We start from the raw sequence: 288,358 nt of genomic DNA on the forward strand, positions 1-288,358 counted from the left end.
ATTAAAAATTAAAAAAAAGCAAAAACAAAGCAAGCAAGCAAAAGCCTACACAAATCAAAACAATAGTGAAATGTCACTTCACACCCTCTTGGGGGGAGGCTATAATTTAAAAAGACACATGATAACAAGTATTGGTGAAGACTTGGAGACACTGGAAACCTTATACATCATTGGTGGAAATTGTAAAATCGTGTAGTGGCTTTGAAAAAACAGTCTGACAGTTCTGATTAAACAGTTACTAGAAGATCCAGCAATTCCACCCCCAAGAGAAATGAAAAACTTGTACATGACTGTTCACAGCAGCATTATTCATAATAGCCAAAAAGTGGAAACAACTTAAATGTCCATCATTTAGGATAAATGAAATGTGTTATGTCCACACATGGAATGTAATTTAGTCATAAAAAACATGAAGTACTGATACATTGTACCGCATGAATGAACCTTCAAAATATTATGCTAAGTGAAAACAGCCAGACACAAAAGTCTACACATGCTATATTTGCACTTATAAGAAATATTCAGAAGAGGCAAATCTATAGAGAGAGAAGTATTAGTGATTACCTAGGGCTCGGTGTGGGTTAGAAGGAAATGCGGGAAACTGTTAAAGGGTACAGAATTTGTGGGGAGGGGGTAACTTAATGTTCTAAAATTGATGGTGGGGACAGTTGCACAACTCTGACGATACCAAAACCCATTTACTATGCACTTCAAAAAGGTGAATTGTATGGTATGCAAATTAGATCTCAATAAAGCTTTTTTTTTTTTTTTTTAACCTTGTCTTGGTAAAGAAGATGAACTCTGAGCACAACGAAACTGAATCCTCTAAGCGATTTTTAATGCTTTCTTGGTCCTCTGCTGTGACCATTTTCTAAATGCGCCAAGAAAATATGAAATGGAGCCGGAGGTTTCAGAGCTTGATCCCGGGCCGCCCTTGAGGCAACGAGATTTGGGGATCCCACGGCCGGTGTTTAGGAAACTCTGAGACACTCCCTCCGGCCCGGGGAGGGCGGCTCCCAGAGCGGCGGCGGAAGCCCAGGAGCCAAGCGGCCCGAACTCGTCGCCGGGTTTGGGAAGGTCTGGCGCTGGCTCTCCACGGTCCTAAGGAGCAACCTCGCTACCATACGAGAGCGTCACCAATAGGCGCCCCAGGTGCGCCACCCAGGGCCTGTCCAGAGCGCGCTGGGGGTAGGCCCATCTACCCCGGGGAGGGTGCGGGTGCCTGTACAGACACCGAGGAGGCTCGGGGCCCCCACACCCTCGGCGCGATAGGACAGCAGCCACAGCCTCTTTGCGAGTGGAAGCACCGCCCCGCGCGGTGGCGCCCTCCGCTAGCTCCGCCTCTTCCCCTCCGGCCGCCGCCCCGCCCCACGCCGCGGACCCAAACACCGGCTCCGGCTGCGCGCCGCCGCGCGTGATCGCCGGCGCGGCCGAGCCCCGCGCTCTTGCTAGTGCCGCCCGCCCCCGGCCCCGGCCCTGGCCCCGGCCCCGGCCCCGGTCCGGGCCCCGGCAGAGCGATGCTGCTGCTGGCTGCCGCCTTCCTCGTGGCGTTCGTGCTGCTGCTCTACATGGTGTCTCCGCTCATCAGCCCCAAGCCCCTCGCCCTGCCCGGAGCTCATGTGGTGGTGAGTGGCCTCCTGTTGCTGCGCCGCCGCCTCCCGGCCCGCTCGGCCACCCGGAACGCGCCGGACCGTGATTCAGGCCGGGGGCGGGGGGTGGGGGTGGGGAGAAGGCGACGTCCCTTTCTCCAAATGGAGGGACACCTGCCTCCGTCTGCCCCAGCACTGCCCCCTCGGAGGGCCTTGGGGACCCGCCCTCCGTCGCATCTGGCTCCTCCCGGGGCGGGAGAGCAGGTTAGCAGGGATAGAGCCGGCGAGCCGGGTCCCGGCGCTTCAGGGGCTCGGGAGACGCTCGTTAATCCCCGGAGCATCCCTGGGATCTGGATATTTTTGTCCTCGGGTTTCCCGATGAGTCAACTGAAGAACAGAGAGGTTGAGAAACTTTGCCAAGGACACCGCAGTCGGTGGCGGCTTCGGGCGAGGCGCGCTGTCTGGGCCGGGTTGCGAGGAGGCGGGCGGCAGGGAAGGGGGCCCCATCATCCAGGACTCACCGAGGCAGCTCGCACCTGGAAGATGGCCTGCGCGAGTGACAGTTGCCAAAGGAATCCAGGAAATGACTCACTTAGGGGGGAAATTGTTCCAAACCCGGTGGGCTGGCAGTGTTGGCTACCTGTGTTGGACGCTTTCTGTCCCTTCTACACTGCTTGTCTCTTTTGAGCTCAGCCCGGCCGTCGTTTCAGAGTCAGTGGGATGAACTGAAGTACTTGACTGATGCTTTAGAAATGAAGGGGATGTGGGTAGGTTTGGTTTGTTGCTTAACGGACGCTCGTGTCTTCAAAGATTCCTTTTCTGCCGCTGGGGTCCCTTCAACAGGAAGAATCCTTCTTACCTGAGCCCAGCATGTCACCATTAGTAGTGGGTTTATTGTCCGTTTTCTCATTTGTTTTTCACAAGCCCGAGGCACAGTGAAGCGGGAGGTTATGAATAAGGAAAGTTAGCTACTAAGCTGGTAGCGCAAATCCTTCTGGTGTCTCACTGAGATCTGAGCCTCCCCACTCAGTGAGATGTGACGGGGTGGGTTGGTCACTGCTTTTAGTGTGGTCTGAATCAGGCCAAGATTTTGTGAATGGCAGCATGTATTTTCTTTAACTTCTCTCTTGTAAAACTATTAGTGTATTTCCAACTCCTGCCATTGCTGATGTGGAAGATGAGGCAGTGGGTGTAAATTCATTAGAGATGCAGAGAGGAACACATTTTTACAATCATGCTACCTTCTGAAAGTGTTACATCTGCAAGAGAACTTCTGCCTCAAAAGCATGGCTTTCAAAGTTGGATTCTTTCCAAAGTTATGTTTGTAGAGCATCACTTGGAAATGGTCAAGTCGAAGCAGTAATGAAAATTTTCATTCAGTGTTTGTAAGGGACTTTCACTTCATGTTGACTATGGTCCTCCCCACCTGATCATGCAGAAGCATGATAGGTAAGATAATAAACATGTCTCTTGGGATATATCCAGGAGAATTTCTTATTTTCACCATCCCGTTTTAATATGCCAATATAAATGAGGATGACATGAATAGTTCACATGATGGCACCATCTTTTTTAATGTCATAAAAGGAGCGAAAGTGTAATTATTTTTCTTGAGATTTGTTATGACTAGACACCGTAGTGTTAGGAGAGGGAACTCATGTTTAAACTGTCTTGCTGATGTGGAAGCATGAATGTGCTTAGGTCATAACTAGTTATTGTTTTGTTTTTAGAACAATTCTGATATTCTAGCGTTATCTCTCTAATTACAGTGGTAAAACTCTTTGACAAGTCTTACACACTCTATACTTAAATCATCTGGTTTTTTAAAAAGCTGTTTACTTGACTTGGTGAGAACTAGAAAATCAAGTCCTCCCTTTTGGGGAGTTGGGTGGAAGTAGCTGTCCAGCAAACCACCTCAGTAAGAGGTGCATGGTGGGATTAGAGGTAGGAACATTTAAAACAGTGTTTGCAATGAGTAGTAACAGGCAGTGATAAGGAAAGGGATTGAAATGTTATCTTTAATGTTCTGCATCTCTTCTCATTTTACCAGTGGTCAGTTTAATGCATACTTAACCCCTTTTCTCAGCCATTAGGAAAATCTCTTCTATTTTCTTATAACATTCAAGAATAACAAGATTGACTTAGGTATATGCTTCTATGAATTAGCTGGCTTGGACTAGAAGGTTTGTTTCCTATGAACTATGACCCAGAAGTTGAAAAGTCTTATTCTTGTTTTTAATGGACAAATCTCATAAGGTTAAACCCTTTTCTTTGCCGTGCAGTCAATTTACACCGCTAACTAGCTTACCCATTACAGTCTAGAAAAGAAGATAGCAATAATTACAATAGCTAATATATAGCAATTTAGAGCATATACATTTTCTCAATAACCTCATCACTTCAGCTTCCATTAATTCATTGGATAACAAATAGGGAAATTTTACTCACAAGTTTCTTTGGCATTGTATTTTTTTTCAGGGAGATGGCACTGTAGACCATTTTGCAAATTAATGTAGGCAGGTATTTATTTAGCAATGGCTTATGCAAAGGGCTGTGCTACGAATAAGGGAGATAACTTGGTACTTGGTCTCAGGGGACTTTGAGTCTAGCCAGGGGGCTAAGACTGGTACAGAAGTAACTGCACAAGGTAGAAAGTGACAAGTAAAGGACAGGACAGAGGGATGGAGTCCAGAAAAGCTTCTTGGAGGAGGAGACAGTGGAACTGGCCTCTGCAGATTAGATGGGATTTGGAAATGCACGTGTGGAGGAGAGCTTGGGTAGAGGGACGTCTGGGCAGCAGGAACATCATAAAACAGCCAGGGTTATTTTTAAGAATCTTGCTAATTGCTGTGGAATTGGAATGCCTGGTGAAAGTAATAAACCAAAACCAGCCGTGAAGTATTTCAGTAGCATAGAGCTCCTCAGAGGCGACTTTTAGCCTGGGCAACAGGTATATTTTTTACAGTAACCAGTAGATAATTAGTTAATTATCTGCCAAAGAAATCCCTTTAGTGGTGAGAAGTTGAGGCTCAAGAGAAATGGGGCAGTCCCGTGGAGATAGGTACATTGTATAGGAAGGATGACGATTTTATTTTATTTTATTTTTTACTTTTTAGGGCTGTACCTGTGGCATAGGGAAGTTTCAGGCTAGGGGTCCAGTCAGAGCTACAGCTGCTGGCCTATACCACAGCCACAGCAACATGGGATCCAAGCCATCAGATCCTACACCTCAGCTCACAGCAACACTGGATCATTAACCCTCTGAGCAAGGCCAGGGATTGAACCTGTATCCTCATGGATACCAGTCAGGTTTGTTATCACTGAGCCACAGCAGGAACTCCGGAAGATGGTTTTAAACTCATAAGATATGATCAGAGGTGTTCTTTATAATATGGTTTATATCTAACAGTAAAATATTCCAAATTATCTCAGTGTCTGACTACCGGGAAATGATTAACTAAGTTTTGATACAGCTATTTAATTCAATATTGTAAAAAGAGCCTTTTAGTTTTTTGACCTTAGACATTATGAAATAATGTTTCTAAAAATAGAAGCAGGAATTCCCTCTGTGGTTCAGCAGGATCAGTGGCATCTTGGGAGCATTGGGACTCGAGTTCCATCCCCTGCCTGGCCCAGTGGGTTGGGGATCTGGCGTTGCCGCAGTTGTGGCTTAAGTCAAGACTGTGGCTCGAATCTGATCCCTGGCCCAGGAGTTCCATGTGCCTCAGGGTAGCCAAAATGAAAAAAAAAAAAGGTAGATACAAAAGCATGTAAGGACAGACAGACAGATCTCTGACACCTGCCTTCCCCCATCATCTGACAACTCCATGCCCCCCACTCCCAGGGCCTATGTTATGTAATGTGCATAGGGAAAATGACTAGGAAGATAATGTTATATTTGTCTTATTAGGTTAAATATATATTGAGTCCTTGCTATATGCCGGGTGCTATACTAGGCGCTAGGAATACAAGGGGAAGCCAAAATAGAGTTGATATTTATATGGAGTTTATGGGGCAGTGATGGGAGAGATGGTTGTGAGTCAATCACAGGAGTAAATGCGTGGCTGTCTGATTATGTGAGTGACAAGAAGCAAGAAAAAAAGGATGCAATGAAAAGTAGGTCTAGGTGGGGGTGGGGGAAGTCTGAACGCTTTTCTCAGGAAGTGATATTTGAGAAGTGGTATTTGAGCCTAGATTTAATGGGTGATTAGGTGCCAGCCGTATGTAAAGAGGGGTGGAGCGCATTCTTGGCAGGGAAAATAGAATGTACAAAGGTCCTGTGGTAGGAGAGAGCCTGGAACTGAAAGATAGCCAGTATAGCTGAGCTTCTACAGTTCCCATTTGATCTCTAGCCTGGGAACCTCCATATGCCACGGGTGCAGACCTCAAATAAATAAATAAATAAATAATAAATGTTTTATTTGTATTTGGACTCAAAGGCAGATTAAGGTATTTAAGGTATTATTTATTAGTTAAATGTGTAGGGATCCTTGAACTTGGAAAAAAAAATTATAGGTGCGCAGTTGAGAGTTCAGTACTAGAAACAATCAAAGCCATAGGCCCTGCTGACATGTTTGCACTTACTCCACTCACCAGGTCTGGGATGAAGATGCTCCAAGAGCCAAAAATTGAGTTCCTGTAGGCTGGGTTTTATAGCCCATCATAGTTATTTATTTTATTTTATTTTTTTACAGCTGCACCCAGGCATATGGCAGTTCCTGGGCCAGGGATTGAATTCGAATCACAGCTGTGGCCTATAACGCAGCTGCAGCAATGCCTGATTCTCGATGTACTGCACAGGGCTGGGGGTTGAACCCATGCCTCTGCAGCCACCTGAGTCCTTGCAATCAGATTATTAACCCACTGTGCCACAGCTAGAACTCTATCATGGTTCTTTTTTTTTTTTTTTTTTTTTTTTTTTTTGTCTTCTTAGGGCCGAATGCACAGCATATGGAGGTTCCCAGACTAGGGGTCTGGTTGGAGCTGTAGCTGCTAGCCTACACCACAGCCACTATAATGCCAGATTCCAGATCCAAGCCACGTCTGTGACCTACACCATAGCTCATGGCAAGGCTGGATCCTTAACCCACTGAGCGAGGCAAGGGATTGAACCTGCATCCTCATGGATGCTAGTCAGATTCGTTTCTGCTGAGCCAGGATGGGAACTCCTAGCATAGTTCTTTTGAATCACCTTCCCACAGAAGGGAAATTTCAAGTGCTAAGATTTCTTAATTTTTGCTTTTAGGTTACTGGAGGCTCCAGCGGCATCGGAAAGTGCATTGCCATTGAGTGCTATAAACAAGGAGCGTTTATAACTCTGGTTGCACGAAATGAGGTGAGTCTTCTAGTTACGCCATTCCTCATGTATCTGTTCAAAATTACATTAGTCATAGAGGCTGTGTGAACATCATAGTGTTCACAGCTCTGCGGAAATTTGGTTGGAGGAGATTCCTAAACCACTGGTTATTTCTTGAATTCAGGGCGAAGACTTTTTGGTTGAAGTCAGGTGAGCTCCACAAATATTTATTTAGTGGTAGCAACTCTGAGGCAACATCAGGAACACTGCAGATCTTGAGATAGGAGAGGCTGAGACCGTGTTAAGTGACACACCTGGCCATAGGAAGCTGGCAGGTGCCCACAGCAGTGGCTGTGGGGCTAGCATCTGAGTCCTAAAGGATGTGTAGATGTTTCTCTATAATTTGCTTATGGCGTCATCTCCATCTCTAGTGAAATCCAGGCCCCATACTCCTCCCTAGCAGTTTAGCAAAACATCTTTTTCTGTGACAACACAAGGTCTATTTTTCTTTTTTTTTCTTCAGTGCCTGTTATTCTTACCAGAATTGTTTCCGTAGCCCTTAGCAGTGACCGTATAGTCACACCAACAGCCATGGCATCCTCTTGCTCTGTGGGGCGGGAGAAGGACCGTGGCTGTCCTGGCCACTGCTGTCGTTCTGTGCTTGGCACAGTGCTTGGGTCATAGTGGTGCTAAAACACATTTGCTGAATGAAGAGATGAGGGGAGAGAGGATGGAGAGAGTGGGAGCTCCAGTGCAGCATCATTGATGGGGGATTTTGGATTCTCCTGTGAACAAGGAGGGCAGTAAGGTGAGGGTACCCAGGCAGGGGGTGCACGGGGGTGCATGGAGGGCTCTGGGGGAATTGTTTAAATAATGACAAAGAATTGGGCTTGGGCACCCAACATTTTTTTTTTTTATGAAGGAAGACAGAATTTGCTACCTTTTACTTACCCCCAACTCCTCTTAACAATGAATCTGCTTCTGGCATTGAAACCACTTTCTGTGGCTGAAAATACAACTGTGAGAAAATGGCATTTTGTGCGACTTGAACACTGATATTTGACACAAGACAAATAGGTCAAAAAGGTGAAAAAGGAGGCAGAGGACACCGGGGTTTCAGGTGCTCAGAAGCTCACTCTGGGGTCCTTGCAACATGGAGATGAATGAGCCTTCTGGTGTTGAGAAATTCTTTATTTTCTAATGTAATGTTTTATTCCAATTTGGCAAAGTCAGGAGGTGTATATCCTTATTAATATAATAATCTAATGTTATCATAGATACATTCTTTTTTTTTTTTTTTTTTAAGGGCCACCGCACTAGCAGCATGTGGAGGTTCCCAGGCTAGGGGTCCAATCAGAGCTCCTGGCCTACACCACAACCACAGCAACACCAGATCCGAGCCATGCCTGTGACCTACACCATAGCTCACGGCAATGCTGAATCCTAACCCATTGAGTGAGGCCAGGGATTGAACCCGCAACCTCATGGTTCCTAGTTGGATTCGTTTTTGCTGCGCCATGATGGGAACTCCCATAGATATGTTTTTATTTAGAAAACCTATATGTCTTTTGGAAGGATTACCCACCTCTTTTGCTCTTTGCTGTCCTGATGTATTTAAATTACAGTTTTTATAACATATTAAGTCACTGTAAACCAATCTCTGTCCTCTTGAAAATGACTAAAACAAGCAGACTTGAGACCTTGGAAGAATTACCCTAGGTTTACCTAATCCATCTAAAAAGTGATTTTTACTATGTTTGCTTTAATAGAGGAGGAGAGCATTGGATGATCTCTTAGGAAAGCATTCTTGATGTGGAATCACATGTACTCTTAAGTTTGGGAAGTGTCCGTATCAATATAGTTGTTATTGTTTCTTGTCTAAGTAATGTCAAATGAAAACATTTATTAGAATTGATGAGGGAGGAGTTCCTGTTGTGGTGCAGCAGAAACGAATCCGCCTAGGAACCATGAGGTTGCGGGTTTGATCCCTGGCCTTGCTCAGTGGGTTAAAGGATCCAGCATTGCCGTGAGCTATGGTGTAGGTCACAGGCATGGCTCGGATCTGGTGTTGCTGTGGCTGTGGTGTGGGCCAGCAGCTGTAGCTCCAATTGGACCCCTAGCCTGGGTACTTCCATATGTTGCAAGTGCAGCCCTAAAAGCAAAAAAAAAAAAAAAAAAAAAAAAAAAAAAAAAAAAAAGAATTGATGAGGGACCCTTAGCAATTAATATTGATAATTGGGATCTTGCACCTCATTAACTTTTTCTATTATCTTTCTCTGTAATGCATTTAAAAACTTGCTATTACTTAGTTTAGCTTAACATACTTTACTGCTGCTTTTTAAAAATAGAATGTAGCCCTCGGCTCTGCAATATGGATGCAGTCCTGTATGTTTTCTGTCATTTAATAAATACTTGTACAGATAATTGTTTTTTCTCCCTTCTATCCAATAAACAAATGGACAAATGGATAATCACCAGAACTAATTGTTCTCTGTTGCTTTCAGGACAAGCTGTTGCAGGCAAAGAAAGAAATTGAAAAACACTCTATTAATGATAAACAGGTAAAATCACTGTCCTCGATGTATTTTCTGTACTAATCAACACAGAGTATGAAGGAAAAGAGTGACTTCAACTATGAATGGTTCATTGAAAGCATGTAAGATTTTCCTAATTAAAGTACATATTAGACTTTTTTAAAAAATGTGAAATTGTGTGAATTGTCTAGTAGGACTTCAAATTATTACCAAGACAATATATAGATTCTAATACATGTACACACACAAATGATCAAATAATAGAATGCTTTATTAGAAAATGATTTTTTTGTTTTTTGTTTTTTGTCTTTTTGCCATTTCTTGGGCTGCTTCCTCGGCGTATGGAGGTTCCCAGGCTAGGGGTCTAATCGGAGCTGTAGCTGCCAGTCTATGCCAGAGCCACAGCAACGCAGGATCCAAGCCACGTCTGCGACCTACACCACAGCTCACGGCAACGCCGGATCGTTAACCCACTGAGCAAGGCCAGGGATCGAACCCGCAACCTCATGGTTCCTAGTCAGATTCATTAACCACTGCGCCAAGATGGGAACTCCTAGAAAATGATTTCATTTCAATTATTCATTTGAATTAACTTAAGGGGAAGGGGATATTAAACATTTTTTTTTGGTTATGGAATTTTTTGATGAATAAAATGGTATGTGTATATATGTAATATATATTTCAGTGTAAAACCTGATTACAAATTGGAGTTCACATTGTAGCTTAATGGGATTGGGGGCGTTCTGGAGTGCTGGGATGCAGGTTTGATCCCTGGCCTGGCATAATTGGTTGAATGATCCAGTGTGGCCAAAACTGTGGCATAAGTCATAGCTGCATCTCAGATATGACCCCTGGCTGGGTAACTCTGTATGTCGTGGGGCAGCCAAAAAATAAAATTAAAAATAAAAATTAAATCTAATGAAAAATTAATAGCCACACACTCATCACCTACCTTAGGAAGTGGCATTTACCAGGGCCCCTGAAGCCTCCTCTGAGCCCACATCAACCTCATCCTCCTGCTTCATTCCTAGAGGGCCCCCAACTTGATTTGTGTGTTTCTTCTTACATTGCTTTTTTTTTTTTTTTTGGTCTTTTAGGGCCACACCGGTGGCATATGGAGGTTCCCAGGCTAGGGGTTGAATCGGAGCTGTAGTTGCCAGCCTACGCCAGAGCCACAGCACCTCAGGATCTGTAGTTTGTGACCTACAGCACAGCTCACAGCAACGCCAGATCCTTTATCCACTGAGCAAGGCTAGGGATTAAACCTGAGTCCTCATGGATGCTAGTTAGGTTGGTTAACCACTGAGCCAGGACCGGAACTCCTTCTATTGCTTTTTAAAAACAATTTGACCATAAAGACATGAGTAAAGTATGGTTTACTACTGCTTCTTTTTGAAATTTATGGCATCATTCTTATTTTAATAGCTTTACTGAGATAATTTCCACATACCGTATAATTCACTGATTTAAGCTATACAGTCCAGTGATTTTTTAGCATATCCACAAAGTTGCACAGCCATCACCAGAGTCAATTTTAGACTACTTTTATCATCCCAGAAAGAAGATCTGTATCCATTAACCATCACTCTGCATTCTCTCCCAACCCCCTCCTAACCTCAGGCGATTGCTGACCTACTTTCTCTTGCTGGATTTATGTGCTGTCATTCTTTGGGTATCCTTGTGCAACTTGGATACACCTTGTGCAACTTTCTTCACCTGATACTGATGTTAAAATTTCCCCCTGTTATTGCGTAAAGTAATAGTTCATATATTTTTTTCTTTTTTTATAGCTGTCTAGTATCTTCTTGTACGTATAGACCACCTTCCATTCGTCAGTCCTACTGTTGGTGGATATTTTGGTTGATTCCAGTAGTTTTGTTAGTTTGCTTTGTGTCTGGCTATTGCTAAAGCTTCTCTCTTTGTGCATCTGTGCAAGAGTGGAATATACCTAGAAATGGAATTGCTGAGTTGAGTGTCTGCATCTCCAAAGTAGTTATACTCCCACTAGTAGTGGCCGGTGACTCCTATGGCCCCACATCCTTGCCAACACTTGGTATTGGCAGACTTTCTAATTTTTGCCTTTCTGGGGGTCGTTTTACTCCAGTTTTAATTGCCTCTTTTTTTCTCCAGAATATATCAGAGAATTTTGCATGGCAATAAAAAAATCTGCCTCATCTTTTAAAACTGCTGTGGCAGAATACTGAATACTCCAGTTTATTTAATCAGTTCCTTCTTATTGGCTTTTTTTTTCTTTTGCATTTTATGCTGCAGGTAGAAATCCCCATCCACCTTCTTTGGGCACATATGTGAGTTTTTCTCTAGTACCCTGTTGCCTGCACCCTTTTCTCTGAAGCCATGAACATTGGAGAGCTGCCAGCTCAGGAGATCTCCCCAAGCTGTTGTTGTATTTTTAATATTCCTGTAATTTCTGATAGAGAAAGAAGCATTATCGAGAACCACAGATCTGGAACGCCCCTGGCTGAAGGCCAGTCTTGCCCGCTGCTGGTACATCTCTGCTCCTTCCTCACTATTCCCACTCTTCTTCATCTATCAGAAGGCTTCAGGTCATGTGGAAAGTTCTTGACCTGCACATCCAGGAAGGGAAAGATCATCAGGGCTGGGGTGGACAAGAGGGAGCCTCATCCTACCCTTGGGCCCAGAGATGGCTTCTTATTGCACTTTGTGTCAGCAGTGGCTTGTGAGCTTTTCTTTTTCTTTTTTTTTTTTTTCCTGGTAACTTGTTAACATTTTTTTGGAAGAATTTCACTTACCAGAGTTATAGGTTTTATAGGTTTTATTCACAGTAAGTGATCTAACACTGTATAAAAAGCATGTATAAAATTAATCATAAGATTCTTACTCTTTTTAAATACTCTCTTAAAAAATGTTTTCTATGTAATGATGGGATAAAATTCAAGTACAGCCCTTCTAGTCTGGAATAGTCTAGGTTATGTTTGTGAAGAGGGCTGTTTCCTTTCCTTAGGAATTTAGACCATTAGGATGGGGTTCCTTCTTGCATTGAACATAACTTCCTGCCTGATGTAGCAAATTCTAAAGTAACTGGTCTCTTTTTAATCCAACCTTTTGGCCTTATTTCTCACATTACATGGCTTTTTAGAGCTGGAAGGGATTCTGGTTGTCACCAGTTTGTGACACTGTTATTGTACAGGTGAGGCCACTGCAGACTTGTTGTGTTCTGCTCAGCTAGTTAATGAAGGGACAGAATTGGAGCCCGGACTTCCCAAGTGCTGTGCCTGTTCTTTCTACTGCATCACATGGCTTTGGACTTGCAGCTACACCTGGGTGCACATAGCTGACATGTGTGTGCCCTTCTGTGTGCTCTGCCTGTACCTTAGCTTGGTGGCCATCTCAACAGGGAGGAATTCATGAAAAGGCTGAGAAAACCTTTCTGCTTCTCTCCGTGACCTCCCTTGGAACATAGAACATTCTCATCATCATAGGCCTAAGCTCTGCTTTGAAAATATTACCAGAAAAGGAAAGTTAAAACAGTCACTTGTTGTTTGTCCCTGTCAGTTGAAATTTCAATTTTATAAATGTCTATCAAAGTAAGCACCAAAATATGTGCTTCCCCCTCTCTCCTTCTGCCTTCCCTCCCTCCCTTTTTAAAAACTAAATGGCTGAGCTCTTCCCACCAACCCCCTGTGCCGTGTACACCAAAATGTGGCCAGGTTTGCATTGGGTGGGCTCAGCTTGGCCTGGCGACCTCTCATCTAGAAAATCTGTGAGTAGCCAGTCAATCCAGGGTCAGCGACCTGAAGCATACCTCAGTGCGTACCAGGTGTGGCTTGGCTCCCCTCCAGCTCCCACAGGCCACAGATCTGCCCTTGGCCCAGTGAGGTGATGCATCAGGTTTAGCCTCCCAGCCCTGCTGAACTAAGGTGGCTTTTGAGCAGGTCCTGTTGGCTTATCTCTTTATTCCACCTACTGATACTGAATCACAGGAATGTAGTCATAGCTCTGAGATTGCTCCAAGGGGAATTTTTTTTTTTAATGTATTTATTAAGTTTATTATTGTTTTTGACAATTTTATTGAGCTAGAATCCACACCTTTTTTTTTTTTTTTTTTTTTTTTAGGGCTGCACCCATGGCATATGGAAATTCCCAGGCTAGGGGTGTAATAGGAGCTGCTGCTGCCAGCCTACTCCACAGCCACAGTAATGCCAGATCCAAGTCCCAGTTTGTGGCAACACTGAATCCTTAACCCACTGAATGAGGTCAGGAATCGAAGTTGCATCCTCATGGATACCAATTGGGTTTGTTACCCCTAAGCCGCAATGGGAATTCCCCCCGAAGCCACACCAATTTAAAGAGTTCAATTTGATGACTTTTGACTGGTGTTTATTCTTGTGAAACCACCACTGAAATCCAGATACCAAACGTTTCCGTCACCCCCGGAGTTCGCCCTGGCCCTGTGCACCCTGTTCCCTTTCACCCCTGGACACAGGGGTCCTCTGATCTGCTTTCTGTCCCTGCAGGCTGACGGCATTGTAAGAGGAGCGTTCTTACATTTCTTTTCTGTTTCTAGCTTTATTGAGGCGTAAATAGACAAATAGAAATTGGCTATATTTAAGGTCTACCACATGATGATTTAATATATGTTTACATTGTGAAGTAATGACTACGATCAAATGGATTAACCATCTATCACGTCATATAGTTGTTGTTGTTGTTGTTGTGTTTGTGTGTGTGAATGTGGTGAAGACACTTCAGATCTGCTCTCTCAGCAAATTCCCAGTATACAGCTCGGTATTGGTAACGATAATCACCCTGCTGGACATTCGATCCCCAGAACACTTTCATCTTCTACCTGAAAGTCTGTACTCTTTGACCAACATTTCTTAAAACATTCTTTTGAGTTTGCTCAAAAGTTTTCTGATAAAGAAACCTTCCCCTCCACCCCAAATTTGCCTGTATTAATTGCATTGTCAGCAGATTTATTTATTTATTTTATTATTATTATTGTTATTGTTGTTTTTGTCTTTTTGCCTTTTCTAGGGCTGCTCCTGTGGCACATGGAGGTTCCTAGGCTAGGGGTCTAATTGGAACTGTAGCCCCGGCCTATGCCACAGCCACAGCAACATGGGATCCGAGCCGTGTCTGCAACCCACACCACAGCTCACGGCAACGCCAGATCCTTAACCCACTGAGCAAGGCCAGGGATCGAACCTGCAACCTCATGGTTCCTAGTTGGATTCGTTAAGCACTGAGCCATGACGGGAACTCCTGTCAGCAGATTTAAAACCCTGCAATCTGTACATCCAAAATTGAACTCCTATCTACTGGAGAGAATTGCCTTCAACTAAAAATAATTCTTTAAAGATGGTTTCAGACACCTGCATAGCTTTGATCATTTTTTTTTTCCTCTCACAGGTGGTGCTTTGTATATCAGTTGATGTGTCTCAAGACTATAGCCAAGTAGAGAATGTCATAAAACAAGTAAGACATTGGGTTAATGGGAATTCATTCACTGGCCTCTCAATTGGTCTTTGTCATTTTTGTGTATGGCTGGGAGTTGGCAAATCTTCCCTATAGGCTTAATAGTTTCATAGATTTTATTTATTGGCATTGATTTGCTATCAAGTGACCCTTTCTCTTTTTTGATGCCTGCTCTGATATATTTTTCCAGGCACAGGAGAAACTGGGCCCAGTGGACATGCTTGTAAACTGTGCAGGAATGTCACTTTCAGGAAAATTTGAAGATCTTGAAGTTAGTACTTTTGAGGTAAGTAAAACCTGTTTTTTTCTTCATTGAGGTAGCCATACACTAAAAAGGAGAACCAGTTCCTGAGTAAAGGCTTTAGGATGAAATGGGTGAAATGCATTCAGTTGTAATAGAACTAGAGACTGGAGGAAGGCTGGTCAAGTCTTAGTCCCAGTGACCATCCAGCTTTAATAATTTTGACAAGTTTCTGGACCTTGGTTTCCTCAGCTGTGAAATGGGAATGAAACCTCTACTCCCACACAGCTTACTGTGTTGATTCACCAAGGTCATATCATCAAGAGAGCTTTGTAGTCTGAGATATGCTAGATTTCCTTGTCATTATCAGTGTTTTTAATAATGAAAACCCCCCCAAAGTTGAAGAGCAGACTCTAGAGTCCTCAAACCAAGAGAAAAAGGTCATGTGTCCTGTTTGTTTGTATTTCTTAAAAGGTCGGCCAAAGAAAGGCCAGTTCTTAAATGTGGCGCATTTTTTCCTTCAGCTGGCACTGCGTCTGCTATCTCTTTCTTACTGGTCTGTAGAGTCTTCATGGGAGTGCTGGGTGTTAAGTGTCTTGCTCTGTGGGGTGAAGTTGTATTCCCCTTTTATAGAAGAGATGGCTGGACAGAAGTTTAAGTGTCTTGCTTCTGGTGGACTGTGATAAAGCCCTGTCCACTGTGATGTAAAATTAAGTTATGCGAGTCCAGATGTAAATGGAAGCAGAGTCATGCCTTAGCTGGAACTCTAGTGTCTTATGGCTCCTTTATCATAAGAGATAGTTGTCTTGACCTATTTGCCTTTAGCTCTAGGTAATGACTGGAAGATTTTGACAGTATCTCAGCAGCTCTGTAAAGAATCAGTTGCAAGGAAAGAGTTGTAGTCTGGGCATGAAAGGATGAGCAGAAAGACTTCACAGGTGGCTAGCAAGAGGGCTGTGTATGTATGAGAAAGATATGGAGGGAGAATCAGCAGACCCACCTTGATTCCTTGACTGACCGTGGAGGGCAAAGAAGATGGAGGTGTAAGTAGTGCATGGTTGTAATAAATAAATGCACAGTTATAAAGCTAGGACCTCAGCAAGTGAGGTGTGTTCAGGGGCGAGGAGCAGGGTCGTTTACATCTGTGTGTCTGATGGATGTGCGAAGGTAACTGAGTGAATGTTTGTGGAATGTATAACTGAGCAAGAATAGAAGGAATGGGGAGTTCCCTGGTGGTCTAGTTAAGGATCCATTGTTATCGCTGATGTGTCTTGGGTTCCATTCCTGTCCTGGGAACTTCTGCATGCTGCAGGTGTGGCAAAAAAAAAAAAAAAAAAAAAAAAAAAAAAAAAAAATTACGAAAATAAGGAAAGGTTGGTGATGTTGGAAAGTGGGTGGAGGTGTAGTCCTGTCACTGTGGAGTGAGGTTGGTGAGATCAGCTCAGGGCAGGGCCATAAGCAGCTCGTAGGGGATGTTGGAAAGGTCCCACCCCCAGAGGACTGGCCTTTTAAAAGAAAGGATGGTTAACCCAAAACCTGTGCTCTATTCCAGTGACAGGGCCTTGTTCCAAAAATTATTTGTTGTGGGCCCTGCCCTATGGAAGGTCCCCTCTGCCCCTGGCTGCCCTGAGTGCAGGCAGGAGGCCACTGAGGAGTGTCACCCTCCTAGGCCACCACGTGCCCCCCTGCTCTGTCCCCTCTCGGTCTCGTCACTGCCTTATTCTAGGCACGACCAGGTATGGGCTTATCACTGACGTGCCCTGTTAGAACACACACTACCACAATTGATACAGTTTCAGAAGGTAAGAGTTCCTTTTTATTTAAAATGAATTCCATCTCAGTTACTTTCTTTGGTTTGTTTGGAGCTTTTTTAATTTTAGTTTTGCTGAGGTTCACATGCACAGAAATTGTGGGTAAACAATAGTTTGTGTTGTCCCAACTCTCTGCTGGGGGATTTAAACATATCCCAAGTGGCTCTGCCAGGAGGGGACTCGTGGAAACTTGCACTGACTTCCTCTGGACTTTGGCCAGGCTGCCTTTTGCCCCGGCTGCTTACACTCTGTGTCCCTTCAGTGTGATAACTCTCAGTCATGGGCACGGCTGTGTGCAGAGTCCATCCAGCCAGTTGCCAAAACAGAGGTGGCCTTGAGAAATGCCAACACACTTCTTTTAATTTCCATTTCATTGGTTTTCTTTACAATTTTGTGGAGCTGTGTCTAGTTTTATCTACCTGTGGATATCAGTGAGAGGTTTTTTTTTTTTTCTTTTTTTCTTGTTCTTTTTACTGCCACACCTGCATCACATGGAAGTTCCTGGGCTAGGGGTTGAATTAGAGCAGCGGCTGCAACCTACGCCAGAGCTTGTGGCAGGGTTGATTCCTTAACCTGCTGAGCAGGGCCAGGTATCAACCCTGCATTCTCACAGAGATCATGACAGATCCTTAACCTGCTGAGCCACAGTGGGAATTCCAATGAGTTATTTTAAATTTTTGATTGGGAGTTCCCACTATGTCTAAATAGGAATGGTGGTGTCTTGAGAGCACTGGGTTGCAGGTTTGATCCCTCACCGTGCACAGTGGGTTAAGGATCTGGCATTGCTGCAGCTTCAGCTTAGTTCGTGACTGCAGCTCAGATCTGATCTCTCGTCTGGGAATTCCATATGCCTCAGGGCGGCCAAAAATGAAAAAAAATTTTTTTGGCTTAGGATTACATTGACACTACAGATTCACTTGGAAGGAACTGATATCTTAACGATGTTGAGTCTTCAAACCCATGTAACATAATATATATCTCCATTTATTTATGTTTTCTTTATTTTCTCTCAGCAGTGTTTTATTTTAACTTTCAGTGTATGGGTCTTGCATGTTGTTTTTCCATATTTCATATTTTTCGATGCTAGTATAAGTGGTTTTTTTTTTAATTTCAGTTTCTGAGTGTTCAACGGCTAATATAGAAAAATACAATAGATTTACGTGTATTAATCATGCAGTGTTGCTAAACTCATCTATTAATTCTAGTGCTCACTGGACTTTCTGCATTTAAGATCATGTCATCTGCAAGTATTTCTTCTTCTATTCCAGCATAGTGTTGAGTGGAGGTGGCAAAAGCAGATGTTCTTGTTCTGCTTCTGACTTCAGGGAGCAAACACTCAGTGTTTTATTATTAAGTTTGATGTTAGCTGTAGTTTTTGTTTGTTTCTTTTTTCTTTTTAGGGCTGCAGCTATGGCATATGGAGGTTCCTAAGCTAGGGGCCCAATCAGAGCTGTAGCTGCCCACCTATACCACAGCCACAGCAACGTGGAATCCAAGCCATGTCTTCAACCTACACCACAGATCATGGCAACACCAGATCCTTAACCCACTAAGCAAGGCCAGGGATTGAACCTGTGTCTTCAAGGAAGCTAGTCAAATTAGTTTCCGCAGAGCCATGACGGAAACTCCATGTTAGCTTAGTTTTTGTTTGTTTGTTTGTTTTGTTTTTTTGTAATTTTATCAAGTTGAGAAAGTTCCCTTCTATTCCTCATTTGCTAAGAATTTATGTAAGGAATCGATTTTGCATTTTGTCGGGTGTTCTTTTTGCATCTGTTGGGATAATCAGAGAGTTCTTCTTTTCTAGTTTGTTAATTCAGTGAATTACAGTAACTGATTTCCAAACTTTCTAACCCTGCATTCCTGGGATAAATCCTGCTTAAAGACGATGAATTATCCTTCCTATGTTCTGGAGGGATATTAGCTGTGGTATTTTGTAGTATTATGAAAATAACACTGGTTTTGTACAAGGGTAATGGGAACCTCATAGCATAGGTAGGGGAATAGTCCCTCCTTTTCAGTTTTCTGGAAGAATTTGTGTAGAACTGATTAACTTTTCCTTAAACATTTGGTAGAATTCACCAGTGAAGCCGGAGATTTTCTTTGTGGGAAGGTTTCTGACTTTAATTTCCTTAATAGATGTAGGGTTACATCTGTATCTTCAAATCTGTTTCTTTTGGGGTGACTTTTGGTATCTTTTGTCTTTTAAGGAATTTGTCCATTTCATCTACATTGTTGAATTTATTGACAAAAGTCATTCACCATATTCCCTTATTGTTATTTTAATATCCATAGAGATTGTAGTGATGTCACCTCTCAGATTCTTGCTATTGTGTCCTTTCTCATTTCTAACCAGTTAAGATTATCAATTTTATTGGTCTTCTTAACAACCAGCTTTTAGTTCTATTGATTTTTCTATTTTTTTCCTGTTTTCTATTTCATTTATTTCCTTTTATTTTTATTATTTCCTTTTTTTTCCTGCTTACTTTTGTTTTAATTTGCTCTTTTGCTTATAGTTTCTTTAGGTGGAAGCTGAGCTCATTGATTTGAGGCCTTTTCCCTTTTCTAATACAGATATGTAGTGCTGCAGATTTCCACCAAGTCCTGTGTTAGCAGCAGTCCCTCAGATTTTGATAAGTTGTGTTTTCACTTTTATTCAGTTAAAAACTTTTTATAGTTTTGCTTTTCTTTTTTGCCTTGACCCTTGGGTTATTTAGTTTTTGTTTTTTTGGGTTTTTTTTTTTTTTAATATTTGGGGGATTTTCCAGAAATCTTTCTCTTTTTGACTTCCAGTCGAATTCTGTTGTGGTCAGCAAACATGTTTTGTATGAGCTGAATCCTTTTAAAGTTATCGAGACTTGTTTTCTAGCCCAGAATCTAGTTTATCTGATAGCCATTCCATATGCACTTGACAAGAATATAGGGGGTGGGGCGTTCCCATCGTGGCACAGTGGAAACGAATCCAACTAGGAACCATGAGACTATAGGTTCGATCCCTGGCGTCACTCAGTGGGTTAAGGATCTGACATTGCCATGAGCTGTGGTGTAGGTCGCAGACACGGCTCGGATCCCATGTTGCTGTTGCTGTGGCGTAGGCCGGTGGCAACAGCTCCGTTCAGATCCCTAGCCTGGGAACCTGCATATGCCGTGGGTGCAGTCCTCAAAAGACAAAAAAAAAAAATAAAAGAAAAGAATATAGGGGGTGACCCCCCCCGCTCCTGCGTGCGCATATTCACAGATGCAGACAACTGACTGCACTGCACTATTTTATAGAAGCAACTTGAACATTTGCAGATTTTGGTATCCGAGGGGGTCCTGGAACCAAATGTCCACAGATACCGAGGGATGACAGTATTCCGCTATTTTGGGTGGAGTGCTCTTTCACTGTCGATGAGGTCCAGATGGCCAGTAGCATTGTTGAAGTCTTCCGTGTCCTTACTGATTCTGTTTCCAAAACCAGGGCATTGAAATCTCTGATTATGATGGTGGGTTTGTCTATCTGACGTTTTAAAAGATTCTTAGTTGACATTTGTGTCATCCAGTCCCAGGCCTGCCCTCCTGCCCCCAGAAGTACTTGGTACTGCTTGAGCCTTTTGGGGGTTCTGTGGTTTAATCCTGCTTTTTAGTTTCTCTGCTCCTCACCTCGCATTCAGCTCTCCACCAAATTAGTTCTTATTCATTATTCTGTTCTTCAACTTCCAAAATGTCATTACTGTTATTTTCTTTGCTGACACGACTTCTTGCCTTGAAAAAAAAAAACAAAACCTTTTTTACTGAGATTTTAGTGAAATCTCCAAAAGGAGCGTGGTTAACACATGGATTCAGTGTGTCATCTTTTTTTTCCAATCACTCTTTTAGAGCATTTTTATTATCAAACCAGTATAATGATATTAAAAAACATTTTGGAGAAAAGATGGGAATCCCAGAATTCTAGCATAGTCACTTACAGTTTTCTATATTTCCTTGGTTTTGATCTGTGCTTCTGGACTGTTATTTAATATTTGAAATCATTGCAGTTACAGTGTAAATATCTTCTGCCGTCTGGTTTTTTAAACTTGAAAACATTTCCCCATGGTGTTTCTGATCATTGTTTCTAAATATTACTTAACATTTTATTGAGTTAAGATTTCATTTTTTCAGAAATTCTGGACTCAGAACTTATTAAGGAAGCATTTGGTTTCACATGGTGATAGATCTAGTAGTTTTACAAGACTTTTCATATGAAAACATTGGACTGCAGTATTCTGAGATTTTCAGGATGGAAATGTAAGGTTTTTAAGAGTTATCAGAATGAGGGGAAAATAGACTCTTGGTGCCTGTGTGAGTTCTTATTTACCAGAACATAAGAGCCGACATGTATTGAGTACTTACGGTGGGTCAGGAACTGCGCAAGAGCTTACTTTGTGTTTCCTCTTTTTTAAAATTTAGTTTAATTTTTACTTTTTGGACTATGCCCATGGCATGTGGAAGTTACTGGGCCACAGATAAAACCTGTGCCACAGCAAGTGACCCAAGTTGCTGCAGTGACAATGCCAGATCCTTAACCCACTGTGCCACAAGCAAACTCTGTTTCCTCTTTTTTTCTTTTCTTTTCTTTTTTTTTTTTTTTTAAGCTGTACCTGCAGCATGCAGAAATTCCCCAGCTAGATATTGAAGCTATGCTGCCCCAGTGACCCAAGCCTTGTGGCAGTGACATTTCCAGATCCCTAACCCATTGAGCCACCAGGGAACTCCCTTGTGTTTCTTCTTTCGATCCTTTCCACAGGCCTGTGAGATTGCCCCAGTATTAACCCTCTTTTCACTGAGGAAATGAGTAGAGTGTCCAGCTTTCCTGTTCATCATCAAATAGGGAGTAAATGGTAGAGCCCAAGCTTCACACCACAGTTCTTGCTGTTAACCACTGTCCTAGTCTTCTTGTGGTCTCTTTCTGTCACTTAGAACTAGTAGAACTGGAATGCTTTAGAAGTTCTCTCCTCAAACTGAACTTGCAGTGTACTTTTTTTTTTTTTTTTTTTTTGTCTTTTTAGAGCTGCATGTGCATGTGCAGCATATGGCAGGGCCAGGGATCGAACCTGCATCCTCATGGATACTCGTCAGGTTCGTTACCCCTGAGTCACAACAGGAACTCCCTGTAGTATACTTTCTATAAGGAAAAAACTTCTGACCAGTCTTGAGCAAAGGTGTAAGTGCTGTTGTTGCAAGAATGTAAGACTAGATTGAAATAGGCTCCCAGTGGTGGGTCCTGTGAGTCAGTAACAGGCTCATTTAATCCTTCACTCATCAGCACATCCATGGAGTGCCCAGTCACTCGGGCTCCAGTGAAGAACTTGCACTTGGCCAGCAGACAGCATGCCCTTGGGGTGCACCTCAGGGTGTTGACCTTGCTCACTCTTGGATACCTTTGTTCCCTGCAGAGGCTCATGAGTGTCAACTACCTGGGCAGCGTGTACCCGAGCCGAGCGGTGATCACCACCATGAAGGAGCGCCGCGTGGGCAGGATCGTCTTCGTGTCCTCTCAGGCCGGGCAGCTGGGCCTGTTCGGCTTCACAGCCTACTCTTCCTCAAAGTTTGCCATCAGGGGATTGGCAGAAGCTCTGCAGATGGAGGTAAACGCTGTCTTCACTTTTATACTGACTGCTTTCAGCACAGGAATGTATGTTCCCCATTGGTTTGTAGCCTCCTTACCTGTCACTGTTAAATTAGATGGGTGGATTGTAAAGAGAATTGGCTCAAGCCCTAATTTTGCAGTTAACTCATTTTCACTGCATCAAGATTATGGGTCTGACAGAAACCAAATGATTGTGAGATTTTTGCTTGTTTAATTTAATACACAGTTAGTACTACTAATATCTTCATAGTAATACAGGCAGACCTCAGAGATAGTTCGGGTTCAGTTGCAAGTCCCTGAGATAAAGTGAATGTTGCAATAAAGCAAGTCATGTGAATTTTTTGGTTTCCCAGTACATATAAAAGTTATGTTTATACTATACTGTGGTTTGTTAAGTAGACAACATGTTTAAAGAAACAATGTGCATACCTTAATTAAAACATACATTATTGCTGGAGTTACCATTGTAGCTCAGCAGGTTAGGAAGCCAACTAATATCCATGAGGATGCAGGTTTGATCCCTGACCTCATCAGTGGGTTAAGGATCTGGTGTTCTGCAAGCTGCAGTGTAGATTGCAGATGTGACTCACATTTGGCATTGCCGTGGCTATGGTGTAGGCCGGCGGCTACAGCTCCCATTAGACCCATAGCCTGGGAACCTCCATATGCCTCGGGTGCAGCCCTAGGAAAAAAGACAAAAAAGAAAGATTAAAAAAAAAAAAAATAGACTTTCCCAATCCAGGGTTGCCACGGACTTTCAATTTGTGAAAAATGAAGTATCTGTAAAGCCCAGTAAAGCAAAGTGCAATGAAAGAGGTGTGCTTATATTGGCCTGATACTGTGTGAGTGTGCATACAGGTAACCAGGTATTTTATTCTTTAACATGCTTTAAAGATGGTCCTTTAACAAAGAGATCTGTCCTTTATGTCTAATAAAACTAGCATGTATTTGGGGGAAGAGCCACTGTGTACCTCTCAGTGTTTAGACAAAGGGTTTAACTTGATCTTGATTTCCTTATCTATAAAACGAGAGGGTAAAACTAAAACTATCATTTGGCTCTCCTGATCCTTATGTTTTAATATCTTAAAAGAAAATACTAGGAAATACGAGTGCTTTTTATTTTCACAGTTACCAGACATTTTGTGGAAGGAGGGTGTGGTTAGAATTAGCATAAAATAAGCACTTGTCAGATATATATGAGCTTCCTCCTCAGCTGTGTGAAGACTTCTGAGTTGTTGTCACATGGGGTTTCCTAGAAAGCATCACATGTGTCTTCCCAAAGTTACCGTATTTGAAGGTAAAATTCTATTTCTATATACAGTTGATCTTGAACAACACAGGTTTGAAGTAAGGAGTCCACTTATACATGGACTTCTTTCAACAAATTCTCTAATACTACATCAGCTGAGGTTGATTGAATCTGAAGATGCTGAACTGCAGGTCTGGAGAGCCATCTGTAAAGTTATACGCAGACTTGATTGCCCAGGGAGTTGGTGCCTGTGACCCCAACGTTGTTCAGAGGTCAACTGTATACTGAAATACAGTACTAGATCATGAAGTTAAAAGCCCAGAAGAAAGTTCACTCTGGCCCATCCTCTTAAAGTAAGAGTGTGATTTGAGAATCCCATTTAATGATTTAGATCAAGGATGGATAAAATTTTTGTGTGTGTGAAGGGCCAGAGAATAAATGTCTTAGCCTTGGAGGGCAAGATGGTGCCTATTGCAGTGACTCAAACCTTTTATGGTAGCAGGAAAGCAGTATGTATAAGATTTAAATGAATGGGTGTGGCTAAGTGCCAGTAAAACTGTACTTATAAAAACGGGTAAAGGGGAGATCCCATTGTGGCTCAACCCAAGCCTGACTAGGATCCGTGAGGACTCAGGTTTGATCCATGGTCTAGCCCTGTGGGTTAAGGATCCAGCATTGCCCCAAGCTGCGGTGTAGGTCACAGACACGGCTCGGGTCTGGCATTGCTATGGCTGTGGCATACCTATGCCATGTGAGTGGCCCTAAAACAAAACAAAACAAAACAGGTAAAGGGCCACATGTGATTCTTAGACCACAGCTTGCTGATTAGTGATTTAGGACGTCCCTGGAAGAGTCCTTGAAGGGGTGTGGCAGAGTGCAATGCTTCCTGGGTATTAGATGAGCAGTACAGACATATTCTTGGGTCAGTGACAGAATCCTGAGGTGCCACTTTGGAACGAGTAGACTGTGCTGCCGTCATCCCAGAAGAACCAGTCACAAATTTCATTGTCATCAACTTCCTTGATACTCTTATTCAACAACAGGCCGTTGTCATCTATGCTTAGCCAGTGGGGCACATGGGTGAAATTTCCAACCAGATAACCAGTGTTTCTTTTGTAGCTTTTACTTTGAAAAGTCCCTTTATGATTAACCATCTTATTTTTATGACAGTTTTGTGAAACATGTAAGGCAGATGTTGTCATGCCGCCTTCTAGATCATGAAACTGAGTTTTCAGTAAATCCATTAGGTTGTTCAAAGGCACAGCATTACTTTGTGACAGAAATAGTGACAAAGCCTGTGCCTTTCGACTCCCTGTTTGCCCCTATAATGTGTCTAGAATTCGGGTCAGAAGTTGCCTCAGACCTTCATTTTGGTTTTAGGCACCCAGTAGGTGAAGGGATGTTTTGGAATTGAAAGATCTGTGCAGAAGGGCTTTTTGTCCCCATATCTTGTCTTGCGGAACATCTTCAGGATTCGCTCATTTAGAGCAAAGTGTGTAATATTGGGGTGGCCTGGTTTCACTTCAGGTAGGACAGAGATGTTAATAAAGAAGAGGGAAAAGACAGGGAGCTGCTAGTACAGACAGAGTCCCTCAAGCCTCCTAGTGACATGTGTGATTCACATGCTGCAAGTAGCCGATCTGGGCTTGTCTGACTGCTTGACTTGGCTCCATGCTTGGACTCCATTAAAAATGTCCTCACCTAAACAAAAAGTAAACAAGTACGATGGAAAATAGGTGGGGGAGATATCAGTTCAGTGATCAGAATCTAGTTTGTTTACAGCAGAAACAATTGTTTCCTTACAAACTTATACTGTTGTGCTTTTGAAACCTGGATAATTCCATCTGTTCGACCAAAGGTGGTTGTGTTATTGTGAATTAAACCTTCTAGTCTTACTTAGACTCTAAATCCTTTAGATCATTCTTTTTGGTTTAATGAACTCTTAAATCTTCCTCTCCACCTCAGCCCTTACCCCTTAAACAAAAGTAGGACCCACTCATGTTTTATGTAAAATGACTACATTTGAAAGAATGTTTTGTTGGCTCTTTTTGTCTTCCTTTTTCCTTTTTTTTTTTTTTCCCGACTTTTAAAGGCCACATCCGTGGCATATGGAGGTTCCCAGGCTAGGAACTGGAGCTGCAGCTGCTGGCCTACACCACAACCACAGCAGTGAAGGATCTGAGCCACATCTTCAACCCACACCACAGCTTACGGCAACACCGGATCCTTAACCCACTGAGCGAGGTCAGGGATCAAACCTGCGTCTTTATGGATGCTAGTCAGATTCATTTCCACTGAGCTGTGACAGGAACTCCTGTCTTCCTTTTTCGTACTCAGTCTTTTGGGTACAAATACATCATCTAAAGATTTTAAAAGTTGATCTTTGTGGAAAGCAGCACCCTGCAAAGCAGGGTATAGCCAAAAATGTGGTAGCAGAGACCAAGTCACAGAAAGCTAGGTGTCTGCCCTTTCTGCTTCTCTTGTCCTGGTCATGCCGTCCTCCATCTTTTTCCCACCATGGACCAGAGTAAGTTGAAGTTTAAATTCTGGAGCCTCATCAACAGCTCTAATCCTTTCTCCAGCCCTCACGCATTTGCTTTAGTGGAAGGAGGAGCAACACGCCTTAGGTGAGATTATTTCGGTAATAAATCAGTTCTTGAGCAAGTAGGTGTCTTTCTAATTGAGAATGAGGCCAGGTTGAAGGGAGAAAATGATAACAGGGTTGGGACTAGGGTGGAGGAGGGGGAGAGAGAATGGTCAGTCAACAGGGACAAGGAGACGCAGACGGTGGCTGAGTAAACGGGGGGGAATCAGTGAAGTCCTGGCTTATAAATTCTCAGCAGAAGTGGTCTCTGGGAGTCAGCACTGTCTTATCAGGAACAAGGGACGCTAGACTAGCCTTATTTCTGTTTCTACTGGGATTATGAGATTAGTTGATTAAAGGGAAAGTATAGATGTAGTTTAGTGTATTTTGATTTTAGCAAATTATTTGACCAGGGGTTTCTGGAAGCTATAAGCTCATGAGGGCATCGCAATAATTCAGTAAGTGTTTGTTTCATAAATAAATAGTGCTTAGGTTACCAGCCACTGGAGATGTCCAACCATAGGTGGAGAGAGTCATTTGGCTCCGTGATTGTAGAGAGGATACCAGCGCCCAGAAAGGGGGTGAACTGGTTTCTTCCAAGCCGGACAGTCTGTACCCACACTGGGAAAAAGCTGTTCTGAAAAGCCGTTTTAACCATTGGGAAGCTCAGCCACAGCCTTGCATTTGAGAAACACTGCTTTGACATCCTGTCTTACCTTAGCTCATGTAACATGATCCTGGCTTATTTCAAGGCAGGGGGCAGCACAGCAGTGACCCCGCCTGAGCAGTCAGCGTCAGGCTTTGGGTGTGCTGTCTAACGACTTCTTATTGGCTTCATTTTGGTGGTGTTTTTCTCTGGCTTGTGCACAGTAAAGGGCAAGGCCGTGGGAGACAGTTTCTGAAGTCATTATCTCAAAAACAAGTGGAAGAGAAATTGCTTGCTCATCAGCCTCACTGCCTGGCCCCAATCCAGAGCTATTTATGAGCACGGCTGGACCTTGATGCTGCCTGCCCTGGCGATGCTGAGTGAATGAGCTCTCACGCCCTGGGTGCACTGGAACTGAACCAGCAAGGCCATCATCCTCCGCTATTGCACTTTCCAGACTGACTGGCCTGGAGCTTCTGCCTGCAGCTCCTCCCACAGCCTTCAGACTGCTTCACAGAAGGAAATAGGAAGAAAAAAAAAATGCTAAATTTAAGACAGTACTCTGGGGTACTCTCAGAGGTTGTTGCAAGAGGAAGCATGACAACATTGTCACTTGTGAGCCACCTTAAGTCATGCAGTAGCCTCCCTTACTACCAGCTGCCTGTCCACTGCCAACTCCCTAAGTTGCTTTCATGGCTAAACAATGAGCCGGTAGCAAAAAAAACATCATGGCAGAGATTTTGGTAGTTTCAATCACCACCTTTAGCGTCTCTAAGCATTAGGGCAAGATGGTAGCATGGAGCAGGGTGGGGGGCAGTAGGAGAGGTGTGTCCTGGCTAACCAGCAGGAGGATCTTCTGGAATTGTTGGTGTCTGTGTATCGGTGGCAAAGTGAGGAGGCCTAGCAGTGAAGTAAACAAGACTCAGCACCTGTTCCAGGTAGAGCTGGGGGGCTGTGAAAGGGAACCAGGAAGAGGTTTCCACATATAAACATGGACTGAGGTTGTCTGCAGGGGAGGTTGTCCTGGTCTGACTTGGGAGGGCAGGGGTGTCCACCCAGGGGAGCGTCCCGTTTGCGGGTGCTGGGGTGGAGGAGGTGACCCCTGACCCACTCCTGGGCAGGGGCTGGTGGCATTGGGAGTTCCTGGCCAAGCGGGCTTCTCGCGGGATAGATATGATTCCAGACTTGGGTCTCAGATGGCACAGGAAGGACACAGGGAGGGGACCTGGGTGATCTCAACAGATTTTTTAGAGGAACTTACCATACCAAGAGCTTGAGAAGCAGCTGTGAAGGAAAACAGGCTTGCAGTCAGCTGGTGGAGGAGCAGACCTGTCCCATGGCTGTGACCGCAGCTCCCGAATGGCGTGCAGTGGGGGGGGGACAGGTGCATTTCCTTTTAGCACCATCTGCTCTCCGCATGGCAGCTCCCGAGCCCCTGGTTGTCAGGAGGGGTAGAAACTTAAAAGGAGGTGAGTCCATAGCTCAGGGCCAGCTGTTTCCTGGAGTAGAGGGTAGGGGAGCGGTTCGCCTTTATTTCTAAACCGTCTTCAGGGACAGGAGTTTCCTGACTCCGTTGGTGGTAGTTCTTCTCTTACAGACTCACCCTGTTGGTCTCGCCACCCTCTGAGAAAATCAGGTCTGTATTTCAAATGTCTGCCTAGAGCCCGTGCAGGCTGGCAAGGGAGGACGTGAAATTGTATCTCGTTGACTGAGGGGGCAACTGTTGTCTCTCCAATGCAGGTGAAGCCATATAATGTTTATGTCACAGTGGCCTACCCTCCAGACACAGACACCCCTGGGTTTGCCGAAGAAAACAAAACCAAGGCGAGTATACCTCTCTGTGCCCTGTTTCCAGTCTGTATCAATAGGAAATCCCCTTTCCTCTTTTCTGTCATCCCACCCTTCAGTCAGAAAATTGAGTTCCTTTCAGTTTACATGCTTGCAGAGGCCTTCGAACTTTCTGGAGCTTTCGTTTGGAATCTTGGAGGATGTGGCCCTATTTTCAAAGACTACAATTCTTGCTGATAATCTTCAAGCTTTATTTAATTAATAAGGTGTTTTCTTTTTCATGGAGAGTATAGCTTTTCTTTCTTTTCTTTTTCAGCCACCACTGCGGCATATGGAAGTTCCCCATCCTGGGATCAAATCCCAGATGGAGCTGAGACCTTTGCCACAGCTGCAGCAACTCAAATCCTTAACCCACTTCACCACAGCAGGAAATCCTATAGCCTGTTTTTTTGTTTTGTTTTGTTTTGTTTCTATGATTATACCCATGGCATATAAAAGAAGTTCCCAGGCCAGGGACTGAATCCCAGCCACAGCTGTGGCAACACCAGATCCTTTAACCCACCAACAGGGCCAAGGATTGACCCTGCACCTCCAAAGCGACTGGTGCTGTTGCAGTTGGATTCTTAACCCACTGTGCCACAGGGGGATCGCCTATTATTTTATCTAATGAGATAATCTTCTTTAAAAAATAATGTTCTCTCCCCTGAACTTAAAAATACATTTAAAAACTTAAAATGGCTGCAGTCTGTTGTCTCCATGTGTCTAAAGGGCAGCTCAGAATTAACATTTCCGAAGTGGCCTTTTTGATCCCTTTTCATCCCCCCTTATTATTTCCCATCTCGTTACCTGGTGCCCACTGTTCCCCCAGCTGCTCAGGCTGGAAACTGCAGAGCCAGCCCTGATTCTTCCCCTGACACCACTCATCCAGCTGACCTACAGATCCTCTTTGTTTTCAGAACTTATCTCAAACCAGACCTTTTTTTTTTTTTTTTTTTTTTTTTTTTTTTAAACTACAAATATCACTATCAGCCTAGCAGGGAGAGCTACTGATACTTTTGCCTGAACTGCTGTAATGGTCTTCAGGCTTGTCTGCTTGCTTCTGGTCTAACCCCACTGGGGTCTGTTCTTCATACAGTTGCTGGTGATCCTTTTAAAGCACAAGTCAGACCTTGTCACTCCTCTTGTGTAAAAACAGCCGAAAAGTAAAACTGAAAGGAAAAAAAAAAAAAACCCAAAGAGCAAAAACCTCTTGTGCAGTGCAGTCCAATGGAATGTGCTAGAATGGTGGGAATGTTCTCTGTCTGCATACTCCTACATGGTGGTCACATTGTGGCTGTTGAACACTTACAATACCACTCACTAGTGGGACCGAGACACTGAATTTACTATTTCATTTCATTTAAAATCAAGTTAGAATTAAATAGCCCATGTTGGTATTGGCTGTATGTTAGAGAGTGAGGCTCTCCTGGACCCCAGCATGCCTGGAATAGAACCGAGCCTTGAGCACTGTTCTGAACCTCTGCCACCTGCCTATAGCATTTTCTCCTCTTCTTGGCCTCAGCCCCACTGGAGCCCCGCCTGTTCCTTGAGCTCGCCTGGCCTGTTCGTACCTGCGGCCTGGGCGCACCTGCAGGCTTTGCTCTTGCCGTCCTCTCTCTGGATGTTCAAATGGATCTTCCTCCTGTGTTTCTTTTCATCTTTGTACAGACATCAGCTCAGAGAGGACTTCCCTGACCCTCTGTATCTCAAGTATCCTTCCCATGGGACATTCACCATCCTCTTCCCTGGCTTTATTTGTCTCTGTAGTGTTTATCACCTCTGGATGTTAACAGTGACTGTCAGTCATCCTGAGCTGAATGCAAGCTCTGTACTTCATTCAAATGAACCTTCTCTTTGCCTTGACCCATAGTGGGCACTCTGAGCAAACAAATAAAGTGGGGAAGAAGGGAATCAATCAGAACTCATCCCCTTGAACTTCTTTTATAGTGATGCTAAGTGTGAATATCCACAGCATAAATATAGACACTTATGCTCCATGGGCTTGTATATGTGCAAAAAGATGTCTATGAGTTATAAACCTTTTACCGTCTTTATTTCTCTTTGGCTCTGCCTCTTAAAATTAGTGCTATTTCAAAGGTGTAAATTTAAGTCCAGTGCCCTGTTTTAGAAGAAGTGGGATCTGCTAAGCAGGTTTGCAGTGTTTGGTGAGCAGTCTGTTAGAAGCCAAAGTTGACAAAGGGTGGTAATTTCCCTGTGAAGATTTGATGTTAAATTGGGGTTTTTTGCTTTGTTTTTCCTCCACTAAAACGTTGGGCTGACCTCTTTGAGTAAATAAAGTTCTATCTGGATCTGTGAGCCCTGTAGAGGGCACCATGGTGCTTCTAAATCTCCGTGTATCTGGCCACGCATGGTGGTGCCAGCCTGAGGGTCTGGGAGAATGATTGGTGGCACCTTCCAAAGGCCGTTTCTTTTAATTCAAGTTCATCAGGAAACCCTTGACTTTTGTGAGCAACTGTGTTTTTTTCTATTTTCAGAAAATATATTCTAGTTTTTATTTTATTTTTTTCAAGTCTACATGGCAAATAAAATTTACCATTTCATGCCATTTAAGGCTTAAATTTTGAAACTTCTGACTGAAACATCTAAAGAATTTTCGAGCGTGTGTGTTGCATGTCGCTCCAAAGAAGGTTTTTAAAAAATGAGAAAAAAAAAGACCCCGTCCTCTGAGAACTTGGAAGATAAATGCAAAAGCACAGGTAACTAATATATATTAATGCAGAAACGTTCAAAGGCAAGAGAGGGAAATTACTGGCAGTTAAGAACTCAGGAAAGGCTTTTTGAGCTGGGTGACAATTGAGATGGGCCTTTAACCATCTTTGGGAGGATCAAGGCTAAGTAAGATCTGGGGCTCTGACGCAACAGCTCGGGAGGGAGCCCCCAGCCACGCCTGGAACTACCCTGTCTTCTCTTCATCTCCTCTGGCCTCCTCTGCAAGTCCTTTAAGAAACAGCTGCAGCTTTTGAATGAGCTGGGGCTGTCCCTGGTCAGACCTCAGCTCTGTCCAGGTGTCAGGCCTCTGCTGGCCTGAGAGTCAGCACCAACAGAGATGCTGGTCCTGAGAACCGGTGTGCTCAGGGTACTCAGTCTAGGTTCTGCTTGAACACCTGTGTCAGGTGTGTGGCCAGGATTCACATGGGGCTTTCCCTAGCCTTCTGCTGGTACCATGTTCTCATTCTAGCTCTGATGATTCTCGTTGGCTCCAAGGCACACGTCCCACAGAGTAGCTGGAGCCTCCTTGTTTTGCTTCAGCTGCTGAGCTGAATTTTCCACAGTAACCAGATAGAAACTGATTTGGAACCTAGATGGACCTAGTTCTAAAAATAGGAATCAGTTCAAAAGTAGAAAACTGGGGAGTTCCCATTGTGGCGCAGTGGAAATGAATCTGACTAGGAACCATTCAATCCCTGGCCTCACTCAGTGGGTTAAGGATTTGTTGTTGTCATGAGCTATGGTGTAGGTTGCAGACGTGGCTCAGATCTGGCATTGCTGGGGCTGTGGCGGAGGCTGGCAGCTGTAGCCCTGATTAGACCCCTAGCCTGGGAACCTCCACATGCCTCGGGAGCTGCCCTAAAAAAAAACACCAAAAACCAAACCAAACAAACAAACAAAAAACAAAAGTAGAAAATTGGAGTTAGGTGTTAAATGGGGTTGGGGGGAGGGCTGTATAAACTTATTTCTAAATTACTGGGCAGTCATGGTATTGATATGTCTGTTTTTTCCACCTTTAGCCTTTGGAGACTCGTCTTATTTCAGAGACCACATCTGTTTGCAAACCAGAGCAAGTGGCCAAACAAATTGTTAAAGATGCCATAGTAAGTGAAATCCTTCTTTCCTTTAGTAGTTACAGTGCTGTATTTCCAAAAAGATATTTGTCCCAGGGGTTTTTTCAAAAAATAAATTAATTGGTTTTTTTGGTGAGTTAGATTCATCATATCTAATATTAGCCTGTACTTTTTTTCCCTTATTGATTCCATGTTAATTAGTAGGTCCCAGAAACTAGATGTATATTTTGTCTTAGGAACAGATTGATCAGTCTGAGAACTTTGGTTCTTTGAAAGGAAAATGAGATTTACCTATGATATGCAAACAATATGTACCATATAGTGTATGCAGCATGTTGTTCCCTTTCTTCTTTGCTGTAGGAGTTTCAGTTTTAGGTTATTTTAGGTGTCTTACTGCCAGACTTGTTGATTAAGAATTTTTCTGGAGTTCCTGTTGTGGCTCAGAAGAAACAAATCTGACTAGTATCCATGACAATGCGGGTTCTACCCCTGGCCTCACTCAGTGGGTTAAGGATCCGGCGTTGCCTTGAGCTGTGGTGTAAGTTGCAGACACGGCTCAGATCTGGGGTTGCTGTGGCTGTGGCGTAGGCCAGTGGCTACAGTTCCGATTGGATCCCTAGCCTGGGAACTTCCATATGCTATGGGTGTGGCCCTAAAAAAAGACCAAAAAAAAAAAAAAAAAAAAAAAGATGTTTTTCTTTCACCTTCCTGCTTCCCAGTATCATTTTCCCAAATGTCCACTAATAAGAAAGTGCCACCAGCCCTCTGGGCCATCATCCTGTCAACTCAGCTAATGTGCTTCCAGCCTGCTAAGTTGATTCAGAGTCAAAAATGGTCTTTTTATTAATTTATTTTTCTTTTTTTCTTTGTTTTGTTTTTCTTTTTTTCAAACCCTTGTGTTGAGGGCTGACTTTCAATAGGTTGCAGTGAGGGAGCTGCTGTCCTACCTATATAAACCCCAACCCAGAAGCAGGTCATTTATGAATAAAACAAATGGTATTTTTAGAAACCAGGTGCTGTTCTCTAGGACAACGTATATGCCGCAAGCTTTCTGTTAACTCACCTGCAGAAAAATAGACATGTATAGGGGATGTCTGTAAACCTTAGGCCCACATTGAATTAGGACATCTGGGGACACTTGGCATGAGAAACATCAGCAGGCATGCAGGAACAGCCTGAAGGAACAGCCCTGCCATTGCACGTTCAGGCTGAACTGAGCAAAATGCAGGAAGCATTGAAAGCTATTAGAATATCTTCAGACATTGGAAGAACTTTGCCCTGATTGTGTTCAAAGGCATAGAAAGATGGCACCAGTGGATTGGGCGGACTTCGTTTTTCCTGCTTATCTCAAGTCAGAGCAAACACACACTGTGTTTTTAAAGATCTGAAACAGCTCTTTGTGTTTTGGCAGGATTCATTTAATCCAGTGGTTCTCACGCTTTTTCATTGCTTGACCACTTTCCACTCTGAAGTTGTTGACAACTCCTGAGAGTCTTTGCTTTCATGTGTTATACTTATCAATATTTTCCATATCAGAAATTGAAACTCTGTCATTTAAAAATATTTCTTCATCCATTTAAAATAACAGTGATAAATCCATTGCATTTTAATGTAACGTTTCTATGATGAAAATTATTTTTCAAAACCAAACTTAGTGAGAAGGGTGGCATTGTTTTACGTTTCACCAGCCTCTTGAATGTCTGTTACTGGAAGACAGCCTCTGCGTTCAGTCAGTTGTAATATGTTATTTTAAATGACGGATATAAAGTATGCCTTACAGAGACATAGAGTTGGAAAAAAGGGAGGAATATTTTATTAGGCTTTTTAGATAATTGTGGACATTTCTCTTTTTCTTGATATAAAGTGTAAACTTGGATGAATGCTAGTTTCTTAAAGGTTAGTTGCAATGTGAAATTGGAAACTCCATCAATGAACTTTTTGTTCTCTGTTGCTTAAAAACCCATTGGTCTGTCTTGCCCTTTGAATGTTTTGTAACCATTCCTGATTTTTTAACATTAGTCATTAGTCGTTTGGAAAATATGGGTTTCCTGAGTTATCCAGAAAATCCCATTCATGGGAATTCTCTTGTGGTGCAGCAAGTTAATAAGGATCCAGCGGTGTCACTGTAGTAGCTCTGGTCGCTGCTATGATGTAGGTTCAGTCCCCGGCCTGGGAACTTCTGCATGCTGTGGGTGGGGCCAAAACAAAGACCAACCAAACAAAAAAAATGCCATTCATTACTATCACTGCTGATTTTATCATAAAAGTCTTTCTGTTTTGGAAGGCTGACAATCTCAAAATGGCAGGTATACATTTTCCCAATTCCTAATTTTTTCTTGAAAGCTCAGCTTTGAACATCGACACAAAAACTGTCAGTTTCCATTGAAGCGCATTCATTTTCTGGGGAGAATCCTCCAAACACCCACGTCTGAATAACCACACACTGTCAGTCCATGTTTTTGTAAAAATGGTGTTCCATGAGTAAAGCAGGACCTTCGCTAACTTAAACAGTTGGAGGAGGGCTCTTCCTTGAGGCATCCTTCCCTTCCATGCAGCACATGGCAGGAGGGAGCACCTGGTATGTGCTTTTGTTTTTATCGCACAGAATATTAAGACACGTCCTCAAGGGTTGAGATAGAACAAAGTGATTAATTTTGCTGCTTTATCAGGAACTTTTTAAAGCAAAACTGATGTTTAAAAGATATTTGAAGATTTAAAATTTTTATGTTTTCTTTATGACTTTATCTCTGCAAGCATGCATGGCAGTGGAGAGGCACCAGGTCTGTGGTCTGTGCTAACGAGACAGCAGTTTCCCCCATCACTGCAAGTGTCACTGGGTGAAGAAGGCAGTTAATGTCATTGTGTTATCATGACAATCATTCTGTCTTTGTAAAGTCCCTAAAAGGGTCTCAGGGTCCATGGACTCACGTTTTGAGCAGTGCCTGTCCAGCCATCCTAACCCATTTGCTGAGGCCAGTTCATCTCTGAGCTCCTACATGTGGTCCATGACCCTCTTCTCCCACCTGAAGTGAAAGGACACACGCTTTGTTTCCGATGGGTTGAGTTTATTTTTTTCCATGTTACCTCTTTCTTTTCTCTTCATTCAATTTTAGCAAGGAAATTTCAATAGTTCCATCGGCTCAGATGGGTACATGCTGTCCTCCCTGACCTGTGGAATGGCTCCAGTAACTTCCATCACTGAAGGGCTCCAGCAGGTGAGTTACCTCTGGGCTGTCCATCAGACAGATGGACACATGGTCACACAGACCGCAAGTGCCTCTCATTCAGCCTTGATGAGAAAAGGCTAAAGGAAGACGTAGTAACTCTCCCTGAAGATGTGGAGAATTTTTATTGAAGTATTAACTTTTCCTTGCCAGGGTGAAGTAAATAGGAAATAGGTTAAAGGTATACCTCATGGCATTTAGGCTGGAAGGGAATCTTTTGGCCAGCCGCCACAGAGGTAGAGATAAAACCCCATCTTTGCTATTGGGGTGTTAACCTGGTTCTCCTCTCAGAACCATTCATCTTCTGTGTTTGAAAAATGGAAATCTCTGTTTCTAGGGGGTTAGGCGTGGTCTAGCCTAAAAGTCTTGAGATATTAGATGAGACCACCTTTCAATGAGTCAGGCCACAGATAACAAAGCTTAGGGAGATAGAAATCCAGAAGTTAATACAATCCCTGCCCCCAGGGAAATTAGAGCTCACCCAGAACACACACACACACACACACACACACACACACACAGACACGTACGTTCACTGCTCCTTGATGTGCTAGGTGCTGTCTTTGCTACTGGAGAGTCAGAGCTTAGGCAACCCCTCCAACCTCAGGGGCTGGCCGTCTAGCAGGAGAGGCTGACCAGGACAGTGAGACTAGTACAGTGCAGTGTCATGAGGGTTATCATAGAGGGGTGGCTCTGGAAAGACCGAGTCGTGAGTGATGGAGGGTTGATGGAGAGCACAGAGCAGTGGGGAGGCTGCTGGGCAGTATACGGCAAAGTGCTGAATGAGGTGCCAGAGACCACGTCTAGGCGGAAGGTCCCCAAGACCCAGGTGTTGGTTTTCCTCATGGCACAGCCCTCACCCTCTGGCCCCGTCACCCCCTCTTCCTTCTTCCCTTGCCCTGCCTCTTCTTTCTACAGCTTTGTCTTTGTCCCTCTGTCTCCACCTTTCCTCTGTCTGACCAACTTCCGGCCTTCCTTCTGGTCTCAACCTTAAATGTTGCTTTTTCTAGAAATCTCCAACCCTGGGGTAAATGCCTCAGACTTTATTTTATAGAACAGTTTTAGATTTGTAGAAAATGTGGGCAGAAATTAGTGAGTTCCCACAGACTGTCTCTCCTACCTCCCCCCAATATCCCCCATCTTGTGTTAATATGGCACATTGTTCAATTGCTGAGCTAGTATTGATACATTAATACCAGCTGGAGCCCATGGTTTGCATTAGGGTTTATTCCTAGAGGAATACCTTGGAGGAAACTCCAGAATAACTTGGAGGGAACTCCTAGTTATTTGTGTTTTTGATTAGATCTGTATTTGAGATAACCATCATATGTTATCTCAAATACATCTTAAATACTGTTCATAGCTGAGCTATGTCATGTACATAACTAATTTTCCTTTCTTCCTTGAAACTATCATAGGCCTATTTCTATTATTTCTGTGACAGTCTTCATCTCCTCTCAGAAATATCAGACATGCTATCAGTTTCTCCTTCTGGAAAGACTCCCCCCCGCCCCCCGGGGTCTTCTGATCTACCCTGATCAGGACTGGCTGCCCCGAGTCTGGTGTTTGGCTAACCCTAGTCTCCAACTCACGGTCACCCTGGGGGACCCCTCTGCTTCACTTGGGTATCGAGTCCACCTGCCTCCTGTATCACAGGACACTGTCTTCTTTGCTGATACCTCTCTCTCTTTGGCTGTCTACCTCTTCCAGGAGCTTCCTGAAAAAAGGGTGCCTGGGAAGCAAATTTTTTGAGGTCTTATATATTTGAAAAGACCTCTCTTTGTAATTTTATGCCTTTTCAAAGTGCCATTTGTCAGGCATTGTAGTGAGAGTCCTTTAGTGGGGAGAGTGAAAATGAATGGATATGGTTAAATGCTGTCCTAACCCTGAAACAGTAATTGCCTTTATTCAGTTGGTTGTCATCCCATTTATGGAATGAGCTGGTGGAGGCAGCCACTTTGTCTTTCTTACCGCATTATTTTCAGCACCTTGCACAGGGTCTGCCTTTTAGGATCAGAACATAAACCTTAAAGCAAGATGTAGTAGTTCAGATATTTGATATGCTGCACTGGATCTTTCCTAGTTCTCAGGACCCCAAGAATCCCTATTTTGTTCTCTGTATAATTTATATATATTAACTGGACAAATATTTTGTCACTACGTGTCTGGCAGCTCTGTGCTGTCCAGGGGTGCAGAGGAGACAGCTTCTGTTTTCCATGTTCTGCTGGCACTTAGAAAGTTTGCATTATATTTCCTTCTCTTTGGAGAAGATTGGAGCATGTGTCTTAGAAACTGAGACATATCCCCAAATCCCTTGAGATGAATGACTGTACTGTTGGATGAGCTCAAAGGTATCTTTATCTTGCAGGTGGTCACCATGGGCCTTTTCCGCACTATCGCTTTGTTTTACCTGGGAAGTTTCGACAGCATAGTTCGTCGCTGCATGATGCAGAGAGCTAGATCGGAAATTGCAGACAAAACTGCCTAATTCTTACCCCTTGGAAAAAGACTTCCGAAGTCACTTGACCAGCTTGCTGCTAAAGGGGGTGCAGTTTTTGCCTTGCAGACCCATGTCTTGCTTTTGAATCTGCAGGATTGGACCAATGCTCTTCAGAAACTTGGCTGCAAGCAAGGGGATAGACGTTCAACTCCAGACAATATTCTTAATACTATGCAAATACGGAGCAGGAGACAGCTTGATTCTTGGAGGTGGAGAGGTGATGGCAAGGGAACTAATAGCGTGTGAGCAGGGCAAAGAACAGGATTCAGGAGTGATCGTGAAAATTTTTTCTATTTATTCTATTTTTCCCAGAAGAGATCGAGTCCAGAAATGTCCTTTCTGAGGACTTTTTGACCCTGCCGTGAAAGACAGTTTAGGGATTTCTGGGGCCATTTTTTTTCTCTTTTCCTTTTTTAACTCCATGTATTTTATTCCAGATGCGATTCACACATTGCCACTGTGTCTGAGTGCATGATAACGTCCCTAACTCACTCTGTTGCTGGTGGATCCTCGTGGCTTCTCTCTCTTTGATCCCATAAAACTACAAGGGGGATGGGAGAGGGCAGTGCAGTGGAGCAAGGGAGATAAATATTTTCCAGTAGGAAAACATAATGCTTTCTTGTCTTTTTTAGACTCAAATGCTTAGGGCACTTTTCATTTTTCATTAACGAAGAAAGGCAGCCTCCTAAAATGTTTTCTGAAGAGAAATAAAATTCTTAGAAGCTTAAGGATTACAGTTCCTTCAGCAGCCATGATGACCTGATGCTAGCCATTCCATTGTAGTGTCTTACTCTTCCCGAGTCTTCCTTTCCAATTTTGCTTATACTGCTATAATATTTTTGTAAAAAAACAAAAAAAAGTAAAGAGAAGACCATTTTTTTGACTTGACTTTGTAAATTAATTAATGAATTTATTAAAGCAAACGAAAAAAATTGGAAAGTGTGACATTTTTCTCCTCGTAGCATATATGTAGCTTTTACAAAAGGCTGATGATGGAATTCCCATTGTGGCTCAGCAGTTCATAAACCTGACTAGTGTCCATGAGGATGCAGATTCGATCCTTGGCCTTGCTCAGTGGATTAAGGAGCCAGCGTTGTAGTGAGCCATGGTGTAGGTCACAGGTGCAGCTTGGATCTGGCATTATGGCTGTTGCGAAAGCTGGCAGCTGCAGCTCTGATTCGACCCCTAGCCCAGGAATTTACATACGCTGTGGATGCGACCCTCAAAAGAAAAAGAAAAAAAAGAAAGACTGATGATAGCACATTTCAGTTGCATTTCTTAAGAAAAAAAATGTAGGATGACAAGGCCAAGGTTGAAGATACTCGTTTTTGAAATAAAATGATCACCCCGTTCTTTCTGACTCTCCCACCGACCTTGAGAACGTTGTCTTTGTGCCACGTGTTAAGAGAGCCCAGCAGTCATCAGTCTTACAGTACAGCCCTGGAAATGCTGTTGGCCCCCTGACTGTTGTTTCCAGAGACCAGGCTCATTGTTCATTGGTGGATTTTCACAGCAAGTGCCTCTGATGAGTTTTAGCCACCGTTACCTGCTACACTCTGTGTCACTGTGTGTGTTCTTCAGACTTGAGGACAGACACCTTCATTGTAACGCTGTATCTCCTCCCTTTTTTGTACACAGTAAGTTTTCGTACACATTCCAGTTCCTTTTGATGAGAAAAGATCACTGCTTTTGAAGAAGCTTTTTTTATTGTTTTAAAAAAAAAACTGCAGGAGATTAAAGACCTAACAATTATTGCAGACTTTTTTTTTTTTTTGCACTTGAGTTTTTGAACCTATTGACCTTAAAATGAATTACTTTTTATAAAGTCAGATGCTTAATGGCTTTAATCCATGGTGTCTTTTTAAAAGACATGAGTATGGCACATTTTCAAATACTGACAAAGACATTATTATTTAGTATATAAGTTGCTTGGGATGACTTCATTGACGTTTATGGGGGTGGGTTGAACCCATAATTGTTTAATGAATCTTTCAGTCTCAGCCTCCGTCCACAAAGTCTGTTGAGTCATACTGGGCAGCCTCTAAAAGAGAGTAATGGCTGTATTTTCCTAATGTACAGAAAACAGATACAAATTCATAGCTGGATCTTTCTCAATTTTATTCTTTTCCCATAAATCCTTTTTTTTTTTTGTATTTTGGTCTTTCTAGGGCCACACCCACGGCATATGGAGATTCCCAGGCTAGGGGTTCAATCGGAGCTGTAACCATCAGCCTATGCCACAGCCACAACAACACCAGATCCGAGCCTCGTCTGCTACCTACACCACAGTTCACGGCAGCACCGGATCCTTAACCCACTGAGCAAGGCCAGGGATTGAACCTGTAACCTCATGGTTCCTAGTCAGATTTGTTTCCGCCACGCCACGATGGGAACTCCTCATAAATGCTTTTGAATGTCAGCACCTTCTACTGATGGTATATATATATAGAGAGAGAGTCCAAGATGGTGCCTCATTTAAGAAAATTATCTCCCAGTAGGTATTTCAATATGCCTTTCTCAAGGTGTCCTTAGAGTACTGTCACTCCAGGTCACCTACTGCCTGGACAAATTTCAGAGCCCCTGTTCTGAAGAGGGGGAGATATTATCCCCAACTCACCTGAAGCTCAGGCATGAGAGCAGATTTGTAGAGGTTATCATGTCAGGGAATGGGCTTCCTTGTCAGAGATGGCAAAGGTCTCTAGTCCTGGAACCAAAAGGCTTTGAACATTGAGCTATTTCTTTTTTTTTCTTTCTCAGTTTAATGCTATAATTCTTGTGATAGCAAAACCTGACTTGAACCTACATGAGACTATTATAACTATTTATGCCACTCCGTAGGCTGTTCATTGATTTTGTCTGAAGAAATACCGATGGGCTTGATTACAGGGATTTTCCCAGACTCTGTGGAGATGTCTCGTAATATCTAGTATATGCCCCATATTACCTTTTCAAAATGCAAAAAAAAACAAACAAAACAAAAAGATGAATTCTGAAACACATCTGGCCTGCAGAATTTTGGATGTGGGAATCGTAGATGCTTAGGCAGCATCACACAACCATCTGACTTCAAAAGAGGAAAATATTACAAGGCAAATTCTATTTTTTTATCTTTTTTGGTTCAATTCTGGTACAGCTTTTTTATGCTGACTTGCTTTTTTGCTCAGGGGGAGAAGAGAAAGCCCCAAGTCAGACTGTTAGGAAAACTGTTAGTTTTATTTGTTTTTTTTTAAGAATCGCATTGATTCAACACTTTCTATTGTACTCAGAAGTGAGTAGATCTTACCAGTGGCAGAAGAAGTTTAATCATAATTCTGTTGAAATGTGGGTTCTCTGTAGGTAACTAACAATAGCTTATGTGAGTTTCAGTTCTGAAGTGCCTGACTCTGCCAGGTTGGGTTGAACTGTTTTATTATAATATTTGTGAGTATATTTATTTTAAAATGTTTAATGTTTTAAAATAAATAGCAACTTCAAAATATGTTCAAGGACCCTTCATTGTTGAAAAAGATACAAAAACAATTCTTATTACTTTTTATAAAAACAAAGTCAAGAGAGTTGTTTCTTTCTATATGTTTTAAAGTATTTTCACAGCTGAAAAGAGAAGAAATTAAAAATGCTGTTAATGATGACCCCTTTACATGAATACTTATGTATGTTTAGTTTTGTCTCTATTTAGATCTGTTAAATATATGTTGTTGTTTCTTGAAAGTGAAACTTTGAGAGACTATTTCTAATATTTAGATGACAAAAGCATTTTGATAGTTGCTTCTATTCAAAGACATAGAAGAAGGCAATACCATAATAATTTTTTTAACTGAGTTGTATCATCAACAATTTAATTTTATTACATCATGTTCTAATTTAAACATGTATTACTCACTTGAGGACACTTAAATTCATAATTTTTGACATAAAATGTTTTATAGCTTTCTCATTTCCTTAAGTTCTTAGTAACTCAGCTTTGAAAAATACCTACTAACCATAACCTTCCATATTCTGGACTAGATCTTGTTTAGTTCAAAGCAGTGAAGGCAGATTTGGTATTTTGAAGAGGAGATAATAGCTATTATATTTTACACTTGCTTGACGTGACAACTCTAAAGACATTTTTAAACTGATAAGAGTGCATATGGCTATTTTGATATCTATTAGAACCTGTGTTTGCTACTTTAGAAGCTTTTGTGGCAGAATTGTAACCTAATTTTCATATCTTGTATTTCTGAATCACCACAAGAAATAAATGGGGAACATGCTTTACAGATTTGAAAACTTATTTTTTAGAAATGTGCTTTTTTTTTCTTTTTTAAAGAGATGTTTAAGTAAGACACAAACCTCTTTCATAATGTTGTCCTAACCTTCGGTTTTAAACACTTGAAAGCCTTGATTTTTATTATTTTTTAGAAAGTGATATTTTCAGAGTAAATATTTGGTATTTGGGGGCGTTGTTTCAGATATATTCCAGGGGTGACTCTGATGTGGGATATATGAGCAAGAGTAAGAGATGAGGACTTTAAGAACATTTCTTAAGTAATTATGTTTCATACACAAATAAATGGATTTCCCATACTTTAAACCTTCATATTCCAACAATGAAATAGCTCCTAGACTCTGAAGACCATTGAAGATGGATATGGGAAAGAACACGCCTTAATATTTCTCAGTCCTTAAGTAGAAAAATCTTGGTGACGTTGAGGAGAGATTCCTTGGATATTTTGCCGAGCAAACTTAACCTTTCTTTAAATTTGAGCAATTTATATGCATAAATGGCAGAGGATATCACCTCCAAAATATTTGTGTTTGCATGTTTAAAAAGAAAAATATTTCTTGACTTCTCATCCACTCCTGACTTTATACCCCCTATTTTTGATCACTCGGCATACATTTATTAAGTGCCTCTGATGAGCTGGGTATCCAGGCTCCAAGGATACAACTTTGCATAAACAATTTGTCCCTCCCTCATGGTGATTACATTTCTGGCTTATTTCCCTCCCTCCTTCTCTATCCCCCTGAAGGCTCTTCCATGTCCTTCTGAAGAAGGAGGAACCACTCCTCATTCCTTTCTTCAGGCCCCTGAATTTTATGCCACAATTATTTGAATGCCAGACACTATTCTAGGCTGGGAATGCACGAGGGAAAAATATGGTCCCTGCCCTCAAATAGTTTATAATCTAGAGAGAAACACATGTCAGAAATCACACTGTTATCCAACAATAGCTATCTATGATTAAGATATCCTAACTAACATTGAAAACATAACCCATGCCAGTCACTGTTCTGAGTGCTTTGCATTTAACTCGTTTAAATCATACACTAACCTCACCAGCCATACCCTTCTATCCCCATGTTATAAATGAGGGCACAGGTACAGAGAGGTTAAGTAACTAGGCCAAGGTTGCAGCTGCAAAGCAATGAAGCCATAATCCAAACCAGATTTCTGACTTTGAAGCTCCTAGCCTCTGTATGAAACCTCTTCTAGCAGCGCAAGTGGAATCCTAGGACTGCTGAGGACAGTCGGGCTTGGTCTCAGAGAGGACTAAGTTGTTGAGATAAAACTTGAGGAATGAGTATGACTTCAAAGGTCCTTTCAGGGAGATGAGAAGATGTCCAAAAGCGAAAGACACAAGAGAGATTGGCATATTCCAGAAAGCACACAGCAGTAATGTCACTAAAGGAAGGGAGAGTGGGAGAACTGAAGTTCATACTTCTGCTCGAAGTTCTTCTGCTCTGAAGCATTTCGAGCAGAAATATGAAAAGGCTAAGTTTGAGAAAGATTATGGTTCTCCTTGAAAGTCAGGAGTTGCTGAGCCCTTGGGCCTTGAAATAAGCTCTCCCTATTAGTTTGGGAAAAAAATATTAAATACGTATGTTATGCGTTGAGTTGTGTGTCTTCAAAAGATGCCGATGTCCTAATCCCCAGTACCTGCAAATGTGACCTTATTTGGAAATGGGGTCTTCATTGATGTAACCAAGTTTTGAGCTTATTAGAGTCCTAATACAGTATGACTGGTGACCTCATAAGATCCGGAGAAAACAGAGACACACAGAGAAATGGCCATGGACAACAGTGGCACAGATCCGAGTGATGCAGTTGCAAGCCAAGGATTGCCAGCCACCACCAAAAGCTAGGAGGTGGTAAGGAAAGATTTTCCCCCTAGAGCCTTCAGAGGGAGCATGGGCCTGTTGACACCTTGATTTTGGATTTTGAGCCTCCAGAACTGTGAGAGGATAAATTTCTGCTTTAAGCCACCTAGTTTGTGGTACTTTGTTACTACAGCCCTAGATAACAAATGTATTAACCTTAATTTTTCCATACATGTTTATCAGCAATTAAGGTCTGGGAGATACTGTGCTATGTGCTAAAGAGCATAAGAGATGAAAATGTAGTTACTGTAGATAAAAATGTAAATTATTTGCCTATTTTACCTCAATACGATGGTGTTTCATGTCAATCCAACAAGAGCAGTAGGCATTTGAAAAATAGAAGACAAGTCCCTAATCTCAGTTTATTCACTTTTTTTAGCTGTTCAGAATTTTTTTAATTAATGAATTTTATTACATTAATAGTTGTACAGCGATCATCACAACCAAATTTTATAGCATTTCCATCCCAAACCCCCAGCGCATCCCCCTACCCCCAACCTGTCTCATTTGGAAACCCTACATTTTTTAGTCTATGAGTCAGTATCTGTGCTGCAAAGAAGTCCATTGTGTCCTTTTTTAAGATTTCACCTATAAGTGATATAATTTGATGGTGGTGTGTCACTGTCTGACTGACTTCACTTAGCATGATAATTTCTAGGTCCATCCATGGTTGCTACAAATGCCATTATTTATTTCCTTTTCATGGCTGAGCAATATTCCATTGTGTATATGTACCACATCTTTATCCACTCCTCTGTTGATGGACATTTAGGTTGTTTCCATGTCTTGGCTATTGTATAGAGTGCTTCAGTGAACATTGGAGTATACATATCTTTTCGGGTCATGGTATTCTCTGGATAGATGCCCAGGAGTGGGATTGCTGGATCAAATGGCAGTTCTATTTTTAGTTTGAGGAATCTCCATCCTGTTACCCACAGTGGTTGCACCAACAGTGTACTAGGGTTCCCTTTTCTCCACACCCTCTCCAGCATTTATTGTTTGTAGACTTTTTGATGATGGCCATTCTGGCCAGTATAAGGTGCTACCTTATAGTGGTTTTGATTTGCATTTCTCTAATAATTAGTGATGCTGAACATCTTTTTAATGTGTTTTTTTAGCCATCTGTATGTCTTCTTTGGTGAATTGCCTGTTTAGATCTTCTGCCCACTATTTGATGCGGTTGTTTTTTTAGTATTGAACTGCAGAAGGTGTTTATAAATCTTGGCGATTAATCTCTTGTCAGTCACTTCATTTGCAAATATTTTCTCCCATTCTATGGGTTGTCTTTTTGTTTTGTTCAGGGTTTCCTTTGCTGTGCAGAAACTTTTTAAGTTTAATTAAGTCCCATTTGTTTATTTTCGTTTTTATTGTCATTACTCCAGGAGGTGGATCTGAGAAGATATTGCTGTCGTTTATGTCGGAGAGTGTTTGGCCTATGTTTTCCTCTAAGAGTTTTATAGTATCTGGTCTTATATCTAGGTCTTTAATCCATTTTTAGTTTATTTTTGTGTGTGGTGTTAGGAAGTGTTCTAATTTCATTCTTTTACATGTGGCTGTCCAGTTTTCCCAGCATCGCTTATTGAAGGGGCTATCTCTTCTCCATTGTATATTCTTGCCTCCTTTGTCATTGATGAGGTGGCTGTAGTTGCGTGGGTTGAATTCTGGGCTTTCTATCCTGTTCCACTGATCTATATTTCTGTCTTTGTGCCAGTAACATATGGTTTCGATGACTCTAGCTTTGTAGTATAGTCTAAAGTCAGGGAGCCTGATTCCTCCAGCTCCACTTTTCTTTCTCGGGATGGCTTTGGCTACTCTGGGTCTTTTGTCAGTTTATTCACTTTAAATGCCAAGTCATTAATTTAAAAGGAAAAAAAATTGCCATGAGTAGATTTTTTCTGCTTTCCTCTATAAACCAAAAGCAAACATTTGCTGGCCTTTAAACTTGCACAACACAATGATTTATCTGTACTTTATTGCCTGGTTTCAAAAGTTGTTGCTTAATTATACCAAACATTTTTTGAGGTTTAGGACCCACCAAAAATTAGCCAGGTGTGTTTCTCAGTTAAACTAAGGTTTGTTGGTTTAGATTGGGCAAAAGAGGAGTTCCCGTCATGGCTCAGTGGTTAACGAATCCCACTGGGAACCATGAGGTTGTGGGTTCAATCTCTGGCCTTGCTCAGTGGGTTAAGGATCCGGCATTGCCATGAGATGGGGTGTAGGTCACAGACACGGCTCGAATCTGGCGTTGCCGTGGCTCTGACGTAGGCCAGTGGCTACAGCTCTGATTGGACCCCTAGCCTGGGAACCTCCATGTGCCACGGGAAGTGGCCCTAGAAAAAGGCAAAAAGACAAAAAATAAATAAATAAATAAATAAATAAATAAATAAATTGGCAAAAGTTTTCTGATGAGGACAAGGATGGTTTGAGAGCACACAGTGGATGATTTAGATGTGATCACTCTTACAGAAGATGGGCTCTGGAAATAAATTAATCAGGAATAGTACTAGTGTTAGTAACTATTACTAATAGGGAATTAGTATATAATAACATTATTATATAATGTTTTGTCAACAAAGTATGCAAATCATCTTAAATCTATCCTGTTCCACTGAATCATTTAGTATTAAGAGCTTATAGCATATAAGATATTTATGTCAATTTTATTTCAAAAAAGTTGGAAATAATAATGTAGGAGATACTTAAAATTGGAAATTAGTGTTTTGGATTGCTTATTCCATCCTGTGAGATGTTATATTTTTAAGCAGTTCATTTTTTCTTTTATGCAGCCTCTCTGCTTGTTTTTACTCTTACTAGTCAGTTCCCTTTGTTTACAGATTTATTTGCACTTCAGTATGCCTAAATGGTTTGGGTTCATGTTTTATATTTTTAACTCTTTCATCTTATTAGCTGTCAATTCCCTTTTCAACAGTGTCTTTCTATCCTCGTTTTAAATAAAAATTTTAATAGTTGGGAAGATTTGATATATACCTGTATGAAATATTAGTATGTTTAGATTAGAATAATGTCCTTTTTGAATTTCATAAACTTTAGGAACATTTACATTGGTGATGGATGAAGAGAACTTTCTGAAGGATGCTGTTAAATATCAACCAGTAGGTGGCGAAAACTGGCAATAAAAAGCTTTTGTTTGGCAGATTTGAGAATAAAGAAGGGAAAACACAGGCCTTTTAGACTCTTGACACAATCTCCATTCCCTCCGTTTTGTTCTTTTCTCCTCCTGGTGCTACCCTACTGCTAGAACCCAGCCAGGTGAAGCTAGGAAAAGGACCATCCATTGGCTTTTAAAGGTGGGACATATCTTGAGAAGTGAAAAGCCCACAGTGCCTACATTTGGAACATCATTGGAAGGTCTCTAAATTCACACTTAGGACTCCTGACTCAGACCAGTGCTCCCTCCACTAGCTGAACAATACCCAGAAACAACCAGTTAATTCCACTCTTCCAGGGAGTACTTGTCTTACCCTTTAGGTGGAATCTAATAAACATGAATGGAGGAAGGGTTTCATTCTTTTGATTGAAAGTATCCAGAACATTCCTCGGGAACGTACAGTACTGCTTTGGTCAAGAACTAATGCAGACCTGTCCTAAGAGTGTTTGATTATGGTCAAGATGCTACATAAATGTGGAAGAATCTGTAAAGTGAGGTTCTAAAGTAAAAGAAAAAAAAGGAAGCTTTTCTTTCTCTGGGAATAGGGTATCTGTTTCCTTCCGGTTGCCCGCTCTGTAGAAGTACAATCTCTTTTCCAGCTCTGGCCTTTCATTTCCTTACTCACATGCTGGGTCTCAGAAGCACTAAGGCTTTCAGTTCCCCTTAAGTAATCTTGAGGGTTTGACAAGGTTCTCAAACAAGGTTCTCTCATGATTCCTAAACCGTGATGTGTGGCATTAGCACAGGTTTCTGCTCTTTATGTGAACAGAGAGCCCAGATCAATCGATACCCAGTGTCTCTCTCCAGGACAGCATACCTCCACGCCGCTGCCATGGATAAAAGGCGACACTGTCACAGTTGGGAGGCAGGAAGTACCATCTTCATTCATTCTCTCTTGCCAGGATAAGACATTTGTACCAGACATCCATTCCTATATGCAAGAGGCTTGGCATTGTTAGCTGATTGGCTTTGATGGGTGAAGAAAGGAAAATAATTTGCTGTGCTTATTTTGCCAAAGAATGAATGCTTTGATTTTAGATTAGGAATGAGACAAAATAAAGGTAGTGTGAGAACATATTTGTACTTGTGGCAGTACTCACGTGTCATGTTTCTATGATCACAACAATCCAGTATCCCTATATGTTTGTTCTTGAGTTCTATTAGGTAAGCTACCCTGCTATTTGTAAATTTTTCTTGGTGCTTTATTTGTCAAAGACTCTTAGAGATAAAAATAAACACATGCCACTTGTTTGCTCTTTGTGCCTTTCTCCTGGGGGCTGTTCATGCTTGTGAATAAAAAAAAATGTGTATATAGTGCGTGTGCGAGTCTGTGTTTGTGTATAAATAACTCGAGAAGGTGCAGCTATCTAGATTGGCTGCTAGGTGGCCGTGGACCCACTTACCCTGGTTTGGGGGCTTGGGGCCTTAAGGTAGCCCTGTAGCCTCCCACGGTAGCGTGGCGGGCAGCCCCTAACCCAGTGCCCAGACTGTTAGTAGAGGAAAAACATTGACTTAACCACTTGAAAGCCCTTGGTATATACCCCACTAATCCCTCTGCCGGGCCACTGAGAGCTATGTCTGGCTTTGGTCATGGATGGTGTCACCGAAGTGTATTCTCTGCGTGGACACCTAGGAAGCAACTTGAAAGTAAACACACGCTTGGGGCTTCCCTCGCTGATGAATGTGCAGCAGCGTCGCCTCCGTTCGGAGGGCAGCGCTGAGGTCTCTTTGCTTCGGTCAGCATCTGCCAAGCGCTGGTGTGTACACACACAGGGGCTGCTGTGTGTACACACACACAAGGGCTTGTGTGTACACACACACACACACACACACACACACACACACACGGGAGCGCGCGCGCGGTTAGGGCCGAAGTGATTACTGGCGCTTGTTTTCTTGGCGCCCACCCCCGTCCCCTAGCAGCCACCCATCCGGCCGCGTGCGGTTCCCCCGGCGGCCCTGGCCGCTCGCCGGGCCCTCCGAAGGCCCGAAGAGGCCCCGCGCACACCCACCGCGCCGCGGCCGCGCGGGAGGCCTGCGCCGCCCGCGCCACCCACCGGCTGGGCCCAGCGGGCAGGCTGAGCGAGCGGGCGGGCGGGGGCTGTCCCGGGCTCGCCCTCCCCGGCCGCGGCCCTGCGCGCCATGTGTCCCCGCGGGGCGCGCCGCTCCAGAGCCGGCCGCGGCTCCTTTAACCCAGGGAAGGGGAGCGGGGCGGAGGGGGCGGAGGGGGCGGTGGGGCGGCTCCGAGGAGGGCTCTTTCTTTCTTCTTTTTTTGAATGAACAGTGTGACGTACATACAGGAAACCAGTCGGTTAGAGGAGAATGAAGTAAGAGGCCAGCCCCCCCGGCCCCGCGCCCGCCCCCTTCCTCCCTGCGCTGGCCCCCGCCCGCCGGGCTCCCGCCCGCCAAGCTCGGTTTCCCCGCCGAGCCGCCGCCGCTGCCGCCGCCGCCGCCGCCGCCGCCGCTGCCAGCGAAGGTGCCGGGAGCCGAGCCCTCCCCGCCGGCGCGGCCGTCATCGCCCTGAGCGGGAGCGCGGGGGAGGCGGGCGCAGCCAGCTCTGCCGCGCAGGAGCAGGAGGAGGAGAAAGGGTGCGCAGCCCGGAGGCGGGGTGCGCCGGTGGGGTGCAGCGGAAGAGGGGGTCCAGGGGGGAGAACTTCGTAGCAGTCATCCTTTTTAGGAAAAGAGGGAAAAAATAAAACCCTCCCCCACCACCTCCTTCTCCCCACCCCTCGCCGCACCACACACAGCGCGGGCTTCTCGCGCTCGGCACCGGCGGGCCGGGTGCGTCCAGCCTTCATTTATCAAGCAGCTTTTCGGAAAATGCATTTGCCGTTCGGAGTTTAATCAGAAGAGGATTCCTGTCCCCGTCCCCGGCTCGTCCACCGGCCCCCGGTCCCTGTCTCTCTCCCGTGGAGGCGTGAAGCGGCCCCGCGGATAGAAATCCATGTCCGTGCCCGCGCGTGTGTGTGCGTGTGTAAATTGCCGAGAGGGGAAAAATCACAGGACTTCTGCAAATCCCGGACTGAAAATTGTAATTCATCTGCCGCCGCCGCTGCCTTTCTTTTCTCGTGCTCTTGAGATCTCTGGTTGGGATTCCTACGGATTGACATTTCTGTAAAGGAGAAGTCTGGGAATCAAACTGGAAATTCTCCTAATTTTTACACCTCCTCCCCCAGCTCCTGATTCATTTGGAAGTTTCAAAGCAGCTATAACTGGAGAGTTCTGAAGATTGATGGAATCTTTGCCTTATGCATTTGTTTTGTTTTCACAAAAAGGAAACTTGACAGAGGATCATGCTGTCCTTAAAAAATACAAGTAAGTTCTTTGCACAGAAAATTGGCTTAATGTAACTTTCAATGGAAACATTTGAGATTTTAACTTTTAAGTGCATTCGAGTAAGTTTAATTTCCAGGCAGTTTAATACATTCTTTTCAGCTGTGTAACTTGTAGTGTGTTAAGCCCTGCTTTCACCCAGTGTATAAAGGGAAATGCACCTGATTTTGACTGATTAGTTTTTTTAACCTTTCAGCATCACGGGGGAAGTAGACTGATATTAACAATAATTAATAATGTGCCTCATGAACTAAAGATCCGAAAGGAATTTAAATAAAAATTTCCTGCATCTCATGCCAAGAGGGAAACACCAGAATCAAGTGTTCCGCGTGACTGAAGACACCCCCTCAACCAAGAATGCAAAGCACATCCAATAAAATAGCTGGATTATAACTATTCTCTCTTTCGGGGCCGTGGGGTGGGAAGCGGGGGCGAGAGGTGCTGTTGGTACCCGGCTGCTTTTCCTCTGGGAAAGGATGGCGCACGCTGGGAGAACAGGGTATGATAACCGGGAAATAGTGATGAAGTACATCCACTATAAGCTGTCGCAGAGGGGCTACGAGTGGGATGCCGGAGACGCGGGCGCCGCGTCCCCGGGGGCCGCTCCCGCACCGGGCATCTTCTCCTCCCAGCCCGGGCGAACCCCCGCTCCCGCCAGGACCTCGCCGCCGCCGACCCCGACCGCCCCCGCCGCCACCGCCGCCGCCGCCGCCGCCGCGGGGCCTGTACTCAGCCCGGTGCCACCTGTGGTCCACCTGACCCTGCGCCAGGCCGGCGATGACTTCTCTCGTCGCTACCGCCGCGACTTTGCCGAGATGTCCAGCCAGCTGCACCTGACTCCCTTCACCGCGAGGGGACGCTTTGCCACGGTGGTGGAGGAGCTCTTCAGGGATGGGGTGAACTGGGGGAGGATTGTGGCCTTCTTTGAGTTCGGTGGGGTCATGTGTGTGGAGAGCGTCAACCGGGAGATGTCGCCCCTGGTGGACAACATCGCCCTGTGGATGACTGAGTACCTGAACCGGCACCTGCACACCTGGATCCAGGATAACGGAGGCTGGGTAGGTGCATGTGTGGTTGAATGTGAGTCTGGGCTGCGCGTTAAGGGTCTGAGATGCAGTGGTTGGAGTGTGGGTGGGCTGCTCGACCAAGGGCGGGCGGATGAGCCAGTGCTATAAAATCAGGTTTGTGGCTTCCCTCCCCATTTCCCCTGTTCAGAGCTCTCTCCCTGCCAACCGTACTGTGATCATTCCTTCCCGCCAAAACTGTTTGCCTTGCTTGCCAACCGTTGAGTTTCAAAGATCCAGGCTTTGCTATTCAGTAGGCTCTTGGGATAATGGTATCCCTTCAGTGTTTTTCAAACTGGGAGTCCAAGGATCCCCAGCATTACTGTACCTGGCCTGAGTAGCTCCTTGAAATCAGAGACAGGGCCAACTCATAAACTGACCTCAGGCTGGGCCCTGGGAATCTGCATCAGAAATAAGCCCCTCTGGGGGTTTCTTCTTTGTACTAAGATGTGAGAACCACCCAATTAGAAGAACAGACTCCCCCAGAAGACCAAGGTCATGCCTTCTCCTCACTTGGTAACATCTACCCAAAGAGGAAAACCAATGGAGCCTATTTCCCTGAAAATCTTGGATGTTTGTGAAAAGGTAAATTGTAAGTTGACTTTCCAAAAGTCCGGCCATTCCAAGCTGCAATGTGAGCCACATTCCCAGTGGGCATGACCCATTGTCTTGAAGAACACTCATCTATGGGTGTTTATTTCATCAGTGGCAGAATTTGCATTCGCTGCACGCTTTGTGTTCTATTTCTATAACTTGTGTATGATTTTGAGGTTTACTGGAATTTTACTGTCTTACTTTTCACCAACTAGAATTCACATCATTTTGGGTCTTCTCTGCTGGATAAACGTGAATCTACAGTATCTATATAAAGCATAGAAGAATTGATTCTTAGCTATGGATTCCTGTGCTCTGACTTTAGTTGAAGTGATTAATGCCTGTATCTTTGAAGAACATGTGTGAGCATATTTTTTTTTTTCTGGTATTGTGCTAGGTAGAGCCTTCATTATGTCACCATAAATTTCTTTTTGGGTGTATGATTCTTTGGGGGTGGGGTACAGGTCCTAAGACTGAAGAAGTGTAATTGAAGTCTATACTTTATATATCTAAAATTATTAATTTATGAAAAACCAAGAAAAGGAATAATTTTTGTCTGAAGTTTTTGCAGACTTTTTGTTTTAATCTAAACAATTGTCTTTGAAAAAGGATGCAGTTCAGTGAGAATTGCATCCTTTATTAGGAGGATTATAGGGAGAATTACTAATGCTATTATTTTATGGAAACTAACAGGAGCAAAAAGCCTAGCAGTTACTATAAGTGGATTGGATTTCAAGATGCACATTACATATTTTACTACAGTTTACAAAGTGTGCTAATATTAAGGGGCCAAAAAGAGAAAAGGCCAAGAAAAGTAGATGACTGACATGAACATCTGATCCTACTTGACCAAAGTTGACAAAATATTGATGCCACTGTTCAGTGTTTAAAAGTAAACATCCCCATTTCATCTCTAAAATTTAAATGCTTTTTGTGAGTTGTTTGTTTTTTGAGATCCCATACTACCAGATCTTTAGTAATTCTGGAAGAATGCAGTAAACGGTGAAAAGAATATTTTTGTAAAATGTTTGGTTAAGTAGGTGGTTTTATTTTTAACCACCATAACCAAAGAGGTAGGGACTTCCAGACGCCAAAGGGATCATTTTAAGACCAAAGTAAAGCTAATTTAACAGTTTTATTCTTTCATATTTTTTGTGAAAAAATGTTAAACCATTTTTCTTCCTAGCTGAAAGAAGTCCAAGGTGGTAACTGTCACATGTTAAGTAATTTAATCAAAAGATGGGAAGCAGAGACCTATGTTTATGATAGAAATTAAGATATAATCTTGATCTTCATTGTTGAGCTGTGGTATATTAACATCTCGTACAGTTGAATTTTCTTTTTGAGTGAAGACTCACTTTTTCCTCCTTTCAAAATAGAGTTTTCTTAGTAGAGCCTGTCTTTGTGGTCAACAGGTATCTGAGGTTGATAAATGTAGAGGCTACATTTTATGATGCCAAACCACATGACATACCATAGAACATGATAAACTTTTTTTTTTTGACAAAACCTCTTATAGTAAGAATAAATCATATAGAAGTACAAATAGCTGATGTTGAAATATGTAGTTTTCAGAACAACACATAGATGGATGACTAGGTAGGAAAACAAAGGACTTTGGCCAAAAAGTATATATACATGTATATATATCAGGAAGTACAATCATAAATGGATACTTTGGAATAAAAGTAACAGCATTTGGGAGTCTGATTTACTTATCCTTTCAGAGGTGCATTATTAATCTAAATTTTTATTTTAAGCATTTGGCATATAGACAAAATTTCCTCCAGATTTATACCAATCAGCTATGTTTCATCTTACAGTACAGAGGACTCAATAAGGATGGTGAAGCTTCAGAAGAGAGCTAGCACATTCTTTTGTCATGGGACGATGACTCTGACTCAGTGGATCAGCTCATCTACTGAATCTGTACTAATGGGGGCTTTAGACTTGAAGTCATATTTTTTCTTTGCTGCTGAAGAATAGTTTGCATTCCACGTTCCATAACTTGGAGAAAGCAGGGCCTTGGACTGATAGGGGTCTGAAAGATGGTCCCAGAAGCCTACAAATTAAGTAAAGACTAAAGACAAAATTGGATGTAGAGTGGAGTGGGGCTTTATTCCTCAGTCTGAAGAAGGCATCCAGAGGGAGACAGGACAGCAGAGCATCGAGATGGCAGCAGCATTAGGAGATGTCTAAGATCCTACTCTTCCAAGTGTGGTTCACAGACCAGCAGCCTAGACATCACTTGGGAACTTCTTAGAGATGCAGGGTCTCAGGTCCTACCCCAGAGCTTCTGAGTCAGAATCTGTGGTTTCCACATCTACAGGTGTGTGTATACACATAAAAGTGAGAAATGCTGGCCACCATCACCAACCATTGAATCCTGTGCATGTCTTTTAGGAAAAATGACAATCTGGGATAGATCCTGTAAGTGTCCCTTTCCAGTGGCCTCACGGGTCCATAGCATTACATAGAATACTGCGTATTTCCTAGGTGTCCACAAGAGTGTTCTGACCCTTGAAAGAAATAGACTGGAATGAAAGAGAGATAGGAAAGAAATGATTATATGCCCTGTCCCCTCAAGAATGTTTTTCATGGTAGCTTTGCAATCTGTATTGGCCTTACTGACCCCATTAAAGGAAGACAGCTTTTCTGTTCCAGTTAAAAGACAGGAACTTTTACTCTTTCTATAGCTCCATTAGGTATTTGATTCTCTTGTAACACAGTTCAAATTCTATAGAAGAGTTTAGAACTTCTTCATGACCAAGGGGCTCTTGCAAGTGGTGGGTTGAGATTTGGGTGAGATGATGGTGCCTGAATATTGATAGCATCCTCCAAACTGAGAAATGTGACCAACATTTTTGCTTCATGTCTTAGAAGAGAGATGTCTGATGATTGCAAGAATGAGATGCCTTAAATAGGCAGTTGGCTTCATTCTGTTGATGAGATGGTGCTGTGACTTTTTGTGTGTGTTTATCTTTTGGTCTTTGTGGTTTAGGAAGACAGGAACTTACTTCTCCACATCCAGTAGAGGTTAGCTTCCTTTTTATTAGTTGGTCAGCAAGCAGTTTCTCGTTTCTGTGTGTTGTCTACATCCACCCAAAAGTGTGATTAACTGGAAGGTAATACCATTCTTGGGCCAGTGTGCATCATTTTTCTAGTGGCTGAGTATCAGCTGCTTATGGCCAATTATGGCCGCAAAATGACAGGATTAAAAATAGCTTGAAGATGATCCAGTCTTCGATAATATATTTAATGATGAACTTTCCTTGGGAAAGTGCATCTTTCTGCCTGCTAAGAATCACATGGCCCCTTTCAATAATTTATTTTGTGGAAAATACACGTTATTGCTTTTGCAGTCATGTGCTGTTGAGTGATTACATTTGGGGACTTTTGTAAAATGTTATAGTTCACTCAGTTCTCTTTTCTGTTTTAGGGCATTTGTTCTATTTAGTATCGGTCGAAAACATGTCTTTCTTCTGCGCATCCTGTTACTTGTAGCTGTGCTTTCTAGTGAGAACTGATTGATCTTTTTAGTAATCCTTGATTGACCTGGAACATTTCAGATTGTTCAAATGTCATTAGGCCACACAGTGCACCAGGTAACAGAAAGCCACAGATTTTTTTTTTTTTTTTAAGCCAAATCTCTTTGAGTTTCTCTTTATCTCTACTCCCAGTCCTAGTCAGCTTTTTGGAGGAATGATAAACCCACTCGTGAAGCAGGCATGTGGGTGCTATGTGTATTAATAGCAGTGTCTCCCACTCAGAGCACCCCCACACCCACTTCCGAGGGCACCCATTGTGTCTTCACAAGAGTTTAGCAAAGCGATATTTCAGCAGAAGTGTATTTGTGCTAGAAAAACAACACTGTCTTTGTAGTATGCAAGTAAAAAGGCTTTTTTTTCCCCCCTCAGAGATATATTGTATTTGAGGTTCAAAGGTTCTGTTAAACCTTTTTAAAGTAATCTAATATCACCTTATTCAGGTATAGCGGTAACCTTGCGAGCTGGTCACCCTTTCCCCCAGCTATACACAGGAGACCACTCAGAGAACTGACTCCGCTACGAAGCTTCTTTTTCATTCCTCTTGGTTTGATTCAAACCAAATCAGTGCTTGACCTCACAACAGGATTAACGATGAAAGTCAGCCAAGGACTGAGACAGTAATTCAACCAATGTGATTGCAAGTCTTCTGTGTGCCCAGCCCTGGGTTAGATTGGGGGTCAGGGAGAAACGCTCCCCCCCTCTCCAGCCCTGGATACTCTCATAGGCTGATGCTAGAGATGTCCACGTGAACTCAGAGTTGCCACGCAACCTGGTAAGCATGATTTTAAACTCTCAGATTTAGAGGGAGAAAGAAAAAGAAAAAATAAAATAAAATAAAAAACTTAAGTATGTGCTATTTTGCATAAACTTCCATCTTTGTCTGAAAAAGTTATTTCTAACCATATGGCTCTTCATGTGTGTATTAGGCCTGATTTAACTAGGAGGAGAAATAGTTTTTTAAAAAGACTGTGTTACACGGACATACACTTAAGAGAACCGAAAGGCAGGGGGAGTTCCCTTGTTAAATATTTACCCTTTGGGCACTCCTTATACATATTACGAAGACTTAATAAACACTAATCTGCAGTTTTTCAAGTATTTCATTAATTGTTTCAATAGAAGACAATCAAGGCTCTGATTAGGATGAGTAGAATAGATTGCTTTGAAGAAATATCTTTCTTAAATCCTTCTGGTATGCAGAAAAATACGAGTTGATCTGAACCAGAACAGAGGAGAGAGGAAAAAACAAAGCTTTTGTTTTGGTTTGGTTTTAGGTTCTAGTAGTGTTCTGTTTATTAAGAGGCTTCTCTTCCAAAATGCAACTCATAGAAATTCCCGGCTCACTGGGACATGTGTGTTCCCGAAGTGCAGGTGTTTACTGTCTAACTTCTTTTATTCGTCGGCCCCTTCTTTAACTGGAGGTTGTAAAACTTTTGAAATCACAACATAGCTGTTTTCATTTTTTAAAGTATTTTTTTGTAGATCGCCACTTGTTCTGATCTGTGCTCACCTCTCTAGTGCCAGCATGATTTCTCTGCTCTTTATTTGCCAGACAAAAGAGAAACCCAGCTGTCTTTCAGTGAGCATGATGCTGGAATGATTGTTTCTATCTCTCCAAAGCCATGTAGAATTTCTCATCAGGACCACTCCCACCCCCGACCAGGGTCCCCCACCTGCCCATCACCCCAGCACAGGGAGACCTCCAAGGGGGAGCTCCTTGATACTCACCAACATGGGTAAGGTAGGACTGTGTCTACGCAAGAGCGTTGTGTCTAGGTAACCAGCAAGAGGGAGCAGAGAAGGGGTGGGTCATAGCTAGAATATTATGACCCCTGCTCCAGTCTTACTACAGGCAGCCGGGCAAGGAAAAATTCTGTCGTTAGATCTGATGCTTTCCTTCCAGAGCTCATAAATTCCAGCCCTATGCAGGGGATAAGATAGAATCTGCTAGAAGAATTTGTACTAGCTCTGGTCTCTGCAGTGTTAGAGGCGAGTGAGGGTTATGCTCTAGCCTAAGATAAAGTTTGACTAACTAAACTTAACTAAAATCACTTATACTAAAAACTGCTTTCCCAGATGCCCTCTTAAACACGGTAGAAAGGGAATGTCCCTGACCTGCTGGGGTGGCCCTTTGTAGCAGTGCACCAAGAGCTCCTTGGGTGATTTTCTTACGTGATTGGCTAGATTCTACGAGAAAGTTCGCTGGTATTTCCATTCTGCTCCTTGTTTTGCCTTCAGACTTTCAGGGATGGAGCCATATTCCATTTTTAGTTAATAATGAACTCTCTGGGGCTTCAACATAATGAGTCAGAGGCTTATGCCGGACTCCACTCTCCTCTTTACTTCGTCTCCTGAAAGCAACCCAAGGACCCACAGTGTCAAGTGAAGCTTACATTTTCCGAAGGAGATTTCACCATTGAGACCAATACTTCTTTCTTGTGATGGTTCGAATTACTACATTTTTTTCTGTTTTTAACTGTCTTGTCTTAAGCTGCAAAAGAATATGGGGAGTTTATGACTTGGGGAATGCTTGGAAGACCAAACAAAGCATCAGTGTTGCAGGGTCTCTCTTCTTGATTTTATCCGACTCTTCCTCACCAGCACTAAAGGTTTCTTCTGCTTTTACAGAACGATGAATGTCATATTCATGTATTGCCTTTGAAACTGAATTGCAGCCAGATATTCCACCCAGCTGCATTAGAATTTTCAAAGCGAAAATACTTAGTCCTCTTAATTCAATGCCTTCTGACAATTAGGGTAGGAAAAAATTAATTACAAATTATATCACCATCTTTAGATATTGATTTTTTTATCTCTTGGGGAAAAAAAGCAAGTCCATAAAGGATGCCAGGTGGCACCTCTAAGTCTAAATTTTTAGGACTACGTCCTAGCCATTCTCTTTATGAATTCCTGCTGGCATTTCTCTCTCTCTCTCTCTCCCTTTCTCTTTCTCTCTCTCTTTCTCTCTAACACTTAAAACTTTCAAAGGCAGTTTTGAGCTATTTTTAACAAAATTTTAAGTATAGTGAGGCAGAGCCTCTTACTAAATATTAAAGTGACTGTATAAAAAGAAAACAATGGGAAGAGGTCTTAAGGAAGACGAGCAATTGTTCGCTAATCTTAACTCCGAGTTCCTAGCAACCAGGGCAGTGGTGGGAGAATAAAGATCTTGTTATTTTGTAGCACATGCACACTACCCTTTTCCATTGAAAAAACATTTATTGGGGGTCTACCATGTGCAGAGTTCTATGCCAGGTGTTTCATCTGTGGAAGAAAACCTCTGCCTCTAAGGAATTAGCCAACCAGTAGTGAGACTGAGATGTGTAAATTGCTGTGATCCTTGACACACTTTAGTGGGCGGAACCATCTGGTCCAGCTGGAAGAAGGGGATCTGGATGAGTTTTGGTGGGAGATATGGAGAGAGGGCATTTCAGGTAGCTGGATGGGCCTGGAGGAGTCAGAGCAGGCAGGAATATGTGAGGCGTCCCTGGGGACTTGGAAAGAGTCTGACGAGATTGGGGCATGGAGATTTCTTGTGAGAAAAGACTGGATCGTAAGTTGAGAGGTCTGTGTTGAATTTGGTCGATGTTAATAGGTTCTTGAAAGGGTTCTGAGACAAGGTGGGGTATGTAGGCTGGTGGAAGATTGACAGTGGCTGAGGTTGGATAGTGGGAGACCAAGGAAGAGGTTTGGACCAGGGCAGGGGGAGTGGGGATGTGGACCCCAAGGACTGACAACAGATTGAACATGGGAAATGAGGGAGGGAAAGAAGCAAAGAATGCAAATTCCAAACCCAGGATAAGAAAAATGACCGTTTTGTGGGGTAAATGTGATGAAATTCATTTTGGACATTTTCATCTTGAGCTTCCCATAGGGTATCCATCGGAAATGCCCAGGAGCAGTTGGTCTTCAGGATCTAGACCTGGAGAGAGACATTGGGGCTGGAATACACCCTGCTTTTCCCCCAAACCCTGTCAACTCCCCCCTTTTCTTCTTTTGTTTCCAAAAATGGTCCTAGCTGCTGCTGCTGATTCTGCCTTCTTTTATTAACCACTCTTTCTACACCACCTTTCCCCCAAAGTCCTCTGTAGAGGTCTATGGATTGAATTAAGGTGATTAACTTGAAGTTTTACTGTTCAAAGCTTGGCTCCCCACTACCAGTTTGCCTACTTAAAGATAACTCAACTGGAGTTAGATTACTGTTGTTTCAACATCCTAGTAGTGTTCTCCGTTTGCAGATTCTTAGACAGTCCAGGAGTTCTCCTGCACTGGTACTTGCTGACTTAATAGCAGTTCTCCTAGTATATTGAACCCGCACCTAGCATAGTAGATAGTAGGTGCACACAATGATTGTTGATTGAATAAATGAATTAATAAAAGTGATAGGATAGAGGCCCTTTGGACATCAAACTCATCCTCTCCACTCATTATATAGAGTATATATGTTCCACTCTCTAATGTTCCACTGTAGGGACATATGTGTTCCCACTGACCCATCCTATGGATTCTGTTAATATTCAGTAGAAGTGGACAAAGAAAACTACCTCAATGTTTTGATTTCATCCTTTATCATTGAATTGAAAAAGTAAGTCATTCATACCTGAAAAGAAATCTTCTAGATTTTGCTTGATCTTAAACATTCAACTTTAATGAAAGTCCTCACTGCTAATATGAGAGATTAGCACATCTCTGATCACATTGTATCTGTTTGTACAAAGGATACACGCACACAGTCAGACATATATGTGCATACTTGCTCTCATTTCTCGGGTTTTGTGTCTCCAGCCCTGTTCAGACAGTCAGAGCCTTGTCATCTAAACTTCTTCATTACCTCATCCTGAAAGAAAGCAGGGCTTGTCCATGGTTCTCACAGTGGGGGACAGAGTGGCTTTTCCTCTGTTATTAGTATTGTAACTCAAATATAAAAGAACTATAGCATACAAGTCACAAGGATAAATGGTCCCCTAGTTCTCCTCCCCTAAAAACAAGTAGCCAATTGGAGATGGGGGTCAGTATAACTCGGTATGTCCAGAGCAGAGGGATGCTGGGATTTTATTTCTCCAGACACTGGCCAATGGGAAGATTACTAGGAGTGGTATGGAGCAAACCACTGGGCTGACAGGTTTGGGCTCCATCCTCTGTTCTGGTTGAAGCAAGCATCACAGCCTTTCTGTGGTTTTTAAGAACTGGTGGAATTTGCATTTTGAGAATCCTTATTCCTTGGCATGAAGCAAACTCAAAAGCATCGTTGCTCATCATTTGTCATCTGTTTGAAAAAGATTATGTGATTTGTGCACTTGTCATGAAGCTTGACCATACTTCTGGGGCTTACAGATGTGAGTCCCTGTGAAAGAAACCACAAGCAAATTCTCTTTTCTCCCCTATCTTTACTTCTTCCCTCTCGTTTCTTCAATGGCCATCTGTGCATTATGTTACCACTGCCAGACCCTCTTCAAGTGGCTTATCTATGAGTGAATTCAGAAACTTCAAATTATAAAGGACACCCAGATAATTGGCCCGTTCTCCAGAGTATCTGTCCCCTGTGCTGCTGCCAGATTCCTTCTTAATGAATACATCCAGTGACAGTGGGATTCTTGATCCTCCGGATCCGTGAGAAAATGAGCTTCCCTGCTTTGTAACAGCTTGCAGCTCTGGGGGAAAAAAAATGACAGCCATTGCACAAGTTTCCTTTGAATGTAGTTTTCTTTCCCATAAATGATACTTTGAGACTATACTTAAGGGGTTATTAGTTTTCTATTTCATGCTTGGCCTGTGTGTGATAATAACACAAGCTGTCACTGCAAATCAGCAGCTAAACACGCTCTGTCTGGTTAATGCGAGCATTTCATATTTGGCTCAATTAAAAATTAACTGATGAAAGTACATGTCAAATGGAATTTGAAAATACCTTTTGTAGGGAAGATTGAAAGGGCATGGCCAATGAGTAAATTAGTGGTTTTCAAATGTGAGGATTTTGGGGACATTTAATACGAGTTGGGACACTTGACTCTTCTCTCAAATCTCTCTACCTGTTTGAAAAGGATGTTCCCATCCATATCATGAAGGGCTCGATTGCATCTGTGTGTTTACTGGAAAATAATTGTTGTGTGTGTGTGTGTGTTTGCATGCGTGCTTGCTGGATCATACAGTTAAAGCAGATAGAACAGGGGATGGGGGACTCCTCTATCTCACACTTTGTTTTTTTCCATTGGCAGCATGCTATGGGCCAATGTGGGGAGGTAGGAGCTAGCTTAGAGTCTGCAGGCTGGAGATCATGAAACAGCAGCTGCAGGAGAGCCTGGGGGAAGCTGGGAGCAAAGAAACGCAACCACAGTAGGGGCATTTACTGGAGTTGGGGAAGTCTTCCCAGGAAAGGGAGCTGAAGCCTGGAAGCTGAGCCAAAAGTAACCTAGGGCTGTGGTAAGAAGGAGCAGAGTGTGGCCAGCAGACAGGACATGGAGAAGAGGGACCGGGGGCTCCAGAGCATGTGGGGAGTTGAAGGAACAGAGGAGTCCAGCCTGGCTGGAGTGAGGGGTACAGGTAGGGTGGATTAGAAAGGTGGCCAATAGAGTTGTACCACTGTGTGTATGGGGGGGGTGGTGGTTATTTTAGAGAGGTCCCTCTCTATTTGCTCAGCTAGACAGGTGATATTAGTGACAGGTAGGATGCTAGCTCAGTAAAGGTGATGTGTGATCTCAGTACCCAGACCAGGGATTGAATCCAGGCTGTTTCAATGAAAGCACTGTAATCCTAACCACTAGACCACCAGGGAACTCCCAAGAAATTGATAGTTTTGTGCAATAATCAGGACTGGAAAGGAGAGATTTCTGGGAAGATGTAGTGATTGACTGAATGCTTTCAAATCTTGCTCATTTCTTTTTCAGTTACAGTGGTCTTTTTTTCTGTAGCCACTTTGAAAAGAATATGTTTGGTCATTGTTCTGGTTATACACAAATTTTTTTTTTAAGTTTCCCATTCTCTTAAATTAATACAGCCTGACTGAAAACTTGATTTTGTTGGAATTCACATTGCAATAAATCTTCATTAAAAACCAGTTAATGAAGATTTATTTGAAGAAAGAACTCAACTATGAAAGACAGTTTTCACAGAATTTTTTCCTAGGTTAAAAAAAATTGCAACAGTAGTGTCTTGTTTTGATGGAGGATTTTAAAGTTTCCGAAGGAATTCTGGATCTTTTGACCCATTTGATTTTCAGAAAACTCTAGGCAAGGCAGGTATTATATTCCCACTTCTCTCTGGCTTCCTCTTCCCACACCCTTTTTGTTATTTGTTTATCCCCATGTGAAGAGAAAACCTAGACTAACAAAGCCACATGAGAGCCAGTAAGTCAAGAGGAGCGGGTGTTCAGTGCCAGACCCGGAGTCCGGGAGATATTTCTTAATGCTGTGCTCCTTCTTGGGGCATGTTTTCATAAGGACACTAGATTCCTCAATAGAAACCTAATCAAGTTTATGCCTAATTTTAAAAAATAGTATCCCTAACTGCTTTTTATCGCAAAGATTTTTCAGGAAAATTAAAATGTAATCTTGCATTTCAGGTTACTTTCTCTCCTTTGGTTTAGCTTTTGAAATGTGTTTCATCTTAATGGTGGAGGGACATCTAACTTCGCCTTATGATGCACGTGGATGTGACTGTGAATTGATCAAACTGGGCACACTTGACCTTGAAACTCCTTCTAAGGGGATGGTAGTGTCCTGGGTAAGAGAGTTTGCTAAAACTCATGCGAGGGTTCTGGAAAACAGCTCCTTTCAGCAGGGGTCAAGTGGAATTATATAAACATAAATGGCTGTTTCTGCCTAGGGATCTGTGTTTTTATTTACTTTAAAAATTGGAACTCTGGGAGTTCCCTGGTGGCACAGCAGGTTAAGGATCCCATGTTGTCACTGCTGTGGTTGGCGTTCCATCCCTGGCCCAGAAACTTCCACATGCCTCAAGCATGATCCAAAAGAAAAATTGAGCTCCTGTCTTTAGGTATCCAATATAAATTTGGTGAGTGAAGTGTTTTTTGAACTGAAAAAATGGTGGCACTTTCATCTGTAGGATTTCCCCAGTGTCTAAAGGACATATGGGTATACATTTGTTCAACTTTGTTCATTCAACAGATAATTGTAAGAGTGCTGGAGCTATGGCAGAAACATGACAGCCGTGAACTGTCTCTTGTACCTCTCGTGAATCCAACATTGTGGAGAAATCAGAACAGTAAACAGGCAAATAATTGACAATATAATATAGGGGCTACAACATAATAAAAACAAGGGAATTCAATACAGGAGTGCTGATGGGGCAGTATTAACGTCTTACATTTGTTTTTTAAAACTATAGTTGATTTATTATGTCATGCCAATTTCTGCTGTACAGCAAAGTGACCCAGTCATACATATGCATACATTCCCTTTCTTATATTATCTTCCACATGGTCTAGACCAAAAGACTGGATATAGTTCCCTGAGCTATACAGTAGGACCTCATTGCTTATCTTTATTTTATTTTATTTATTTATTTTTTGTCCCTTTAGGGCCACACCATATGGAAGTTTCCAGGCTAGGGGTGGAATCGGACATGTAGCCACCAGCCTACACCACAGCCACAGCGGTGCGAGATCCAAGCAGTGTCTGCAACCTATACCACAGCTTATAGCAATGCCGGATCCTTAGCCCACTGAGCGAGGCCAGGGATTGGACCTGCATCTCATGAATGCTACTCAGATTCGTTTCTGCTGAGCCACTACAGGAACTCCTCATTGCTCATCTTTATAGTCTTTTTTCTTTTTTGGCCACCCTGTGACATATGGAGCTCCTGGACCAGGGATCAGATCAAGCTGCAGCCATGGCCTAAGCTGCTGCTGTGACAATGCCAGATCCCTAACCCGCTATGTCAGGCCAGGGATCCAACCTGCGTCCCAGTGCTCCCAAGATGCCACTGAAGCGGAACTTCTGTATTTGTTTTTGGGTTCTTCCAATACTATTGCTGTTTGCTCAGAGGAGTTTGAATGGATTTTTATTTTTATTTACTTACTTTTCTGGCCACACTCATGGCACTTGAAAGTTCCTGGGCCAGGGATTGAACCTGCTGCAGTGATGACACTGGATCCTTAACTCACTGAGCCACCAGGGAACTCCTGAATGGCTTTTTAAAAATTAACAACTTAAAACATAGTGTCCTACCTTAAAATTTAAATATAGATTAGTATAATAAGGCCCGTACATCAGTTTAAAAATGGGCTACTGGGGTTCCCATTGTGGCTAAGTGGAAACGAATCTGACTAGTATCCATGAGGATGCAGGTTCGATCCCTGGCCTTGCTCAGTGGGTTAATAAGGATCTGGCGTTGCCATGAGCTGTAGTGTAGGTTGCAGACTGGGCTTGGATCCTGTATTACTGTGGCTATGGTGTAGGCTGGCAGCTACAGCTCTGATTCGACTCCTAGCCTGGGAACTTCCATATGCCATGGGTGCAGCCCTAAAAAGACACATACACACAAAAAAAGGTCATTTCTCTTGAACCACAAAAAGGCTAGCATGCTCACCATAGGATTAAAGATGACCTATTTTAGGCTAAAATGTTTGGAGCGCTTTCCCTATTATCCCGGACCAATCCAACCATATTCCCCATGTCCATTTGCCACAACATTGGTCATTGGCCTCTGCTGCTGAAGTTAGCAGAAAGGAAGGAAACTAGCAATAATTGAACCCCACTAGGTGCCAGATTTGGGGCTTAACACTTTATGGATAGAAGATTAGTTAACTCCAGTAACCTCCCCCTGAGGGTAGGAAGTGGAATTATAGACGAGGAAACAGAGGTTCTGCAAAATCAAGTAACTTGGCCTGGCAAGAGGCAAAAGCAGATCCTTTTTCAGGCAATCCAAGTGGTAACTGATGTCCTCTGAAACATCAAGAAATTTTTAAAAATTTAAAACACAAACCTATTAAAAGTAACAATTTGGTGCATGTGATGTTTTGGTTTCTTTTGTGTCTCTTTAGGAAGTCCATTAGCCTTCTTTATCTCAGTAACTAGGAGGTAAAATCTCTTACAATGTGGACTTTAAAAGTTCTTTCCTAGTTTAAAAAAAAAGAGACACACACAGAGAAACAAAATGCTTCTGTCTCTCCTCTTTGGCTCCAATAGTCTGTATAAATAGCCTTTGAAAAATAAGTCATAATCACTTCTTCACACCAAGACCAGACACCTGATTCAGAAACTCTCCCTGGGGTAAGTGTGTGTGTGTGTGTGTGTGTGTTGGAATAACACACCCACAGTGCTTTCCCGATTCAAGAGAAATGATCTCACTGTCCAATTGTTACCTGCCTAATGCCTTAATCAAAAGGTGGGAAAAGTCTGCGGTTTTACCCCTGGTGTGATCCTCAGCCCTCACTGTTCTTATTTTAGGCATGACCTTAGTGTTTTTTCCAGAGTCCAGAGGTGGAATGACATGTTACTCAAGTTTACAAGATGATGATGTATCTGCTTTTATATTTAGCTGTAAATTTTATTCTACTCATAAACAAACCCACCTTCGGTAACCACGGTGCATCAAGGGACAGTTATTTCCATTCCCCTTGGTTTAATTTGGATACATTTGGCCTAGAACAGCACAGTGTTTCCATAATAACATCTGAACAGGATGCTGTGTTGATCTGCAGGGCTCAGGGAGTTTCAGCATGGGCCAGGAAACTACTTTCTTAAAAGGAACTTAAACATCAAATTCTGACAAGGTAGGAAACTCTTACTAGTCTCCTTACTAAACTCTCTTTTTTCCTTCCTGCAGTCTTGTTAATTGTTATATCTCTTGGTGATTATTAAACACATATGGATGGAATATTTAATCTTAGGTTCATGTGCAGAGTTAAGTAACTCAAATTCAGGTGGAAAAAATATTTTAAGGGATTTGTTTAATCAAGCATATACAAATTAAAAAATTTCTTCCCAGCACAACATGTTATAACTTTTAGAGTGGAACTTCATGGTATTTCACAAGGAAGCAAAAAAGGAAGGGGAATTTATTCAGGCAGACGGACAATAGTAACCTTTCATTAAATGAGACAGAGTTCAATACCAAACCCTGGCTTCTGTGTTTATTGAACTAAACACACCACCAGCTATGTCCCTTCTCTTTTACAGACCAGACCGCTTTAAAAATATTGGTCCAAAAAACCCTAAACTGTTTAATTTATAAGATATAACCCAACAGTATAATATCTGCAAGATTGCTTTATGTATTTTTTATAAATCCTTAAAATCCTAATGGCTTCAGGTAATTAGGATCTTTGCTCTTTTGATGGTTAAATATGTGACGACTGAGTTGTCTGGCTTGGTCTCAGGACAAGAGAAGGGTGGGTTTGGGTTCTGTGCCCAGGATGGGCTCCCTGGTTTCCAGCGTAAAAAGAAGGCCCCGCCCTTCCTCTGCCCCCTCCCACTCACACACCCCCTCCCTGGGATGATTCATAGTGTCCACATGGAAATGAAGAGGACCCATCTGTCACCAGTGTTGTCATTTGTGAATAAAAAGCCTTTATGGCTGCAAAGCCCATTAACGCCCTCAGAAATCTCTGTTTAAGCAATTATGGTGATCCTCAACACATCTAGGAAGGAGGAAGTAATTTCCACCCCTGCTATGCAGAAGGATATTCATAAAGCTCACGTGCCGAAGGTCATACCCATTCCTCATTAGAGTTGGGCCATCATTCTTAACAGCTTTGCTTTAAAATACATAAACATATATAATATGAATGTGGGTGCATGTTTATCTGATAAACAAAACTGATATAACTAAAACTTGCAGTTTTGACCATTTTTTTTTTTTTTTGTCTTTTTGCCTTTTCTAGGGCGGGCTCCCACGGCATAGGGAGGTTCCCAGGCTAGGGGTCTAAACGGAGCTGTAGCTGCCGGCCTACACCACAGCCACAGCAACGTGGGATCCGAGCCGCCTCTGCGACCTCCACCACAGCTCACGGCAACGCCAGATCCTTAACCCACTGAGCAAGGCCAGGGACTGAACCCGCAACCTCATGGTTCCTAGTCGGATTCGTTAACCACTGAGCCACCACAGGAACTCCTGACCATTTTTAAGTGCATCTTAAGTTCAGTGACATTAAGCACATTCACAATGTTGTATAGCCATGCTCACCATCCATGCCCAGAACTTTTCTGTCATTCCGAACTGAGACGCTGTACTCATTAAACAGCAACTGCCCTGTTGCCTCCCACCTACCTGCCACCCTCCAGGCCCCGGTAACCACTATTTTGTCTTCTGTTTCTATGAATTTGACTTCTCTTTGTATATCGTGTAAGTGGAATCGTACAATAATTGTCCTTTTATGTCTGGCTTATTTCACTTAGTGTAACATTTTCAAGGTTCATCCATATTGTAGCAGGTGTGGGAATTTTATTTCTTAAGGCTGAAGAGCTTTCTATCCAATTCAAAAAATCCACTTTCTCACAAGATTGGTTATCATGTCCCCCAGCCAACAGAAACAGCAAATATAGTTCATTAGGACTGAGTTGGCAGAGGAGACCTGCAGATTGTTTTAAAATTGATTTTCAAAGTCTGACTGCTGGGAGTTCCCGTTGTAGCTCAGCGTTCACGAACCCGACTGGTATCTGTGAGGACAAAGATTCTGTCCTTGGCCTTGCCAGTGGGTTAAGGATCTGGCATTGCTATGAGCTGTGGTGTAGGTCACAGATGCAACTTGGATCCTGCATTGCTCTGGCTGTGACATAGGTCAGCAGCTGCAGCTCTGATTGGACCCTTAGCCAGGGAACTTCCATATGCCACGGGTATGGCCCTAAAAACAAAACAAAACAAAACAAAACAAATCTGATTGTCAGGAAGAAGTTAAAAATGCTATTAAGACTGGCTCAGGAACTGAAAAGCACAGCCCTCTGAGGCACCTCTGTGTGGGGCAGACAGTAATGAAGATCTCAGCTGCCCTTGAGGTTATCAGCGGGTTGTAAGCCTCGGACAGTCTTACTTTTTCCTAAGGATGTTGCTGAGTCATCAAGACAGGCCTGTTTTCCATAGGAAGAGTTGAAGAGTTCAGAGAAAGCGGGTAATAAGTTTCAGAAATATCTTCATTCCAAATGGTCAAAAAAAAGGTGTTTTTTTTTTTTTTTTAAAGTTTAGGCTTCAGTCATCTGAAAAATCCACTTCAGTGAAATGATTCATTCCAGAGGGTGAACGAGAAGAAGCAAAGCAAGAGTAGTGTAAAATAAATAAATAAATAAAATAAAAATAGAACAAAAGACTGTCCGTGACCTTTACTTACCTGTTACATTCCATTTCTTCCCCTACCTCACTTTTTTAAGTGGAGAATTTTTAGGAACTTGACCCAAGTGGATATGGATATTGTGATTTCAGGGGGATTTTTTCTGTATTGCTCTCACCTAGATCTTCCTCTCAGTGCCTATGTTACATTGTTTGAATATTTAGAATAGTCATGTGACAGTGTGAGGAGCTACGTTACAGTGCATTAGCTCAGAGCATCTGACTCTGAATGTCAATTTGAAAACATCGTAACGTAAAGTGTGGTCCTTAGCTCATTCCATGTTCTCCATGCCTGCTAGGCATCTGGACACCATCTTTGGCCTCGCGGAGGGCAGTCTCCTGGGGAGACAGAAACACAAATGAATATGACAATCCAGTGAGTTTTTTCCTGAGAAATTTAAGGATGATTTCATAGAGGAAGAGCCATTTGGCCTGGGTCTTGAAGGATAGTTGCCCTATGGAGAAGGGGCAAGGCTACCATGTGCAAATCAGCAGTCGTGAGAATGATCCAGAGGGCAGCATAACCAGAGAGAAGGAGTCCTGGGGTGAAATGAAGGAGCTGAAGCTGAGGGGACAGTCGAGGCTGACTCACTGGCCCCAAGTGTCTCCCTAAGGATTTCAGATTTGATCTTCCACACAGTGGAGAGCCAGTGAGGGTTTCTAGCAGGGTGGTGAGTGTGTGTGTGTGTGTGTGTGTGTGTGTGTGTGTGTGTTGGGGGGAGGGGAAGATGGGGCAGGTGTCTTTCTTGGCACCTGCCCTGTACACCTGCCGCATCTTCCCACTGAGGTGGAACAATTGTGAAAGTCACTTCAAAAGTAGAATCAGTGAAGTCTGTAGGAGCTGAGGAATGTGGATATGATCTGCCCATCCCTGAATACTCAGGGCTTAGCATGGGACAAGCACAGGATAGGTGCCCAGTGAATATCGGCCAAGTGACTGAATGTATGAGAGTGGCCTGTTCCGACCTATGAAGCAGTACCAGTGGCATTAAAGGGTGCCCAGCTGTACTTGGGATAAACCAGGTGTTCGCAGGGCACCTGCTCTGTGCCAGACACTTTCTAAACGTTCTGTCTCCCTTAACACATTTATCTCTATGACAGGGCAGGTGGGTGTGGTTTTATCCTTGTCTCGCAGATGGAGCTTGGAGAGGTGACTAATTACAGTTGCTTTGGTGGCAGAGCTGGGATTTGAACCCAGGCATCCCTGGAGCACTTGGTGTTCTTCGTCACAGCGCTTTGTCACCTCCCTTCCCCTGGAGTTTCCAGAAAGCTGCTTTTATCAAGGCCTCAGAAATGATGACTCGGGGCAAACATAACCAGGGGCAGGATGCAGAGAAGCCTGTTTAGGAAACCATTTATCTCCCGTAGACGTACCGTCTGAGATGACCTTAGTGAAATAACAATGCAATAATAACAGTGCTACAGTCTTTTCCCTGGCATAAGAAACCACTTTTGTCATGAAAATGGAATTTCTCTGGGAAATCGTCCTAGAAAGAGATAGGCGGCTGAAATAAAATAACAAAAAATGTGAAATAGTATCAAATTGTTTTCTGCGTGTTTTCCCTCCTCCCCCTGCCTGCCCAGTAGTGTCATTTACTTTGTTCACTTAAAATGTACAGCCTGGGTCCCTCAGTCCCAAAGCAAGAGAGGAGTGTGTACATCCAGAGAGGCCTGCGACACACCTGGCTAAAGGGAGAGGGGATCCATTAGGGTCCATTAGGGTCAGCATTGCTTTCAGGGTGGAAGCCTGTGGTTTTCTGGAATGAAGGGTGGTGTGTGTGGTTTCCCCGGTGGCCCACGGGCTGGAATCTGAGCTCGGCGGCGTTCAGGTGTGTATGTCCTGGATCAGTACACCCCCAACTGAAGCTGTGTTCTCAGGCCATAGGTCAGAATTGTCTAAAATAAACTCTTGTCATAACAAGGGAGGTGGCAGCCAGATTACATCTCAGAGTTCCTCCATGCGTTCACTCCAGAGGACACCAATTTTCCTGTCCTTGTGGGGAAGGATTCCATTTTTATACGGATTCTAACTAGGGGTCTGTCTTGCTCTCCCACCCTCACAAATGGTGATACATGGTGGTGGCCATAGCAGCGTGGAGAGAGTGCAGCCTGGAAACCCAGCCAAGTTCTCATGGCTCTGATTTTATACAAATTTGCTCAATAGAATGCAAATGATTTCATAGTAATGGGGACCCAGGGACAAGTGTTCATCTGTGTTCAGCCCTCTCCTTGGGCTTTTGGCAGCAGCCACTTCAGAGATAAGGACAGATCTGCATAGGGCCATTTAAAGACGGTTTGGGAAGGAATGGCTCACAGCACCACAGAGACCTCACCTGGCTTTTCAGCAGCCCTCTGGCAGCCCGAGAACCAAGACTTCTGTGTTTTGAGAACAGAAAAGGTCAACATGGATGAACGCCTTTTAAAGCCCTTTCTTCCTCTTCTTGTCCCGAAGATGTCCCATGATCACAGCATACATCCTAACACTTAAGCATCCCACACAATGACTGGGCATTTGCTCACTACAAGGCAGGGTCCTAGTCACTGATTAAAGGCTCATGTGGGCCATCAAAGTGTGGAACCCAAACGCCGTATCCAAAACCTAGTCCTGCACTGTCCAGTATGGTCAGGGCATGTGGAATGTGCCTCGTCTGAATTGAGATGTGATTTGAGTGTAAATACACACCAAGTTTCAAAAACTTAGTATGAAAAGATGAATGCAAACTCTTCATTGATCATTTTCCTGTTAATTGCATGTTGAAATGATATTTTGGATATATTGTTTGGAATGAAGTATATTCAATGTGGCTACTGGAAAATTGAGGATGACACATTATATTTTTATTGGACGCACCTGGTCTAGACTGCTGACCCTTTATTACACAGCGTGGTCACCTTTTAATTCTCCTATTTGGATATTATTGTAGAGGAGGGTAGAAACATCTTTTCTTTTCCCACAGATGGGGTACGGTGTAGACAGTTTCATGGCACATTGTGTAACCTCACAAAGTGTGTTCACACCAAGTTTATAGTTGATCCCACTGTCAGTCCACTGAGGTAGAGAGGAAAGGCCTGGCCAACACTTTTATAGGTATTTTTCAAGTATAATTTCTATCACAGGCCAATGCCTATAAGAAATAAACTCAAAATTACCCATGGAAATATTGACTTGTGTTTCTATACCAAAGATAATAGACTGGGATCCTATTTAGAAGCAAATATGTTCATGTCTTGTGTGTAAATAGACACAGCCATGTCCTGTAGCCAAATATGAAGCATTCATGAAAGGTTGTGGCTGATGTGCACTGGAAAAATATGACTCCCATTGAATTTTTGGATCTGTCAGGTCACGGGGTAGGGGAGGGTTAGGGCATGTTGTCATGACAAGGGGATCTTTCCTTTGTTTGAAAGTTAGCTATTGTCATGTCCAATTCCTGACAGCTCAAAACGAGGTTGATTGATCTCAACCTGTCAGAAAGGCTCGAGGTTGAGTTTGGCCATCCAGGGGATGGAAGGATGGACATCCAAAGGAAGGAAGGACAAAGCAGAACCCTGGACTGAAGAGGCATGGGATCAGATCCAGGAATTTTACTCTCAGTGCTTCTGACAGCAAACGTGTGAGGTTTTCTCACACCAACAAGCAATTCTGCCAATCCCTGGGCATCAGCTGGGTGTCCTATACTTGAATCAATGTGGATAGTAACTCCAGGTGGAGTCAGCATCAGATCCCATACATTAAGGGCTCAGTCCCACAAGACTGCCCCCACTTTAGACACTACTCAAAAATCTCAGCCACCTACAGGTTCCTGTAACCCCTTCCTCACGCTCGATAATTTGTTAGCACAGCTCACAGGACTCAAGAAGATTGCCTGGGAGTTCCCTTCATGGCTCAGTGGTTAATTTGCACAACTAGGATCCAAGAGGATGCAGGTTTGATCCCTGGCCTCAACTCAGTGGGTTAAGGATCCATTGTTGCCGGGAGCTGTCGTGTAGGTCGCAGACACAGCTCGGATCTGATGTCGCTGTGGCTGTGCTGTAGGCCGGCAGCTGTAGCACTGATTCAACCCCAGCCTGGGAACTTCCATATGCTGTGGATGAAACTCTAAAAAGCAAAAAAAAAAAAAAAAAAAAAAAAAAAAGAAAGAAAGAAAGAAAGAAAGAAAGAGAAGAAAGAAAGAAAGAAAGAAAGAAAGAAAGAAAGAAAGAAAGAAAGAAAGAAAGAAAGAAAGAAAGAAAGAAAGAAAAAGATACTTTACTAACTCAGGAACAGCCAAATGGAAGAGACGCACAGGGGAAGAGGCCTGGTCCTTCCTTGCCCTCTCTAACAGTGCCCCTGCCAGCACTTCAATACTTTCACCAACCTGATTGCCCCATAGTCTAGGGGTTTTAATGGTAGTTTCATTATGTAGACGAAGTTGATGAAATCATTGGCCATTGTAGGAACTCAGTTTCTAGCTCCCCCACTCTGATCAGTTCCAACCCCTGATCATGCCTTGCCTTCTGGTGACCAGCCTCCATCCTGAAGTGACCTAGGGGCCCCAGGCCCCAGTCATCTCACTAGCACACAAAAAATACTCATCACTGGATGTCCCAAAGGTCTTGGAAGCCCTTGTTTCAGGAACCAGGAACTGTTACCACAGATGCGCCCTCACCCCATCACTCAGGAAGTGACAAGGATTTCAGGAGCTCAATTCCTTATTTATGCCACAAAGTCCCACACTCAAAACTGGCAAAGAATGGAGAGTGCACTTCTAGAGCAATGAGAGAAGCTGTCAAGGCCAAGACCGGAGGTGGGTGCGGCCGGTGAGATGAGCACAGCTCTGAGGGCACTAGAGCCAAAGGCCTTGGGTTGTATCCTCTTGGTTCTCCCAGGAACCTACCATTTGGGCAAGCTGCACAGTTTTCTGAGCTTCAGTTTTTTCACCTGCAAACCAGGGAGTTGTGTTAAAGTGTCTGTCACTAAAATTTTGTGATTCTGTGAGTTTTGAAGACCAGAGAATTGGCAGGTATAATATTAATGTTATCTATGATAGCATAGGGGTGTGCTTCTTACTGCTCTTCTCCTTTTGTCTAATATACTGGGGGGCACTGAGATCCATGGTAAATATGATCATTGTTCTGGACCATTCATTTGGCCCTGAGTGAGACAGGTGTTGAAGCCAGAATTCCCTTGCAGCTGTGGCCAGTACACACGTATTATAGCGTAATATCTGAAAACATGTATATGAATTTCTTTCTTGGCTTTCCCTTTTTTCCTCATCTGTATACTTTCTGTGATTTATAATTATTTCATATCTTGAGAGTTTAATATTACACAGGTAGCAGTTTCTCCACATGGATCATAGGCTTTAGTAAATACATGCTGTTCTTGTCTACAACTGTTTTCTCTACCCTCTCCTGCCTATGGACTAAAAAATTTCTGGGCCATAGATGAACACCATAAGAATTTAATTACACTTGTAAAATTTTTAAATAAGGACTTGCAAGATTTGTTATAAAACCAGGAATTCTCATTGTGGCGCAGCAGAAACGAATCCAACAAGGAACCGTGAGGTTGTGGGTTCTATCCCTGGCCCTGCTCAGTGGGTAAGGATCCAGCATTGCATTGCTGTGACCTGTGGTGTAGGTCAAAGATGTGGCTTGGATCTAGCATTGCTGCAACTGTGGCATAGGCTGGCAGCTACAGGTCTGTTTCAACCCCTAGCCTGGGAACCTCCAATATGCCTCAGGTACAGCCCTAAAAAATACAAAAAAAAAAAAATTTGTTATAAAACCAAAGTAGTCAAGACAATGTGTTATTGGTATAAGGACAGACACATAGATCAGTGAAAAAGAACAGAATCCAGAAATAGGTCCATGCATCTACAGTGACTTAATTTTTTAGACCTGTGCCAATGAAATTTAGTGGAGAGAGGAAAGTCTTCTCAGTAAGTTTTTCTAGAGTATCCAGACATCTATACAAGAGGACAAAAGTGAAGCTTGAACTCTACTTCATTCTATCTACACAATTAATTTAAAGTGGATCCTAGACCTATAAGTGAAAATTTAAACTATAAAGTTTAAGAAAATACAGGAGAATATTTCCGTGATCTTGTGTTAGGCAGAGATTTCTTAGACAAGACACAAAATGCACTAATAGTAAAAGGGAAAATAATGAATGAGAACTTCATCACATTTGAAGTACAAGTTATTTTAAGGTGGCCCTGACAACTGATTTCAGTTTTTGACTATGTTTTTCTTTTTCTTTCTTTCTTTCTTGACTGTGCCTGAGACATGTGGAAGTTCCTGGGCCAGGGATCGAACCCCCACCATAGCAGTGACCTTCTGTAGTGACAACTCTGGATTCTTACCCTGCTGCACCACAGGAGAATTCCTACTTCTTTTTTAAGATGATATTTTAATGGCTTTTAGTAGGCATGGGGAGACAAAGGCCTTGGTTCTTAGATAGCTTTGTATCTTGTGGAGAATCACTCCAGGAGCACATGCCTCCATGGAGGGGCCCAGCCACCTCGCCTGCCTTGTTCTCCTCTGCTCAGCACCAAGAAGCCTGGCATCGTTTTTGCGGGAATGAAAAGATTGGCAGAGCTGCCCTAGATGACAGCCCTGCAAAACACCATGGCAGAAGGTTTGGTCTACATACCAAGGCAGCCAGCGTATTAATTGCATTCTCCGTGATCACAAAAAAGGCGCTGAATTATTCTCTTCATGTTTTAAGAATGACAGGCTTTTGCTCTGCCAGCTCTAAGCATAGTGCTATCACATGGAAAGGAGATGCTAGATGTGACTTAAAAAAAAAAAAAGTGTGGACGTGACGATCACTGGTAGGCAGGCAGCTTGTTCTTAAAAAAGATCTAAAGTTGAACTGTTTCATAATCGGTACCTGCAAAAAGATTAGGAGCCTGGTGAGGAAGTGTTTCATAAATTGACTTGAGCTATGAAAGCGTTTTCCATCTGAAATCTTACTTTAAAATTTGAAATGGGACTTTTCAAGTTGCCTTGCTTCTGTGAAGTCCCATTTTCCTTTATGTTTGTGCGTGGACTGGAGGAGAAGTGGTCCAGGTGATTTCTGTCCTTATCTTCCCCAAGGCTCTGTTCAAACACATTCATGAATGTTCTGAATATCCAGGTCCTGCAGACACACTGTGCCCTCACCTGCTGTCACTGTTTGAACCGGTTGTTCCCTCTGCCAAGGGCATCCTGCCTTCAGAGCCCGTGCTCACACTCACTCCGCCCTGCACAGGCACGTTTTCTTTCTGGTCACTCTCATCTCTGAACCTGGCAAGGCTATTTCGTTGAGAGCTGTTTGTGATGATTGAACTTGGTTGGGGGGAGAGTAGAGAAAGCAGGTGTCAGCCTGTGTCGTGGGGATTTTCCTATGCTGAAAATTGTTATTCTGTGCAGCACCCCACCCTCCCCTCTCAAGCCCCAAAAAAAGAGAAGTACGAAGGCTGCTGATGTTCAAAGCTTGAGTATGTTTTGCTTTAAAATGTTCAGTAGATCAGAGGACATTTCATTCTGGGCAGTGAAGTCTGGAGAAGTATTTTGATTTCCTATGATTAAACCTCGTCTTCCCTTCCTTCTCATCCTGGTGGCTCGAGTAAGGTCTGACAGGAGGTGGGGGGAGACGGGCAGCCACGGATGGCCTGGCTTGGCTCTGATGGGGGCGGGGGGCTGGGTCCGGCCAGGGGCTGGGGCCAGTGGGTGCATATGTCACATGTTCACAGAAGGCTTGGAGCAGAGCATGACTCCTCCAAACTTCCCCATCAGAGCGTACCCCCACCCAAAGGGAGATTCGAGCAGCCACCGGGTCTTGGTGTGAGAGCCATTGTTGACATTCCTTGTCACCTGCAATAAGAGGGAGATGCCCAGGGCAAGAGGGTCTTCTGTCTGTGGGCTGTTTGCCTGCTACAGGCGGTGCAGCTTGCTTTTCTTTTCTAGAGTGAGCTGTTAAGTGAGTGCTTCACTCAGTAGAACCTTCTGCAGGAGAAACATTTCCTGACCGTCCCTCCTACCACCAACACACACCTATTTCACTCAGTCGCAGAGAACTTTTAAGCCAGTCCTCCGTGGTGTATCTCGTGGCTGAGGAACCATTCATTCACTGAGGAAAATGGTCCTGTCTTTACCTTCTTTCAAAGACCATTCCATCTGCTGCCCATTTACAGAGCACCTACTATGAACACCTGCCACACACACCTCAACCCTTCTCCTTCTGCGTGTGAGCCCTTTATTATCTCTTTGTTATCAGACTGCAACTCCCAGCCTAGAATTGTACATGTAAGTGAAATATAGAACGTGCAGTTAAAACATGCAGGTTACTTATAAAATACATTGCACAGTCTAGAAGGAACACCCTTCTCAAACTGTGTATTTTGTTTCAGTGTTCATCTTAATCTTTATTGCCATCCTTTCATATCTAAGATGACTATAAAATTTATTGTCCAAGCTGGGATGCTTGTGAGAGTGAAAAGAGGTGCTACGAATTATAACTCTGGGATGTCAGGATAAACTGGGGTAGTCCCAGGCTAATTGGCACCTATAGTAACACCTCTGGGCATATCCACCTTTTTGAAGGTTTGGACATGATTTTGGGTGTGGTGTGTGGGGGGGGGCGCTTGTGCTGAGTCCTTCCAGCATTTTTCTGAAAACCAAATAAACCCCTTTGTAGGTTTCTGTGTCATGTTAAATCACCCCTGGAATTTATTCACAAGAACTACTTTGGTTGATCTGTTAAGTCTTTTACTAGGTTTTGTCTGGACACTCCATTTCCACGCTCAGGATGTAGCCACCTTGCATTTGCCCACTGCATCACTCTCCTGTGAGTTCAGCACTGCTTTAAAGGGGCTTCTAGCCTTCTTGGACTGTGACTGGACTTCTTTCCCATGGGATTTTTCTCCTATATGAATTTGCTTCTTTGTTTAGGAGTCTCAGAATAGGAGGCAGAGACATAAGCTGGACTCTATGTCTAACTGTTTCAGTAAGGTTGTCTTCCATCTTTCTGGTATGAGAAAGAAATGCACCTAAGGAGTCCTTTCAGCCGTTCTTTTCTATTTTATTTTATTTATTTGTAATTATTATTATTGTTGTTATTTTGCTTTTTAGAGCTACACACATGGCATATGGAAGTTCTCAGACTAGGGGTCGAATTAGAGCTATAGCTGATGGCCTATAGCAGCCATGGCAGCCAGATCCAAGCTGCCTCTATGACCTACACCACAGCTCACAGCAATGCTGGATCCCTAACCCACTGAGTGAGCCCAGGGATAGAACCTGCATCCTCAGGAATCCTAGTCAGGTTCTTAACCCGCTGAGCCACAACGGAAACTCCAGTTCTTTTCTATTTTATTGAGGGAAAACAAAAGAGTACTCATGAGTACCCCAGCCTTGTTAGTGTGACAAAAAGCGTTCCAAATATACTAAGTAGTTCTGAGGTTATTTGCTCACCTTTGTGCTATTGAATGTGCCTCAGCTTGCACTTCTATATGTTGGGATAGGAATTCCTTGCTTTAAATTGCAACCTCCAAGAGGATGGGAGCGCGTGTTTGTTTCACTTTCTGCGAATGATGCCCGCCATGAGACTGTGAATCCATTGACACTTGATGAGTGTTGCTTTCTGGTGCTAAGTTTGATCTGTTGACAAGCATCAGGCCATATGTGACAGTGACTGCCCTAAACTAGGTAATGTTCCCATCAACTCGGTTTTGTGAGTCTTTGATAAGAAGTTATGACTTTTTGAAAAAAGGTAGAATTTTTTTGTAACCATGAACTTCCATCTGCCCAGTCAAAATAATAATACATTTGGAGGACAATTTAGAGATTCTTTCAACAAATAAAGAAGAATAGAAACCAAGCAAATGTGCCCAAAGAATTTGGTACTGGAAGAAAATCGGCTTCATCTTACTAAGCAACTCTTGTGAAAAGCTTATCCATTTTTTGCTTTTTTTGCACTTTTCAATCTGCAGCTCAGTTAGGCCACAGGAAAAGGATGGTGTACCTTCAAAGAGCCGGTTGAGTTGGCCAGGTTCTTTGTATTCGTGGAAAACAGCTGTGGGTGCTGAGGGTAAAAGTCAGGCTTTTGTTCCATGCAAAGGTGGGAAGATTCAGTCTTGAGACGTCTCGTTCTTCTGTGGAGGAGGAGTTGGCAGATGTTGAGCTGCTTTATCGACATCTTCAAGGCGTTTGAAATGTGTTGATAATGACCTGGGAAAGAGACACGGGCGGGATGACAGTGGGAGTAGGAAAGAAACATTCGTCCTACACAGTACTCGCCTCTTCTCTTGTTTTTTTTGTCGGTGGTGTGGCTGCAGATTAAATGAATTAGGTTATTTGTTTCCATTGCCTTCTACCAAATAGAAGTACTGGTATAAGCCCTCCATTATTTTTTTCCTGACTATTGAAGCATAAATTAATTCTGTGAAAGGAGAGCTGTCCAGAGCAATGAGTTCTGCTCCCCTCCTCTCATGCTGTCTCTCCTGTGAGATGCCAGCAACGGAGCTTCTCCAGAGCTTCGTTATAAAGGATTGCAACTACGTCCCTTATGAGTGAGGGGTTGAGGTGTATGCCTCGCTTCAAGTTAAGATCAAGCTTTAGGTATTCTCTTTTGCTTTGAAAAACGTGTTCGGGGTGGGGGGGCGCATGTTGAGTAAATTGCTTGGAAGGTCCTTTGATGCTGCTAACCTGACACAGCTCTCTGTCTCTCTGTCCCTCTTTTCTTGCCTCTCTTGTGAGTGACCTCCATCCCCACAGCTTGAATCTCACTTGTATTGAGCCACATCTCAGATGGGTATTGCCACCCACTCCAATTCTGCTTGTCTACTATTTCCTGATGAACCTTTCCACCTGGATTTCCTGTTGGTTGCTCACATTTTACGTATAATTAAAATATTTAATTCAGGACTAAATTCATCATTGTTCCTCCAGTGCTTTCTTGGGCTCAATGATTTTTCTTCATGTGACCACTATTCTCCTGGTCACCCAGGTTCAAAAAGGAGGCCGTGTCTTCCCAGCTTCTGCTCACTCAAGTCAGAGTTCCTTCTTTCCCTCTTCATTTTGCACCCCTGACTCTTGTCTAGGCAATTTTCTTAACCCACTCCACTTTCTCCTCACTCCAGTTTATCTTATGCTTTGTAACAGATTTGATTAAAATTCTTACCTGATTAAAAAAAGGCTCCTCCTCTCCTGCAGGATAAAGGATGCTGCTCCTTAAGACCCTTCTAAGTGAATTTTCAATCCTTGCTACTCTTGGACATGATTTGCTACTCTTTCAACCCACCCTGTCTTCTCTGCTCTGGGCATCATTTTTTTTCCTGCTATTTTTACATTCCAGAGGCTCTGCTTCCATCCAAGTTTTCCAAAGTTCCCCATCCCTCAAGACTTAGACCTCCTGGAGGAAGATGTTCCTTCCTGTTTGACGTGACCCCTCTGACTTCTGTATCTCTGCCCCATCCAGCCCTTGTTGTGACTCTCTTCAAAGCTTCATGACATGCTCTCTGATATGGCTTTCATATAAAATATTTGCTATCCTTTTCTTTCTCCCTTGCCAAGGTTCTAAACTTGTTTCTGTCTTCTGCTTTTCTGTATCTACAACTTTGCCTATAAAATGGTCTTGCACCTGTTAGTGCTCAATGATACTTGCTGAATGAATTAATGAAGTATAGTGGCTTTGCCATCTCTTATTTAAACCTGTTTACTTCTCTCCTTTCTTCATTCATTCCTGTGTGTGTGTATGTGTGTGTGTGTGTTTTTTAGGACCATACCTGAGGCATATGGAAATTTCCAGGCTAGGGGTAGAATCAGAGCTGCAGCTGCCACCCTATGCCACAGCTACAGCAACGCCAGATCCAACCCATGCCTGTGACCTACAGTGAAGCTCACTGCAGTGCTGGATCCTTAACCCACTGAGTGGGGCCAGGGATTGAACCTGTGTCATCATGGATTCTAGTTGGGTTGCTTATTGCTTAGCCACAACAGGAACTCCACTTCATTCATTCTTCCAATGATCATAAATTAAGAACCTGCTCCAGTGCAAAGCGTGTGGATTCATCAGTGAGCAAAACAAAATCCCTGCCCAGAAGGTGCAGCTTCTTTGGAAAGCAAACCATACTTGCTTCACCCTCTTGGAAAAAAAAAAACAACACACACACACAGGAAGCAGTCATTTTAAATGTGATTAACTTTATATTGTGTTGTTCTGTGATTAAACTTGGCTTCCACGAAGACTGTGCCTTTTTGGTAGTTAGCAACTTTTGAGGATCTGTTTCTTAAAATTGGCTCCATAGCCCAGTGGCTATCAGATGTTGAAAACTCTACTTCTTTGACCTGCCTGATGGTGAAATCGAGTCATTTTGAAAATTGCTGTGAAATAGTGACAAAGGTCTCTTAGATTTCAGTCCCCTCTGCAGCACTGAAACACTTGCTAGCTACTGCCGCTTTACCAGCAATAGCCCGTGCTCATCTTCCTTTGTTTTTTTTGATTGTTTGTTTTCTTGCTGTGTGTTATAAAACAAAAGCAAAAGTAAAAGAGCAGTGCATTATATCCTGGCATCAATACAATGAAAAGCAACCATTTTTCAAAGTTTAATTTCTATGTTACAGATAAGGAAGAAAAAATTGTTGTTGTGGATACATGAAGTACGGTCGTGTTAATGGCGAACGTATTAATGAAGAGTGTGCCTAAAATCATATTTGGATGAGGAAAATTCTCTACTTGTGATTTTGAATAACTGTCGATCACTCACTCACCAACTCTGAATAATCTAACGTGCTGTTTTCATGTAGGACTATAGTCATGAGTTCTTTTTTCTTGTAGCTGCAGTGAAACGGTATTTGTGGAAAGAGATTGCTTTCAATGCCAAACCCAACAGTTTTGTTTTCAAATTCCTGAAAACTGAAAAAAGAAATCTTGGTGACATCAATGTTCCAAATTCAAAATATCCAAAAGTAGACTCATGGACTTCCTCCTTGAACCCACTGTTCCGTGTCTGTTCTGTCTGGTTAATGATAATCACCGTCCACTCAGACAAGGCCCAGTCCTTTAAATCACGTTCAGCTCAGTTTTCTTATCTGTGAGACAGAGCCTTTCCTGGAGGTAGATCTTAAGATTCTTTACAACTCTGAAAACCCGTACATCTATAGTATGTGATTCCTTCTTCACAATGCATCCTACACGTGTGAACCCCACCACTCAAATCTCTCTCACCAAGTTTCCCCCCTTCTCTCTTTTTTTAATCTTGCTGCTACTGTAACGCAACTCATTACTTCTTTTTTTTTTCATTTTTAAAAGTTTTCTTGAAGTTTAGTTGGTTTACAATATTTTGGTCATTTCTGCTGTACAGCAAAGTGATTCAATTATATCCATTCTCTTTCAGATTCTTTTCCTGCATAGATTATCACAGAATATTGGGTAGGGTTCCCTGTGCTATACAGCAGTTCCCTCTTGGCCAGTCATTCCATATGCCAACCACAGTGTACATATGCCAACCCCAACCTCCAGTCCATCCCTCCCCGAACCACCTGCCCCCTTTGGTAACCTTAAGTTTGTTTTCAAAGTCTCAACTTCTCATGACTTTTGACTATCCTGAAATCACTCAGCTGGTCTCCCTGTCTTTTTTTTTAAATTATTTTTAAATTGACGTATGGTAAAATTCACATTCATGTACACTTTGGTGAACGTTGACACATGGAGACACAGCCATCACCATAATCAGGATGCAGAACAGTTCCCTCACCCTCCCCCCAAAATATTCTCTCCTGTTGCCACTTGTAGTCGAACCCTCCCCCAGACTTAGCCCCAGGCAACCTCTGCCTCTTCTCCGTCCCTTTTCCAAAATGTCGTATAAATTGGTCTTCCTCTCTTTGAGCACCTGTTCCCAGCCCATGCCTTCTCTTTGTCAGTGCCATTTCTTCTGGAAACATACCTCTTCTCTAGACCTTGAGAAATCCTTTCTTCTGAGTTTCCATTTCCTTGTTAGTATGTGAATGGGTGAGAGTATAAAAATGATTACCCTGAAGAATTCTAATACTTTCTGCCAAAGCTGACTCTTGAAGAAGACCCCTTGTTTTGCTGACTTGAGTGACTGAGGTGGAGATCAGAAAAGCAGTGAGTTGCTTGAGTAAGAAGTGATGCCCTGGAGCTCTCGAGGTAGAAAAAAGAGAGGGGCCAATGGGGGTGGTATCGGCAGGGAAGTTGAGGGTGAGCGTCGTCATGGAGGGAGCCGGATGTTTCCCAGTGCCCTCAGGACCCCTGTATTAGAGATCTCCATTCCTTCAGGTCCCACAGCACCATGGGGTGCTCTTTGAATGGGGCTTTGTATTGAGAAGGGCATCGGGAGACTCAGATCTGCAATGGGAACAATACCGTCTACACTGCCAGGCAATTGAAGGTGTCATAAAGGAGTGCACCGGAGCTGAGCATGGCAGAGTCTGGATGCTAAGGAGGACGTGGACCCTCTTCTTATCATCCTGTGGTGTCTCTAGCCTCTCCTTTTTCGTCCTGCCAAATTGCCCCCAAGCTTAACTCTTTAGCTTCGTCTTCAGGGGCCTCCTGGGCTGGCCTTGTGGACACCAGGTCTCCTGACAGCTCACCTCTCCCTTCTCTGCTTCCTGCCCGCTCCCACCCACCTCGCCCCATCTCATGCTCCAACTGCGTTCAAGTCCACTTTGATGAATCCTCTCTCCCCTTCGATCCAAATTAATCTCTCCTTTGTCTGCGGTCTCTCTCTGTTTATATAAAGTACACAGGTTTCATATCATAATTATTCATCTTTGACTCTCTCCTCCCCCTTGAGCTGTATAAAAGGTTTTCAATTCGTAGTTGATAAAATGAAATTAATTCCTAAATTATCACAGTAACTTTGAGACTAGGGAAAGGAAGGCAAGGCATTCACCCATGTCATGCTCCCATTTTTTATGTACAAGTAGCAGGCCTGCGACCGGGCAGGCTGTTCTTTTACAGATTTCCTTCAGTTGTGAATACATCAGGCGGTCCATTTTCAAACAGCTGTTTCATACGGTCAGAGCGCCTTAGGTGACTCATTTATGTGCATAAGATTAGGAGACAGTCCAGGTAGACCCAGAGAGTAAGGGCCAGGCAGGCTGCTGCTGCAGAAAGTTTGGGGACATGGCCCTCTTATGGCTGTGGGAACCTGATACCACGCCCCCCCATCTCCATTCCCATCAGTTCATTGCTGTGCTGTCAAGTTTAAGTTCCAAAGGTAGGCAGGGACATTCTTGCTGAGTAAGGTGAGTAGATGACCTTCCAGTATCTTCCAAGTGCATCCTGAGATGCAGGCACAGACTCCTGCTCTCCATGTGAACTGCTACCAGTGCGGCTGACTGTGAAACCCAAGCTCAGGATCCTGTTCCTGGGTTAGAGCCGAAGCACATGGCTGACATATGTTCAATCTGCAGCCCACACAAGCCTCTAGAATGCTTCTCCCATCTAGGACCTCACCAGCAATTACCATCCTGTGTTTGGATACGTTCTCTTTCCAGAGATTGGGGGCAGGATGCAGTCTGCCTCTTTCTCCCTACCCAGGTCAGCCCTGACGAGAGAACCCTGCATCCTTGGGGAGACATCAGGGGAATCACAAGGGCCTCTTCCCCTACCCCCAGGGCTCGGTTCCAGAGGTCAGTTGGAGAGCAGGCAGCAAGGACAGAGCGCCCCCCTCCCCAGCCCATCTCCAGGGTGATGGTCTCCAGCAGCAAACAACCCTCCTTCCTTGCCAGGGGAGCCGAGTACACACGGGTCTTGGATGAGTGAGAAGTTCCCCCAATGATCTTTATTTTTCCATTAAGAAAATCAAATCCCTGTTCCAGCTTCCTGACCTTCAGCAGCTCCACATACGCCCCTGGGGTCTCTGGGGTGGTAAAGCTACAGGTTAGCCAGTCGTGGTGGGTCCTGCAAGGCAAGAGAGGTGCGGCAAGACCCTGCTCCTTGGGGATGCGCTGCAGCCTGCTGCCGGAAACACCTTTCTCTTTTTTTCCCTTCACTCGCTGGAGTGAAGCCTGATAGGAGCCAGTCCTGTCTCCTTCCAGGATTCTCATAGTCTGGAGCCAGAGCTGTTAAGCCTGAACTGAGCTGGGAGTGGGCGAGGTGGGGGGATAGTTTTGAGGAAAAACCCACATCTCCCCTCCTCAAGCCAGAATACACTGCAACCAAAAATTTAATCAAGTTGCCCCTGTGCCGTTTTACAATAAGATGCTCAAACAACTGAGAAAGCAGAGTTCCCTGCTCTGCAATGTTATGACCTTGAATCACGGATTTGAAGCTGCCTCTTTTGGATTAGAAATTTCAAAATAGTGGACTCATTTAACTTTCCCTGTTCAGCGCTGGGAGCCCTGCCGTGTATGCATTGCAGAGGCTGTGTCTGGTCTAGGCATGTGGTGGGGGGGCAGGGCCACCTGAGCGAAGACCACTCTTATTGTGTATGATCCTTGCAAAGGGTCTGAACACTTTGGGTACAACTCAAACCCTAGGAATGTCCACCTCTGGGGCCCCAAATCGGGAAGACTGATAGGCACAACATTTGGGTTCTGGCTGGAGAGCCCTGCAGGACTATTTGTGACCCCGACCTTCCCACCCCCGACCCCCACCCCCCCACCCACCCTGGTTTGGAGGATTCTTGGCCTTCTCCTTGGGGAGGAAACTGGCTGATTACGGAGACCCTGCTCTTCCTAGCAGCACCAGCCCCTCAGCTCAGCCCCGACCTCACTCATCTCCTAGGATTTTAGGGAGGTCTGCACCCAGAGGGCACTCCCATTGGTCCACACAGCAGCTTATTTTTAAATGGCCTGGGGTGTCTTGAGCACATTTTTGGTTGCTATAGACTAAATGTTTGTTTCTCCCCCTCAAATTCATATGTTGATCCCTACCCCCTAGTGTGAGATGTTAGGAGGTGGGGCCTTGGGGAAGTGATGCGTTCTTGAAGGAGGAGCCCTCATGCGTAGGGTTAGTGCTCTTACAAAAGAGACCCCACAACCCCACAGAGCTCCCTTGCTCCTTTCCACACGTGCAGACACAGAAGACAACTGTCTCTGCGCCAAGAAATTGGCTCTCCCCAGATGCTGAATTTGCTGGCTCCTTGATCTTGGACTTCCCAGCCTGCAGAACTGTGAGAAATAAAGTCCTCTTGTTTATAAACTGCCCAATCCATGGTATTCTGTAATAGCAGCCTGGCAGTCCGAGACACAAGGGTTCTCAACCTTGGCTGCACATTAAAATCACCCAGGGAACATTTAAAATGCCAACATCCGGTGCCACTTCTCAGACCAGTTTCATCACAATGTGGGATGGGGGTGAGGGTGAGAGAGGGGACTGGAAGATGGGACCCAGGAATCTGTGCATTTTAATGCCCCTCAGATGCTCCCGCAGGCAAGGCTGAACCATCACATTCAACAGAGCACTCAGTGGACATCCATACCCTTTCGGCTGACCTGCTCTAGTTAGGGCGACAAGAGCTGGGTTCTGGTTGCCCAGGAAAGTAAGGCTTTTCTGTCATTGCAGTCTGAAGTCAGATTTTCCACTGGAATAGGAAACAAACGCCAAGTTTATTTTAAACATTCTCTTGATCTACCTAAAACTAGGAAGTATAAAGGATCCTGTGGGAGCAGTTCATTCTCACATTTAAATGCGTTCTTGTTTCCTCTGAATCAAGCCTTATGGTTTTATCCATTACCAAAGGGGCCCTGTGACTTCCTAGGACTATAGTTGAACTGAAAATTCTGGGGCCGTGCATAGGGTGACTGGGAAAGTGATTGAAACAGTTTTTTTTTCACCAGACAGTGAACGGTAATTTGGTCCCTGTAACTGGCACTCTTTTCTGTCCTGTTTCTAGATGGGTCATGTGTGTCTCATAGGCAAAGGATTGTTCCTGGCTGATTATGTCCAGTGATTGTTTGTTTAAAACTTTAAAAGAAGAAGAGCAGATACACTACATTGGCACTCAATTAACCACGAAAACATTTTTAGGTTAAGAAAATAAACAACTGAATTGGTGGTTTGTTTTATTACCAAACTAGTATAGTTGCAAAGGCAGGAAGGAGTCTAGGTCTCTGACTGGAAAAGGTTAATAAGTATTCTAGTCAAGGAAGACTGAAAACTCAAAAAGCTTTACTATTGGTTGAATTTCACTGAAATTAGAAAGTGACTCTTTTGATAGCCAGCAACTACAGACTTTTGCTGGTGATGTGGAATGTCTTTAATTCTGAGAGATGGGCTTTTCAGAACTCTGCACATGGCATTTGCTTTGGCATTTGGCATTTTGGGGTGCCATATTTATTGCTTTCAGGTCCTATGGCTGTAGTTTTCTGCTCTAATTACCCAAAAGGCAAGAAAAAAAGTAACTTGAATAGAAAAAAAGGGAGGGGAAATATGTTTTGAAAGTTTCATTAATTGCAAAATGAAGTTAAATGGAGCGTTCGATCAAAGTACTTCTCAGAACCGATGGAGGGTTTCTCAGAAAGAGCCCATTAGAGCCGGATCCTCTAAAGCAGTGGAAATCCCAGGAACAAAAGCCAAATGCCTAGGAATTGAGTTACAGAAGAATTTCTGAATTGGTGCAGCTTGGTAATTTACAAAATAGAATGGAATCACTGACTGTTCTAAAATCTGTTCAGTTAAAATGGGATAATACATTTAGCTTACATGAACCATGCACGTTCAACTCTTGCTATTATATTTTTTAACTGCCATTTATTAAGCATTTTTCTGTGAGCTAGGCCTGTGTTTTGACATTCTTGATCTTACTTTTGACGATTACAAAGATTCAGTGCCTTTCACAGAAGTCATTATTACATTGTGGAAGGGTCCCAATGCTGACTCCTTGGTGTTTGGAGTAAATAAAATCTGCAATGTTATTCTGTAAAATGACATCTGAAATTTTATTTATTTATATATTTATTTACTTATTTATTTATTGTCTTATTAGGGCCGCACCTGCAGCATATGGGAGTTCCCAGGCCAGGAGTTAACTTGGAGCTACAGGTTCTGGCCTATGCCATAGCCACAGCAACGCAGGATCATAGCTTACAGCAATGCTGGATCCTTAACCTACTGAGCGAGGCCAGGGATTGAACCTCCGTCCTCATGGATACTAGTCAGGTTCATTACTGCCGAGCCATAATGGGAACTCCTGAAATATCATTTAGATGTATGTGAAAGCTAACCTTGAAAATAAGATTTCCATTCTATTGAAGTGCCTTAAAAATTGGACCTCCATTCAGGAGGAAAAAAGAAAAAAAGAAATCAGGCCCACTTTCTCGCATAAACCGTGGGTTAAACTGGGTGTTTGGGCAGATTATTTTGGGCCACTCTAGGCTATTGCATGCAAATCTAGACTCCTGGAAGATTGGAAGCCGTTCTGATAATCTTCCAGGGTTAATTCTGATCCTTGGCGCATGAGAGAAATAGCTGCTGGCTGCATCTCATAGGTTGGAATTGCAGTTTAAAGATGATCAGAATTGCAGTTAAACATCATCGAAGGGTGACCTGGAGCTTAACTTTCTTAATTAGGCATTTCGATAACTTGGGATACCAACCCTAACTGATATGAGTGATTAAGTCAGGTAATATCAATGCCCTTCCACTCAACTATAATCTTTAATTTACCTGATCAGCATTGAGCTCCCTTAGGCTAATGAAGTCTGCAGTCAAAGTACATACAGACTCTTTAGTAAATCTGATTGCATTAATTACTGCTATGGACTGATTTTAGTTCTTCTTTACTGTAAGAAATTCCTGTTGCTATTTATGTTGAGTACTAGATGGAATTAAAAAAAAAATGAAACTACCAGCAGCCAAACATATTACTGTGAACCCATGTGGATATGTTGTCTTCTCTCCCTTGTGAATATATTAAAATTAACTTCTCTGGCTTGGGTATGTATCTTGCAATAACGACTGCTGCCATTTTTTTTTTCATTTGCCCAAACAGAACCTCCTAACCCATTAAACACTAACTTCCATCCTCCTCTCTCTTCCAATCCCCAGTGACCACATTCTGTTTTTTTGTTTGTTTGTTTGTTTGTTTGTCTCTTATGAATTGACTCTTCTAGGTCCTGTTTATAAATGGAATTATATTTGCGACTGGCTTATTTTACTTAGCATGTCTTCAAGGTTCATCCAGGTTATACATGTGTCAGAATTTCCTTCCCTTTTAAGGCTGAATAATATCCCATTGTCTATGTAGCCCACATTTCTGTTGGGTACCAATCAAGTGCTCGAATTGAAAATGTAGTGCCAACAGTTTTCCTAAATGTATCAGTTTATGTTCCCACCAGCTGTGTATGGGAGTTCATCATATTTTGCATACTCTCCAAATTCAGAATTGTCTCTTCATTTTAGCCAATCCAGTGTGTTCGTAAAGGTATCACAGTTTCGGCTTTTTTGGTTTTGTTTTTGCTTTTTGCATTTCTCTACCAGATACTGATTACTAATTGCTTTTCATATGTTTCTGTTTTTTTATTCATTTTAAAAATTTTATTGAAATGTAGTTGATTTACAATGTGGTGATAATTTCTGCTGTACAGCAAAATGATTCAGTTTTCACATGTTCCTTGATTCTCCTTTGTTGAGTTGCCTGTTCCCGTCTCTTGCCTTGTTGCCTGTCTTTTTCTTGTGGATTTGTAGGCATTCTTTATATCTCATGTACTAAATCTCTCACTACTCATGTGGGTTACAAATATTTTTCCCCCTCTCTGTGACTTACCCTTTAACCCTCTAACAGCATCTTTTGATGTAAAGAAGTCCTTAGGTTTTTTTTTTTTTTCTTTTTCTTTTTTTTGAAAGTTCCCAGACCAGGGATCACCACGGCCACAGCAACACCATATCTGAGCCACACCTTTGACCTATACCACAGCTTATGGCAACTATAAATCCTTAACCCCTGAGCAAGGCTAGGAATCGATCCTGCATCCTCAGGGATACTAGTTGGGTTCTTAACCTGCTGAGCTATCACAGGAACTCCAAGAAGTTCTTAGTTTTAATGTAGCCTTACTGATCACTCTTTTCCTTTATCATGAGTGCTTATTGTGTCCTGCTCAGGAAGATTTTTATCTAACATTAACTCCTAAAAGTTGTATTGTTTTGCCACTCACATTTACCTTTATATCGTGCACTTGGGATTGAGTTATGTGAGTGTTTTGAATTGGGAGGGCAAAGTTTTCTTTTTTCCCACATGGTGAGCTAATCAACTCAGCCCCATTTACTGGGGAAAATATTTTTTTCTAATGCTCTCCTGTGTCAGTGAACAATGAAGTATAAAATTGAGTGTTGGGAGCTCCCATTGTGGCGCAGCAGAAATGAATCTGATTAGTATCCATGAGGATGTGAGTTGAATCCCAGGCCTCTCTCAGTGGGTTAAAGATCTTGGGTTGCCGTGAGCTTCTGTGTAAATCAAAGACAAGGCTTGGATCTGGTGTTGCTGTGGCTGTGGTGGAGGCTGGCAGCTGTAGCTCCGATTCGACCCCTAGCCTGGGAACCTCCATATGCTGCAGGTGTGGCCCTAAAAAAAAGCAAAAACAAAAAAATTGAATATTGAACAGTGGTCAAGTCTATAAAGGAAAAAGGAGAGTAAAGAGATGGTGGGAGGGCATGGAGGAAGGTTGCCCTTCAGGTGTCTGAGAGACACGCCTTCTGGGGAGGCCGAGGTGAAGTTCTCGGGCAGGAGCAGAGCACCTTTGCAGCCTGGCAGAAGGGCTGAGTGAGGGGAGAGGTGTTGAGAAGTAGCCCTGGCCAGAGCCAAACGCTGTTTTTCATAATAGATATTTCACAACACTCCCTTTACTCTCCTGCAGTGAAATTTGTGGAAAACACAACCTGTGTGCCCACAGAAACTACAAACCATCAATAGAATGCCTTAACCATACTGTAAAGTAACAAAAGCAGAGTCAATTATAATAAGTATCTCAACACATCAGCATCAGCGTAGGCGTGACCACACAGAAGCTCCAGATGGTGTGGTCACGTGTTTTGCACGCCCTTGTAGGATCCTGGGAATGTGGCAGCAATAAAGACAGGTGGCTGCAGATGTGCTACATCCTGATATAATGACAGTCAGTGTCACCATTAGCGATGTGATGTTTCTGATATGGTGACTACTTCTTAGTCAAGTTCTAAACAAAACAAAGTACATCGTTCCCTGTTGCATTCCTAGAAGCTGGGTTTTCACAGAAATTATGGAGAAAACACTTTGTGTTGACTTGCAAAACGGCAGCATTGGGAACCTCCAATGGGTGATGGAGAGTCTCAGGGGATGTGGGGCATTTCTGGGCTGTGTGGGACCATCCCAGGAATTTGAAGTTGTCCCCCCTCCGAGCTAGGACCGCAATTGTCGTGTGGATCCTGGAATGGTCCCCACAGATTCCCCTACCACTCCCAAGGGTGCTTCTGCTCCCACTGGGAACCACGATAGGGCCCGGCAGATCCTGGCGAGGATGATTTAGGGGTTTGTTCTGTGTGGATGGGAAGCCCGTGGACAGCTTTGAGCATGGAAGTGAGGTGATCTGGGTTTCAAAGGAATCTCCTGGCCACACACACAGAGAAGTGGAGACTGAGATTTCAGAGTCTCTCAGCAAGAGCCCACCCCCACCCCCCTCAGAGCTGCAGGGGTGTGGGCTGACCTCAGTCTTTCCCCTCCTAGAGTCTCCTGCCTGTCACCCATCACAGGGCCTAGTGAGCACCCCAGCAGAGCTCTGCTGTCCATTGCAGAGGGGCTTCCCCGTGGGGGTCCTTTTAGCCCCAAACCCTCCATAAGTACAGGTGTTGGCTGTCACCTCAAGCAGCTTTCAGCAGCAGCATCCTCCCACACACATCCATAATCTGTTTTTACTCCGCTTCCTACAGTAAAGATCAGATGCATGCGAAGGGGTTGGAAGTAGCTTTGTAGATGAACTTCACACTTGGGTTATTTTGCCAGGCAACCTCTCCCTCCCAGCCTGACCCCCTCCGGTGCACATGTACCCCCTTGGCTGGGCTGCCATTTGCTCCAGGGTTTGCTTTAGGCCTGGGAGCGCAGAAGCATTTCCTGAAACTGGAATCCCCTGTGCCCAGCCCACCAGATAATAGATAGATAATTGGGTAAGTCCTAAACTGGAAACTGCAAACAACAACAGAGAAAATGACATGTAATGCAGGGTGTGCACTTTTCTCCAAGCGGGGCCGTTTGTGTGTGAAACTACTTAAAACCAGTCCTTTATTTCTCAACAATGGAACTCGTTCGGTCATGAAACCCAGGGCACTCTCAAAGATTGTGGTAGAGAAGTCAGGGCTGTATAGTATAACGCCGGAATGAAAGGGCATGTTCCAAGGTCTCTTCCACCTTGTGGCCCTGATGGGTTTTGTGTTGTCGGGAAGAAGGGCAGTAAGGGTAATGCCCCTTGGAACTTGACATGTTTGGGTGCAGGTGGGGCAGGGTGCCCGCATGTGTGATAATGAAATCTAACATTACTGAATATGGCCTCAGTAACTTCATGGTCTTCAGGACACCCAAACTTTGGCCATTGCAATTATTCCCTCATTCTCTGATATAAAAGGATATTGGAGTAAAAGAAAGAACGTGTAGACCATAATAGCTGAATAAATACTTCCTTGGGAGTTCTCATCATGGCGCAACGGTTAACAAATCTGACTAGGAACCATGAGGTTGCAGGTTCCTCCTCGGTCAAGGATCCGGTGTTGCCATGAGCTGTGGTGTAGGTCACAGACGCAGCTTGGATCCCACGTTGCTGCGGCTCTGGCATAGGCTGGTGGCTACAGCTCATTTTGGACCCCTAGCCTGGGAACCTCCATATGCCGTGGGAGCAGCCCTAGAAATGACAAAAAGACAAAACAAACAAAAAAATGCTTCCTTGATTTGGATTGGCATATGCACACTGTGGTATGTGAAATGACTGTCTGATGGGGACTGCTCTCTAGCACAGGGAACTGTACCCAATATTCTGTGATAATCTGTATGGGGAAAGATACTGAAAAAGAATGGATGTGTATGTTTGTATAACTTAATTACTTTGTTGTACAGTGGAAATTATCACAACACGGTAAATCAACTATACGTCAATAAAAATTTAAAAAATGAAAAAAGAAAAAAAACTTCCTTGAGACCCCCACACAGACTCATGGAGGCAGAACCTGTTTCTGTTTTTGAGTATGGGGGTGAACAAATGTTTGGGTTCTAGAATAGCAGGATATGCTCTTTACAGCCTGGGCATAGCTGGGCTTAGAATTTCCTGTTTAGAAAAAATCAGGCTTGTATTTAGTTTTACCAGTTAGGTTGACAAATACCTTGTTTCAGCCAAGTGCCTGGAAGTTTCTTCTTTGGGGGAAGGTGGGGCTTGTGGCAGAAATGGCTGTGGGTCCACACCCAGTGCCGTCACTCATATGTGGCAGATTGAAGAAAGCTTTATTGTTTCAAAAATAAAAGGTGGGAAGAATTCAGGTATGGGCCTTTGTGGATACCCACTGTGAGAAAAGTATTACTTAAAATACCTTTACAAAAGGTCAAGTCCTAGGGTAGATGGGCCTGATCAATGTTTATCAGGAAGTGTCAGAAATCAGTGTATGAAATCATAGTCAGGTAGAAGTGATCTGAATTTGGCTAAATCAGAGAACAGAACAGCTCAGCTTTCCAGCTTTCCCAATCTTGTGAGAGGTGGGAAATATGAATCAGAACCTCAAAAATGGGGACTGAGAGAGTAGACATGCACATATCTTCCTAGGGAGTTCCTGTTGTGGCTCAGCTGTAAGGAACCCGACTAGTATCCATGAGGACTCGGGTTGGATCCCCAGCCCGACTCAGTGGGTTAAGGATCCGGTGTTGCCATGAGCCATGATATGGGTCACAGAGTGGCTCAGATCTGGTGTTGCTGTAGCTGTGGTGCAGCTATTTAAATAAACAAACAAATAAAAACAACAAAAACCTTCCTAGATCTCTTCTTGAAAAAGAAAAAAAAGTCCAGTTTCCATAAGTGGGTTTGTCCTCCTCACAACTATATATGTTTTCCTTCTTTTTGGAGCCATATCATTGTCATCATCCCCGCTCATCCGTTTATCTTCTTCTGACTATTCATTTGATCTGAGATGTTTGTAAAACCAAGGAACAGAAAGCATCTTGATCAGGAAGGTCTGAAGAAGATCTCTTCTTCCTCTGCTGCCATTGCTGTGTGGTCCAAAAAACGTGTAGATAGAGCCTTAGAAGAGATGAATGAGGTGAAAGGCTTGGGGTGGAGAGTGGGTCAGAGTGAGGGGGTGGCCACAGCCTTTGATCGAAAACCATGGACAGTTAGAGCTGGAAGGAACCTTAGAGTCCCCTTGCTCAATCTCTCATTTCATAGATAAGAAAAATAAGGTCTCAAGAGTTAAAGAGTCTGCCAGGGGTTGAGCCAGCTAATGGGCGGTGGAACCAGCAATCTAAGGGCCGATTTTTGATGAAGAACTTTCGCAAGTTCTTCACATAGGCTCACATAACTGATGCTGAGAGAGGAGAAAGGATGTGAAGAATTTTTTTTTCTTTTTCTTTTTGCATAGGCTGTTTTAATTCTTTATCAATGTCAGTTTATTTTGGTTTGCCTTTGACCTTCACTGCCCCAGCTGGGCAGCATAAATTGTGGCTGTTAATTTGCTCTCCTTGACAAGTTTGTGAAGGACTTTCTTTTCAAGGAGGTAGCAGGGTCGAGAAGGGAAAGTTTTTTCTGTACATTGCCTACCTCCACTCTGTGATCCGGTCCAGAATGGCCTTGGCCATTCTTAGGCTGACAGGATGCAAAACGTGGGCCCTGGTGTGCAGATGTTCGCCTGATGTGTCTCCGTGTGCATTACTGGATTGGTTTTGCAGGAAAATCTAAGACAAAGCATTCTGACACTGGTATTAGCCTTGCTCTTCCTGCATCTAATTGATATGCTTTACATTTTGTCTCGCAGAATTGCCACTTAGAAAGAATTCTCCTTTCATAGAAAGTGGACTTGATTTTTTTTTTAAACATATAGCATTATGGAAATGTTGCTGCATTACCAAACCCTCCTAAAAGGCTGGGAAGCTTATTTTTATTTGATCCCTGTCTTTCCTGTGATTTGAGACTAGGTTGTAAACAAGCCATAATGCAAAGGGACTACCAAGAGACATACAACAGAAGCAGGCTCAGAAATAGAAATTGAATTTATAGGCAGTGAGATAGGATAATTAGTTTTTATATTTAAAAATATCCTCAAACCAGAGGAGTCTGTTGTCTCAGATGGAGAAAGGAATTGAGTTTGAATCCCAGTGCTTCACATAATAGCTTAGTTTTCTTTGTATAAAATATACACATAAAGCTGTGTATGTGTGTTTATATATGTACATCCTTTGTATAGTCCTCTCAAACACATGTATTAAAGTGTTGGTTTAAATCCCCAAATTCAGATTGCACAGTCGTTTATGCTTATAATTCCTAGCCTTAAATGTTGTTCATATAGCTGATTAGCCCACCGTCTATGGTTTTTTTGCTTTGAGTAGCTGTTTGGAGTTCCAAGATCAAACAAAACCCTTTCCTGCTTTTTTGCATGGAGAGCAGGAACTGTATCTGGTGTTTACTCAACATTTTATGTTTTTCATCCAGCTGTTTTTCACTACAGAGTGTTCATTTAATACCCTGTATGTAGGTAAAACAGTACAAGACAGGAGAGTGTGAAGTATCTGCTGATGTTAAATATGTATAAATTCAACCTACCATCTCAAATGATGGTGTCTTAGCCACTGGCCTCGTCGTCCTGAAGTGGCAGAAACCAGATCCTGGCTTTGAACCTTAAACAGACTTTGTTTTTCAGGGTTGCATCACGACTTTGGGAGGGCATCTTGTCTGAAATGTGCTGTCTCCCCAGCCTGGGTCAATGGGGACAGAGAGAAATAGCATCTGTCAGTGGGGCGGAAGTCTCCCAAGTGTGGAGTCAGGCACTGGTTCTTTGCTGAGGGTTCAGCTGATGCAACTGCCACTACTGTGGCATCCTTGTTTCCACAGAAAAAAGTCTAAGAATGGGATGAACTTGTAAACAAGAAGAAACCATGCCTTCCTCCTTACTTGATCTGCCTTGAGCAAAGAAGAAGGCAGAAGCGCAAACCCCTTGGTACCTGCTCTGTGCATCATAAGAGGGTTTCATCCACCCTGAGATCTTTGTCTCTTTCTCTGCCTGCTGTCATAAATCTCAGTTTCAAAGGAAAGAAAAGAGATGGTTGTTAAAGCATAAACCTCTAGGTCAGCTCTCGTTACATCAAACTCCAAGATGATGTTCCAAACCTTTTGTTGAACTGAAATGCTAGAATGGTTTGAAATAAAACTGAGCCATCCGTTGCCTGGGGATAGGAAATCTTTCTGTTGTAAAAAGGTGGCTGCCTGCTTGGTGTGTGGGTGTGTTTGCCTATGTAGAAAGTGGGATGGACTTTGCAGTAGCATTTATTTGCCTTGTGGAGACTGAACACAGAAAGCAAAGAAATCCAGTGCACCTAAAAATTAGAGAAATTGGGTAGGGAAGCTCAGCCATCGTTTTAGAGCAGTTTTCATTCAGGTACAATTTCTTTTGCTTGCTTGAAGTTTTCAGTGTCAGATCAAATTTTCTGTCTTGCACCCCAATACCTCATATGCTTGGTTGCCATCTGTTCATTTCCATTGCAAACTGCTCTGTACACAATGTTACTCAGTGTTAATTAGAACATGTGTCTCTTTGTCATTCATCTGGGGAAGGGGTTAATGATGATTTATGTCCTTTTGATTCATTTTCCTCAAAACTATTATATTTCAGTTATGATTTTATAAGGACTCCAAGAGAATAGAAAGAGGAAGAACACCTCATTTCTATTCTTCATGGCCTTATTTTTAAAAACTCAACCTTGGCCTAAATGTTTTAGTATTGAAAATATAGTCCTTCAAGATCTTATTAAGTAGTAACACATAGGAGTGTGCATTTACTGCTTACCAGTGAACAATGTATTATTGTTTACATTTGTTAAATTATTTTAAATAGGTCACATATTCACATGGTTCAAAATTCAAAAAGCCCCCAAAGGGACTAGCAGATGCAAACTATTATAACAGAATGGATAACAACAAGGTCCTATTGTATAGCACAGGGAACAATATTCAATACCTTATAATAAACTGCAATGGAAAAGAATATGAAAAAGAATATATATGTGTATATGTGTGTATATATTAGTGTGTGTGTGTATAAAACTGAATCACTTTACTATACAACAGAAACTCACACAACATTGTACATCAAGTATACTTCAATAAAAATAAAGAGCCAAAACCCAAAAGGTCCCAGAAGGTTTGCAGGGGAGGGACTTATTCTTCCCTTAACTCCTCTGCCCAGGCACCTGGTTGACTTTCCCAGAATCCGTGTGTTATCAGGGTCTTGTATGTACATATAGTTATACTTATGTATACACATATGCATCCATATATATAGGTATACATATGTATATACTTATTTCCCCCTTTTTTAAACAGAGGACAGCAAACATACATGCATATGGGCTTTTCTCTTAAATGCATTTTGGAATTCAGTGTACATTAATAAGTTAAGAGCCAGCGTCCTCTTTCTTTGTTACAGCTACATTGTATTAATGTACTCTGGCTTATTCACCAGTCCCTTACTCATAGCCATTTAATGCTGTTTCCAGTTTTTTTTTCTGGGACAGATAATGATGCAATGAATAGCTTTGTATTAAATTATTTTGTGTGTCTTTAGAAAGAAATCCTAGAAATGGAATTGCTGCAACCCAAAGTGAGTGTGTTTGGCATTTCGATTGATTCTGTCAAATTGCCTTCCATAGGAGTTAGCGGTTTACAGCTCCGCAAGCTGTCTGCATAATTGTCAGCCTTTTTTACATTTGTGAAAATAATAGGTGAAATAGCTATCTCAACTTACAGTTTAATTTGTCCTGTCCTTTCTTTTATTTTGAGTGATGTTTGGTATAGTGAACAATTTAAAGTAAAAGATAAACACGTGTGTGTGCTTGGTGTGTGTGGGTGTGTGTGGGTGTGTGTGTGTAAATTTCAAAGATGGAAGCCTATCTGTGCATCCCCTAAAAACACCAATAAACTATATCTGGTTTTTAGTATATTAGACAGCTAATTTCTGTATTGCTGCATGATTAACAGCAATAAACGCTGGAAGATACCTAATATTCTCCCTTACATGATTACCAAAGCATACTGCTGAAATCAGGTTTCAGCTGAAATTATCTTTAAGAATGATGCATTTTGGACTAATCTAATCAGGCTTTGATTTGTGAGGGTACATTACCTGATATCTTTCAAGATAGAAATGTTAAGTCCATTAAACTGTGGCATGTTGCTTTTTACTAAAAGTGTATGGATTTTAGGGAAACCACACTTTGACAGACATGATGGGGAAACAAAAGTTCTTTTAGATAAGAACGGCCACCTTCTCCTTGATATTTTTCTCTGGGTTGAGCTCTACGTGAAAAGCTGGTGTGGCTCTTTGTCCTGACTGTTGCTTTGCTGTAAAGACTGAATCCATCAGGAGGACCCCATCCTATCAGAGAGAAAAGCCGGGGATTCTGTTATTAGGTGAGGTCTTTATGTCAGGTTAGGTGTTCTCACAAGTCACATAGATCTTTACAAGTGGGAAAACACATCGTCCATTTCTTGGTAGACTGAACTTTCCATCTTACACTTTAAAAAGGCAAAGGCTGTAATTTGCATAGCTAAAAAGATTGAGTAACCAACCCCGCCTTGGGAATGCCATTTTCTTTCCCCTAGGAGTCCCTAGCTGTGGTTTCTTCAGGAAAAGAGGTGGCTTCTTTGGCAAGTAGGACATTTGAGAAGTGAGCAGCACTTGCTCCTTTCTGATAGTTGGGGTTTCCCTTTGGGACAAACATACTTGCCCTTGCAGTCGACTTGATGAATGATGAAGTTGGAATAGCTCTCTTTTTCCTCCTTTCAGTCAGGAAATAAACTAATCTCCCCAAACAAAGCTGCCTTGAATGTTTAACAGCAGTTTTAAATCGTTGAAATAGTCACGAGTCACGAGACCAATTTCAATCCTCCCCCGAATCTAGATTCACAAAATTTTAGAGCCAGAAGGTGATTTGCAGATGGTCTAGCAACTGATCCCAATTTTGTACATGAAGAAATCGAAGCTGAGAGAGGTTTTGGATCATTGGAGTGAGTGAGTGAATAACAAAGTTAGAAACTCTTGTATCCTGGCCCCAGAATCCTGACTAAATTGTTCCAGAAATTTTGCTTAAATGTGATTTTATTTTTCGTAGAAAAACATATGCTCTTTCAGAAATCAATTCAAATTCTCTTGGTGAAACTCTTTGGTGGTTGGTTTTGCTACAGTCCCTCAGCAGGAGAAGATCATGGAATGCCCTTTAAAAGAGACACCTAGACTGTGCAGCTGTCGAGACAGATAAGTGGAAAAATAAGGTCTTTAGGGATGCTCCCCCATCACGTGGTGATGAGTCTACAGGACAGGGGCAACTTTCTAGTATCTTCTGCTGTGTGCAAAGAGAGAAACCATAGCAGGGCAGGGATGTTGGAAAAAATAGAGGCATCACGGCTGATTAGCTGGGACTGGTCAGAAATGGGTTGCTTCATGGGAAGCAGTTAAGACAAACTTTGTGAGGACTTTTATTCTTTTGGGGGGAGGGATGAGGGTGGAAAGAGGAAGCGAGAAAAAGACAGAGGGTTTTAAGAACAGAGAGAGGGAAGGAGAGAAGAAGAGAGGGGCAGAAGGAGGAGCATGGGTCTTACCTGAATCACAGGTAGTGTATTGTCTCAGAAATCTCCTGCTTGGACCAGAGGAACTGTTGCCATTTGGCGGCAGCTGCCTTAAATATAGTCCAGAGTTTTTAAATATTACAGACTTGTCTAGCACCTCCAGAGGCCGTATTTCCAGCCCAAGTGCATCATCTGAGGTTTAGATGCCTATAGCTAACTATGGGTTACCTAGGAGATATCTGAGCCTCAGCAGACCGGGACCTGACCTACCCTCTTAATCCGCACCTCAACCAGGTCTTCTTTCTGAACTCCTTATCTCAGTGAGTTACATCTCAGTCCTCCAAGGGAGCCAAGTCAAAGCTTTGAGAATCACCTTGATTTATTTGGTTCCATCTTTTGCACCCTCTCCTTGGCTGGCTCCACAAGCCCGGTTGATCCCGCCTCCTTTGTGTCTCCCGAATCCTTCCTCTCCTACTTCCCCACTACCGCCGTTCTAGCTCACAACCTCATCACTTCTTCTTGGGTTGTTGCCACAGTCTTTAAGTGGCCTCCCTGCCACCCAGTTTGTGCCTCTCTCCAACTTGTCTTCCAGACCGCTGCCAGAGAACTCTTTCTAGGAAAGCCTGTCCAATCATGGAATTCCCCTGCCTGAAAAATGCTGCTGTTGCTGCCTCTCCCCTGCAGAGAAACTGTCCAGACCAGTCCATGCTCACTTCCTTAGCCTGTCTTCTCTCGATTCCCCTCCTCACAGGAGCCTCCTTACAGCAGTGTGCTTTCCTACCCCGCTGACCTTTGCACGTGCTGTTTCTGCTGAACAGCACCTTCTGCTTCCCCCTGCTTCCCTCTTCCTGGTCTAATTCCTTCGGATCTTTCTGATCTCAGCTTAGGTGGCACTTATTTAAGAAACACACGTGTGTACATTTGCTGGGTGCCGAGCACTGGTCTAAGGGCTTTATGCGTATTCATTTACTCCTTAGAACCACAAGAGGAAAGAAGGGTTATTATCCCCATTTTATGGATGAGGAAACTGAGACTTTGTGAAAGAGCTTTTCTTACTGGCCCACTGGCTGCAAGGATTGGGCCAGAAGCCAGCTTTTGCTGCTCGTTGGCACTTGATTTTGATATATATGGGGTATATACTTATACATATATGCATGTGCATGTGTATATAACTTGCTTTTGAATAGGCATAGGTACATATTATTAAGTTCCAAGGATACAAAGTACGCAGTGACAAGGAAGTCTCCCTCCTACCCTTGTCTTCTAACCACTTACTTCCCTTCTCCCTGCAAGCCTAATGTTACCAACCTCTTGTGTGTCTTTCCAGGGAGTGCACACACATACACATGTACATACTATATAATTGTGTTTTGACATTTGCGATAGCATATCCTCCTTGCCATTTTTACTTTGCTTTGTTTGCTTAGCACTATTCCTTGGGGCTTGTCCCATATCAACACATTAAGAGCTTCCTCTCTTCTCTGATGGCTAAATAATAGGCCATTATAAGGAGATGCCATAATTGATTAATCGGTCTCCTTTTGTTGGATAGTTAGGTAGTTCTCGGACTTTGGCTGGTACAGACATTGCTACAAAGACTGGCTTGCTATAGGCATCATTTTGCATGCATATGAGTTTGTGCAGGATAAAATCCTGGAATTGGAATTTTGGGTCAGAGGGTAAAGACATTTATAATTTTGATAGATAGTGCCAGATTGCTTTCCTAACGGATGTATCCATTTAGTCTCTCATTAGTAATTTATGAGAGTGCTTCTCTCCTCATAGCCTCACCCGTGCCTGTAGAATAAAATGTTTTGATGTCCACCAATCCTAATACATTGTTTAGTCTGCATTTCTCTTTTTTCCTTTTTAAAATTTTTAATTTTTTCAATTCAGTTTTTATTTTGTATTGGAGTAGAGTTGTTTTGCAATGTTGTGCTAGTTTCAGGTGTGCAGCTGAGTGATTCAGTTATACACATACCCATTCTTTTTCAGATTCTTTTACCATATTGGTTATTACAGAATATACATATTTTTAATTATACTGCTGCACCCACTGCATGTGGAAGTTCCCGGGCCAGGGACTGAATCCGAGCCACAGCTGTGACCTCCACAATAGATCCTCTAACCCACTGCGCCATGCTGGGGCTCTAACCCACATTTCTGCAGTGACCTGAGCTGCTGCAGTCAGGTTCTTAACCCACTGCACCACAGCAGGAACTCCCTAGGTTATTATAGAATATTGAGTAGGGTTCTCTGTGCTATAAAGTAGGTCCTTGTTGATTATCTATTTTATATACAGCAGTGTGTATATGTTAATCCCAAACTCCTAATTTATCCTTCCCACCTTTCCCCCTGTGTAACTGTAAATTTGTTTTTTAAATCTATGAGTCTGTTTCTGTTTTATAAATAAGTTCATTGCTATTTTTTTAATATTCCACTGCATTTCTCTTATAGGAATAAAGTTGAGTGACTTTTAATGTGTTTGCGAACTATTTTGGTTTTCTTCTATATCAACTGACTGTCCATTGGTTTTGTTGGATGTTTTCTTATTGATTTATAGGCATTCCTTTTATATTAAGGAAATTAGCCTTTGTCTATGATTTACGTTCCCAATGGTTCTCTGCTTTGTTGTTTGTCTTTTGTCTTTGTTTATGGTGTATTTTTCCCAGGCAGAAAATTTTTATTTTCATGTAATCAGATTTACCAAGTTTTTTTTTTTTTTTCTTTTATAGCCTCTGGGGTTTGAGTCATAGTGAGGCTGGCCTGCCCCACGCCTAGATTCTAAAATTCTCTTCCATGTGCACATATGTGTGCATAAAGTTGTTTCAGAGAGAGAATCAGTAGAGTATAAAAGTTTGGAAACAGATTCTGGAGTCACACTGACCTGACTTTTAGCCCTGGTTTCATCTTTAACTAGTTCTGTAATCTTGGGTGACATCTTTAGATGGGTTATTAATATCTACATCCTAGGGTTACTGTGATGATAAAATGCAACAACACAGGAAAGTGTCTTGCGTCTGATTACTGATGGCTGCCTTTATTGTGCCATTATTTCTCTCCAGATTCCAGAATAGCTGCACAAGGACAGAAGCCCTTTCTTCTCTTTCCCTTGCATTCCTCATGTCATTCTGCCCGGCCCCTCCCCAGTCCCGCTTCTAACCTGAGTCCAGGAATCTGCTGGAAGCGCCTGAGTGCTCATTTTGATTGCTTCACTGTTTATTTTGATTGAGAGGGGAAGGCCTGGAATTCTGGCTAGAGCCACCTGGAGTACCACAGGTGCTTCTCCACAGCGTCCCTGCTCACCACACATCTGTTCTCCTGGCCCTGGTGTCTTGCCAGATCTTGAAGCTTTGGTTCTTTCCCCCTGTTGTCAGTGAGAGTCTGCGTTCTTCCTTTGTTTTCTTTTCTTTTTAGGCCATAACCACAGCATACGGAAATTCCCAGGCTATGGGTTGAATTGGAGCCACAGCTGCTGGCCTACACCACAGCTCACAGCAATGCCAGATCCTTAACCCACTGAGTGAGGCCAGGGATCGAACCCTAAACCTCATGGTTCCTAGTCCTGTTCGTAATCTGCTGAGTGACAACAGAAACTCCCCACCTTCTTCCTTTGAAGTGCCTTGCAGCCCTGCCCTGTAGGTCCCTTGCTGCTGTGCTTTCCCTCCATGGATCGTCTTCCCTGGTCTTGTACCCAGGCACCTCCCCTCCCTTTGCTGGGTCTCTGCGGGTGGGTGCCTTTCCTGTTCAGGTTCATGTGCAGAGAGGACAAGATGCAGTGCCGCCACAAGCTGGGTGCCCAGAAAAGCCTGGGACCCAGTGGCTGGGGAAGAGTAAGAAGCTTGGGATGGAGGTATTGATTGCAAGACCCGAAAATCACTTGGCTCTGTCTCCATTCCTTACAGGCCTTGCCCTGAAGGATAGATCCCAAGGCCAATCCCAACTAGTGAGTTTTTTAGTGGATGATCACCCTAAAAATTTCCATCACGTCAGTATCTGTTAATATTTTCTAAAACTTCAGCTAGTTGTCATCGATGCTAACTCCTAGATGCTAACGCCTTAAAAAAGGTGTAAGATGATGCAAGCTGTTCAAAGACATCAGTGCTTTGGAGGCAGCGCTGAGAATTAGACCTTAATTTCCTGACTTTCATCTCTTTTGTTCTCTTTAAAGCCTCCTTTGCCTCTTTAAGGATTTCTTTTGTATGCTTGGTTTTGACAGCCCAGAGGTAGGAGATGCAGTGAAGTAGTTAAGTTCATCTCATAGGTGATTTTGCCACTATCCTCACCATTAATAAAATAATGCTTGGAGCACAGGCATTGAGTTTTATAGTGGGCTGTATCAAATGTTAATTGTCACGCATCTGAAGCATGCTGGTACACTGCCAGGCAGAGGGTTCAAGGGAAAAGTGCAATGGGGGATAGATACCAAGCTAAGTCACAGCCACCAGACTCAAAGGCAGCACCTACTGTGTGTGGAGCCCTTCACTTCTCATTTTACATTTGAGACTTGCAACAATACCCAAAGACGGCCGTCTTTATTCCAATTTTATAGGTAAAGAAATCGAGTTGAAGAGAAGTTGATGTTGACTGTATCATGGTTGCAGATTTAGGATTAAGATGGTGGACCTGATTTCAAAACCCGGGGTCTTTTGGCCTCACTGCATTTCCTTCCAAGAGCAGACAGTCCAGTAAAGAGGAAAGAGGAATAAACAGTCATGCGACTATTTTCAGTGAAAAGTAAAAATAATGACCTAAAAAGAAGAGAAACTGATTGATCCCCCTGAGTTCTCTTTCTGGCTGGCCACGTTGGCTGTAAATTCCATAGTGCAGCTCGTATGGTGAACATTCAAGAGAGAAAGGTCACTCATCCGCAGTCCTGCTCCCCAGCCCCCACCTTGATAAAAGAAGTCTCCTTACCACCTGACTCTCCTGCAGGTAACAAAACAGGTTTTCAAAATATGTAATAAAGAAGCCCTGCTTGTTCCTTCCTGGCAGTCATCCCAGTGGAAGTACAATCACACAGGCACTGCCTGGGACCCTGGGCTGGAGGAGTTAATTTTTTAAAAAATGCTTGAGGTTCCTGAGTTCCCATGGTATGTTACTAGAAGGTTCTGTAGCTTGAAAACTCTCAGCGCTCATTTCCCCCAACCCCTCGCCATGCCACACATTTAAGGACAGGTTGGCTCATCATCAATGGATGCTCCTCAATGCTTACATTCACTGTGCTTTTTCTTGGAAGGATTTCAGCTCTTCTGTGACATAGTTCAGTTATCTCCTCTCTTGCTTCCAGAAGCAGCTTCTTTACCTCAACTGGAAAACTTGCTGTAGTCCTGAGTGTTTTGGAAACAAAATGTGCAGTGGGAGAATTCCTGCTTTGTGAATATCCGATCACTTTGTTCCCTGGCACAACAGTCTCTCCTTTGTATTAAACGCCTGAGAACAGAAGTTCTAAATAACATTTTTATACTCCCTGTTGATAGAAGTTCTGTATTCAGGGACAACAGTTTGATGCTTGTTCCTCTGTCAAGTTCTGATGTCCTTTCCCTGCTTAAGTAACAAGGGTGCTCCCTCCCAAGCCTGGAATTGCACTTGTGGGGAGGAGAGGGTGCCTCCCCGAGGACTTTCTCATTGGGGCTCTTCTGTGTCCAGTGAGTGGCCTGGGCCCTAGTGGGATGGCTGGCTGCTCAGAGCAAAGGCACCGAATCTGCTGGTCTGACCATGAGCCTAGTGGCTGAGCCAGCCAGATACAAAAGGACCAGATGGGCTGACAGACCAAAATAGCCACTCCATCTCCTTCCTGGAAATGCAGAAGGGCTACCCCGGAAGTCCAAGAAGGCCTAATTTGGTCAAAAACCCGGCACTTACTCAGACCAGGAGGTTGGGTTGTGACCCTGGCATGAGTTCCTGACCCCCAGTGTTTCGTTGTTACCAGCCCCATTTGCACATCCTCAGGTTGACAGCCCTGATCAGACAGACACCCAGACAACTGATTGGTAACAAATACTCTTAACACTAAAGCACCTCTGATCACTTCCCTTTATTTTGTACTTGTACAGAGTACTTGTACTTTTACTTTAAACAAAAGATGTATATGCACGCTCATCTTTAGACAAACCCAGTAGTATAAAAATTCATTTTGGAGTTCCCTGGTGGCTCAGTGGGGTAAGGATCCAGCCTTGTCACTACAGTGGCTTGGGTTACTGCTGTGGCTCAGATTCCATCCCTCGCCTGGAAACTTCCGCATGCTGTGGGTGAGCCAAAAAATAAAATAAATAAAAATTCAGCTTTGTAAGATGAAGTAGGACACTTTTATTTGTTTTCTCAGAAAATTTATCACTGCGTTCCAAATGGCATAGATAGAATAATAAAATATGGTCTACTCCCAAAGAATGTTTGTATTTCCGTGTAAGTTTCAAAGCTCTCCCTTTTTCTTATTTATTTGACAAATACACATTTAATTATCCTACTGGAGGCAAGACTGCCCTACATGGCCATCCTGTAGCTCATACAGGGAGCTCATTGGCTCTCGTATTTTATTACTTTGGGTCAAAGATAAGTTTCTTGCCCCTCATTCCTTCAGTGAATATTTTTCTCCTGTTTCCTGTGGGCCAAGCACTGTGCTGAATTTTTCGGTGTTTCCCGTGTTCCCTTTGGGAGTGGTTGGAACGGTAGTGCTGTTTTCGCCCTTGGAGGAAGGGGGCCATGCCTAGGCTCACCCACTCCCCGGCAGCTGGGCCTTGGTACAGCGAGGAGGGCTCCTGGAAGCTGATACACACACAGAGGCCCCCTGAGCCTTAAGCACAGGGATAGATTGTATTATTTTCTAAGAGAAAGGACATTCTACTCCTCCTCGTTAACCTTCCCTTGCAGGCTAAAACAGGCAAATCACTCCCTGGACAGACCAGCTCAAGTGATAATAAAAAATATCCTTTACCAGGCAGCCTGGCAGTACCTGCATTAGTGTTTGGATAAGAACAAGCCCCTCGAGGGGGAATGGAGCCCTTCTCCAGACCTTAATTGATTTTTGTGTTCATTCTGCTTCTTTTAATTCTTAGTGGAAAAGTGATTTGTAGTGCAAAGTGGCTTTCCATGTTATAGGCACTGGATTATGTAATCCCGCTCTTATCAAAAGATCATTTCTGCTTGCTTTGCCTTTTTTTTTGCCCCCGATCCAGCTCATGTTTATTTTTCTTTTTTGCTTTATTTCTTCTTGTTTACACAGTTATTGTTCCTCTTACTGCTCCCACTTATCAATCCCCATCATTGGGGGAGGCAATAGGATTCCCTTGATCTATTTTTTTTTTAATTTTAAAAGTCAGTTTGTTGGACATCTTTAAGGAATAGTCACTTATTCCCTAGCAAGTTTGTTTCATAATGTGGAGCGTCATTAATTATAAGTCTGACTCCCAAGAAGCTGGGTTATGTTCATTCCCAGGGATTAAGGAACATCCTGGAGTGTTTGTCCCTTTGGGATCTGGGCCATCATCTGCCCCTCCTGACCAAGGTGAGCCTGGCTCATGAATGGGATGGCTCCTTACAGAGGTACCCTGTCATGTAAGAAAGTCCCATAGAAGAGTAACTACTAAAATCTCTTTCCTAAAGTGAGGTTGTGAAGCCCTCAATCATGTGCCTCTTAAACAGTTGATCTAAGAAATCCACAACTTAACCGTCAAGTCTGTTGGCATCTTTGAGTTACATTGGGAGGGAACTCTGCCTGTGTCCTCATGTGATACATCACCTTGTGCATGCTTGCACATATGTACACCTGTGCGTGTGTATGTGTGGATTGAGAAAAAGGAGATAGCCCACTGCTAGGGGTTGAAGGGAAAGACTTTGTTAGGTTTACATCATGACTAAAAAGACAATTTGTTTATTGCAGTCTTCATGTGATCAAGAACAAAGCAGATGAGAAGAAGCCCAACATGATCAAAGCACATCTAATATCTCAGGTTTCTAGAACATCTGAGTCTCAGGGTTTGGTCTTCATTATGGTATATGCTGAGAGGTGATGTTTTAAAAACAAGAAGGGGAAAAATGCCAGCTGTGAAGAACTGAGACAGTGAAAAAGCAGACGTGTGCACCTGAACGGAGCCCCTTCTAAATGGAGCCATGCTCTCTTCAGTCTGCAGGGCCAGAGGGAGGATTCTATGAAAGGTCATAAAAATCTAGCCATATAGTTCCTTCTGTTCAGTGTAGATTCTCACATGCAGTGGCCTTAAGCATTGTGACTTGATTTCTCGTGGGCACAATTCACACCTGTCTTGGGAAGTCCGTTTGGGGTGATCTTGCCACCTGCAACTTGGAAGAGACAGCACTTGCTGAGTCTGGACGTCTGATAGCTGGAAGGGCAGGACAGGTGACCCCCTGGGTGGCTGGGAGGTGTTACCTTGAAACTGAATGCTGGGATAAAAATAAAACAGTTTCTCCCGGGGACAGGGCACTGATGGGAGTCAGGATCCCTGTCCTGATAAAACGCTGCCCCTTTGTTCTGCTCCTTGTGTGTTCTTCCACATGAGGCCTGGCAGACGGTCCATTTAGTGTTCATTATGGTGTCAGAGCCAGCACATGGCAGGGTGCTCCCCAGCTGCCACGGGAGCCGTGCACACATGGACGTGAGCAGAGGCCTTTGGTGCACACGCATGGAGCTTGTCTTCTGCCTTGTTTCCCTCCCAGGGTGAGCTGGGAACCCAGCCCCCATCCTGCACCTTCTGGCACAGGGGCTAGTGGCCCTGCATGAGGTTCTACAGTCATCAATAGGCCTGTTCACGTGAGAGGTGACTTCACATTTTTGCCACAACATCACAGGCTGCTGGGCTGAATGTGACCATTCTTCTTAGAGCAAGCTGAGGGCAAGGGACCTCTTCCGTCCATCCATCTGTCCATCCGGGAAAGTCATCACTCCCATCACAGATCCAAGGGACTTGATCCAGGCCCCCCCGAGGGAGCACTCAGCATTTCTTTTCGTGGGTTAAATAAAACTGGATGAGCAAATGATTGTGATTAAGCTCTATTGTGAGGTTTTCTGATACCCATGTAGCCTAATCACTGAAATCTTTGTCAGGCCTTGTTTTGCATGTTAATCCATGAAGGAAGCCAGTGACAGCCTCTCTGAGGTTCTCTGTTTTCATTGTAGTTTATTCTTAATCATCCAAGTCAATAGGGAAAATTACCGTCATCGATGATACAAACCCACAGAAAGTCCAGAAATACTCGAGATGGGGACAGCAGGCGTGTGAGCCAGCACACATGCTCTCTCGGACATTCAGCAGCTGTGCGTCCCTGAGGACAGACAGGGACAGTGTCCAGGCAGGGTCCACTGCAGGGGTGGGGGCGAGGCCAGGGGGTCAGGCGGAGGAGGTGGTGGTCAGTCTCAGAGTATGGCATCAGATGTGGAGAACTGACCACATTTCCCTCTGATGCCATCCTGTGGATTTTTTTTTTTTTTTTTTTTTTTTTTCTATTTTGGCTGCAGCCGGGGCCGGGGCCAGGGATCAGATGTGAGCCATAGTTGTGACCTAAGCCACTGCTGCGGCAATGCCAGATCCTCAACCCACTGTGCTAGGCTGGGGATCAAACCTGCGTCCCAGCACTCCCAAGTTGCCACTGATCCCGTTTCACCAGACCAGGAACTCCTTTTGTGGATATTTTATTTGTACTTTTTAAAGATCAAAGTAACCCACCTGTGTGGTCAAAAAGCCAAATAGAACAAAAGGCATTTAATGTAAAATAATGCTCCTCTCCTCCCTCAGACCCACTTTCTAGAGGCAATACCTTTTAACCCTCCCTCAATTTATAAAAGTTATTTTCCTGGTGACCTTCATCTCTTTAAATAATATAGGTTTACCTGTTGGGCTAAGGTCTTAAGGCTGCTGTAGCCAAGTATCTCAAACAGGGTGGCTACAAGCAACAGGAATTTATTCTCCTGCAGTTCTGGAGACTAGAAGTCCAAAATCAAGGTGTTGGCAGGGCTATACTCCCTCCAGGGAGAACTTTCCTTGTCCCTTCCAGCTTTGGGCTGTGGCTGCCTATCCTTGGTTGGCAGCTGTATGGCTCTAGTCTCTGCGGCTCTGGTCAACTGCATTCTCCCTGAATGTTTGTCTTTAAGTGGTGTTTCCCACTTTTTTATAAAGACACCTGTCATTGGCTTAGACGCCACTCCAGTGACCTCTTCTTTGATCTGCAAAGACCCCATTTGCAAAAAAGTCACATTGGCAGATACCACCGTTAGGAATGGAACGTATCTTTCGGGGACCCAATTCAACTCCTAACAACACTCTTTCTCAGTTTGTAAACATTTGGTTTTATTGACTTCGTTCCCCGGTAGATGGCATTTCTCTTCCCAATTCAGCCCGTTTCTCCCGAGCCTCTTCCCTCTGTGGGCACATCAACCTTCCCAGTTCCTTACCTTAAAGGATGTGGCTTACATTTCGAACACATTCTGAAACTTCATTTCATTTTTCCATTAACCATAGAGAGCATGACTTAATTACCCACTAAAAAAAGTGACAACATTAGCTCTTCTGACTGCCCTCCCTTCTCCCACCTTCCAGCCTCTGTCTACTAGTGCCAAGTTTGGGAACACCTGGGTTCTTTCCGGGTAACTAGTGGTTAAATCCTTTGCCATCTGTCCGCAGATGCAGAATTGATGTCTGTCTGTAGCTTCTACAGAGAGGATCTACAGGTGGAAAATCAGTAAACAGTGTTTTCATCTTTATTATTATGCCCATACCTGCTGTATTATGTTGTCTTTGTGTGCCCTCTGGGTTTTAATTAAAATGCTTTCTGCTTTTTGAAGAATGACAATATAAATGTATGTTTTATAGTACTTTCGAATCCACATTTCATTTGATTAGGTTTTAGTTGTCAGTATACTTTCCTAGCTTAGTTGGGAAACTCCATTTATTAGTACAGCTTGAAATCCTTTTGCATTAAGTGTTGAAATGAAACTTTGTGTCTTGTGAGGAAATGCTTGATGAAATAAAACAATACCCACTCTTCATGGGTCTCTACTCTTCAAGAGTTTCTAACAGCAGGTAAGTCATTCTTAGGCAGAGCTAGCCACACTTTTGTATTTCAAAACTTTTATTTTTATTTTATTTTTAAAATTTAAGGACCAAAATAGAGGTGCTAACTTCTCATTTTGCCAAGAGATCTGGTATTTACTCTCGCTGGTAAAATATAGAACATTTAACACCCAAAAGAGGAAAGACATGGTCTTAGAATAAATTGCACTATTTTAAAATGGAATGATATCACTTATATGTGGAGTCTAAATTATGGCACAAATGATCTATCGACAAAACAGAAAAGATCATGGACATATAGGACAAACTTGTGTTTGCCAGGGGGGAGGGGGAAGGAGAGGGATGGATTGGGAATCTGAGGTTAGTAGATGAAAACTCTTGCATTTGGAGTGGATGGGCAATGAGAGCCTGGTGTACAGCACAGGGAACTATATATCTAATCACTAGTGATGGAACATGATGGAGGATAATGTGAGAAAAAGAATGTGTATATATATATATATACACACACATATATATATATGACAGGATCACTTCGTTGTACAAGAGAAATTGACAGAACATTGTAAATCAATCATAATGAAGATTTTTAAAAAGAAAATGGAATGAATTTAACTTAAAAAAAAATCACTACGTTCCCCATTTTTTCCCCATTTCGTGTAGACTAGTAGAACTGGACTGGATGGAGGGTTTCCTAGATCAACCTTGATTCATGGTCGTGTATTTGGTTTTAATGGATGTTTGAATATAACTGTTAATTTCTCCACTTATTCTTGGCTGGTTAGTTTGGTTTACTAGAACCCAATATAGCAGATACTCAAGAACAGGGGCAGGAGTTCCCATTGTGGTTAAAGACCCGACGTTGTCTCTGTGAGGATGTGGGTTTAATTCTTGGCCTCGATCTGTGGGTTAAGGATCTGGCGTTGTGGCAAAGGTCATAGATGCGACTCAGATCTGGTGTTGCTGTGCTGTAGGCTGGCACCTGCAGCTCCAAGTCGACCCCTAGCCTGGGAACTTCCATATGCTGCAGGTATAGCCATAAAAAGAGAGAAAGAGGGGGAAAAAAAAGAACAGACTCCATATGGGGTGAGAAGCTTGCTCATCCTATTTTGGGAACCCAAGCTATAGCTTGACCCCCAACATCCATGTGTACTCCAGTCCAGGCCACCTGGGCTAGTTCATAAATGTGGGTTGGACATGAGAGCAACAGGTGAAAGGGATCTCCATCCGCACATGCAGATCTGGCACTTGTAGCCCTCGAGTAAGTCACCCTTTAATTCTGTCTTAATTTCTTTTTCCATAAAGTGGTCACAAAACAGTATCTGCCCATATATGTTCTCCCATTTTGTAACTGAGGTTTGTAACTGGCAAACTCAAGTATTCAATGGTTGCACGATGACAGCATTTCTATAGTATTCTTAAACGAAGCTAAATCTAAAGCAGAATGAAATCACTGACTATATTTGTCCCATTAAATAAATCTGATTAATTAACCATCTGGTTCAGTTTTTTCTCTCCTTGAAGCACTTGTAGTTTGCAATATCCCTGTTGTGAGGTTTTAGTATGTTCCCCTGCCACGGGCAATTGAATTTAGTTTTTCAGAAATTTAATGTTTTTAATATGACATTTTGTGAAATCCTCCCAAACACGAACAAAATTAATTCCTTGGTGGTGGTGTTGCTGTTGTTTGTAAGAAACGTTGGTGTGTGTGCCTGTGACTGACCTCAGACGGTTGTGATGCTGGTACTATTTAGCACGTGGTGCTGTGCTAGGACCGTGTGGTTGAGAGCATTGATTAGGTGATCTTCACAACATCCCTGAGAAGTAGCTTGACGTTGTCTTCCCACGATTTTCACACAGGGGAAGTCCATGGTAGACCAAGGTTAAGAAGCGAGTGGCCCAAGTTTACTCAGCAAGTTGGTTGCAAAGTGAGAAAAGGAAGTCCAGTGTCTTGAAACCACATCACCTATCCTGACTGGCAAGTGGCATCTCTCTGGGTTCATATTCCTGATTTTCAGGATTCACACCAGGCCATTTTGGTCGTTGAAGAACTGAACAATGGACAGTGGGATGAATCAAGCATGGCTTTCCTGTTGGAAGCACAGAGTTGTGTCCCTGGAGGTTTCGGTGCTCTGAGAAGTGGAGGGAGAGATGGCTGTCATGCTCCTGAGTGCAGTACAGCCCCCATCCAGGGGGAAGGGGCCCTCAACCTGTAGCACCCCCAAGCTTGGTCTGTTTACTAGAGTAATGGTCTAGATCAAGTGGTCCACACTGCCATTCCGTTTCATTGGTGACCAGCTGACATTACAGAAAAGATCTGGTTCTAATTCATGGAGGTGGACAAAGTGACAGGTGCTGACCTTATACTGCTCTAACTCTGTAGCACTTGGCTCTGTTGCACCTCAGCTGTGCCATCAATAAAATGGGAAATGATATTTAGTGCCTGAAAGCAGAGGATCAGGGCAGACCTTCCCATTGTATGTACTTTGATTGTTCCAAATGCCCCCAAGAGGAATCAGACTTGCAACCAAATGCTCTTCTGGTCGAAGCACTCCTCAGCCAGGGTTCCCAGCCTGAGGACTAGATCCAGGTATAGGCAGGGCAAGCCTCAGTAGCTTCACATCCTGCTCCTCTCTGTTTCATTTCTGCCTGAATTCCACATGAACCTCAGAAGACCTCATTCCTCACTGTCTGTTTGTCCCCATCCCATGGTTTTTGCTGAAATGCAAGGCATGTGCTACTGTCATGCTGTCAGGACGGTGTCTTATGGTGATCCACCTGGAGATAGGGCCTTCATTGGAGTTGGTGTCAAATTCTAGGTGTGGGAGTTCCTATCATGGCTCAGTGGGTTAATAACACAACACAATGTCCATGAGGATGTGGGTTCAATCCCTAGCCTTGTTCAGTGGGTTAAGGATTCAGCATTGCCACAAGCTGCCTTATAGGTAACAGATGCAGCTCGGATCTGGCATTGCTATGGCTGTGGTGTAGGCCAGTAGCTGCAGTTCCAATTTGACCCCTGGCCCAGGAACTTCCATACGCCTCAGGGGCAGCCCTAAAAAAAATTTCTAAGTGTAAAGAGCAAGGACAACTCGAAGGTTTGAACCACCTCATAGTGCATCTTTCAAGAACCTGTATTTGGAATATGTGTATTAACTTGTAATACAAACATTTGGAAGTTTCAAATAACACTGGCCCACTAAAAAAAATACTGGTATTGATTACCCTGATCTCAGTGATGAGGCGTACTCATCAAAGAAAAATGGGATTCAGTGCAAGCCCATTTTAGTTTTTGTCTAGTCATGTTGTACGTGGGAATTGTTATAAAGCAGAAAAGCCACCAGGCATTACTTTATCTCCCAAGCAAACATTCTAAATAGTGGGGAGCTTGCTGTACATAAAAGGAAGCTTTCTCTCATGCCAAAGCTGGCCGAACAAACTTTGAATCCTGAAAGTAAAACCCAAAGACAGAATAACTTAGACAAGCTTTTAATGGGTGGAAAATAAACATTAACTTTATATGTATTTCAAGAATGTAAAAGACACAGGTAGGAAATGAATCCTCCTCGATAAGAAAGAAATGCTTAGTAGGGTGGAAAAAAAAAAAAAAGAAAACATTCAGTAGTTTTTGATTTTTGGAACTGTGCAAGTCCAGACTGTTTCTTTCTTTCCTTTTTTTTTTTTCTGGTTAGCTGCTCATAGCCACAAATATGTATATTATTTCCTTCTTGCCCACAATTATACTAAGAATCATTTTTCTAATATACCGGGGAATCCCAAATAAAAATCTCATTTTCCTAAAAAACAGACAAGTCTTTGACGGTAGTAATTAAATTATTCAATCGTCCACAGCTAGAATGTCAAAGATATAATCACATTGTTATAATAGTAGAAGCCTCTGATGCCCACCTCAAATAGTTTTCTCCCCAAATTTCTACTGTAATCGGCTGATGTTCTTAGGGAAGGTTTGCCTCGGTCACTGATGTTTGAAAACAGCACTTAGAAACCTTCTTCTCTCCAGTGATTAGGCTGACCCAGTTATGCAATGTAAGCAATAGAATCACAGGATATTTTAACCCTTTTTTTGAATATATATTTTTATGTGGGATGCAATTATTAACTACTTCGAATACACTTCTTGTGGAGGTGATCAGAATAGGAAACCCAGCTGACTCCATAGTGGGTCAGTAAAGTGTCATGTCTTAGCAGCATGGATGGGAGAGAGCCTGCGTGGATTCAAGACTCAGCTCTGCCCTTTTCGACCCAGTTCTTGATGCTTCTTTTTCCTCATCTGCAAAGCGCCAGTTATAATAACAACACCTCCCTCATAAGTGTGGTTGTGAGTTAATATGAGTCAAGAGCTTAGAACAGTGCCTGGCATGCCCTACACCCTGTGTCAGTGACAGCTATTGTTATTTTCACAATGAGGGAAACAAGGAACTGTGTTTCTCCCCGGGGGTAATTCTATTTGCCATTAAAATATGTTTTTGTTTACAGAGTTGGTGAGTGTTGTCTGAGCATTCTCATTTAAAAAAAAAAAAAAGGTCTGAAACTACTTATTTTGCCTTTTCTGCTTCCTTCTTAATTTCTGCCTCTTGCCTGTTTTCTTCTAGGTCTAGATCTGATAGATTTCTCTAGGCAGAACTTCTCTATGCAGAACCTATGCAGAACTGACCTGATTGAACTTACCTGGATATGGAAGGAAGTAAACTACATTTTATTGGTGCTTTTCCACGAAAGCATGAGGACATAGGCAGAAAGTGAATAAATAAAGGGCATTTGCAATGGTAATGAAGCAAGTGATAAAGTAGGTGTTTTCAATTCGCTTGAAAGTAAAGTTTCTGTCCATTAAACTGACTCGAATGAATGATCAAGATTTAACAAGTTCTGGAGTTCCCGTTGCGGCTCAGTGGTTAACGAATCCGACTAGGAACCATGAGGTGTCAGGTTCGACCCCTGGCCTTGCTAAGTGGGTTAAGGATCCGGCGTTGCCGTGAGCTGTGGTGGCTAGGATTCCATGTTGCTGTGGCTCTGGTGTGGGCCAGCAGCTACAGCTCTGATTAGACCCCTAGCCTGGGAACCTCCATATGCCTCAGGTGTGGCCCTGGAAAAGACAAAAAGATTAAAAAAAAAGAGAGAGAGAGATTTAACAAGTTCTGTTTCCTTGTAAATTTTTGCTTTTTATATCTAATAATCTTACCGAATGAAGATCCTGTGGATGTCTTTGTTTGAGATGTAGAGAAAATTAGCATTATTTATATTTAAACAATGAAATCTTGGTAGAGACACACATTCACCCTTGTCATTCATTTTTGTCTTTGTTTTTAATTTTCAAGTGGTAAACCTAAAGAGTTCACTACCTAACACTGACTAAAAAAATTTACCTTGACATTCAAGTATAAAATACCCTCCTTAGTCATTCTTTTTCTTAAGGTTACACAGTCATGGTTGACTTTTATGTACTAAAATTTTAAAATTTCCCCTTGCATCAATAATGTAAATCCATGATATCCATAAGCTGAGTTGCACATTAATTATTATAAAAAGCAATATAAATCCCCCAGGCCAGCATTTTATTTAATTTGATTATTCATGGATTTGTGACTATTATTTGTTGTTGGTTTATTGTTGTTGCCAATTTTAATACTCGGACTTATAGACCATATGTTGTTTCAGAAACTTCCCCAAAGGCAGTAAATTCCACTAATAAGTGGGGAAATCACTTATCTGTGTTCAGAATACCTCAAAAATGCAAATACAGAAGTTTGTGAATTTTACATTTGTATTACTGAGAGGTGAATATGAAAAAAATACACTCATCATTTATCGATTGAATAGGTCTAAAAATCTTCTTTCCTCATTCGAACTATAGGAGTTTTGAAGAGTATATGTTTTGATATAAAATGAAAATATGCTACCACCACCATCCTCATTATAGTATTCATTGGACTTGTATCCATCAGAGATTTCATGGAACATAACCAGTGATCGGCACTGAGTGACAGAAGCCTGTAACTTCTGATGTTAAGCGGTCATGCAAAACTTTGCAAATATATTATTTGGGATATTCAATAATAGGAGAATTCAGTTCTCATTACTTAACTTGCCTTAATTTTCATTAAAAATTTTCATTTCATTAATAGCAAAGTAAAAAAATCACATTCACAAGTGATAAGAGTATTTTGATGGAAAACAGAGCTCCCTGTGTGTTCTTCCCTGCAGCAGGGACTAATTTCAGATATGCAAATTCCTGGTTGAATATGTAATTCCACATGCTTTTCTTGAGGGCCTCTTCGAGGAGGGAGTATAATACGCTAGCAGGAGTATGTGTTTTGGAGTCAAACTGTTCTTGGCTCAAATCCTGACACAGTTTCTTGCTTACTGTGTGGCCTTGAGCTGCCTTGTCTTTCAAATACCTGACCCAGGAGTTGTTGAAACTCAGACAGAAGATGTTTAAGAGTTAAGTGGGAGGCTGGGGATGCAAGTGTATGATGTTCAGCGAGTGCTTTAGTGCTTTCCTGCCTCCCTTTCCTTCTCTCCCGTGGGAACCCCCTGCTGTAAGCCCCATCTGCCGTGTGGGTGGGGGACAGAGCATAGGTGCCTGAAACTACCCTTGCCTTTAGGGAACCTGATCGTATTGTATTGTAACATCTTTAGCTGGTCCCTTCGCTGTGGAGGACGTGGTTAACAGCTCTGTTACATTCGGGGGTTGACCTTTATGATCATTTCGAAGAGCACTTCCAGATCTGACCTTCTTTGAGTTGATGATATCATGAAGCAATAGGTTAAAGAATAGGAGACAAACAATAGGGTGTTCAATAGTGTGCAGTGTCGACCACAATAATGTATTGTGAAGGAAGAGACAATTGAAGCGAATGGCAGATTAGATGTGATTAGACACGGATCAGAAAGTGCTCTAAAGACAAGTTCCCTAGTATGTCCTCTACAAAACACTCCCTCCTCAAGATGGTAACAGGTAGGAATTGAGAAACAATTTCTGAAAGTCACATGGGAAATGCTGACTGACACAGGTTTCTTTCCAGTAGGACTTTTCAGAGTCTTTCAGATGCACAAGTGTCTTTTGATTCCGAAATGAGGGTGTGTGGTCATTGTCTGAAGCATTTCCAAAATGTATTTCATCATAGAATCAGAATTATTTTGCACCCGGGTAATATCTTGCTGGACGAATGCTTCATGGAAGGTATTTTGCAAATCATTTCTCTATGGTTTTAAACCAGGAATGTAGGACATGGGTACCATTGATTCAAGCCACCAAATCTACTGAGTGTTGACCACTTGCAAGGCCCTGTGGAGGCCAGAGATGAGTAAGACCCAGTCTCAGTGGCCAGTCTGGTGACCAGGCTTCGAGTGAGGTGTTGGTGGCAAGGCTAAGGGCGGGAATGGCCTGGGGAGACGTCTCCCAGGGGGTTACTGATGCAGAATCAGGTGAAGCAGCGTCCTAAGGATGAGGAGTCCTGCTTTCTGCCTTGTCTTCCTCTCTCAAGTTCTTATACTGGTATTTTTTTAACCTGTTCACCTCAGAGAAATTCTGAAGAGAAAATGAACGTTTGGTGTTCCACGTCAGGTGGTTGGAGTTAAACCAGTTGGAAGGTTCATTTAGAAGATTTTTAAAAATTGACTCTGAGCTTTAGTTTTGGGGAGAGTCATCTCTCAGTATGTGAGGGGGATTGGTTCCAGGACCTTCCATGGAACCAAAATGTGAGGATAAAACGGCATAGCATTTGTCTATAACTTACCACATCCTCTTGAATACTTAAAATCCTCTCTAAATTATTTATAATACCTAATACAGTGTTAACACTGTGTAAACAGTTGTAAGTACACTGTAAATAATGGGTAAATAGTTACCAGCCTATGTCAAATTCGTGTTTTGCTTTTTGGAACTTTTTGGAATTTTCTTTTTCTGAATATTTTCCATCTGCTGTTGGTGGAATCACAGATGTGGAACCCGTGGACACAGAGGCCACAGGTGCCTGGTTGTTTCACCATCCCATTGACGTACAGCTCTAATGTCAAAATCTAACCCAAGGAGAGGAAGCCTGGAAAAACAAACAACACACAAGGCAACCAGCTCCTTTACAAGAGACGTGGTATTTCATTCAATGTTGGTTGAACCCAATGGCGTAATCTACAGTTTCCTTTCTTAGGATTAAATATGAACTAGGGCCTCATGGCGGATTTTCCTGGGACGAACCTTTCCTCTCACCCGACAGATCTGTGGGCTATTTCACCACTGGCTTGTGCTGCCTCTTAGGCCTTAGGAAACGTTTTGGCAGGTTGTGCCGTTATTTTGCTCATGTTGTGAGTAGCATTTCTCTTGACCTTTTGTTATTTACTGAAACAGTCCAGCCTGTTTTCTTTTAAGAGAAGCGTGAAATGAAGGGGAGTCGGCTGACTTTGGTATCAGAAGACGGACTTCAGGCTGCTTGGCTTCAAGGAGACTTTTCAAGTGAGGGGGTCACTAGCCTCCTTGTTTCTTATTCACAGAATTATAAGGGGTCTTTTCAGGGGAGTTTTTTTTTTTTTTCCTCACTAAAACAGATACATGTAAGGTTACTCATTTCTTTAAAACATTTCCCACATCTAAAAACATAACTCTGTAAGAGTTTTTTTCTGACATCTTGGGCATGGTGGGTTGTCCAGGGTCTCTCTGGTTTTGAACGTGCTGGGACGAGTTTCAGGGGAAGACAGCTCTGACTGGTGACGGGCAGCCCAGGTCCAGGGGATCCTGACTGACCTCTCATGACTCGTGTCTCATGTGTTTCTCAGCGTCTCACAGGGGTTCTTTCTCCCTTCTTTCTGCCTACCTGGGTGTGCCACACCTGTCTCACTGGTGCTTTTGTGCCTCTGCCCCTGATAGGGGACTCCCCATTCACTGCAGGTAAAGGAAGTACCAAGATCCCATCACATCTTTGAAGATGAGAAAAAAATGTGCGTGTGTATTTCAAAGCATATGCCCTACCACCGAGCTACATCCCTAGCCCTGCTTGTGTATTTATTTATTTATTTTTCCATTCTTGGCCGACCCTGCGGCATATGGAGTTCCCAGGACAGGGATCAGATCCGAGCCACAGCTGTGACCTAAGCCACAGCTGTGGCAACACCAGATCCTTAACCCACTGTTTTAGGCCAGGGATTGAACCTGTGTCCCAGCACCCCCAAGACATGGCCGATCCCATTGCACCACAGCAGAAACTCCTGCATATGTATTTACATACACTCTTGTTCCTGGATCCCCATATATTTACCTACTACTGGTCTCTGCCTCAGACAGAAAATTCTACAGGAAATTACGTCTTTTCGTTGGGCTTCCCATAGCTCTTGAACTCAGCTGCTCGCGTTAAAGACATCACTCACATTTTTGTCATTTTTGTTCTCTTAGCCAAACAAGATGACCTTGACATACATAAATCAGCCCCAGTGATTTCTGTCTCATTCTGTATGACCTGTGGGTTTGAGAATTGCCACAGTCTCATCATGGGCCGTTGCTTTGGAGATGTTTCATTCATCTCTTCAGTCATTCAGTCAACAGATTGTCCTCAGTGTTGGGTTGCACTGATGGACAGAGCCACGGGCTTCTCATGGAACTCATAAGTGAATACAGAGGCCTAGATGATATGCAAGTAAACCAGAAAGTAAGGAGTTGGTAGACAGCAGAAGAAGAATGCCAGATAAATGGGGAGGGGTGAATTTGTATAGATCAGAGTGTCCCTGGAGATGTTGTTGGGCCCCAGACCTGTCAGATAAGGAGGAGTCCTGGAAGTCCTGGGGGGACCTTTGGAGATAGAAGGCAGAGCAAAATCTTGGCCTAAGTTCCACTCCCCTCTCCTCCCTCCCTGTGCCTTATCTCATGTCTATGTTTGGCACTTGAGGCTATGACCTGATTGCTCTTTAAACCTCTGTGTCATTGGGAACACTCACAAAACAATAGAAAGATGCTGTCTTATTAGATTCCTGCTGAGTCCAGCATGAACCTTTCAGAAACTTGGTTATCTCCCCCCAGCCCCCACCCCCGCCCCGACTCTTCTATTCAAAGAGGCTACACTGTACAGATCAGAAGATACGGTGACTTCATTTCTTAGAGAAAAGTCGTAGGAAATCCTTTAAAATCCTCTGATCAGAAAAAGAAGCAGCCTAGAAGTTCAAATACGAGGCTGAGTTGGATGAGCTACTCACTGACTAATACTAACTTTCTCATGGCACTTTTTAAACTTATTATTTTGCAGTAACTATAGATGCAAGATGTTACAATAATAGTACAGAGAAGTACCTTGTACCCTTCACCTTGCTTCCCCCAATGGGAACACCTTGCATATGATAGCATATAGTATAATATAAGTATAGTATAAACATTAGCAACACCAGGGAATTGCCATTGGTATAATCTCTAGACCCGAGCTCTGAATAGATTTCGCCAGTTTCTACCTGTACTTGTTTGTGTGTGTGCATGTACTTTATCCCATGTTTGTGTTCCTGTAACCACCATTGCCATCAGGATACAGAACTATTCCACCACCTCCAAGAAACTCCCTTGTCTCCTGGCACTCATGTATCAGAAATCGCAGCAGATGATATTCTGCTTCTTGTCTGGGTCATATTCTGGGTGGATCTGTAGTGAGAGAGGTTAGCTAAATCTCTGAATTCAATCACTTGATTTGGCTGCCATGGAATCTGCATAACTGACTTACAAATGGAGGCCCTTGGTCTGACTTGTAGGAAGAACATCTATAAGCCCAGAACAAAACCCCACAGGTTTGAATAAATAACCTCAACCTCATCAAGGGAGCCTGTCAGTTGAGACCACTTGGTTTAAGAGGCTGTGACTAGTCATGTGACCTCAGTAGTTTACTTCAAAGAATAAAACCCTTTCTGATGCCACATCACTTTTGGGACTTTATCAGTATGGGAATCCTATTCCGGTATTTCTTGAAGATGGCCGGGGAAGCAAATTCATGAGTAATGGGTACACAGGTTACCTCATCCTTGGATGCATTCCTTATAAAAAGAGAAGAAATTATAGGAAGATGCCCCTTTGTGGCATGGAGGGGAGAAACCTTTAGGACGTGCAGTGAGCGAGAGCTTTAGGTGCAGGCTGAAAGAGAAACAGCTATAAACAGATTGAGGGAGAGACAACGGATTTAAGGGAAAACATCTGCCTGCATCTGACATCCAAAAGCTGCATCTGTGGCCGAGGATCAATCTTGTAGTGCTTAAAAAAGGAATGCGAGGGGGCCCAAAGCGGGCTCGGCAAGTTTCTTCTTTTTCCTCGAGATTTTCTGTTTGCTTTGCCCAGAATGCTGCCAGGCTCTGATGAAATAAACTCATGTGGTCCTGTTTCTTGATGCAGGAGAACCATTCGTTGTAAGCTAACTTTAGAATGACTGAAGGAAAAGACATTTCACCTGTATTGTTCTAGATATACTCATCAGAGGAGCCCATTTACTTTGCTAAATGAAACTTCTAGAAATCTCCAGATGTATTTCAAGTAGACATTTTCAGTATTAAAAAGCTGGAAACCAGAAGAAAGGAGCAGATATGTTCTTTTTTTAAAAAAATATTAGAGTATATTTGGTTTACAATGTTGTGCCAGTTTCTGCTGTACAGCAAAGTGACCCACTCTCATATATATACACACACACATTCCCTTTCTTGTAGTTCCCTTGCTGTACAGTAGGACCTCATGAGCAGACAGGTTCTCATGGAGCCTCAGAAGAGATTCAGAGCATCTCTGTCAATGCTAGATTGAACTTAAAATTTGTCAAATAAGTCCTTGGCTTAGGTATTCTTTTTTCTCTTGAGTCACTTGTTTGTATCCTGTAGGCACAGAACAAGAGGCTGGTTGAAAGGAAATAGAGATCAAGTGTTCCCCACAGATAGGCTAGTTCTCCATTTCTCTGAGTGGAAGCAAAAGAGGATCATGGGTAAGGGCTTCAACTCTGCCTCCTCACCTAGTCTGCCCAGTGGGATGCTTTACATTCCAAGATCATCCCCTCAGAGAACGTCACGGATGCAATCCATGCTACCCAAAGACCGCCATCCCTGAGATGGAGGGAGTTGTCCTCCATTATTGTCCACAACCTTTGGGGATGTTTCACAGTTAAAGTACTTCCTAACTTTACCCTTCCCTCTCATTGTCCACGTGTGTTCTGTCTTTTTAACTCTTATCTTTATTTTTATACATCTTGCTCCCAACCAAGATTGCAATGAGATTCCTGTGTGCCATTGCCACATACATTTTGAGCAATTTGGAATTGCATCAAATAGGAATTAAGTGTGTGTGATGCTGTTCACTAGAGCTCTGTTCTGAATAATGATGACAATGGCCTCTGCATTTGGCAGCGTTGGGGAGGGGGGAACGTTGAGTGAGCGTGGCTGATAATGAGGGAGGGTGGCATCAGAGTGTCGCAAAATAGCAGTAAGAGATGGTCACCTGCTCTTTGTGCTCAGAATCCCTTTCTGATGCATAGACTCTCAGCATTTGTTGAAATAAATTGAGCCAGATATAGTATGTCCCCTGTTTCCAGATTTCTCCTCTATCATGTGGATGTCCTAAGCCCTGTGTTCTCCTCTATCATGTGGATGTCCTAAGCCCTGTGTTGAAAATTAGGACAAGTTACAATAACATCAGCTAATTCACCTCAAATCACATAGGTTGAACGTGGTTTGAACTCAGCTTTGAACCTGGTCCAAGTGTTGAGGAGACTTTTGGTGTAAGGGACAGACTCAAATTTCATTTTTTCTTTCTTATGAGAAATCTCTAGAACTGTTTCATGACAACCGGGCGAGGACTGGTGCAATCTGAAGATCTCCATCGTAGAGTAGCCTAACTCAAAACTTGTTAGCTGGGGTACTCATTTCATGCTGTTTGCTGGGCATTTCTTCCGACATTGAAAAGCACTGGTTGAATTTTTCCAGACAAAGCAGTTGACCTTAGGATTTGGCATCCTTTGAGTTTACACCATAATTCAAATCCAAATCCTTTTTAAAAAAAGAAAACTGTATTACACACAAAAGGTGGCCTGATAGTGAGGCAAAGAGTAATAACAGGCGGGGCAGTCTCAAATCAGGCCAGGGTGACAGGCTGGGACATCTTGTTTTCATCAAGCTCTCATAGCTACCTCTTACTTCTCTGTGTTTGCTGGGCTTTTGAGATTCTGTTGTGTTCTCTGTAGCTGGATGTTTTCCAGAGGGTCATCAAGAGAAAGGAGTATCCTCTGCATTAATAACCTTTGGAAGGATTTTAGCAGTAAAATCAGAGGCTGAATGATCTGGTAGAGAATAGAAATAGGGCGGCGTTTATTTCCCCTTCCAGGAAAGTGTCAAGTTCACCATACCCCAGCACCAGACCCTCTTCACCCAATACCTCTGAGAACTCGTATAAAGTTTACTCAATAATAGTGAAGTAAATGGCAAATCCACTACCCTCGTTTTGGGAATAAGAATTGTTCCTTTTAAAGGCATACGAGATACAAAGTAAGTGACTGCAACCTCTTACTTGGGGTAACAGCTAATTTCTTCATGTTATGTGCTTTTCTGTTTCTTTGTTTTTTTGGGGGGGTTTGTTTGTTTTTTGGTGAATTCATTAATGTGGAGTTACAGAATAACTCTTGAATATTTACACTTGCTACCTTTATCTACTTATTGAAAAGAACAGATACTATATAAAAATTTAAAGGATATACTGAGTTGGGAGTTCCCTTGTGGTGCAGCTGGTTAAGGATACGGTGTTGTCACTGCAGCAGCTTTGGTTTCTGCTGTGGCAAGGGTTCCAGCCCTGGCCTGGGAACTTCAGCATGTCACAGGTATGGCCAAAAAAAAAAAAAGTATACTGAAATGTATGTCAAAGATAAACACCATAGATGAGGAGTCAGAAAACTATGGCCTATGGGCCAAATCTAGCTTGCCACTTGTTTTTGTAAATAAAATTTTATTGGAACACAGCCGTACATCTTTGCTTATAGATTGTCTGTGGCTATTTTCCTTTTATAACAGTAGTTAAAATTAAAATCAAGAATGGATGTCTTAAAATATTCGCTCTCAGATCCTTTACTGAAAGTTTTCCAATCCCTGCCACAGACACCTCCATGATATCCATTCATTCATTCATTCATTTGTCCAGTTGATATTCATTTGTTCGGTGAACACCAACTCTGTTAAAGATACTAGGACACGCAGAGATGAAGAAAGCAGTTTCTAATGTCCAAGAACTTTCCATGTGACAGAGACAATTCACAAACTCAGATGCCACCTCCTGCAGCACATACCATAGACCTAGAGAGAACTAAATTTTTGTGTAGTTCAGAGATGGCAGAGGCCCTGGACAAAGGGAAGGAATTGGGATAAGCAAAAGGATATTGCTTTCATGAGTATGGCTCCCAGTGATTTCCCAGTGGGAACTTCATGAAAATAAGAGTCATTTCCTTCATGGAACTTTATAAATTGCAGTGCCCAAAAGGTGGAAATGATTTAGGATATTACTGAGCATCCAGATTTCTTTATCTGGAAGCATATTTCCCCTTTAACTTGGGGGATAGTCATATTTCTAGAAAATTTGTAAAGGTTTGAAGGAAGGCTTCCTTTTTCAGGTGGGAAGACAGAAGGAATTCCTTTGCTTTTTTACTGACTGCTCCCTGAGGAGAGTAATAGTAAATGGTCTGGGTCTACAGAAAGGATCTTAGCAGGAAACCCCTCAAATATCAGTTGAATTAAAAATAAGGTAAAAGTACAGACCTCAAGCCATGAATAAGCATGACTCAGTGAGTCTCAGAATGCCACAGTGTGCCAGTATGAAGAGAACTCTTGGTGAAGGTTCTCGTCAAATGCCACCTCACCTGGAAGATTCCATGCAGGAAGCCTTCTGGAATCTTCCAGTTAGGATTAATGTCTGTCTCTTCATTTGCGACCTGCTCAAGGGCTGAGTTCATGCCCTTTTTGATTTTTGTATCAGCAACAGTGCCCACTCCACAGTTTCTATTTTCCAAATACCTAGTGATTTAACATGAGCTGAATGCCAACTGACACACCGTGTCTTCAAAATCTAGGTGGCCAATTTTGTTGAAAGACCCTAGAATTGAAGGTTTATCTAAAAATGAAGCAAGTGAGAATCTGTCCATTCTGCTGCCATCAGAGGATCAAAAATGTTGGCTGAATTCTGGTCACCTGTGCTCTGTATTCATAGCAACAAAGTGACTGGAGCAAGTGCAGCTGATTTTTTTTATTATTACTCAATGAATTTTATTACATTTATAGTTGTACAATGATCATCACAACCAAATTTTATAGCATTTCCATCCCAAACCCCAGCGCATCCCCCCACCCCCCAACCTGTCTCATTTGGAAACCATAAGTTTTTCAAAGTCTGTGAGTCAGTATCTGTTCAAGTGCAGCTAATTTATGTTAGAACACAGCCCTGCGAGGTTTCCCCCACTAAAAGCATACTCTTTCAACTGATAAAGTGAGTGTGTTTGTTGAGAAAGCTACTGAAAGCAAATGATACTGAATTCCAACTAGTACACTTTATCCTAGGAAGCATCAAACTGAAATATTTCCCATTTCCTCCCTGAGTAGGAGGGCCCCTGAAGTTGCCCCCCAACACCCAGACCCTAGCAGCATCCCCCTGGGGCTCCAGCCCCAGGTTGCCAAGATGCCCCAACTAGCCCTCAGTGTCTCCTAAAGTTTCCTCAGTGCTCTGCCTTCACGGGAGCTGGGTGCCACTTCACAGGGGTAGGCCTCAGGTAAAGACTAGAAGAGGGACATGTGTTCTGGAAGCTCATCTTGCGCCCCACCCCCACCCCAAGCCCAAAGAGGAAAAATCCATCCCTTGCGTGTGAAGAGCAAGCTTTAGGGCATTTGCTGACAAACAGATAAAGTCGCTGCCTACACTGCTGGGTGCCGTTTTCCGTCACAACTGGCCAAGTAAACACCGACTCTGCTGTCTCCTTCAGGCCCCACCGTATATTTATGAATGGGATCGTTTCCTCATTTTCTTTTCCTGTCAGTAGCAGGGAAGTCAGAAGGCATTACCTCCAAAATGGGGAAAGAACACTGCAAGTCCACACATTTGCAGCCATCTGTGGCAGAGCCCCGATGTCATGGGCCCCGTCCCTTCGGGGTTTGTCCTGAGTTTCTGATTTATACCTTTTTACCCTCTGGAGGGCCTAGAAATGCTGAAGTGAGATGAAATGACTGATTAGCCTCAAGTTCTGTTTTCACTGGAGTCTTTCTGGACGGCCTCTGATTCCTTCCCCTTTCAAGCCCTCGGTGGCATGAATCCACTGGGTTTCTGCCCACATCACTGCATTCCTAGGATGCCTTTCACAGGCCTTTGCAAGATCATCTGACAGCCGCCTGTGAGGTCAATGAACTTTATACATAATTAAACCTTCGCAGTGAGGAGAATTAATTTTTTTCCCCTCCCTGAGAAGCAGAGAAACAGGACATGTTATGCTGCCCTCCATTACTGAGGAAAAGTTCTGTGGAGTCATCAGGCTCGTTTCACATGATTTAATGCTGAACCGAATAAGAAAGTGGTTGCATCCTCTACTGGGCCTCACAGAACAGTCACCACCCACACTGTTTATTCAGACTTGAATCTTGGCCATTTGGGGTTTAAGCCAGAAGAAAGGGGGGGGGGGGAATCCAACCCTGGAATGAACGCTTTTGAAACTCTGTATTCTTGATGAAATGCGGCCAAGGATTCTTTAAAAAATCTATTTAAAATCAATTACTGGGATCGTATTTTCATTTACAATGGATTGTTAGCAACAGCATATTTTCTCTGTTTCCATCCAGCTTTGGAGTCAGGGCTGGAACTGGAATCCTCCCTCTGTTTGCCTGGGTATCTGATGCCACCACCCAACTATGTGGGTAATTGGGCAACTCTGACCTTTGACCAGCTTTCCATAAAATAACAAGGAAAGGTGTGAGGAGGCAAGGAATCAAATGAAAACAAGCCTAAGGGATTGCAGAAAGAGTGCTCCCCTGCCCCGGGGGGAGGGGAGGGACAGGAAAATAAGAGGCATCTCTCATATTAGAGGAAAGAGAAAGTAAAGGGCAGGACTGGGTATGCCTGGGAAGAGAGGCCCCAGGACCATCTGCCAGGGTTGCAAAAAAAAAAAAAAGGAAAAGAAAGAAAAAAGAAAATCTCAGATATGTCAGATTGTCTCGGGTTTTTAAAGCTCTCTAGAGGAGATTCTGGAACGTCCGGCCGCTACCCACCCTACTCTTGGCGGTTCCTACAGCCAGGGCATTCTTATTTCCAGCCTAAACTGTGCACGTGGAGCTGCTTCAGGGGCTAAGTTATTGATGGGGACCGCCCCACCTCCCCAGGCACGTGTTACTCCGAAGCTGGGAGGGAGCCTGTGAGTTGCTGATTGGTTGAAGCTACTGTCACTTTGCCCTCCATACCCAGCAGCCCCCAGGGCGACTGGTGGAATTGGTGCTGGGCACAGGATGGAGACTTTAAGAGTCTGGCACTGTTACCTGGCATTTTGTGTACGTCATCAGGAGGAAAGGACATCGCTGTGACATGTCCACATATCCAGGAATGAGCTTCACAACCATGTGCAACTATTAAGTATGAACCTCCGCTTTTGGATTTTAAGCGATCCAAGTTTTTAAGGAACAACTCTTGAAAACCAGAAGGGAGATAGACTCTTGAATTTCACTGACCTCGAGATGGTAGGTAGTTCTGCTCCTCAGTTTTCTAAATAAGAGCTCAGACTCTACGGGTAGCTGCTGTGTCTCCAGTTCTATCCCTGGACCAGGAACTCGCGCATTATGTGGGCAGGGCCAAAAAAAATTAGAGCTGAAAGCCAGAGAGCTTAAGGGACCAATCCTGGACTAGACATCAGGTCTCATGCCCCCTCCCTGCCCCCAGTGTCCTGCCCTTCAGAGGATGGTGGTCTGGAGGCGAAGTGATGCTGGGACTGAGGTCACTTTCTCACTTCCTCTGGCCCCTTCCGCCTCCCCGGCAGATGCGCAGGGAATGGTCAGCGCCTCTGTGAGGGAGTTACAGATTCATTGAAAAGCTGTCAGATACCCCCGGGCGGCCTGGCTCCTTCCCTTTTTTTTTTTTTTTTTTTTTTTTTTAAATAAATCAAGTTATGTCATTGCCCTACCTCAGGCTGCACTTTGTTCCAGAAGGGAAGTGGTCGTCTTCCCTTTCATCCGCCCACCCCCATCTGCACCGAGTTGCAGTTCCCTGTGCATATAAATTACTGAATGAGTGGAGTGAGCAGTGCAATTTGATGGTGAGGGTCTCGAGCCCTCAAAGACTAAGCCCGGTGTCCACTCCTCACTCACCTTCCCTGTCTGTCTAGTGATAATAATACTTGTGCTAACTGCCTGAAGGGCCCCTAGGAATAAATGATAATATCTATAGATATCTTTAAAATATGCAAAACTCAGGGTTCTGATATTGTGAAATATTTCAAGCAAACAGGAAATGTAGAGAATAAGATAGCAAATGCCTTTGTATCTACCATCGCTGTCATATCTTTATGCACTATTGGCTTCAGATCTTCTTACCTCACTTTAAAATGAGAGAGAAAGAGAGAAAGAGCGTGCACTTCCTCAGTCCCATTCCTCTTTTCTGTTCTCTGAGCTTCACAGCTTCCATTTAAATTTGGTCTCTATTATTACTAAGCATGATTGCATGTTTTACACATGTGTTTTTCCATAGACAGTATGTATATTTTTCACTGTTTTCAGTCTTTCTCTATACAATATCATTGGCTTTGGTGAGATTCATCTCTTGTAAAACATGGACCTCTGCTTCATCCATCCCCCATTCTGTGTGGTAGTCTATCAAAGGAAGGTCGTTACAGTTGTTTCTAAATTTTAAAATGTCCATTTGAAGAATATGATAGAGGTTTCTAACTTCGTGATATTACAGATGGTGCTACAACACATGCATGTTCTTTGCCTACATGTGGGAGAGTTGAGTTTTTCTTAGAGATAGAGATAGGTAGGTAGAGAGACAGACAGACATCTACATATGCAACATGCCCAGGAGCTAAGTGATAAAGTTAGAACATCTTCAACTTCCCTGGATGTCGCCAAATTGCTCTCCAAAGTGATGGCATCAATTCACCACCATTGTGGTTTGAGAATTCCTACTGCCCCATATTCTCTCCAGTATGTGTCATTGTCTTATTTAAATTTTTCTTTTGCCCATCTGATGGCTGTGTAGGGTTTAGATGTGATTTCCTGATTTCTAGTGAGGTTGAGCATCTTTTCATCTGCTTACTGAAGTCAGCTTTCTCCCTTAATGAATTCTTTCTTTTTATCCTTTGCCTGTTTTTCTTTTGGGGTGTTTGTTTCCTTAATGATTTATTGGAGTATATGAAATGTTCTTGATACCAATCACTGGACTCTTATGTGCTTGGCATATATCTTCTGTTGGTTTTGTAATTTTATTTTATTGATGGTATGCTAAGAGTTTTTCATTTTGTTTTAGTCTTATAACAAGTTTGTGGGGTAAATACTATTTCTATTCCTATTTTATCAGTTAAGATAGTGCCTCTAAGAGAGTTTAAGTAAATAGACTGAAATCTCACAACTGGTGGGGGGGGGGGGCTGGATCAAATCCAAATCTGTCTAGTTCTAGCGTGCTCTTTAAGACATAAGCACTGTGAATGTCCTCATTTTACAGATGAGCACACTGAGGCTCAGAGATGTTCAGTGATTTGCTCAGCATCACACAGTGCAGTAATTAGTTCTGTGAACCAGAACTAATCTTCAGGTCTCTAGATGGCTAGCACAATTGTATACCTGGATAGAAAGATGGGGGAAAGGAGGAAAAAAAATACTGCATCCACATATCCTTTTAAAATGTAGCTTTATAAAATGACAAACTATTTGAAATACAAACAAAAAAAAAAAATTCACAGAATAACACAGCAACCAGTAGTCAACTCTGCTCAGATTTAATAAATGTTGACATTTAGCTAAATTTTTAAAAGTTTATTTTATGCTGAAAATCTTACAGTTAAAGCCTCTTTTCTACCCTAACCTGATCCCATTCCCCTCCAACTTTAATGGAGGTAGCCACTGTTGTGTATCCTATCAAAGTTGTATCGTTACACACATATTGTTGCATTTATCTCCTGGCTGTGTGTCATGAACAATAACTAGTATTTTTTGTGAGTTTAAAACATTTATGGTCATGTCTTTAATAATCCATCTTTCTGCAACTTGCTTTATCACTCAAAATTATGTTTTTAGGATTTATCTAGTTAATTGATGCAGAGCCAGTTTCCTTACCTGCTACCTCAATTCCTTTTATGAATATATCATAATATATCTATTCTCTAATTGACAGGAGTTCATTTATACACAGTGCTGTTGTGAACTTCCTTTGGCTTATTTCTCCATGTGGATGTGTGAGCTTCTCAAAGGTGGGGGTGCAGACATGGATTTCTGGGTTTTAGGGGACAGACATCATCCACTTTGGTAGATGGTACTGAATTGCTCTCAATTCACACTTTCAGCAACCATGTATCAGAATTCTTGTTGCTCTGTATCTTTTCCAACTGGGCATCATCAGGCTTTCACATTTTGCTAATATGACAGATTGAAAGGTATCTTATATTGTGGTATTGATTTATATTTTTCTGATTTCTGGTGACATGCTTTTCTTTCTCATGATTGTTGGTCATTTGGGTTATTTTTTGGTGTATTTCCAGTTTATAGATTTTGCTCATTTTTTGTGGAGGGTTATTTGGTTTTTTTCTTTACAGATTACTAGATGTTTACTATGTATCTTATATACTTAAAAAAAACAAAAACCAAAAAACCTCTCTCCATTTCTTGCCCTTAGCCTTTGTATTTTGGTGTCTTTTGTCACATAAGTTTTAAAATCAAATGGATCAACATGTCTTTTTGCCTTTTTTTTTTTTTTTGCTTTATGGGTTTGTGCTATTGTGTCATTCCCTAATGTGGGGTTATAAAAAATCGTCTATATTTTTTTCTTAAATATTTTAAAGTTACCAGTAATTCTTTTGGAATTCATTTTTGGACGTAATGTGAGTTGAAGATTTGTTGTTGTTGTTTTTTTCCATATGAATAACCAGTTGTTCCAGAACCATTTAATAAATAGTTCAGTCATTTCCCACAGTTTTTTTTTTTTTTTTTTTTTTTTAGCTATTTCTTGGGCCGCTCCCGCGGCATATGGAGGTTCCCAGGCTAGGAGTCGAATCGGAGCTGCAGCCACCGGCCTACGCCAGAGCCACAGCAACGCGGGATCCGAGCTGCGTCTGCAACCTACACCACAGCTCACGGCAACGCCGGATCGTTAACCCACTGAGCAAGGGCAGGGACCTAACCCGCAACCTCATGGTTCCTAGTCGGATTCATTCCACTGTGCCACGACGGGAACTCCTTCCCACAGTTTTATAATGCTACTCTGTCACATCCCCAGTTCCTACATGCAGAGGGGCTCTCTCTCTTATGTTGGTCTACTTATCTATATCTACACCAATCCTATTGTGTCTTAACTATAAGCCTTTTTTTTTTTTTTTTTTCTTGTCTTTTTAAGGCTGCATCTGCGGCATATGGTAGTTCCCAGGCTAGGGTTCAAATCGGAGCTGTAGCTGACGGCCTACCCCACAGCCACAGCAACGCAGGATCTGAGCCACATCTGCGATCTATACCGAAGCTCACAGGCAACGCCAGATCCTTAATCCACTGAGCAAGGCCAGGGATCGAACCCACGTCCTCATGGACTGGGTTTCCTTTCCTATTTTTCAGATTGGGTTTGTTACTGCTGAGCCAGGACTCAAAAACTCCTTGGCTGTTTTTTTGACCTTAATTCTTCTGTATGAATTTTTAAACCAGCTAAAAATGTCCATGAAAAACCTTTCTGAGACTTTAATACGAATTATATTCAATTTATGTAGGGAAGGAACTAATGTTGGTGTTGAGTCTTCTCATCTCTGAGCATGATATATTGCTCTATTTAGGTCTTATGACTTTCAGTGAAGTTTTATAATTTTCTTTCATTTAACTTTTGCACCTCTTTCTTTAGATTTATCTCCAGGTTTGTCATACTTTATTGCTATTGCTTACAGGATCTTTTAAAAGTTACATTTTTAATTGGTTGTTGCTGATAAGGATGCCATGGATATTTGCATATTAATCTTGTTTCCAGTATTCTTTCCAAACTCTTTTGTAACTTGTAATTGTAGTTTCTCATGGATTCTCTATGTAGACAATCTTATGTGTAAATAATTCTTTTGCTTCTCCATTTCAAATTCTTATTTCTCTTACTCCTTTTTCTTGTTCTATTGTATCAGCCAAATATGTCACATGACAGTGAATGGAGTCGTGGTAGAAAAAGCACATTTATCTATGTCCTGATTTTAAAGGAAGTATATTCCTAAAGTTTATTTTAGGTTCTTAATAGAAACTACTTAGTAAAAACCTTCTTCTATGCTTGGTTGTCTAGGTATTTTATTGTATTTTTAAATTTTGAATAGGTGTTAAATTTTATAAATGTTTTTTCTTCATCTATTGTGATGATCAGTTTTTTCTTCTTAATATGTCAGTGTGGCAAATTATAGCAAGACTTTCTAATGTTAAATCTTCCTTGAGCTTCTTGAATAAATCTTATTGGATCATCACATACACACACCCATGCATACTATATACTACCATGTGATAAATATATGTGATTATGATATATGTGATACATTATAGATATCATATAAAACATTTATTTTAAAATAAATGTATATTTATAGACATACTACACTTCTAGGTATGATTGCTAAGATTTTATTATTTGTGATCATAATATTCTATTTTTTGGCGTATCAATTTTTTTGTCTTTTTTGTCTTTTTAGGGCCACACCGCAGCATATGGAAGTTCCCAAGCTAGGAGTCGAATGGAGCTGTGGCTACTGGCCTATGCCGCAGCGACAGCAATGTGGGATCTGAGGCACATCTGTGACCTACACCACAGGTCATGGCAACGCCGGATCCTTAACCCACTGAGCAAGGACATTAGTCGGGTTCGCTAACTACTGAGCCATGATGGGAACTCCCCGGTGTTTTAACTTTGGTAACATACTTTTCTAGGAAATTTTCCATTTAATCTATTTTTAGTTTTATTGCTTTAAAGTAGAGAATAGAATTATCATACTCTAAAACAATCTTTACTGTATTTATAGTTATGGCTCCTTTTCATATCTAAAAGTGTTTATTTGCGCCTTCTTTTGTTTCTCTTGCTCATTCTTGTTGAGCACCTACCTACTTTGTCTTTTTATCTTAAGAAAATCCACATTTGTTCCTATGTATATTGCTTCTTTGCTTTTATTTTACTGATTTGTTATTATCTTTATCATCACCTTCCTGCTACTTTATCTTTGTCCATTTGTGGAAAAAGAATTTTTTTCTATTGTCTTTGAGTTTATTTTATTGCTTAATTTTTTTGTTCTTCCTAATTTAAAATGTTTCTTGTTTTCTTATATTGCATTTAAGGCTAAAACTCCATCTACTAATATCTAGGGTTTTAGTTATTGTTCAGTTCCAAATAGTTTGTTACTTTCATTTTTATTTTATTTAATAATTTGACAGTGTGTTTTTGAAATTTCAAGATGTTCTGGGGTTTGGGGCCTGTGGTTTTGTTACTGGTTTCAACTTTTATTGTATTTTTGGTTGATGAGTGTGGTCTGAATGTTAGCAATTCTTTGAAATTTGTTGAAACTTGCTCTGTGGCCTAGAACCTGGTCAATTTTTATAAACATTTCATGTGTATTCCTTATTTATTGAATGAAGGGTTCTCTTCACAGCCACCAGATAAAGTTTGTAATATGTGTTATTTAAATTTTTTCCTATTTTTTATACTGGTCTGTTGATTTCATAGAGGTATGTGCTAAAATCTCTAACTATAATCTTGAATTTGTTACCTTCATATAATTAAATCAGTTTTTGCTGTATATATATTTGACCTGTGTGGTTAGGTATATGGAAGAATTGCTGGTGAATGTATCTTTGAATCTTTAAACAGTGATCTTCTTTATCACTCTAGATGCTTTTGGCTGTAAAGTATATTTTATCAGATTAAGTCATTCAATTAAAATAAGTATTTATTGAGCATTTACTATTTGTAGGGACACTTATTATCAGAAACATTTTTTCCTATTTACTCTTCCTCTAACATTATATTTTAGGCTTCTCTCTTAAAACAGCCGGCATTTTACAAAATTCAATCTGAAGATTTTTTTCCTTTTAATGAATTAGTTTAAGCCGTTTACATTTATTAAGTCATGTATTTGGAATTCACTAGGAATCCAAATGTTTTCTGCTGCCATGCTTCTTGTATACTTATTTTTTTTCTTCCTGTCCTGCCTTCTGTTAGATTACTTGAATTTCCTTGTTGATTTTGCATCCTCTTCCCTGTGCCCAGTCCTTGGTCCTCATGTGGCAGTAGACCCCCAGCCATGGCCATGCTCAGGGCCCAAGCACAGATGGCTATGTTTCAAGAAAACCTCTGCAAAGATAGAACCTGCTCAGGAGCTATTTCCTGAAGAAGATTTATGGATGCACTTTGGAAAGAAACAGCTCTCAAGAAGCCAGCCTGAGTTATCTGAAGGCCCCATTGGACATTCTGGAGCCTATCCAGTCCAGAAGAAACAGGAAACATGCAAGAAACAGCAGGATAAGGAGGATATGGATGAAAAGACAAAAAGGAAAGATGAAAGCAAAGGTCCTCCGGGTGGCCCAGTGGATGTCAAGGAGTGGACTGGAGTCCTCCTATAGTGCCTGAAGCTGAGCAGTCACCATGGTCACCACCTGGTTGCAGCTGCACATACCTCAGGCTGAAGATGGGAAAAGTATTGAAGAAGATCTTTGAACAGATGAACAACCTTCACACCAAGCTAGAAGGCTTCCATAGTGAAGCAGAGCACCAGGACCCTACCAGTGGTTGTGGGGACCCACTAAGCTGTGTTGTATGATGTCATTCGGAAGAATTTCAAGAAGCTCAAGTAGCCAGGGGATAATCAAATGGAATGATGTATTGAGACCCTCCTCTCATTCTGTGATGGGTTGAGCAGAGACATCCTTGCCTCTTAACAGGGGCTCCAGACTCTCTCCCATCTTTTTCCTGTTGAGGTTTCTCCTTCATCTTGCCTCCCAAGCACAAAAATGTAGTCATACTGTTAAAACAATGATTACTATTTTCCTCTTGATTTGTAATGTATACAGTTTGTTCTGTATCTCAGCTGTTACCCTTAAATCTTAAAAATTATATTTGAGTTCACAAACTCTAAAATTAAAGCATCGTCTGTATCTCTATTTGCTTCCCAAACAATGTAATATAGATTCCTTAGAAAATTTTAACCCAGCTTTTCTCTCTCTCTATTCTAATATGACACCATCAGCTGTTTTATTTTCATCTATCATTTGTTTCTAGTTGTTTCGTCCATGTAAAATTGTTTTTACAAACCTACTTTTTAAAATTTTTGAGGCATCTAAAGAGATGCCATTTTGGAGTTCCTGTCATGGCTCAGTGATTAACAAATCCAACTAGGAACCATGAGGTTGTGGGTTCGATCCCTGCCCTTGCTCAGTGGGTTAAGGATCCGGCATTGCCGTGAGCTGTGGTGTAGGTCACAGGCATGGCTCAGATCTGGCGTTGCTGTGGCTCTGGAGTAGGCCAGTAGCTACAGCTCTGATTAGACCCCTAGCCTGGGAACCTCCACATGCTGTGGGTGCGGCCCTAGAAAAGACAAAAAAAAAAAAAAGAGAGAGAGAGATGCCATTTTATTGGTAAGAGTATGAAATCCAGAATGAGACTGCCTTGATTTGAAGGCAGTTTAATTGTAAATTACTTAGAATGGTGCCTGGCATGCAGTCAAGTACATAGTAAGCCCTTGATACATATTATTGATATTGTTTCTCAAAGTTTGTCCCCCCCTTTCTCAGGTCAAATTCCTTCATACTGAAGTACATCCTTAAGTAGTTCTTTCGTCAAGGATTTAGGGAGTTGAAACTATCTCACTCTATCTGAAAATATCTTTAATTCAGCTTTAGTCTTGAATAATAATTTTCTAGGTATAGAATTCTACATAGATATTTTCCCTCAGCATTTGAAAATATTGATTCATTGCCTTCCAAGATCTTTATTGATGAGGTTCAGTCAGTGACAATCTGTTTTTGTTTAGAGGTTTGGGTTTTTTTTTTTTTTCTTCTTCTGATTGCCTTAAAGATTTTTGTTTGTTTTTCTTTTTGTTCCTGTCTTTGATGATCTGCAGTTTCACCACAGTCCTTTTTGGGATTCTCTTGAATCTAAGAATTCCTAGTATTCATTAATTCTGAAAAATTCTGTCATAATCCCAGAATATTGTCTCCCACAGTTTTGTCTATTTTTTCCGTCTTCTGTTGTTTGTTATTAGATCTTATTTTTCTCTTTTTCAAGTCTCTTAACCTGTATTTCCTACATCTTTATTTTTCTGTGGTCTATTTTTTTCTTAATTTCCTCCTACCATTTCTATTCTTGTTCTTCTAAGGTGAGCAAGGTGAACATCTAGTAGGCATCCTTCCATATGTTTTTCCAAGCTGGTATAAAAGTAAGCACATTTTTTTATAGATTAAATAACAGAGTTTTGGAATTCTCTTGTGGTGCTGTAGGTTGGGGATCCAACATTGTCAGTGAAGCAGCTTGGGTTGCTGCTGTGGCATGGGTTTGATCCCTGGCCCAGGAACTTACAGTTTTTTTGAGGACAGACAAAGAAAGAAAGAGAGAAAGAAAGAACAGTGTTTTGTTGTTTGCAAAACATTCAATCATACCTTGTGCATTACTTTATAACCTGACTTTCTCTCTTAATAGTACATTAAGGATCTCTTCCAGATAAGTAGATAAAATTTAATTAAAAAAAATAGCTAACCAAATCCTGTGATATGGCAGTACTACAATTTATTCAGCCTTTCCACTATTGGTGAACCTTTAGGTTATTTTCAGTTTTATGTTTGTACAAACATTGAAAACATCCTCCTACATATGTACTTACGTGCTGGTTCCTTAATTTCTGTGGGAACAAATTCTACCTCACCTGCTTCGCCTGCCCCCCCCTCGCCACACTTCCCCAAGAACATCACTTTCTCTATTTTAGCTCTTTCTTCTGTCATTTCTAAATGATGTGGTATGCTGTGATCTTTTGCTTTATCAACTTTACTCATGAGGTCTTAACTTCTGATTATATAAATGCAAATTTAGCTCTCTTACATATCCACTGCTTTCCCAACCCCTTTCTCTTAACATAATTATATTGCAATATTAGGTTTTATCAGTTGTTAGTGTTTTTGCTCTTTGGCCCATGAAAATAGCATTAACAGTCAAATTTTTTGTTTTTATGAAGTTAATATCTGTCTTGCTTTTTCCATTTCCTTAGTGTTCTTCATCCTTGTGGGGAAAGATGTTCCCTCTATTATTTTTTTAACTGACTTATTTGGGTTTTTTCTTTTCAATAAATTTTTATTATATTTATAGTTATACAACCATCATCACAACCTAATTTTAGAACATTTCCATCCCAAACCCCCAGTCCACCCTTCCCTCTCCCCCCACCTATTATTTTTCCTAGTCTCACAGTACAGTTTTCCACAAGGCTGATCACTCAGAAATTTGTGAGGAGGTTCTCTTGTGGCACAGTGGCTTAAGGATATAACATTGTCACTGCAATGGCTCAGGTTGCTGCTGTGGTATGAATTCCATCCCTGGCCTGGGAACTTTCACATGCTGTGGGCATGGTCAAAAAAAAGAGAGGAAAAGAAATCTCTTAGTTCTCCTTTTCTTGGCAACATTCTTCCTGGAGACTTCCATTTTCCTTTTATCTGGAATTTTCTTCAGGCCTGTTGCACAGTTGTCATGCTGGACTTGCTCTTCCTTGTTATTCTAGAACTTTCCTTGGCCTTTCCTTGGCCTTTCCTTCCTTGTTATTCTAGAACTTTCCCCTCTCTTGATTTACTCCACTGTTTTAGAGAGCAAACTCTCTGACACGCTTTCAGAATTAAAGCCCCGTGCGCTGGTGGAGGCCTCACTCTGACTCTCTCCTGATTCACTGATCCAGGCAGTTCCCTTCTCCACCTAAACCCTCTGCTTTCATCCTGTTAGGTCACATCAAGTTCCACTCACCCTTTTTTTTTTTTTTTTTGTGGCTCCCAATCTGCAAGCAGCTTTTCAAAAGTGGATGCAAGAAAGAGAGATTCATACTTTGAATGTCTAGGAGGTTTTTTGTTTCATCTTCTCACTGGAAGGCTTATCTGTCTTGCACAAGGAATTCTAGGGCAAAACTAAATTTTCTTCAGTGTGAAGACATTGCTGTAGTGTATGCTACCTCCCAGTGTTGCTGTTAGAAAGCTAAAGCCATACTGATTTTTGATGCTTTGTACCTGACCTTTTTAAAACATTTCTCCTTGGACCTTGTAGAATCTTTTCTTTTCCCCAGTATTCTAAATTTCACAATTTTCCTAGTCCGTTTTCATCTGTTGTACTGATTAATCAGTGTGTTCTTTCAATCTGTCAAATTCACTTCTCTCCGTTAACTCATCTTTCTTTCCAGAACTGTGGGTGTTGTACTTTCTAGGCTAGTCCTCTAATTTCTTCTTCTATTTTCCATCCCTTTATCTTTTGCTCTCTTTGGGGGCAGTTTCTTTAACTTCAATTTCCAACCTGTCTATTGGGTTTTCATTTCTGTTATTGTTTTAAATTTCCTCTTTTCATCTATAAATAGTCTTTTTTTTTTTTTAAGCATTCTGTTCTGTTTTCATGTGACAGTCTCTTAGCTTTCTGGAAAAAAAATTATCTTGAAATTTTCTTCTCCCTTCATGGCTTCTATTTCCTCAGTGTTGCCTTTTTGTGTTTGTCTGTTTTGAACTCTTTTGTTTCAGGTAGAGGCTTTCCTTGCATATCTGGTAATCCTTGACTGGTCATATTTAAGAATGAGGAACTAATAAGTTCATTGGAAGAGCTAATACGTTTATTAGAAGAACTCATAGGTTTATTGGACATTTACTGTGGGCTCTGAAGATGTGTGGGGCTTGTTGACTTTGAGCATTTCCATAGAATAATGGCTTAAGGCCATTTGTTGGGAACTCCTGAAGTCTATGAAGAACCTAAGTGTTCAGGGAACACTCTTCCAAAGTCTCCTCTGGAGGGTGAAGCTCTGCCTGCCCCAGTGCAGAGAGCTAAAGTGAGGAGTCAGGCTGGAGGGGTCAGCATTTGATGTGCATATTTTCTGTTTTGTTGGATGTGTGGCAGCTCCCAGTCCAGGAACCCTGTCTCCAGAGTTCAGCTTTACCAGTTGGGACAGAGGCTGCCACCCAGCGAGGTGGACCTAAGGAGGGGATCTGGGGGCAGAGGGAGATAACTGGTTCTTAAAAAACTTTCGTCTCATCTCATTTCAGTCACTCTGCCCTGCCCCAGTTCCAGAGGTGACTAGTGCTGTCTGTTCCTGGACCTTTGCAGTCTCTGCTGGTTGGTTCCTAACTTTTCTGACTCCTGGTTTAGGATTCTGACCTCTTTGTTGTGCTAGTTCTGTTACCACTGCTCCATCTGTTTTCCATCTTCACAAATCTTATTGCTGCTACCCCTTCACCTGTTCTCCTAGTCCTGGTGGGTTTATGTCTTTTAAATGGTCACCTGGCCTCATCATAGTGAGGTTTCAGGGTGACCAATATTAGATACGGTGTGTTCAATTTTCCATTGTTACTTGGAAGTCCTATGTTATATTTTGGTTGATTTCCTAAAATCTTTTTTTCCAGTTCACTCATTCTATACTTGTGTCACTTTATTTTCTACTTTTCCATTGAGCTATTTTTAGGAGTTCTATTTTGTCCTTTTTTCAAGTCTGCTCTTTTCTTTTTCTTTGTTATTTACTCCTATTCTTTCATTATGGCTTTTAGTCTTACTTTTATCATTTTAATAATTTGAAGAAGTCTTATTTTGTTGTCCATTTCAGATTACAGTATTTTCCCAGCTCTTAGATTTTAGTCTAAAAAAAAAAATCTCTTTATGACTGTCCATCATGGTAGTTAACTCCTTTATATGGTATGTGTGTGTTTGTGTTTTGGCAAGTTCATCTTCACAGAGATTTATTTCCAGTGGGAATCTTGTGAATCCTGAGTTATGAAATTGTCCCTATGCAGTGGTCATATGTTTGTTTCTTTTGGTGATTGAAGGAGTTTCAGTGGTCCTGAAAATGTATTTATATTCACTGCTTGTCTCACACCCAGACACACCAATAATGTAAATTCTGATCCTACAATTGAATGGGATTCATGTTTAGGGTTTTCCTTTCTCAGAAGTGTCCAAGCTCTGCATTTAAAACAGTTATCTTCTTTGGAGTTCCTGTCGTGGCGCAGTGGAAACGAATCTGACTGGGAACTGTGAGGTTTCGGGTTCAATCCCTAGCCTTGCTTAGTGGGTTAAGGATCTGGTATTGCCATGAGCTGTGGTGTAGGTCACAGACGTGGCTCGGATCTTGCATTGCTGTGGCTCTTGCGTAGGCTGGCAGCTGTAGCTCTGATTAGACCCCTAGCCTAGGAACCTCCGTATGCCATGGGTGTGGCCCTAAAAAGACAAAAAACAAAAAACAAAACAAAACAAAAAGAAAGTTATCTTCTCTCCATCTTGAAGCCGGGGGTGGGGGCAGGGGACAGTGGTTTTTGTCTCCTTTCATGGATAGTGTGACTTTTTAAGGCTTTGAGATTTAGGAAAATAGTTCGCTCAATCCTGCCTCCCTCCCCCCACCTCACACAGGACCAAGGCCACATCTCTTCATGGGCGTTAGAATCAGACTGCTGTCCCCAGATCCCCAGAAGTATTTGTGCAGGTCTGAAACTTCCCTTGTCATCATGAAGTCACCTTTTTGTTAAAGCTCTGACTTTAATTTGATCTTCATTCCTGGAGCCCATACTTCTCTCCCTTCCTTCTTTCCCTCCTAGCCCTGCACTGTGATTTTTTTTCCAGAACTTCCCATTTTTGTAGTGGAAAGGGACCATAGGATCAGCCCAATGTTTGCAATTTTTCTGGAAGTTAACACTCACATCCTCTATGGAGCTAAACCTGTAACATAGTAAACAAAACCTGGAATCGACTCTAAAGGGCCAGAGATCAAAAGCTCCTGAGATATCACTTCATCCAACACTAGCATTTTAGGAAACTTAGGCTTAAGTCTGATGAAACTACTTGCCCACAGATACATGGCCAGTGAGTGGAAAAAGCTGAAGACAGATCGCAAAAGGTAGCCACCTTTTTCTTATTACCACATCACAGGAGAAGCAGCGTCATCAAGCAGCTAGCTGTTGTCTGGTTGCAAGACTCCTCAGTGTGACAAATGTTCTGCCTTAAATTACTGTGAGATTTCGGGAGATTGTGTTGGTTTTGTGTTGTTTTTTAATCTTGGGGAATAGAAAGCAGTAATCCCCACAGAATCACTTAGATGGTTTTTCTTCTGTCCCAATTTTTTTTTTTTTTGCTTTTTAGGACCATACCTACATGGAGGTTCCCAGGCTAGGGATTGAATTGGAGCTGTAGCTGCTGGCCTACGCCACAGCCACAGCAACGCAAGATCCAAGCTGCTTCTGTGATCTACACCACAGCTCACGGCAACATCTTAACCCGCATGAGTGAGGCCAGGGATCGAACCTGCGTCCTCATGGATGCAAGTCAGATTCGTTAACCGCTTAGCCACAACGGGAACTCCTCAATTTTGTTTTCTTTTTTGATTTTAATTTTTCCAAAGAGTAATGCATTTTCCCCTCTCCTTTCTTCATTTTCTTTTCTTTTCTTTTCTTTTCTTTTCTTTTCTTTTCTTTTCTTTTCTTTTCTTTTCTTAAGACCCAATTCAGGTTCCATGATCTCTCAGAAATCTCCCCTGAAGTCTGCAGCCCATCAAGGGTTTTTTCCTTCTCTAACTGCTTTTGACATTGTCATTTGAATCACCTAATTGGCCCCCTATTATAAATCTGTCTGACCCTGTTTAATGATTGAATGTGATGTACTTGGTCTCCTCAACAAAATTGTAAGTGCTAGTTTGCAGAAACCGTGCTTAGACATCTTTACCATTTCCCAAAGTGCTTTTCTTGATTAATTGATGAGTAAACAATTTAGAGGAAATATGTTCCCTGTGATAGAGCCTGGGCTTGGTGTCAGGAAGCCTGGATTCTGCCCCTTTTCTCGCCATCAGTTCCCTGGTGTATTTGAGCAAACCATCTTGCCTTGTATGAGCAGGCCACTGTAATCTGGCAATTAGATTGAGTGGTCATGTATCTTAGCTTTCAAACAGGGACAGTTATGAGAGCAAAAGGGGAAGCACTACGAATAATTTTACAGGGACAATGGGTGTAACCTGGGACTCTTCCTGATGAGCCAGGACATATGGTCACCTTATGTCACAGATCACCTTGAGCTCTTCAGAAAATTCTGCACAGATGCTCTCAAAATACCAGTCTTGAAATTAAAAAAAAAAAATTATCATCCCTTATAAGACCTCACGGGTAATAAAGTGTTTTGTTTTCCCAGACGTTCATATTTTCTCAACTACTTTCCTGGCTTTAAATGCTTATTATAACTGAAGTTAAAGAAATTATGGGTTTGAGAATTAATATTATTAAGAGAAAAATGCCTTTATTTTCCATGTCAACACCACTCTCTGTCCTGGAAGAATTTTCAGAATTCTGAGCCTTGTTTTCTTGGGTGCTTTTTGAAACATAAGCTCTTACCTCCAGTATAACCAGTGATGGAGGAAAGGTCTGTGAATGGTTGTTGATCCCCAAGACTGGGTATGTCTTCATGTAATGGTGTGTTCAGTGGCTTAGCATAGTAGGTGAGGTAGATCTTTAAAAAGACACATTATAAATACTATTGCTCACTAGCTGGCTCATTTCTGCAGCTCTTGCCAGAATGCTCTGTACACAGCAGGTGCTTCATAAATGTTTGTTGGCTTCAAATTCCAAGGAACACTTGGAAGACAGTGGTGGCTAGTAAATTCATTTACCAGTGCTGGTCGCTTCACTCCTGATGGTGCTTAGGGAGTACTCTGTGATGGGGGCACGGTGTTGGAATGCAAAGACAAACAGATACTATCTCTTCCCTCTGGGATTTTATGATCTAGAGACAGTCTTAGAGCTGTAAACAACACAGTCTAAGAAAGTTCAAGGAAAAAAAAAAATCAGTTTTGACCTAGGGGAGTTAGGTGGCATTTGAGCTAGGGTTTGAAAGGTAGGCTTCTACTCTAGAACAGAGGTGGATGAAGGCCATTTCATACAGTGGCAATGGCACAAACAAAAACCTGTAAGAGTACAATTGCTTGGAATGTATAAGGAATCTTGTATAAGAGGTCTTGTGTGTCTGGAAGATAAGATTTAATAGGTGAGATGTCCTTTAATGTCAAACTAGGGAACTCGGGTTATATTATGTAGACAATGGGAATCACAGTTTTGGATTTTTGCAACCAACTCATGTGGCAGAATGATAACCTGGTTGCAGGGAGACCAGTAATGCAGAGGCTTTGGTGTCTAGGGGAGATAGAAGGTAGCCAGATATGAGATACAGAATTAGCATGTAGAGTTTAGGAGGAGATAAGACCCGAACATGACACCAAAGGGATGAGAAGATGGTGACGCCATGATGAGACCATGGAAAGTTGGAGAAGAGCAGAACTGGATTGTTAGGGAGCTCTTGAACTCTAGGGAGCTTTGTGAGACTATGTGAAATAGTGCATAAAAAACCTTAACTGATTCTTTGAATGAAGTAGATGTTTGATAAATACTACATTGAAGGAAGAAGGGAAGGAAGAAAAGAATGGGAAGAAAGGGGTCTTTCTCTCTGTGCATGAGGCCAAAACAGGGAGGATAGTTAGGGGTTTAGGAGATCCAATGGGAATCATGCACTGGGCTCTTCCTGTCAAGAACTTGCCAACTACTTATGAATTGAGTGCACAAACCAGGAGAGGACTCAGAAAGAATGAATGACCCAAGTTTGTTGGGGTCAGATAGGGAGAAGTAGGCTTTGAGCCAGACTTGGAAGAAGTGAGAGATGTAGGGTGATGGAGGGTCCACAATGAGCCAGAGAGGGTAGCCTCTCAGGAGGCAGGAAGGGAACACACCACCCACATGGAGAATGGGAAGGATGCTGATTAGCATCAGAGGTAGTTTCTGCAAGTAGAGAAATGTCATGGGTGAGCGATGGGGGCGAGGGGGTCATCTGGAGGAGGCTAGAATGTTGCTCACTTTCTGACAAGCCTACCCTGAAACTGTCTTGGAGAACCCTGTTTCTGTGTGACAACCAGCCCAATGCCTCCCCAGTTTTCTCTGACCATTTGGAGTAATAGCAGGGCAGTCCTTTGTGTGATCAGAAACCAAGTCACATAGACTTTTCCTGATGAGCCATTTCAAGATCACTCTCCCTAAATCCTTTTATTGGAAGTACTGGTCAGTGCTTTGTCTTGCAAAAATGCCTTTTGGTTTCTTTCCCTTTGTCTTTGATTATTGGATAAACATTTTAGTTTCATGATTACATAGTGTTTAGATGGGGCAATTCATAAATCGGCATTACTAAAATTGTTTGCCTTCATTTACATTATATCAGTCATATTACATCTGCTTCAGGAATGCCAGAAAACATAAACATGGCTTATTTTGTAAACTACCTCAATTGGAGCATCTGAGAGAGAGAGAAGGCGTAAAATGTGGGAGTTGGCATGCTGTCTCCCCTTGAGTAGGAGAATCTTGAAGCCAGGAAGTTCTCTGGAAGCCTTCTACTACCACCTTCTTAAACCCGGTGCCTCCCATCCTCTTCCTGAATTCTTCTAAGGAAGGAGAGTTCTCAGAATGTGCCAACTTTTAGAGAAAGGCAAACCACAACCGAATAAAACGTTAACATTAATTTCTCTTAACACTAATCTGAAACTTGTTCAGGTGGCTACAGTATAAAATGGATGAAAGCCAGGAGTGACCTGGGGATACTGTCATTTGATCTACAAAATCCTAGTGTTTGCTGGATGCAGTGCTTATCAGTGAGGTGTGTCTTTTTTTTTTTTTTTTTTTTTTTTTTTGTGGAGGAGAGCTTTTCACATCTTCTTATCACATAAGTTGTCTTCATCTTCTATGGTTTCCACACTTTGGTCTTTTCCCTTGGATATTGTATCTTTCCCAGACATGGCTTCCAAGATGTGGCTGCATTTAGGGATGCAATATTAACAGTGGGTTGGTCTCTGTAATTTTGGACGAAATCACCTGTGTTTTTGCAGGCATCCGTATAAAGTTTACAAAAGGACCCTGAGACTTAGCTGTTCTTCTGCATCAGTGTTTCACTTATTCATCCCTTCCTGTAGAAAAATCTGACGCCCACTGTGTTCCTTTCCATTTCCACCATTTACTCTTCATTTGGGGCCATTATCAATGCTCACTGATACTATTACTTCAAAAATGGGTTTTAATCTCTGTCTCTGGGGGCCATGACATAATATCCCCAAACATCACCTTGATCCTTACTCCCTCCTCCTTAAAACCTTCATGGCATAATTTTCAAAATAATGTATTTTTTTGTTCTGATTACAAAAGCAAGATATATGTGTTTTTTTTTTTTTGTTTTTTGGTTTCTTTTTTGGGTTTTTTTGCAGAAAATTTTAAAAATAGAGAAAAGCGAAAAGTAACGAAAACATCACTTGTAATCCACCACCAAAACAATAGCCTATTGTTAATAGGTGGTACACATCCTATAAGTTGTTCTTTTGTCTTTTCTAGCACTGAGAGCCTTCCTGGTCTGGTCCCAGCTTGACATTACAATCTTCTCTCTCTAGTTCCTTCCTCTCTGGGGACCTGTATTACCTTGCATAGAACTTTTCATATTCCTCCCACCCCAGTGATTTTTTTCTGACTGTATAAACAATACATATTGTTCTAAATATTTTAAAAATACATTTAAGAAATAAAAATTTCATTTGAAAACATCTTAGACCCTGAAATAAAAACCACTGACGTTTTGCAGACTACCTCATCATCAGCTGTTTATAGATGTGTGCCTAAGCTCACACACATGATTTCCTATAAGTGAGATCGTGGCATCCATGTGGTTTTTATGGTTGATATCTTCTTTCATTTTCGTTTATTTCTTTCCTCCCACTCCCTTCCTTCCCTCCACCCTAATCCCTCTCCCCCTTGCTGCCAATGTTATTGGTCTTGTGTGTTATCCTTCTGTGCTTCATTCCACACTCATATAATTATACCAGACATTTAGATAGATAGGTAGATACTATGTACGTGAATTCTGTCATTGCTTTAGAAAAATCAGACCATATCATACGTCCCTCTCGGCATCTTGTGTCTTTTTCACTTCACAATGAAAAGAGAACTTCACGTTGTTGAAACTCCTCCATGCTTTCTTTTTCACAACTGCAGAGTGTTTCTTGGTTGACCTTAGCACCATCTATTGAATGATTCTACTACTTACTGCTGTGGTGAGTTTTGAATTTGGATAGATATTTCCAAATAGATATTACCAGCAGTGTAAAAGTACCTTTTGTGTGTCCTTTCATGTGGCTATGACATTGTCACTACCAAGGAGCCTCTAAATTTCAGGGGAGGATGGGGAGGCAGGGTCCCTTTGAAGTCCCAAACTTCAGGACAAACACAGGGCCATAAGAAGACCATCACTGTAATATATATCAGAGAATTCATTAAATGGAGATGGTAGTTTACTGGAGTTGGGTTCTGGGGAAGAAATATTTATAGAAATGAATCTCAAGTCCTAAAGTGTTCCTTTATTTTAGGATGACATTTTTTTTAAACCCAACAACATTCAGTTAGCATGGCAGCTAGAAATTTCCCTCTTGGCTTTAATTTTTTCTTTACAGTTTTTGTCAGAACTCAAAAGGTTAAATACACCACAAACAACTTCTAAACCTTTGAATCAACCTTGAAAAATACACAGATGGATGTATGGCAAGATTGGCTCTGACTGAGAGTGCCTATTCCATGGGTTACATTTCCAGTGCTTTAAAAATACCTGTTCATGTGGTGGTCGAAGTCTGCAAACAGATGGGCGGGTTGGATCCTAACAGACCATCTCCTGCAGTGGGATGTTGGCTGCACCTCCTCTCCTCCAAGATGGCAGCTCAGCCCCATTCCCTTTCCTTCCCACCACCTGTCTTCCTCTAAGTCTGTACTGTCTTTCTACCCTCATCCTGCCACTACTTCGGTTGTCTTTCTTGCTTTCCTTCTTCTTCTTTTCTCTCCCTCCCCTCTCCCTTCCATGTATCCCAGATTTCTCAACTTTCCCACAAAGAAGCTTGGCGTCTGCAGCTAGTGCCTGCCATTGAGATGGTACCAGGAAGCCCACTCCACCCCTCACATCATTTTGGATGCAACCTGAAGGTCATTAGCCAGTCTGAGGTATTTTCATCCCTAATTTTTCTGTGGATAAGCTCTCCACTTGACAGAAAGGCTTCTCCCAGCCTCCTTTTACTGTTTTATCTGACATCATTTTAGGACCTTGAGTCCCTGAGGGCCTAAGGCATCCCTGTACTTGGAGGTAGAAAGAGATTCTATCTCCAGGAGAACTCAGAGCAACCTTTTCTGCAAAAGACTCTGGGCCCCTGGTGTCCCACCAAGAAAAGAACCTCTGGATTGTTAAAGGTTATTGGAGTTGCATGGGGAACGAATGAGGTAATCTAGACTCTAGTTCCATCATTCTTCAGTATCGTCTCAGTGTCAGGGAAAGTTATGAGTAGGATTCTGGTCTTAACTCTTCACTTCTGAATTTACTCACCTTTGTGGATTAGACAGAGCCTAGACATTAGTTTGAGTGTGTGTGTGTGTGTGTGTGTGTGTGTGTGTGTGGTTTAATATGTACAACTTGTCTGAACGCAGTAGCTCTGTGGTTTATCTTTTACTGAGAACTGCTTTTTTTCTCTCCCTTTTCTAAGAAAATGCTAGTTTCCTAGACTGAAGTCTTTCTTGTGAGTTTGTCAGCAGAGAGGGGTGTTGTATGAGGGCCTGTCGGTGATACTAAGATCAAACAGTCACCCAATTTGGGTGACTTTGACACAAATACTGTTGACTGAAATGGTAGTGAGCATGTGATGCTGGCATGTGACATTTGAATATTTGCCAAGAAAAGCACCCAGGACACTGCGACCAGCTGCAAGAGTAAGAGATTTGCCTGTTTTACTGTTTTTACCTGCATTTTTATTTGAGAATCTGAAACCAACCTTTATAGTTTGGGGCAGGAAAGTAACACAGACAGCCAGCATAAAGCTGTTTACCTGCTTTTGCCTTTCACTGTGTAAAGAATTCAGGTCACTTAGTCTTAATCAAGAGCAGCATAGGAATTAGGGGACATGATCTTAGCAAGTTCGAATTTTCTATATGTTCTTTCACTCCCTGTTCCTGAAATTCCTTTCAAGACTTTTTCATCCTTCTGGTAAAGGTGGTGACCTGCATTTGCTAAAGCTTGGAATTCAGACCTAAGATACCTGGGCCCCAGTTGTGGCTTGTTGCTGCTTATCACTATGAGACTCACTCTCTAGCCTTGGTTTTCTAATCTTTAATATGGGACACCCTACTTCATGTGGCCATTGAAAACATCATAACTTCGTTCCCTGCCCTCCTTTCCTTTGAAGAAACTCAGAATTTCCAAAACTGTGAAGTGCAGTATTTTTAGGGCCCACTTAGAATTTTCCTGTAAGAAGAGAGGACAACGAGAAATGCAGTCTTCTACTGTTATAGCATTTAACCACCACCAACAACCCTTTCCCCCCACCCCTGGAAACTGGTTGCATTCTGATAAAACCTGTGCAGGGACTAGGCAATTGTAGATAGTGTGTCCCCTGATTTTCATGAGTTAAGAGCTTCCCTCTGGCACTTCTGTAGAAAGGCCTTCACAGAATGTAGTTCTACTGTGCTGGCAGTTGTGTCATTAGCCAGGGAGAGTCAGAGATTGCAGCCAAGTTAGAGTAATGCCAAATGCTATACCTGTCAGTAACATCTGTCATGCTCAAGTGCCTATTTAGTCTAAAGAACTAAAATCAGGCTGCACTCCCTAAAATAAAATGTAGACAACAAGTGGGTACCCAAACTACAGCATCTGCCAGAGCGAATGTTAGCAAAGGATTAAGGTGACCGCTTGAAATATATAGGTGGCTTAAAACCAGAAATAAAGGATGCCACCCACAGGGACTCCTGTGGGCTCAGACAACCAGGAGAAGGAAGTTCCCATTGTGGCTCAGTGGTAATGAACCCGACCAGTATCCATGAGGACGTGGGTTCAATCCCTGGCCTCGCTCAGTGGGTCAGGGATCCGGCATTGCCATGAGCTGTGGCGTAGGTCGCAGACGTGGTTCGGATCCTGTGTTACTGTGGCTATGGTGTAGGCCGGCAGCTATAGCTCTAATTTAACCCCTAATCTGGGAACTTCCATATGCAGAGGGTGCAGCCCTAAAAAACAAAAACAAAACAAACAAACAAAAAACGAAAGAAAGAAAGAAAAGAAAAGAAAACCAGGAGAAGAGGGAGGTCTGGGTTGGAAAACAGGATAGCTGCTGTCCAGAGGCAGCCTTTGGAGGCTCTGGAAGGATGTGGGGGAAGTAGGCCACAACATGACATGGACATGGTGAACACAGAGAAGCCTTTGAGCCAAAGACTTGGTGTTCTGGGTGAGGTGGAGAGAAGTAAAGAGAAGGGCTGGAGATTGGGAACTGGGTCAGAGAACAATCTGGTCACGAGTGAGGACGGAGCGTGTGGGTTACAAGGAGTGACAGGAGGGCCTGGTCTTCAAAGTCAGGCTAAGCGCAAAGCAACCTGATTTACTCAGTGGAGTCCTGCAGAAATGAATAGAAGAAATCAGCCCCCCGACACCAGTGAATGAATGGTGGGGGAGAAGTGGACTGAGCAAAGCAGAAGGCTGAAGGGCAAGATAAGCTCTTTCTGAGACATATGACTGAACTGAAACCCAGATAAAATATTATCTTTTAATCCAGGATCTTTCATTAGACATTCAATTTCTTTGTATCTCATTCACAAAAGAGCAATATGCAGGAACTCCTTGACAATGAGAGTGTTACGAACTAAAGAGGTATTAACCAAACGTACTGGGAAAGTATAACATGGGAATGAAATTTGAAGCCAGTGATAAGATAAAAAAGACTCAATGCTAATATTACATTCACTATTTTGTAAAGGATAAAAGACTATGTTCCCTGGGGCCTCAGTCCACGCTGCGACCCTCCCCCATCACCAAGGGATGAGCCCTGAGGCCTCCAGGTAAGGCCTCCATGATGCACCTTCTTTGCACGCATGTCTGCCCTTCCAGAACCTTCCAGAATCTTCCTCATCTCCCTGTTACTCTGCAAAGTATCCTTAGGGCGCCCAAATCCTGGAAAAGTTTGCATCTAATTCTGCTGCTCCTTTGGATTGCTGTCATCTCTCTTCCCCATGTTTTTAGGCTTCTTACAAGCTGGGTGGGCTGTGTCTCACTCCAGTCCTTCACTCTCTACTCCCCCTGTTCTCCCTCCACCCTTCCCATAGGTCTTCTGCCCCCATTGCTCTTCTAAAACAGCTATCTTCTAAGGGGATCACACATTCATCTTCTGTAGCAGTTGGAACCCAAGATACATCTCTCTTGAAACACTGGACCTTCTTGCTTCTGTTGCACAAGCCTCATTCCTCCTCAGATCTTGCTGACCAGCCCATCTCTGGCCAGCTCCCTGGCTTCTCTTTCTCCTCCTGCTTGGGTACAGCCAGACCTCCATCCAGGCACAGAACTTCTGCTCTGCTCTCTGTTCCATCTCTCAGATCCCACCTCCTCCCTCAACCTTTCTACTTATAGGTAGATGGTTTCAACCTACCTGTCTCCAGACCTGACTGTTCTCCTGTTTCCATCCCATATTCCCAATTCTCTGCTGGTCACATCCACCAGGTGATCCATCACCATTTCAGACTTAGCTCTGCCTCTTCCTTCCCAAAACCATGCCCTCCCCTGACCTTGCCAGTCTCTGGTCCTGGTGGCACCTTGTCCCAGTGCCCTCATCTCAGCCAGATTTGGTTCCATCTTCTCCCTTTTTTCCATACTCAAACTCTCACACCCCATTTCCTTCATTTCCAACTATGTCTTCATGGTGTTCCTGGATGTAAAATCTATGGATCATCTACTGAATTCTTCCTTGATCTGCATAAGCAGAACAGTTCTAGGTCAAGTGATCATTAGTCAAATTTGAGTCATAGAACCAAGAGTCATGGCCCCTCAGTCAATTCCCAGACCTGAGCCAGTTTACAGACCCATGAGCCCTTGCATGAAGGGGAGGCTGGTTCCTCTTGAGAAAGGACCCTGCTGCACTGCCTGAGATTTCTACCCGTAATCTTTCTCCCAGCTTTTTCCGAAGGGACCCACAGCCTTTTACCAGGGTGATGGGTATATTGGGGAAAAGGAAACAACAGACCTTTCGAGGAACTCCTGGGCATGGGCTCTGAATTGACACTAATTCCAGGAGGCACTAGACTGTGGGCCACGGGTCAGAGCAGGGGCTTATGGTGTCAGTGGTCCCCGTGGTTTTAGCCCCACTGCCTTTCCCACAGCACTCTGTGTTTGCTTCTGCTCCCGGGTGCTGCGCTGGCACCAATGGAGCATTTATATTCCCTGGCTCAAATCTTCCACCAGTGCCAGGTTCTCAGGAGGAGGCCAGCCATCTTAGCTGGTGGTGAGAGCTCTCCATAAAGAAGCCCCCTCGCTCCCAGCCTTTGTGGCTGCAGGCCCTCAACCCAGTACTTCCCTGTCCCCACCCCGACTACAGTCCCCAAACATGGCTCACTGTCCTTCTCACTTTGCTCTGACACTCTTCCCCAAACCTTCAATTTCTTGTCACCTCCCTTCTCTAGATCCATGAGGTGCCTGTTTTTAGCCCAAATATACCATGTTCTCTTGTAAAACCTTTTTTCTCCCCTTTAGCTTGTAACAGCCAGGGAAATGAGCAAAATGTGTGGATGGATGAATTCACCAGTGTTGGGGACAGGAGGGGTCCTTCTCTGAGGGGTCGTTAGCGATCTTCATAAACAAAAGGTTGCCTTGTTTATACCTGTTCTTCAGCGTCAGCATTTCTTAAATCTGCTTCAGGAGAAAGTGAGGGCTTTGTGTTTAAAAAAAAAATCATATGGGAAGCACGGAAATAAGAAATATTCACTTAGGTTAATGCGTGAGTCTGTTCCACAACAGGTGGCCTCTCAACTTGCACAAATAAAACAGAATTGGTCGGTTGAAACCTATCAACAGAGCAGACGGGATAATGGCCAGGTGGTGGGTCCAGGAGCAGATGGGGAATATTTACTTAGATCTTCAGCACTTCTTGTTAAGAGTCCCTCTAATACAGTACCTTCCCTAGGTTGTGAAATCCACTGCCATGCTCTTTGAATACTAGTGTTTTGTTTGTTTGTTTGTTTTTTAAAGGTAATTCCCATGTCAGTGTCTCTTTTTTCCAAAGTTGGAGTTAGAGTAACCAATGTCAGTGGAGTTTGTGCAAACCTGAACATCCCAAGTTTCCTTTCAGACTTTTATTAAAAGTTTGCAGATCTCATGAAAGTTAAAAAAACGTAGAAGTTAAATGGAAAATATTATAAATCCCAGGGATTTTTTTTTTTTATGCCGAGTAAGGCAGTGCTACCCTGGGGGTCTGTGGAGACTTTTCCATGGAGGCAGAACCTTTTAGTGATGTGCTCACCCACCCAAACAGTCTGGAACCCTTGGGTCTTCAGGAAAGTATATAATTCTCCATGTAGCATCAGTTCCTGACCATCTTTGAGTTATTCTGCTCCTTTGACAAATGTGACCTGGCTCTGTTGCAGTTTTCTTCCTGCTTCTCTGACCACTGTGTTTCCCCTTCCCTCTACAAAGAGTTAGGAAGCATTCATGTGGCACCTACTGGGGACCAGAGCCACACTCACTTGCGGGGACCTCTACAAAGATGCGCCAAGCCCAGCCCTGCCTCCACCGCTGCTTCCTGCATCCTGATGCTGAGCTCATGGAGTGGTCCCGAGGCTGGTCCCTACTTCTCCTGCCCTGTGCCTTTTCTCCTTCACAAAGGCTTTTGTTCTCATAGCTTCCATCATAGTCCCAGTCCTACTTTCTCACTTAAGTCGAGTATTAACATTTCCTTGTTTTCTCCAAAATTCTGTGTGTCCTCAGGACGACCAGCTCCCCATGGGCCCTTCTGCTTCTGTCAGAAGGGGCACAAACTTCCTTTTTTTCCAGATATGAAATATGGAAAGCATCCTTCACTATCCTCCCCTTTCTCTTCTGTGCCCAGGAATCATTGTTCAGGCTCCCTCTCACCTGCTCTCCATTCTTTCCTTCTTTGCTGTTCCCACTGCCTCCCTTCCCCATTCCTGATGACTCATGCACATCCATTGGGGGGCTCTCCACATCCAAGCTAGTGTTCCCTCCTTGAAATGCCCTCTTATCAATGTTCCTCTTATTAAGCACCAGAAATACTGTCTTACTCTTTCATATCTCTGACAGCATATAACCCAGCTCCTTGCACATAGGAGGCACATAACCCACCTTCGTTAATCTCTTGCGGCAAAAGCATAGGTGCTTTGTAGCTTGTTAGCCTTGGTTTTTCCACTTTCTTCACCTCACAGAACCTCCAAAGGGTGATCCCCGTGGCGAGAGTTGTGTTAGCTGTGGGAGAAGTGCCACAATGCAGAGAGCGGTGAAATGGATCCACACGTGGGGAGGTGAAATTAGGGAGGAAAATTCAGGAACTGGAATTATTTGATAAAGGAGAGACAGAGATGGTGAGAACTTAAAGACTTCGGGTGCCCTGGCCCTCTGGAGACAATTGTATGTATACACACCAATTCCGCCCATCCTTTAATACCCAGCCCTGGACCAACTGCCTTGTACTTTTGCCTGTGGCTCTTCTCTTGTTTCGTGTTAGTGGAGCACAGAGAGCATCAAGGCTGTTGCAAGATGCTTGTGGATGGTGGGCACAGTCCAGGACGCATGGGGTGGGGGGTGGCTCCACATGCCGACTGAGCACATCTGGGTGGGGAGATGTGGACACAGCCATGGAGGTGACTCAGAGCTCCTCCTTAAAGAAGTTAAGCTTTCAGAGGGTCAGACACAGATAGTGCACCATAACAGAAGGGACAGAGGGGGAAGGCACAGGAGGAAGGTTACAGGTTCAAAGATAAGTGATGATTTCCAGTGAGAATAAATTGTCAAACCCCAAAGTGGGCTACAGAGAAAGCTGTGGCCTCCTCTTTCCTGGAAATGGTTGAGTCATAACAGACAAGTGCTTCACAGTGGCCTGAGCACTGACTTCTCTGGAGGTCTGAGGATGGGAGAGAGAACCATTCCTACAGGCTGCATATCTGGGTTGCTGGGTTTGCTTTGGAGTGAGTTAGCTGCTGCTTACTCAACCACAGAAGTGAAATTTGTTACTGATGAGAAATAATAAAAGATCTTTCTTTTTCTAGACTTCCTCTATGGGTGTTGTTGTTTTCTTTCTAAATGGGGGGATTTGTTTTGCTTTTTTCCTTTCGTGGCATTCAAATTTAGCTTTTGCGTATATCCTGCCCAGTAGTTCAGCGTAAGTTGATGAGAAAAGCCAGGCCAAAATACGATGGATGCTCACCATTTTCCTCGAAGATGGTATGTAGCGTGTCTGTGTGCATGGGAGAAGTCAGGCTGGTGAAGATGTTTGAGAACTCATCAGCATTCACAAACGAGGCCTTTAGTGATGTCAGAATGTTGGCTACATCTTTGACTCACTTACTCTGTGCCCTGCCTGCACGGCACTTGCCAGTTGCAGAAGGAAAAAAAAAATGCATGAGACGTGATCCCTCCTTTTAAGGCACTTAGAATCTATCAGGCAAGATAAACTGTGTTTGCAAATCATCTTATGTATTACGGAGAGAGGATTATTCTGGTTCAAAGGAATGCCATTGTGAAGGATGACATCATGGTAGAATTGTAATAGTGAACCTGAAATCCACTTGTTCAATCTTTGTCATTTCTATCTTGGATTAGTTTGATTTTTTTACTTAAAAAATATTATTTCTGAATAAGTAATAGGTTCACATGGTTTATAGCCCAAAACAATTTAGAAACATTTTTATTGATGAATTTTACTCCCCAACTACTCAATTCACTACCCCCTTACTCCTTGCACACAGGTAACTGTGTATGTTAATTTCTTGAGTATATATCCAGTGCCTCTCCCTGCAATATTATATACATATAAATATGCTTTTTTTCTTTTTACAGTCTAACCTGTGACATATGGAAGTTCCCAGGCTAGGGGTCAAATCAGAGCTGTTGCTGCCAGCCTGCACCATAGCCGCAGCAACACCAGATATAAGCCCCATCTGCAACCTGCACCACAGCTTGTGGCAATGCCAGATACTTAACACATTGAGCGAGGGAGGCCAGGGATTGAACCCGCATCCTCATGGATACCGTTTGGGCTCTTAACCTGCTGAGTCACAATGGGAACTCCATATATATACATATATACATAACATTTTCCTTTTTCCTACATAAAAAGCAGGCTTGATCTTCACTTGGTCTGTTAATTTATCAGTGTATCTTGGAGACCTTAGCATTCAGCACATCTTTTCCTTTCTTCCTGTATAGCATACTACCTTCATAGGGCTTTGCTGTTTGGGGGGATATCATGGTGAATCCATTATCTATTGCTTCATGACAAACGGGTCCATAACTTAGTGGCTTATATTAAAACAATGACTTTATTTCTTTACAGTCCTTTGGTGGGTTATTTGGACTGCATTGGGCTGGGCGGTTTTCCTTCTGGTTTTTCATGGATTTACTCCTGTGGATTGGATCATCTGGCAGCTTGGCTGGGCCTTGATGGTCCATATCAGTGGTAGAGGCCATTGCCAGCTGGATTAAGTGTGTACAGGAGACTGGTCCAGGCTTCTTCCCATGGTCACTGGATTCTAAAAGCAGAGAGGATTATGCCCCACTGTAAGAGGGCTCACTAAGCATCTGCCTGCAGCACAGTTGCTAATGTCCCATCACCCCAGCAGATCACAGGGCCCTGTGCAGCATCAGTATGGCAGGATCTGCCCCAGGGAGTGAACACTGGGAGGAGGCGTTCACTGGAGGTCATTATGTAACCATCTCACCCATATGTCAAATAACCACCCCTATTGATGGGCACCTGGTTATGTCCAACCATTTGGTATTACCAACAACAATCCGTCAGTAACCTTGTCCATCAGTCCACTCATGTGTGAGCAGGACACGTCACCAGGAGTGTTCCTGTGGCAAAGGGTAAATGCTTTTTAAATCATCTATCTATTCTATTTCTGTGGTGCTATTTCTCCAGTTATTTTAAGCTTGTGCTCATCTGTCATTTTTCCAGGAGCTTTGAAAATGTAAAGAGTTTAAATAGGAAATACACCTAAACTGAATTCATTAGAAACCCATTCCTAAAATAAAAAGGACGAAAGCTAGACTAGAAATCAAATGATTCTGAATAAAGTAACATGTATTTGAATAAATGTCTATTATTATACAGTGTTTTACGTTTCTATTGTTTACAGTATAGAAACAGTTTGTTTAGAGTGCCTTATTTAATTCTCACAATTCTATGAGTTGAAGGTGTAATTGGCCCCATTGTGTGTGTGTGTTATACATACATTATATATATACATATATACATATGTACAACATGCATATATATTCTGGGTATGAACACACACTTTATATATATATAAATATATACATATATATTTATGTATATATGTATATATGTATATATACATATACATTTATATATTTATGTATATGTACATAAATATATAAATATATATATATAAATATATATATATATATACACATGTGTGACATACATATATACTTGTATTTTTTTCTCTTTTAAAACTTAGAGAAGTTACATGAATTGCTCGAACTAGCAGGTTATAGCCAGGGTCTATATCCAGCCTTGTGACAGTAAACTTGACTTCTTCCCCTTAACTGCATCTCCTTTGTAAGGACTTGTATCATGTCTTAGCTTAGCCTCAAATGACTTTCATTTGCTCCAGTTGCCACATGAATACATCACAATCATATGAGATGTCGTTTCCGGAGGTTCTTTTTTAAAAATTAGAAATATTTCATTTCTAAGTTCTAAATACTTGGGAATCATCCCTAAAGTTTTCTCTTGTTTTTCACATGACATTGCTGATAGCTCCATATCCTGATCTGAGTCATTAGTAAATCTTGAAGGAGGAATGCTTTTTAAGCCCATGTGCTTGCTTTCAGTCTTCAGGAAAGAGGAGGGAGTTGTTTTTAAATAAAACCTTGTCTGGGCCTCCAGCAGCGGACATGGAAAGTAGACTGTTGTGTTTTGTTTTTTTTGTTTTTGTTTTTTTTTTTTTTTTCATTCACACTCAGATGTTTTCATAGGGGCTTGGTCACGGCAAAGTGGGCCCCACATACAAACCACCCACTTCCCTGAAGCTTGATTGATGAGCAAAGCTGTTCTGCCTAAGGGCAGCCTGATAGCCTGAGCCTGGATGATGACAGGTCCGACAGGCACAGATTTGAATCCAGGTCTCTTGCCCCCTGACTGCAGGCTGAGGGCCAGGACACTGGTTCTTGAGGCAGGAGAGAGGAAGAAGGATCCACTTTGGGGAACAGGGCAAGCTGCATGGATTGGGGGTCACCCCCCTTTCTAGAATCCTTGAAAACGTGGCAGCTCAGGCCAAGGTCTTCCTTGCTAAGAGAGCTCCCACTGGTGCTGCGTGCCGTGAAAACCAGGCTGCAGAAGAACTGTGACATGCAGGTGAGTGGAAGGATGCTTGGCCAAGCCTGTGCAAATTGGAGGGGGTCCCATCTGAACCTCTAAGCATCAAAGAGGGTCATACATGTCAAGAGAGATAGAAATTTGGTGCCGAGTCAATGGAAACTATGATGGAAGTTTGGAAATGCAACCGAGCAGGGACACTGTAAACAGGATGAGTTGGGACCATGTCTTTTCACATTTGCCTCCTTGGCATATCCAGCGGAGCGTCATTTATAGAGTAGACTCTACATAAGTACACAGCCCCCAAATGCTAAGCTTTGACGTAACCTTGGAAACCATCATGCCCAGGCTCATTTTAGAGAAAAGTAAACCGAAGCCCAGGAAGGTTCGGTGAAGGGCCACGGGAGGTGGGGGGTGGGGTGATTGCCTGGTAGAGAGCCTGGGCTTCTAAATCTTAGTAAAGTTAGTTGTCCATGGATTGTGCTGCCAGTGTTCTAATACAGGTTAAGAGAAGGAGTGAATAAATTAATTTCCTTTTTAAAGAAGCCTGGTTGAAAGTTACTCATTCACTGAAGTCACAGAGAATGACCCACTTAATTTATTTAAACATCTGCTAACCTGAGCGATCACTCTAGCAAGTACATCCTGTTGGGGGTGGTGGGGAAACAGGGGTATGTGAGAAAGAATTCGTTAGTGTCTTTTGAAAGACTTTCAGGAATCTGGGTTTCAAAAACATTTTGCATATCTTACAGAAAGCCTTACATGTCAGTGTTGGATGAAAAAAAGTGGATTTTTCTAACAGTGATTTGTTACAAGTTCAAGGCATGGATAGGCTGGTGGGGAAAAATGAACCCGAGGTTAAGCATAGTTTTGGTGCACTGTAGTGAATGGGATATCAGGTAGCAGGACGAGCAGACATCTTTAAGGAGGAGGCCCGGATCTTGTTCTTGGTTCCTCTACAGGGCAGCAGGCTCACTGCCCATGTCACGCTGAAGGTGCATGACTTGTTCCAAACCCCCTGCTTGATGGGACTGAGGGCTCACTGGATTCAGACATTCAGCCTTAAAGCCACCCTTTCCTTCAGAGCTTAATTTTTCTTCCATCACATGGTCCACTGTCAGTTTTCTATCATCTTTGGCTCTTGGCGGTCTGGCTGCCTGGGATGGCAGGGAGAAACTCTCCTGGTTGCCTCTACACATGCATCTGCTAGAATCTGTTGTCATGAATAAATGTTGACATCTGACAAAAGAGCGTCTAGGAAAGCTTCCCTTCCTCTGCAAAGTGTAAGGGGTAAGTCATTATCTCCCTTTTTTGGATATAAATCAGGTATCATTCTGCCACCCACTGAGAACATTTTAGAAGCCCATTTATAATATCTACCTCACTGCCTCATGTTTGGTTTCCCGTTTCATAAAGAAAAACCTGCAAATAACCAAAAGTAGGGATTCCAGTGAAATGTAGGTTCTATTTCACTATATTTGGTGTAGGGATTCCAGTGAAATGTAGGTTCTATTTCACTATATTTGGTGTGGGAGGCAGTGTAACTCTAACTCTAAGAATACCGGTTGTGGTATCTATCTACATTCTAAGAATTTATGGAGGCGAGGTTTGTACCGAATTAAATCACCCCGTCGTATCTACGAGGCTTCCTGTAGAACGAAGGTAAAAATGAACCCAAACAAACAAAACAGGAATGTGTCTCAAAACAGAGACACACACTTCTCCAGCAGTAAAGATTTTGAAATGGTCCTTGAAAATTTTATCGCAGACCTGCTCACTAGAAAAAAATGCCTTGGTTGTTGTTATTGTTGTTTTGTTGTTATTGTTTTGGTTTTGGTTCTTACCACCTGTATTTACCCCATTTGTGGTTGCAAACGTTGAAACTTTCTTGATAAAAGGGGGAGGGAAAATAAGATGCTGCTGCCCACAGCACGGGAGAGGTGGGGCCAGCCGGCTAGGAAGTATGCATGTCTGTGTGTATCTCTGTGTGTCTTTGTGTCCATATGTCTGTCTGTGTATGTCGCTGTGTGTCTGTGTGTATTCATGTGTCTCTCTGTATTTGTGTGTTTGTGTCTGTGTATGTCTGCGTATGTTTGTGTGTCTGCGTATCTGTGGGTCTCTGTGTATAGGTCTGTGCGTCTATGTGTCTGTATGCATTTGTGTGTCATGTGTCTGACTGTGTGTCTGTGTGTGTTTGTATGTCCATGTGTCTGTCTGTCTGTGTCTGGGTGTGTTTGTATGCCCATGTGTCTGTGTGTGTCTCTATGTATTTGTGTGTCTGTGTGTGTGTTCATGTGTCTGTGTGTGTTTATATATCTGTTTGTGTGTCTCTGTGTTTATTTGTGTGTTTGCATGTCTATCTGTGTATGTCTGTATATGCTTGTCCATCTGTGTGTCTGTGCTTGTGTGTGTTTGTGAGTCTGTGGGCTTGACTATGTATCTATGTGTGTGCCTGTGTGTGTCTGTGTGTGTCAGTGTGTCTGTGTGTCTCTCTTGTGTCTGGGTGTGTTTGTGTGTGTATCTGTCTGTCCCTATGTGTTTGTGTGCCCATGTGTCTGACTGTCTGTCTGTTGTGTCTGTGTGGGTTGGTGTGGATGCAGGTACATAGCATTTTCAGGTTAAATCGTCTTCCTTCAGCATCACCATTTTCCTGAACCTGAAATTACTTTGTCGTGAAAGCAAAGACAGTGACTTTCTTATAAAATAAGGACCAAATAACTTGGCAAGCTCAAATAAAATCCACCCTTCAACCCAATATTAAAGAACGTAGAAAATCCCACTTGACACTGAGGAAGACAGACCAGTTTGGTTTGAGTCTCTTACTTGTCTGTATTTCTTTTCACCCCCAGCCCCCATTTGCCCATGAAAAATGCTGTCTCACCGACTACACATCCCACCTCTCCATATCTGCCTGGTAACGAATGGCTTCCATTTGAACTTAAACTCTGTGGTGGTGATTGGAGAATGATGAGGATGAGATCCTGAACATGACATTATCTTAGGAAAGCTTTCCTCCCTGCCTCCTGCCTCTCCCTCCATTGCTGTTTCTGTCACTACCCCCGCTTCCCAGATGTGAGCTTGCAAAAGCTCAACCCTGGCAGTAACTGTCGCTGCCCCCACCCCCAGGCAACACCCCAACCCCCTGGGAGCTTCACAGAAAGTGCAGCAATAGTTTGGCTTCCAAATGCATCCTGCCAGATTCTAGCAGGACACATTGCAGTAGGAGACGGGAACACAGGAGCCCCCAGGTCATCAGTTCCCACTGCATGACGGAAACAGAGCTAGGGGCTTGCCTTGCACTACTTGAGTCCCAAAACCCATAGGCAGGTAAGCGGTCTCCTCATTTTCAGAGGAGGAAACCGAAGTTCAGAGAAAGTAAATGATCTGTGGCTGATGGCACCACTCCGAAGGGACAGCCTGTGGCTTCAGCTCAGGGCAAATGCTGATGGTTATGCTTCGGGCACTGCAGCATCCTCAAAAGAAGCCAAGCTGTTAGGAACGCACTCAAATCGATTTTCATCCACATGAAATGGCAGGCGTGTGATGCCAAACCATAACATTCTTACTGGCTTCAGGAAGATGTTATTTTTTTCTCACCTGTGTTGCTATAATCATCCTATTCTCTGTTCTAAGAAATCAAAATCTACAAAGAAAACATATTTGAAGAATTTTTTTTGTCACTTCTTGTTGTGAGTTGAAGTCTGACAGATGGAGGTTAGATGCTAAAACATTGGGATTTATAAAAATGATTGTGTATGTATTAATAATTAAGAGAAAAAGTTGGTTGCAGTACAGAATTGAGAAATCCGAGGAGTTCTTGTCATAGCTCAGCGGTAATGAACCCAACTAGTATCCATGAGGATGTGGGTTCGATCCCTGGCCTTGCCTGGTGGGTTAAGGATCTGGTGTTGCCTTGAGTTCTGGTATAGGTCGCAGTTGCAGCTCAGCTCCTGTGTTACTGTGGCTCTGGCGTAGGCTGGCAGCTACAGCTCTGATTTGACCTGTAGCCTGGAAACTTCCATATCTCCAAAAAGACCCCAAAAGAAAGAAAGAGAGAGAAAGGGAGGGAGGTAGAGAGGGAGGGAGGGAGGGAGGAAGGAAGGAAGGAAGGAAGGAAGGAAGGAAGGAAGGAAGGAAGGAAGGAAGGGAAGGAAAAAAGTAAAATCTGAGAAATAAAGCAAATCCAAGCTGAGGGGAATATGTAGCTATAATATGATGCTTCCAGGTGTAGGAATCTTCAGGTTTGTCTCTGCCCCAGTCTTCTGGAAAGGCATCTGTATTTCACCTCCTGTGATAAAGGCCCATGTGTCTTTCTTGCTGCCTGAGTTAACTAAGCATATTAACTGCACTAAATGCTCAGCTCTCCTTAATTTTCCTTAGGCTTGGTTGGCTTTGATCTTTACATTTCAAGGCCCCAAAAGACCAGATAGAGGGAGAAATAATCACATTACATCTCCTCCTCCAGTATGGTCGCTTCAACCCCAAAGGATGCCTTTCAATCAGGAATAAGGGTTTAGGAACCAAGTGACAAAGTTACACAACTGAACTTTCCCCCCCGCCTCTTTTACTAATACTTAATTATTATTGATTGTTTTCTTGGCTAAAACCCATTTCAAAACCTGCACAAATGAACTTTTTCCGTACCCAAACCTTTGAAAGGATATATTTGAAGTATTTTGACGCCTAAGAGAATAGCTTCTAAACAAGTTATGCATTGATTTCCTCTTACCCTGAATTATTTTCTCGCCTGATTTTCCTGAGGTTGTTCCTGAAACATTCTTTGTGGTTCACTGAACACAAAAAACAAACCATGTACCAGGTTTGGTGGGAGGTGGGGGTGGTTTCTAGGGATATGGGAAACACGGCATTTGTTTTCATGGAGCATAAGTTTCGTGGAGGAAATAAGGCACTTTGACAAATAGCCATAAGGTAAACTAGAAAATTGTCAAGTGCTGTAATTTTAAAGCTGATTATTACATACCTAAAAGCTGGTCAAATTACAGTTTTATTGAATGCTAACGAATTATTACTCCCCTCCTGCACAGAATTTTTCAAACTCTTTACTTTCTCTGGCTTATAATTACGGTAACCACATTTTCCATACCCCAAATTAAGATACACGGTCTGACAAAGGATTCTTGTACCACTTCTAGGTGTGAGACCACCCATAGTGAGGTTTTTTCTTTTTAAAAGCAGGTTTTTTTAGGCCAGCTCTATAAAAAAATAGAGGTTTGTTAAATAGGTGTGGTTTTAGACTTTTCATTAAAAACCTACCATGCAAACAGTATTTTATTTTGCATCTGAATCAACATGTTATATCCTAAAGCAGGATTTTATAGCCTAAGGGTATGTGTTCGCCTATTCATAAAAACATACTGCTGGATAGAGTAATAATACCTGCCATTATCCAGGTGTAATAAAAAGGTCCCAAGGGTTCTGCTCAGGGTCTTTAATTTTCCTTTTGAAGATAAAGCTCCTTATTTCACTTTCAAGGTTCAATGTTTTTGAACCTTGCAAATGATTACCATTGAGGCATGCCAGATGTGAGTAATTGGGAGCAGTAGTTCTTGAAAAGAGGGTGAAGGAGTGACTTTTTCTTTCTTATGGTCTCTCCCTATTATCATCTGTGGTTTCTATACATGTAATTTTTCACACAGCAAGGCCATGTGGATGGGTAGTGGCCAGCCTGCCGTAGTCTAGACATGGGACTTTTGAACTTTCAAAGGTAAGGTAGGCCTGCGTTGATAATTTAAACATGATGAAACCAAGGCCTGCTTGACCAAATATTAAATGTCTTACCCAAAGCCACATAGCCTGTCAGGGCAGAGCCAACTCCTAATCCCCAGCTCTCTCTGACCAAGGTAGGTTTCTATTCCCTGCCATGATGTTTTCTTCTATTCTAAACTCACTTTGGTCCATTCCCAACTAGTCTGATATGAGGGCAGCCCTAGTCCTGGAGAGGTAATGACAGGAACGATGGCCTTGCTGCGGCCCGGACTCCTCAGGCTCACCCTCAGTTGGCTGGAAGTTGAGTTCAAGGCAAGTCATACATGGTGCTTCCCACTTTCCTGGGGATCATTGACCTGCTGACCCAGGAGCCCTTGGGACTAGACTTGTCCCATAATGCTTGACTTGAAGTTGAAGTACCAATTACTGCTTTTTTCAATAGATGATTTTGATCACTTGTTTTGTAAGAGGGCTGCATTTATAAGTTGATGATCTGAGTGCACTTTTAGAATACATCCTTCCATCAAACACATATCAGACAATTAAGCTATTAAGATAAATGACCTTAAAAAACAACCTCATGTCGCTATAATCTTCCATTCATTCATTCGCCCAGTGACCATTGAGCACCTACCATAAGGCAGGCCTTTTTCTGGGTGCTGAGGATACAGCTGTGAACAGAGAAAAATTCCAGCCCTTTTGCTTCTATGCCATTGGATGGTGTTAATAAATTAAAACCCTTAGCTTGCTAAGAATGTGGATTACCATAGAAGCTGAATGGTAAAAGAAAAGTGATCTGACATTTATTGGGTATCTGCAACTTTGCCATGTGCTGTGTTAGGTACTTTATCTCATATAATCATCATAACAACCCTATGAAAGATGGATCTGATTATCTTTATTTTTTGCAGATGAGGAACCATGGTTTAGGAATGTAATCTATCTTACTTAAGGTCAGGCTATAAGGAAATAAATCTACATCAGTCTTTTCACTAACATGTTATATGTGGTCATATCAGTTTAGAACCATGTATGTGATGTATGGACACCAGACTGTTGTGGAAAAATAAGTTGAAAAACCTTAGGGCACATTTTTACTGATATTAATAATACATAGTAATGTCATTTCATTGGACTCGCTTGAAATAGCTGGAATTTAGTTATTCAGTCCATATTCCCCTTTTTCCCATTTTTAACTATGTCTAGATACTCATGTCGCAACAGAAGAAAGGGTGGGGGAAAAAACTGTAACTGCAATGTATACATCTAAGGATGACCTGACCCCCTTGCTGTACAGTGGGAAAATAAAAAAAAAAATAAAATAAAAAAAAATAAGAAAATTGACAGAACATTGCAAACCAGATATAATGGAAAAAATAAAAATCATTTAACACAAAACAAAACAAAAAAAATAAAAAATAAATTTCTGAATAGCAATAATCACTGTAGTACATCTCCTTTCATAACATGCATCTTCCCTAGAACACCTCACCCTAGATTAGCTGTTCAATGACCACAATGACATGTGCTTCTCAGATAACACATGACCTTGCATTTGGCTCAGAACTTAGTGGTTGGCTCTGCTAAAAATAAGTCTTTAATGGTTTATTAAGACATTCATCATGGGGTGCTGGTATTTGGGAGTTTTCTTCTTCGTATCATGAAACATGCCCATGTATAGCTCTAGGATTTATTAACCTTGTTTCTTTGATGAAACGCCTTAAGGATTTCAGAGATCCTTATTTTATTCAGTGACCCTGTATTTTTTTGCCCCCCAAAGCAGTTAACACAATTATGGGATCTGCTAGTGCTCGGGGCCCAAACCCTTCAGTGTGTCTATTTCTGGGGAGGAGCGAGAGGCTGGATTAAGGCTGGGAGTTGGGGCAGCGTCAAGGGGAGGGTCTTTTGCTGACTTTGGTCTTGACCAAACAAGGGTTGATGAAACAGCATGTGCTATGGCCGTGGTGTCACAGGCTGATGTCATCCCAAGAACCCAGCTGTGCTCAGCACCTCGCTTGATGTGGGGGGAGGGGTGTCAGGAGACAGGTGCACTTCAGCTGCCCCTTCTCCCCAGTGTCTCTGCTCATCTCTCTCATCTCTCTAGTTTGGGGTCTTTGCAAACGAGTTGTGTTTATGTTCATCTTATCACCCCCCACTGCTTCCTGTCACTCTAGGGTACTCCCCAGGCTCGTCGTCTTTCTGGTTTAACAAGTACGTCACTGCCTGACCCCTTCACAGCTCCTCAAGCTTTCATGAGCTGCATGGGCTGATCCTGATCCTGTAACACAACAAGCTTGCCTCTCAGGGCCTTTTGCCATCTGTCACCTCTGCCTGGATTGTAGTCCTTCTCATTGTCTTGGGACTGCTCCTTGTGGCCTTTCAAATCCCTGTTTAAATCTCACTTCCTCTGAGAAGCGCCCCCTGACCACTGGGTCCTTCTGTCTCCTCTCACCCTCCTTTCATCCGTGGATGTTACAGTCATTGCTTGGCATGTTTATTCTTTCAGCTCCATGAAAACAGGGACCACGCCTACCTTATTCTTTATAACACCCTCTGCACTCAGGGCATCAGCACGTCGTGGTTGATTGAACAGCTGTCAAAGGAAGGAAGGGGGCACTCAAACTGTAGGTGGTTTCCATATCACAAGCTATATTTTAGGGTATTTTTTAAATAATGCAAAAGGAATAAAAACCAGGCCCTTTAAGAAATATTTAATATTTCACATGTACTTCAACGTTTAGCGACTTCTGATTGGTCAGAGATTAATCAGTCACATACAGCACTCTGTCCTCAGGGGATCCAAGTGCACTGCTCTTTTAAGCTTTGCAAGCAAACTCTCCTAAAACCTTACTCGCTGGCCCTGATTTCAGAATCTCCACTTAATGCATCAGGAACCCTCAGGGCTTATCCTGGCCTTCAGTGCTGGTTTCACTTCTTCAGTAGCAGCTGCTCTGCACGGATGCCCACAGTGAGTGATTTCCCCCAAACCTGCCTCAGATGCTTAAATGGAGTTTGATGGATTTCACACACACACAAAGCACTTTTTCATTTGAGTAGCTTAGTGACACTGTTGAATACAAATGATCTGTTCCTGAATATCCTGGAACCTCATGAAAATTTTTCTAGCTAGAAACTGGATTCAGTCAAAGATAGGCCTGTCATAGACTGACCAAGGGGATTCATAGTTACTAAAAGAGAGATTCTTTTTGGGGGTGGTGGGGGCTCATGGCGTTTGGAAGTTCCTGGGTCAGGAATCGAACCTGTGCCATAACAGCAACCTGAGCCACCACAGTGACAACACCGGATCCTTGATCTGCTGAACCACAAGAGAAGAGATTCTTAAAGTGGTTTCATTTGCTGGGGCAGCCCAATGGTTTCTAGAGTCCAGAAACCATCTCTAGGGCCTTGGCCTTGAGCAAGGGTGCTGGGTGAAGGCCTCCTTCCTCTGTGGAGGGAAGGGACCGTGCAGGGCTTGTGATCCTGCTTTCTGAAGGTGAGACATGGGCTCTGGTGATCAGAGACTTCACTTCCCCAGGACTGTTGGTATCTGACTTTTAAGGCTAATGGAACATGTCTTTGTGCTTGAAGTTGTAACCTTATTAATTTGGGGAGGAAATGTAGGTTGTGTTTCAAAAACCTGACTTTTGAAAAACTTTTAGAAAATGTAAAAAATTACAGAGGGGTGGATTTCCTGCTGTGGCTCAGCGGTAATGAACCTGACTAGTATCCGTGAGGACACACGTTTGATCCCTGGACCCGCTCTGTGGGTTAAGGATCTGGCGTTGTTGTGAGCTGTGGTGTAGGTCACAGATGTGGCTTGGATCTGGCATTGCTGTGGCTGTCGTGTAGGCTGCCAGCTACAGCACAGATTCAACCCCTAGCCTGGGAACTTCCATGTGCCGAGGGTGTGGCCCTGAAAAAAGAAAATTACTGAGGGGCTATCTTCATATTAGCAAATCACAGAGAGTATATACTGTGGCATAAAATTACGTAGTCAAGCTTTGCATTCCAAACCAACTACTTAATTGATCTGATTTCAACAGTGTACTGTTAACTGGGGGACATTTATCAAGCATGGATTTAACAGGGTTACTTTGGTTTCTGACTAGGGGGAGTGATGGGAAACAGCTCTTTTTCAAATTTTTTATCCTGGGAGGTGGGCATCTATTCTTTTGTTCAATTTGACAGTTGGAGTGAAGAACCAGAATTTTTTTTTTTTTTTTTCCTTTTAGGGCTGCACCCCCAGCATTTGGAAGTTCTCAGGCTAGGGGTCAAATCAGAGCTACAGCTACCGGCCTACACCACAGCCACAGCAACTCCGGATCCGAGCTGTATTTGCGACCTATACCACAGCTCAGGGCAGTGCCAGATCCTTAACCCATTGAGCAAGGCCGAGGATCAAACCTGCATCCTCATGGATCCTAGTTGGGTTCATTAACCACTGAGCTACGAAGGGAACTCCGAAGAACCAAAACTTTTGATGATGAGATCAGGGGTGAGTAATATGGTAAATTTCAGTTGAAGTACAGTGAATGTTCCAGTTAGCTAGAAGAGTGAGGTGTCCTGGTTAATTCAACCCTCTTTTAACCTAGACTACTTCTCTATGACTAATTTTTATAGACTTCAATACAAAAAAGATACCTAACACCAAAATGATACATATGTATGTCTTTTAATGATATGGAAGATATTTGAGGGTTTCCCCAAGCCCCAGGGTCATCGAGATATCAATTATCTCGGAAAAGTCCTTTGGTAGGGCTTTGGGGCTGATAGAAGAATGGTCTGTCACTGCAGGTTGGAACTAGCACTTGTGTTTCCTTGGGGGAGAGACGAGGTGGGGGTAAGTGGGGAGCTTTGATATCTTATTTCTGTTGGCCAGAGGTGAAGGACAGTTCTTATTTTCCCACGTCTCATCAGGCAATCTGTGAAGATTTTATTGGGCTTATAAATACTCACAAATACACAGACCCTAAAGCGATAATGTATGTAAAAGTATTTAGTGCCAAGTCTAACACACAGAGAAAACTTCAGTCAAATGCAAGGTAATTTGAACAGGTTTAACTGTGTTTCCTTTGGTTTATGGTTGCTTTTTTCTTTGGGGAGTCAGAGAGCTCTTCATACACCTCCTTCTTAGCTGGAGGAACTTTATTTGCCTCAGTTAGGACCGCCAACATTGTTTACTTTTTTAAAATGAAGCATCTGCTGATGAGAACTGCAAGGAACTACCACAAATTTAAGAGTAAATAAGTCAGTTACCATTATGACTTCAGGTTGTACCTTTATCTCAGGGAACAAGTCTAGAAAGAGAGAGAATTAGGAGAAGCAAGTATAAAAAAGTCTTTTTTTTTTCATACTCTTAAAGGAAGGGTAATTGGACCTTAACTTTGAAAATACTAAGGTTACGTACTCTTTGACTCAGCAATTTCACTTCCAGGAGGTTTTTCTACATACACGGAAGGACAGCCACTGTGGCGTTATTTGTTTTTTGCAGTAAAAGCCAAAAAATGAACAAACTGGGTGGGGGGGAGAATATCTGTGTAGGGGACTGGATAAATGATAGTAAATTTTTTTTCATGAACTAAAATACAGCTGTTGGAAGTTCCTGTTGTGGCATAGTGGGAACAAATCCAACTGATATCCATGAGTTTGCAGGTTCGGTCCCTGGCCTCGCTCAGTGGGTCAGGGATCCAGAGTTGCAGTGAGCTGTGGCGTAGGTCACAGATGTGGCTCAGATCTGGCATTGCTGTGGCTGTGGCACAGGTCGGCAGCTGGTCTTGACCCCTAACCTGGGAACTCCCATATACAGTGGCCCTAAAAAGCAAACAAAACAAAACAAAACAAAACAAAAAAACCACACACACACACACACACACACACACACACACAAAACACAGCTGTTAAAAACGTGATAGATATATATGAAGTCACATAGAAAAATGTTCAGTTATTTTCGAGTGGAAAAGTTGAAGTCTATGGAGCATATGATCTCATAGATGAGAAAAAAATTAGATACATGAGCCCTGGTGACTCAGTGGGTTAAGGGTCTGGCATCGTCACTGCTGAGGTGTGGGTTCATTCAATCTACAACCCAGGAACTTCCACATGCCGTGGATGTAGCCCCCCAAAAAGCAGATAAATGTGTGTGTGTGTCTGTGTGTGTGTGTGTGTGTAGACATAACATTTTCTGGAAGGATATACAATATATGTTTTGTTAATACAGTATAATTATAATTATGGGTATTATGAATTTAAATTCATAATTAGGACAAATGAATACAAATTAAGATCAGTTGATATACACATATTAATTGCTTATAGCAAAGTGGGTATTATTAAATTACTTAAAAGTTTGCTCTCATGTTTGTTAAGTATCTTCTAGCTTGCATTCTAATTTACTTATTCAGTCTTGTATGATTATCACATCTACAGTTAAACTTCAGTCAAGCTTGGAGTCATTCCTAATTTTCACATTGATGTTTTTATCGATTCTCTGACAGTGTAGCAGATAGTGGTGATCACACTGGTCACGACTTACTGAAGCCCCACCTGTGTGCTAAACTCTTGTGCTTGTATTTTCTCTAAACCTCACAAAATCTGGAAAGATGATGTGGAAATGGAGGCTGTACAAACTTAAGTAACTCGTCAGGAAGCTGAAGCCAGCAAGTTTGGAAGCTAGCACTCAAACTGGGTCGAACTCCAAAGACCATGCTCTTTCCATATGTCCTTCTGCAGGAGATATGGTGCTGGTGAATTAATTTCTCAGAGACTCTATTTTGCTGTTGAAACAGATGATTTTGAAAAAAAAAAAAAGCTGTAACAGCAAACACGCTCTAATTGTTTGCTCTTCTTCTTGCTTTCTAGCACATTCCATTCACCATTGTTATTAACTATTTATTCTGCGCCTCACATTTGTCTGAACTTTGAACATATGCTTACAAAGCTGATGGAAACTTCCCAAGCCCATTTGATTCTGCTGCTATTTCCAGAGTGTGAACCAACTCGATGGTAGTGAGGCCAAGTGCAGCGTGCCATCTGAGAACGACTTCAGCCTTTGGGGTTGGACCTGATTCAGATGAGAATGCCATACCGTTGTTTATTTTCTTGAGATAAAGAATAAAGAAAAATACGAGAGCAAAGTCTGCTCTTGAAAACATTCAAGTAATGTAATTTTTATTAGTTGAACTAATGTTAGGCTTGGCCTGGTTTTGCTTCTAGAGATTTCTAGTTCCATAGGGTACACCCAGGGTGGCCACGTAGAAGCAACAGTACCACTCACAGGACAGCCCTTCCAAGTCCCTACCTCCCTTCTTGCTTTGCTGCCAACCTTCATCCGTTCTTTCCTTCAACTCTTTCCTAAGACCTGGTCTTTATCTGAAGGTGATCCTGATGTTTTCAACCCAGTAAGGTGAGTGAGATGGACATAGAGGAATGTGTCCACAGAATAGGCATCTGACCCAGCTTTAGGAAAGGCTTTTTAGAGGAAATGGTAATGATTGTGAGTCCTGAAAGAGAAATAACAGAGGCACCCAGTTATCTAGGAAGAGAGAGAAGAAACGCCAGAGGTTCTCCCGGAGAACTTGGTGTCTCTGTCCAGCTGTGTCTCCAAGTGTCTGACCATCTCTCTTTTTTTTTTTTTACTCAAATGAATTTATCACATCTGCAGTTGTATAATGATAATCACAATCCAATTTCACAGGATTTCCATCCCACAGCCCAAGCACTTCCCCCCACCCCCCAAACTGTCTCCTTCGGAGACCATAAGTTTTTCAATGTCTGTGAGTCAGCATCTGTTCTGCAAAGAAGTTCAGTCTGTCCTTTTTTCAGATTCCACATGTCAGTGAAAGCATTTGATGTTGGTGTCTCATTGTATGGCTGACTTCACTTAGCATGATAATTTCTAGGTCCATCCATGTTGCTAAAAATGCCAGTATTTCGTTCTTTTTAAAGGTTGAGTGATATTCCATTGTGTCTATGTACCACATCTTCTTGATCCACTCCTGACCATCTCTTTTGAATGAGGATATTGACTATGAATCAGTCCCTTGACTTTGTTAAAGTTCTTCAAATCAGTAGACTAGAGTACGTATCAGTTGACTAGAATACGAAAACATTCCTGAGGGAGCTCCTGTTGTGGCTCAGCGCTAACGAACCCAACTAGTATCCACAAGGACGTGGTTTTGATCTCTGGCCCTGTTCAGTGGGTTAAGCATCTGGCATTGCTGTGGCTGTATCGAAGGTTGGCAGCTGCAGCTCTGATTTGACCCCTAGCCTGGGAACTTCCATATGCCACATTGTGGCCCTAAAAAGATGAAAACAATTCCTGGAATAAATGACTTTTTTTTCCCCTAAATACTCCTCCCACATCATTATTGATACCATGGGTACTTATGACGCTTACATCTCCCATATCTGTCCCATCTTCCTAAATTCACATTGGCAGGTGATGTACCTGGTCAAGGTGAAAACTTTGAGGACTCATGTAGACTGAAACGATAACTGCCATTTCTGCAAAAGGGCCTGTTGGTAAAATATTCTTTTTGCAAACCCTGGGAAATGCATAGGTCTGGAGGTTCTGTTTTCAGTAACAAAGATGGATACTCACAGGAGGGGAGGACAGAAGAAAACAGAATGCCCCAGCCTTAGGCTCGGCGTGTGGACTGATGGAAACATCAAATGACAACTTTCCCTTCATTTCTCTTCCTGTATCCAGTACTAAGGCAGGCATCTAAATCTTGAGTTGTATTAACGCCTGACAATGTGTAAACATAGTTTCCCAGTTTATATACATCATAGTTTGGTCTCTCATCTACCCTTCAACTAGTCAAGGAAGCCCTTCCTTGGAGTTCTTTTCCTTATTCTATTTCAACACCCAAATTTGTTTTTTGCCCATGCATATGAAAACTAAAAAAGTGAAGAGCAAATTTGAAAGTGTGTTTCAATGCACGAATCAACCTGACAAAAGGAGAATACACGTACACACACACACACACACCCATATATGCATATGTTATATTGGACTTGAGAAAGCCAGCAGAGAAAAAAAGGCAATTGCATTACAAGGTTTTTTTCTTTTTACAGCCGCTCCTGTGGCATATGGAAGTTCCCAGACTAGGGGGTCGAATTGCAGCTGCAAGTGCAGGCCTACACCACAGCCACAGCAACGCCAGATATGAGCCATGTCTGCAACCCACACTGCAGCTTCTTGCAATTCTGGATCCTTAACCCACTGAGCAAGGCCTGGGATCAAACATACCTCCTCACTGACACTATGTTGGGTTCTTAACCCGCTGAGCCACGACAAGAACTCCTGTATTACAGATCTATTCTGGTTCCAGGACAGCCATACATGGAATTTTAAAAAATAATTAAAATTAATAATTAATATTAAATAATAATTAATATTCAAGGACAAGAGTAGTCCTATCATACAAAATGAATTTAGCTGACAGAGAAACAGTAAAAATACTATTCTTTTAATTGATAGCAAATGTCCACTAATTAAAAATTAAAGATAATCAGTCATTCTCTTAGGTAAAAAACCTAGTTGGAAACTGAGAATCCTGTAGTAAATATTAAGCTTTTTTGGGTCCATTGGTCATATGTGCATAATAAAGACAGTAAATTGACATAAGTATGGCCATGATGAAATGTGGATAAAGCACTTTGAACTCCACAGAAGTAAGCAAATTATAAATAGATAGCATGCTCAGGCAGAGAGAAAATCAAGTGCTATTTTAGCACTTGGGCTAGTGATAATTTATTGTTCAGGCTCTCCGTTTGAGTCAATGTTTATATGGCGCTGTATATTAACTGAGACCAAAATAGTCTGTACACATCACTGTCTTGGATAGATTACTGAGTGATCAGCAAAAACTGTTCCAACCCACCACTCCCCTACCAGCAAGGGATTTATAATATTTTAAATATTCGTCCTAAAAATCCAAGCTGTTTTGACAATTTGTTGGGTAATACATCTGGTTCAAAGAGAAGCGGTGTGATAGATGTAATGGAAAAAGACATAAAGTAGTTAACATTCCAAACTCAGGGCCCAGGTTTCCTGGATTCAAAGCTCCGCCAGTTACTGTCTGTGTTGACCTTGGACAAGTTACTTAACCTCTCTGTGCCTTGTTTTGCTTGCTGATAAGGTTAATAATAGTACCGACTTCACTAGGTTGTTGGGAAAGTGAAATGAGTTATTACAATAAAGCATTTAGAATAGTGCCTGATGCAGAGAGAGTGTAAACTGTCCTTGTGTCTTTCCTCACCCCTTTTCCCTTCTGCGTGGGTAGTTTTCAGTGACCATTCCTTGAGCAACTCCCGTATGTCAAGCACTTTGTCCCCACTCCACTTAATTTTGCAAAAAGTCTTTTGGGTTCAACTCCACCCAATTCTGGCTCACTATTCAATCCGTTTGAGCAGTATTTCTTTCTTTTTTTTTTTTTTTTAATTTTTAGGAACGAACCTGGGGCATATGGAAGTTCCCAGGCTAGGTGTCCAACCAGAGCTACAGCTGTTGGCCTGCGCTGCAGCCACAGCAACGTGGGATCCGACCCAAGTCTTCGACCTGCACCACTGGGCTGTATTTTTATTTCTGACGTTGAATATATTGGATCATTTTATATTTCTAGCACCCCAATTAAATCGTGAGGAAGCATCTCTCCTTCTGGGCAACCTTTTTGACTGGCATTCAGTCTGATTATATCAGAATCAGGCAAGGCTGAAGGATTAAACAGATGAGAATTTCTATGCGATGTGAAGTGTTCCATGTACCTAAAGAGCAGAACAGATGCTCAGTGCTTCCATAAAATGCATACACTGCATCCAGAGATTGTAAAATGCAGGTCATTTCCGAATCTTCTGCAAAATACAGTCTTCATTCAAGAAAAAAGTATAATAATTCTGGAAGTAGCCATGGAAGACCAACTATCTGTTGGGCTGTCCCCACAGAAAGACTAAGAGACCTAAGAGGGTGGCATCATTTGCTGAATTCAACCCACTCCAGGGTCTGAACTTCAATCTGGCACCTCAAAGACCTGATTTATTCACTCTTTAAGGACAGATTGATCCATCTCTTAGGGGCTGACTCCCATTAACAGCTCCCTGGGCAGGTGTTCAAACCAGGAGGCCACTGAAGTCATTTGTGATGAGACACCTGTGCTAACCTGCCCCAACCCATGCTGCCTTTCTCTCAGCAGGTTTTCTTGGGAAGCCAGATGGGCTTCAGAGGTAGCTTGGTAAGCACAGAATCCAAACAAAGAAAGTTAGAAAACTGGGTTGGTTTCCAGATAATGGCATCAAGGTGACTTCACATGCTTTCTCCTAAGATTGACTTGGATAGTTGGCCAGGGTTGCCATGGAAATCACCAAGATGGGGAGTTCCCTGGTGGCCTAGCAGTTAAGGACTTAGCATTGTCACTGCTCTGGCTCAGGTTTGAACCTTGGAATGGGGATTTCTTCATGCCATGGGTGTGGCCAAAAAATTTTTTTTGAAAAAGGAAATGGCCAAAGTTGGTCTCTCCAGCTCTCTGACCAGCAGCTGACAATCTCTGTTCTGATTGGCATAACCATCCCCTAAATACATCCGTCATGTTATAGTGAAACAGTTCAGGATTAGATCCACTCTGTTTCCTTAAAGGGCCTTCACTGCTCTGTTCTGGCCACCACATACCTGCGCCTGTGTGGTCCTGGAGGTGCAAGTTTTTTTGGAGGGGTGCACACACCAGGCTTTCTTCCCTGTGGGATGGGGTGGCACTGCTCCTTGGCAAGCCGCCTTCCAAGGCAGCTTGAAGTCAGGCAAGAAGAGAGAAGAATACAGTTATTCTTGCTAAAATAAATCACACCCCTTAATGTACACAAGAGATGGGAAAGAGGGCAGAGGAATTCTCCCCAAGCACATGTTTACTCTTCAGCTATGTGATTACAGATGTCTGGATCAAGTCCTCAGACACATCTTTTCAAGCGCCACCCCCCCACCCATCTAAGGGTGATATTGGGACCAACTCTTCCTCTGTACTCCTGTCACATGTGTAACCGTCCAACGCCACCCCTCGTCTTCAGTCACCCTTTTCAGAGCTGGTTTGCTTCTTCACGACTTTGGAACTGCTCTCATTTAGAAGCAGCACCAGCTTGCCGAGGTACCCGTGGCACAGCTGAGCTGGCAGCCAAGTGGAGGGCCCCCATCTGCAGCTGTCTCTCATGAGGACCAGCTGTCCTGGGCCGAATGTCCCTAACCATCCTGTGCCCCCCTGGCAGCAGTGGCTCAGCTAATGTGGAGCCTCCTGGGATGAGGGGCATGTCCCACAACAGCAGCTCCTACCGGAGGCCAGAGTTCCTCACCAGGGGGTGGCTGGAGGCGCAGGCACCACACCTATGCTCTTCACTCCTCATTCTTGGCCCACAGCCAAGGAGAGGGGTGGACAGAGATGTCCTGCCCTGTTACCCCTGGTGGCTTTGCTCTCAGACACACTCTTGTCTCTATGCCCTCTGCTCTGCCAGCCGTTCATGCTCCACTTGGAAAGCTTCATGTTTATTATCCTTTCCCAGTCTTTCCTGGTCCCTGGCAGGTAGTGGCTTTGAGCCCCACCTTCAGTGCGACATTGATGTGCCCATTCATTGGGGATCTACACGCACCAGGCTTTGTACCAAGTGCTGGAGACACAACGTATGCCTCCACGGCAGGACATGAACTCACTGGGCTATAGACACCTCCCTGTGCTCTGGTGAGGCCCCATTTCCAGCCCATGTCTGATAGGTGGCAGTCTGTATTTCACGAGGAATCCTTTGCAAGGAGTTGTTCTTATCCTTAGACAAATGCCCAAAGAGGGAACGTGAGATGGTGTTGGTCTAAAAGACTTTCTTAAGGAGTTTGGGGCAGAGTAGAACTCTACGTAAGATTTTCTGTCCTACTCGGGTATGTATGTAATAAAACCAGGGAGCTGGTCTACAGAATGGGCGATGAAGCCAGTTTTACGGTTCCCTTTATGGCACTGGTCTCCCTGGGAGAGAGTTTGCACAGCCACTCCTGCTCCAGGCTGTTTAATATGCAGGGAGGCCGTGGTAGCTGCTCTTCTTCCCATCACCTACCCTGTGGCCTCCCCCGATCCCCAGGGAGCAAGACCCACCTCAGAGACCAGCCAAGGCACACTCTGCCTATCCTGGGGCTGGACCTTCACTCTGTGTGATCAGCTGCTGTAGCTGAATGTCTTCTCAGCGGATGTGGCTGGAACATCACCCAAGGCACTTTATGCATCTTCATGGGGCTCTATGTAAAACAGTGGCCAGTGAGGGTTCCCATCATGTCCCAGTGGGTTAAGAATCCAGCTAGTATCCATGAGGACAAGGGTTTGATCCCTGGCTTTGCTCAGTGGCTTAAAGATCTGGCATTGCCACAAGCAGTGGTGTGGGTTGCAGGTGCAATTCGGATCTGATGTTGCTGTGGCTGTGGCTGTGGCCTAGGTCAGCAGCTGCAGCTCCAATTCGACCCTTAGCCTGGGAACTTCCATATGCCATAGGTGCTGCCCTAAAAGAAAACAAAAAAATGCAGTGGCCAGTGTAGCCCCTTCTTCAGCATGAGAGTGTCCAAGTGAGTTTCTGGATCCTGCAGGTTGTGTCTGGCAGCTCTAAGTAAGGCACAGAGCCTCCGTGTAGCTGTGCACTGGAATCACCCAGGAGTATGGAAAAGCCTGATGCCCAGGCTCCATCCAAAACAAATTCCACCAGGTTCTATATGGGTGGTACCTGGAACTCCCTGAGTGCTTATGTGAGTGATCAGTTTAGCAAAACTGAGGACTAACTGCTGTAAGGAAAGGAGAAAGGATGACGGCAAAGCAGGATGAGAGGAAAGAGGGGGATCAAGAAGAGAAGAAATGAAGGGCTACCCGGAGAGAGCCGGACCCTAACCTACTGGTGTCTGGTGCTCCCCATGAAAGGGCCACGTGCCAGCCCAGCTCCCAGGAGGGGAATGTGAGGCACTGAGGCAGCACTGGAGTCCGGTTGTGATCTGTGTACCAGCTGTGTGTCCCTGGACATAGGTGTCACTTGACCCTCCCTGAGTTTCCGGTTCTCTGATCCTCCCTGTGGGTCTGTGGGGTGGGTTTGATGGAAGGACCGTAAGGTTGGCACGTGTCAGGCATTCTGCAAAGTGATAGCTTCATAATAATAAGCATTAGAAGAAATTGCTATTTCTAGTCCAACAAAAATTTGCCAACTCTTCTCCTTAGTTATTTCTCTCTGCTGGCAGACAGTTACTTCTCCCTGAAAGGCAGCAGTTCTGAAATATTCGTTTAGGACAGCTAACACAAAGGACAGAGGCCCGAGGTTAACAAAAGGACCCTAGCATCTGTAATTTCACCAACCTCTGGGGTGATTCTGATACAGCCAAAGCTGGGGAGCCTCTCTGTAGGTATCCAGGTCTTCGCTTTATGGGGACAGGGCAGGGTCGAGTGGAGGTGCCACACCTTGATGCTCTGGCACAAACTTCACCACCTTCTACTTCTTTGCTTTCCCTCCTACTTACCCGAACTTTCCAATGATTTTGGTGAACTTCTGCCCCACTGCAGCATCAAAGAGGGCCAGCAAGCGCACGGCAGGGTAATTTTGGCCAGGTTCCACCTTTCATTTACAAGTCAAAACGAGACAGACTCGAAACCCAGCATCCTCCGAATTAGTAACCCCTGGCCAAACAAGGCAGAAGCCCTTTCTATTCTGACTGCAGAGGTAAGACTGAGCTGTCTCTCCCCCTTTTTGTACTTGACTTCCCTGCAAGCATCTCATTTGGCGCCTTCGATCAGCTACGGGAGTGCAAAGTGAAACAAAGCACCCTCTCAGCATTAATATTTATTTTTAAAGGCATGAGAAGCCCCTTGGACCACAGTGAATCAAAAGGTCTGTGCCCTGACCAGTTTCCATGGGCGTCGTGAGAATGTTGGTCTGTGGGAGCCCGCAAGGACCCTCAGTGGATTTATTGCTTATTGTTTTTGTTGTAACTATAATAGGAAAAAGGATGTGTCTGCCCCTGGGAGCAGCTACTGTGGGGCCCTGCTCCAAAGGCCTGGGAGCCGGAGGGCTGTGGAGCAGGGGTGATGGAGCCCTGTAACTTGCTAGGGGTCTGCGGAGGATGGATGGGAGAGCATTGCCTCTGCAGCATCGTCCCTGCCACTTCTCTGAGGCAGAGTTGTCACTAGGAGCAGCCTGGCTGCTCAGCGGGCTGGTAGCAGAGCATTCACGTGGCCCTGGTCAGCCTGGGAAAGTGGAAAACGCCATGGAGACTAAGCCCAATGGGGTGGACAGGCAGCCGCCTCCGCCCCCTCTCCCGGGCAGTAAATGCTGCCCCCAAGCCGCTGTCTCACAAGAGAGCCAGCCAGGGGTCATTTTCCATTTCATGAAGGAGGAGAAGGGATTCCTGCTGCAGTTTTTGCCTAAGGACAAGAATTCCTAGCAACACCAAGGGCTTCTGCTTTATGGCGGAATTTTCCTCTCTTTCTTCCCCGCTCCTCGAGATTTGGCAAGGGTGCTGGTGTTCAAAAAGCAACTTTATACATGAAATTTATCTTCCTGCTACTAAAACTCATTTTTCATAACCTATCAGGGATTAATGAAATATCTGCTAGGAATCTTTACAGGAATTGGAAGAGAGAATTTTGGAGAAGAGGGAAAGAAGGAGGGAATGTTTCAGAAATGTAAAAGTCATGATTAAAAAATCATGTCAAAAACGGTGCTTAATTGGAGTTCCTGTCATGGCTCAGCAGTTAATGAGCCCGACTAGTATCCACGTGGACGTGGGTTTTGATCCCTGGCCTCCCTCAGTGGGTTAAGGATCCGGCATTGCCGTGAGCTGTGGTGTAGGTCGCAGGTGTAGCTCGAATCAGGCTGTGTTGTAGTCTGGCAGCTACAGCTCCGATTTGACCTCTAGCCTGAGAATCTTCATATGCCGTGGGTGTGGCCCTAAAAAGACAGAAAAAAAATGGTGCTTAATTGATAGATAGCATAGGTTGCCCTATGCTTATTTAACGGAGACCCTGGAGTTCTTTCATGAATGAAGGGGGTATTCAACATTCACCAGAACATCTTTTTGATACGTGTCAAAATACAGATATCCCATGGGGTGAGAAAACAGAAAGCTAAATGAATGAACAATCAGAAAAATGGCACAACAATAATGATATTCCGTATCTATTAGCACCGACTATGTGTGAGGTTCCATTCAAAGCACGGCACATCTTCATAAACACTCGTTTCATCTCCGTAAGAACCCTTACCTGTAAATTAGATGCTATTATTATCCTCTTAGAAAGGAGGATGAGCCAATTTGATAAACAGCTCTTGACTTGAGCAGTCAAGGACTATCTCTTCAATGTCAGTATCCATCCCAAGGCCAATGGATGGATATTCAGACCTGGGAACAATCAGGCCCCTTGATGAGATTCTTTCTTCCTAAGGTGGAGTTGGGGGCCCTCCCTCCCACAACCCAATATGTGGCTCACTGGGAATCAGAGCCATGAGATTTGAACTTCCCCAGCATCACTCATCTTTCGTCATCTTTACAAATGGCACCAGAAGGGAGACTGTGGAGGGGCGCTTATAGAGAGCCAGCATGGGCTCTTCCAAAGATTTGGAACCAGATGAAAGACTCGGGGGTTCTGGAGGGATCCAGGGCTGCCTTCTTGAAAGCTGGGGTGTCCTGCGTGTCTGAGAATCTGGCAAGGGCACCAAAGCAGGCAGCTGTCTTAGAGCCTATTTCAAACTCTCTAGTCTTCTCTGTGCATGCCTTGAAAAACCGCTATGCTTTTTCTTTTCCCCAACGGCAGTAACTGCTGAGCACCTCCCTGGCTCTCAGGAAGTGTTCATTGGTTGGTGGACCATTCATTCTCGCTTCCATTGCAGAATCTTTGTGTGTCAAGTCCAGGAAAGTGGGTTTAAACAGTGGGTCTCCTGGCACCCATGCTGTGCTTCAGGAAACCTGTTCCGAGATTCTCAAGCAGGCTCAAGCATGGAAGTAGAGAACAAGCCAGAATATCCATGCTGTTTTATTTTATTATTATTTTTAAATCACGAGTTTGTGCTTTTCCGTTTGTTTTGAGTCAAGTCCCACGACTTTTGTGATCCCCAAATCTTTCACAAATTTATTCATAACTGGCTCCCCCTCCCCAAAACCCTTTCCCGTCCCCCCCTGGGAAACTGCCCTTTAAATTTGCCATGGCAGGCAGTGACAATTTCACAACAAAGCAGGGAGTTGGGTGGGTGGGTGGGGAGAGTTTTGTTTTCTGCTCCCATTAAGAGAGCAACTGTTCCCTCTTTGTCCCATGGGGCCCGCTCTTGGCAGCAGACTGGGGAGACCTTGAATTTGGTGTCGCAACATCCATACAGACCCGGGTGAGTCTGGGCTCCTCGAAGGTGAATTGCAGCTGTTTGGATAAAATTCTAAAATCTTGTTTGTGCGATTTTTCGGCCCTTGTTTTACAATCGCTCTTCTTGGCAGAGAAACCAGGAAGTTTTACTTTCCCAGGATCGCAGGCAGGTAATTGTTTTTCCCAAACTGCGTGTTAATCTCGGATGGAAATGGACATTCTTCCCCCTGAGAACCTTTGCCCGTGTCTATAAACCGTCTGTATTCTCCCTGTACTTTGGATTCAATCCTGAGACTGGATCACAGCCCTTCCCTCGCTTCTCTAGATTCACTTCTATCTCTGGTTGTAATTTAGGGCCATTTACATTTCTGAACAACAGTTATGGGCTTTTTAGTCTCCTAGAATCTTAGAGTGCTTTCCTGTTAAGTGGCTGGCCTTGACCAGGCAGCCTGTGATCTCCAGAGTTAAGAATTGGCAAAATCGGAGTTGCCATCGTGGTTCAGTGGTTAACGAATCCGACTAGGAACCATGAGGTTGCGGGTTCGATCCCTGGCCTTGCTCTGTGGGTTAAGGATCCCGCATTGCCGTGAGCTGTGGTGTAGGTTGCAGATGTGGCTCGGATCCCACATTGCTGTGGCTCTGGCGTAGGCCAGTGGCTACAGCTCCAATTTGACCCCTAGCCTGGGAACCTCCATATGCCATGGGAGCAGCCCAAGAAATGGCAAAAAGACAAAAAGACAAAAAAAAAAAAAAAAAAAGAATTGGCAAAATCCACTTCTCGATGCCATTAAGTAGCATATCTGAGATTGGCTGGTCGTCTAAGCCACCACCAAGCAACTCCAGGGCCCCGGTCTCCTGTGGGTTTATCATGAGGCCCCTGTCTCAAGGGACACAACCCAGGAAGAGGACCCCACAGGCCCCAATTCTGCTCCAGCATTAGGACTCTGAGCTTGAGAAAGTAGCTGATGACCAAACACCATTGAGAGGGGCGTAGGTCCTGTGTGGCTGTGTGGCAGGCTTGACAGGGCTGCTCTTTGGAGGGAGGTGGGGAGGTGTGTTCCTTTTCCTCCCTTGTCACTTCACCAGCCCTTTCCAGGGGAAGTGTCACCCTGCAGGCGAGGAAGCTGGAAAGCTTGACTCTCAGACACTAACTGGGACCCTGTTCCTCCAGCCCTTCTGAGACCCCATCGCAGCTTCTCCCCCCAGCACTTGGGCTGTGTCCAGAGGGTCACTAAAAACAGGAAAATCAATACACGTGAAGGGAAAGTCCAACTTGCCAGAATGCCTTTATTATTCATCAACAAACATCCATCCATCCAGTCTGAGGCTAGGTCCTCACTGGATAGGTCCTCATCCAGTTTAGAACAGAGTGAAGATTCCAGGCCAAGGCCACCTTCTACAGACGCTAGGGGGAGGTGGGTGGTGAGAGGCACAGCCAGGAGGACCTCTTGGGTGACAGGAACTGGCCTGTGGTCTCCTGAGGTGGGCCGTTTAGGAAAGAGTGAGAAAGAGGGAAGGCCTTCGAGGCTGAGGGGACAGCATGACGGGGGAGGTTCAGGGTGGGTGCTCAGAGCAACTGCAGGGGACCCTCTGGCCTATCACCACAAAGGGAACCTGTGCCTGGAGTCAGGCCCCAGGTTAGGTGTTGGCCTTTTAAGTGTGCCGTGTGCCCTTCTTCATGTTGTAGTGAGGAGGTGAGTGAGATGAGATAGGCAAAGGTGTGGATGAATGCTAACTCTTCACCTGCCCTTAGGAAAGGCTTGTTTGGTACATTCTGAGGGAGATCCCAGGAATGGACTAAAGTCTGAGTATTACCGCCCTTTCACTTACCCGCACACCTACTATTCACTCACTCACTCTTCCTCTCACCATTCACTAACTCATTCATTCATTGTTTTATTTACTCATTCACTCACTTGCTTACTTGTGCAGTCAACAAACATTCCTTGAGCAAGCACTTCCTATGCACCAGACACTGCTAGGCAGGCCAACTTCCTATCACAAGCCAAAAGCAGGAAGGTTTTAGAACCCTGGTCTCCAGATGCCTGACCACCCACATCGGCCTCCTAGGCCCCCCTCCATGCACTCAGTGGGTCCCGAGCGCCAGGAAGGTGTGGAGAGAGGATGAGAGGCAGACCCATTTCTCCAGCCAGGTCTCATCATTGTGGAAAATACTGATTAGTCTGCAAGTGATTTTATCACCAGTGTTCTCAGAACACTGGTTTTCCATTCCCTCCGCTGCTCCCTCTCCTCATAAAGTAAGGTCCCTTCAGTGGAGCATGCAGAGTGCTGACAGGCACAAACTGTGTGGCTCACCCGGAGAAGTGCACAGCCAGACAGCAGTGGAAGTAGTTTGAGCTTAGATCGTTTCTGAAATTTATCTTTGCTTGAAAATACCTTCTACCATTTTCACCTATTTTCCCAGCATCCCAGGGCCACTGCATTCCCTTTATCCCAAGTCAGATCCCTGGTGTGAGAGTTCCCTTGTCTCAGGCTTCGAGGAGTCCAATGAGGCATGTGCTACCCACCCAGCCCCTGGTCACTCTGTTCTGAGAGGTACAGGCCCCATGCAAAGTTCAAGAATAGAGGTCCCTTGTCCTGCAGGGTCTAAACACGTGTCTAAATAGATCACCTCCTGAGTGGTTCCAGTATCTTTTCTGTCCCTTGTGGCATGGGCTCCAGGCAACCTTGTCTCCATGAGACCATTTTTGGTCATCTCTGTCATGGGGGGAGGAGAGAGCGGAGGTCAGAAAATCCAAATTTGAATCTAATCTCTACCATCAACCGGCTGACTGGTCCAGGTCGCCACTTAATGTCTCAGAGCTTGAGTTTCCTCACCTTTGAGTTTCCTCTTAAACCCATTGGTAAAATAGGTTTAGCACTAATACGGGACCTCAGATGAACTAGCCAGGGCTGGAATTTATCTGGGAGTTCCCTGCACAGCTGTGCCAGTTGTTTACACCCAGCTAGTCTGTTGTGATTGGCTAGGGTGCACACCATGCTGGTTGTTAATTATTTTGAATATGACTCCCTGAAGCCATAGGCTTCCTAATAAAGGGTTCTATTATCTAAGGAAGGAAACCCTGGGTCTTATGTCCTTTTCTATGCTAAAATTCTTACTACATTTTTCTTACTTAAAAGGAAACTCTGTCAAATTTGACTATTGTCAAAACTCTATAATAAATATTTATGATTACTACCTTCTAAGGTTTCTAAGCTCAGGAATATATCAAGTGATTAAAAGTCTGATATAAAGAAAGTTTTTATATAATTATTATAGTCCAGAGTATCATGGTTCGATATATAACAACTGGGAGAATTTTATATGGACATATATCCATTTATTTCTAAACAACTCAATATGAGGGATAGTTTTTCATTTCTCACTTGTACAGGGTGGAGATGTACTTTTTTCCTTTCAATTTGTTTTTCCATGTCTATTTGGAGGAACCAAAATAGGAAAACCACTACACAGGTCCTAAAATTCACTTCCTCTATCCGTTTTCTGTACTCTGCTCCAGGTCTGATGAATATAACTTTCTAAACATGTCATTTATTTTTATTTTTATTTTTTTTAGTCTAAAAGTCCTGTTTAGAAACACCAAGGGGAAATATTTTTAGCTTAACTAAGAAAACAAACATGTTTAAACAAACAACATCCAAAATGCTCAGGTAGAGTTGGTGTTTTGGGCGTTTGCGTATTTTAACAGTGAGCCTGTAAGATATACCCTGGAACAGAATTTTTCTTCCTCTTAGATGTGTTAATTTCTTCCAGGAGAAAGACAAAGAGAACAATTGATCCCAACTTTTATACTGGAGGAAACTTTTCATTGTTTGAAAGGTAGTTTCAAGCTAGACAATATGCTGCCCTCCCCCAACCCCCAGTTTTTAATTGCTATTTGTAGGCATCCTGTGCAGAGCCAGTGGAAATGCCAGTAATGGTGCAAATAAAGAAAAAGATGAGCTAGAATAAGAATGAATGCTGAGTTGGACCCCATTCGTGCACCATAAAGATTGACTTTTCTGCCTTCGTGACCTCATAGGAAACTTTTAAAATGTTCAGGTAGAATTGGTGGCTTAGAGCTCAATACTTCCCATTTTGATCCCTCCTCTAAGGACCTGATCCTTGGCTCCATGCAGATCCAAAGCGGGAAAATGATCATCTTGTGATTAAAAAGCAAAATCCATCTCACCAGCTCTTCAGGGCCCAGCAGGCCCAGCATCTTTAATATCAGATTGTTCCTGCTCCATAGACAGATGAGTAGGGACTAATAATATTGAATGAGTCAATAATGTTAACTGAGTGAGTAAATGAAAGGAAGGAGTTCCAATTGTGATGCAGCGGAAACGAATCCAACTAGGAACCATGAAGTTGCGGGTTTGATCCCTGGCCTCACTTAGTGGGTTAAGGACCCAGTGTTGCCATGAGCTGTGGTGTAGGTCGCAGAAGCGGCTCGAATCTGGTGTTGCTGTGGCTCTGGCGTAGGCTGGCGGCTACAGCTCTGATTGGACCCTTAGCCTGGGAACCTTCATGAGCCGCAGGTACAGCCCTAAAAAGACAAAAATAAATAAATAAATAAATAAAAGAATGAATAAAGTAATTACCCGGTAAGGTGCTCCATCCATCTTTAGAACTTTAGATTGTATCTGTTCATTGGGTTTTTAATTACATAGACCAGGAGTAAGCCCAGCACTTTGTATTTTGGGGGTCAATGGAAAAAAAAAATCTGTGCCTTGGATGTGTAGTTAGCCCAACTTGAGGTCAGAGTTGAAATCTCTGCTCTATTCATTATACACTTTATCTCTATCTCCTAGAACTTGAAGCATGTTTATCACATATATTTGACTTACTTTATTCCAAAAGGCTCTCCAGTTTCATTTTACCTGTTGCATTGTGTAGCTCTTTTGTGAATGCACTTAACTAAACTGGTACAATAATCAATGACATTATCAAACTGTTAGTGGTTGTCAGTAATGTCCCTTCTCATCTCAGGATTATAAGTGCTTTTCTCTTGCGAGCCTGCTGAACCCTGTTGGGCCCCCAGTTGCTAAGCATTTTCATTACACTTTATCTAAATTTATCAGGATCGCCTAACCACCCTAACTGGGGCAGTGAATCCAACTCATTCACACCATATTGGAGAGTTGCAAGATGGACACTATGAAATGTATCAGTGGGCTTTTTAAATCCTTGCACTTCCTAAAAGGTTAAAAGGCCAGTTCTTTGAAATTAAAGATTTTTTTTTTTTTTAACCCATTAGGCCGACACGGGGGACTAAAACTTGAAATGTATGCATCAAACTATTGGCAGAGTGATATATCCACATCACACATGGCTATGAATATGTAGTCAAAACATGGATTTTAGACTCGTACAAAAGAGTTCACTCTGAATTCAGAGTAGAAGAAAATGTCAATTATAACAATGAGAAAATCTTACAGAAACTCAGTTTATAAGCGTGTATTAACATTATGTCATAGGAAAGTTAACTCTTCTCTAGTCTTCTCCAAAAAAGCCTATTTACCGAGAATACCTAATGAAATGGTTGTCTTCTTAGACTGAGTTTTTGGGAGAAGGCACCTAATTGGTATAATTCTCTTTGTACCGATGCCCAGCTAACTGCCAGCAGCAACACAGTGATCTTCAGTGACAAGCCTGATTGATTTCATACTCCCTTTTCACATTATCATAGGCACCTGTGTTTCCATATGTGCAAAATAGAGGTACAAGTGAATGAAGGTTTCAGAGGGTGCAGGCAGCCCAAGATTTGAAGCCTCAAGTGTAAAGCGGGGATACAAGGGGAGACTTGGAAAAGGACAAGAAAGCAGGGAAAAGTACTCCAGAAATGAGACCCACCTACTGGTGATGCGTCAGGCTTCGACTCTGCATCTCACCATGTGGATCCCCCCTGACCTGGGCCTGGAAGCTGGCCTCTTCTCCCCAAAACACCAGAGAGGAAGCAAAATGTGGTGCCACAGAGCTCTGCAAGGATAAGTCAAGATCAAAAGCACCAGATCAAAAGAGAAGCAGAGCCCAGCCACCCAGGGTATTTTCTTAAATTAAAGAATAGTTGACTTACCATATTGCACCAATATCTGCTATACAGCAAAATGACTCAGTCATATATATATATATATATATATATATATACATTTTTTTATATTACTTTCCATCATGGTCTATCCCAGGAGATTGGATAGTTTGTCCAGGATATACATTGCCAACAATGTGCACTTATTGTGTGCCAGGCCCTTTTCTAAGCTCTCTGCTGTATTATTGTATCTCATTTAAAATCCAGGTTACTAGATGCTGCCCTGTCTGCTAGGTGTTCATTAGCTCCATGATTTATTCATTCCTAATATAATACTAGCTAACACAGAGCACTTACCAGATGCCAGGCACTGCTCTAAGCATACTACATTTAGTAACTCATTTAATACTCAAGAGAACTTAATGAGGCAGGTACTGCCATTATCCCCACTTTACAGATGAAGAAACTGAGGCACAGAGATCCTTGAGCACCTTGCCCAAGATCATGCAGTCGTAAGTGGCTGAGACAGGATTAACCTGGGTTTAATTCTTAGCCACCATGTCAGGCTTCCTCAGGTGCTGACCACTGATGATAATCACAATATGGCCATTGATTATTTGACTCTGGTGGTTATAATCACAAAGAAAACATCAAACATGTAAAAGAATATAAGCAGATCACTTCTGCTGTCCCTCAAAGACCAAATTTTAAATAGGGTTAAAGTTATTTTGTTAAGGTCCATTGGTGTTGATCCCTAAAAAGAAAAGCAACTCTTTGCATTTAATTGAGAAAATAGGCCTAGTTGCTTTTGATGACTCCATAGAAGCACCCCATGGAATCAGGGAACGAACATCACCAGACATTCTTGGGTGCCTATGTTGCTTGAAAATCTATGAAGCTCTTGTCAAACGTTAAGAATCAGGAGTGGAATTCCCATCGTGGCTCAGCAATAATGAACCCAACTAGTATCCATGAGGACACAGGTTCAATCCCTGGCCTCACTCAGTAGGTTAAATATCCAATATTGCTGTGGCTGTGGTGTAAGCCAGCAGCTGCAGCTCCGATTTGACCCCTAGCCTGAGAACTTCCATATGCCACAGGTTTGGCCCTAAAAAGACAAAAAAAAAAAAAAAAGGAATTAGGAGCTGGAGCTTCTCCACAACAGTACACTAGAGCCTCAGAATCAGACTTATTGATTCAGTGCTATTAGGGCAATAAACAGCTCTTATCAAAGACAAATAAGATAAAGGCTCAAGACGAGAGTTCCCACTGTGGCACAATGGGATCAGTGGTGTTTTGGGAGCACTGGGACGCAGGTTCAATCCCCAGCTTGGCTCAGAGGGTTAAGGATCTGGCGTTGCCGCAGGTGCGGCTGAGGTTGCAACTATGGCTCAGATTTGATCGCTGGCCTGGGAACTCCAGATGCCTCAGGGTGACCAAAAAAGAAAGAAAGAAAAAAAGAAAAACTCAGGATGCCTGAGGCTGCCAATGTGTAGGACACAATGTTTATGTTCAGCTGTTGAGGGTGCCCAGCCCCTTTGGTTTGGATTCCAGTATAGAAAGTGCAGTAATCACTGGTGGACAATGCTTCTGGATACCATCCTCAGATTTCCTTTCCTCTCCCCAGGGACATGCAGACTACCTAAAAAGCCCTGACATTCCAGGACAACTTTATACTTAACAGAAGAAGAGGGAACCTTTGGAAATTTATGCTACAGAGACCAAATTAATTTACCAGTGAAAGGAGCAGTCTCCATGTCCTTCCAACTGGAAACAGATCAGAAGCTTTAAGGCATTAGAAAATGTAAGCTGCATAACGAAATTCTGAGTCCAAGCATCTCATGGATTTTGGGCTCTTGATGTCAGCAATGAATGATTGTAACCCAGGTGTGACTCGCAGTGCAGCCTTGGCAGGCTTTATTAGAACGGCAGCCAGCTGCAACAGTGACTTCTGAGAATATGGAAACAGACCCTCCAGGGCTGCCATTTCTCACCTCAGCTTTTGGCCTGGGCATCCAGTCACAATACTGAAAGGGTAGCAGCGGCTCAGGGTCCAAGGACACTCAGGGGCTCTTGGCAGCCAAGGACACAAGGATCCCTAAAAAGTCCTCTAGTTGTTCCCACTGCCTTTGGGCAGGACCACCTAACCTTTCGGACAGATAAGAAGACTCCTGGTTTTAAGACCTCCACGAAGGGATTGCAAGCCCCATTTGTTAACTTTCACTTTATCAAAATGATATTTGGTAACTAGGCTGTCCCTACAGCAAGGACAGGAACCTATCTTAGAAAGTTATGTGATTTAAAATGTTTTAGATGGATGGATGGATAGATGGTGGGTGGAGAGAGAGAGAGGTAGGTAAATAGATGATGGAGGAAGGATGGGATAGGGAGAGAGAGAAAAAGAAAGAGTGAGAAGAGGTGACTGAAAGAAAGACAGCTAACTCCCTAGCAATGAGACATATGAAAAATATTTATGATGGAATTATAAGCTGGAGAGTCCACTAAGACCCGTTCAAAACAAATGCTACCTTCCGTCATGCTCCTCTAGCATTTCCCACATACCTCTATTATAGCACCTTATCTTGTTGCAACATTAGAATTTGGATGCTGTTGATCTCCCTGGCTGGAGTGTGGGCTCCATAAGTCAGGAATCCTATCTTATTCTTCTCTGTAGTCTCAGGATGTAGCCAATGCCTAGCACCATAATTCTGTTGTATGGTCTCAGACAGTGAGAGCTCATGTGACTAAGAGTAAGCTATCCTCTGGACCAGTGACTATTAAAGCACCTTATACAGATGTCCTCAGCAGTGGAGTTGTGTCTGCATTTCCATCCTTGAGTATGTTCTGTTTCCTCTGACACTCGGCCCTTGACACAGGATGACGGACAAAAAGCGTAGGAGTGAAAGGACCAGCTCCAAGTGCCATCTTGGGAAGTCGAGGGAAGGATCAGCTGGCAATCCAGGTTGGCTGAGAAGTCCTGTGACCTGGTCAAGGGTGTCATCAGGATCTCCGGAGCCTGGAAGGAAGAACCATGAAGGGAAGTGGAGGGAATGGGGCTAGAGGCATGGATGACTAGGAGGGGGTTCTAGGAGAACAGGAAGTGACATGTGATGGTAGGGATATCATTGTGACTCCATATGCCCAAGATCACGTCCCAGAGCCAGTCAAGGATACATATATATAATCCTTGCCCCCCCCACCCCCCCGGGCTCCTGGCAGCCAATTCACCTGGAGTGACTCCCCATCCTTCTCCCCAATCCAAACCCTCTCATCTTTCAAGGTACAATCTGAGGTTTATTTGGCCAAGTGTCTCCTCCTCCACAGAACACCCTTCTCCTTCTCTTGGCTCCCTCTCTCTCCTCCTCGGCACATTTTGATGTCCCCCTGTTCCAGCAGCTCTCTCTTTGGCGTTGTACTCTGCAGTCTGTGAAGCCAGGAGCAGTTTCTCACGCGGAGGGGCCAGGCTTTATGTCTTGTGGGCATGCAACCCTGCGCAAAAATGATATTGGATTAAGCCTCATGCTTTAACAAAAAGGCAACGGGCTTGCTCTGAGGTAGACAGCAAAGCTTGGAAGGGAATCTGGCACAAGAACTCTGCCCACTTGGAGCACTGGTTTTTGACAGGAACTGGTACAATTAGACCCTTCCTGGGAGTCATCTCTGTGTTTTTAACCTTGTCGTAGAGTTTGTTTGTTAGTTGCACTTTCCCTTGGGCTGAGGTCTTTGGCATTCCTTCACTAGATCCAAAGGCCCTTGAGGACAGTCTTACCTAAACCTTCTTACCTTTTTCCCCCTCTGTACCTGGGCTCCCGGTGTTCGGTAAATATTTATCAAGCAGGTGAATGTGAAATACCCGAGCTGATGCCTTCACTCAAGAAGTAAATTCTTCCCGTGGCTTCTTTTCAGGTTGTGCAGATTGACAAGGACAAGAGAGATTTAGGATCAGAACGACCTCCCAGCATTACTGACTGGCGTAAACTGAGCCACTGAGCTGGCCAGTGGAGGCAGGGGTAGCATGTGGTCAAGGATGTGGTTGAAGGGATAAACACAGACGATGCCTGTGGGCTAGCCAGGCCTGAGAGATCTGAGTCTTAGGGCCTGGGAGATGGGGACAAAACTGTTCCAAAACAATGAAGGCAAGAGTTCCCCTAGTGGCTCAGCAGTAACGAACCCAACTAGTATCCATTAGGACGTGAGTTCAATCCCTGGCCTCGATCAATGGGTTAAGGATCCAGCATTGCCCTGAGCTGTGGTACAGGTCGCAGACGGGGCTCAGATCCCATGTTGCTGTGGCTGTGGTACAGGCCTGTGGCTATAGCTCTGATTCAACACCTAGCCTGAGAACTGACATATGCTGAGGGTGTGGCTCTAAAAAAAAAAAAAAAAAAAGCAAAAAATAAAAATAAATTAAAAAAAAAAAAAGCAGTGAAGACAGAGCCAGAGACATAAAAAGTGACAGTGGCAGGTCCAGGGCAAGGGAAAGAGACACAGACAGACAGGGTTATAAAGAATATGTTAACCCAAGTGAGGACACTTCTCCCAGGGCTGAGCAGTCCCGTCTCCTCCCCTGGGGTGTAAATTCCTCATGGGCAGGGGTTACATTTTGTTCATCGTGGGCTGCTCAGGACCTTGCGGGGCTGGCAGGGGGCCTGGCACACAGTAGGCTTCCAAGAATGACTTTTAACCTGAACTGAATTGATAAAAGAGGGTTTCACAGCCTGTCTTGACCACATATCCAAGGGCCACCAAGGTTTCCGTCACCTTGGACATGTTGAAGTTCTTTCCTTAAAGTCTAACTGTGTTTTTTCGACACAGCTTAAATCCACTTCCTCTCAAAAGGCTTAAAACGCATGGGATGATTTTCCAGCCATTCGGGAAGAAGGAATCCTGTGTATAAAGCCTGGATTCAATAAAACCAGATTTTTAAAAAATAGCTCTTAGCATCTTCTTCTACAGACACTGGTCTGGGCAAGGCTTTTTATTTTATTGAATCCAGCTGAATAGCTTGACGACATTAATAATGGGGCTTCATTTCTAACCACTGGCTCACAATCTTTTCCCCTAAAAGCCTTATGGTACTTAAGCAACTGCTAATACATAAATAATTGCTGGTGGCATCATTTCCTGCCATGATTTGACCACCAGGATGAGGTTTTTCTTCTTGTACCTAATCTGACATTCTCAAGCATGCCATGGGTGGGCCTGTACGATCGTACTTAAAATACAGTAAACAGATCTCACTGCAGCTATGATTTGGGCTGTATGGAGTTTCTTTATGTTGACAAATTATGGATTTGGGAAGATTCTGTTGCGTGTATAGTAACATTCATTGGTCTAAAGGGGATTCTACCTCAAGGCTGCCCAGAGGTTTGGACCCAATATTTCTGCTGAGCATGGTCCGTGCCACTCTGTGGGGTCCTCAGGACGGACTGGAAGATTTTATTTCCTTCACCTTAAAGATGCTCTTTATTTAGCTTCCACACCATCATACTGCTTTTTGAAGTTTCTCTGAAAAGTGACTTTTTAACCATCAGCTCTCTTTGTCTTGGGCTTGAGTGAGGATCGTTTTTAGTGTACCTAACTGGGACGAGATGTCCTTGTGGAAGAGGGGTCCCTAAAAACACACAGCTGTTAACAGGAATATAGTATAATACCTAAGAGCACAGCCTGGAGCTGCATGACCTGAGCTTGATCCCAGCACTTTCTGACCACGTGTCTTTGGACAAGTTACCTGTTCTGCCGCAGTCTCCTCCTGTCGGAAATGGAGATAATAACAGTGCCAACTTCATACAGTATAAGGCCCAGATGAACTGCTGTTTGATAAATGCTTAGATCCATGCTCAAATGACATGCTGTGGAAGTGCCTGCTGTTGTCTAGGTTTGTCCTTTTGTTGCATGTTCAGTGCATGTATTCCTCTCCACATAGCCTCTAAGTACGAATGAATAGTAAGGTTTATCTCTCAGCTGACATGCAGTCACATTGAGTAGCGGGCTAAAAAATAGGTAAGGTAAGACTTTGCATACTACATTTTGGGGCAAACATAAAATATTTCTTTTACCTGGGAGGTTCGAGTCTCCCATTGCTATGGGGAGAAATACGTGAGTCCCCCTGCGGCCACCCCCCAAAGAATTTGCAGTCAAACTGGAGACACGCTTTTTTTTTTTTTTTGAAGTTTCCCTGAAAAGTGACTTTTAACCATCAGTTCTCCTTACCTTGGGCTTGAGTGAGGATCGTTTTTAGTATACCTAACTGGGACAAAATGCCCTTGTAGAAGATGGGTCCCTAAAAACACAGAGCTGCTAATAGGAATATAGTATATTATTATACATATCTTGTATCAAGGAGCAAAATGAAACTGGAGAACAGACCAAATGAAGTCTGGAAGGAGATCTGGAGGCGCAGATGCTGAGACAGCTTGCAAATAGTCAGGTCAAGCTTCATGGAAGGTTTTCAGATGGGATGAGCTGAGTCTTAAGATGATGGGTGATGGAAGTAACGAGGCACCGGAGGGGTGGAGCACTGGAGGGTGCTAAAGGGTGCTGGGGTGTCCGGAGGGAATGCCTGAAGCCCTGGGGTGGGGGTGATTCTCTCACTGCAGGGGCAAGGAAGACACCCCCAGGATGTGGCCAGGGAGAAATGGCACAGTTAACAGTGACAAAAAATAAAGCGAGAGAGCCCAGACTTCACACAGACTTCACACACAGAGTGTTTAGATTTGGTTTAATAGAAAAAAGGAAGTGAGAGGGAGGTAGGAAACACTATCTGGCGCACTTGGCAGCTGTGTCACCCGACGACGTCCCTCCTGCAGCCGTAGGGTCCCCGAGCCGGGCCTCGCATATCCTCCAGTGACGGAGGGGTGCAGACCGGCTGCAGAAATTAAAACACTTTAATATATGCGAGTTGTCCGGTCCAATCACAGCAGATGCCAGGAATGTTTTTCTGCTTTCAAAATGAAGTGCAGGTTGTTTGGAGGTGGTGAGGGCGTGATCCCATCTCCTCTGGGTCTGAATCTCTATGTCACAGGATGAGACAGAACTCAGACCTGTGTCTGTTTGGATGCATCCTCAGCGCACTAGGTTTTTAGGGGCTTTTCTCATAATTTCTTCATCCGAAGAGGTCGATTAGCTTGTTCTCCTGTCTCTTTCCTCCTCCGGTCTTTTATGTTCTCCTGTTGGATGGCAGCCTTCATTTCCTCCGGATGGGCCCATTCCAGGCTGGGGTAAGGAGAAGGCAGTCTCCAGGGCGGCTCATCTGTGTCATCACCCGGTCCCTGTGAAGTGGAGGGAAATAAACAGCACGTGGGAGGGGGGGAAATCTGTGTTCTAAGAACTGCTTTGGTTTACACATCTATAGATACACTCAACCGGCCCTGCGGGTCACATGGACCAGCTGCTGGAGCTGAGCATGAGTCACTTTTAAATTAGTCATAGAAAAAGAAATATGTTTCTAAAAGCCAGCACCGTTGGCTTACACATGCAGCCGGGGAGTGAGCAGGCAGCCTATAAAGCACTCAGGCCTCCCGTGACGACTGGCGTGCATGGTGCACTGGGTGGGGGGAATGGGTCCAGGTCTGGGAGCTCTCTGCCATCCTTGTATTTGGAGGTGAGAATCCTCATCAGTGGGAACCTCTGCCCTGGAGCAGTGGGTGCTGGGGTTTGATTTTCCATTTAGCCCCTCTTTCTCTTACAGCTTTGCTTTGTAATTGGCACAGGAACTCTTAAGGTCTTCAATAACACAGTCTAGCAGTGGGTACCAGACCCTCTGAGCCTGAAATAGGGGAGAAGAATGTCTGTTCAGCAAAAGGTCAGGAAGGGAGGGGCCGAGGAAAGGGGGTCCAGGAGCATCGTAGAGTACATGAACTTCAGCCGAGCCTTGAAGGGCTTAGTTTGTGGTGAAGAAGAAGGAATTCCATCCCAAGCAAAATGGAAAAAACCATCTGAGCAAAAAGAAAGCTTAAATGACAAAGGCCGCACCTTTGTTTTATCCGTGGGGAGTCTAAACTTTTCACACACACACACACACACACACACACACACACACACACACACACACTAGAGAGAAGACAAGAGAACAATCACCGAGGGGGGCCGAGGCACTGCTTACTAAATTGGTCCAAAGGAGGGATTTCACCAAATGCAAATGAACAAAGAACAATATGTGTGACTCAAAATATCCGTTATGCTCTTAATGTGAGAGGGTGTGAGGCAGGGAGTTGACCTTTGAAAGGTTTTAAAGTTGTAAACTTTTGTAACCACATTGTTTTGATTGCTGGAAGATTTAAGAAAGGATTACCTCAGGGTACCATCTTGGAAAAGTGATTTTTAAAAAACTGCTTCCTACATCCTCTCAGGGGACTTTTTTCATTATGTTTTTGCTTTGACGATGTGCAATTCAAGTGTCCATGGAGAGGCCCAACCTTCCACGAGAAGCCAGGAGTCCAGAGGTGCCGCTCCTGTTCCACTGGGTCTCTGCTCCTGGCCCCTCTGCCAAAATTGTGGTTCACTGGAGCAGGGGTTCCCCCCAGCTCCACCCCTAAGGAAGCTCTTTTGGCCTTGTTTTCCCTCGCAGCCCCGCCCCTCCCCCTTTGCCAGTAGGTCAACATCACAGCAAAGTGGAGCCGATGTCCCTCACCCTGAATGGGTAACTCTGGGCCAGACATTCCCTGAAGGTCTCCTCGGAAATTTGGGAAACAGGAAATGTGAAGAAAATGTCCAATTTGCGTGGTCATGTGAAGTCCTCTTTCGATGTTGCAATAGAATTTTGGAAAGGCGTGCTCTGAGCTGTGGTTGAAGCCTCCTCATCAGAGAGCGTTTGCCCCTTTGAGAATATGGTCGATTTGACTATCCCGCCTCAACTTCCCTCTTTCTAAACATGTAAACCCTGATGCCTGAAGAACAAAACCAGAAAAGAAACCCACTCGGTCTTAGTTGCATGGTCAAGTTGCCAGCAGTGCTGCTGAGAGGGGCCCATGTGTTTGTCCCTGAAAAGCCCCTTGGCATTGAATAAAAGCACCCGTGCAGGCGAGTCTGTGCAGGCTCACGCACCATCTTCAAACCTTCACAACCTGTGTTTGCAGTGGATGATTGATGATGAGGCTTGCTTCCCACACATTTGGCTCTGATCATCTCCATGCTAAAACATTCAGATGCAAATCATTGTAAAAACCAAGTGGCTTCAAGGGATCTTTCTGGAAGGATGGAAATGTTCCATATCTTGATAGGGGAGTGGGCTCCAGGGGTGTTTGCTTCTGTCAAGATTCATCAAACTGTACACAAAGAGCAGGTTCATTTTGTTCTAGGTAGATTATACCTCCATGGAAATTTTAAAAATAATAAAATGGCTCGAGTTTAGGGAAAAAAAGGGGGACATGATGTAAAATGACTCTATTTAAAGGAATTTACAAACATTAAGAGTTGGCCAATAGAAACTCAGACATCTATGTGGGCAGTCCCAGGCTGTACGGGAAATCTTTGCAAGGTGAACAGATTCAGCCCAGCTTATAGAAACTACAGCTGGTTATGTGCATGCGTCTGTGTTTTCATATGTGGTTTTTTTTTTTTATCTTGATGTCCATTTTTGTTTGGCGTATTTCCCTATTTGATTGGATTTTTTTTTCCTTCTATTTCCTGAATATGATTCTCCCACAGTACCGAATACCCCAGGCCCTATAAAAAGTGAATGCTCAATAAATGTCCACTCATCCCTTGAGATGGAGTGTTTCCCCTCACTCTGGAACATTCTACTGAAATTAGCCAGTGCATGTTGGCCTTAAATGCATATGTAAAAATGGAAAGTGAAAGGAGAAACATCCATACTTGCACTAGTTTTGAGAGAATTCCCAGTTATCCCTGCTTCTAAAAAAAAAAAAAAAAAAAAAAATCCATTTCAGAACTTTTACTTTGGAAAAAAACTATTTTTGCCCCACAGAAAAATAAACTATGTGTTCAATACTTAGTGGTATTTCTTTTTAAGTAAGAAAACAGGATTCGTGATTATGTCTGAATGTGGGTGAATGGGGGCAAAGGTCTCCTTTGCTTTCTCTCTCTTTCTTCCTCTTCATGGCAGCTCAGAACAGGTGTGGAAATTCCCGCAAGTGTAAACTGTGTCAGTTTACACGTTTGTATACAGAGTTTCATGGTTTTTTTTTTTTTTTTTCTGACAAGTCAGTCTTTTTGTCATCATCTCATCTTGAAACTAGAGAGGAAGGGAATGGAAGAGCGAATTGCTAATATCAGAGCTTCTGGAAATTCCCCTTTTATGGTACATGAGTCTTTCTTAAGAATAGTTCTCTTTCAGTTGTGTTTTTGTGATTTGGGTGAAAAATCTCTTGTCCAGCCCTCCCTCTGGTTTGCTTAAGCATGATCCCAGCTCTCTTTAGAGCAGGAGCTAGAGATGGCCAGAGGGAGGATAACTTGATTTTCACTCCACGATTGGGAGAAAAAAGCCCAATTGAGGTACTTTTTTTTGTTTGTTTGTTTGGACTTTTTAGGGCTGCATCTGCAGCATATGGAGGTTCCCAGGCTAGGGGTCCAATCGGAGCTGTAGCTGCTGACCTATGCCAGAGCCACAGCAATGTGTGATCCGAGCTGCATCTGAAATCTACTCCATAGCTCATGGCAACACCAGATCCTTAACCCACTGAGTGAGACCAGGGATCAAATGCAAGTCCTCATGGATGCTAGTCAGGTTCTTAACCCACTGAGCCACAACAGAAATTCCTTGAGATACTTTTTTAAAAAGTAGATAACCTGAGTATAAACCTATATTCACATCACTTTAAATCATTAATTTCTCCAGTATCTTTTGTAAACTGATGATTCTCACGTGAACGAACGAGTCACCAGTTCCTGCATGGTGACTGGCAGCTCTATAAAAACACTATTGGCATGTTGTGTGTTAATGGACACTACCAGGTCCAGTTACAACAACCTGGCTTAATGGAAGCTGACCAACCTGTTTTCAAGTCAGTACAATGCAAGGTGATTTTCAAGCAAAAAAAGGCCTCTTTTCCCACACACCTCTTCTGAGGATGCCTTCTTGAAAATGGCAGTAGACTTTGGATTCTGGGGCTAGAACAGGCTTCCATCCCATATGGCCACAGGGGGAAGGGCCCCCAGAGGAAGGCAGATCTTGCTGCTCTTGGGACCGGCTGGCAGGCTGCCTGAGGGGCTCAGAGGGCCCCGGCACAGACTGAGGCCTGGAATGTAGGAGAGCGTGTGACAGCCAGTCTCAATGCTGGGCTCTGAGGGACTATGCTAATTAGCAAAATGCCGGGTCACTGGGCGGCCAGGTAAACAGTATCAGGTTGTTTCTGCGTTGGCAGAGTGGGGCAGTGCTCAGAGCCTCCGCTGAGAAGCTGCTCTTGGCAGTTACTTATTAATTGCACCTAGAGGCACCGTTGGTTTAGACAAGGGAGATACTCCTCCAGGCAGTCTCGGCCTTTCTCACTCTCCCAGCATCTTTGCAGTCCACTCCTGCAGCGTGGGAACCAGGAGGGCCTTCCCCCCAGGGCACTGGTCTGAGGACAGCTAGCCTCCCAGGCCTCTGGGGGCCATGGCCCCTTCCCACCTCTGTCACAGGAACACTAGTCTCTAGGCCAGGTGAGTGAAGACCCAGTGGGAGCTTTTCTTATGAAATATCTTGACTTCTGAGTTTCTTTTTCCTGCTACGTTGAGCCCCGTGTATGTTTGTTTTCTTTCTAATTTTGGCTTTAAAAAAAAAAAGAAAGAAAAAAGAATGTTTGGGTACAGTGTAAAAGTTTTCTCATATCCAGACTGGAAACTCCCTGGTCACCCTGAAACCAGGCAGGTGTCTGTTTGTCTCTCTGTCAATAAACAGTGTGTACTTGGCCTGGAAACCCACCCCGGTAGTCATGGTGGGCCTGGCCCATCTCTGTGTTTGAGGAGGTTCGAGCCACCCCCACATGACATGGGAGCAGGGCCTGCCTGCTGCTGCTCTTCTTTTTTTTTTTTTTTTTTTTTTTTTTTTTTTTGATCTTCTGATAGAGACCACATAGTGTTCCCTTCATGGTATTTTGATGACATATGACGTATAAACACAGGTGTGACCTTTACGCAGTGCATGGGGTTATAATTATAATAAGTGAAAGAAAATAAAGCCAACTGGAGTTCAAGGTTAAAGTCAGAAAGAGCTAATACTAATTTTCACTGAAAATGGTGTCTTGGAGCAACAGGTAGCTCCCCCTTCCCCGGAGACTCTGTTCAGTTGCCTCTTGTGTCATTTTATGAAGTAACCCCAGGCGAAGGGTTTCCATGAGATAAGCCATCTCGTGAGATACAGACATACCGGTGACACTCTGAGGGCCCCCGGTCTGCTCTCCTGGTACCGTGTTGGATGGAGGGCAGTGTTGGAGCTTCTGCTTAGGACAAGGCATCGTGAGCTGTCTGGTCCCAGCTTCCACCCTGGCTGGCATTTTCCTTCTCCAGGATCCAGTTTCACTGCTTAAAACATAGAGGGACTTGGCCCCTAACCCATCTTCTTGCATCTTGGTTTTTCTAGATAGAGGACACCTAACCCCAATCAGTTTCTTAATTTCTCAGGGGGGAAAAAAAAAAAAAAAAAAAAAAAAAACCTGTCAGACCCATGAGTAACTTAATTGTTGATTTGTACGAAAGCTTTCTTATTTAGCTCCAGGATCGCTGTCTACAATGTGAAGGAGGGTGGCCCCTGGCTTGAGTTGTTGCTGTGCCTTTTTCTCACTGAGCAGCCAGCTCAGAGGACAGAAGGTGGAGAAGAATGGAAGAAAGAGACCCCGTGGTTTACTCCTCCAGCCTGGAGCTGCTTCTGGGCAAACGCTTTGACCTGCATCTCTGGTGGCCCAAGAAATGGGGAAATCGGGGCTCTGGGCACAGAGCCCATTGAGGTTATGAAGTCCACTGGTTTGCAGTTACTGAACAGAACAGCAGAGCCCCTCCACCACCACCACCCCGCCTCCCGCAAAAAGAATTAGGACTTGGAAAGGGATTCCCAGGCCTTGGAAAGAAGCCTACATTTCTGAGTGTCAGGTGGACATGCTCAGGTCTGGGCAAGGTGGGGGAGACCCAGCTCCGGGCATTTGGGTAGAGCTTACTGATGTTCTAAGGCAGGGCATCTCCGCAGGGCTGAGTTTGCCTCCCAGGGGACAGTGGCAAGGTCTGGAGACATTTTTGTTGTCCCTTCTCCGCTGGGGTTTCTATTGAACATCCCACGAAGCCCTCCCAGTGAAGATGTATCTGGCCCCGCAAGCCAGTGTTCTAAGTCCTGAAGCCCCGTCTTATTCTGTAGGTTGAAACCACTGGGCTGAGGTGGATGGGAAAGTATTTGCAATTTTCCCCCCAAGGGACAATCCCCGGCTGCTGGAGGGAGGCTTTGTGTTAACTCTTGCTCCCTTCGCTTCTTTGTCCCTTCCTGTCTTCTGCCCCCTCAGCCTTTTATTTTTCCCCTCAACAGACTTCATTCGGGGCCAAAATGGTTTCTGGTCTTACTTGGGGAATACCCTTGGGCAAGGCAAGCAGTGAGAACAGGAACTCCAAGAAGGCCAAGTGCTTCTTACCTTGGTCACACCAGTGGTCCACATTGGGGTCCTGGAAGAACTCAGGTGATGAGCCTGGGAGGTGCAAAGAGAACATTGGAGGGGGGTGGGCAGAAGAGAGAGAGTGTGACAAGCACACTAGGGATAGAAAGAAGGAGAGGGTTCCAGGTGACCCAGGCAAGCCCTCCTCTCTTTCCCACTGCCTGCCCCCATTTCTCGTCTCCCCCCTCACCTACACGCCTTTCCCTCTCTGCATCTCAGCCACTATCCTCGTCCTCTCTCTCCACGCCAATAGGGGGCAGCAGAGAGCAGAATGCTGAACCTACAGGTGACAAACTCAATCTCTGAGCCATCCCCTCTCCTAGACTCCAGGGAGCCCTGCAGCTTCCATCCCAGCAGGTTGGCTCTCTGAGACCTTCCTCTTCCACCAGTGTCTCTCCTCACCGTCAGAGCCCCAGAGGTGGCTCCCCAGCTCCGTGCACCACACATCCCACAGCAACCTGACTCATGAATTGTGTCTGGCTTCCGGACTCATCTGATACTGACTTTCTGTATGGTTTCTCAACCTTTCCAATGAGGATATTTTGCCTCTTCAAGTTGGCCACCCATTCCTTGAGGCAGAAGGTTTGCTCTGCCCCTGCTGTTTCCCCCAGGCCCCAGAACAGAGCCAGTCAGGGTCTGTGTTCAGTTCAGTTCTGTTGATGGATGGAGAGAGTGCTGTTATCTGCTCCTTCCCACAGCACCCCCTCTGAAGGATCTTTATATGTTATCTCACAGCATTCTCACTCCAGCCATTGTAGCCGATGTCATTCCCCTGATTTTATAGATGCACAAACTGAGGCTCAAAGGGATTAGACATCTCTGCCAAGTTCTAAAGGCTCTGACATAGTAGACTCGGAAATCTACTAAAAGCCACGCTTCTGCCCCAGCCCCAGACAGTCCTGAGATTCCTACAGTAGATAATGAGTCCATCTTCCATGAGCAAAGCCCTCTCTTTATGGATTGAGTTTAAATTGTTTTGATTTCAGTTTATGTATGTATTCATCCCATAAATGCTTACATACTTCTACCCCGTGCCAGGCACTGTTGGAACCTGGGAAGACACAGATGGATGAGATACAGGTGCTGCCCTTGAGGAGAAGAGGCAGATGTGTAGCAGAGAGCTCAACAGCAGGCAGAGATGGGCAGAGCAAGAAAGGAGTGTGATGGGGAGGTGACAGGGCTTGGCCAAGAAAGGCTTTGCAGATGAGATGGTGTTTGAGCAGAGTCCTGAGAGGCACGAGGAGGGTGTGTGAGCTGGGATCAGCTGGAGGTATGAGGTTCCAGGCCGATGCTGCCAATAGGACATGGAGTTTAAGGCGTGGGGTGAGCATGGGGAGAGGTAGGGCTGGAAATGTGGGTTGGGGCCAGTTCACCCTGTGGACAACAGGAAACCACTCAGGGCACTGGAATGAGAGAGAAGGATGCAATTGCTTTGTTGTTTAAGAGGCACCCCCTCGAAGGGGTGCCAAGGGCAGGCTGAAGGTCCCTGTGAGTTGGGAAGATCAGCAGCAGCGCAGTGGGGTTAAGGGAGCTGCAGCACTGACTGGAAAGAGGAGCCATCCATAGAGAAGGCAGTGATGGCGTGTTGGTGGGTAGGGAAGAAGTTGAGATCACTTGTGTCTTTCCGGCTATGTTGTAGGCTGTCAAGGCTGCTGGTTGGGTTTTTAGAGGCAGATTTGGGGAAAGCTTTATGTGTTCCCTTTGGGGGTGTGTTGGGTTTGAAGCACCTGAGTTATACTGGATATATTTGATTCAAAGTTAGGATTGGAGGCTCATAAAAGATTTATGAGCCATCAGCCTAAACGCCCCTTAGCAAGGTTGTCGCTGAAGTCAGGGAGGGCATGAGGTTTCTACTCCTTGGGGAGACATGTGGCCATTTCCATTAATCTATGCCTTTGTGTGGAATAATAGGGCATCATCTTTGTCCCTAAACTAAACTTTGTGCCTTAACTTCAGTAGCCCAGAGTTGGAAGATTCAAGTATGTGATGAATAAGTGATTTTTATCCTTTCTGTACCACTAAGAGTTCACGAATATCTGCAGCATCTGCATTCAGGCTTCCCCTTTCCAGGGGCGCACCTGATTTTTAGATGTTATAGTCTTAGGGAAGGCTCCTCTCCCTTTGACATGTCAGCTGCCTGTCTCCCTCTGGACCTGCCATTGGCTTTTTGGAGTAGTCAGCTTTCATAGAGCATTCCAGGTGTGGAGCTCATGGCTTAGTACAAGGTCAGATGTTCTTTCTGTTGCGTTGAAAATCCCTTCCTGCTGAGGACAGACTGGCCTTTCTGTACTGAGGTCTTGGAGAATGGCTTTTATGACTCCAAATCTCTTCCAGGCTTGTATCTGATTGCTCAAAGATATCGCGTCTAGTTTGAATTGTTTTTTTTAGGAACTTACCTTGACCAATGACGTTAGGAAATTAGATCCTCAAATCAAAAACCACAAATCCTGCAAAAAGAACTTACCAGCTTCAAACTTTTCACACTGCTCTTTTCATATATGCATTTGCTGTCACCTCCTTGAAAGGAAAGGGAAATTGAGATCTCTGACAGTTAAATTGAAAGATAAGTGGAAGGGAATCACAATTACTGAATGCCAGTCCCTGTGCTGAATGCTTCACAGAAGTCATTTATTCTGATGACAGCTCTAGAACTAGAGTTTCAGTTTCCACAAATTATGAATTAAGACACAGAGGCTCAGAGACGTGGAAGACCTCATCTACCACGTGGTAGGTTTAAGGATTCCAGGGAAAGGAGAACAACTAACTCATCCAGCCCACCGACACAGCTGGGAATGTGCACGGTTTTTAGGTTCAAGCCCAGATCTGTCTTTTTCTACAATTTGTGCTCTGTCTTCTTCATCAAGCTGCCTTCTGGAGGGGAGGAAAGTGGAACAACAGAAGCAGAGGCCAAGTGAAATAGTTTCTCAGGTGACAGAGAGTGGGCAGGCAGCAGATCTTAGTGCAGGCAAATCAGACACCAATTCAGAGGTGACGTTACATGGGTATGCTCACCTCCTATATCCGCTGCTGAAGGAGCCGTGCTCAAATACGTGGTAGAAAATACTGAAATTGAAGACATGATGAGGCATTATCCTGACTACCCACCATCCTGATATACTGGGGGGATCTTACAGCCTCAGCTAAACCCATGTGATTACATATTCCAATAAGGAGCCTCTACGCTAGTTGATGCTGCAGGAGGCACACCAGTTATTATCTTTTTGCCTCCTGGGAATATTCACTTTATTACTATATAGTAAGAACATTTAGGAGTAGCACTCTCTAGATGAGCTGGTTGGTTAGGTTGACAAAAGCCCATGCACAAATGCTAGAAGTTTAAGGAGAAGGTTCAGTCACCACAATCTCTTCTGCCCTCACTTGATTTGACAGTAAAAGCTCAGGCCTTTGGACTAACTTTGGGGGAAATTTTGACCAATTAATTTTAAAAAAATCCTTAATTTTTGAATTTCTTGAAAGAGGTATGTTTTTAAATTTTCAAGTAGCTAGAATTGGGCACACAAAGTGTTGCCAAGAGGCAGCTCTGCTTAGCAAATAGTGACCACATCAAAACACCAGGCTCGGTCTGGTGTGTTGTGTTCCTGCGCCCATAACAGTTACATCTCTTTGGTGTCAAATGCATGTTTTTAAAAATCTTGAACACTGTTTTCTCTTGGCTAAATAAACAAACTCCTTGATGGCTATTTATAACTGTTTGTTAAGGTGTCTCTCATAAGCTCTGCAAAGTGGTTAGAGCCCAAAAGGTATGTTTTGCAGGTTGGCTGTTGAGTAAAGACCATCTGTTTAGATCAGCGCCTCAGTATCTCCTACCCAAGGCCCCTGCTTAAAGTTCTGAACTAGTATTTCTCGGCTTGTCAAAGCTAAGCTGCCAGCTTTTGTGGATGATACTGACTGTCTTCCTCCTGGGTAGGAGCCTGGCCTCGCAAATTCGCCCGTGAGCCCATTTCACCCTGTTTTCTAGCTCATTTACCCCAGGGCTCCCTGCAACCTCTGAAAACCTTCATATCACAGAGAGCCAGTGTTTGAGGGGCATTTGGTTTCAACTTGCTTGTGTTTGAACGTTTATATTTATAATCGTGCTAATCTCTAAGGCACTCAAATCACGTTAAGAGCTTTGTCCAAGGCTGCCAAGGAAATTAGCATGTATCCACATGACTGGGAAGGATGAGAAAGTGGGTAGGGCCTACAGAAAGGTAAGAGGCTCTGATGTTCCTTTCAGTAATCTTTTCCATGGGATTTTGTTTGGAAAGCCATGCAGCCAGGCCATCCCCCTGTCTACCTCTCCCCCTCCTCCTCCCCCTCCCCCTCCAGCTGTGCTCTTACTCTCAGCCCAGCCCCTCTCTCGCTATGGGCCACCCTGATGGTCCTTCTCCGAACCCTGCTGTGTCTGTGCCACACCTTCTGCCACTTAGGGCCTTCCTTCTTATATCGCCCCCTCCTGGCTTCCCACATATTTGTCTCCAACCAAAGGGAGAGGAACAGGTGTGATTCTCTCTTGGGTCCCCCCCAGAACTGAGGTTGTGCTGTCACAGAGTTGATGCCCCGTAAATAATGCAGGATGGATGGTTAGTCAGGTGGGGGTGGGAATGGGTATGGTGGGTGGGAGGGAAGACACAGGGGGAAGGAGCTTAGATTACAGCAGACAGTGTAGGTGTGGGGAAGGGAATTTTGGGGGGAAGTCTGAACAGATTAATTTGACCCATCTATTAGGCTAATTTAGAGAAGAGTACAAGAGGGAAAATTCCCTTTGAGCAATTAGAGAGGCGAAAGAGAAGCAGGGAATGTCCCTGATTGCATTACAGAGGAGGAAACCAAGACGACTTCTTCTCAAGTCCTTTGCTGAAGCCACCATGAGAGCTCAGTGCAGTCAGGATGAAAGAGGCCCATTTGCCTTCTCGGGGGAGACATGGCTTTGGATTCTTTGAAGAGCAGTGTTGCCTGTCAAATTAGAGGGTTATGACAGGAGCCGCCAAGTGGAGGTTGGAGAATTCATCTCCATTCTCGCAACCCGGATAACTCCTACCTTAGCAGCAGATTTTATGTTGCCCTCCAATGTAAAATCTAGAACTTTTACTGCCGGAAGTTCTCCAATACGTGTTCACTAGGCTTCAGCGTTTTTAGGAATCCCACCTAAATCTATGTCTTTATCTCCATGTGGAGATGGTTGGTGTATCAGACTAAAGCAGCTCACTAGAAGGCTGAACAGAGTCTGGTTCTAGAATTTGTGCCTAGCGCCGGGGGTTCAGGAAAGGCTCGGTAACGATGGTTTCACAGCATAGGGAAACTGTGTCTTGAGAGAAGATTGATGGGAGCAAGGACAAATGCTAGGAGAAAGCGAAAGGATGGCAAATTAAGAGGGATGAAAAGAAATGGCACATTAAGGTGGGAAATTAAGAGGAAGGGAAAAAAGAGTAGATATACATAGCAATAAAAGAAGAAAAATCATTGTGATGCATGATGGATAGAGAAGTGACTTTCCTGTTTTTCTCTGGGCCCTAATGGACCCACCACTACTGATCGAAGGTAAGAGCAGACTGTTTTCTGTGAGATCCACTCTTAACGAAGAAGAGACCCCTTAGCAGTCTTTCTCAGACCTCCATTTCTTTCATTTTCAGGCTGACTCAAGCAAAGTGGGGAAAAAATCGCATCTGGACAAAGGAAGCTTATCTCCCCGAATCTCAAAACCTATGTCAAGAGAACCTTTACTGAAGAGAGCCATAGAGTTAAACACTGTACTTAATTCCAACCAAAAACTAGATAAAGGGTTAGAAATCAGTGTTATTAGTGGCCTCTCCTTCCTTCCTTAACTGCTAACCCTCAGCCAGGCCACTATAATAACAGTGTTATTTTTCATGCCTGAAACGAAAATCAGAGATTCCATCAAGAAAGGGCTTTTAAAGGGAGGCTGTGTTATTGCAGTATTATTTGGACTCTCACTCTAAATATACAAATGATTCCAATTTCTCTTAATATGGGTTGAGGGTGGCGGAATTTAAGTCTCACTGGGTTAAAATAGCAACTCAAAAACACACGTCAAAACCCCTAATGTCAGCCAACATTTATGATATAAATGAGCTTAGGTTTTTTTCTCTCATAATTTTAACTTTTTCAAAGAGATGGAGCTTTTATAAATAAGCAAGCATGGCCATATTCAGCCTACGACATCTTGGCTCTGTGCAAGCCCATTTAGCTGGGAGTCGTAACTTCATTTCAGGGAAGATGTGTGAGAGGGTGGACAGGCGAGAAGTTTTATGTCAGAATTCTGGGTTTGAGTCCTGGTTCCATCATTGATTAACCACGTGTCCTTGGAAGAGTTAGGTAACTCTTGGTTAATTCTTGGTCATCAGGAATGTGGGGGTGACAAGAGTCATGACTTATCTATGGGTTGTTGGGAGGATCGAACCAATTGATAGATAAGGAAGAACTTGATCAACTGCCCTGCAAATATTCATTTTCACTTTTAATAGGTACCTTTATATTAAAAGGAAAGAGGCAGGATTTCATCCTCAATGTGCATTCACTCTTTATTTAATAATGCTTTTGGTGTCCTACTGTGTTCCAGCCAGCAAACCAGCGACCAGAGGACTGCCACTTCCTAGTGTCACATTGTGATGGTGTGAGGTTTATTCCTTATCCATTGCCAAATGATAATTTTTGGCCCTCAGAAATAAGGAGAAAAGCCCAAAAGCCAGAAAGATAAAGGATTAAGTTACTCTTTAAAATAATAAATCTATCTGTGTATTCTCTTCTCCTTTATATGGTGCCGGTAATTTTTAAAATTAGATTTTCCTCTGGGCCTTTCATCCTAAAAATGATGAAGTTCCCTGTCCCTGGTAATTGCATTTCTTTTGATTTTCTTTTATTATGACTTGCATATCACTGACACTTTTCCCCTGGAATGTTAAAAGTATACATCATCCAGCTAAAAGGGGAAAGAAAATACTGTCTTAATAAAAACGGCAAAGAGAGAGAAAGTGGAGATTCTGCTCCTTTGGTTCCAAACAAGGCAAAGTCTTCATTCCTTGTTCTTCATACATGCCAAGGTTGATGTCATGGAACCAAACCAGTTTGGAGTTATCTGAAATAGAAAAAAAAAAAAAAAAAAAAAAAAAAAAAAAAAGGCAGTTCAACAATCGTGCGGATTGAAAAACAAATTTTCTACAGCATGATAACCTGAGAATAACTGAATACATTTTCTCTGTAATTTCTTGGGTCGGGAGTGGAGGGTGGGGAGGCATTCTGGGAAAGACTGAAGGAAGAGATGTTCAGTTCAAGGGGTGCTCTGAGAGATCCCAGAAGAGCTGGAGGGGCCAGAAAGGAATAACACGGTAACCTTGATTACCCTATGGTTCTACTATTCACAGAAAAGAGATTAAAAAAAAAAACAAAACAAAACACATGGTTGATGTATGAATACATCATCAAAAGTTACCATTAATGAGTGTTATTTATGAATGATAAGCAGGACACATCCAGGGAAAGCGGCTCTTATTTTTTCACAAAACCATTCTCACATTATTGAGATACATCTTTCATTCCATTAGAACTATAGTCCTAATAGCTATTGCATGGCGTCCTACGCAGGAGTGGATAGTTGGAACTTTGGGAACCCTGCCTGTCAGTCTCATGTCTAGGGCCTTGAAGGTTTGGCCATTAGTTTCTGTTGTGCCTAGAATGTCAGGTGTATTCTTAGCGGCTCTATTAATAAGGCCAATTGCTACTAGTTTCCTCCAGTAAAACCAGCTCTAGGATTCGGGCCTCCATTGCACCCAGAATAGATGGAATGGCAACTCTAGGACTTTTGATGAGAAACAAGAAGGCCCTAGTGGACTGTTTCTCCCAGTCTCCCAATCATGTAAACCTTTTCCTTCTTTCTTATAATGCACAAACACAAAGTAGAATCCCAAGATCTTCAAGTTAATGAAACTTAGAACCCGAAAGGACCCTCCGAGGACAGGTGGGGCCTTTCTCTTCCTGTCAAAAGTGAAGCCTTTGAAACTTGGAGAGGTGATTCCTTTGATGGCAGGGAGAGGCCCTAAGCCTGGGGTAGTGGCAGCATGATGGGCTTCTGAGCCGAGGCATAGCTCTGCTCAGACACCTGCCTTGGAATTTCTTACTTTTTCATTAAAGGTCTGAAAGACTGGATGGCAGTGAGATTTTATATTTTTAATTGATATGGTTGACATAAAATGTTATAATCATTTCTGGTGTCCAACAGTGCTTCAATATATGTATATTTTGCAAGTAAATCACCAAGGAACTCCCTGGTGGGTCAGTGGGTTAAGGATCCAGTGTTGTCACTGCTGTGGCTCAGGTCACTACTCTGACGTGTGTTGAATCCCTGGTCCAGGATCTTCCGCATGCTGTGGGTGCAGCAAAAAAACAAAAAAAAAAAAAACGCCACAATGTCTATTAATGTATCCGGAATTCCTGCCGTGGCACTATGTGTTAATGATCCAGCAGCTGGGCACAGCGGGTTAAGGATCCAGTGTTGCTGAAGCTGTGGCATAGTTCGCATCTCCGGCTCAGATTCAATCCCTGGCACAGGAACTTCCATATGCCAGGGTGCAACCAAAAAAGAAAAAAAAAAAAAATACATCCATCACCACACATAGTTATCGTTTTTTTTTTTTCTTTTTCTAGTGATGAGAACGTTTAAGAACTACTGTTTTAACAATGTTCAAATATGCAATACAGTATTATTAGTCACCGTGCTGGATATTATATCCCAGGACTTATTTTATATCTGGAAGTTTGTAGAAAAAGTCTTATAAGACATGATGCGGTAAAATTATAATTTTTAACATTTAAAATGACCCTTAATAAAATGACCTTTTCCAACTGATGTACCAAGTAGTAAAACTTACCTATTTGAATCTGTAATCATCAGTCATGATCTTACACCCGGGATCAGAAACCCTCCAGGTACGGGTGGAATAATCCTTTTTTTTTTTTTTTCAGTTTTGGGGGTTGTTTTAGTGGGTTAGGATTACCTCAAAAGACATTTAAATGATGTTTCAGGTTCAAACGGAAATGAAGAGCACATAAAATTGTAAGACGTAAGAATCTCAAGAATGTGGCAGAGTTGAAAATGCACCAAGAAAACACGCTATTAGAGGTGTTTGGTCTGCCCATTTATCCAACACGAATCCCTTCCCATCACCACCCTGCCAGTATTTAACCCTGCAAGGGTTAACAGAGGACTGTAGAGCCAGCAGCTGGCTCAGACCCCAGCCAGGATGGAGCACCTGGCCCTCTGGGGCTGCCATGGTCCAATGGTCGTGACACTTCACCATCTCCTGCAAGTCTCAGGTCCACTCGGGCCCAGGACCAGGGTTGTTTCACCAGGAAGAGGGCCAGAGGGGCACACACAGCCCTTCCCATGGCTGCAGAGACCTCCCTTGTTCCAAGTAGCCCACAAGCAGCCCTCTACACATCCCACATCCGAGAGGGTGCGAGGTCACTGTCTCCCAGGAAACTCAGAGCAGGCCTGTTCCGGACACAGCCAGACAAAGGGACACCAGGAACAAAAACATTTGGAACTAAGGGATGAACTTCAGCTGATACAACACGAGAACAGGAAAGCAATGCCAAAGACCAGGGCCAAGGAGAAAAACAGAAAGGGAATTTCGGGGGAAAGGGCTCTGGGGTAGAAGAGAGGTGTCCTATTGGGGTTCCGTGGAGTCAGGCAGCCAGGTGGTGAGGCTCGGAGGATCACCCAGGCCCTGAATCTCTTCCGAATCCCCCCATCAACACACCCAGCAGGGTGTCAGGCCCTCTCTGCTCTGAGTGGGCTGAGTTCAGAGCCACCTCGGGCACGAGCAATGCCGCCCTCACTTGTTCATCTGTAGTTGGATGTGTTAGACCCCTTGCCCTGAACATGCTCTCTCTCAGCTGCCACTCCTGAAAAGGTTAAAAAAACAAAAACAAAAACAAAAAGCCCTTCTGTCGAAGCTTGGCCTGGCCGGGGCAGTCTCAAACTCACCCCCAAAACTTCCAACCTTTCAGAAACAAACCAAACATTAAAGGATTAAACACCCCGGCAAGAAGATAGGTTTTGTAAAAAGCTCCGTGGGCAGGTTCCTAGGAATTGAAAGGTCTCTGGCTTTGTTAAGTTATGAAAGATGTCCAAGTTGAAGTCAGCAGAGAAAACTGTTACTAGTCATGAGACAGTGGGTGACGTCTGGATCACACGTGGGCTCTCAGGCCGGGCCTGGCCGGGGTGGCTGGGCCGCCGGCCTCCCGCTCTGCCCTGAGGTGGGGGCTGCTGCGGACACAATTTAATTCAGCCTGGATCCTTGAACAGGGCCCTTGGGAGGGTCAGCACCCCCTCGCCCGTGGAGGCTTTAGAGTCCCCTGCCTTAATATCCTAAAGAGGCCTCAAACTGGATTAGTTTTGGGGATGTGAGGCAATGTTCTCCTTGATGTCCCAGAAGTCCTGGTGAGGCAGCCCTGGGAGTAGGAGGGCTCTTTCGGATACTGTGGAAAGAATTCCTCCTTGGGGATTCACTCCTCCATCCACACATCTTTTTTTTTTTTTTTTTTTTTTTTTTTTTTTTGTCTTTTTAGGGCCGCACCCACAGCATATAGAAGTTCCCAGGCTAGGGGTCGAATAGGAGCTACAGCTGCTGGCCACAGCCACAGCCACAGCAACGCCAGATCTGAGCCGCATCTTCGATCTACACCACAGCTCATGGCAACGCCGGATCCTTAACCCACTGATTGAGGCCAGGGATCGAACCTGTGTCCTCATGGATACTAGTTGGGGTCATTACCGCTGAGCCATAACAGGAACTCCCACACATCATTTTTAAATACTCCTGGGGTGACGTGTGCAAGAGCAGCCACCAGGGCCAAACCACAAAGTGAGGGATGCCAGGAAGCACGTATTCCCGGGGGAGCCAGACTGTAGAGCCACCGGGAGCTGCCAGGGCTAGTGGGGGATTGGGATGTGTGCTTTCTCCCTGGTCACGGGGGACTTCTTCAGTGAATGCAGCCCTGCTCCCTCCGCTCACCCCGCACCTGCACACACAAGTCTACCTGCACTGGAGGCCATAATCCCGACCTGAAGCCCGTGCCCTGAAACACTGGCTGCTCTTTTCCTCCCTTATGCAGAGTTCTTCAGGCTCGGCTCCTAGCTAACCTCGGCCCCTCTAGCCCATCTCAAAGACTCTTAATGCATTTTTCAAGTCCTCCCCATCACCCATCAGAACTTTCTATTGAACTTCTCATATTTACTGCTTGTCTCCTCAAAGCCAGCATCTTCTTCTTTTCTATCTCCAGCAGGAGAAGCAATGTGAGTTGAAAAAGCCCAGACCTAAGAGTCTCATAGTTCAAACTACAGCCATGCCACAACAAGCTGTGTGATCTTGAGCAAATTGTATAACCTCTCTGACCCGTTTCACCTGTGTAATGTTGTTTATAAGAGCCACCTCATGGGCTTGGTACAATGGCTACTTCTTCTTCATCCCAGAAGTAGGCATGAAATAAAAAAACCTGGATAAGTGGTTTGACTGTGGTTGCTTTCTGGCCTCAGTCATGTCCAAAGGAGAGAGCAAAGCAGGAGGAAATAGGGCCACACTTGTGAAAAGGTGCCATGCAGTGCTAGCCAGAGCCATATAGTGTTTGCAGCAATTTTACTGTGAAAAGCATGTGGCACATGGATCCAAGATTTATGCATTTGGCCGAGGGACTACCTGGTTGGAAATAATCTTCGAGACCCAGAGTCCCACCTGGAGGCTTCGTCAGCCCAAACTTGAACTTCTCCTTATGACCTTAGGGAAGAACACTATTTGCATCCAATGGGACACTGCTGTCTCCGAGTCATCCCGCTGGGAGAGGGTTTGCTGAGTCCCCTCTTTGGGTAAGGAGGAGCTGATTGTATTGGGTGGGAGGAGCTGATTGTCACACAGATGCCAGGTCCCCTGCGCCCCTGCAGTGCTGAGCATAGTGCTGGGCACAGAGCAGGTGTTAGGTGCAAGCCTGCATCTTGCAGTTCAGCTGCCCCGTTCCATGGCTTCAGCGGTGGCAGGAGATGTGAGGCCCACCACGTGCAGGCATTGACCTCTGACCTGCCAGGGCCGCTTGCAAAGTTCTGGGCTGGAAGGAACTGGTGGAGTTTGGCCCAGGGTGTGGTTCAGAGCCCATCCTGGGCCCAGCCAGCAGATGCCTGCGCCCTTCTGCAGGCAGGTCCCGCAGGCTCCATGCTGCCAGCCTCAGACATGTCTGAGCATGTGATGAGGGGTGGCCGGTGGCCTTGGAAGACGAGCTCCATGGGCACGGCCTCTCCCTCTCAGTGCCCACAGCTAACGACACTGACAGTCCTTGTTCAGGGTGTACACGTCCTATTCCCACCTTGCCGGTGTCCACGGTGGGCTCGCCTCACTTCAGGAGGGTGACCTGGTGTGGGATCAGCTGTCCCCCTGCTGTGCTGATGGAAAAGTTTCAGCCCCTCCTCTCACTTGAAGCCCATCCAAGATGACTTTCGGATCTCTCTCTGTGTCCCTCTCTTTCTTTCCCTGTGAGTCTCTCTCCATCTCTCTGTCTCTCTTTCTCTGTAACTTTGTCTCTTCTCTTTGTGACTTTGTTTCCCTCTTTTTTTGTTTCTGTCTCCTGTCTCTTTGTCTCTCCCTGTGAGTCTCTGTCTCTGCCTCTCTCTGTCTGCCTCCTTCCCTCTGTCTATCTCTGTCCATCCCTGGCTCTCTCTCTTTCTCTGCCTCTGTCTCTGTTTGTGTATAAGGCCCTGAACTGTCTGGCCACAGAGAGCACCCACTGTCACAAGTCCTCCACAGTAAACATCTATTAAATGAGTGGCTACGCCAGCATATGTGCGTCCCTGCATTAATGACCCTAAATTCAGAACCACAGCGCTGACCTTGCCGGGGTATGCACGTCCCCACCCTCACAGCTGTGGCCGCAGAGGAGACTCTGCATTTTCTTGTGATGGAGAGGTCTGCTCTCTTCCCTGGACACAGGAAGACTGATGCGGAAGGAAGAGGGTTGTCAAAGAGCCAGGCAGTGTGCCTTGAAATGCATCTGTTTTTATTCATGTTGAGTCTTTGCAGGTGAGCTGAACTAAATCATAAACTACAAAATGAAAGCAGATTTTCCCTAGCACTCCCATATGGAGCCCACTGAGCTGTTTGTTCACCACCATGGCCGCCCCTCTTCCCCGAGCATCTGGGGCCTGCTTGCTCTTCTTTTACTGAGAGGCAGACAGGTCTGTGGGGTGCGGGAGAGGCTTCCCCCGTGAGCTGCTCTGCTTGAAGGATCCCCTTGTCATTCTGACCATCATTCAGTGACTTACAGGGCTGCAGAACTAGGGCACAGGGACCAGGGTACAGCCTGTTATCTCCCAGGGTGCTTTTCAACAGGGTGTTTGAATCCTGGAAGTTTTAAGCAGAGTTTTCGACTCACTTGCTGCAGACTGAGAATGCCAGAACCAGCACCATGGGGAGGGGGTTTGGGGAGATCTGGTCCTGGTCCTGGGCAGGTGTCTGATGGCTGATTTTTTTTTTTTTTTTTTTTTTTTTTTGCTTTTAGGGCCCCGCCCACAGCATATGGAATTTACCAGGCTAGGAGTCAAATCGGAGCTACAGCCACTGGCCTACACCACAGCCACAGCAACACGGGACCCAAGCCACGTCTATGACCTACACCACAACTCATGGCAACACTGGATCCTTAACCCACTGAGTGAGGACAGGGATCGAACCTCAGTCCTCATGGACACTAGTCAGGTTCATTATGGCTGAGCCACAATGGAACTCCTGATGTCTGATTCTAACATCAAGGCAAGGGCCCTGGAGTCAGTGCAGTGGTGGAGCTTCAAGAAAAGACACCCATGATGGTTTCTTTTCTTTTCTTTTTTACCCACAGCATATGGAAGTTCCTGGGCCAGGGATTGAATCTGAGCTTCAGCTGCCATCAACACCACAACTGTGGTAATGAAGGATCCTTTAACCCACTTTGCTGGGCCAGGGACTGAACCCATGCTTCCACAGTGACCCAGTCCACTGCCATCAGATTCTTAACCCACTGTACCACAGTGGGAACTCCCACATGCTGAGTTCTTAACCAGTCCTGAAAGCAAGTGTCAGGGCAGGCCTGGCTGAAGCTGGCGGGCTCTGCCCTGCTAAGGATGGCACCCATGCAACTCATTCCCTTTTGCACTTTTCACTCTGACACATCTGCTTCAGATCCAAGGCCACTTTCCGAAAGTTCCTATTAGGAAATGCGGGTCCTTTGTACTTTGCGCCACCACCAACTTCAGTCAACACTTGCTGATTTAAACAAGTGAGAATCAGACATTCAGCCCCCAACTCTGGGCCTCCACATTTGATAAATGAAGGACCCCCTTTCACCCCCTGCCCCCCAGCAGCGGTGCCTGATGACAGCATTTAGGCCAAGCGCAGGACTCAGCAGCATCTGCTTTCAGTTCCCATTCTTGGCATATTTTCATGAATTAATTCTTGCAGCACCAAAGAGCAGGAGCGGGTAGGTACCCTGGCTGTGCTCTGCATTCACAGGCCACATGGCAGGCACAGCAGAGCACTGCAGGCTCAGTCCAGACAGCGACCCACAGGGGGCGCACGCACCTGCCACCAAGGGCACAGTGATCAGGTTCATGCTCACTTACAGGCAGGTCTGGACACTGGCCAGGGGGCCACACTTGTGAGCATGGGTTGAGAACAAGTGAGTCCTTCTGTTAAATTCCATGTGGCATAGTTCAGTCCACTTCTTTATGTAGTGTAAAAAGTATAATTTGTTGTTGTTGTTGTTGTTGTTGCTGTTGTTGTTGTTGTTGCTATTTCTTGGGCCGCTCCCGCGGCATATGGAGGTTCCCAGGCTAGGGGTTGAATCGGAGCTGTAGCCACCGGCCTTCGCCAGAGCCACAGCAACGCGGGATCCGAGCCGCGTCTGCAACCTACACCACAGCTCACGGCAACGCCGGATCGTTAACCCACTGAGCAAGGGCAGGGACGGAACCCGCAACCTCATGGTTCCTAGTCGGATTCGTTAACCACTGCGCCACTACGGGAACTCCAAAAGTATAATATTTTTAAGAAAAATTGATGTACCTTAAAATTCAAAGTGATTGGTTTATTGGTTTTTAGTATTTTTATTCAAATGGTAGTGCAACCATCACTGTTCTCTAGTTCTAGAATTTTTTTGATCACTCTGAAACCAAAAAAAGTCCCATACCCTTTAGCAGTCTCTTTCTGTTCTCTCTCCCCAACCCCCTCGAAATCCCTAATCTACTTCGGTCCCTATACATTTATCTATTTTGGACATTTCATAGCAATGGTATCATACAATATGTGACAACTTATGCCTGGCTTCTTTCACTCAGCATAATATTTTCAAGATTCATCCATGTTGTAGTTGGTGTCAGTGCTTCATTTCTTTCTGTGGCTGAATAATCTTCCATTGTGTGGATGGTATCCCCTTTTGTTTATCTCTTCATGAGCTGATAGACAGGTGGGTCATTTCCCCTTTGGGCTGTTACGGATAATGCTGATGTGACTATTTGTGTATCAGTTTTTGGGTGGACATACATTTTCAGTTACCTTGGGAATATATCTAGGAGCGGAATTGCTGGGTCACTCTTGGGGTTCAGCTCTTTGAGGAACCACCACTGTTTTCCACAGAGGCTGTACTATTTTCTATTCCCACCAGCACTGTGTAGGGTCTCCAATTTCTCTTCCTCCTCATCAACTCTTGCTATTGTCCACTTTTTACTTTGTAGCCATGCTAGTGGGTGTAAAATGATATCTCATTGTGGTTCTGATTTGCACTTCCCTAATGACTGATGAGGCTGTCTTTTCTTGAGTTTATTGGCCATGTGTATATCTTCTTTGACGAAACGTCTATTCAAATCTTTGTCTGTTCTTTAATTGGACTATTTGTCTTTTTATTGTTGAGTCATAATAATTGCACTTTTTTTGCTCGATGTACATTCTTGACCAACAAAATATTGTAAAGTGATTATTCCCCCCCCCCAACGATGAAAATAGCCCAGGCTCAAAGCAAGAAAAGGCCAAGCGCCAGAAAATGCAGGATGCATTAGCCAAAAGAAGGTAGTAGAATGAGGAAGGTCAGGAAGAAAAATGAAGTAACTTTGTTTTAAAGCCAAAACACTGCAAGGCAGTTCACTGAGGCCTCTGTGCCTGTGAGGTCCCATAGAAGGCACTGTTCAAACAAGGACAGCGGCATTGGCATCGGTGCCCGTGCTGCTCCCCAGAGCCCTGCAGGGTAAATGCATCTACACACATATACATACACAGTGCCTGGAACATGCTGAGAGAACTCTCCTGCTGTCGAAAGCTGCAGCAAGTACACGAGAGGCTCACACCGCAGTTCTGACAGCGCAGGCCTGCATAGTATTTTAGCTTTGAAACTCCTCAGCACCATATAAAAAATGTTTGGTTCCTGAATGAATCAGCAAGTCAAAGATGAGATTTCGAGGTCTCGTAGAGATCTGGCCTTTCTTCTGTGTTGTTTTGGTTTATTGTAGGAACCTGATGAACCACATGGCACAATTATTTGTTTATTTTTTTTAGCACATTTTGCTGTAGATGCATTGCTTTGCACCATTTCCACAGACGTCTTTTGAAGTTCTGGACTGTTCTCGCCTCCTGGCAGGAGGGACCTAAGCTACAGGTGGCCAAGTCCCCACTCCCTGTAGTATTTGCATAGCTAGTGCAAGGACTAAAGATCTGTCACTGAGCTTCCCTCGGGGTCGCAGCGCCCACCCCAGCCCGGGGGGCGGGGGGCAGTTAGACTAGCAGAACTGCCCAGATCCTGCCTGTGCTGGCTGCCTCTGGCTCAGGTCTCCTCCAGCAGGTGGACAGGACCAGCGGCCTTTGACCTGGCTCAGTGGCCACAGGGTCCCCAGAGCAACAGACGCCTTTGCAAATTAGTTTCAAACTGCGGAGGAGAAAAGGAAGGAACCGTTGGGGTTCTCATTTTTCTGCCCTCCCAAGCTCCAGAGGCCCACCCCCTCCCCACCTGATTTGCATCCTCAGCTCAATTTGCATCACAAAATACACCCAAACTTCCCTGGACCCGCTGCCGTAGGCGGGCAAGTTGTGTTTTTTTGTTTTGTTTGGGTTTTTCATCTCCTGCCATTTCTCTAGCAGGTTTCTGGTTACATCCAGATGACACTTAGATTAGGTTTCACTTTACGTCCTTGGCCTGTGATTCAACTAGCCCCTCCTCCTGGGCCAGAGCCCCTGCAAGATCAAGCCCCATCCCCGGGCCATGGCTTGGGAGGCAGCCCTGCAGGCCATCCTGCTTCTCACACTCACTCGCGCCTCTTCACGACCCGTAGGCCCTGCAGCTGTGTGTCCTTCAGCGAGACACTCCAGGGTTGGAGCCTTTTTTTTCTTTTTTTCTCTTTCCTTTTCCCCCAAACCCGGAATCAATATTTTGGGAGTAAAGGTGGGGAAGGGAGGGGGGAGAAAGAGCCACAGGAGACAGAGGTTAGCAGTCACCCAAAGTGGCTCAGTTCTCCAGACGGAACCCTCCAGACTCATTCAGCACAAAGTGGCTGCAGAGGAAATCCTGCCGGGCCAATGATAAGGGGGGAAATGGAGTCACTTCCTTACCAGCTGCTTTATTCAGGTAGGAAAAAAAAGTCCTCACTTCCTCGCGTGTGCTCCGCTGGCCACCACTCTTGGCGGCCCAGCCGCCTGCTTCCCCTTTTGATCTCTGCCACGGCTGGTGTCCAGAGAGTCACTGCCTCCCGGGCTTCAGGAGAGCCCTCTGTGTGTGTCCGCCTTCTCCCCTCCACTTCCTTTTTTCTCAATCTCTCCACACTCCCTCTTCTCCCAGTGGTTGCACTGCAGTTGCTGTGTGCCGTTGGAGAAACCCTAGATAGTACTTATTGGGAATGAGTGTCACACCCTTGCTGGAATCCAAGACTAGTGATCACTGGTGGTCCTTATGTTCCCATGAATGTCCAGGAGCGGCTGGAGGCCTTTGATCACCTCTCCTGCCCTATACAACAGGGCACCACCGCTGCCTCTCTGGTCAATGCCTAAGCTTATTGCTTTTGTATCTCCAGGCAGCAGTCTCCGTCTTTATAACCCGGTAGGAATCTCCCTGACAGAGGGATAAAGGGCCCGGTGAGTCTGAAAAATACCCCACAGCTTATCCCTCCCTTGGAGACTCACAGGGCGTATGGGTGGGCCTGCTGTTCAAAATGATTAACCACCAACATGGCACAGATGATGACCAGTCAGATCCAGCACTGACGGCCAAGAACTGGCTGAATGTCAGTTCCTCACCAGGAAGACAGTAGAGTCTGGGAAAAAAAAAAAAAAAAAAAGGCATGGATTTGTTTAAGCCAATCATTTATTCCCTTTGGACAGACTTCTTTTAAAAAATATCATCTATTGAAGTTCCCATTGTGGCACAGTGGATTAAGAATCCGACTGCAGCAGCTCAGGTTGCTGCAGAGGCATGGGTTCAATTAATCCTGGCCTGGCACAGGAAGGTTAAAGGATCCAGTGTTGCCTCAGCTGTAGCTTGGATTCATTCCCTAGCCCGGGAACTTCCATGTACTGTGGGAGCCATCATAAAATTAAAAAGAAAAAATCATGTATCATGGTGTGTTTGGAAGAACTATTTTATAGTAAAAGAAATCAGTGTATTTCAGTTCCACAAACATTTGCTGAGTACCTAATAAGTGAGAGACACATGCTCCAAGGATCCAAAGACAAATAAACTATATGGTCCTTGCACCTCCAGGTTCTAATAGATAAAGACAGACCTGTAAACAGATGATCTTCAGATAACACAGTGAACAGGGACTAGCTGAGGATTATTTAGCTCAGCCCAGGGGCTAGGAAAAAGCTGCCTGCAGAACATGATTGCACTGAAATTCCTGAATGAACCAAAATGGACTTATGAGCGACAGAACTGAGCAGGAAGCTAGGTTGAAGCAGGGCATCTGGAGCCTAGGATGTCAAGAGTTTGGACTTAAGCATGGAGATAACAGACTTGATTCTGAATAGATCATTCTGGCTGCAACAGGGAGAGGAGATTGAAGGGTTGGGCGTGAGACTACAGGCAGAGAGCTCCAATGGGAAATCATAGCAGTGTCCTGGGCAGGGAAGGTAATGGGGCCAGAGACATATTTAACAACATAGGTGGTCCATAGGCTGCTGTGTGGAATCCCCTTACCACTTCAGTGCCCTCTAGCTTGACCTCTAGCTACAAGAGATGCAGCATCTGGATCTCTTTCCCTAAGGGCTTTCTTTGGCCTCTAGAGCCCACTATGCCTGTGCACATGACTGCCTGAAAGTACTGAGGTATTTATGCTACCACAGAAGCAACACTCAGCCACTGAATGGAAGGAGTTGGTGTATACATACCCCAGCTTCTTCACTTCTTAGTGGAATAACGGGAGATGCGTATTCTGTGCTGGGCTCCGGGTTTCCCAGCAGGATTGAGTTCCAGTTGCCAGCAGCAGAGACTTGCTTGATAAGGTAACTCATGACCACATTCCCTTTTCCGTCTTACTTCCCCACTCCCTTCTGGTGTTTCCTGGGATCACCTTCCACATAAACTGTTCACACTCCAGTCTTTTTCTTAGGGTCTGCCGCTGGGAGAACCCAACCTAAGACTGTGGGATTTACCAGTGAGTGAATTGGATGGGGGTGAAGGGGAGAATCTCTCTAGGAGATCTTTGGGCTGTGCGCTTACTTGACAGTATGAATACGGTAGAGGCAGGAAGAGAGGCAGGCTTGCTGGAGGGGCTGTGATGGCCCCAGGTTGGACAGGCTGCCCTGTAACTTCTGGTGGGACATCTAAGAAAGCGATTGGAACAGGAACCGGGCAGTCAGGGGAGCAAGTGGGGCCATATGTAAAGGTTTCAGAGACGTCATCATAAGGATGGTGCTTGTGACCATGACTGTGAAGGAGATTAGCTGAAGAGAGAGAAGACAATCCAGATGAAAGCTCAGGAGCATCAAGTACTTATCAGGGCAAACAGACAAGGTGCCCATGAAGGGACAGAGAAAAAAATTCTCCAGGAGGGGAGCTCCCATTGTGGCTCAGCAGGTTAAGAACCCAACTAGTAACCATGAGGATGCAGGTTCAATCTCTGGCCTTGCTCAGTGGGTTAAGGACCCAGTGTTGCTGTGGCTGTGGTGTAGGTCAGCAGATGCAGCTCCAATTCAATCCCTAGACTGGAAATTTCCATACGCCAAGGGTAAGGCCTTAAAAAAAAAATACACACACACACACACCCCTCCAGGAGGTAAACACTTACCTTGATCTCAGTGTCCAGCACATCAAAGCACCAATCACATATGATCTGCAGAGCCTCCAGGGGATTTAGCCACATGGACGGTATTGGTGGTCTCTAGGGGTTGGTTTCAGAAGCACAGTGGAGGAAGCAGCCAGGCCGAGTGGATTAAAGTGTGGGTGGAAAGGCCACCGATGTAGGTGGGTGATCAGTTTATCTTGGAGGGCAAGGCAGAGGAGATAACTTTCAGGATGGAACCCGGCATCGGTGTGGACATTCTGAGCAAATCTGAACATTCATAGGCCAAGGAAAAAGACAGAAGGAGGATGAGGTTGACAATATAGTTGTGAGCAGGGATAATTGATGGAGGATGAGTGGAACAAGTGTGCGGTGGAAAGGAGCGGGGAGGACAGACAGAGATGTGAGTTGATGGGGGCACCCAGGTAGGAAGCTGCAGTAATTCCCGCCCAACAGCCCGATTTGCTCAAAGAAAGAGGTGACTGCTAAACAGTGCAGGTAACACATGAGAAAAGAGTTGCTGTTTGGAATCGTCATGGAAAGAAACAGAGGCGAGATCCCGGGCAAGGGAGTGCTGAGTGCCGAGTGCTTTCTAGAACTCTCTGAGTGTGGAGCCCATAAATTGAGAGACGGCCCAGTCAACATGGTTGGGCAATCTTTGTCAGCAACACCTGGAGGCCAGAGGTGGCGGGGGGTGGGGGGAGAAATGGATCAAGGTCAGGGCACAGAGGAAGATTGGGATGGGAGGAAGCCAGTTGCAGGCAAGGAGGAGGAGGGGCCTAGGGAGATAAAACCAAGTACTGGCTGGTATTCTAACCCCACCAGCCCGAGAGGCTGGAGACGACAGCCCAGCCCCATCCCTCTCCAGCTCCTCTAGGCTTATTAGTGTGTGCCGTGAGTAATTTACCTGTCTACATTTCATTTCTCCCATCTATGTAAAAAGGCAATACTTTATTTTTTTGCTTTTTTATGGCCTCGGGTGTAGCATATGGAAGTTTCCAGGCTAGGGGTCAAATTGGAGCTACAGCAATGCCAGAACCGAGCTGCATCTGAGACCTACGCCGTGGCTTGTGGGGACACCAGATCCTTAACCCACTGAGCAAGGCCAGGGATCGAATCCGCTTCCTCATGGATATAGTCAGGATTCATTTACACTAAGCAATAGCGGGAACTCCTGAAAAGAGGGTGCTATCTTTACTATATGGTGCAGGCAATCTGAACTTCCGTGGAAGTAACATCCAGCTCAGTTTTGCGTTACTATGGTTTGCCTTTTTTGTTTTTATAAGGTTGTCACGAGGGAGGTGATCCCCATGGATCACTGATCTCTGTGTGCACCCCCGAGGCGGGACAGAGCCCTCACCAGTCCTGACACGAGCAGGGGCTGCTGTGCCTCCCAAATATATAGATTGGGATTTGGTCCGAGTCACGTGATGATGTCCCAGGTTTTCTTTTTCCCCCTTTGTTGCTTTTAATACATAAAATGAGCATGTGTTTATTTAAAACAGCTTTCAAACTTAAACAAATAATGACAGACTGTTCAAACAGACTTCGGAAATCACCCTAATCAGGATGTTTGGAAAAGCGAGAAGACTCTCCATGAAAGTAGCTTTTAGGATCTTCATGCCTGAAACCACAGGGTCTGTTTTACACTTTAGAATCATAGATGGCAAACTGTAAAGGACAGATTCGATCTCAGGGCACACCTCGGCCCTACAACGTGACTTAATAATTTATGAGGAAGTAGAGTTGAGCGTGTGTTATTGCTTCCAATCTTCCATCAAAGCACATCATGTATACATTTTAATTCACAATTTCTATAGAAATCACCAAGGGAAGGAAGGCGGGGGGTGGGGGTGGGGGGGAGGAAGAGAACACGGAAGGAAGGAAGGAAGAGACACCTTAGAGGGAGCTACTAAAGTGCTTCTGGAACTAGCAGGTTCTGTAGACCATCTGGAGGGAAGGGTGGTTTAAGGAGGGATGTAGCAGGTTTGCAAGAGGACAGAACAGAGAGTGAGTTAATGCCTCCAATAGTTCACACTCCGGGCCACATTTACAAATGGCTTTGAGTCACCTACGTTTATCTTCACAACAACCAATTTTCTGGGTGAAATAAATGAGGCTCAAGGAGGGGTAATTTGTTCAAGGTCATAAGCAATAAAATGTCAAAGCTGGGATTTCACACAGACCACCTCCCCCCAAGTTCAGAACTAGTCCCCAGACTCTTGGGGGCTGTGTCAGCGTCTCTGTGCTCATTCTTTGGATTAAGAGATGCCACTTTAGCTCATCCCACTTTAGAGGTGAGTTTTTCCTTCCAGTGCACATCAGAAGTGGGCCATTAGGTCCATTAGAAACACAGTTATTTACATGAGGGGCCAGAGCTTGGGAGAGGGAATTAGTCCAGCCCAGAGAGGGGGAGGTATTTGGAGGGGTGTTTCTTCCCACTGGTACGTGCATCAGGCAGAGCAGCCTGAGATTGCCCTTTCTTCCTGCACTTTTCCAGGGTGGCTCTTAGGCCAGAAAGGGCAGAAGGCCAAGGCCTTAGTCTGTTTCCTATTCTGCCTCAGAAAACTCCATTAATAACCAAGGGGATACAGGATCCAACCACTGACCCTCTCAATGTCAAGCCAAACTGCATAAGGCCCAGGGCCAGCACTCCTAGGAATTTGGGCCTCCTTTGGCTGGGCTATTAGGGGTTCCAGCCCGCCCATCCCTCAGAGAGAACAGCATGGAGGGGAAGGGATGTTAGATGATTGCTGTATGTCCGTGTGATCCTGGGATGCACTTTGTAAGAGGCAGTTTCTCTAAGTAGATCCTGATCCTTTCTGCCCCATTTATTCCACTTTTACAGAGAGAAGGTAGGTGTCTTGACAAACAATCATGATTATTAGTTCTGCTTTAAGGGCATTAAGCCCATACTTCATTTATGTCTATTGCCTTGCTTTGCACTAAGGCTCAAACTTGGAAAATTTAAGCAGGTTAAGAAAGAAAGCCCTTGCGCCCTCTCCTGGTAAAGTTAACCCAGTACATCTGAAGGTAGAGCTCCTGCACTTGTTGGGGAGGGAGCAGTTACTTGTCCAGGCTAACTTATCTTGTGCTGATTTAAGGAAAACTGTTGGCACACTAGATTGACCATTGGGTCTTCTATGGGCTGTGATCACAGAGTTTCTTCTAAACCTTTGTTCACAGGGTTTCTCAGCCTCAGCACTATTGACATGTTGGGCTAGATAATTCTTTGTGGTGAGGGCAGTCCTGTGCATTGTCGGTCACTGGACAGCATCCCTGGCCTCGACCCATTAGATGCCAGTAACATCCTTACTCCAGTCTGTGACTACCAACAATGTTTGCAGGGATTGTCAAAGGTCCCCTGCGGGGGTGGGGTGCAAGACCATCTCCAGTGAGAACTGTTGACCCAAACCCTTGCCTGTCTTTTCAAAAAGGTGCCATGGTCACAGGGAGAAAGCAAGGATGGCTCAGCACAAACCGTTTGTGACTATGGGAAGCAATTTTGATGACTGGTCTTCTGAGTTCACCTCTGGAAATTTGTCTCAAAAAAAAAAATCCAAACAAGTAGACAATAATTTACATACAAACATGTATCATAATGTTGTTTATGATGGATGGCAAAAATTTTAAACAATCCAAATAAAGAATTGGTTGAATAAAGAACAACCCAGATATATGATATATCGATGGAATATTATGCAGTCAGGAAAAATAATTGTGTACATATATATTTAACAATGTGGAAAGTTCCCTTAATGATACCTTAAACTCTTACCTTTGAGACTACTGCAAGATTCTCAGAAGTTGTGGTATGTAGAAGGGATGATTTCAAGCAGGCAGAGTAAGCATCTGGGTGAAGTATTAGGCCCAACACAAAATTCAAACCAATGATTGGCTTCAGAAAACTTTACTTGTTAATTGAGTAAACATTTATTAAGCACCTACATACCAAGACCATGCATACCACTAGGAAGCAAAGATGACACCTTGTCCCTCTACTGCAGTACTTGCCCCAAACAGACAAAACACGGTGAACACCATCAGGCCATCCTCCACACAGTGATGCGGGAAGGCTCTGTATTTACTGTCTCCCATACTGAAATCTGTACTCTAATTCCAGGTTTTGGGGGTAACTGGGACTACATCTCATTTTCTTCTTCATGCCTGATTATTCACACCAAGTTAAAAATATTGCCTTTACTGTTTTATAGATTCAGAAATATTTAGAGCATTGTCCAATGACATGGGTCCAGACATGGAACCTACCCCAGCAACTCTGAGAAATGGGCATTCAATGATCTCAGCTTTTTTTTTTTTTTTTCCTCAGAACAAAGAAAATGACTCCATAAGATGGCTATGAGAATAAATAAAATAATGCGTGTCAGATATTCTGAGGGCATATAGCAAGCCTCCAGAGGAATGGTTGGGGTTTTTAAAAATTATTTTTATGAATGGCCATGGTAGCTAAAATTGCAAAGCAAATATATCTAACTGCCTTTGCTGTTTTATTTTTCCCCTTAGCACTTACCACTCTCTAATACACTATATGATACATGTGTTTTTGTTTACTGTCTATCCCACTCCATTACATAAAATCTTTGAGCTTTGACAGTGGGTTAAGGATCCGGCGTGAGCTGTGGTGTAGGTCACAGATGTGGCTCGGATCCGTGTTGCTGTGGCTGTGGTATAGGCCAGCAGCTACAGCTGCAATTTGACCCCTAGCCTGGGAACCTCCATATGCTGCAGGAGCGGCCATAAAAAGACAAAAAAAAAAAAAAAAAAAAAAAAAGCTTTGAGTCTATTTTTCATCTCTTGGTGCCTGGCAGGTATGTAGGGTCTCCATATTTCCTGAAATGAGAGTGAAAAGAGGGGGCCTGAAATCATTGCCCCCACAGTACCTTTGAGCTTTCCCCTCACCCTTCTCAAGGTGCCTAGGCACTATGGACGCCTCTCTCCCTACAGGCTGGCATTCTGTGCTCTAATTTTCTTTTTTTCCCCTCCTCTCCCTCCCGCAGGATGCCTTTGTGGAGCTGTATGGGCCCAGCATGCGGCCTCTATTTGATTTCTCCTGGCTGTCTCTGAAGGCGCTGCTCAGTCTGGCCCTGGTGGGAGCTTGCATCACCCTGGGTGCCTATCTGGGCCATAAGTGAAGTCCACGGGCCTGCCACAAACAAATATGCAAAAGGTTCACTAAAGCAGTAGAAATGATAATGCAGTGTCAATGACGTACCATGCAAAGAAGCTGTGGTCTCTTAAACACACACAAAAAAACCAACGAAAAAACAGATTTCAGGCTCAATGTCGAATCAGCTACTTACTGCCAAAGGGAAATACAATTTATTTTTTACATTATTAAGAAAAATAAGATTTATTTATTTAAGACAGCCCCGTCGAACCTCCTGTTTTTGGAACTCTACCACTAATTATCAAGCCACCCCTACCACCACCACCTCTTACAGCTCCGCCTGAATCTCCTGTGCCTATAAACACGGATTTCTGTTCCATGTTGTTGGCTAGACTGACTCACCATCTGAAAAGCAAACAAACTGACAAAGGACTAGACTGTTCCAGAAGCCAGGTTTCTGGCTGCTGGAGGTTAGGAAGAAAGTATTCACTTTCTTTGCCTTTTTTTTTTTTTTTTTTTTTTTTTTTTTGTTCTGAAGGCTGTGATATCAATAGAGGGAAGGTGCTTGGAGGGGACACTCTTCTTCCCCAAGAAGAACAGGAGTTTTGCATATGGTACACACCCGGCTGGAAGAAACAAATCCAGAACTTCAGATGGACTTGGTATTTGCCAAGATTTCCACCCCGAAGGACAGTGATGAGAAAAATGCCCTTAAACCATAGAAAAGTATTTTTTTAAGCTACCAATTGTGCCCAGAAGCATTTTAGCAATTTATACAATATCAACCAGTACCTTAAGCCCTGATGTGTATATTCATATATTTTGGATACGCTCCCCCTCCAATTACTGGCTCTCTCTCCGTATGAAACAGAATCCTCTGGAATGCGAGGAAGTGAACGTTTCGGTGACTTCTTCGGCATCAGAAAGCATCAGGCCGCCACAAGTGCCTGCTTTTCTGCAAGAGGCTGCGGTCAGGGGTTCTACCTGGCCCCGGCTCAGAGGCGTCATCCTGGGACTGAGCCTGGGCACACGCTGTCCTGCACCAGGGGTATGAAACGGAGCAGTGTGGTCTATGAACGTCCAGAAGCTGAGGGAGCTCAGAATTGTGCCGGCAGGAAAGAAGGCAGGAGGCCCGGGGCTGCTTCTCCCGCCCCAGGGTTAGGCCCCTTTCCGCCTGGAGCGTGAACCTGGGAGCTAAGGCTCTTAAGACTTTTATCACTGTGGAGAGAAGGAAAAGGAAAAGCAGGCACTGCCCCTTTCCTCGCAGAGGTAGGCGGGGAAGCTGAGGATGCCGGATGCCCACGCCCACGGGAAACACGTGCGGTCCCTGAGCACTGTGGCCGGTGTGCCTGCGCATTGGCTGTGCAGCCACCAGCCAGCCTGTCTGTGCGGCCACCAGCCAGCCTGTCTGTGCAGCTTAAAGCAAGATTTTAAATGCTTCGGGAAGGTCATAAATCCTAAAGGAAGCGTTGAAATGACGTGTCATGGATTAACTGACCTATGTCTGTGGAATTTCGGTAAAACATTATCTTGTCATTGTAGTTTGGTCTCATTTGAAAAACCTGACAGAGGGGGGAAAAGTTCCAGGTATGGAATGTGGGGATTATCTGTACATCCTGGGGCGTTAACAAAGAAAAAAGGAAAAAACAAAAAACAAACAGAGGTGAAAAACGCCATAGAGCAGAGAGGTAGCAAAAGAAGTGAAATCTCCAGCTTATAAACGAGGAAATAGTTTTTCAAGTTTAGAATCAGCCTTGACACACGCATGGAATAACTGTGGCATTATTGCATTATATACCATTTATCCGTATTAACTTTGGAATGTACTATGTTCAATGTTTAATGCTGTGGTTGATATTTCGAAAGCTGCTTTAAAAAAAAAAAAAAGATACATGCATCTCAGCATCTTTTAAAAAAATTATATTTAGTTATGGCCTCTACACTATTTGTAGATCATTTTTCCACTTGAGAATTTTGTCTCTTAATTCTTTAAAAGCATTTCTGAGGAGATGAGATAAGCCCTGGGTCTCAGCTACCTGAGAAACCCTGGAACATGCAGGCCACTGAGCCACTTTGCTTCAACCAAGTTATGTCCACTTCCATGTCAACAGAATTGTTTATTGTGAGGGACGTACCTGTTACCCCTTGACCTTGTTCCTGAGGTTTACTTGTCCTAGGCCAAATCAGAATTGAACTCACATTATTTAGGATTGCATACATATTTGGTTAAACCCATGAGGTTCATTCAGTTGGAAATCCAGATGGGAAATGACCAGGGAATTAAATTCTGGCTACAACGGTTTGAGCTTTAGAGAGATGGTTTGCGTGGCCTGTCTCCACGTAGACCTGTCTAGAGCCCTCCCACCTTCCTTCCAGAGGGCCCTTCTCCGTGGTCATCCTCACATTCTTCCCGAAATGCAGTGGCACTTACACCCCCACACGGAGAAAGCAGGAAACCCCATGGTATGAAGCCAGACCTCCCTGGCGGGCCTCAGGGAACAGGACGCTCAGACTTTGAATGATTCTAATTTTGAAGCAAAAGGTTATTTTATGAAAGGTTTACATTGTCAAAAGTGATGAATATGGAATATCAAATCCTGTGCTGCTATCCTGCCAAGATCATTCTGACGGAGTCGGTCTGCAGTACACTCCAGTGATGAGCCCCTTCAAGCTGCTTAGTAGTAACCATAAAGAACACAATTTTAATATAAAACCTGTTTGTCTTTTGTTGTCGTTGTTTTTCAAACTTGGATTCACAAAGTATTCTAAAAATGTATATATAAAAAAGGTCACGGGGGGCTAATTGCTGGCTGGTTTCCTTTCGTTGCTGGCTTATGATACCTGGTTTTCAGGATAAATGTTCCCAGCCGCCTGCCCCCCAGAACTGTACAGTATTGTGGCTGCACTCTCTCTAAGGGTAGTTGAAGTTGCATTTTTCTTGTTGTTAAAAACATGTTAGAAGCAATGAATGTATATAAAAGCCCCAACTAGTCTGTTTTTCTCCTCCCTTTTCTTGGCATTGTCTCAGTTATTTTGCCGTTGGACAGCATTCCTATTTTGTGTGACAGGATTCGCCCCTGAATTACCATCGGCGTAGTGCATGTGTTGACCCAGGTCAGGGTTCAGTAGAACATGTTTCCAGATGGAGGTCAAGGGCTCTAGAAAAAAGCCACAAGGAGAAAAGCACTCCAGAACCTCCTTGGTCCTCCCGAGCCCTCACTGCACAAAGCAGTTCAAAAGAGAGAGCAAAATGACAGCTCACCATCTTCTGCAGCAAACAGCTCATCTCAGATTTTACGGTGGCTGAAACGTCTGGAGGTTTAAGATTTGGATTAAAGTCACATTTCAAATTAAGGAAGCACCTCGCTGTAGTTCAAGCCCCAAACCAACATCCTCTGCCCCAGGCCACTTATCTCTGCATAGTCAGACATGACCTCCCATTTAGATGTGACTTTGATTTCATTAGTAAATATTTATGCTTACCATCTAAAGACCTGGTGCTGGCCCAGTGTGGGAAATTAGGAAGTGGTTATAAATCAAGAAGAGTTTGAATAATCAGGATTAAACTTAAATAAGTAGGACAGTCCCAACATGCATCTGGCTTTTTCTGCATCGAGGATCTATGGAATGAATAGAATTGAAAATTGTCTGTATTGTCGTTAAACTTATGCTAAAATGATGAATTTATACATGTGAACCTAAATTCTAATTTCCATTGTACTTGTAAGGCAGCAGCTGTTTTTTCACTTCCTTATCACCTATAGTTAGTAATGTATACCTCCTCTATCAGAAAAAAAAAAAAAAAAAAAAACAGGAAGGGCTTGAAATATAAGCCATTTGAAGGAAATTAAGGAGTCGGTAGAAATCCTATTCTCATCTTATTCTGTGATGTCTTTTGCAGCCCAGACAAATGTGGTTACACACTTTTTAAGAAATAACAATTCTACTTTGTCAGGCTTATGAAGGTTCCAGTCAGGTCTTTATTGCTACTCAATTTGAATCTTCCCAGAGACTTTTTAAAAAAATTATTATGGGACAAAGGACATTTGTTGCAGGGGCGGGAGAGAGGAAGGATTTTCAAGTGAGCAAAGCATTCCTAAGATTGGATCAGGGTATGGAGGCTTTCAGAATATGAGATGGAAGCAAGTGGGAACTTCACTAGGATCAATGCGATGCCTCGTGAAGGCACTTATGCAACAAACAAGAAACACTTTTAAGTTCTGTGGTATATTTAGCTTCTAGAGACAACAGAACTCAGAGTCCAGTTCTGCATGGCAATGCAGATGGACCAAAACTCTTAAACATCTGCCATCAATGGTATTAATTTCAAGCCTGGATATGTCTAATGGTTTAAACAATACATTTGCAACTTCACCCAAGAGAATAGTTAATGAAAACCTTCTGGTTGGTAGGGACATCTACTTCTAAATATTTGTTATGCACAATTCGGGGTGAGGGTGGGTGGGACTGGATTGAGTAAACAATAAAAGTTCCTTATCCTTACCCAAAGAATCGTTCTAGTCCATGTCTGTGCTCATAGGACAGGCTGTAGACAACCATGAAATAAGCATCCCACAGGGCACAAACATCACCAGATAGAGTATGAAGGGTATTGCCCCAATTCATCATGGCTACCCCAGAAAAATAGCTGAAAGCCAATATATATCCTATTGATGACAAGGTTGTTTTGGGTCCCAAGGTAAGCTCAACAGACAAAAACACTTGTGGAAGATGGAAAGGCTTAATCAAAAGATCCTAGGATTGTTCCTGAATATGACTATTGTGTACCAGTAATACCATATCCCTAAACCTTTTAGGGACTCTGCTGTGGGCCTTCCAGCCAGCTCACTTCATTAAGTTTTTGCCTCCAGGGTAGCATTTGAAGGAGTGATAGCCTATCAAATTTCTTTGGAGGAAGCTTTGGTGATTGTGTTTTTTTATACTATCTTAAGTTTTCAAGCAACTTTTGCTTTTGTTTTGAGTTAGTGTGATTATTTTTGTTTTCAATAAAAATAAGTGTATAAAAAGTGGTTTTGTATTGAAAGCTTTTGTTATCGAGATGTTCACATTTCTCCCTTCCCGGGGCTGTTTTAAGATTGACAGGAGTTTCCATTGTGGCTCAGCAGTAAGGAACCTGATTAGTATTCATGAGGACCCAAGTTCTATCACTGGCCTCACTCAGTGGATTAAGGATTCAGCATTGCTGTGAGCTGCGGTTGCAGCCCTAGAAAATACAAAAAAAAAAAAAAAAAAAAAAGATTGACACTTACGGGGTGGGGTGGGGTGGGGTGGGGGGGTGGCTGATATCCTGCAACATTGTACACACACACACATATGATAAGTGTACTTTGGACAGTTAAGATAAAGTAAGTCTCTGGTTGGCCAGCATTAAATATAATGGCATTTTCTTTGTGTTGTTGGAAAAAGTCACATTGCCCTTCAGATCTCCTTGTCTGTCCAGTTAATATTGTGAAGAAAAATAAAGTACAGTGTGAGATACCGGTTGTACCCTGGGATTGTTTGTGATGTAGTGATATGATTTTGCCCTGTCATTCATCATCATTAAACAAGACTTTAAAAGACCTTCTTAACAAGCGCCAACAAAGACACCAGGAACTTGACCGTTACAAAGCCCTGAGGAACCAGACCATGGGATTGCCTGACGGTGAAACCACTTTGGAAGGAGGTTTTGTGTCTTGGTTATTGACCCTCCGGGTTTGGTCCAAGATGGACCAGCCTTGAGTTCTACTCCTGGAGAAAGCTATTGTTGCTGAGGGGTGTGCTTCCCATACCAGGCGGGGATCCCAACTTTTGCATTCTGTAAGAAGCAACACTGTATAAAAAGGGAAAAAATGGAAGTTCCCATTTGGCACAGTGGTAATGAACCCAACTAGGATCCATGAGGACTCGGGTTTAATGCCTGGCCTCACTCAGTGGGTTAAGGATCTAGTGTTGCTGTGATCTGTGTTGTGGGTCGCAGATGCAGCTCAGATCCTGCTATGCTGTGGCTGTGGTATAGGCTGCTTTGACCCCTAACCTGGGAACTTCCATATGTGGTGGGTGTGACCCTAAAAAGATGAAAGGGAGTGGGCAGAATCAAGCTAAAAGAGCGGTTTTGAAGTGAGCATTTTAAGATAACCAAAGCAGTCACTTGTTTTGGAGCATAAAAACCCTAGGTTGCAAGGCACCTGTTTCCCTCTTACACCCTAGGTAGGCATCAACCCTCCAAAGCTCTTCCCTTCCAGTCAATTAAAAGGATTGTGAAAGCAGCATCCAGCTGTTGTGCATCTGCTGGCTGCCAGCCCTGTGCATATCACACTACCGGTTCTTACTACCTTGGAAGGTAGGTATTGGATTCTCCTATTTTAAAGGTGAAAACTGAGACTCATAGAAGTTAAACAATAGGCCCAAGTCCTCAGACCTCATAAATTGCAGAGGCAGGATCTGAGCTGTGGTCTGGCTGGCTCCCAAGCCCTTGCTTCTCTTCTCAATTAGTGGTCTGCAAACAGCTGCATTTGGAGCCTTGGGACACAGCCTTTGCAAGGAGTAGGCAGTTTTGGGTGTTTAAGGGAATCCACGTTCTTAACACCCAGGGGTGCTCTGTCCTAAACTGATCTCCTTGAGAACACCCCTGAGGTCAGGTCATTTCTCATCTCCCACCTTCCCTTTCACAGTTGTCTGCCACATCTCACAAAAAAAGAGGTGCACACAGGGCCCCCTCCCCCACCCTGGAATCTTGCTGTGAGGCACTTCACTCTGCGCTGGGCTGCCTCCCACAGGCTTTGCCACCAATCTTCCAGCTTCATGTCAGTGAAGCCAAGTTGGTAGCTTGAAACTGGCCATGGTGGAAGTATTTACACCATGGAAATGAGCACAAGCTACAAAGTAGAGCTCCCCCACAACTTCTTTCTTTTTCTTTTATCTTTTTTTTCCAGAAAGCCAATTTACCTGCACACTCTTGGGTATTGTCCTGGTGTATTAAAACCCTTGAGTGGACAAAAGGTATGGTTTGAAATCCTTGGGTTATATGAGATTCTAATGCCAGGGAGGTGAATCCTTTTGCAAATCATGTTTCTAATTTCCTGCTTTCGACAAAGTTACAGGAACAAACTCCTAGTTAAGACAGCTGGCAGATATGCTTTTGTTTTGTTTTAATGTGATTTCTGATCATAACTCAGAAATAACAGAACTATAACAAAACCTTTTCTACTCTTGTACTTGGTATGTGGACAGCGCTCCTCAAAGCTCACATCCATAAAAACAAAGAATAGGCTCGATGGTGAACCCTAGATCTTTCTAGTTTAATAGGTAATTTCTATTGACAGATACAGGTCCTTCTTGGTGGGGGTGAGAGGGAATGATAAACCAGCCCCATTCATCTTATTAACAGTTGTATTTCCAATAAAATTAAAACTTTGAATTTAATAATTATCAAAATGTGTAATATATTTGTACATTTTAATCAATTGAATAATAATAATAATTGTAATAATTACTCAACCTGGAAACAAAAAAGTAAAGCCTTATGGCCACAAAAATCCATAGACTTACTTTTGTTGTAGGAATTCATTAGAGGTTAACAAATTTTAAACTTTCAATTGTAAGAAATATCATATGAGGATAAAATGGAGGGTAGAGATGAGAATTTGAGGGAAGAAAAGGAACAATACAAAATTTCTTGGTGTCAAAAAATAACTTGTTCCTGTTTTTTTCATGTATATATGATGCTGAGTATCAGATTTTTATGGTATTTAAATTCCACTGTATAATTAAAAAGGTAATGTAACAAAGTTATTTTACAATGTCATGTGCTAAAATAACTTCTCAAACTTGTTATTAGTGTGTGTCAAAATTCTACTTCAGGAGCTCCTGCTGTGGCATAGCGGGTCAAGGATCCAGAGTTGTCACTGCTGTGGTGTAGACTGCAGCTGGGGCTGAAATTCAGTCCCTGGCCCAGGAACTTCCATATGCTAGCAGTGCTAACAGAAAAAAAAATCTACTTCAAGCTGGCCTCAATTTTGGGATCCTCTCTTGGAAGAGATACCTAGAGAAAAAAGAAATGGGGCCACAATCAAAGGACACCCAAAGTCTGACTGAAGATACATTTTAAGCTAGCTGAGTGAGGAACCCTAACTTTGCAGAATTTTTTTTTTTTTTTTTTTTTTTTTTTTGGTCTTTTCTAGAGCCTCACCCAGGGCATATGGAAGTTCCCAGGCTAAGGGTCCAATCAGAGCTGCAGCCGCCGGCCTACGCCCAAGCCACAGCAATGCCAGATCCGAGCTGCATCTTCGACCTACACCACAGCTCATGGCAATGCTGGATCCTTAACCCACTGAGCAAGGCCAGGGATTGAACCCGCAACCTCATGGTTCCTCGTTGGATTCGCCAACCACTGAGCCACGACGGGAACTCCTCAGAATTTCTTAATCCCATTAAATCCATCTGGAAATTACTCAAGCATTTTATCAAGAAACATAATTACCTCAGAGAAGGAATTATAAATTATATGATACAAAAAAGGTCTGCCACAGACAGTTTTGGGACAGTTTCTTTCTCATAAAATTCACAAGACATGGAAATAAAATCCTTCGCAACTATTTCTATTTAAATGTTAAAAGTTAAATGCCAACTTGAGCATGTGCAAGTGTAGTATGTGCCTTACAAAATCTTTTGATGGCACATCAGCAACTTGTTGGAAGACCCTTGCCCTGTCTGCCTTTCTAGGCACACTCCCCTGGACTTTACTGGAAGCTCCAAGGTGGGTGGGGGGAGGGGCAGAGGATACACGCTCTACCTCCATAACCCAGCAGAGCTTTGTATTGAAATGCATCTTTCTGTCAGCACCTAGGAAGCAGGTAATTGGGTAATAATTGTAATAATTACTAATTCTAGGAACAAAAATAAGTAAATAAATAAAAATAAAGCCTTAGGATCACAAAAATTCAATTAAATACACATGCTTACTTTTGTCATAGACAAGTGGGAGAGGCTAATCAATTATACATATATATATTTTTGGGTCACTTCATGGCATATGGAGTAATCTGGCCAGGGATCAGATCCAAGCCACAGTTGTGACCTACACATCAACTGTGGCAACATTGGATCCTTTAACCCAACGTGCCAGGCTGGGGATTGAATCTGCATCCTAGCGCACTGCAGAGATGCTGCCAATCCCATTGTACCACAGCAGGAACTTCTTAACTCCTTCCTTTTGTTATGAATTTATGTTTTAAAATTCCTTCATTTTGGGAGTTCCCTGGTGGCTCAGCAGGTAAAGGATCCAGCGTTGTCGCTACTGTGGCTTGGGTTGCTGCTGTGGGACAGGTTCAATCCCTGGCCCAGGAACTTCCTCATGCCGTGGACACAGCCAAAAACAAACAAACAAAAAACCCTTTATTTTTGTTTCTTTCTCATTAAAAAAAACCCACAAAGCCGAGGCTCATTGCCTATCTTATTCTGCTTGTCATTTGTCGGTATGTCTTTGGTTCTATGTTCTTGTATCATCCTTAATCAATGCTACTGAAACATCTGAGCCCACATCCTTAAGGAAAGGCAATCCCCAAAGCAATCAGGCCGGTTCTTTCCTTCTTTCCTTTCTCACCCACTAGAGAACTCGCTCTGACTTGGCCTTAAATACAGACTATTTTTAGGGTCTCCTATAGTTCCTCCATGGACCCAGGGTGAGAATCCCAGAGAAACTGTCTCTGAATCTCAGAGATTTTGCTCTGAAGGGCTTGAGATTTTCCCCTACTTGAAAGCTGACAGGTCAGCCTGCCACCATTTCATGGATGCTAGTTAAGAACATGAAATTCCTGGGTCAGAGATGAAGGACAGATTATCACTCACAGACATTGCAGTAGCCAGAGTATCAGCATTTTTGAGCCAGATCCCCAAACCTAATTCCCACCAAGCAACATAAAAAGGACCAGAAGACATCTGCATGCACAGTGGGCAGCAATACAGGAGGGGAACTCTGAGTTTAGGAAACTTGAATCTTTCGTGATGCACCATCAGCACACCTCCCCTTTGCTCTAGAAGAAGACATCATGTCTGTCCTCCAAGGCTATCAGCAAATCTGTGCTTCACTCCACAGAGACACCTGACCTCTGCCCACCAAACATCATTGGAAAGGAAGTCTGGAAGAGAGCAGTCAGTGCTTTGCATGCAGCATGAGCAGAAATGTGAGAGACCTACAGCGAATTGTCACCCAGCAGTGACACAAGACAAGTCCACCCCTGTGGCAGGTCAGGCCCTAAGCACAAAGACAGCAAAATATAACCCTGTAGGCTTTACCCCTACAAGGCGAATATTCTAGCCACAATTCTCAAACCCCATGTAACAACATTTCTTTAAAAGGATTACAGCAAATATGATCATGGTTCCTTAGCTAAGAGTTGACACAGTGCTGCTGAGCCTCAAAGAAAACCCTTACTTTTCAGCAGCCCACTGTCTATGAGCAACTGGATATTTACTATCATCTCAACACATCCACCAAATCTAATTAATACTCTACTCTCCTTTTCTATCAGTGGTATTACTTCCTGTTTTCCAGTTGAAACACTGTAACCAAACCAGATGGGGTCTGCTCACCTGCAGCAAAGCAAAGCTAGCTTACCGAGGCGAGGTTGTGGGGAAGGAAAGCACAGGATTTATGTGCAGGGCGTCAGACAAGGAGTATGAGCGGCTCATGTTCAAAAGACCCAAATTTCCCAATGGCTTTCCAAGAAAGGGCTTTTAAAGGCAACACTTGGAGTTCCCATCATGGCACAGTGGTTAACGAATCCGACTAGGAACCACGAGATTGTGGGTTCGATCCCTGGCCTCACTCAGCGGGTTAAGGATCCAGCATTGCCATGAGCTGTGGTCTAGGTCGCAGATGCGGCTCAGATCCCGCGTTGCCGTGGCTCTGAAGTAGGCCGGCAGCTACAGCTCCGATTAGACCCCTTGCCTGGGAACCTGCATATGCTGTGGGTGTGGCCCTAGAAAAGACAAAAAAGAAAAAAAAAAAAAAGGCAACACTTGAGGTTGCAGGAGTGAGGAAACAAGTGGTGTTTCAGGAATCTCAATTATCAGCCTTCTGGTTCTGGCCAGCCTGGGGTCTACATGCTTGTGCTCAGCATATAGTTGCCATCTTCCACCTGGGGTGGGGGAGGGGAGTTGGGGGTGGAGGTGGGTTGTCTTGGTTCCTACAGAACCACTCAAATATGTGTCAGATTGTTATATATAACCCTTGAGAAAGAACTAGGACTCTGTTTTATCACTGAACTCTTGTTTCTTGACTGTTTTTCCTTTATTCCTGCATTTCCTCGTTTCCCTAATTAGTAACTGCTTGAGTCTGAGCTTTGGAATTCAAGACAAGCCTAGAAGACTAAAGTCTTTTTCTACAGTAAGAAATGGGGAGACACTGAGGGTCACAAAAGTAAGGGAGGGCCCCACAGGGTCCTGCTGAGATTCATTCTCCCCTTTTCTTTGATATTCCTCAATCCTGAGGAGAACAGGGGAGGGACAAGAAAGGGAATAAAGTTTGGATAAAGAGGTTCATCATAAACTCGGCAGGGGAACTTGGTTTTGGGGGGCTCAACTTCAACACCTTGGTCCCATCACTCCCACTCAGTGCCCTTTGACAGGCTGATGAATGGATCCAGTGATCCAACAAACATTTGTTGAGCTCCACTCCGGAGGACAGATGTGGGACAGAGCTCTAGGCTTTAGGAATTATTAAGATCCAGTCCTTAGCCTCAGGAACTCTCATTCTAGTGTCTTGCCTCTTTGTTTTCTTTTTAAAAAATATTTACCAAGTCCCATGGAATACGCTCCTTGTTTTCTGGAGTCGTCTTACATCAATCAGGCTAACTTGCTATTTACATCACTAAATGTTGTCTTTCAAATTGGGTTGTTTAAGGGCAGGTTCCAAGAGACAAAAACCATAAACATCTCTTTCTTTTTAACCAATCTTTGGAACTTTCTGTCTGAAACAATTGGCTTAGATGCTATGTAGCTATGGATTTTTCTCTGCACTCTCTCTCTGTTTTTCCAAAGTTTTGAGCCTCCTTCATCTCAGAGCCCAGCAAGCAGGCAAAAGTAGAAGCTGCAAAGACTGTGAGGAGACTTCAACAGCAAGTGTAACTAGGGTGGCTTTGATTTTCTTTCCCAAGGGGAAAATCATCTCCCGTGTCCATGTGGAGGTCCCAGCCGAGGAACAAAAGAAAGAAAAGGAGGAATAAAATATTTATAGGAAAATTATTTCTCACAAGCAAGCATTTGTTCTAAAAGCTTTTAGAAATATAATTATTTTTCTCTTTCTTGGGTTTTTCTGTTTTTAATATGAAACACTTTTGAGCCCTCTGGTTGGGTTTCCAGGAAGCAATAATCCATTTTGCCTTGGGTGGAGTTTAGGAAAGAAACTAGTTTTCAGACGTGAAAATGTTTCCATTGAGATTGCCACAGATTTCCTTGCTGCTTCTTTAATATTCTTGCATAATAAGGGCCCAATCCCCCAGGGCAGTGTGGACCAGCTTTCCCCAGCCCTCTGCTCCAAGAGTCTCTGTCCTATTTTAGACACAGCTGGATTCCTAGCCTCATTTACCCTCACCTACAAGTCTTATCCAAGGGGGAATCCCCTGGACCAGCACCATCCAATAGAAATAAAATATGAGTGCTGGCTTCAGCAGCACATGTACTCAAACTGTAAATTAGCGTGGCCCCTGCGCAAGGATGACATGCACATTCATGAAGCATTCATGAATATTTCTGATCAATGGATTAAGAAGATGTGCTACATATATACAATGGGATACTACTCAGCCATAAAAAAGAACGACATAATGCCATTCACTGCAACATGGATGCAACTAGAGATTATCATACTAAATAAATAAATAAATAAAAGGGAGTTCCCATCGTGGTGCAGTGGAAACGAATCCAACTAGGAACCATGAGCTTATAGGGTTCGATCCCTGGCCTCGCTCAGTGGGTTAGGGATCTGGCGTTGCCATGGGCTGTGGTGTAGGTGGCAGATGCGGCTTGGATCTGGTGTTGCTGAGGCTGTGGTGTAGGCTGGCAACTGCAGCTCCGATTAGACCCCTAGCCTGGGAACCTCCATATGCCATGAGTGCGGGCCCAAAAAGCCAAAAAAAAAAAAAAAAAGAGAGAGATTATCATACTAACTGAAGAAAGTCAAAAAGATGATATCACTTATATGTGGAATCTAAAATATGGCAGAAATGGACCTATCTACAAAACAGAAACAGACTCAAACATAGAGAACAGACTTGTGGTTACCAAAGGGGAGGAGGGAGAATGTGGGATGGACTGGGAGTTTGGGGTTAGTAGATGCAAACTATTACATTTAGAATGGATAAACAGGAGTTCTTGTCGTGGCTCAGTGGTTAACGAATCCGACTAGGAACCATGAGGTTGTGGGTTTGATCCCTGGCCTCGTTCAGCAGGTTAAGGATCCGGCATTGCTGTGAGCTTTGTGGCTCAGATCCCATGTTGCTGTGGCTGTGGTGTAGGCTGGCAGCTGTAGCTCCAATTTGACCCCTAGCACTGGGAACCTCCCTATGCCTCAGGTGTGGCCCTAAAAGTAAAGACCAAGGCAGGTTGTTCCTGTCCTTTTTTATACAAAGTCTTTGATATCAATATGGAATTGACAGTTGGAGCACATTTTAATTCAAATGAGCCAGATTTCAACTGCTCAATAGCCACAAAGGGCTGGTGGCTACCATGTTAGATGGCACTGTGTTGGACTCCGCGTCCTGATGTTTTACCAATCACACACTAACAATATGCCTGTAAAATGCCTTCCTCTGCCTAGCCCCCCACACCTTCTTGACTCTAATTAAGTTGGGAAGGTTGGAAAGCATCTTTTTCTCCAACTCCCTAAATGCTTCTTTTCCAAACTTATCTAAAAGGGCTCTTACTTTGGAAATACTTGCCTTTAGTTCAGAGGGGAAACTAGCTTGTGGTGTGTCCAATGAAAGTACTGTAAGCCCTAATAGCTGGCTTCAAATGCTTGCTATCAGATCTGGGTTCAAATTCCAGCTTGCTAAAAGTATGGGCTTGGGTAAAGCCTTCCACTTCTTTGAATCTTAGGTTTCTCATCAGCTCAATAGAACTGTACCATTTGTCCGGCCGTGTCCTGCCAGCCTCCTGGGTAGTGGCGTGAAGATCAAAACGGTGAACATGAAGGGGCTGTATGCCACACAAAATAGAAAATAACATTATTTATTATTCCAAACCAGTAAAAGCTGTGCAGCCACAGAAAATAATAACCCACAATATTTACAAAGACAGTTAGGATTTATATTAGGAAACAGAATCAAAGAAGCAAGGTCCTATAATTACCCACAATGTCAACAATTTTCTTAATTATTTCCAAACCTTGACTTCTCATTTTATTTACAGAGAAAGCGAGAGAATGATAAATGATCCCCACGATAATAATCAGCATGGTCCTTGGAGCGAGGTACAAATCATGAGACTCGTCTTGATAATGCCTAGCTATAAACTTAGTAACGATCTTGACAATGACACTGCAGAGAACATTGCACGTGGACCTTATTTTCAAAGACCAACAATCTGAGATGTCTCTGGAGAGTTCCTGCAATATCTCTACCCCATAACCACCTGGATACTTCTTTGCCCTGATAGCTTTTAGATTAGTAACATCAGCTTCTAACATTCCCTATGACACCACTTAAAACTTACCTTCTTATTGTTTTCTTTAAAATCAGATCCCCCGTGCTGGGGATTAGGGAAATATGTTGTCTTCATTCTCTCCCAAGTGTTACTTAAAAACAAAATTCCAATTTTGGACTTTTCCCACTTGCCTTCACTGATTACTTCCTTTATGTTCCACCCCATGGTACCACGACTAATTCAAGTTCAAGCTGAATTTAGTTATTATTTCATTACACTCACTTCCTATTCGTGGGAGGCCATGTACATGCACTTCCCAAAGAGAGAAGCCAAAAGGCGTTTTGAGCTTCACATTGTTGTCACTCTGATCCAGTCACATGTGACCAAATCTGTCTGTGTCCTGAAGCATAGAGCCCATTCTCACTCTGGAATCCCCACCCACCAGTTGCGCAGTGTGTGGAAATCAACAAAGATGGACCCAGTGAGAAAAAGCAAAGACTATTTATTTGGAGCTTGCTATACACGGCAAGGGAGTCAGTCAGTGTCACTTGCATTTGGCAGAGACTCAAACGCAGGCAGAGGTGGGGCAAGCTTAACAGTGGAGAAAAGGAAGGCTCTGAGCGCCCTTTCTGGAGGCTATTGACAGAGGGAAACCATAGGGGGTCAATGGAAGTGAGGTGTGCTCTATGACTGGCTGGGGTGCCGGCCTGGCTTTCTCAGCTGGGTCCTAAGTTGGATGTGAAGGCAAAAATCAAGCAAGCTATTAGTCACTAATCAAATCCTGGCCATTGAGGCTGATGGTTTCAGAGGGTATTGCTTCCGGAATGTTACTGGAGATAGAAGTCTGACTTCTGACAGTCTGATCTGTAGCATGCAGGCTGCCTTCCTGGGCCGGTGACTGTGGATTGCGAGTTGCAGCTGTATTTTTAATCTATGGTCTGGTCCTTGTCTGTTTGTATATTTGTTCTCTCAGGTGCAAAACAAAGCCAGTGAGGATGGCAGGAAGAGATCAGCAGGAAAGAGCAGGAAGTTGTCAGATGAAGTCACCGCGGCGTTATGCAACACCTTGGCAGCCACCCAGCCACTTGTTAATGACGTCCTCTGAGTCCTTCTCACCTCCTTCACAGTTGCATAGCCTGGTGACATTTTTCATCTCCACTGTCACATTTTCTGAGTGAGTGCCTTAAGTGCACCTGCAGTCCTTCAAATGCCACCAAGATCGTGTGGCTATGTGGAGCTGGAATTCAGGGCTTCAGTCACATGTCTGTGGGTCCTCAAAGCCTTCTGGGATGAAGGACTCAGAAGGATCTCCTTGGGTTCCAACAATCCTAAACTGCTGTACCCTGCTGTACCATAATTTTTCTTTTTTTTTTTTTCTTCTTTCAGGACTGCACCTGCAGCATATGGAAGTTCCCAGGCTAGAGGTCAAATTGGAGCAGCAGCTGCTGACCTACACCACAGCCACAGCAACGCCAGCCTTCACCATAGCTCGAGACAGTGCTGGACCCTTTAACCCACTGAGTGAGGCCAAGAATCCAACACACATCCTCATGGATACTACTCGGGTTCTTAACCCACTAAGCCACAACGGGAACTCCCTGCACCGTAATCTCTAGGGAAGAGTTGCAGCAACTTCCAACCACACCAAATTGGCTTAGTACAGTGTAGTGGGTGTGCTTTAAGTCAGATGTGGGTCCAGGCCTGGCTCTGATAATACGACTTCTAAAAACATATGATAAAACCATCTCTCATTTACTTGACACGTACATTGTTGAGTGCTTTAGGTACACCATCTTATTTAACTGTCATGGCAGCCCTATGACATGGGTACCATTACTGTTGAGTTTTATGGGTTCCACTGGGCTACAATCAAGGTGTTGTCAGAGGCATGTTCCTTCTGCTGGCTCCAGGGATAGTCTATCTCCTTGCCTTTCCCAGCTTCTAGAGACCATCCACATTCCTTGGCTCATGGCCCCTTCTTTGCCTCACTCCAACCTCAGCTTTTGTCATCACACCCCTGTCTCACACTCATTCTCACTTTCCTGTGTTCTTCCCAGAAACCTCCTGTGATGACACTGGACCCATCCAGACAAGGCAGGATTCTCCCCATCTCAAGATTCTTAACTTCATTCCACCTGCAAAGTCCATTTTACCATGTAAGGTGACAAAGTCACCACTTTTGGAGATTAGGATGTGGGTATCTCTGGGGTGATGGTGGGGTTATTATTCAGCTTACCATGGTAGAAACAGTCTCAGAGAGGTTAATTTACCTTCACAAAGCCTCATAGCTCATAGTTGTGTAGCTGAGGTCTGAGTTTTCTAGCTACATCAAACTCAGCATAGTGTCACAGGTACAAACCTTCACCCCGTACTTCCCCAGGCATGCTGGTCCCCATGACTGCCAGCCCCCACAGTCAGCTCCCAGGCATCCACACATCCTGACCCAGAAGCCCCAGCATCTAGGGAGACCATCATCTGCAGGTACAAGATCTGGTGACAGAGATGACCCTCTTCAAAGCTGAGCCTTGACTTCTGCAGCCACAGCCCCGTGGTGTTCTCTGGTTTCCTTTCATCTTGTTTCCCATGCATCTTCCATGCACCACCTCACTCCCCCTCCAGAGCCTTTAAGATTCTTCCCTAGCTCTGTCCTCAGAAATACAGGACCGTGCATTCCTTGCAGTTCTTCCTTTCCACCTTCTCCTTATAATATATCAGGAGTTAGGAAGAATATCTGCTTAACTGACAATTATTTCCAAGGAACATGAACGCACCAGCTCCTGAATGGTCAGGGTGCTTCAGACTAGAGGATCTATTCCAGAAACGGGCACAGTACAGCACATCCCCAGGCTGAGTCCAGCAGAAGAGCTCACCTTGTGAGAAGGAAGATACTCTTGGCATCGCCACAAAGTCCTTGCCCTCTGCCTCACCTTAACCCTTTCACTTGAGTAGGAGAAAACTTGCTCAGCCATATAGGGCAGAATTACAAAAAAAGACCAGAATACAACTATTGGGTTTGCCAATTCCCCAATCTTCTGGGCTCTGGCTCTTACTTGCCCTGCCCTGTGGTATTTGATGGGCGTTCTGTGCCTCATCTGGTCTTCCTTGACTTGGTCTCTTGTTTTCTGAGTCCTCCCACGTTGGTCTGCCATTCTGGAATACACCTTCTTACCATGTAATTCCCCTGATAAACTGGCTAGAACTTCCACTGTCCCACTGCTCAGTGTCTATGCGATAAAACCACATCTGTGGGGCACAGCAGCCTCTCATGGCGTCTTCTCCAAAAAGTCAAGACCCCAGAGTTAGAGAAACACAACTAACTGCACCAAGAAAAGATGCTTTGCTACTTTATTTGGTATTTCTTTATTGCACATGAGTAGGCAAAAGCTTGGGAGAACAGAAGGAAAGGTATTCATTAAAAAGAAGAAGTTAATAAGGGCCACGGAGAGCCCAGATTCTTTCTTTTATCTTCTCTCTACACCATGGTTTAGTTAACTGTTAGAATAATTGCAGATCAATTTCACTTAATTAATAACCGAAAACAATGGTCCAGAATTCCCTTTGATCTGCACTAGGACAAATTCCTTATATCCAAGGAAGCCAGGTAGAGAGGTGGCTTTCAGAGGAAGTTTCTAGGCCCCTTTTCTGGGGGGACCTTTTTCAAGAATCCCCAAGTCCAGAATTCCCTACCTTTAATGCTTTGTGGCTCTTTGCATTTGATTTCTGCACCTGAGCAAGGCTTCAGCCCTCCATCCACTGTGAATTCGGGCCCCCAGTGAGATCTTGCACCGGGCACTGCATAAATCCTGTACACGGTTGAATGAGCGAGACTTTATTGTCTGTCTTGACTCTAAGTGAAGCTAAGTGTCTCTGAGGAGCATGCTGGACACATGCATAGCACGTCTGTAGCAGCCTCTTCCCATCCTGAATCTGACGAATGATGTTGACTAACTGTGGATATTATAATGATGGGTCTTGTGACCTCCAGGCACAACTGACCTATTGGCCTTTCTTATGTACTTGAATCCAGTTTTCAAAGTGTCTTTAGTATCATAACAATATTATTAGCACAATCTAGGATAGGATAAATAGAGCAATGTTTCTCCAAAAATTAATCCAGAATTCCTTTTTCTTGTGAAATTCATAGGTCACTAAAAACAAGAAAACAATTTAGACATTATTAACTATATCAGGTTGAGCACCTCCAGAAGGAATCAGTGTTTTTACACTGCAAGGCCATCATTACATTAGGTTACTTGCAAAAATCAAATAAGCACCTGATATATAAAATTTCTTTCAAAAATCAAGAACAAAATAAAGGATAACCTCAGCAGTCCAAAACAGCCAAGAAATACATTTGCATAAATCCCTGGATATCTTTGGAAGTCATTCAACCTTTATGAGTCTTAGTTTCTTAAAGCTCAGTAAAGATGAAGTCCTTGGCTGGCTGATCTCTGAGGCAATGCAGTTCAACAGAACTTTCTTCGATGACAGAAATGTCCTATATCTGCACTGTCTGATACAGCAGCTACCTTGGGCACTTGAAACACATCTAGTGTGACTGAGGAACTAAACGCTAAATTTCGCTGAATTTGATTTCATTTTAAGTTAAATATTCACAGGAGTTCCTTCGTGGCACAGTGGTTAACGAATCCGACTAGGAACCATGAGATTGTGGGTTCGATCCCTGGCCTTGCTCAGTGGGTTAAGGATCCAGTGTTGCTGTGAGCTGTGGTGTAGGTCGCAGGCGCGGCTCAGATCTGGTGTTGCTGTGAGCGTAGGCCGAGAGCAACAGCTCCGATTGGACCCCTAGCCTGGGAACCTCCACAAGCTGTGGGTATGGCTCTAAAAGGACAAAAGACAAAAAAAAAAAAAAAAAAAAATCACAAGTGGCTAGTAGCTATGGATTGGACAGGGCGACTTGGGGGTCCATTTTTTTTTTTTCTCCTTTTAGGGCCACACCTGCAGCATATGGAAGTTCCCAGGCTAGGGGTCCAGTCAGAGCTGCAGCTGCCAGAGCACGCCACAGCCACAGCAACACAGGATCCGAACAACAGCCAAGATCTATGCTGTAGCTTGTGGCACGCAGGACACCTAACCCACTGAGCAAGGCCAGGGATCAAACCTGAAAAATCTTAAATCTGAAAGTATCCTTTCAGATACTTTCTTGGGTTCTTAAGCCTCTGAGCCACAATGGGAATGGGTCGATCTCGTGGGAAGGAAAATTAAAAGTGAGGTGGAGGCTGATGTTCTGAGACTGAGTGGCCTTGGTCTACATTAGCTGTTACTGCTACAGAGAGCTACTCCTCTGTTAACAGTGTGTGCTCAGACACTTCCAGCTGAGCAAGGAAGGGAAGGCTGCAGGGCCCAGTAAACCACACACTTGCTTTAGGATTGGCAAGACCACTCAGTATCCAGTGGAGAAAGGAGAGAGGAACAGGTGAGCACAACTTGTTAACTCATGACTTCAGATGAGAAAGAATAGAGCAACCATGATCTGTTTGACCTTCCTGGATGTTCTGGGTTTGGGGAGAGAAAGTGGGAACTTAGTCTCATTAGATAAAAGAGCTGGCTCCCTGCTGCCAATCAATCAGAAAGCTTTTAAGATGAGAATCTATAAAATATGTATTAAGTGAAAAAAAAAAAAAAAAAAACAGGAAAAAATCAAATGCAGTAAAGTTTTCGACTTAGAAGCACTCCTGAGCGCCAGAGTCCTGGTTCTCACAACATAAAACTTGCATTAAGACCTCATTCAGTGTTGGACTCAAATCCACTCTTTCCTAAGGGATCAACGAGGTCCCTCAAGGTATTTCCCTGGTTTGAGGAGTGGAGGGAAATCTGAAATAGAGTACTTTTCTACCCTCCCCCAGAGTTAATTTCCTTTCTGAAAGAAACAAAAGCAGCAGAAACACTCATTTGTGTCATTGTGTGTTGCACAAACACTCACCTTTAAATTGCCACATTAAAAAATGCTTTCCAGGCCCTGAGGAGTTAGGCGATTATGTTTAATATAACCTTCTGGGTTTTGGTTTCCTGCAAACCAACAAAGAATATGGAAACCTGTAATTCCATACTGCCCAAAGTACTTCTACAGTTTGGGTCTCAATTAAAATGTTTGTTTACTTATCTGCTAATCTCATTATTTTTTCTAAATTTGTTCTCTGTAATTGTGAGAGTTCTGAATCTGAAGTTCAGCCATTTCTGAAATATGACCAAAATGGAAACCTGGAGAAAGAGAGTCCTATTCAATGAGGGAAAAGAAATACATAAACCCCAAATGAAAGGACTGGAGTGTCCTTTAACTTTTCCTAACAGAAAACCATTTTCTGTGGAGAAGCTATGTGCACAAAGGAGGAACTTTTAAGAAATTTACCAGTGATTTTATCGTAGTAAATTGAGCCATGTTCCCAAGGAGACTATGTGCTATTATTGCTAGAAATGCATAGAGCCTGTATTTATTTTCAGAGGAGTTTGGTATCATTTTTATTAGTTGGTCTTCACAAAAAAGCAAAACAGAAACTACCCCGAATCTCTGAGAGGTAGATCAGATTTTATCTCTTTTTTTTTTTCTTTCCAAATGAGGAAACCACACAAAGTGATTTGCCCTGGGGTCAGCCAGCCCATGGTGGGTGGACTGGGGTTGGAAGATCTGGTCTCTAGATTCCCAACCTGCTGAATGGTCTCTGGAGCCAATGCTTCGTCCCCACTGGGGACACACCATGGGGCACTGTGCAGCTAGTAACTATGTCAACAGATGCATCCTTCTCCCTAAATGCTCCCTGGTGTCACCATCGTGCTTCCCTAGGGCTCAGGCAGCCTCTCGAGGTTCTTCTGGTTCCTTTGTAACTAATACCACTTGGATGGGATCCAAGATCCTTCTTATTCTAAATTCTCTTCTATAGCAAAGAAGTCAGATTATTATTTTTACTACTATCTTGCCATAACCCCCAGGCTGTTTGAAAGTCCCTGCTGGTTATCTTCCCCAAGGCAGAATATCATTCAGACAGAGCAGGGCTCTCCCACACCTACCTGTGCACAGGTTTGGGGGGGGTGCTGGGAAGGGCTCTTCCCAAGCTTGGTACAGGCTGGCCACGCAGGGTAGGCTCACCCCCATCCTCAGGGAGGCTATAGAAGGGCCACTGCTCAGATGAGCCCGTCCCTGCCTGCAGACCAGTCACAGGAGAGCAAGCTCATTAGGCAAGGCTCCCCTCAGCAGCAGACTCTGGGGAAGAGATCCTGGCTATAAGAAGGCGACAAAGCACGATTAAGAAAACAAAAGGAACATGAAAACTGACTAGGTCAGCTTAACAAGAGCCTCGGCTCTGCAGCCAAATTCCCAGGTTTCCCATGACTGGCCACCACCACATTTTCCAGAGTGTTCTGTGAAACACCAGCTCCACACTTTGCAGAAATGGGTCTCACGGTCAAATAAGTTTGAGAAATAGCACATGCTACATGTCCCTCTTGTAGAGTCACAGTGGCATATCAAAGGCTATGAGAAGTTCTACAATGAAGAACTCTTAGCTTGCTCCGCCCAGTGCTCCTGAAACTCAGTCAGTAGCAGATTCTTCTTTACATGCAACACAGAACGCATTTTGGAAGATGCAGCTGTAGTGTCCCAGCCTGAAGTCATTTCTCCTGAAGACTTCATTTCTGCTCATGGTGTCACCTCTCCAGGCACTTTCCTCTACCCCGAGGCCAAGTTCTGCCTCATGCTGAGATGTCTTTCTGCTCAGCTCTCTCCCCTTTTTCTCTCTTGCCATCCCCTCCACTTTGGTTTGCAGCCACAATGCCTCCTAAGCACTCTCTCTGCCCTCTGGCACCTCCCAGTAACCCCCCCCCCATTCATTTGTTCTAAACACCCCTTTCTTCACACACCTCTGGTGCTCAAAAACTGACCACAACTCCCTCTGGTCTCCTAAAGCAAGAAGGAATCTTCTGCCTCCCCTTCTTTAACATCGACACGAACCTCTCCATCCACCATGTTCCCCATTCGGCTCTGCACTCTCCACTTCCAATGGGCAGGTCTCATGAGAGGTGTGATTAAGAAAAAGGGTTTGTTTCTTTCCCTTAGGGACCCTACGGCCCAAGCCTCTCTGAACCTTGGTTTCCTCATCTGCAAAACAAATACAATAATAAGCTCTCAGGGAGTTCCAGCTGTGGCGCAGTGGGTTAAGAATCAAACTGCAGTGGCTTGGGTGGCTGTGGAGGTGCAGGTTTAATCCCCTGCTTGGCACAGTGAGTTAAACGATCTGGCATTGCCACAGTTGTGGCATAGGTCACAGCTGTGGCTTGGATTCAATCCCTGGCCCGGGAACTTCTGTATGACACGGATGCAGGCATAAAAACAAACAAACAAACAGGGAGTTCCCTGGTGGCCTAGTGGTTGGGGATTCTGCATTGTCACTGCTGTGGCTCAGTTTCAGTCCCTGGCCCGGGCCTGGCCAAAATAATAATAATAATAATAAATTAAAAATAGGACTCTTCTTGTTAAAACAAAATAAACAAACAAAAACACCATTCAGGGTTGTTGTAAGGATGGGGGGCTCAGGCTGGGGTGGGGAGAACATAGCTAAATGTTCCCACGTGGGAACTTCAACCAGTGTTAACCACTCTTCTTAGCCAGTGTCCCCCACTGACCCGACTTCCACACTCATACATGTTCTGACACATGTTCACACACTCTTACACACACTGACACAGACATACACCTTCTAAAATTCTTCCCCGCCCTCCCCATTATGTAGACCATCCTCATCCTTCTGGGCCCAATTCACTCTCACCTCAGCATGAATCCTTCCCTGAAGACACCCATGTAGCCGTCCCCTCTCCTGGATTCTCTTGAATTCCTTTTTTTTTTTTTAATTGAAATATAATTAATTTGTAATATCATGTCAGTTTCATGTGTACAATACAGTGATACTGTTATTGTATCAGATTTCTTTCCAGTATAGCTTATTACAAAATCTTGAGTAGAGTTTCCTGTGCTCTACAGTAGGTCCTTGCTGGTTGCCTATGTTATATACAGTAGTGTGTATATTTCTCCTTCATGCTCGGCCTTAGTTATCCTCTAATGTTTCCAAACACAGTCACCTGACCCCCCAGTAGGACTTTGAACTCTTGAGTGCTGGGGTAGACCTCACCCTCCCACCTACATGGTCCCAGACCACTGCTCTACAGAGATGGGGAGCTGACTTTGTCATATTCACATTAAGATCAATGGTTCTTTGAGAGCTCCGTTATTCTCAATTTACTGTAACTTCTGAAACCTGACCTTGATGACATATTACAGGGGAAAAGAAAAAACTCAAAACCCCACTCTTTTTCTATATCCCAAATACCAGAGGGAAAGTTGATCTAGGGGAGGCCATTCATGTACACCTGGGAGCACCATTTCTGTGCAGAGGGCTCGGGGCCCTGGTCAAACCTGGGCTAGAAGGATCCAGGTTAGGGGACCTGAAATAAGCACCCAGACTTGTTCAAGAGTCTGTTCCCAACCCCTTGCTCCCAGCATCCCCACCTTCTCAGGCCACATGTGTGGAAGGGAGGAAAGGGGACACACAGAGAAAATGATGGGGAGATTATGACCAGAAACTGCATCCTCCAGGGCTCTGGGGTGCTGGAAAGGTGGGTGTGACCTTCATCCTACCCACTCCTTCTGGGAGCCTTCCGCCCTTGAAGCCCCACCCTGGTCTCCACGCCCTGCCTCTCCCCACATCTGGCTGAAGACTCCCAGAGGTCACTCCTTTGTAGCTCTGCTTCCTCACATGGCTGACTGAGGCCCTGGCTCCCTTAGTCTTGACCTCGGGTCTCTTCTTGTCTTTTTGCTGTTATTATGTGTGGAAAAGGCGTCCCAGCTGATGTCAGAGGGAAGTCACCTCTTGGAAGACTCTCATGATTTCAGGGTTCCCCTGGGACCTCCCAGCCCCCAGCCCTGCCCTGCGGGAGGTAGAGAGACTCCGTTCTCCTCTTGCCAGAGGCTCCCTAAGCCGCTGCTGCCCAGTTTCTGCTGAGGTGGGACTGGGTTTGCCCCACTCAGTGGATCTTCTGACCCTTTTAATGCCACACAATCTTTTCTCCAAATTCTATTTTAGATAACAAGGTCTTTTCCAACACTACTGAGATCCCAAGGAATCCAAAGGAACATTCTTTTTTTTTTTTTTTGGCCATGTCTGCAGCATGTGAAATTTCTCAGGCCAGGGACTGAACATGCACCATAGTAGCAACCTGAGCTGCTGCAGTGACAATGCCAGATCTTTAACCCACTGAGCTACAAGGGAACTCCCAAAGGAGCATTCTTGAGCCATATTCTTGTCCAGGCAAGAAAGGTTTCAGCTTCTCATGCTCCTGCTCAACAGAACTTTGTCTCCCGTCTGACCACTAACCAGGTTCTTCTGAAATAACTTACTCTGGCCCTCTCCATCTACGTTGGGATGCTTCCTCCTCCTTCTTCCTCAAATACTCATAGGCATGTGCACATGCACATGCACATTGCGTGCACAACCACACCCCCACACACAGAGTCTCCCACCACGTCCACATTCCAACCTATGATACCATTCTCCCTCCAGCTTCCTTGGTGCAGCATAAACTGTGATGCCCAATGAAAAAGGTTGGGGTTTCCGTATCTATCTGTCAGCACCTCTTCATTATAGCTGAGCTAATTTGAAATGAGATGCCCCCGGTACCCCAGAAGGATCTGTTTACACAGCATATGTCCGTCTCCTTGCCCACTGCGTGGTGACAAGAAGCTGTGGCTTCCCAGGTGGACACAAGTGATCAAGCTCTCTGGGTGCCTGGGAGCCTAAGAGTGATGGTAAGGAGTGGAGACACAGAGCAGGACAAATGTCCCCAGAGGAGCCAGAAATGCTGGACAAAAAAAGATGTCAGATGATAAAGGGACCCCAGAATGATTAAGAGGTGACTGTCCTTTGTATCCAGTCCCGGGATGAAGAGTCAGCTTCTGGGGCCTTTGGACAGTTATCCATGAACTCTCATTATCAGCCCTCTCTCCTTTGGATTTTTTTTCCTCTTTAATTCTTAGGATCATGCGTAGCAGATAAACTCCCAACAATTAGAGTCTCTGTCACTAAAACAGTTTCGAATTATTAGTGAGCAGCTATTGATCTCATAGGAGGGGGAGAGGTGGCAAGGCGAGAAAGATGGATGGATGGGAAGTCAGCTTGGGATTGGATATGCAGAGCATACAACCCATACAGCCCCTCACCCACCCTTCCCCTCCCCAGGGCTCCAGGGAATCGGGTGACCCTGCAGAGAGGCAGAAGCCAAGGTGACAGTCAGGATCACTGGTTCTCTCACTTTTGGCCCCAGGTGAGACATGGGGGCAGCATGAGTGTAATGTTTAGTTCACACATGAATGCACTCCATGGGGGTATGTTTTACGGCATCATCTGTTCCTCAAGGCCTTTATTCTGGTTGTGGCTTCAACATCTTTGAAAGTGCCACATAACTGTCCAAGCCTGTTTTGTTAGGGATGTGGAGCTTCAGTGAGCCTCCTCCTGATGTCAGAGAGCAGAGGTGAGGTGACCACGGGCTCAGACTGCAGGGTCACCCCTGTCCTATGGCCAGGAGCCCAGCCATGGGGCCCTTAGAGTTGAGCACAGAGAAGCAGCGAGCAAGGGACTAAGGGTCCTCCAAGCTGGTCATTCCACTCCACGCAGTCCTGGGACAATGCCAATACTGCCCTAAGCAGACCCAGAGGGTTGTGCCTCTGGGTCCCAGGTCTCAGCCTTGGGTCACTGTGCAGTGGAGGCCGCAGCATCAGGCTGAGCATACCCACCCAGGGCTGGGTGTGGCCCCTGAGCAAACTTCACTCTGGCTTCCTTCTCCTGCTTTCTCTCCTGTTCTCAGTGGCTTGTAGGTTTGCCTGCCTCTCCCATTCTTCTTTTTTCTGGAGCCCTAGGACCTATCAGAGCAATCACAGTTTTGGCTGGTCCTACCTTGGAATTTAAAAAGAACCTGCCGTGGATGGTCCTTGGATATGCAATTCCTCCCCGGGTGAGATGGGGCCCAAGGCTGCATGGCCGAATTGGCTTATAATCAGGTCAAAACACATGTTCGGTATCTTTGCTGCTTCCCTGAAGTCTTCCTTTGCTGCCCAGATAGATGGCCATTGTGGAGAGGAAATAAATGAAGAGCAATTGCGCAGGAGCAAGGGTGCAGGTGGAGCTCCTCTTGGGGGAAGACTCATGACCCTTCCACGGGGACAGCATCAGGGTAGGGTGAGGACCTGACTGGAGAGGTATTGGGTAGAAGTCTGGGGACACAGCCATCAGAGAGACTATTACTTTTTTTCTTATTAAAAAAATCTTATTGAAGTACAGGTGATTTACAATGTTGTGTTAATTTCTGCTGTACAGCAAAGTGATTCAGATACATATATTCTTTATATACATATTTTTTCATATTCTTTTCCATTATGGTTTACTACAGGATGGTGAATATAGTTAGTTCCCTGTGCTCTACAGTAGGGCTTTGTTGTTTATCCACTCTATCTATACTAGTTTGCATAGTCTTGATGCAAACTATTCCTTCCCGAGTGAGGGGAGAAGGCTACGAGAATCCACTGAACCTGCGGCAGCACTAAATTCACATCCGGCCACGTGGCCAAGCTCATCAGCTCATTTCCAGATGGGACCTTCGGCTTGAACCCTAAGGGGGCCCAAGCCTGGTCCATGGTCAACAACAGCTCATCTTGAATCAGGAAAGGAAGCCAGAGGCCACAGCCAGACACCAGGCTGATGCTTGAATGAGTAAAAGGAAAAGCACCCATTGTCCTTCTCATGCAAAAAATCCACACTCACTCCTAATTCAGACCAACTTGGAAACTAAAAATAGTTGATGGAGAGGAGATGTGAAGAAAGCCCTAAAGGAAGTTCGTTTTTGACCAGAGGAGCTGGAGAAGCCTGGTCTCTCCCCTCAGTTGCCAAAGCGGTTGATTGTGCAACATGCGAGGAGCCCGTCATGTCTTATCTGGGACTTCGGTTAAACTGACAGAAGGGGAACTGCCCACCTAGGGGCTGCAGTCACTGCTCTGAGATGGGATGGGCAGGGACCAGCAGGGACGGCCCTCCAGGTGCTGGCTGTTTGCGGCACAGCCTTTGCTCTGGGCTCCTTCCCCATCCGGCCCAGGAGGCCCCCAGAGTGGAGCAGCCGGCCTAGCACCCGGTACACACACCCATCAGTGTCATTTGGTCCTTGGCTTCCAGAGAGAATCAAAAGCCAAGTTAATAAGTTAACCGTTGACAGGCTACCTCGAACCCTCGAAAGATAAGGGAGCCCTCAGCCTGGTGACAAACATCGTCCAAGGTCAGACGTCTCTGAGCAGATGTCATTGGATAATTCTGTTTCCTATGCTCAGGTCTGCCTTAGCCTCTCAGGCCTCCTGGAAGGAAGCACAAAGCCAGGTTCCCTGCACCCCTGGACATCGTGAGGCCATGAGGAACAAACTGTGGGGACACTTGCCAATCAGGCTGGCCTTGAATCCTTCTCCTGGGCTCTGGATCCCCGGTCTGGACCATGGGTCTCCCATTCCCTGCCCCCAGTTCCTGTGAACACTGGAAAGATTGTGGTGTCTGCCATCATGTGCTTAAAAATAAAAATGATTCCATACCATCAGTTTAAGAATTGCAAAGAGTTCTTATTTTCTCTAATGATTACTTAAATAATAATGCCAATGCTTCTCCTTCTCCTTTTTCTCTCCTTCTTCAAGAGTCAAATCCTTTCAAAATATTCATTTCACTTGGTGTCACTTGGGACGTGGGCTCAATCAGCTGTTTGGCGCTAGCCCCATCCTTGCTCTCAGCAAACAGCTTCCTTCCCAGCCCCTTGGTCACTAAGACCCCAGCTCACTCACCAGGACAAATTCACCAATTCTAGTAATGCCAATAGTTCTTAAATTACAGATATGGATACAACTAGTCTACACAGAATGAACCTGAGCCAGGAGCCCAGAGACCTAGGGTCTGGTCCAGGCTCTGCCTCTAACAGGCTCAGTCTTCTTGGTCAAAGCACTGACTGTTCCTGGATTCAGTTTGCTCAGTGGTAAAATGAAGATACCTCCTCATCACCCAGCTCCCTTCTGACTACTGCAGACTGTGCCTTTGCCGTGGGTTGGATTCAGGCCCAAGGCTAGACAGCAGACAGTCCTCTACTGGGGGCACCTTGGTTCTTTCTGCCTTGTGCTTAGTTTTTATCTAGAAAGCTGTAAGAGTCAAGATAGTGAGAGAAGGCTGAGTAGCAATTCACTCCCCAGATCAGGGGTTTGGATTAAGCATAGGGATCGGGGATAAACGCAATGCCTGGACCTGACACGTTAACCACTGGATGAATTATTTTCACTTCTATGAAAAAGGCCTCTGCGATCACTTCATGGAGAAGCTGGCTGCATCTTAAAACCACTGCTGTCACGAGCCGTCTTATGGAAAGTGGAAATGGGCAGGATGTGGTTTGAACTGACAAAAAAATGCAGCAGCCCATTCCTCAGCAGGGAGTTTGAAGCGAAGGCGAGGGGTGAGAACGAGAGATGGTGTCTTTCTGCCTAGGAGTCCGCAGTCAGTCAAGTCCAGATCAGCCCAACCAGGTGCTTAGTATCAGGATGAAAAAGCAACAACAAAACATGTGGACACACACACAACCACCACAAAAAAAGCAAAGCAATCAACCAACATTTCTTTGTTTTCAGTGGTAAAACTTTGTGTCTTTACGGCAATGTACAGATCTCAAAGACATGTTTGTATACACTCGATGCTTGCAGTGACCACAGAGAACGCACAGCTGGGTTGATATTCCTATTTTCCAGATAAGAACATGGAAAGAGGGCACTGTCATGAAGATAGTTACAAAGTGGGTCCAGGAATCCAGGACTCCTGATCCCTGATCCAAATCTAGTGTCTGGTGCTTCTAAATTCATGTAAACAGAGCCCTATTTCAGAGAAAAAAGCAGGTCCCCAAGGCAGAGGCCTCTGGTGTCACCATAGCTGGTAGCATATTGCACTGCCTTGACCTGGGGCTGCATCCCCGCGTTACAGTGTGCCCGCGGGGTCCGTCGTCACCTTATTAGCCCACTGAGTCACTGGGTAAAAGTCTGCAACTCAGCAATTGATTATAAATAATGAAAACACACACTCAAAGGCCACTGATCTCCAAAGATTTAGATACAGAATTATCTGAGCTACCACAGGATCTTGTGGTAAAAAGAGTGTTGTGCCCTCCTAGCCAGTCAGGTAGATGAAAAGCCATGTGCTATGCTTTCCTGGAAAGGAAAAGCGTTGATGTGAAAAGAACAGGAGTTCAACAAGTACCTAGAAATCGATGGCGGTCCACACTTCTCAGAAACAGAGAAGTCCCTTTCTAATCCAGGACCACTTCCACCAGATAGCACTGCTTTCCGGGTCCCAGCTGCAGGGACCTCCCTGGCCAAGCATTTGTGACAGTTGATGTCCTTACTAAGAGGAACTGTTTTGAAGAAGGTGACATTCCAGCACCTTTGCTGACTGGCTGCTTTTAGCTACAATTTAAGCCGCTATCCTCCCAAATGATGTGGGGGGAAGTGAGGCGAGGTCTCTGGGTCTGTTCCCTCATCTCTAACATCGGGGTGGTGATGACAGAACCCATGTCGTGCGTGATCCTAAGGATGTGCGATGCCGCCCTGTAAATGCTCAAAGCAGTGTCTAGTGCCGAGAGCGCCCCGTATGTGGCAGCTATGGTCCTCTTGCAGGTTCTTGAAGCACGTAATTGTTTTTAAACCATAAAACCCTAGCCTGCTTTTTTTCTACCAAGACATTGTCCAGAACAACAGACCTTGTTTAATGTCTTCCTGGCTTCCTTCCCTCTGTTTTCAGTCTCTGGGGAGGAAGGTGGGAGGGGGAGGGAAAAGGAAGAGCATCCACGTGTTGCAAACACCACCTCTCCAAACACCTCTGATCCATCCAAGGTACTCCACCCAAACCACTTGTTATTTTTAGCACATGTAAGCATTTAATATATGATAAAGGTGACACTATGTATCAGGGGGAGAAAAAAAGGACTACTCCTTAAGTGAAGCTGGAACAACCAGCTACTAACTTAGGAAAATGTGAGTCTTTTTTTTTTTTTTTTTTTTTTTTTTTTTATCATTAAACACCCTCCCCCCTCTCCTGCCACAAAGAAATTCTCCAATGGATCAGAAATTAATGCCCTCCCAATTCCAAAATCAAATAGATGTATTTCAGAAAGAGGAACGCCTTTCTGAGCATAAAAGTGATAAAAAGAAAAGACATACAGATTTTTTTCCCACATAAAATAGAAGCCTGGGAAAGCCACAGAAATAAGATTAAAGAGTAAATGTCACAGCAGATTAAAATATTTATAACATATGTGAAAGCCCATTATTCCATTGGGTTACTTATCTTTTCATACACTTTGAAGTGCTCTTTGTATATTAAGGAAATAAGCACTCTGTGTCTCACTAGTGTCATATGCCATTATCTATTTGTTTGCTGTAGTCAGTCTCCAAGATTTTTAACTCCTGTGCAATTAAGCTTGCAAATCTACAGAAATTAATTATAAGCTGACTTCATTGTATATATATCTATATAGTCACCTTTGATGTCACCTGAGCTCTGCGCCTTGCCAAGAGTAGCATAAACTGTGCCAAAGACCTGTTTGTTGTTGCTACAATTTTAGTAGAGAGGGATTACACAGAATTTTGGATCTAGACTCTACTGCTGCGTTAAAGAAAAAAGGGGAGGGGGGCAGCAGATAACTATTTTTGTTGGAATTTTGACACAAAGCTGCCATTCTTAAAGTTTCCAAGCCATGTCTGCTTTCAATCCATGCCCTCATTTCTTTGTCTGAAATGCCAACCAAGTCACCAACTTTTACCAAATGTTTTTCAGAGGCAAAAGCAAGAAAAGTTATCACATCCTTGAGTGACAATGTGTGATGGGCTCCATGTTGAGTGGCAGACACCAAACGTTCCGTGTTGTCATTCTTAACGCCTTTCAAGGTGTCCTCCATCTGGGTAGGCTAAATATCAATATGTTCAATTCCCTGACTGGTTTCCATTCTGTCTTTCAAAGCTGAGCGGGTGGAGTTTCCAGTAAGAACTAGAACAGGTAGACATGGAATTCAACACTCCTGATTTCATTAGGTGTCTCTAAATCCCCATGAAGTTTTTATTAGTTCTGGTAACCAAGAAAGAAAGGAAGAAGGAAAAAAAAAAAAAAAAACCAGTCATTTGTTAAAGTCATAGCACTGAACTAAATGGATAAGCTCTTCTAATTGACCTCAAGGAAGCTCGGGGACACTGTAGATCAGCTGCTAGATGATTTGAGATGTTTCGATTCAGAGAAGATGTCTGGCTCCCTAACAAATTTGTCTGCCCATAAATTTCTTGATTAGGCTAAAGGCTCTGCCAGCATAGCCCGATCTTCAATTCAGCCTGTCCTTCATTTGAGCTCATATCGTGACTCAAAGCATGTTCGAACTGGGTGACACAATATTTAAATTTAAAATTGTGCTCACAATTTGTTTCCAAGAGACCCATTTTTTAGTCTAGGTGGGAGGTGGAAATCACCAAGGTTGAAGCTATAATTCTCTTGGAGGTTTATTCACTGGAACTGTGGGCTGGAGGCAGCAGCTCCTACTGACTTCAGACCGCCTGCCTAAGATGACTTGTTTTAAGAAGTACATCATTGCCCCTTGTGGGAAAATACTGTTAAACATGTATTTTTGATGGTCCAGTTCAGGCTCCATAAGATACCACTGAAACGCCCAAAGTAAATTCTTAGTATCAATCACTGATATTGAAGATAAGCCAAAAACTTCTCACTGTATCTCAGCTGTCTGTTCAATACAGGATGACTGTTTAAGAAGCTGCATGGAATTTGGGGCTTATTTACCAGCTTTTCCACACTTCAACTATTGGAAGCAGAGATATATGGACAACATACTCCCTTTTGAATTGTTATGTTTCCCTTTTGTTTTCTTTTTCTTTTTAACTCTTAATAATCTTTCTAATCAAGGAAAAACAAGCTGATAATAGTAGAAATGTAGAAACCCTTGCTTAGAAATGCTTAAAAAAAAAGCACACCCCAAAGAACCCTCAAAGTTTTTCTTTTCCCAAGAAAATAACCTATTTTCTCCTGGGTAGTTAGCTTCATTCTCCTACTAATGAGCTCTCTCAACCAGGAAGAGTCAGGGCAAAAATAACCAGGTATAACAATGGATCCTGCCAAACCAGAACTGCTTTGGGATAAAATGACTTCTGCCAATGATTCCTTAACAATGGTAGTCAAAGCCATTAATGTTTAATCAAATAATTTGAGAATCTTAAATTAGCTGAACATTTAAAATGATGTTACTTGACTAGCTACTTGAATTCTACTTTTGTTTCTAAACATGAAATGGGATTTTGACTCTCTTCCATCTTCCTGTGGAATAAAGTTACTCCTAGGGTGAGAGCCTGGAAGTCGTGTTCTCGGATAGCCTACCCTTCACATGTGAGTTGGTACTTTGATCTTCTTATCATCTTATGAATGGCCTTCCTATTCCTTGTCCTACCATCAGCCTTACAATTCTCTCAATACCAGAGACAAAGGAAAGGCTGGCCTCTCTGGTAGGCAATTTATAGAAGACTTAGAATTTCACTCCTGTGAGGCAAGCACATCCTATTTCTTTAAGGACTTGCCAGGACACACTGGATCATCCCTCAGGTGATCTCCTCAGGCACAAACTGGGGGAAGGGGGAATCCTTCTTTAAATTCCCCTGAGGTATAGATACACAACTATGGAAGAAACAACAGATATCTTCACTGTATTTAAATCAAATTAGATGAGATGCTAAACCCCCTTACACTGGGCTGGCAGAAAATTCAAGCTCATTCTAGGTTGGCAGAGAGAGTTCTTCCTTTCCCTAGAAGAATTCAGAAGGTTCTTGCCTAGAAATGGAGGATGAGCCAAGCTCTCCAGTTCCTTGTGGCTGACACTGATATCACTTCCCAGAGCCAAGGTGATAGACACCCTGAAGGTAAGGTACCCCACTGCTTCTGGGCCAGGCTTGGGCAGGGATCTCTGCCACGTCTGGAAGCCCCAGGCCAAAGACTCAGCTTCATCATGTGTCCCACAAGCTGTCTCCTCGAAGTTCTGCACTATCACCAGGCACTGTCAGGGGAGGTATGGCTCACATATGATAACTTACGCCTCTGTCCCTGTCTTGGTTTGTTTTTTGCTTCACCCAGAGCCAAGATTTAAACAACTAGGTCTTCTTCTTATTGTTTACATCTTCTTATTGTTCTTATGTCTGGTGGTTTTCTCTAGTTCAAGAGTAGCCCTTGTCAGAGGACCTGGCTTTGTGTAGGTGTCTCTGGTCTTACATTCCAACTTGCAGTCCTAGGCTCTACCCAATGCCACCAGGACCACAGCCACTTAAAGCCCAAGGTCTAACTAAATATAGAATTACAATATGATACAGCAATCCCATTCCTAGGCATATATCCAGAGAAAAGCATAATTCAAAAAGATATCTGAACTCCAGTGTTCACTGCAGCAATAACCAAGACAGATAAGCAACCTAAATGTCCATTGACAGAGGAATGGATAAAAAAGATGTGGTACATACATACAATGGAATATTATTCAGCCATAAAAAAAGAATGAAATAATGCCATTTGCAGCAACATGGATGGACCTAGAGATTATCATACTGAGTGAAGTAAGTCAGACAAAGATCTTATGTGATCTCACTTAAGTGTGGTATCTTATGTGATATCTTATGTGGTATCACTTAAGTGTGGAATCTAATAAAATGACACAAAAGAACTTATTTCTAAAACAGAAACAAACTCACAAATTTCAAAACCAATCTTAAAGTTCCCATAGGTGAAATCATTGGGGGAGGGAGGAATTGGGAGGGTGGGAATAACATATACACACTATTGTATAAAATAGGTGATTAACAAGAACCTATTGCATAGCATAGGGAAATCTACTCAATAGTTTGTAATAATCTGTATGGAAAAAAATGAATATATTTATATGTATAACTGATTAACTTTGCTATACACCTGAAATTAATACAACATTGTAAGTCAACTATCTGCCAATACAATTTTAAAAATTATAAAATAATAACTAAAAAATCCCAAGGTAAATGCCTATGGGATCAGTGGCAGCTACGATCTTCTCTTAATTCATTTCAGGGCTTTAATAATTTCCCTTCACCTCAGCCATACATTTGTAAAGTCGTGTAAGGGAGGTATCTCCAGAACCTCAGCTGCCATATTGCCCATATGATTCCTCACTGCTGTTTCTCTTTTTTTTCCGACTATGGTCTCCCTCCCCCCTCTTTTTTGTTCCCTCAATCCTTCCAACATTTCTATAAGCAAATTCATGAATTAAATCCTCTCTGTTTGAAATACTATGATTTCTGTTTTCCTGGCTGAACCTCTGATATGTCACAATCCCTGAGCCTGCCTGGCTCGGCCCTGACCTCCACCTTCCCCCTCATCTCCCCACTTCAAGGACCAGTAACTGGGGCTGCAAAGCAGGCTATGGATAAGAAAATACAAAGCTAAAGTAAACCTGAGTAACTACACACAAAAATTAGTGTACAGGAAAGAAACGGAATTTGGGAGTCAGTACAAGGTGAAAATTTTCCTGGCATTTGCAGGCAGTGACACCTTAGGCAGGATACTTTGCCCCTGTGTGTGTTTTGTTTTTTAAATGTAATGTAAATGTAATTTACCTGATTATACGCGCATGTACGCACATGTACACACGTGTACGCACACTTGTAATCGTTATGTCCTGTAACCATTGACTGAATAGCACCATATTGAAGATTCATGCCAGATTATAAATGTTGTGAAGTCCAGCTACAATTGATTTGACTGTGTTAAGGCCTCAGGCGGCCATAGCTGAGTCCAAGCATCCCCCCCCCAAAATTAAAAATACCAAATGTATGAAATCTCAGTTATGTGTGAGTATGGGCTGATTAGTCATTAGTTCATCGAGATGTCTTATTTAAGAGGAAAGAGTGGGCGATTTTAGGTGAGATGTTTTTTGTTTTGCTTTTTAGGGCCGCACCTGCGACATATGGAGGTTGCCAGACTAGGGGTCTAATCAAAGCTACAGCTGCCGACCTACACCACAGCAACGCCACAGCCAAGCCACGTCTGCGACCTACACCACAGCTCAAGGCAATCCCAGATCCTTAACCCACCTGCGTCCTCATGGATATTGGTCAGATTCATGTGAACTGCTGAGCCACGACAGGAACTCCTGCTTCCGTGTTATACGTTGCATGGTGCCCTCCAAAAAGATATTTGAAGATCTAACCCCCAGTACCTCAGAATGTGACCTTATTTGGAAGGAGGGTTACTGAGATGCAAGCAGTTAAGAGTGAGTCCTTAATCCAATATGACTGAGGTTCTTATGAAAGAAGAGGAGACAGAGACACCAAGACACAAAGAGGGGGAATGCCAGGGAATGACAGAGGCAGAGATCCAAGGGGTGCAGCTGCAAAACACTGAACCCAAGGATGGACAGCCACCACAAGGAGCTGGGAGGAGGCAAGGAATCCCAAAGGGAATATGGCCCTGCTGTCACCTTGACCTCAGGCTTCCAGCCTCCAGATCTGTGAGGGAATACATTTCTGCTGGGTTAAGCCTCCCCGTTTCTGGTACTTTGTTACAGCAGCCCCAGCAAACTCATACATTATCTAATAAGTTTCCTCATATATCACATCAGGATAGTAACACTGTATAAATTTAGTTTGAAGATTAAAATAAGATAATATCTGAAAAGCATCTGGATGGTAGAAGGCAAACAAGACATAGTTATCATTATTTTGCAATATTGAGAGAGTTGGCTCAGAACAGCTTTCCTGCCAACAGTGCCTATCTCCCTAAACACACACACACACGCACACGCACACGCACGCACACGCACACACAGGCATGAATGCACACACACACTATTCTGTGTATAGCCCTGTGCTATGTTGTAGCAAAGTCTGATGTGCTTTTGTCCCCTTCGAAACTTCCAGGATGTTCCTTTCAGCCAGGCTGACTTGTAAGAGAGGTTTGGCCACGTATGAAAGGATGTGAATTGGGTGACAGCCCTCTTGACAGAGTAGGACAGTTGGAGAAGGTCATATTCTTAGCTTGGCCTCGGCCCCACCTGGAAACATGACTCCCTGTGGCTTTAACATCTGTGACCTTAACTTACAACCACAAAGAGCTGCCAGTTATAAAAAGATGAATGGAAAGAGTGCTTGTTTTATGTTTGCCAAGGCGTTTGCTCATGATTGATAAAAATGGCCGTAACTTCTTTTTTTGATGTGCCTTTCATCCAAGAAAGAAAGAAAGAAAGAAAGAAAGAGAGAGAGAGAGAGAGAAAGAAAGAGAGAGAGAAAGAAAGAAAGAAAGAAAGAAAGAAAGAAAGAAAGAAAGAAAGAAAGAAAGGAAGGAAGGAAGGAAGGAAGGAAGGAAGGAAGGAAGGAAGAAAGAAAGAAAGAAAGAAAGAAAGAAAGAAAGAAAGAAAGAAAGAAAGAAAGAAAGAAAGAAAGAAAATTGCTGCAATAACCCCACCTCAGGCAGAGGGAGAGAGCACAGGTTGGGGTGGGTTAGGTCTGAACCTGGGTAGAGATCACAAGGAGTGGGGAGCCTGTGGCCCCCGATTCTGCCCTCAGTGCTCAGGGCTGCTGCTGGCCATTCTTCCCACCTCTTCACCACACTCAAAAATAAGCTTTTGATAGGAGTAGGTAACTTTCCAAAATGTCCATTTGTGAATGAGACACAGAGGGGGCTCAGCCTCACACACATGGGCAAGGAAAGCCTAGTAGCACAAGAACGATGTGCCCACCCCGGAAGGCCCAGCCTCAGGTTCCGAGCTGCTCAGAGCGGACACTGGAGCAGCCACAGGCCAAAGAGGCTGCCTGTGAATATGTCCTGGTACCCCGTCCTGGTGCCAGCACCTCTCCCCCTCCTCCAAATGCTGAACAACTCCAGAAAAAAGCAGAACTCGGGACTGACCTGCTCCCTACCTGAGTCATCTTAATTTGAGCCTGGAAGGGTTGCAGCCTCAGAACCATCAACAAACCCAGGGCTGCCCAAGAAAAGCAGAGCCTGGGAACGCTAGAGAGCAATTAGGCAAAATCCTTAATTACACAGTTCGCACTCCGTGGAGAAATGCAAATTATAATTTTGCCTCCTCCAAAAGCCCACAGCCTGTTTTGTCTCTCCATCTGCAAACTTCCTCCATCCTCCAAAGGGCCCCCTCAGCAAGGCTTTCCTGAACAAGCCAAAAATGGGACATGCTGGGGGCCAGCTCAGTCTGCGTGCTCTTCCACCCCAGATCTAGGAGGGAGGGAGGGACAGACAGCGGGAGCTTCTTTGGCATAGTTTTTACCGACCACAAATTCACATTGGGCCCTATATGCTAAGCACAAAATATGAGATGAAACTTTATGCTCAAGCAGTTTCCAATCTAGTCAGATAAGAAAATGCTGAACACAACAATTTCTTCAAGCACTTATTTCCATGCCACAGGGACTAATGGCTGCAGCCTCCAGGGAGACAGAGACCCCTGAAAGCGGGAGGAGGAAATGCAGCCTGAGGCTGACCCAGAAAGATGATCAGATTGTGAACGGGAGGGATGGGGGAGGAGAACGTAGTCCAGGGGAGGGAGGACAGCAAAGTCCTGGAGGAGGTGGGGGCCCCACGGAGCGAGAAGCCACCCTCCTCCCTGGGCCTGGAGCAGCCTTCTGCCCTTAGACTGCCCCAGGACCCCCGATGTGAGACGATGACCTGACGGTCACACCTCCCTTAGGCCTCCATCCAAACACTTCCCAGGTGGGTCAGCCACTCCCTCTGGGCCGCATCCTGTGTTGGGCCCAGTGTCCTGGAGCTCCTGGAGGGCAGCGGCTGTCTATGCCTTTACTCCCAGCCCTATGCTCAGTGCCTGGGACACAAGGCCAAGGAGCTGAATGGGTGACCGAATGACGGTAAAGAAGAACATAGACACCGAGTGGGCTCCTGGTGGGATGTCTACCTGCCCATCACCTTGTGTTCTAAGGACAGTACTGTGGGCTCTTGGTGATGTGGCTTCAACCCCGGGGAGTCAGAGAAATGTCAGCTGGTGGTGGGGGGGGCACCTGTTTTCCGTGGTGTTGTGGGGTTCCCTGCCTTTATGGCATTTGTCGGGCCCCTGCCTCTTCCAGCCCTACCCCAGTTGTCCCTGCAGATTTTGCTCCAGAACCAGTGAGCTCTCTATCTAGCAGGACATGGCAGGACTTGGGAACCCTCTGATGTGACCATAGAGCCTGAAGGGTAGCAGTGGGGGACTGGCTTCTCCTCCTGTGATCCCTGCCACAAGGCCAAGGCCTCTCGGAGCTCCCCCTTCTCCTCCAGTCTCTTTAGACCCTCCTTTCCATCTTCTGGATCACAGGAAATCCCGTGCTCTGGCCTGTGGGGCCCTGAGGGGAACTTCCGGGCAGGAAGACCTGGCGAGGCCAGGGGTAGCAGGACTCGCCCAGAATGCACAGCCTACAGGGCCTGCTGGGGGAGCTGTGGGCAGAGGTCAGATCTCCGAGGACCTTGAGCATGACCTTGAGAATGTACCCTGTGGTAAAGGAGAGCCATTAATGAGTTTTCAGCAGAGGAGACACATGGTTAGATCTCTGTTTTGGAAAGATAACCCTTGCTTTGGTATTTTTAGCTATAAAAGGTTGCTTGGGTTAATGAATCACTTTTCACAGGTCTCATCTCATCTGTCCTCATCCATCAATACCCATCTCTAATCCATTATCCAGACACCCAGGGCACTCAGATTTATGGGGCTGTGGGAGAGAGTCAAGTGTACAATGGGAGGTGGCAGAATTCTGAACAGGGAGTCCTTGGGGGTCCCCCTGACCTGAGGTGTTCTATCACCCCCTGTCCTAGGGTAAAATCTGACTTCTCCATAAGCCATTTGGATTTTTTAATTTTTTAAATTTTAAATGATTTTTATTTTTTCCATTATAGTTGGTTCACAGTGTTCTGTCAATTTCCACTGTACAGTAAAGTGACCGAGTCACCCACACATATACATTATTTTTCTCACATTATCCTTCATCATCTTCCATAAGAGGTGACTAGGTATACTGTCCTGTGCTATATAGCAGGAGCCATTGGAATTTTGTAAATCTGTCTGTTTCATAATCCACCAGAACCAGGTTGCAGTATACTTGTTCCAACAGGAGATGTGTGTAAATCATTTGATTAAGTTATTACCGGCTAAATCAAGAGCATCCGTAGAGGTGAGTGAGCCTGAGGTCCAAGGTTGGTGATTTGCAGCACTAACAATAGTATCTTCCCTTATGCAGCATCGCAGAGCCAAGAAGCTCCCACCTCAACTGCTACCTCACTTGAGCCCCAAGACAACTAAGGCATGGATTCCACGGCCAGACTGCCATGATGGATCCCAGCCCTGCCATTTACATGTTGTACAACCTTGGGCAAGATACCTGACATCTCTGTGCCCTCAGTCAACTCCTTTTTAACATACAAATTAAACAGACATCTACCTCCTGGGTGCGTTGTAAGGATTCATTGCATCAATACATGCAAAGTAGTTAGAACAGTGTCTGGCACATGGGAGCAGATTCTAATAGAATATTATCTGTTATTATTATCATCCCACCCGTGGCTATGGAGACATGGCCAGAATTGGTTGTATGTGTGTACCTTTCCCATAGGCTCATCACGGATACTTGGCCCACCCTGTCCAAGGAAAGAGCTGCTGGTTGTGTTCCAGCATCTGTGAAGATCCCGTTTATACTTTTTTCCAGCTTGCTTCCAGAATGCCTGTAGGCCTGCTTGTCTCCTTGGATTGTGTCAATCCCCATTTAATTAGTAATTAACATATTTACAGGGATTTAGGATTGGGTGCCTAGCAGTGAATTACTCTAAGTAACTGTCTGATGAGACAGGGGTATTTGTATTCCAAGTTTCTAGAATATTTTAGGCACTCCATAATGTTTGGTGAATGAATAAGTGACATGAATAGCAACAGTAGAAGGTACCATCTGGGCTAGTGTAGATTCATTATTCCATTGCACCCATCACACATTGAGTCAGCCGGGTACTGTGTGTAGTTATAAAATGATCTCATTTAATTTACTAAGTGTAAACCTTAAATCATACTGTAAAGCTGAACACAGTCATGAAATCACATCAATTAATTCTGGTGAACTGACCAGATACTTTGCTACTTGATAAACTTTAAAATGCAGTGTTTACCGATATAGATTAACTGTGACTTAAGAAAATTAAACTTACAGACTTACACAATTGGCAAATTAGAGGTTATTTGACATAAAAAAGCATTCTTCAACTTTACAAAAAAAAACGATCCATTGGAAGTATCTATAAATTTCAAACTCCCAGTGAGTATTAAACATATAATTCAATCTACTGAAATTCATTTTTTTTCAGGAATAGAATCACTGTACAAATAAATTCAGCTATAGGATATTGCTGTTAAACTTAGTAGAAAGGGCCCAAGGGCAAATGTAGGTGCTAATGTGTACACAGAACTTGTAAAAGACTAACATGTAGAAATATATTAAAGATGCAAAACAGCAAACCAAAGATGGGTAGGAAAGAAATGTAGGAAGAGGAAGAATGTCAAGGTTAATGGCTCAAAGGAATCAGGGCTCATGGGGATCTTAAGAACAACAAAAGGAGTTTATGTTCTTATCTATTATTTGGAAGAATAAAGAAAGATCAGACCCCGTGGAGCAGAGTGCTAGTAGGTAGCCAAGAGAACAAAGCTTCTTAACTCCAGCTGTGAAGTCCAGTGTCCATACAGGCCAGATCTTGACCAAAAAGGGTGGAGCCAGATGCCTCAGGACTTTGGCTTAAAACCCAGCAGCCACTGCTCATGAGCCTAGTGAACTGTCCTGACCATCATGCCTGGGCTGTCCTTCTGAATCTTCGATGGAAAATGGGCTCAACCTTTGATTCAATCTTTGTCTCTTATGCTTCAGCCTAACATTCTGGCCATTTTAAGACCTGAGATCCATGTCTCTGAAGCCTCCCAGCCCGTATGCACCTTGGTTACTCTTCCATTCTGTGGCTCAGTTCTTAACTCTCTCCTCCTTTGACAGAGCTAAGAGACCAGCAGAGGCCTGCTGTGGGTGGACTTCATCGTGATTATGGCAGAGCCCTTGATCAAGACTCTCATTTAAATCCCAGTGGAAATAATCGGTAACATGCATGCTCGGAATTAGGTCAGCATTTCCCAAGAGTGTTTTATTGGGTTCCACACAGACACACAAAAAGGGTATTCCACGTCCTTAACTACCCACTGGGCACAATAACAAAGACTGATGTACAACAGAACTTGAAGGAACATTGTAAATCGACTATACGTCAATAAAATTTTTTTTAAAAGACTCTGAGAATTTTTTTTTAACATAAACCTCATCAATATTTAAAGGAACAATTCCTCCATCAGACATACATCAGAAATATTTCATTTGGGCCGATACACAGCTAGTTGAATAACTGTACTCAGAGATCATTGCTCAAGATCGGCTTGTGGAGACATTTCTAATCCAGATTAACAGGCTCTGTACTGTCTCAGTCAGTTCAACTTTTTTTTTTTTTTTTTTTTAATATCAGTGACTTGGAGTAAGGGATAAAATCCATGCTTATCAGTTGGTGGTGGGAAGGCAGTCAATATAACAGAAGGCAAGATCAAAAATGAAAAGAATTTGAACAACGGCTACACATTGTTGACAGTCTTTATGTTAAAGAATTAATTGGACAAGAGCGTAACAGGGGAAAGCTGAGGTAAAAACAATTCATGCGTGGACCACAAGCACAACCTGAGTCAACACCACAACAGTAATATGATCCAAAGCCACGTGAAGGGCTACTGTATAGTACAGGGAAATCTACTCAATAGTCTGTAATAACCTAAATGGGGGAAAAGAAAGGAGATGTGTATATCTATAACTGATTCGCTTTGCTGTACACCTGAAACTAAGACAACATCATAAGTCAACTACACTCCAATAAATTTTTTTTTAAAGCCATGCAAATAGGAGTCTTATATCCAAACTATGGCCAGAGCTTATATCCATCCTAGATACTACATCCTAAGAAGGCCACTCGAGACAAAATTACGTGTAGAAGAGGACAGACAGGGTGAAAAATCCCGTTATATGAAAACAGTTTGGAGCCATTAAATATGCTTAGCTAGAATAAAAGAAAACCAAGAGGCCAAGGTATTGATTTGTCTTCAACACATAAACGATTATCATGCGTATGTTGCAAATGACTTGATCTGAGTGCTGCCAAAGGGTACAAATCAAATTTCATTCAGTATGACCATTTTTATATCTCATATGGTCCAATAATGTACTAAGCTGTTCTTGTAAGTAGTGTCCCATTGCGTGAAGTTTTTAAACAGATGCTGACTGTACAAGAATCAAAGCTAAAGAAGGGGTGATGTCAAAGGACACATTCTGCTCAGATCCTAAGATTTTTTTTTTTTGGTCATTTAAATATTTGGAGTTTCTGTCACAGTGCAGTGGTTAATGAATCCAACTAGGAACCATGAGGTTTTGGGTTCGATCCCTGTCCTTGCTCAGTGGGTTAAGGATCCAGCATTGCCATGAGCTGTGGTGTAGGTTGCAGATGCAGCTTGGAACCCCCGCTGCTGTGGCTGCGGTGTAAGCCGAAGACTACAGCTCTGATCCGACCCCTAGCCTGGGAACCTCCATATACCACGGGTGCAGCCCTAGAAAAGACTAAATAAATAAATAAATAAATATTTAACTACCTCATTTGGGGGAGTGATACATGGGATTACCTAGGGTGTCCTCGACACCTTTCCCAGGATCTTATCCCATGCCGAATCCTCTGTGACGATTCTGCTTTTAATTCTCAGGTCAATCTGGGAATGAGAAACACCAGCTACTGAGTCCCCCAGCAGCTCTGGTGGTGCCCTTCCTAAGCACTGTGTCTGGATCACTCTTTAATGCTATAGGATCCCTCCATGTCTTTCCAACAGATTCCTCTTGCTGTTCAGTCTGGCATGACTTGGCTTCTATTCCTGACAAATTAAAGAACTTTAACTACGACCCCTCAAGTCTACAGTCCAGTGCTCTTTACAATGCCATCTCCCCACAGGATAGTTTACGTTCATTTAAGCAGGAATTTTGGTCGTAGTTTTACAATACACTTATATCCCACCCTTATACCTTATGCACTGAACTCTGCAAATATTAGAGCAATAGGACAGGGAATCTGCTATTAGCACGATAGTAATTTACCCTCAAGTATGTATGGTGTCTGGAAGAACCCAAAAAGGCTGCTGTGAACCAACTGATCTACATTTTCATTATTAAAAAAAATACATGTCCTGCAAGGCACATTTTATTTGGAAAGCAGTCCTTCATTATGCAAATACCAATTTCTCTCTGAAATGTCTCACTAATGGTGTAAGTTTTATACGTATCGTTTCTGGCCTGGAACCAAGAAAATGGCACAGCCACTAAAAGTTCACTTGTTACACAGCTGGCCTGACAGTTAATTAATAGGCTTTATTAGGCTGGAGGGCAGCAGGCCTCCCCGAGCCAAGTTTAGGACCCAGTTGGGTCTCAAAGGTCAGGAGCTTCGAGTGAAGCTCTAACGTCATGCTGTTAACTCCCCAAATCTTGGCAGAGCAGAGCTTTCTGTTTTGAAAGTAATGGCCTCATGTCTCTCCTGAACAAGTCTTGTTAGGGATCAAAGCAATCTTTCATAACCTCATTTTGATGAGTTAAGGGAAAATGAACCAGAAACATGAGGATTAAATGTCCCTTAAAACTCCCCTTGGGATGTAAATACTGAGAAGAATGTGCTGGACCAAACTGTGTATGGGATTTTATCAGACCCCAACCATGTGGGGGAAACAGAGCAAGACTTCTGACAAATTGAGACACGTCTGGGTTTGCCTCTACCTAATTGGTCTGTGTTATGATCCTTAAGGGGGTCTCATAATGGAAAAGGCACCTGTGCTCTCCTGGGGTGCTGCTCCCACCCACAAGGCTTATTCTCCTCAAATGGACCAATTGTAACCATCTAAAAATTTAGACTGTTACTTTTGCTTTAAATCACTCATTACAGGAAGTGATTCTGCCCTATTTAAAGATGTCTCATAGGGCTCCAAGCTTATAGGAGAGAATGATTTTGCTTATGTGTTAATTTCTCACTAAAAACACAGCTCTCTCAAAGGGATTTCTATAACATATAACATCAAAGAGGAATGCTAATTCTGTCTCGTTTTGTTTTCAAATATCTTTGTATTTGATCTAAACACTTATCCTGAAATTATTAGCAATTCCTAGCCTACCTAGGAATGGTGAGTGGGAGAGAAAAGAGTATCTATGAGAGGAAATAAAGGTTAGGAATAATCTGCTGCTTACATGTGCAATAAATGTAAAACCACAGAGAGTTTTATTTGTTCATTTTTATTGAGGTAAAAGTCACATAACATAAAATTAACCGTTTTAAAGAGAACAATTCGGTAGCGTTTAGTACATTCCCAATGTTGTACAACCATCACCTCTGTCTACTTGCAAAACATTTTCATTACCTTAAAAGAAAACCCTGTCCCATTAAGCAGCTGCTCCCCAATCCTTCCTCTCCCCAGCCCCTGGCAACCATTAATCTGCTTTCTGTTTCTGTGGATTTACTTATTCTTCATATTTCATATCAGTGGAATCACAGAGTAAGTGACCTTTTGTCTCTGGCTTTTTTCACTTATAATATTTTTGAGGCTCATCCACATTGTAACATATATCAATACTTCATTCTTTTTCATGGCTGAATAATGTTCCTTATATGTACCTACTACATTTGGTTATCCATTCAAATGGATGGATAAACCCACTGGTGGACATTTGGGCTGTTTCCACATTTTAGCTATTGTGAATAGTGCTGCTACAAGCGTGTGTATACATGTGTGCATATGTATTATTTGAACACATTTTCAATTCTCTTGGTTATATACATAGGAGTGGAAACATCAGAGGATCATTTGATGCTAGAAAGAACTGTACCTATCTATACTTTGCATGTCTAGTAACATTCCCACAGCTGTGAACCCACTTCATCTTCCATCATCACCAGTGGACCATCACCAGTTCCCCTGAATTGGAACTAAACTTCGACCTGGCATTTCCATGTCCTGAGGCCATGAAGAGAATAAGAAAAAGGGGAAGTCACAGTGATTGCTGGAGGGCTGGTGCTGACTATCAACAGGAGCTAAGAGAGTTGCTACCCGAGGCATCTGGGATAGTATCCATGGAAGTTGGGAGCTTATTTCTTAGGATGTCTTTTTACTGCTTGTCCCATGGGCAAGTTAACAAAGACCTACAACAACTCTGCCTGGGCAGAATCACCAAGGATTCTCAGTCCTCAAGACTAAAAGTTTGGATAATATTATCAAGCAAAGAATCAACCAAGATGCTGATAGAAGGCAAGGGAAATGCAAAGAAGAATGGGTAGCTATTCAACCAACCTTATTCTCATGACCAGTTGCAGAAAAGCATTTACCATATGTCCCTGCATGCTGCTGGTATGTAATAATTTCCTCCTTTTTCATGTTTAGCTAAAAGTCACCCCCCGCAGTATATGCCTTCCAAAATGAAAATGTATGTCTACAAAACCGTGTACATTAATGTTTACAGCAGTATTACTCATAAGAACCAAAAATAAAAACAACCTTAATAGCCATCAACTGATAACTGACTAAACAGATGGTGGATATCCATACAATAGAATATTATTCAGCAATCAAAATGAAGTATACTAGAAAGAGAAAAAATGATGTATCCTACATGCAGTAGGAATGAAGAAAATCATAAGAGAATCTACCACACAACTTTATGTTAATAAATTTGGAAATACAGATGAAATTGCTAATTTTCTTGAAAAATAACTTTCTGACACTGAAAAGGAAATAGAAAACCAAATAAAACAATTTTGCCATTAAAAAAGCTGATGTGACAATCAAACTTTCCCACCTCCCAACCACCTCCCCTCTAAAACACTAGTCTTAGATGATTTCTAGCAGTGAACAAGGAAAAGATCATCTTTATCTTATGTAAGCTTGTACAGACAAAAGGGAAAAGAACCGCAGGTCACTTAATTTGTAAAGCTAGTACAGACCTGACACCAAAGGGAAAGAAGGACAGTACAAGAGAAAAAAATAAACCAATAATCAGGTAATCTCACTTAGAAGTGTAGATTAAAGTCGTGAATAAATATAACTGACATACAACCCCCTCAAAATGGAAACATCTTTATAAGAAAATATGCTGTAATCAAAATTAGAGATTTAAAAAAAGAAACAGGCTTAGAGAATATATTTGTAGGATCTATAGCAAAGGACTTGATAAACGTATATTTACTTTACCAGAGAATTTATATTTAATGGAAAAACCACCTAAATAGATAAAAAAATAAAAGCACTCCAATAATAAAGTGAGGGAAAAATGAGAATAGGTAATTTTCAAAAGTAGAAATCCAAATGCCTTTATTATATATATATTTCTGTGTTTCAAACATTACATAAGTGAAATTAGGGTATTCACATTCTATACATTTTTCACTCAAGGTTAGCATTTACGAGAATTCAACTGTATCGAGTGCAAAAGCTTATAGAATATAAACATCATAATTCTACTTATATAAAAATTTTAAATAAAATAAAGCAGCACTATATCACTTACGAACATATAAAAACGCAAAAAAAAAAAAAGTGAGAAGCTGGAAGCTTGCATGGTGAAGCTATGACAGTGACATTCTTTAAGGAGAAAGGCTGAGGTTATCAAAGTTCACCAAAGATTTAGGTGCATTTTATTTCTGGGGGAAAAAAAAAAATAAAATGTTGGCAGCTGTAAATGGTTTGGTATGGATTCTTCCACTCTGTTGCCCACACTTACATAGGAATTACAATCTTTTAAAATGTTCCCCTCTTTTCTTTCTCTTTTATAAAATGTGAGAAAGACAAACTCACCATTTGATCTACATATGAGAAGATGTTTCAGGAGTTCCCGTCATGGCACAGTGGAAACAAATCCGACTGGGAACCATGAAGTTGTGGGTTCAATCCCTGGCCTCACTCAATGGGTTAAGGATCCGGCATTGCTGTTGTAGGCCAGCAGCTGTAGCTCTGATTTGACCCCTAGCCTGGGAACCTCCATATGCCATGAGTGTGGCCCTAAAAAGCCAAAAAAAAAAAAAAAAAAGTTTTGGTAACATCAAGAGAAAAATAATGGCATGTGCTCTATATAAAAATACGGAGGGGAACCCCATGCTGGATTCCCCCCAAAATAAGCTTTTACAAAAACACTAGATAACTTTCTATAGCTTTATTTTCAACTCAATTTTAAACTAGACATGTACTTATTCTTAGGAAAAAAAGAGAAAAGACCATGAAGATTCATTTATAATGATTCTAAGTCTTTAAAAAAATGGTTGTTTTTTCCCCTGGCATCGCCATGTTCTCTGCAATGATTCTGCGCCTCTGGGTAGCCATGAATCTAAGCCTCCCAAGACCACCGTTGTGATACATACTTGTCATTCACAGGCCAAGCCACAGGATGCCACTGTTGGATTTGTGCTACAATGGACTTTTACATAAGCTGAGTTGAATGAAGAAAGGAAAAAAAAAAATCTCTTTGTCATAAACAGACATGACAATTATTTAAGATTTAAGATTCAAATAATCTTGCGAGTTCTAATTTTCAAAATCATGTATTGAAATTGAGTAAGTCTTTCATTAACTGCATTCCAGAATCAAACCAAAACAAATTCTTTTGGAATTGTTAAAAAATGTGAATACTTTTAAATGCTTAGAACAAAGCCCTCTATGAGTTAAATTCTCAAAATTGGTTTCTACGCCGGCTACATTCAATTGCTACATTTATGGACTCATGAGATCTCTGTGCTATGTCACTAGCTGAAACTGACAATGTATTCAGAATTTAAGCCTACCTAAAATTGCTGGGTTTTTTTAAATGGGGCCTACCTATGTATTTTTGAAATCACAGTGGGGTCAATGAAATTAGTTTTCCTTTGACCTACCCAGAGATACTTTATTTATATTTCTGAATTGAACCACAACAGATATTTACACTTTAGAATTTCTTTCTGACCCCATCCCAAACTCCAGCAAATAATTAGGGGTTTATAAATTAATAACTACAGGTCCCAGAGGAAGTGATATTTAGAGGGAAGCATTCCCTTTGTCTTCGGAGTAAATAATATGTACAGAAAGGCATTCCCAAAGTTGAATACATCCTACTAAAAAGTATACTTATGAATATCTGATCTATGAAGGTAGGAAATAAACTGTAGTCTCTCACAGAGACTGTAGCCTAATTAAAAACATACGGCATATCCATATGAAAACAATGCCATTGGAATATGAAGTGCCAAAATATTTTAAAGTGCCCAGTTCAGAAGAGGAAATTCCCCAGGGACTGGCATGTTCAGGGAAGGCTTTGGAAAGGGCGGCAATTGTGGCAAAACTGCAAGCTCGATGTCACCACCTTGGAGAGTTTTCCCTGTCTGGCGCTTGGCCCAGGCAAGCTGGTTCCTTTCCTCTGCTGCCTCAGTCAGTCCCTGTCTTCTGAAGATTTTCATAGCTCTTTGAACATGTTTTTAGTTATAACACTCAAAAATTGTTCATTTATTTATCCAATAAATATGAGGCACAAAGAATCCAACAACATGGTGCCTGTCCCTGGAGCTTATGGTCTAATCAATGCATTGCAATTTGCTCACTCATCTCTCTCTTCCATGGGACAAAGAGCTATGCAGTGTCCCCAGCATGGAGACAGAGCAGATTGCGAATAAACGTTGGCTGAGTGACATGCCAGGCTGGGGTGGAGGCAGGAAGGTCAGAGGTTACACAGCTGTGCAGCCTAGGGGTGCTGGGAGCGGGGACTAGAGGGGTAGGGCAGTGATAGGAAATGGGGTGGCGAAAGAAGGTGAAAGAGCAAAGGGCTCCTTGTTCCCCACATGCAGAGGGAGAGGGCGAAGCCAACATCAAGGCCAGGGACAGCTTGCCCAAGTGGGCGTGTTTGTGTGCTTGTTTTTTCACAAACCCTTGGCACTGGCAAGCCTGTTTTTTTTTTTTTTTTTTTCATAACTAAACAGTAATTTTATTTTTTTATTAAAGTATAGTTGATTTACAATGTTTCTTCAATTTCTGTTGTACGGCAAAGTGACCCAGTCACACACAGTTCCCTGTGCTGTACAGAAGGACCCCAGTGTCCATCTATTCCAAAGTAACAGTTTTCTAGGTTACAGAATTCACCCCGTGCCAGCCAGTCATTGGGCACAAGCTTGCCTATGCTGCCGTAAACTGTCGCCCTGCATTAAAGGGCAAGGCCTCTTCAAAGGTCATCGTGGAAGGTCACTGGGTTGGTTCTGGTTGGTGTACTCAGCAAGAGGATAGCAGGCTGCCTGGGCATATGAATCATGGTGCACTTGTCCCAGCCCTTCACGTGCACCCGAGCCACAGGTCTCAGTTAATTTAGAGTTAGTGGCGACTCTTAGGGGGTCAGCGTGACTCATAGGAGTGGGACATGAGCAAAGCGAATGGGCTGAGTGGTTGTAAGGTCATAAATTTTTAAACTTAACTGAAATAGCCCTGAATTCAGGATATCGGTTGCCTGAGCAACAGAGAGGTTAAAGCAGCAATAAATTATGGCCAGTCTTATCAAATAGGAGCTGTTACCGTTTTACAACAGGGCACTAGCGCCCTCGATGTCGGCTGCCAAACACAATTCAGCCCAGAGAAATGATCAGCAAATTCACATCAAAGGAAAACAGAAGACTGTGATCAAGGTCCAAGCTCCGAGCAGACCCTAATCTCAGACAGTTTAGAGAACTGAAAACCTAGGTTCTCATCTCTGCCCTTCCCAATTGCCTGACGTGTGGGGCAGCTCACCTGGCCCTTGGGAACCTCGGACTGCCCTCTATTTAAGGCAGAGACATTGTAAGGCTCCAGGGAATGAACATTCATGAAAACATTAAAAAAAAGGAAAACGCTCTATAAAAAAAGGTACCACTACCTCTCAAAGCCGAAAAAGAAAATTAGTTGAGGAAGAAATGCAATAAAGCTGTGATATTTAATAAGAAATACCTGTTAGCCAGCAGTTTAAATGAGTGAGAGTATCTGAGCCAAAGCCCACATCTTTAACAACTGTAAAAAGTCATCCTTTGTTAATATACACATTCGATCTCTAGAGAACTGGGGTTCTGGGTCAGGCAGACATTTTTGGCAAGGTCCTAAGAGGAGACTCCCAGCAATGCTGTCCTCCTCCTGGTTCTCGTTCCAACGTTTGACTAGTTTTGCTGGCACACTGCCTGTCATGCTTTCGGTGCCTTATTGAGCCCAAACTCTCTTGCACATACCCTCTCTCTGCCTCTGGGCCCATGTATGAATTCTCTCCCGCCAGGCTGACTTCCTCTGTCCCACATGCATTTCTTATTGTCCCTCTCACCCTAAGGATCAGATCAGAGCATCAGTGACCCAGTGATGTCTACCCCATATAAGTCATCTTTGCTTGCATTGTTATCTTGCTCTTTGTCCCTTGAAATCGAGAGTATGCTCTTTGAGGAAGGCCCAGGAGGGACCCTGCTTATTGCTGTTGACGCCAGGCTTCCCAGGAGTCTGCCTTGCACAGGTTAGGACTCACTGTCTAAAGTGGGGGGCGGGGGGGTGAAGAAGATGACAATGGCCGTGAGCCTCTTACGCCTCTGATACACACCCCACAGGCCTCAGCATGGTGCTGATCCCTAGCATTCCTGGTAGAGGAGACAGATTTCTTTGGAGGAATTTGGGAACACACAGGTGTCCAGTACTTACCCAACATGTGGGGTGAGTTAGCCGTGCTGCCAGGAGGACCCTTGCATCAGATGAGCAGGAGGCTTTGGTGGCTGCACCCTCTCCCCTTCCGCACACCCTGACAGAGCCCACGGGCAGGGATGGGTGTGGAAATGTCCACATCTAAAGATGTACGGCCCGTCTACAGATGACCATGGAGCAGACGCATGTGTGCCAACCAAAAGGCTGATTTTATTCTCCTTCCCATCCCACATGCAGCAAGGATTCAAACACCAACAGCCTCTTACTAAAGTACTTCACCAGCAAGGGCATACACAGTGAGCCACATTTGGAAGGCTCTCAGGCAGAAAGGGATTCCAGTCCTTGTCCTTCCTGAATTTTGCTTTCCTGAATGATGCATGCATCTCTGTCTCCTAGAACACCACTGGGAGAAGTCAAACCCCTATTAATAATTCTTAAATTGAATAACCTCATTTTCTAACAGTTTTTAAAACTGATACAGTAAACACAGTCAAATGCATAGCTCTTAAGTGGTCAGCCTATTAAATTTTGACAACTATATACCCTGTGTTACCACCACTTGGGTCAAAAACATTTCCATCACTCAGGAAAGCTTCCTTGTGCTCCTTTCCAGGCAATTCTCACCCTCACCCCCAGAGGCAACCACTTTCTGATTTATATCATCCTAGTGAGGGTTTGTCTACTTTTGCATTTCACATAAAAGGAATCATGCACTCTTTGGGTTTTGGCTTTTTTAGCTCAACTTAACGTTATTCTACGTTGTTGCATCAATCGGTAGTTTGTTCTTTTTTTATTACTGAGTAGAGTTCCATTATATGATGTACTGGAATTTGTTTATCCAAACTCCTGTTGATAAACATTTGAGTTGTTTCCAGTCTTTGTCTTTTAAGAAACAAGCTGCCTCGGAGTTCCCGTTATAGCAACAAACCCAACTAGTATCCATGAGGATGCAGGTTTGATCCCTGGCCTCCCTCAGTGGGTAAAGGATCCAGAATTGCCATGAGCTGTGGTGTAGTTGCAGACGAGGCTTGGATGTGGCATTGCTGTGGCTGTGGTGTAGGCTGGCAGCTGCAGCTCCACTTTGACCCCTAGCCTGGGAACTTCCATATGCTGCACATGCAGCCCTAAAAAAGTAAAAAAGGAAAAAAGAAAAAAGCTGGCATAAAGAGTCGTATATAAATCTTTATGTGCCCAATTTCATTTCTCTTGGGGAAATACACAGGAATGGAATGTCTGCTTCATCAGGTTATATATATATATTTAACTTTACAAGAAACTGCCAATTAGTTCCTCAAAACTATACCATTTTATATTCCCACCAGCAACAGATGAGAGCTCCAGTTGCTCTAAATTCTTTCCCAAATTTGGTATTGTCTACTTTTTTTTTTTTTCCAGACCACACGCACAGCATATGGCAGTTCATACCCCAGTTCACATAGGGGTCCTATCAGAGCTGTAGCTGCTGGCCTACACCACAGCCACAGCAACACAGATCCAAGCTGCATCTGAGACTTACCCCACAGCTTGCAGCAATGCTAGATCCTTAACCCACTGAGCCAGGCCAGGGGTTGAGCCTGCATCCTCATGGGTACTAGTCAGGTTCTTAACCTGATGAGCCACAACAGGAACTCTGATATTGTCCATTTTTAAATTTTGTTTTGTTTGTAGCCAGCATAGCAGATACAAGATGCCACCTCACTGTGGTTCTGACCTGTGTGATGACTGGTGCCAGGGCAGGCTGAGTCCCTTTTCATGTCTTACAGCCACGAGTACATCCTCTTTTTTGAAGCATTTACTCACGTTTTGCTCATTTAAAAACTAGGATGTACATATTTTTACTGTTGATTTGTAAGGTTTTTTTTATATCTTGGATTCAAGTTCTTTGTCAGCTATTTGTGCTACAAATATTTTTTCCCAGTCTGTCCACGCTTATCTGTTCATTTTTTTAGCAGTGTCTTTTGATGCACAGAAATTTTAAATTTTGATGAAGTCTAAGTTAACCAAGTTTTTCTTCGATGGTTAATAGTATGGGGTTCTGTCCAAGAAATATTTGCCTACCACAAGATTATGAAGATAGAGTCCTATATTTTATTCTAGAAGCTTATGGCTCTGAATTTTACATTTAGGTCTGTAATGTAGCACAAATTAATTTTTATGCATGGAGTAAGGAAGAGACTGAGGTTCATTGTTTTCCATATGGGTATATATTTGTTCAGCAACTTTTTTTTTTTTTGGTCTTTTTAGGGCCACACCCATGGCATATGTAAGTTCCCAGGCTAGGTGTTGAATAGGAGCCACAGCTGCCGGTCTACACCACAGCCACAGCAATACCGGATCTGAGCCATGTCTGTAACCCACACCACAGCTGGCGGCAACACCAGATCCTTACCCTACTGAGCGAGGCCAGGGATTGAACCTGTGTCCTCATGGATACTAGTCAGATTCATTTCCCCTGAGCCACAAAGGGAACTCCTCCAGCAACATTTGTTAAAAAGACTTTCCTCTCCCCATTGGACTGACTTGGACCTTTGGTCAAAAATCAATCAGCTATCAATGGGCCCGCCTGTTTCTGGAGTCAGCAGTTTTTAATTTTTAAGCAACACACTCACCTGGAGAGCAGGCCTTTCAAGACTTTCTAAATTTCAGTCTTTTCCTTTAAAGGGATAGAGAATCCTTGATTTTTGGAAAATAAAGCACATGCTTGTTAAATTACAATACTTTGGGGAACAGTATTTTCAGACACCAAAAATAAGCAACATGGCAGGTATAAATCTTCCTCCACAAGCACAAAGCATGAAGGACGCATTTGTTTAATTTTTCTTAAACTAAAATTCAATCTGCCTTTAAGCCCTTACACCTCCATACTGGTAGGAAAATCACTCCAAGTCTTTCCTAAGATTTTCCCCTCCCCATGGTTGCAAAAGAATCTTTTTGCAGAAGGTTGAAAAATTGTGGGAGGAGTGAGGGTTAGGTAGGAGGTGAGGGCTCTACTCTTTGGTCCTTAAAGGGAACAACTGACATACTTACGGATCAAGCCTGACCATTTCTTTGAAGGCAAACTGGAGTGAAATTGAAGTTGAGGTTCATTTTTTTTTCTCTGTGGGTATCCAATTTCCACGTGGTCTGCAGGTGCCAGGCCAGATGGGACACGGGGATTCCTGCACAGGCTGGTGGGGGGTGGTCTCTGACCTTCCCCAGGCTCCCCGCCCCCTGAAGCCTTTTCCCTTGGGGGTGTTTTCCACTCCTTGAATGTTACCAGTTTCTGTGGATAGTTGATATTTTTGCCTGCCCAATGTATTTCTGCTTTTTCCAGCAACGGCACTTCAGTTTCTCTTGGGGAAACCAACCTCCCAACTCTAAGTGACTGACCAAGTTCCAGACCCAGGTTCTAAGCCAATCCAGAGCAAGGAAAGTCAGCCACTAGGCCTCCTCCCTGGAAAGTTCTGTCTGCTGGCCTTCAGCTTGCTACACAGCAGACTCCCTACTTCGTGGGTTTATCCTACATGGAGAGACTCTGGAATGAAGCCAGCCCAGCAGGCAGCCAAGCCATGAGAGAGATCAAAAGAGACCAGGTCCAGAATTCAGCCATGCCTGAAGCTAGGTCCACAATTACATGAGCGGTTAAATTCTCTTTAACTGTCAGCCTATTTAAGTTGGATTCTGCAACCGCAATGAAAAGAGTCCCAGTCATCTACAACTTGGGCACCCCAACAACCTCTTCTGTCTGCAATCTGGGGACATTTCTCTTCTTTTCCTGAAGGCATCTGTCTACTCCCCACTTTTGGCACGAGTCCCTCAAGAAGAAGAGATGGCAGGAAGAAAGCTATCTCAAAGGAGTTCCCACTTTCTTACCTGCCATGCTGCCTACCTACCTACCTACAGGGAATAAGGGTAGGCAAGGAGTCACAGTGAGGCTGAACACAACTTAATATCCCAATACCAAACTACCTTCTACACCTCTTTCTGTCTCCTGCTTTCTTATCACTGACAAATGGTCTCTCCTTCCTTCCCTATCCATGTAATCCTTCCTTCCAACAGTCTTGCTTTCAAGCCAACAAAGGCAGGAATCACTTAACTCTGGGCCCAATACTATTTGGAATCACAAAACTTGGTCTCTGCTGTTGGCAGAGAACTCGGTCTTCAGCTCTAGTGAAGGAGATTTAGGAGCTGGGGAAGTAAGTGAGAAAGCCTGGATTCTGAGGCTCCCTCTGAATCTATTTTGAGTTTGAAGGAACTGATGATGCTGTTGAGAGTCATTCAGAGCAGAAGAGGGGCTGGGAAGATGTCAGGTGAGGTTTAGACAGTGGTGGGACAGTCAGGAGATGACCCACAAGCTGAGTTCTGAAGGAGGAGATTTCAGAGTCCATTATATGACACAACACTGTGGCCAAATAGTACCTGAGCGGTGATCTAATATGACAAAGGTAGCTGCTTTCATTTCTTTTAAATAAAATTATATCCATCCCTAAGCCTCAACTTCACAGTGTCAAAAATGACACAACAAAGCCAATAGTTCCCACAATATGCTGGAGTCAGAGGCACACACCCCACCCCACTACCTCCTTCAGGGTCTGCAAACAGAGGAACTCAGCTCTTCTTTGCTTTATTAGTTCTGATGACTCATATGATCTTAAAAAACAAATCTCTAAATCAGTTTGAAAACCTAAGAATTAAGTTCATTTTCCTTACTAACATAGTTTCCTCCTTCTTTTGAGCTTGATCCGTCTTTCTAAAGATTTCTGCCTTTGGGATATCAACCCACATTTTTTTGGGGAAAGACACCCAGATCTGGCAGGTCAGCTGGACCTTTATTCTGCGTTCGTGTCAAGTCTCTTGCTGCCAGCAGGCTGGTCTGCCTGAGTGCTCTGCCTACGGCTCCTCTGCCCAAAGGAGGAGAGAAGAGATTCAAATCACTCCACTAAGTGGCAGTGCTACAGTGCCAGTGGCGACAAGAGGCTCTTGGCTTATCTGATTTATATTTTCCACGTTCCTCGATCCCCTGCAGGATGAATTGAGGGCCACTTGAACGGATGCATGAGGTGACGGAGGAGCAGGCTGTCAGCTCTCCACACCGGCTCAGGAGCTATGACCATCGGACTCACAGCTGTGAGCTGGGGGAAGATGATCTGCCTTCTGCCTCCTGAGACCATGGGGGGAGTGGAAACAATCACAACAGGATTTGGATTCAGCATGAGTCCATTTTGGCAAAAAGGAAACAAACATCAGGTATCTTTTTCATTTAGGCCAAAGATATTTATTGACTGTTGTGGCTGCTCTAACAAATCACCACCAACTGGGTGGCTTAACACAACAGAACCGTATTTTCTCATGGTTCTGGAGACTGGAAAACTGGACTCTGTACCACTGGAAATCCGGGTGTCAGCTTACTCCAGAGAATTTAGTGAAGAACCTATTCCTTGTCGCTTCCAGCTTCTGGTGGCCGCCAGCCTTCCTTGGCTTGGGTCATCATCACTCCAGTCTTCAGGGCCAGCATCTTCTAATTTCTCTCTTCCTTGGTTCACATCACTTTCCCCTCCCTGTGTCTGCGGAGTTTCCCTCTGCCTCCCTCTTATGAGGATACATGTGGTCACATTTAAGGCCCACTGGACGGTCCAGAATAATCTCCCCACCTCAAGATTGATAATCACCTCTGCCGGGACCTTGTTTCTAGATAAGGAAACAGTTCCAGCTTCCAGATTAGGGCATGGCTATCATGTGTGACAGACAGCATCAGCAGACCACCCACAAACACCTGCGGTGTGTCAGGAGCTATGTTAAGTGCTGGGGACACTGCAGGGAACAGTGACAACACCAAAGGTCTCTGCACTCAACGAATTTCATCCAGGTTAGACAATAAGCAAGAAAAATAAAGACAAGCCAGATCTGTCAGAGAGTGCCACATGTCACTGAGAAAAATAAAAAAGACAGAAGAGGAGGCAGAATGGCAAGGTGTGGAGGAGATTTTAATGAAGGTGGTCAAGGAGAAGCTTGAGATGCTTGAATGAAGGCCTGATGGAGGTGAGGAAGCTAAGTGTGGGTAGAGGCCAGGTGGGGGCGCTCTGCACAGCAAAGAAATGTACAGACAGGGAGGAGAGGATGGTGCTTGTGAGTGAGCATGGGCAGAGCAGTGGCAGTGGGCATAGATGTTTCTCGGTGTCTGGTGTCTGTGGGGCCCTGATCATGTAGGATGGGGGCCTCAAACCTGCAGCTGCATCACAGTTCCCTGGAGAGTCTGCCAAAACATGGAGTCCTAGGTTTGTGCCTCCAGAACTCCTGATTCAGGAAGTCTGCAGTGGGGCCAAAAATGTGCTTTTCTAGGGAGTTCCTGGCCATGCAGCTGCTGCACATTCAGGCACCACACTTTGAGACCCACTGCTGTAGATAATGGTAGCTGACCTTTGCAACTGGTTCTTCCTTCTGCCTAGAATGCCCTTCTCCCAGGCAGCTCCATGAATCTCTCTTCTTTCAGGTTTTTATTTGAGTATGACGTTTGTGATGCAAGTTTTCCCCCCGTACAATTTCACACCTCCTCCTCTACTGGACATTCTCTATCCTCCATCCCTACTTTCTTCAGAGCATGGCTCACCTGGATGAGTTCCCTAAGGCTGCTGGAATGAACTGTCACAAACTGGGTGGTTCGGAACAACACATTTATTCTCCTGTGGTTCTGGAGGTCAGAAGTCCAAAATCAAGTGTCGGCACGGTAGACTCTGTATGGAAATGTTCAAGAACCCTCCCTCCTCTCCCAGCGTCTAGGGGTTGCTGACAATCCTTGGCTTGTAGCTGACTTATTCCAATCTGGGGCTTCCCTGTTCTCATGACCTTCTTCCCCTGTGTCTGTCTTCGCATGGCCTCCTTATAAAGACACCAATCGCTGAACATAACACCTAATCCAGTGTGACCCCTTCTTCATTTAACTAATTATATTTGCAAAAACACTGTTTCCAAATAACCCCACATCCTGAGGTTCTGGGTCGTCATGAGCTGTGGGGGGACCCTAGTTAAGCCAGTCCATCACCCTCGAATACACAATATTTTCAATTTATCTTGATTATTTTCTAGGCCCTCTTCCCATGCAAATGTTCCAGCTTAAGCACCATGAAGAATGGGGATTTTTCTTCTTTTTTTTTTAAATCATCAGTGACCAGAACAGTACCCAGCACTTAATTGATAATAAATATGTGTTGAATTAATCAATGAACGCATCATAGAAAAATGCTATTTTTTTGGCCTTCCTCATGACATGCAGATGTCCAAAAAATGGTATGTTAAGACAAACCCCAGCATAAAGGCATCAAGCCTGAATTCCAGGAGTGAGCTGTGGAGTGCTCAGTGTGGAGAAGTGAGGGAGAGGGGGAGGGGCCGCCTGGGAAGGAAGAAGAGAACCAGGACACTGAGCTGTTCTGATAACCAGGTGAAGAAAGTGCTCCAAGGAGGAAAGAGCATCATCTATGTCTGACGGATACGTCAAATGGAATGAGGACTGTGAATTCAGCCACACGGAAGTCACTGTTGACCTTGACAAAAGCCATTTTGGTGGAGTGGTAGAGGAGAAGGATGGATCAATGCACAGAAAATCATCTGGTTGGAAAGAGCCCAAGATAATTGTGGTTATCGCTGGGTGGCTAAAAATACTTGGTGCCATTATTATCTTCCTTTTGTTTGACTGTACCTTCTTTAATGTAGTGAATGTCAGCTGATTTTAGAAGAATAAAATAATCTTAAATCGTATATGATAAAATAGAAAAAAATTACCTGGAATTGTTTAAGATTAAATTTTTTTTCTGGTTTACTTTTAACCTGCTTTGCTCATCTGCCACAGTGTTCATGAAATTTTAGAACTGGCCAAAATTGAGTAGTACCATTTTTGAAGTTTGGGGGCATAATGTAAAACACCTTTTACAATTTATTGAAGCTATCCACTATTGTTAGCCTTTTGAGTTGTTTTCAACTAAATTCCTATTGTTGTACAATTTGGTTGCTTTCAACTTGGCCCTGACAAACCGACACAAAGCCAGAATAACTAGATGAAAATAAATGATGAGTAAAGGAGAGGGGGGGAAATGGGAGAGAAACAACTGGAGAAATTCTAGAAAAATAGACCAAATTACACAAAGAAATGAAAGGTTTTAAATACACCCCTTGGTGTACACAATGTGCCAATATTTGTTTTAAAAAAAAAGAATGGAAGGAAGGAGGAAAGAAAGGGAGAAAAGAAAGAGAGAGAGAGGGAGGAAGGAAGAAAGGAAGGAGAAAGAAAGAAAACAACCACCAGTGATTAGAGATTATTCATTTTCAACCAATTTATTATTAACATTTTTAGAAATCATTGACTCAGTTAAAATGTTTTTCATAGAATTGTGTGAGTGTTTCCTCTGAGTCAATGCTTATGTGGCCACTTGAAGAGCTGATGAGCATCCATGGCATAAACCAAAGGAGTGCTTTTTATATTATCTTAGTATTTGCAAGATTGTCTTCTAAAATGCAGTGCCTTTCTCACAAATCTCAAATCTGCTAGTGGGTATTGCCCCGATATATTCCTGACATAGTCCAATAGCAATGCAACCGGAGACCATAACCCTGCTTGCAGCTCTCAAATCCTCTATCTGACTGGGTCTCATTCCCAGGCCTAAGGTGAATTCAAGCCCTTTTCCTTGACACTGATCATTAAGTCCCACAGTGCCCTGTGCAGAAACGGAAGGTGGGAGAGCCACTCTGAAAGTAATTTGTTTTCTCCTGCTCCAAATCTATCCTCAAAATTGTTAAGAGGATGCTTCATATTTTTCAAATGGAAATGGTCTCACAGGGACCTGGTCTCCATTTTGTTTGACCAGGGACCATTGTCAAAGTATCCACAACATTGGTCTTAACGTTGACAAGCCTTAACTGTCCTCTGAAGCAGGTTCTTGGTTCAGAATGAGAAACAGAAACAAACATAAAGCCACAAAAAGAACTCACATTTCTAAGGAAGGTGCACTCACTGCTGGCACCTAAAGTTGATTATCTGGTTCTTATAGAGTTATAGCATTAAATCCATTCCCAGGTATGAATCAAGCCACCAAGAATTTTTCATCTCAAGCTGCTGCCAGGAACAAAGGTGAGAAATGAGCCCAAGTGAGTTCCTTTGCATACACTCTATCCCACAAGAAAACTGCAGCCTAGTTTACCTCTCCTTTGGGCAACATATTATTTTTCTTTTATAGACGTATGCTTCAGCTGAACCATTTGAAAGTATGTTTCAGACATCATGACATTCACCCCTAAACACTTCAGCAAATATGCTGTGACTCAACCATAATCTTATTATCACACTAAAGAAAATTAACCTTAATTTAATAATAGCTAATGTACAGTCCATATTGAAAGTCTTTAAGAGTCTTCAAAATGTCATTCATACCTTAAAAAGTTTCATCATGCAGGACTTTCTGGTGTGGCACAGCAGAATTGAATCTGACTAGTATCAGGATTCAGGTTTGATCACTGGGCTTGCTCAGTGGGTTAAGGATCCAGCGTTGCCATGAACTGTGGTGTAGGTCACAGATGTGGCTGGGATCACAAGTTGCTGTGGCTATGGTGTAGGCTGGCAGCTGTAGCTCCAATTCAACCCCTATCCTGGGAACTTCTACCTGCCTCAGGTTGCCCCCCAAAAAGTTTCATCATAAAGTTGAGGTTCATAAGTTG

General features: G+C 43.6%; 2 protein-coding genes and 2 long non-coding RNA genes across 7 annotated transcripts; 3 read left to right on the top strand and 1 right to left on the bottom strand.

The window, feature by feature from the left end:
• On the top strand, positions 1,285–42,639 carry KDSR (3-ketodihydrosphingosine reductase). The gene is made up of 10 exons (XM_001925913.6): positions 1,285–1,625; positions 6,835–6,924; positions 9,390–9,446; positions 14,811–14,876; positions 15,067–15,162; positions 22,340–22,531; positions 28,753–28,836; positions 32,589–32,672; positions 35,756–35,857; positions 38,235–42,639. Exons 1-10 carry the CDS (start codon positions 1,518–1,520, stop codon positions 38,352–38,354), a joined length of 999 nt encoding a protein of 332 aa, XP_001925948.1. The 5' UTR covers positions 1,285–1,517; the 3' UTR covers positions 38,355–42,639.
• Positions 50,144–230,955, top strand: BCL2 (BCL2, apoptosis regulator). Of its 4 annotated transcripts, none has more exons than XR_002346028.1 (2): positions 50,144–66,947; positions 227,007–227,078. XR_002346028.1 is itself a non-coding variant. In XM_021099593.1 (2 exons), exons 1-2 carry the CDS (start codon positions 51,486–51,488, stop codon positions 227,139–227,141), a joined length of 717 nt encoding a protein of 238 aa, XP_020955252.1. In that variant the 5' UTR covers positions 50,144–51,485; the 3' UTR covers positions 227,142–230,955. The 4 variants fall into 4 exon arrangements, 3 of the variants coding, with proteins under 3 accessions (XP_020955252.1, XP_020955261.1, XP_020955258.1); XM_021099593.1 differs by having other exon boundaries at positions 50,144–52,067; positions 227,007–230,955; XM_021099602.1 differs by lacking the exon at positions 227,007–227,078 and adding an exon at positions 135,614–136,811 and having other exon boundaries at positions 50,144–52,067.
• On the bottom strand, positions 156,983–179,306 carry LOC110261644. Its single transcript, XR_002346032.1, has 2 exons — positions 179,263–179,306; positions 156,983–157,206 (listed from the first exon to the last, which is right to left on the bottom strand). It is a non-coding gene; the product is annotated as an uncharacterized LOC110261644 (long non-coding RNA).
• On the top strand, positions 163,125–171,900 carry LOC110261643. Its single transcript, XR_002346030.1, has 2 exons — positions 163,125–167,715; positions 171,609–171,900. It is a non-coding gene; the product is annotated as an uncharacterized LOC110261643 (long non-coding RNA).

This window comes from Sus scrofa, chromosome 1 (assembly GCF_000003025.6).
Source record: "Sus scrofa isolate TJ Tabasco breed Duroc chromosome 1, Sscrofa11.1, whole genome shotgun sequence".
Taxonomy (NCBI): domain Eukaryota; kingdom Metazoa; phylum Chordata; class Mammalia; order Artiodactyla; family Suidae; genus Sus; species Sus scrofa.

Excerpts from the sequence above, each read along its gene's own strand:
- BCL2 (XM_021099593.1), top strand. The coding sequence starts at position 51,486 with ATGGCGCACGCTGGGAGAACAGGGTATGATAACCGGGAAATAGTGATG. Across the intron at positions 52,068-227,006 it reads TCCAGGATAACGGAGGCTGG|GATGCCTTTGTGGAGCTGTA; the intron begins GTAGGTGCATGT and ends TCCCTCCCGCAG.
- KDSR (XM_001925913.6), top strand. The coding sequence starts at position 1,518 with ATGCTGCTGCTGGCTGCCGCCTTCCTCGTGGCGTTCGTGCTGCTGCTC. Across the intron at positions 6,925-9,389 it reads CTCTGGTTGCACGAAATGAG|GACAAGCTGTTGCAGGCAAA; the intron begins GTGAGTCTTCTA and ends TGTTGCTTTCAG. Across the intron at positions 32,673-35,755 it reads AAATTGTTAAAGATGCCATA|CAAGGAAATTTCAATAGTTC; the intron begins GTAAGTGAAATC and ends ATTCAATTTTAG.